Below are 256095 nucleotides of genomic sequence, written 5' to 3' on the forward strand. Positions count from 1 at the left end.
TCGCCTGTCATTTCAATTCACCGCTCCATTCCCACTCAGACCTCACCGTCCTTGGCCTCTTGTACTGTTCCACGGAAGCTCAACGTAAACTCGAGGAACAGCATCTCATCTTCCGATTAGGCACTCTGCAGCCTTCCGGTCTCAATATCGAGTTCAACAATTTCAGATCATAACCTCGGCCCCTATTTCATTTTCACTTATATTTTTCCACTCCTTTCCTTTCCGCCCCCCCCCCTTTCCTTTTGTTTCTCTCTCACACCTGTCAGCTATCTTTTGCCCTGCCAGTACACTTTACACCTAATCACAGCCGATTACCATCTCGTCTAGCTTCTAATCTCTTTTACTTCTTTTGGTTCTTTTATTCTTTTGTCCGATCGCAGCCCTGCCTTCGATCTAGTTCCTTTTCTCTCCAGTTTTGAAGAAGGGTCAAACCCGAAACGTCAACTCAAATTTCTCTCCACGGATGTTGCCTGACTTGCTGAGTTTTTCCAGCATTTTCTGTTGTTATTTCGGATTTCCAACATCTGCAGTATTTTGCTACCCTCAGGAGATGGAGGTTGTTTAAGAATCAGAGCTCAATGTCGGCACAATTCAACCACTGAAGAGATGGCCAGCAAGCTGCTCCACACTCACACAGCACACTCACTCACAGTGCACACACCCACACTCACACAGCACACTCACTCACAGAACACACACTCGCACAGCACACTCACTCACAGAGCTCACACTCACACAGCACACTCACTCACAGAACACACACTCACACAGCACACTCACTCACAGAGCACACTCACTCACACAGCACACTCACAGAGCACACACTCCCACTCACACAGCACACTCACTCACTCAGAGCACACACTCACACAGCACACTCACTCACTCAGAGCGCACACTCACAGAGCACACACTCGCACAGCACACTCACAGAGCGCACACTCACACAGCACACTCACTCACAGAGCACACACTCACACAGCACACTCACTCACAGAGCGCACACACACAGCACACTCACTCACAGAGCGCACACTCACACAGCACACTCACTCACAGAGCGCACACTCACACAGCACACTCACTCACAGAGCACACACTCACACAGCACACTCACTCACAGAGCACACACTCACACAGCACACTCACTCACAGAGCGCACACTCACACAGCACATTCACTCACAGAGCGCACACTCACACAGCACACTCACACAGCACACTCACTCACAGAGGGCACACTCACACAGCACACTCACTCACAGAGCTCACACTCACACAGCACACTCACTCACAGAGCGCACACTCACAGAGCGTACACTCACACAGCACACTCACTCACAGAGCGCACACTCACACAGCACACTCACTCAGAGAGCACACACTCCCACAGCACACTCACTCACAGAGCACACACTCACACAGCACACTCACTCACAGAGTGCACACTCACACAGCACACTCACTTACACAGCGCACACTCACACAGCACACTCACTCAGAGCGCACACTCACACAGCACACTCACTCACAGAGCTCACACTCACTCACAGAGCACACACTCACACAGCACACACTCACACAGCACACTCACTCACAGAGCACACACTCACACAGCACACTCACTCACAGACCGCACACTCACACAGCGCACACTCACACAGCACACTCACTCACAGAGCACACACTCACACAGCACACTCACTCACAGAGCGCACACTCACACAGCACACTCACTCACAGAGCACACACACACAGCACACTCACTCACAGAGCGCACACTCACACAGCACAGTCACTCACAGAGCGCACACTCACACAGCACACTCACTCACAGAGCGCACACTCACACAGCACACTCACTCACAGAGCGCACACTCACACAGCACACTCACTCACAGAGCTCACACTCACACAGCACACTCACTCACAGAGGGCACACTCACACAGCACACTCACTCACGGAGCGCACACTCACACAACACACTCACTCACAGAGCACACACTCACACAGCACACACACACAGAGCGCACACTCACACAGCACACTCACTCACAGAGCTCACACTCACACAGCACACTCACTCACAGAGCTCACACTTACACAGCACACTCACTCACAGAGCGCACACTCACACAGCACACTCACTCACAGAGCTCACACTCACACAGCACACTCACTCACAGAGCGCACACTCACAGCACACTCACTCACAGAGCGCACACTCACTCACTGAGCGCACACTCACACAGCACACTCACTCACAGAGCGCACACTCACACAACACACTCACTCACAGAGCACACACTCACACACACAGCACACTCACTCACAGAACGCACACTCACACAGCACACTCACTCACAGAGTGCACACTCACACAGCACACCCACTCACAGAGCACACACTCACACAGCATACTCACTCACAGAGCGCACACTCACACAACACACTCATTCACAGAGCGCACACTCACACAGCACACTCACACACAGAGCACACACTCACACAGCACACTCACTCACAGAGTGCACACTCACACAGCACACTCACTCACAGAGCACACACTCACACAGCACACTCACCCACAGAGAGCACACTCACACAGCACACTCACTCACAGAGCGCACACTCACACAGCACACTCACTCAGAGCGCACACTGAAACAGCACACTCACTCTCAGAGCACACACTCACACAGCACACTCACTCACAGAGTGCACACTCACACAGCACACTCACTTACACAGCGCACACTCACACAGCACACTCACTCAGAGCGCACACTCACACAGCACACTCACTCACAGAGCTCACACTCACTCACAGAGCACACACTCACACAGCACACATTCACACAGCACACTCACTCACAGAGCACACACTCACACAGCACACTCACTCACAGACCGCACACTCACACAGCACACTCACTCACAGAGCACACACTCACACAGCACACTCACTCACAGAGCGCACACTCACTCACAGAGCGCACACTCACACAGCACACTCACTCACAGAGCACACACACACAGCACACTCACTCACAGAGCGCACACTCACACAGCACAGTCACTCACAGAGCACACACTCACACAGCACACTCACTCACAGAGCGCACACTCACACAGCACATTCACTCACAGAGCGCACACTCACACAGCACACTCACAGAGCGCACACTCACACAGCACACTCACTCACAGAGTTCACACTCACACAGCACACTCACTCACAGAGCTCACACTCACACAGCACACTCACTCACAGAGCGCACACTCACAGAGCGTACACTCACACAGCACACTCACTCACAGAGCGCACACTCACACAGCACACTCACTCAGAGAGCACACACTCCCACAGCACACTCACTCACAGAGCACACACTCACACAGCACACTCACTCACAGAGTGCACACTCACACAGCACACTCACTTACACAGCGCACACTCACACAGCACACTCACTCAGAGCGCACACTCACACAGCACACTCACTCACAGAGCTCACACTCACTCACAGAGCACACACTCACACAGCACACACTCACACAGCACACTCACTCACAGAGCACACACTCACACAGCACACTCACTCACAGACCGCACACTCACACAGCGCACACTCACACAGCACACTCACTCACAGAGCACACACTCACACAGCACACTCACTCACAGAGCGCACACTCACACAGCACACTCACTCACAGAGCACACACACACAGCACACTCACTCACAGAGCGCACACTCACACAGCACAGTCACTCACAGAGCGCACACTCACACAGCACACTCACTCACAGAGCGCACACTCACACAGCACACTCACTCACAGAGCGCACACTCACACAGCACACTCACTCACAGAGCTCACACTCACACAGCACACTCACTCACAGAGGGCACACTCACACAGCACACTCACTCACGGAGCGCACACACACAGCACACTCACTCACAGAGCGCACACTCACACAGCACACTCACTCACAGAGCGCACACTCACACAGCACACTCACTCACAGAGCACACACTCACACAGCACACTCACAGAGCGCACACTCACACAGCACACTCACTCACAGAGCACACACTCACACAGCACACTCACTCACAGAGCGCACACACACAGCACACTCACTCACAGAGCGCACACTCACACAGCACACTCACTCACAGAGCGCACACTCACACAGCACACTCACTCACAGAGCGCACACTCACACAGCACACTCACTCACAGAGCACACACTCACACAGCACACTCACTCACAGAGCGCACACTCACACAGCACATTCACTCACAGAGCGCACACTCACACAGCACACTCACACAGCACACTCACTCACAGAGGGCACACTCACACAGCACACTCACTCACAGAGCTCACACTCACACAGCACACTCACTCACAGAGCGCACACTCACAGAGCGTACACTCACACAGCACACTCACTCACAGAGCGCACACTCACACAGCACACTCACTCAGAGAGCACACACTCCCACAGCACACTCACTCACAGAGCACACACTCACACAGCACACTCACTCACAGAGTGCACACTCACACAGCACACTCACTTACACAGCGCACACTCACACAGCACACTCACTCAGAGCGCACACTCACACAGCACACTCACTCACAGAGCTCACACTCACTCACAGAGCACACACTCACACAGCACACACTCACACAGCACACTCACTCACAGAGCACACACTCACACAGCACACTCACTCACAGACCGCACACTCACACAGCGCACACTCACACAGCACACTCACTCACAGAGCACACACTCACACAGCACACTCACTCACAGAGCGCACACTCACACAGCACACTCACTCACAGAGCACACACACACAGCACACTCACTCACAGAGCGCACACTCACACAGCACAGTCACTCACAGAGCGCACACTCACACAGCACACTCACTCACAGAGCGCACACTCACACAGCACACTCACTCACAGAGCGCACACTCACACAGCACACTCACTCACAGAGCTCACACTCACACAGCACACTCACTCACAGAGGGCACACTCACACAGCACACTCACTCACGGAGCGCACACTCACACAACACACTCACTCACAGAGCACACACTCACACAGCACACACACACAGAGCGCACACTCACACAGCACACTCACTCACAGAGCTCACACTCACACAGCACACTCACTCACAGAGCTCACACTTACACAGCACACTCACTCACAGAGCGCACACTCACACAGCACACTCACTCACAGAGCTCACACTCACACAGCACACTCACTCACAGAGCGCACACTCACAGCACACTCACTCACAGAGCGCACACTCACTCACTGAGCGCACACTCACACAGCACACTCACTCACAGAGCGCACACTCACACAACACACTCACTCACAGAGCACACACTCACACACACAGCACACTCACTCACAGAACGCACACTCACACAGCACACTCACTCACAGAGTGCACACTCACACAGCACACCCACTCACAGAGCACACACTCACACAGCATACTCACTCACAGAGCGCACACTCACACAACACACTCATTCACAGAGCGCACACTCACACAGCACACTCACACACAGAGCACACACTCACACAGCACACTCACTCACAGAGTGCACACTCACACAGCACACTCACTCACAGAGCACACACTCACACAGCACACTCACCCACAGAGAGCACACTCACACAGCACACTCACTCACAGAGCGCACACTCACACAGCACACTCACTCAGAGCGCACACTGAAACAGCACACTCACTCTCAGAGCACACACTCACACAGCACACTCACTCACAGAGTGCACACTCACACAGCACACTGACACACACAGCGCACACTCACACAGCACACTCACTCAGAGCGCACACTCACACAGCACACTCACACACAGAGCACACACTCACACAGCACACTCACTCACAGAGCGCACACTCACACAGCACACTCACTCAGAGAGCACACACTCCCACAGCACACTCACTCACAGAGCACACACTCACACAGCACACTCACTCACAGAGTGCACACTCACACAGCACACTCACTTACACAGCGCACACTCACACAGCACACTCACTCAGAGCGCACACTCACACAGCACACTCACTCACAGAGCTCACACTCACTCACAGAGCACACACTCACACAGCACACATTCACACAGCACACTCACTCACAGAGCACACACTCACACAGCACACTCACTCACAGACCGCACACTCACACAGCACACTCACTCACAGAGCACACACTCACACAGCACACTCACTCACAGAGCGCACACTCACTCACAGAGCGCACACTCACACAGCACACTCACTCACAGAGCACACACACACAGCACACTCACTCACAGAGCACACACTCACACAGCACACTCACTCACAGAGCGCACACTCACACAGCACACTCACTCACAGAGCACACACTCACACAGCACACTCACTCACAGAGCGCACACTCACACAGCACATTCACTCACAGAGCGCACACTCACACAGCACACTCACAGAGCGCACACTCACACAGCACACTCACTCACAGAGGGCACACTCACACAGCACACTCACTCACAGAGCTCACACTCACACAGCACACTCACTCACAGAGCGCACACTCACAGAGCGTACACTCACACAGCACACTCACTCACAGAGCGCACACTCACACAGCACACTCACTCAGAGAGCACACACTCCCACAGCACACTCACTCACAGAGCACACACTCACACAGCACACTCACTCACAGAGTGCACACTCACACACAGAGCACACACTCACACAGCACACACTCACACAGCACACTCACTCACAGAGCACACACTCACACAGCACACTCACTCACAGACCGCACACTCACACAGCGCACACTCACACAGCACACTCACTCACAGAGCACACACTCACACAGCACACTCACTCACAGAGCGCACACTCACACAGCACACTCACTCACAGAGCACACACACACAGCACACTCACTCACAGAGCGCACACTCACACAGCACAGTCACTCACAGAGCGCACACTCACACAGCACACTCACTCACAGAGCGCACACTCACACAGCACACTCACTCACAGAGCGCACACTCACACAGCACACTCACTCACAGAGCTCACACACACACAGCACACTCACTCACAGAGGGCACACTCACACAGCACACTCACTCACGGAGCGCACACTCACACAACACACTCACTCACAGAGCACACACTCACACAGCACACACACACAGAGCGCACACTCACAGCACACTCACTCACAGAGCTCACACTTACACAGCACACTCACTCACAGAGCGCACACTCACACAGCACACTCACTCACAGAGCTCACACTCACACAGCACACTCACTCACAGAGCGCACACTCACAGCACACTCACTCACAGAGCGCACACTCACTCACTGAGCGCACACTCACACAGCACACTCACTCACAGAGCGCACACTCACACAACACACTCACTCACAGAGCACACACTCACACACACAGCACACTCACTCACAGAACGCACACTCACACAGCACACTCACTCACAGAGTGCACACTCACACAGCACACCCACTCACAGAGCACACACTCACACAGCACACTCACTCACAGAGCGCACACTCACACAACACACTCATTCACAGAGCGCACACTCACACAGCACACTCACACACAGAGCACACACTCACACAGCACACTCACTCACAGAGTGCACACTCACACAGCACACTCACTCACAGAGCACACACTCACACAGCACACTCACCCACAGAGAGCACACTCACACAGCACACTCACTCACAGAGCGCACACTCACACAGCACACTCACTCAGAGCGCACACTGAAACAGCACACTCACTCTCAGAGCACACACTCACACAGCACACTCACTCACAGAGCACACACTCACACAGCACACGCACTCACAGAGCACACACTCACACAGCACACTCACTCACAGAGCACACACTCACACAGCACACTCACTCTCAGAGCACACACTCACACAGCACACTCACTCACAGAGCACACACTCACAGAGCGCACACTCACAGAGCGTACACTCACACAGCACACTCACTCACAGAGCGCACACTCACACAGCACACTCACTCACAGAGCGCACACTCACACAGCACACTCAGTCAGAGAGCACACACTCCCACAGCACACTCACTCACAGAGCACAGACTCACACAGCACACTCACTCACAGAGTGCACACTCACACAGCACACTCACACACACAGCGCACACTCACACAGCACACTCACTCAGAGCGCACACTCACACAGCACACTCACTCACAGAGCTCACACTCACTCACAGAGCACACACTCACACAGCACACACTCACACAGCACACTCACTCACAGAGCACACACTCACACAGCACACTCACTCACAGAGCGCACACTCACACAGCGCACACTCACACAGCACACTCACTCACAGAGCACACACTCACACAGCACACTCACTCACAGAGCACACACTCACACAGCACACTCACTCACAGAGCACACACACACAGCACACTCACTCACAGAGCGCACACTCACACAGCACAGTCACACAGAGCGCACACTCACACAGCACACTCACTCACAGAGCGCACACTCACACAGCACACTCACTCACAGAGCGCACACTCACACAGCACACTCACTCACAGAGCTCACACTCACACAGCACACTCACTCACAGAGGGCACACTCACACAGTATACACACTCACGGAGCGCACACTCACACAACACACTCACTCACAGAGCACACACTCACACAGCACACACACACAGAGCGCACACTCACACAGCACACTCACTCACAGAGCTCACACTCACACAGCACACTCACTCACAGAGCTCACACTTACACAGCACACTCACTCACAGAGCGCACACTCACACAGCACACTCACTCACAGAGCTCACACTCACACAGCACACTCACTCACAGAGCGCACACTCACAGCACACTCACTCACAGAGCGCACACTCACTCACTGAGCGCACACTCACACAGCACACTCACTCACAGAGCGCACACTCACACAACACACTCACTCACAGAGCACACACTCACGCACACAGCACACTCACTCACAGAGCACACACTCACACAGCACACTCACTCACAGAGCGCACACTCACACAGCACACTCACTCACAGAGCACACACTCACACAGCACACTCACCCACAGAGCACACACTCACACAGCACACTCACTCACAGAGCGCACACTCACACAGCACACTCACTCACAGAGCACACACTCACACAGCACACTCACTCACAGAGCACACACTCACACAGCGCACTCACTCACAGAGCGCACACTCACACAGCACACACTCACACAGCACACTCACTCAGAGCGCACACTCAAACAGCACACTCACTCTCAGAGCACACACTCACACAGCACACTCACTCACAGAGCACACACTCACACAGCACACGCACTCACAGAGCACACACTCACACAGCACACTCACTCACAGAGCACACACTCACACAGCGCACTCAGTCACAGAGCACACAATCACAGAGCGCACACTCACAGAGCGTACACTCACACAGCACACTCACTCACAGAGCGCACACTCACACGGCACACTCACTCACAGAGCGCACACTCACACAGCACACTCACTCAGAGAGCACACACTCCCACAGCACACTCACTCACAGAGCACACAGCACACTCACTCACAGAGTGCACACTCACACAGCACACTCACTCACACAGCGCACACTCACACAGCACACTCACTCAGAGCGCGCACTCACACAGCACACTCACTCACAGAGCTCACACTCACTCACAGAGCACACACTCACACAGCACACACTCACACAGCACACTCACTCACAGAGCACACACTCACAGCACACTCACTCACAGAGCGCACACTCACACAGCGCACACTCACACAGCACACTCACTCACAGAGCACACACTCACACAGCACACTCACTCACAGAGCGCACACTCACACAGCACACTCACTCACAGAGCACACACACACAGCACACTCACTCACAGAGCGCACACTCACACAGCACAGTCACTCACAGAGCGCACACTCACACAGCACACTCACTCACAGAGCGCACACTCACACAGCACACTCACTCACAGAGCGCACACTCACACAGCACACTCACTCACAGAGCTCACACTCACACAGCACACTCACTCACAGAGGGCACACTCACACAGCATACTCACTCACGGAGCGCACACTCACACAACACACTCACTCACAGAGCACACACTCACACAGCACACACACACACAGAGCGCACACTCACACAGCACACTCACTCACAGAGCTCACACTCACACAGCACACTCACTCACAGAGCTCACACTTACACAGCACACTCACTCACAGAGCGCACACTCACACAGCACACTCACTCACAGAGCTCACACTCACACAGCACACTCACTCACAGAGCGCACACACACAGCACACTCACTCACAGAGCGCACACTCACTCACTGAGCGCACACTCACAGCACACTCACTCACAGAGCGCACACTCACACAACACACTCATTCACAGAGCACACACTCACACACACAGCACACTCACTCACAGAACGCACACTCACACAGCACACTCACTCACAGAGTGCACACTCACACAGCATACTCACTCACAGAGCACACACTCACACAGCATACTCACTCACAGAGCGCACACTCACACAACACACTCATTCACAGAGCGCACACTCACACAGCACACTCACTCACAGAGCTCACACTCACACAGCACACTCACTCACAGAGGGCACACTCACACAGCATACTCACTCACGGAGCGCACACTCACACAACACACTCACTCAGAGCACACACTCACACAGCACACACACACACAGAGCGCACACTCACACAGCACACTCACTCACAGAGCTCACACTCACACAGCACACTCACTCACAGAGCTCACACTTACACAGCACACTCACTCACAGAGCGCACACTCACACAGCACACTCACTCACAGAGCTCACACTCACACAGCACACTCACTCACAGAGCGCACACACACAGCACACTCACTCACAGAGCGCACACTCACTCACTGAGCGCACACTCACACAGCACACTCACTCACAGAGCGCACACTCACACAACACACTCATTCACAGAGCACACACTCACACACACAGCACACTCACTCACAGAACGCACACTCACACAGCACACTCACTCACAGAGTGCACACTCACACAGCATACTCACTCACAGAGCACACACTCACACAGCATACTCACTCACAGAGCGCACACTCACACAACACACTCATTCACAGAGCGCACACTCACACAGCACACTCACTCACAGAGCACACACTCACACAGCACACTCACACACAGAGCACACACTCACACAGCACACTCACTCACAGAGTGCACACTCACACAGCACACTCACTCACAGAGCACACACTCACACAGCACACTCACCCACAGAGAGCACACTCACACAGCACACTCACTCACAGAGCGCACACTCACACAGCACACTCACTCACAGAGCACACACTCACACAGCACACTCACTCACAGAGCACACACTCACACAGCACACTCACTCACAGAGCGCACACTCACACAGCACACACTCACACAGCACACTCACTCAGAGCGCACACTCAAACAGCACACTCACTCTCAGAGCACACACTCACACAGCACACTCACTCACAGAGCACACACTCACACAGCACACGCACTCACAGAGCACACACTCACACAGCACACTCACTCACAGAGCACACACTCACACAGCACACTCACTCTCAGAGCACACACTCACACAGCACACTCACTCACAGAGCACACACTCACAGAGCGCACACTCACAGAGCGTACACTCACACAGCACACTCACTCACAGAGCGCACACTCACACAGCACACTCACTCACAGAGCGCACACTCACACAGCACACTCACTCACAGAGCACACACTCACACAGCACACTCACTCACAGAGTGCACACTCACACAGCACACTCACTCACACAGCGCACACTCACACAGCACACTCACTCAGAGCGCACACTCACACAGCACACTCACTCACAGAGCTCACACTCACTCACATAGCACCCACTCACACAGCACACACTCACACAGCACACTCACTCACAGAGCACACACTCACACAGCACACTCACTCACAGAGCACACACTCACACAGCGCACACTCACACAGCGCACTCACTCACAGAGCATACAATCACACAGCACACTCACTCACAGAGCGCACACTCACACAGCACACTCACTCCCAGAGCACACACACACAGCACACTCACTCACAGAGCGCACACTCACACAGCACAGTCACTCACAGAGCGCACACTCACACAGCACACTCACTCACAGAGCGCACACTCACACAGCACACTCTCTCAGAGAGCTCACACTCACACAGCACACTCACTCACAGAGCGCACACTCACAGCACACTCACTCACAGAGCGCATACTCACACAACACACTCACTCACAGAGCACACACTCACACACACAGCACACTCACTCACAGAGCGCACACTCACACAGCACACTCACTCACAGAGTGCACACTCACACAGCACACTCACTCACAGAGCACACACTCACACAGCATACTCACTCACAGAGCGCACACTCACACAACACACTCATTCACAGAGCGCACACTCACACAGCACACTCACTCACAGAGCACACACTCACACAGCACACTCACTCACAGAGCACACACTCACACAGCATACTCACTCACAGAGCTCACACTCACACAGCACAATCACTCACAGAGCACACACTCACACAGCACACTCACTCACAGAGCGCACACTCACGCAGCACACTCACTGACAGAGCGCACACTCACACAGCACACTCACACACAGAGCACACACTCACACAGCACACTCACTCACAGAGCGCACACTCACACAGCACACTCACTCACAGAGCACACACTCACACAGCACACTCACTCACAGAGCACACACTCACACAGCATACTCACTCACAGAGCGCACACTCACACAACACACTCATTCACAGAGCGCACACTCACACAGCACACTCACTCACAGAGCACACACTCACACAGCACACTCACACACAGAGCACACACTCACACAGCACACTCACTCACAGAGTGCACACTCACACAGCACACTCACTCACAGAGCACACACTCACACAGCACACTCACCCACAGAGAGCACACTCACACAGCACACTCACTCACAGAGCGCACACTCACACAGCACACTCACTCACAGAGCACACACTCACACAGCACACTCACTCACAGAGCACACACTCACACAGCACACTCACTCACAGAGCGCACACTCACACAGCACACACTCACACAGCACACTCACTCAGAGCGCACACTCAAACAGCACACTCACTCTCAGAGCACACACTCACACAGCACACTCACTCACAGAGCACACACTCACACAGCACACGCACTCACAGAGCACACACTCACACAGCACACTCACTCACAGAGCACACACTCACACAGCACACTCACTCTCAGAGCACACACTCACACAGCACACTCACTCACAGAGCACACACTCACAGAGCGCACACTCACAGAGCGTACACTCACACAGCACACTCACTCACAGAGCGCACACTCACACAGCACACTCACTCACAGAGCGCACACTCACACAGCACACTCACTCACAGAGCACACACTCACACAGCACACTCACTCACAGAGTGCACACTCACACAGCACACTCACTCACACAGCGCACACTCACACAGCACACTCACTCAGAGCGCACACTCACACAGCACACTCACTCACAGAGCTCACACTCACTCACATAGCACCCACTCACACAGCACACACTCACACAGCACACTCACTCACAGAGCACACACTCACACAGCACACTCACTCACAGAGCACACACTCACACAGCACACTCACTCACAGAGCTCACACTCACTCACATAGCACCCACTCACACAGCACACACTCACACAGCACACTCACTCACAGAGCATACACTCACACAGCACACTCACTCACAGAGCGCACACTCACACAGCACACTCACTCCCAGAGCAAACACACACAGCACACTCACTCACAGAGCGCACACTCACACAGCACAGTCACTCACAGAGCGCACACTCACACAGCACACTCACTCACAGAGCGCACACTCACACAGCACACTCACTCACAGAGCGCACACTCACACAGCACACTCACTCACAGAGCTCACACTCACACAGCACACTCACTCACAGAGGGCACACTCACACAGCACACTCACTCACGGAGCGCACACTCACACAACACACTCACTCACAGAGCACACACTCACACAGCACACACACACACAGCGCACACTCACACAGCGCACTCACTCACAGAGCTCACACTCACACAGCACACTCACTCACAGAGCTCACACTTACACAGCACACTCACTCACAGAGCGCACACTCACACAGCACACTCTCTCAGAGAGCTCACACTCACACAGCACACTCACTCACAGAGCGCACACTCACAGCACACTCACTCACAGAGCGCATACTCACACAACACACTCACTCACAGAGCACACACTCACACACACAGCACACTCACTCACAGAGCGCACACTCACACAGCACACTCACTCACAGAGTGCACACTCACACAGCACACTCACTCACAGAGCACACACTCACACAGCATACTCACTCACAGAGCGCACACTCACACAACACACTCATTCACAGAGCGCACACTCACACAGCACACTCACTCACAGAGCACACACTCACACAGCACACTCACTCACAGAGCACACACTCACACAGCATACTCACTCACAGAGCTCACACTCACACAGCACAATCACTCACAGAGCACACACTCACACAGCACACTCACTCACAGAGCGCACACTCACGCAGCACACTCACTGACAGAGCGCACACTCACACAGCACACTCACACACAGAGCACACACTCACACAGCACACTCACTCACAGAGCGCACACTCACACAGCACACTCACTCACAGAGCACACACTCACACAGCACACTCACTCACGGAGCGCACACTCACACAGCACACTCACTCACGGAGCTCACACTCACACAGCACACTCACTCACAAAGCACACACTCACACAGCACACTCACTCACAGTGCGCACACTCACACAGCACACTCACTCACAGAGCACACACTCACACAGCACACTCACTCACAGAGCGCACACTCACACAGCACACTCACTCACAGAGCGCACACTCACACAGCACACTCACTCACAGAGCTCACACTCACACAGCACACTCACTCACAGAGGGCACACTCACACAGCACACTCACTCACGGAGCGCACACTCACACAACACACTCACTCACAGAGCACACACTCACACAGCACACTCACCCACAGAGAGCACACTCACACAGCACACTCACTCACAGAGCGCACACTCACACAGCACACTCACTCACAGAGCACACACTCACACAGCACACTCACTCACAGAGCACACACTCACACAGCACACTCACTCACAGAGCGCACACTCATACAGCACACACTCACACAGCACACTCACTCAGAGCGCACACTCAAACAGCACACTCACTCTCAGAGCACACACTCACACAGCACACTCACTCACAGAGCACACACTCACACAGCACACGCACTCACAGAGCACACACTCACACAGCACACTCACTCACAGAGCACACACTCACACAGCACACTCACTCTCAGAGCACACACTCACACAGCACACTCACTCACAGAGCACACACTCACAGAGCGCACACTCACAGAGCGTACACTCACACAGCACACTCACTCACAGAGCGCACACTCACACAGCACACTCACTCACAGAGCGCACACTCACACAGCACACTCACTCACAGAGCACACACTCACACAGCACACTCACTCACAGAGTGCACACTCACACAGCACACTCACTCACACAGCGCACACTCACACAGCACACTCACTCAGAGCGCACACTCACACAGCACACTCACTCACAGAGCTCACACTCACTCACATAGCACCCACTCACACAGCACACACTCACACAGCACACTCACTCACAGAGCACACACTCACACAGCACACTCACTCACAGAGCACACACTCACACAGCGCACACTCACACAGCACACTCACTCACAGAGCATACACTCACACAGCACACTCACTCACAGAGCGCACACTCACACAGCACACTCACTCCCAGAGCACACACACACAGCACACTCACTCACAGAGCGCACACTCACACAGCACAGTCACTCACAGAGCGCACACTCACACAGCACACTCACTCACAGAGCGCACACTCACACAGCACACTCACTCACAGAGCGCACACTCACACAGCACACTCACTCACAGAGCTCACACTCACACAGCACACTCACTCACAGAGGGCACACTCACACAGCACACTCACTCACGGAGCGCACACTCACACAACACACTCACTCACAGAGCACACACTCACACAGCACACACACACAGAGCGCACACTCACACAGCGCACTCACTCACAGAGCTCACACTCACACAGCACACTCACTCACAGAGCTCACACTTACACAGCACACTCACTCACAGAGCGCACACTCACACAGCACACTCTCTCAGAGAGCTCACACTCACACAGCACACTCACTCACAGAGCGCACACTCACAGCACACTCACTCACAGAGCGCATACTCACACAACACACTCACTCACAGAGCACACACTCACACACACAGCACACTCACTCACAGAGCGCACACTCACACAGCACACTCACTCACAGAGTGCACACTCACACAGCACACTCACTCACAGAGCACACACTCACACAGCATACTCACTCACAGAGCGCACACTCACACAACACACTCATTCACAGAGCGCACACTCACACAGCACACTCACTCACAGAGCACACACTCACACAGCACACTCACTCACAGAGCACTCACTCACACAGCATACTCACTCACAGAGCTCACACTCACACAGCACAATCACTCACAGAGCACACACTCACACAGCACACTCACTCACAGAGCGCACACTCACGCAGCACACTCACTGACAGAGCGCACACTCACACAGCACACTCACACACAGAGCACACACTCACACAGCACACTCACTCACAGAGCGCACACTCACACAGCACACTCACTCACAGAGCACACACTCACACAGCACACTCACTCACGGAGCGCACACTCACACAGCACACTCACTCACGGAGCTCACACTCACACAGCACACTCACTCACAAAGCACACACTCACACAGCACACTCACTCACAGTGCGCACACTCACACAGCACACTCACTCACAGAGCACACACTCACACAGCACACTCACTCACAGAGCGCACACTCACACAGCACACTCACTCACAGAGCGCACACTCACACAGCACACTCACTCACAGAGCTCACACTCACACAGCACACTCACTCACAGAGGGCACACTCACACAGCACACTCACTCACGGAGCGCACACTCACACAACACACTCACTCACAGAGCACACACTCACACAGCACACTCACTCATAGAGCGCACACTCACACAGCACACTCACTCACAGAGCTCACACTCACACAGCACACTCACTCACTGAGCACACACTCACACAGCACACTCACTCACAGAGCACACACTTACACAGCACACTCACTCACAGAGAGCACACTCACACAGCACACGCACTCACAGAGAGCACACTCACACAGCACACTCACTCACAGAGCGCACACTCACACAGCACACTCACTCACAGAGCACACACTGACACAGCACACGCACTCACAGAGCACACACTAACACAGCACACTCACTCACAGAGCACACACTCATACAGCACACTCACTCACAGAGCGTACACTCACACAGCACACTCACTCACAGAGCGCACACTCACACAGCACACTCACTGACAGAGCGCACACTCACACAGCACACTCACTCAGAGAACACACACTCCCACAGCACACTCACTCACAGAGCACACACTCACACAGCACACTCACTCACAGAGCACACACTCACACAGCACACTCACTCACAGAGCACACACTCACACAGCACACTCACTCAAAGAGGGCACACTCACAGCACACTCACTCACAGAGCTCACACTCACACAGCACACTCACTCACAGAGCACACACTCACACAGCACACTCAGTCACAGAGAGCACACTCACACAGCACACTCACTCACAGAGCGAACACTCACACACCACACTCACTCACAGAGCACACACTCACACAGCACACTCACTCACAGAGCACACACTCACACAGCACACTCACTCACAGAGCGCACACTCACACAGCACACACTCACACAGCATACTCACTCAGAGCGCACACTCAAACAGCACACTCACTCTCAGAGCACACACTCACACAGCACACTCACTCACAGAGTGCACACTCACACAGCACACTCACTCACAGAGTGCACACTCACACAGCACACACACTCACAGAGCACACACTCACACAGCACACTCACTCACAGAGCACACACTCACACGGCACACTCACCCACAGAGCACACACTCACACAGCACACTCACTCACAGAGCACACACTCACACAGCACACTCACTCACAGAGCACACACTCACACAGCACACTCACTCACAGAGCACACACTCACACAGCACACTCACTCACAGAGCACACACTCACTCAGAGAGCGCACACTCACACAGCACACTCACTCACAGAGCACACACTCACAGCACACTCACTCACAGAGCACACACTCACACAGCACACTCACTCACAGAGCACACACTCACACAGCACACTCACTCACACAGCGCACACTCACACAGCACACTCACTCACAGAGCGCACACACACAGCACACTCACTCACAGAGCGCACACTCACACAGCACTCACTCACAGAGCGCACACTCACACAGCACACTCACTCACAGAGCACACACTCACACAGCACACTCACTCACAGAGCGCACACACACAGCACACTCACTCACAGAGCGCACACTCACACAGCACACTCACTCACAGAGCGCACACTCACACAGCACACTCACTCACAGAGCGCACACTCACACAGCACACTCACTCACAGAGCGCACACTCACACAGCACACTCACTCACAGAGCACACACTCACACAGCACACGCACTCACAGAGCACACACTCACACAGCACACTCACTCACAGAGCACACACTCACACAGCACACTCACTCTCAGAGCACACACTCACACAGCACACTCACTCACAGAGCACACACTCACAGAGCGCACACTCACAGAGCGTACACTCACACAGCACACTCACTCACAGAGCGCACACTCATACAGCACACTCACTCACAGAGCGCACACTCACACAGCACACTCACTCACAGAGCACACACTCACACAGCACACTCACTCACAGAGTGCACACTCACACAGCACACTCACTCACACAGCGCACACTCACACAGCACACTCACTCAGAGCGCACACTCACACAGCACACTCACTCACAGAGCTCACACTCACTCACATAGCACCCACTCACACAGCACACACTCACACAGCACACTCACTCACAGAGCACACACTCACACAGCACACTCACTCACAGAGCACACACTCACACAGCGCACACTCACACAGCACACTCACTCACAGAGCATACAATCACACAGCACACTCACTCACAGAGCGCACACTCACACAGCACACTCACTCCCAGAGCACACACACACAGCACACTCACTCACAGAGCGCACACTCACACAGCACAGTCACTCACAGAGCGCACACTCACACAGCACACTCACTCACAGAGCGCACACTCACACAGCACACTCACTCACAGAGCGCACACTCACACAGCACACTCACTCACAGAGCTCACACTCACACAGCACACTCACTCACAGAGGGCACACTCACACAGCACACTCACTCACGGAGCGCACACTCACACAACACACTCACTCACAGAGCACACACTCACACAGCACACACACACAGAGCGCACACTCACACAGCGCACTCACTCACAGAGCTCACACTCACACAGCACACTCACTCACAGAGCTCACACTTACACAGCACACTCACTCACAGAGCGCACACTCACACAGCACACTCTCTCAGAGAGCTCACACTCACACAGCACACTCGCTCACAGAGCGCACACTCACAGCACACTCACTCACAGAGCGCATACTCACACAACACACTCACTCACAGAGCACACACTCACACACACAGCACACTCACTCACAGAGCGCACACTCACACAGCACACTCACTCACAGAGTGCACACTCACACAGCACACTCACTCACAGAGCACACACTCACACAGCATACTCACTCACAGAGCGCACACTCACACAACACACTCACTCACAGAGCGCACACTCACACAGCACACTCACTCACAGAGCACACACTCACACAGCACACTCACTCACAGAGCACACACTCACACAGCATACTCACTCACAGAGCGCACACTCACACAACACACTCACTCACAGAGCGCACACTCACACAGCACACTCACTCACAGAGTGCACACTCACGCAGCACACTCACTGACAGAGCGCACACTCACACAGCACACTCACACACAGAGCACACACTCACAGCACACTCACTCACAGAGCGCACACTCACACAGCACACTCACTCACAGAGCACACACTCACACAGCACACTCACTCACAGAGCACACACTCACACAGCATACTCACTCACAGAGCGCACACTCACACAACACACTCATTCACAGAGTGCACACTCACACAGCACACTCACTCACAGAGCACACACTCACACAGCACACTCACACACAGAGCACACACTCACACAGCACACTCACTCACAGAGTGCACACTCACACAGCACACTCACTCACAGAGCACACACTCACACAGCACACTCACCCACAGAGAGCACACTCACACAGCACACTCACTCACAGAGCGCACACTCACACAGCACACTCACTCACAGAGCACACACTCACAAAGCACACTCACTCACAGAGCACACACTCACACAGCACACTCACTCACAGAGCGCACACTCACACAGCACACACTCACACAGCACACTCACTCAGAGCGCACACTCAAACAGCACACTCACTCTCAGAGCACACACTCACACAGCACACTCACTCACAGAGCACACACTCACACAGCACACGCACTCACAGAGCACACACTCACACAGCACACTCACTCACAGAGCACACACTCACACAGCACACTCACTCTCAGAGCACACACTCACACAGCACACTCACTCACAGAGCACACACTCACAGAGCGCACACTCACAGAGCGTACACTCACACAGCACACTCACTCACAGAGCGCACACTCACACAGCACACTCACTCACAGAGCGCACACTCACACAGCACACTCACTCACAGAGCACACACTCACACAGCACACTCACTCACAGAGTGCACACTCACACAGCACACTCACTCACACAGCGCACACTCACACAGCACACTCACTCAGAGCGCACACTCACACAGCACACTCACTCACAGAGCTCACACTCACATAGCACCCACTCACACAGCACACACTCACACAGCACACTCACTCACAGAGCACACACTCACACAGCACACTCACTCACAGAGCACACACTCACACAGCGCACACTCACACAGCACACTCACTCACAGAGCATACACTCACACAGCACACTCACTCACAGAGCGCACACTCACACAGCACACTCACTCCCAGAGCACACACACACAGCACACTCACTCACAGAGCGCACACTCACACAGCACAGTCACTCACAGAGCGCACACTCACACAGCACACTCACTCACAGAGCGCACACTCACACAGCACACTCACTCACAGAGCGCACACTCACACAGCACACTCACTCACAGAGCTCACACTCACACAGCACACTCACTCACAGAGGGCACACTCACACAGCACACTCACTCACGGAGCGCACACTCACACAACACACTCACTCACAGAGCACACACTCACACAGCACACACAGACAGAGCGCACACTCACACAGCGCACTCACTCACAGAGCTCACACTCACACAGCACACTCACTCACAGAGCTCACACTTACACAGCACACTCACTCACAGAGCGCACACTCACACAGCACACTCTCTCAGAGAGCTCACACTCACACAGCACACTCACTCACAGAGCGCACACTCACAGCACACTCACTCACAGAGCGCATACTCACACAACACACTCACTCACAGAGCACACACTCACACACACAGCACACTCACTCACAGAGCGCACACTCACACAGCACACTCACTCACAGAGTGCACACTCACACAGCACACTCACTCACAGAGCACACACTCACACAGCATACTCACTCACAGAGCGCACACTCACACAACACACTCATTCACAGAGCGCACACTCACACAGCACACTCACTCACAGAGCACACACTCACACAGCACACTCACTCACAGAGCACACACTCACGCAGCATACTCACTCACAGAGCTCACACTCACACAGCACAATCACTCACAGAGCACACACTCACACAGCACACTCACTCACAGAGCGCACACTCACGCAGCACACTCACTGACAGAGCGCACACTCACACAGCACACTCACACACAGAGCACACACTCACACAGCACACTCACTCACAGAGCGCACACTCACACAGCACACTCACTCACAGAGCACACACTCACACAGCACACTCACTCACGGAGCGCACACTCACACAGCACACTCACTCACGGAGCTCACACTCACACAGCACACTCACTCACAAAGCACACACTCACACAGCACACTCACTCACAGTGCGCACACTCACACAGCACACTCACTCACAGAGCACACACTCACACAGCACACTCACTCACAGAGCACACACTCACACAGCACACTCACTCACAGAGCGCACACTCACACAGCACACTCACTCACAGAGCGCACACTCACACAGCACACTCACTCACAGAGCTCACACTCACACAGCACACTCACTCACAGAGGGCACACTCACACAGCACACTCACTCACGGAGCGCACACTCACACAACACACTCACTCACAGAGCACACACTCACACAGCACACTCACCCACAGAGAGCACACTCACACAGCACACTCACTCACAGAGCGCACACTCACACAGCACACTCACTCACAGAGCACACACTCACACAGCACACTCACTCACAGAGCACACACTCACACAGCACACTCACTCACAGAGCGCACACTCATACAGCACACACTCACACAGCACACTCACTCAGAGCGCACACTCAAACAGCACACTCACTCTCAGAGCACACACTCACACAGCACACTCACTCACAGAGCACACACTCACACAGCACACGCACTCACAGAGCACACACTCACACAGCACACTCACTCACAGAGCACACACTCACACAGCACACTCACTCTCAGAGCACACACTCACACAGCACACTCACTCACAGAGCACACACTCACAGAGCGCACACTCACAGAGCGTACACTCACACAGCACACTCACTCACAGAGCGCACACTCACACAGCACACTCACTCACAGAGCGCACACTCACACAGCACACTCACTCACAGAGCACACACTCACACAGCACACTCACTCACAGAGTGCACACTCACACAGCACACTCACTCACACAGCGCACACTCACACAGCACACTCACTCAGAGCGCACACTCACACAGCACACTCACTCACAGAGCTCACACTCACTCACATAGCACCCACTCACACAGCACACACTCACACAGCACACTCACTCACAGAGCACACACTCACACAGCACACTCACTCACAGAGCACACACTCACACAGCGCACACTCACACAGCACACTCACTCACAGAGCATACACTCACACAGCACACTCACTCACAGAGCGCACACTCACACAGCACACTCACTCCCAGAGCACACACACACAGCACACTCACTCACAGAGCGCACACTCACACAGCACAGTCACTCACAGAGCGCACACTCACACAGCACACTCACTCACAGAGCGCACACTCACACAGCACACTCACTCACAGAGCGCACACTCACACAGCACACTCACTCACAGAGCTCACACTCACACAGCACACTCACTCACAGAGGGCACACTCACACAGCACACTCACTCACGGAGCGCACACTCACACAACACACTCACTCACAGAGCACACACTCACACAGCACACACACACAGAGCGCACACTCACACAGCGCACTCACTCACAGAGCTCACACTCACACAGCACACTCACTCACAGAGCTCACACTTACACAGCACACTCACTCACAGAGCGCACACTCACACAGCACACGCTCACAGAGAGCTCACACTCACACAGCACACTCACTCACAGAGCGCACACTCACAGCACACTCACTCACAGAGCGCATACTCACACAACCCACTCACTCACAGAGCACACACTCACACACACAGCACACTCACTCACAGAGCGCACACTCACACAGCACACTCACTCACAGAGTGCACACTCACACAGCACACTCACTCACAGAGCACACACTCACACAGCATACTCACTCACAGAGCGCACACTCACACAACACACTCATTCACAGAGCGCACACTCACACAGCACACTCACTCACAGAGCACACACTCACACAGCACACTCACTCACAGAGCACACACTCACACAGCATACTCACTCACAGAGCTCACACTCACACAGCACAATCACTCACAGAGCACACACTCACACAGCACACTCACTCACAGAGCGCACACTCACGCAGCACACTCACTGACAGAGCGCACACTCACACAGCACACTCACACACAGAGCACACACTCACACAGCACACTCACTCACAGAGCGCACACTCACACAGCACACTCACTCACAGAGCACACACTCACACAGCACACTCACTCACGGAGCGCACACTCACACAGCACACTCACTCACGGAGCTCACACTCACACAGCACACTCACTCACAAAGCACACACTCACACAGCACACTCACTCACAGTGCGCACACTCACACAGCACACTCACTCACAGAGCACACACTCACACAGCACACTCACTCACAGAGCGCACACTCACACAGCACACTCACTCACAGAGCGCACACTCACACAGCACACTCACTCACAGAGCTCACACTCACACAGCACACTCACTCACAGAGGGCACACTCACACAGCACACTCACTCACGGAGCGCACACTCACACAACACACTCACTCACAGAGCACACACTCACACAGCACACTCACTCACAGAGCGCACACTCACACAGCACACTCACTCACAGAGCTCACACTCACACAGCACACTCACTCACTGAGCACACACTCACACAGCACACTCACTCACAGAGCACACACTTACACAGCACACTCACTCACAGAGAGCACACTCACACAGCACACGCACTCACAGAGAGCACACTCACACAGCACACTCACTCACAGAGCGCACACTCACACAGCACACTCACTCACAGAGCACACACTGACACAGCACACTCACTCACAGAGCACACACTAACACAGCACACTCACTCACAGAGCACACACTCATACAGCACACTCACTCACAGAGCGTACACTCACACAGCACACTCACTCACAGAGCGCACACTCACACAGCACACTCACTGACAGAGCGCACACTCACACAGCACACTCACTCAGAGAGCACACACTCCCACAGCACACTCACTCACAGAGCACACACTCACACAGCACACTCACTCACAGAGCACACACTCACACAGCACACTCACTCACAGAGCACACACTCACACAGCACACTCACTCAAAGAGGGCACACTCACAGCACACTCACTCACAGAGCTCACACTCACACAGCACACTCACTCACAGAGCACACACTCACACAGCACACTCAGTCACAGAGAGCACACTCACACAGCACACTCACTCACAGAGCGAACACTCACACACCACACTCACTCACAGAGCACACACTCACACAGCACACTCACTCACAGAGCACACACTCACACAGCACACTCACTCACAGAGCGCACACTCACACAGCACACACTCACACAGCATACTCACTCAGAGCGCACACTCAAACAGCACACTCACTCTCAGAGCACACACTCACACAGCACACTCACTCACAGAGTGCACACTCACACAGCACACTCACTCACAGAGTGCACACTCACACAGCACACACACTCACAGAGCACACACTCACACAGCACACTCACTCACAGAGCACACACTCACACGGCACACTCACCCACAGAGCACACACTCACACAGCACACTCACTCACAGAGCACACACTCACACAGCACACTCACTCACAGAGCACACACTCACACAGCACACTCACTCACAGAGCACACACTCACACAGCACACTCACTCACAGAGCACACACTCACTCAGAGAGCGCACACTCACACAGCACACTCACTCACAGAGCACACACTCACAGCACACTCACTCACAGAGCACACACTCACACAGCACACTCACTCACAGAGCACACACTCACACAGCACACTCACTCACACAGCGCACACTCACACAGCACACTCACTCACAGAGCGCACACACACAGCACACTCACTCACAGAGCGCACACTCACACAGCACTCACTCACAGAGCGCACACTCACACAGCACACTCACTCACAGAGCACACACTCACACAGCACACTCACTCACAGAGCGCACACACACAGCACACTCACTCACAGAGCGCACACTCACACAGCACACTCACTCACAGAGCGCACACTCACACAGCACACTCACTCACAGAGCGCACACTCACACAGCACACTCACTCACAGAGCACACACTCACACAGCACACTCACTCACAGAGCACACACTCACACAGCACACTCACTCACAGAGCGCACACTCACACAGCACACTCACTCACAGAGGGCACACTCACACAGCACACTCACTCACAGAGCTCACACTCACACAGCACACTCACTCACAGAGCACACACTCACACAGCACACTCACTCACAGAGCACACACTCACACAGCACACTCACGCACACAGCACACACTCACACAGCACACTCACTCACAGAGCGCACACTCACACAGCACACTCACTCACAGAGCACTCACTCACACAGCACACTCACTCACAGAGCGCACACTCACACAGCACACTCACTCACAGAGCGCACACTCACACAGCACACTCACTCACAGAGCGCACACTCACACAGCACACTCACTCACAGAGCGCACACTCACACAGCACACTCACAGAGCACACACTCACACAGCACACTCACTCACAGAGCGCACACTCACACAGCACACTCACTCACAGAGCGCACACTCACACAGCACACTCACTCACAGAGCGCACACTCACACAGCACACTCACTCACAGAGCACACACTCACACAGCACACTCACTCACAGAGCGCACACTCACACAGCACACTCACTCACAGAGCACACACTCACACAGCACACTCACTCACAGTGCTCACACAACACACTCACAGAGCTCACACTCACACAGCACACTCAGTCACAGAGAGCACACTCACACAGCACACTCACTCACAGAGCGCACACTCACACACCACACTCACTCACAGAGCACACACTCACACAGCACACTCACTCACAGAGCACACACTCACACAGCACACTCACTCACAGAGCGCACACTCACACAGCACACACTCACACAGCACACTCACTCAGAGCGCACACTCAAACAGCACACTCACTCTCAGAGCACACACTCACACAGCACACTCACTCACAGAGTGCACACTCACACAGCACACTCACTCACAGAGTGCACACTCACACAGCACACACACTCACAGAGCGCACACTCACACAGCACACTCACTCACAGAGCACACACTCACACGGCACACTCACCCACGGAGCACACACTCACACAGCACACTCACTCACAGAGCACACACTCACACAGCACACTCACTCACAGAGCACGCACTCACACAGCACACTCACTCACAGAGCACACACTCACACAGCACACTCACTCACAGAGCACACACTCACACAGCACACTCACTCAGAGAGCGCACACTCACACAGCACACTCACTCACAGAGCACACACTCACAGCACACTCACTCACAGAGCACACACTCACACAGCACACTCACTCACAGAGCACACACTCACACAGCACACTCACTCACACAGCGCACACTCACACAGCACACTCACTCAGAGCGCACACACACAGCACACTCACTCACAGAGCGCACACTCACACAGCACACTCACTCACAGAGCACACACTCACACAGCACACTCACTCACAGAGCGCACACACACAGCACACTCACTCACAGAGCGCACACTCACGCAGCACACTCACTCACAGACCGCACACTCACACAGCACACTCACTCACAGAGCGCACACTCACACAGCACACTCACTCACAGAGCACACACTCACACAGCACACTCACTCACAGAGCACACACTCACACAGCACACTCACTCACAGAGCGCACACTCACACAGCACACTCACTCACAGAGCGCACACTCACAGCACACTCACTCACAGAGTGCACACTCACACAGCACACTCACTCACAGAGGGCACACTCACACAGCACACTCACTCACAGAGCTCACACTCACACAGCACACTCACTCACAGAGCACACACTCACACAGCACACTCACTCACAGAGCACACACTCACACAGCACACTCACGCACAGAGCACACACTCACACAGCACGCTCACTCACAGAGCGCACACTCACACAGCACACTCACTCACAGAGCGCATACTCACACAGCACACGCACTCACAGAGCGCACACTCACACAGCACACTCACTCACAGAGCGCACACTCACACAGCACACTCACTCACAGAGCGCACACTCACACAGCACACTCACTCACAGAGCGCACACTCACACAGCACACTCATTCACAGAGCGCACACTCACACAGCACACTCACTCACAGAGCGCACACTCACACAGCACACTCACTCACAGAGCGCACACTCACACAGCACACTCACTCACAGAGCGCACACTCACACAGCACACTCACTCACAGAGCGCACACTCACATAGCACACTCACTCACAGAGCGCACACTCACACAGCACACTCACTCACAGAGCGCACACTCACACAGCGCACTCACTCACAGAGCTCACACTCACACAGCACACTCACTCACAGAGCGCACACTCACACAGCACTCACTCACAGAGCGCACACTCACACAGCACACTCACTCACAGAGCTCACACTCACACAGCACACTCACTCACAGAGGGCAAACTCACACAGCACACTCACTCGCGGAGCGCACACTCACACAAAACACTCACTCACAGAGCGCACACTCACACAGCACACTCACTCACAGAGCACACACTCACACAGCACACTCACTCACAGAGCGCACACTCACACAGCACACTCACTCACAGAGCGCACACTCACACAGCACACTCACTCACAGAGCACACACTCACACAGCACACTCACTCACAGAGCGCACACTCACACAGCACACTCACTCACAGAGCACACACTCACACAGCTCACTCACTCACAGTGCTCACACAACACACTCACTCACAGAGCTCACACTCACACAGCACACTCAGTCACAGAGAGCACACTCACACAGCACACTCACTCACAGAGCACACACTCACACAGCACACTCACTCACAGAGCACACACTCACACAGCACACTCACTCACAGAGCGCACACTCACACAGCACACACTCACACAGCACACTCACTCAGAGCGCACACTCAAACAGCACACTCACTCTCAGAGCACACACTCACACAGCACACTCACTCACAGAGTGCACACTCACACAGCACACTCACTCACAGAGTGCACACTCACACAGCACACACACTCACAGAGCGCACACTCACACAGCACACTCACTCAGAGCACACACTCACACAGCACACTCACTCACACAGCACACTCACTCACAGAGCGCACACTCACACAGCACACACTCACACAGCACACTCACTCAGAGCGCACACTCACACAGCACACTCACTCACAGAGCGCACACTCACACAGCACACTCACTCACAGAGCACACACTCACACAGCACACTCACTCACAGAGCACACACTCACACAGCACACTCACTCACAGAGCGCACACTCACACACCACACTCACTCACAGAGCGCACACTCACACAGCACACTCACTCACAGAGCGCACACACACAGCACACTCACTCACAGAGCGCACACTCACACAGCACACTCACTCACAGAGCGCACACCCACACAGCACACTCACTCACAGAGCGCACACTCACACAGCACACTCACTCGCAGAGCACACACTCACACAGCACACTCACTCACAGAGCACACACTCACACAGCACACTCACTCACAGAGCGCACACTCACACAGCACACTCACTCACAGAGCGCACTCTCACAGCACACTCACTCACAGAGTGCACACTCACACAGCACACTCACTCACAGAGGGCACACTCACACAGCACACTCACTCACAGAGCTCACACTCACACAGCACACTCACTCACAGAGCACACACTCACACAGCACACTCACTCACAGAGCACACACTCACACAGCACACTCACGCACAGAGCACACACTCACACAGCACACTCACTCACAGAGCGCACACTCACACAGCACACTCACTCACAGAGCGCACACTCACACAGCACACTCACTCACAGAGCGCACACTCACACAGCACACTCACAGAGCGCACACTCACACAGCACACTCACTCACAGAGCGCACACTCACACAGCACACTCACGCACAGAGCGCACACTCACACAGCACACTCATTCACAGAGCGCACACTCACACAGCACACTCACTCACAGAGCGCACACTCACACAGCACACTCACTCACAGAGCTCACACTCACACAGCACACTCACTCACAGAGTGCACACTCACACAGCACACTCACTCACAGAGAGCACACTCACACAGCACACTCACTCACAGAGCACACACTCACACAGCACACTCACTCACAGAGCGCACACTCACACAGCACACTCACTCACAGAGCTCACACTCACACAGTACACTCACTCACAGAGCGCACACTCACACAGCACTCACTCACAGAGCGCACACTCACACAGCACACTCATTCACAGAGCTCACACTCACACAGCACACTCACTCACAGAGGGCAAACTCACACAGCACACTCACTCGCGGAGCGCACACTCACACAAAACACTCACTCACAGAGCGCACACTCACACAGCACACTCACTCACAGAGCACACACTCACACAGCACACTCACTCACAGAGCGCACACTCACACAGCACACTCACTCACAGAGCGCACACTCACACAGCACACTCACTCACAGAGCACACACTCACACAGCACACTCACTCACAGAGCGCACACTCACACAGCACACTCACTCAGAGCACACACTCACACAGCACACTCACTCACAGTGCTCACACAACACACTCACTCACAGAGCTCACACTCACACAGCACACTCAGTCACAGAGAGCACACTTACACAGCACACTCACTCACAGAGCGCACACTCACACACCACACTCACTCACACAGCACACACTCACACAGCACACTCACTCACAGAGCACACACTCACACAGCACACTCACTCACAGAGCGCACACTCACACAGCACACACTCACACAGCACACTCACTCAGAGCGCACACTCAAACAGCACACTCACTGTCAGAGCACACACTCACACAGCACACTCACTCACAGAGTGCACACTCACACAGCACACTCACTCACAGAGTGCACACTCACACAGCACACACACTCACAGAGCGCACACTCACACAGCACACTCACTCACAGAGCACACACTCACACGGCACACTCACCCACGGAGCACACACTCACACAGCACACTCACTCACAGAGCACACACTCACACAGCACACTCACTCACAGAGCACACACTCACACAGCACACTCACTCACAGAGCACACACTCACACAGCACACTCACTCACAGAGCACACACTCACACAGCACACTCACTCAGAGAGCGCACACTCACACAGCACACTCACTCACAGAGCACACACTCACAGCACACTCACTCACAGAGCACACACTCACACAGCACACTCACTCACAGAGCACACACTCACACAGCACACTCACTCACACAGCGCACACTCACACAGCACACTCACTCACACAGCGCACACACACAGCACACTCACTCACAGAGCGCACACTCACACAGCACTCACTCACAGAGCGCACACTCACACAGCACACTCACTCACAGAGCACACACTCACACAGCACACTCACTCACAGAGCGCACACACACAGCACACTCACTCACAGAGCGCACACTCACACAGCACACTCACTCACAGAGCGCACACTCACACAGCACACTCACTCACAGAGCGCACACTCACACAGCACACTCACTCACAGAGCACACACTCACACAGCACACTCACTCACAGAGCACACACTCACACAGCACACTCACTCACAGAGCGCACACTCACACAGCACACTCACTCACAGAGCGCACACTCACAGCACACTCACTCACAGAGCGCAAACTCACACAGCACACTCACTCACAGAGGGCACACTCACACAGCACACTCACTCACAGAGCTCACACTCACACAGCACACTCACTCACAGAGCACACACTCACACAGCACACTCACTCACAGAGCACACACTCACAGCACACTCACGCACAGAGCACACACTCACACAGCACACTCACTCACAGAGCGCACACTCACACAGCACACTCACTCACAGAGCGCACACTCACACAGCACACTCACTCACAGAGCGCACACTCACACAGCACACTCACTCACAGAGCGCACACTCACACAGCACACTCACTCACAGAGCGCACACTCACACAGCACACTCACTCACAGAGCGCACACTCACACAGCACACTCATTCACAGAGCGCACACTCACACAGCACACTCACTCACAGAGCGCACACTCACACAGCACACTCACACAGCACACACTCACACAGCACACTCACTCACAGAGCGCACACTCACACAGCACACTCACTCACAGAGCGCACACTCACACAGCACACTCACTCACAGAGCGCACACTCACACAGCACACTCACTCACAGAGCACACACTCACACAGCACACTCACTCACAGAGCGCACACTCACACAGCACACTCACTCACAGAGCGCACACTCACACAGCACACTCACTCACCGAGCGCACACACACAGCACACTCACTCACAGAGCACACACTCACACAGCACACTCACTCACAGAGCGCACACACACAGCATGCTCACTCACAGAGCGCACACTCACACAGCACACTCACTCACAGAGCGCACACTCACACAGCACACTCACTCACAGAGCGCACACTCACACAGCACACTCACTCACAGAGCGCACACTCACACAGCACACTCACTCACAGAGCACACACTCACACAGCACACTCACTCACAGAGCGCACACTCACACAGCACACTCACTCACAGAGCGCACACTCACAGCACACTCACTCACAGAGCGCACACTCACACAGCACACTCACTCACAGAGGGCACACTCACACAGCACACTCACTCACAGAGCTCACACTCACACAGCACACTCACTCACAGAGCACACACTCACACAGCACACTCACTCACAGAGCACACACTCACACAGCACACTCACGCACAGAGCACACACTCACACAGCACACTCACTCACAGAGCGCACACTCACACAGCACACTCACTCACAGAGCGCACACTCACACAGCACAATCACTCACAGAGCGCACACTCACACAGCACACTCACTCACAGAGCGCACACTCACACAGCACACTCACTCACAGAGCGCACACTCACACAGCGCACTCACTCACAGAGCGCACACTCACACAGCACACTCACTGACAGAGCGCACACTCACAGCACGCTCACTCACAGAGCGCACACTCACACAGCACACTCATTCACAGAGCGCACACTCACACAGCACACTCACTCACAGAGCGCACACTCACACAGCACACTCACTCACAGAGCGCACACTCACACAGCACACTCACAGAGCACACACTCACACAGCACACTCACTCACAGAGCGCACACTCACACAGCACACTCACTCACAGAGCGCACACTCACACAGCACACTCACTCACAGAGCACACACTCACACAGCACACTCACTCACAGAGCGCACACTCACACAGCACACTCACTCACAGAGCACACACTCACACAGCACACTCACTCACAGTGCTCACACAACACACTCACTCACAGAGCTCACACTCAAACAGCACACTCAGTCACAGAGAGCACACTCACACAGCACACTCACTCACAGAGCGCACACTCACACAGCACACTCACTCACAGCACACACTCACACAGCACACTCACTCACAGAGCACACACTCACACAGCACACTCACTCACAGAGCGCACACTCACACAGCACACTCACTCACAGAGCGCACACTCACACAGCACACTCACTCAGTGCTCACACAACACGCTCACTCACAGAGCTCACACTCAAACAGCACACTCAGTCACAGAGAGCACACTCACACAGCACACTCACTCACAGAGCGCACACTCACACAGCACACACACTCACAGAGCACACACTCACACAGCACACTCACTCACAGAGCACACACTCACACAGCACACTCACTCACAGAGCGCACACTCACACAGCACACACTCACACAGCACACTCACTCAGAGCGCACACTCAAACAGCACACTCACTCTCAGAGCACACATTCACACAGCACACTCACTCACAGAGTGCACACTCACACAGCACACTCACTCACAGAGCGCACACTCACACAGCACACTCACTCACAGAGCACACACTCACACGGCACACTCACCCACGGAGCACACACTCACACAGCACACTCACTCACAGAGCACACACTCACACAGCATACTCACTCACAGAGCACACACTCACACAGCACACTCACTCACAGAGCACACACTCACACAGCACACTCACTCACAGAGCACACACTCACACAGCACACTCACTCAGAGAGCGCACACTCACACAGCACACTCACTCACAGAGCACACACTCACAGCACACTCACTCACAGAGCACACACTCACACAGCACACTCACTCACAGAGCACACACTCACACAGCACACTCACTCACACAGCGCACACTCACACAGCACACTCACTCACAGAGAGCACACACACAGCACACTCACTCACAGAGCACACACTCACACAGCACACTCACTCACACTGCTCACACAACACACTCACTCACAGAGCTCACACTCACACAGCACACTCAGTCACAGAGAGCACACTCACACAGCACACTCACTCACAGAGCGCACACTCACACAGCACACTCACTCACAGAGCACACACTCACACAGCACACTCACTCACACAGCACACACTCACACAGCACACTCACTCAGAGCGCACACTCAAACAGCACACTCACTCTCAGAGCACACACTCACACAGCACACTCACTCACAGAGTGCACACTCACGCAGCACACTCACTCACAGAGTGCACACTCACACAGCACACACACTCACAGAGCGCACACTCACACAGCACACTCACTCACAGAGCACACACTCACACAGCACACACCCACAGAGCGCACACTCACACAGCACACTCACTCACAGAGCTCACACTCACAGCACACTCACTCACAGAGCTCACACTTACACAGCACACTCACTCACAGAGCGCACAATCACACAGCACACTCACTCACAGAGCTCACACTCACACAGCACACTCACTCACAAAGCACACACTCACACAGCACACTCACTCACAGAGCACACACTCACACAGCGCACACACTCACACAGCACACTCACTCACAGAGCGCACACTCACACAAAACACTTACTCACAGAGCGCACACTCACACAGCACACTCACTCACAGAGCGCACACTCACACAGCACGCTCACTCACAGAGCGCACACACACAGCACACTCACTCACAGAGCGCACACTCACACAGCACACTCACTCTCAGAGCGCACACTCACACTGCACACTCACTCACAGAGCTCACACTCACACAGCACACTCACTCACAGAGGGCACACTCACACAGCACACTCACTCACGGAGCGCACACTCACACAACACACTCACTCACAGAGCTCACACTCACACAGCACACTCACTCACAGAGCTCACACTTACACAGCACACTCACTCACAGAGCGCACACTCACACAGCACACTCACTCACAGAGCTCACACTCACACAGCACACTCACTCACAAAGCACACACTCACACAGCACACTCACTCACAGAGCACTCACTTACACAGCACACTCACTCACAGAGTACACACTCACACAGCACACTCACTCACAGCGCACACACTCACACAGTACACTCACTCACAGAGCACAGACTCACACAGCACACTCACTCACAGAGCGCACACTCACACAAAGCACTCACTCACAAAGCGCAGACTCACACAGCACACTCACTCACAGAGCGCACACTCACACAGCACACTCACTCACAGAGCGCACACTCACACAGCACACTCACTCACAGAGCGCACACTCACACAGCACACTCACTCACGGAGCGCACACTCACACATCACACTCACTCACAGAGTGCACACACACAGCACACTCACTCACAGAGCTCACACTCACACAGCACACTCACTCACAGAGCGCACACTCACACAGCACACTCACTCACAGAGCACACACTCACACAGCACACTCACTCACAGTGCTCACACAACACACTCACTCACAGAGCTCACACTCACACAGCACACTCAGTCACAGAGAGCACACTCACACAGCACACTCACTCACAGAGCACACACTCACACAGCACACTCACTCACAGAGCACACACTCACACAGCACACTCACTCACAGAGCACACACTCACACAGCACACTCACTCACAGAGCACACACTCACACAGCACACTCACTCACAGAGCACACACTCACACAGCGCACTCACTCACAGAGTGCACACTCACACAGCACACTCACTCACAGAGCACACACTCACACAGCACACTCACTCACAGTGCTCACACAACACACTCACTCACAGAGCTCACACTCAAACAGCACACTCAGTCACAGAGAGCACACTCACACAGCACACTCACTCACAGAGCGCACACTCACACAGCACACTCACTCACAGAGCACACACTCACACAGCACACTCACTCACAGAGCACACACTCACACAGCACACTCACTCACAGAGCGCACACTCACACAGCACACACTCACACAGCACACTCACTCAGAGCGCACACTCAAACAGCACACTCACTCTCAGAGCACACACTCACACAGCACACTCACTCACAGAGTGCACACTCACACAGCACACTCACTCACAGAGCGCACACTCACACAGCACACTCACTCACAGAGCGCACACTCACACAGCACACTCACGCACAGAGCGCACACTCACACAGCACACTCATTCACAGAGCGCACACTCACACAGCACACTCACTCACAGAGCGCACACTCACACAGCACACTCACTCACAGAGCTCACACTCACACAGCACACTCACTCACAGAGTGCACACTCACACAGCACACTCACTCACAGAGAGCACACTCACACAGCACACTCACTCACAGAGCACACACTCACACAGCACACTCACTCACAGAGCGCACACTCACACAGCACACTCACTCACAGAGCTCACACTCACACAGTACACTCACTCACAGAGCGCACACTCACACAGCACTCACTCACAGAGCGCACACTCACACAGCACACTCATTCACAGAGCTCACACTCACACAGCACACTCACTCACAGAGGGCAAACTCACACAGCACACTCACTCGCGGAGCGCACACTCACACAAAACACTCACTCACAGAGCGCACACTCACACAGCACACTCACTCACAGAGCACACACTCACACAGCACACTCACTCACAGAGCGCACACTCACACAGCACACTCACTCACAGAGCGCACACTCACACAGCACACTCACTCACAGAGCACACACTCACACAGCACACTCACTCACAGAGCGCACACTCACACAGCACACTCACTCAGAGCACACACTCACACAGCACACTCACTCACAGTGCTCACACAACACACTCACTCACAGAGCTCACACTCACACAGCACACTCAGTCACAGAGAGCACACTTACACAGCACACTCACTCACAGAGCGCACACTCACACACCACACTCACTCACAGAGCACACACTCACACAGCACACTCACTCACAGAGCACACACTCACACAGCACACTCACTCACAGAGCGCACACTCACACAGCACACACTCACACAGCACACTCACTCAGAGCGCACACTCAAACAGCACACTCACTGTCAGAGCACACACTCACACAGCACACTCACTCACAGAGCGCACACTCACACAGCACACTCACTCACAGAGCACACACTCACACAGTACACTCACTCACAGAGCACACACTCACACAGCACACTCACTCACAGAGCACACACTCACACAGCACACTCACTCACAGAGCACACACTCACACAGCACACTCACTCAGAGAGCGCACACTCACACAGCACACTCACTCACAGAGCACACACTCACAGCACACTCACTCACAGAGCACACACTCACACAGCACACTCACTCACAGAGCACACACTCACACAGCACACTCACTCACACAGCGCACACTCACACAGCACACTCACTCACACAGCGCACACACACAGCACACTCACTCACAGAGCGCACACTCACACAGCACTCACTCACAGAGCGCACACTCACACAGCACACTCACTCACAGAGCACACACTCACACAGCACACTCACTCACAGAGCGCACACACACAGCACACTCACTCACAGAGCGCACACTCACACAGCACACTCACTCACAGAGCGCACACTCACACAGCACACTCACTCACAGAGCGCACACTCACACAGCACACTCACTCACAGAGCACACACTCACACAGCACACTCACTCACAGAGCACACACTCACACAGCACACTCACTCACAGAGCGCACACTCACACAGCACACTCACTCACAGAGCGCACACTCACAGCACACTCACTCACAGAGCGCAAACTCACACAGCACACTCACTCACAGAGGGCACACTCACACAGCACACTCACTCACAGAGCTCACACTCACACAGCACACTCACTCACAGAGCACACACTCACACAGCACACTCACTCACAGAGCACACACTCACAGCACACTCACGCACAGAGCACACACTCACACAGCACACTCACTCACAGAGCGCACACTCACACAGCACACTCACTCACAGAGCGCACACTCACACAGCACACTCACTCACAGAGCGCACACTCACACAGCACACTCACTCACAGAGCGCACACTCACAAAGCACACTCACTCACAGAGCGCACACTCACACAGCACACTCACTCACAGAGCGCACACTCACACAGCACACTCATTCACAGAGCGCACACTCACACAGCACACTCACTCACAGAGTGCACACTCACACAGCACACTCACTCACAGAGCGCACACTCACACAGCACACTCACACAGCACACACTCACACAGCACACTCACTCACAGAGCGCACACTCACACAGCACACTCACTCACAGAGCGCACACTCACACAGCACACTCACTCACAGAGCGCACACTCACACAGCACACTCACTCACAGAGCACACACTCACACAGCACACTCACTCACAGAGCGCACACTCACACAGCACACTCACTCACAGAGCGCACACTCACACAGCACACTCACTCCCCGAGCGCACACACACAGCACACTCACTCACAGAGCACACACTCACACAGCACACTCACTCACAGAGCGCACACTCACACAGCACACTCACTCACAGAGCGCACACTCACACAGCACACTCACTCACAGAGCGCACACTCACACAGCACACTCACTCACAGAGCGCACACTCACACAGCACACTCACTCACAGAGCACACACTCACACAGCACACTCACTCACAGAGCGCACACTCACACAGCACACTCACTCACAGAGCGCACACTCACACAGCACACTCACTCACCGAGCGCACACACACAGCACACTCACTCACAGAGCACACACTCACACAGCACACTCACTCACAGAGCGCACACACACAGCACGCTCACTCACAGAGCGCACACTCACACAGCACACTCACTCACAGAGCGCACACTCACACAGCACACTCACTCACAGAGCACACACTCACACAGCACACTCACTCACAGAGCGCACACTCACACAGCACACTCACTCACAGAGCGCACACTCACAGCACACTCACTCACAGAGCGCACACTCACACAGCACACTCACTCACAGAGGGCACACTCACACAGCACACTCACTCACAGAGCTCACACTCACACAGCACACTCACTCACAGAGCACACACTCACACAGCACACTCACTCACAGAGCACACACTCACACAGCACACTCACGCACAGAGCACACACTCACACAGCACACTCACTCACAGAGCGCACACTCACACAGCACACTCACTCACAGAGCGCACACTCACACAGCACACTCACTCACAGAGCGCACACTCACACAGCACACTCACTCACAGAGCGCACACTCACACAGCACACTCACTCACAGAGCGCACACTCACACAGCGCACTCACTCACAGAGCGCACACTCACACAGCACACTCACTGACAGAGCGCACACTCACACAGCACGCTCACTCACAGAGCGCACACTCACAGCACGCTCACTCACAGAGCGCACACTCACACAGCACACTCATTCACAGAGCGCACACTCACACAGCACACTCACTCACAGAGCGCACACTCACACAGCACACTCACTCACAGAGCGCACACTCACACAGCACACTCACAGAGCACACACTCACACAGCACACTCACTCACAGAGCGCACACTCACACAGCACACTCACTCACAGAGCGCACACTCACACAGCACACTCACGCACAGAGCGCACACTCACACAGCACACTCATTCACAGAGCGCACACTCACACAGCACACTCACTCACAGAGCGCACACTCACACAGCACACTCACTCACAGAGCTCACACTCACACAGCACACTCACTCACAGAGTGCACACTCACACAGCACACTCACTCACAGAGAGCACACTCACACAGCACACTCACTCACAGAGCACACACTCACACAGCACACTCACTCACAGAGCGCACACTCACACAGCACACTCACTCACAGAGCTCACACTCACACAGTACACTCACTCACAGAGCGCACACTCACACAGCACTCACTCACAGAGCGCACACTCACACAGCACACTCATTCACAGAGCTCACACTCACACAGCACACTCACTCACAGAGGGCAAACTCACACAGCACACTCACTCGCGGAGCGCACACTCACACAAAACACTCACTCACAGAGCGCACACTCACACAGCACACTCACTCACAGAGCACACACTCACACAGCACACTCACTCACAGAGCGCACACTCACACAGCACACTCACTCACAGAGCGCACACTCACACAGCACACTCACTCACAGAGCACACACTCACACAGCACACTCACTCACAGAGCGCACACTCACACAGCACACTCACTCAGAGCACACACTCACACAGCACACTCACTCACAGTGCTCACACAACACACTCACTCACAGAGCTCACACTCACACAGCACACTCAGTCACAGAGAGCACACTTACACAGCACACTCACTCACAGAGCGCACACTCACACACCACACTCACTCACAGAGCACACACTCACACAGCACACTCACTCACAGAGCACACACTCACACAGCACACTCACTCACAGAGCGCACACTCACACAGCACACACTCACACAGCACACTCACTCAGAGCGCACACTCAAACAGCACACTCACTGTCAGAGCACACACTCACACAGCACACTCACTCACAGAGTGCACACTCACACAGCACACTCACACAGCACACACACTCACAGAGCGCACACTCACACAGCACACTCACTCACAGAGCACACACTCACACGGCACACTCACCCACGGAGCACACACTCACACAGCACACTCACTCACAGAGCACACACTCACACAGTACACTCACTCACAGAGCACACACTCACACAGCACACTCACTCACAGAGCACACACTCACACAGCACACTCACTCACAGAGCACACACTCACACAGCACACTCACTCAGAGAGCGCACACTCACACAGCACACTCACTCACAGAGCACACACTCACAGCACACTCACTCACAGAGCACACACTCACACAGCACACTCACTCACAGAGCACACACTCACACAGCACACTCACTCACACAGCGCACACTCACACAGCACACTCACTCACACAGCGCACACACACAGCACACTCACTCACAGAGCGCACACTCACACAGCACTCACTCACAGAGCGCACACTCACACAGCACACTCACTCACAGAGCACACACTCACACAGCACACTCACTCACAGAGCGCACACACACAGCACACTCACTCACAGAGCGCACACTCACACAGCACACTCACTCACAGAGCGCACACTCACACAGCACACTCACTCACAGAGCGCACACTCACACAGCACACTCACTCACAGAGCACACACTCACACAGCACACTCACTCACAGAGCACACACTCACACAGCACACTCACTCACAGAGCGCACACTCACACAGCACACTCACTCACAGAGCGCACACTCACAGCACACTCACTCACAGAGCGCAAACTCACACAGCACACTCACTCACAGAGGGCACACTCACACAGCACACTCACTCACAGAGCTCACACTCACACAGCACACTCACTCACAGAGCACACACTCACACAGCACACTCACTCACAGAGCACACACTCACAGCACACTCACGCACAGAGCACACACTCACACAGCACACTCACTCACAGAGCGCACACTCACACAGCACACTCACTCACAGAGCGCACACTCACACAGCACACTCACTCACAGAGCGCACACTCACACAGCACACTCACTCACAGAGCGCACACTCACAAAGCACACTCACTCACAGAGCGCACACTCACACAGCACACTCACTCACAGAGCGCACACTCACACAGCACACTCATTCACAGAGCGCACACTCACACAGCACACTCACTCACAGAGTGCACACTCACACAGCACACTCACTCACAGAGCGCACACTCACACAGCACACTCACACAGCACACACTCACACAGCACACTCACTCACAGAGCGCACACTCACACAGCACACTCACTCACAGAGCGCACACTCACACAGCACACTCACTCACAGAGCGCACACTCACACAGCACACTCACTCACAGAGCACACACTCACACAAAACACTCACTCACAGAGCGCACACTCACACAGCACACTCACTCACAGAGCACACACTCACACAGCACACTCACTCACAGAGCGCACACTCACACAGCACACTCACTCACAGAGCGCACACTCACACAGCACACTCACTCACAGAGCACACACTCACACAGCACACTCACTCACAGAGCGCACACTCACACAGCACACTCACTCAGAGCACACACTCACACAGCACACTCACTCACAGTGCTCACACAACACACTCACTCACAGAGCTCACACTCACACAGCACACTCAGTCACAGAGAGCACACTTACACAGCACACTCACTCACAGAGCGCACACTCACACACCACACTCACTCACAGAGCACACACTCACACAGCACACTCACTCACAGAGCGCACACTCACACAGCACACACTCACACAGCACACTCACTCAGAGCGCACACTCACACAGCACACTCACTCACAGAGTGCACACTCACACAGCACACTCACTCACAGAGCGCACACTCACACAGCACACTCACTCACAGAGCGCACACTCACACAGCACACTCACGCACAGAGCGCACACTCACACAGCACACTCATTCACAGAGCGCACACTCACACAGCACACTCACTCACAGAGCGCACACTCACACAGCACACTCACTCACAGAGCTCACACTCACACAGCACACTCACTCACAGAGTGCACACTCACACAGCACACTCACTCACAGAGAGCACACTCACACAGCACACTCACTCACAGAGCACACACTCACACAGCACACTCACTCACAGAGCGCACACTCACACAGCACACTCACTCACAGAGCTCACACTCACACAGTACACTCACTCACAGAGCGCACACTCACACAGCACTCACTCACAGAGCGCACACTCACACAGCACACTCATTCACAGAGCTCACACTCACACAGCACACTCACTCACAGAGGGCAAACTCACACAGCACACTCACTCGCGGAGCGCACACTCACACAAAACACTCACTCACAGAGCGCACACTCACACAGCACACTCACTCACAGAGCACACACTCACACAGCACACTCACTCACAGAGCGCACACTCACACAGCACACTCACTCACAGAGCGCACACTCACACAGCACACTCACTCACAGAGCACACACTCACACAGCACACTCACTCACAGAGCGCACACTCACACAGCACACTCACTCAGAGCACACACTCACACAGCACACTCACTCACAGTGCTCACACAACACACTCACTCACAGAGCTCACACTCACACAGCACACTCAGTCACAGAGAGCACACTTACACAGCACACTCACTCACAGAGCGCACACTCACACACCACACTCACTCACAGAGCACACACTCACACAGCACACTCACTCACAGAGCACACACTCACACAGCACACTCACTCACAGAGCGCACACTCACACAGCACACACTCACACAGCACACTCACTCAGAGCGCACACTCAAACAGCACACTCACTGTCAGAGCACACACTCACACAGCACACTCACTCACAGAGCGCACACTCACACAGCACACTCACTCACAGAGCACACACTCACACGGCACACTCACCCACGGAGCACACACTCACACAGCACACTCACTCACAGAGCACACACTCACACAGTACACTCACTCACAGAGCACACACTCACACAGCACACTCACTCACAGAGCACACACTCACACAGCACACTCACTCACAGAGCACACACTCACACAGCACACTCACTCAGAGAGCGCACACTCACACAGCACACTCACTCACAGAGCACACACTCACAGCACACTCACTCACAGAGCACACACTCACACAGCACACTCACTCACAGAGCACACACTCACACAGCACACTCACTCACACAGCGCACACTCACACAGCACACTCACTCACACAGCGCACACACACAGCACACTCACTCACAGAGCGCACACTCACACAGCACTCACTCACAGAGCGCACACTCACACAGCACACTCACTCACAGAGCACACACTCACACAGCACACTCACTCACAGAGCGCACACACACAGCACACTCACTCACAGAGCGCACACTCACACAGCACACTCACTCACAGAGCGCACACTCACACAGCACACTCACTCACAGAGCGCACACTCACACAGCACACTCACTCACAGAGCACACACTCACACAGCACACTCACTCACAGAGCACACACTCACACAGCACACTCACTCACAGAGCGCACACTCACACAGCACACTCACTCACAGAGCGCACACTCACAGCACACTCACTCACAGAGCGCAAACTCACACAGCACACTCACTCACAGAGGGCACACTCACACAGCACACTCACTCACAGAGCTCACACTCACACAGCACACTCACTCACAGAGCACACACTCACACAGCACACTCACTCACAGAGCACACACTCACAGCACACTCACGCACAGAGCACACACTCACACAGCACACTCACTCACAGAGCGCACACTCACACAGCACACTCACTCACAGAGCGCACACTCACACAGCACACTCACTCACAGAGCGCACACTCACACAGCACACTCACTCACAGAGCGCACACTCACAAAGCACACTCACTCACAGAGCTCACACAGCACACTCACTCACAGAGCGCACACTCACACAGCACACTCATTCACAGAGCGCACACTCACACAGCACACTCACTCACAGAGTGCACACTCACACAGCACACTCACTCACAGAGCGCACACTCACACAGCACACTCACAGAGCGCACACTCACACAGCACACTCACTCACAGAGCGCACACTCACACAGCACACTCACTCACAGAGCGCACACTCACACAGCACACTCACTCACAGAGCGCACACTCACACAGCACACTCACTCACAGAGCAGCACACTCACACAGCACACTCACTCACAGAGCGCACACTCACACAGCACACTCACTCACAGAGCGCACACTCACACAGCACACTCACTCACAGAGCGCACACTCACACAGCACACTCACTCACAGAAGCAGCACACTCACACAGCACACTCACTCACAGAGCGCACACACACAGCACGACTCACTCACAGAGCGCACACTCACACAGCACACTCACTCACAGAGCGCACACTCACACAGCACACTCACTCACAGAGCACACACTCACACAGCACACTCACTCACAGAGCGCACACTCACACAGCACACTCACTCACAGAGCGCACACTCACAGCACACTCACTCACAGAGCGCACACTCACACAGCACACTCACTCACAGAGGGCACACTCACACAGCACACTCACTCACAGAGCTCACACTCACACAGCACACTCACTCACAGAGCACACACTCACACAGCACACTCACTCACAGAGCACACACTCACACAGCACACTCACGCACAGAGCACACACTCACACAGCACACTCACTCACAGAGCGCACACTCACACAGCACACTCACTCACAGAGCGCACACTCACACAGCACACTCACTCACAGAGCGCACACTCACACAGCACACTCACTCACAGAGCGCACACTCACACAGCACACTCACTCACAGAGCGCACACTCACACAGCGCACTCACTCACAGAGCGCACACTCACACAGCACACTCACTGACAGAGCGCACACTCACACAGCACGCTCACTCACAGAGCGCACACTCACAGCACGCTCACTCACAGAGCGCACACTCACACAGCACACTCATTCACAGAGCGCACACTCACACAGCACACTCACTCACAGAGCGCACACTCACACAGCACACTCACTCACAGAGCGCACACTCACACAGCACACTCACAGAGCACACACTCACACAGCACACTCACTCACAGAGCGCACACTCACACAGCACACTCACTCACAGAGCGCACACTCACACAGCACACTCACGCACAGAGCGCACACTCACACAGCACACTCATTCACAGAGCGCACACTCACACAGCACACTCACTCACAGAGCGCACACTCACACAGCACACTCACTCACAGAGCTCACACTCACACAGCACACTCACTCACAGAGTGCACACTCACACAGCACACTCACTCACAGAGAGCACACTCACACAGCACACTCACTCACAGAGCACACACTCACACAGCACACTCACTCACAGAGCGCACACTCACACAGCACACTCACTCACAGAGCTCACACTCACACAGTACACTCACTCACAGAGCGCACACTCACACAGCACTCACTCACAGAGCGCACACTCACACAGCACACTCATTCACAGAGCTCACACTCACACAGCACACTCACTCACAGAGGGCAAACTCACACAGCACACTCACTCGCGGAGCGCACACTCACACAAAACACTCACTCACAGAGCGCACACTCACACAGCACACTCACTCACAGAGCACACACTCACACAGCACACTCACTCACAGAGCGCACACTCACACAGCACACTCACTCACAGAGCGCACACTCACACAGCACACTCACTCACAGAGCACACACTCACACAGCACACTCACTCACAGAGCGCACACTCACACAGCACACTCACTCAGAGCACACACTCACACAGCACACTCACTCACAGTGCTCACACAACACACTCACTCACAGAGCTCACACTCACACAGCACACTCAGTCACAGAGAGCACACTTACACAGCACACTCACTCACAGAGCGCACACTCACACACCACACTCACTCACAGAGCACACACTCACACAGCACACTCACTCACAGAGCACACACTCACACAGCACACTCACTCACAGAGCGCACACTCACACAGCACACACTCACACAGCACACTCACTCAGAGCGCACACTCAAACAGCACACTCACTGTCAGAGCACACACTCACACAGCACACTCACTCACAGAGTGCACACTCACACAGCACACTCACACAGCACACACACTCACAGAGCGCACACTCACACAGCACACTCACTCACAGAGCACACACTCACACGGCACACTCACCCACGGAGCACACACTCACACAGCACACTCACTCACAGAGCACACACTCACACAGTACACTCACTCACAGAGCACACACTCACACAGCACACTCACTCACAGAGCACACACTCACACAGCACACTCACTCACAGAGCACACACTCACACAGCACACTCACTCAGAGAGCGCACACTCACACAGCACACTCACTCACAGAGCACACACTCACAGCACACTCACTCACAGAGCACACACTCACACAGCACACTCACTCACAGAGCACACACTCACACAGCACACTCACTCACACAGCGCACACTCACACAGCACACTCACTCACACAGCGCACACACACAGCACACTCACTCACAGAGCGCACACTCACACAGCACTCACTCACAGAGCGCACACTCACACAGCACACTCACTCACAGAGCACACACTCACACAGCACACTCACTCACAGAGCGCACACACACAGCACACTCACTCACAGAGCGCACACTCACACAGCACACTCACTCACAGAGCGCACACTCACACAGCACACTCACTCACAGAGCGCACACTCACACAGCACACTCACTCACAGAGCACACACTCACACAGCACACTCACTCACAGAGCACACACTCACACAGCACACTCACTCACAGAGCGCACACTCACACAGCACACTCACTCACAGAGCGCACACTCACAGCACACTCACTCACAGAGCGCAAACTCACACAGCACACTCACTCACAGAGGGCACACTCACACAGCACACTCACTCACAGAGCTCACACTCACACAGCACACTCACTCACAGAGCACACACTCACACAGCACACTCACTCACAGAGCACACACTCACAGCACACTCACGCACAGAGCACACACTCACACAGCACACTCACTCACAGAGCGCACACTCACACAGCACACTCACTCACAGAGCGCACACTCACACAGCACACTCACTCACAGAGCGCACACTCACACAGCACACTCACTCACAGAGCGCACACTCACAAAGCACACTCACTCACAGAGCGCACACTCACACAGCACACTCACTCACAGAGCGCACACTCACACAGCACACTCATTCACAGAGCGCACACTCACACAGCACACTCACTCACAGAGTGCACACTCACACAGCACACTCACTCACAGAGCGCACACTCACACAGCACACTCACACAGCACACACTCACACAGCACACTCACTCACAGAGCGCACACTCACACAGCACACTCACTCACAGAGCGCACACTCACACAGCACACTCACTCACAGAGCGCACACTCACACAGCACACTCACTCACAGAGCACACACTCACACAGCACACTCACTCACAGAGCGCACACTCACACAGCACACTCACTCACAGAGCGCACACTCACACAGCACACTCACTCACCGAGCGCACACACACAGCACACTCACTCACAGAGCACACACTCACACAGCACACTCACTCACAGAGCGCACACACACAGCACGCTCACTCACAGAGCGCACACTCACACAGCACACTCACTCACAGAGCGCACACTCACACAGCACACTCACTCACAGAGCACACACTCACACAGCACACTCACTCACAGAGCGCACACTCACACAGCACACTCACTCACAGAGCGCACACTCACAGCACACTCACTCACAGAGCGCACACTCACACAGCACACTCACTCACAGAGGGCACACTCACACAGCACACTCACTCACAGAGCTCACACTCACACAGCACACTCACTCACAGAGCACACACTCACACAGCACACTCACTCACAGAGCACACACTCACACAGCACACTCACGCACAGAGCACACACTCACACAGCACACTCACTCACAGAGCGCACACTCACACAGCACACTCACTCACAGAGCGCACACTCACACAGCACACTCACTCACAGAGCGCACACTCACACAGCACACTCACTCACAGAGCGCACACTCACACAGCACACTCACTCACAGAGCGCACACTCACACAGCGCACTCACTCACAGAGCGCACACTCACACAGCACACTCACTGACAGAGCGCACACTCACACAGCACGCTCACTCACAGAGCGCACACTCACAGCACGCTCACTCACAGAGCGCACACTCACACAGCACACTCATTCACAGAGCGCACACTCACACAGCACACTCACTCACAGAGCGCACACTCACACAGCACACTCACTCACAGCGCGCACTCACACAGCACACTCACAGAGCACACACTCACACAGCACACTCACTCACAGAGCGCACACTCACACAGCACACTCACTCACAGAGCGCACACTCACACAGCACACTCACTCACAGAGCACACACTCACACAGCACACTCACTCACAGAGCGCACACTCACACAGCACACTCACTCACAGAGCACACACTCACACAGCACACTCACTCACAGTGCTCACACAACACACTCACTCACAGAGCTCACACTCAAACAGCACACTCAGTCACAGAGAGCACACTCACACAGCACACTCACTCACAGAGCGCACACTCACACAGCACACTCACTCACAGCACACACTCACACAGCACACTCACTCACAGAGCGCACACTCACACAGCACACTCACTCACAGAGCGCACACTCACACAGCACACTCACTCACAGAGCGCACACTCACACAGCACACTCACTCAGTGCTCACACAACACACTCACTCACAGAGCTCACACTCAAACAGCACACTCAGTCACAGAGAGCACACTCACACAGCACACTCACTCACAGAGCGCACACTCACACAGCACACTCACTCACAGAGCACACACTCACACAGCACACTCACTCACAGAGCACACACTCACACAGCACACTCACTCACAGAGCGCACACTCACACAGCACACACTCACACAGCACACTCACTCAGAGCGCACACTCAAACAGCACACTCACTCTCAGAGCACACACTCACACAGCACACTCACTCACAGAGTGCACACTCACACAGCACACTCACTCACAGAGTGCACACTCACACAGCACACACACTCACAGAGCGCACACTCACACAGCACACTCACTCACAGAGCACACACTCACACGGCACACTCACCCACGGAGCACACACTCACACAGCACACTCACTCACAGAGCACACACTCACACAGCATACTCACTCACAGAGCACACACTCACACAGCACACTCACTCACAGAGCACACACTCACACAGCACACTCACTCACAGAGCACACACTCACACAGCACACTCACTCAGAGAGCGCACACTCACACAGCACACTCACTCACAGAGCACACACTCACAGCACACTCACTCACAGAGCACACACTCACACAGCACACTCACTCACAGAGCACACACTCACACAGCACACTCACTCACACAGCGCACACTCACACAGCACACTCACTCACAGAGAGCACACACACAGCACACTCACTCACAGAGCACACACTCACACAGCACACTCACTCACAGTGCTCACACAACACACTCACTCACAGAGCTCACACTCACACAGCACACTCAGTCACAGAGAGCACACTCACACAGCACACTCACTCACAGAGCGCACACTCACACAGCACACTCACTCACAGAGCACACACTCACACAGCACACTCACTCACACAGCACACACTCACACAGCACACTCACTCAGAGCGCACACTCAAACAGCACACTCACTCTCAGAGCACACACTCACACAGCACACTCACTCACAGAGTGCACACTCACGCAGCACACTCACTCACAGAGTGCACACTCACACAGCACACACACTCACAGAGCGCACACTCACACAGCACACTCACTCACAGAGCACACACTCACACAGCACACACACACAGAGCGCACACTCACACAGCACACTCACTCACAGAGCTCACACTCACAGCACACTCACTCACAGAGCTCACACTTACACAGCACACTCACTCACAGAGCGCACACTCACACAGCACACTCACTCACAGAGCTCACACTCACACAGCACACTCACTCACAAAGCACACACTCACACAGCACACTCACTCACAGAGCACACACTCACACAGCGCACACACTCACACAGCACACTCACTCACAGAGCGCACACTCACACAAAACACTTACTCACAGAGCGCACACTCACACAGCACACTCACTCACAGAGCGCACACTCACACAGCACGCTCACTCACAGAGCGCACACACACAGCACACTCACTCACAGAGCGCACACTCACACAGCACACTCACTCTCAGAGCGCACACTCACACTGCACACTCACTCACAGAGCTCACACTCACACAGCACACTCACTCACAGAGGGCACACTCACACAGCACACTCACTCACGGAGCGCACACTCACACAACACACTCACTCACAGAGCTCACACTCACACAGCACACTCACTCACAGAGCTCACACTTACACAGCACACTCACTCACAGAGCGCACACTCACACAGCACACTCACTCACAGAGCTCACACTCACACAGCACACTCACTCACAAAGCACACACTCACACAGCACACTCACTCACAGAGCACACACTTACACAGCACACTCACTCACAGAGTGCACACTCACACAGCACACTCACTCACAGCGCACACACTCACACAGTACACTCACTCACAGAGCACAGACTCACACAGCACACTCACTCACAGAGCGCACACTCACACAAAGCACTCACTCACAAAGCGCAGACTCACACAGCACACTCACTCACAGAGCGCACACTCACACAGCACACTCACTCACAGAGCGCACACTCACACAGCACACTCACTCACAGAGCGCACACTCACACAGCACACTCACTCACAGAGCGCACACTCACACATCACACTCACTCACAGAGTGCACACACACAGCACACTCACTCACAGAGCTCACACTCACACAGCACACTCACTCACAGAGCGCACACTCACACAGCACACTCACTCACAGAGCACACACTCACACAGCACACTCACTCACAGTGCTCACACAACACACTCACTCACAGAGCTCACACTCACACAGCACACTCAGTCACAGAGAGCACACTCACACAGCACACTCACTCACAGAGCACACACTCACACAGCACACTCACTCACAGAGCACACACTCACACAGCACACTCACTCACAGAGCACACACTCACACAGCACACTCACTCACAGAGCACACACTCACACAGCACACTCACTCACAGAGCACACACTCACACAGCGCACTCACTCACAGAGCGCACACTCACACAGCACACTCACTCACAGAGCACACACTCACACAGCACACTCACTCACAGTGCTCACACAACACACTCACTCACAGAGCTCACACTCAAACAGCACACTCAGTCACAGAGAGCACACTCACACAGCACACTCACTCACAGAGCGCACACTCACACAGCACACTCACTCACAGAGCACACACTCACACAGCACACTCACTCACAGAGCACACACTCACACAGCACACTCACTCACAGAGCGCACACTCACACAGCACACACTCACACAGCACACTCACTCAGAGCGCACACTCAAACAGCACACTCACTCTCAGAGCACACACTCACACAGCACACTCACTCACAGAGTGCACACTCACACAGCACACTCACTCACAGAGTGCACACTCACACAGCACACACACTCACAGAGCGCACACTCACACAGCACACTCACTCACAGAGCACACACTCACACGGCACACTCACCCACGGAGCACACACTCACACAGCACACTCACTCACAGAGCACACACTCACACAGCACACTCACTCACAGAGCACACACTCACACAGCACACTCACTCACAGAGCACACACTCACACAGCACACTCACTCACAGAGCACACACTCACACAGCACACTCACTCAGAGAGCGCACACTCACACAGCACACTCACTCACAGAGCACACACTCACAGCACACTCACTCACAGAGCACACACTCACACAGCACACTCACTCACAGAGCACACACTCACACAGCACACTCACTCACACAGCGCACACTCACACAGCACACTCACTCACAGAGAGCACACACACAGCACACTCACTCACAGAGCACACACTCACACAGCACACTCACTCACAGTGCTCACACAACACACTCACTCACAGAGCTCACACTCACACAGCACACTCAGTCACAGAGAGCACACTCACACAGCACACTCACTCACAGAGCGCACACTCACACAGCACACTCACTCACAGAGCACACACTCACACAGCACACTCACTCACACAGCACACACTCACACAGCACACTCACTCAGAGCGCACACTCAAACAGCACACTCACTCTCAGAGCACACACTCACACAGCACACTCACTCACAGAGTGCACACTCACGCAGCACACTCACTCACAGAGTGCACACTCACACAGCACACACACTCACAGAGCGCACACTCACACAGCACACTCACTCACAGAGCACACACTCACACAGCACACTCACTCACAGAGCTCACACTCACAGCACACTCACTCACAGAGCTCACACTTACACAGCACACTCACTCACAGAGCGCACACTCACACAGCACACTCACTCACAGAGCTCACACTCACACAGCACACTCACTCACAAAGCACACACTCACACAGCACACTCACTCACAGAGCACACACTCACACAGCGCACACACTCACACAGCACACTCACTCACAGAGCGCACACTCACACAAAACACTTACTCACAGAGCGCACACTCACACAGCACACTCACTCACAGAGCGCACACTCACACAGCACGCTCACTCACAGAGCGCACACACACAGCACACTCACTCACAGAGCGCACACTCACACAGCACACTCACTCTCAGAGCGCACACTCACACTGCACACTCCTCACAGAGCTCACACTCACACAGCACACTCACTCACAGAGGGCACACTCACACAGCACACTCACTCACGGAGCGCACACTCACACAACACACTCACTCACAGAGCTCACACTCACACAGCACACTCACTCACAGAGCTCACACTTACACAGCACACTCACTCACAGAGCGCACACTCACACAGCACACTCACACAGAACTCACACTCACACAGCACACTCACTCACAAAGCACACACTCACACAGCACACTCACTCACAGAGCACACACTTACACAGCACACTCACTCACAGAGTGCACACTCACACAGCACACTCACTCACAGCGCACACACTCACACAGTACACTCACTCACAGAGCACAGACTCACACAGCACACTCACTCACAGAGCGCACACTCACACAAACCACTCACTCACAAAGCGCAGACTCACACAGCACACTCACTCACAGAGCGCACACTCACACAGCACACTCACTCACAAAGCGCACACTCACACAGCACACTCACTCACAGAGCGCACACTCACACAGCACACTCACTCACAGAGCGCACACTCACACAGCACACTCACTCACAGAGCGCACACACACAGCACACTCACTCACAGAGCGCACACTCACACAGCACACTCACTCACAGAGCTCACACTCACACAGCACACTCACTCACAGAGCGCACACTCACACAGCACTCACTCACAGAGCGCACACTCACACAGCACACTCACTCACAGAGCTCACACTCACACAGCACACTCACTCACAGAGCGCACACTCACACAGCACACTCACTCACAGAGCACACACTCACACAGCACACTCACTGACAGTGCTCACACAACACACTCACTCACAGAGCTCACACTCACACAGCACACTCAGTCACAGAGAGCACACTCACACAGCACACTCACTCACAGAGCGCACACTCACACAGCACACTCACTCACAGAGCACACACTCACACAGCACACTCACTCACAGAGCACACACTCACACAGCACACTCACTCACAGAGCGCACACTCACACAGCACACACTCACACAGCACACTCACTCAGAGCGCACACTCAAACAGCACACTCACTCTCAGAGCACTCACTCACACAGCACACTCACTCACAGAGTGCACACTCACACAGCACACTCACTCACAGAGTGCACACTCACACAGCACACACACTAACAGAGCGCACACTCACACAGCACACTCACTCACAGAGCAAACACTCACACGGCACACTCACCCACAGAGCACACACTCACACAGCACACTCACTCACAGAGCACACACTCACACAGCACACTCACTCACAGAGCACACACACAGCACACTCACTCACAGAGCACACACTCACACAGCACAGTCACTCACAGAGCACACACTCACACAGCACACTCACTCAGAGAGCGCACACTCACACAGCACACTCACTCACAGAGCACACACTCACAGCACACTCACTCACAGAGCACACACTCACACAGCACACTCACTCACAGAGCACACACTCACACAGCACACTCACTCACACAGCGCACACTCACACAGCACACTCACTCACAGAGCGCACACACAAAGCACACTCACTCACAGAGCGCACACTCACACAGCACTCACTCACAGAGCGCACACTCACACAGCACACTCACTCACAGAGCACACACTCACTCACAGAGCGCACACACACAGCACACTCACTCACAGAGCGCACACTCACACAGCACACTCACTCACACAGCGCACACTCACACAGCACACTCACTCACAGAGCGCACACACACAGCACACTCACTCACAGAGCACACACTCACACAGCACACTCACTCACAGTGCTCACACAACACACTCACAGAGCTCACACTCACACAGCACACTCAATCACAGAGCACACACTCACACAGCACACTCACTCACAGAGCACACACTCACACAGCACACTCGCTCACAGAGCGCACACTCACACAGCACACACTCACACAGCACACTCACTCAGAGCGCACACTCAAACAGCACACTCACTCTCAGAGCACACACTCACACAGCACACTCACTCACAGAGTGCACACTCACACAGCACACTCACTCACAGAGTGCACACTCACACAGCACACACACTCACAGAGCGCACACTCACACAGCACACTCACTTACAGAGCACACACTCACACAGCACACACACACAGAGCGCACACTCACACAGCACACTCACTCACAGAGCTCACACTCACAGCACACTCACTCACAGAGCTCACACTTACACAGCACACTCATTCACAGAGCACACACTCACACAGCGCACACACTCACACAGCACACTCACTCACAGAGCGCACACTCACACAGCGCACTCACTCACAGAGCGCACACACACAGCACACTCACTCACAGAGCGCACACTCACACAGCACACTCACTCACAGAGCGCACACTCACACAGCGCACTCACTCACAGAGCGCACACACACAGCACACTCACTCACAGAGCGCACACTCACACAGCACACTCACTCACAGAGCGCACACTCACTGCACACTCACTCACAGAGCTCACACTCACACAGCACACTCACTCACAGAGGGCACACTCACACAGCACACTCACTCACGGAGCGCACACTCACACAACACACTCACTCACAGAGCACACACTCACACAGCACACACACACAGAGCGCACACTCACACAGCACACTCACTCACAGAGCTCACACTCGCACAGCACACTCACTCACAGAGCTCACACTTACACAGCACACTCACTCACAGAGCGCACACTCACACAGCACACTCACTCACAGAGCTCACACTCACACAGCACACTCACTCACAAAGCACACACTCACACAGCACACTCACTCACAGAACACACACTTACACAGCACACTCACTCACAGAGTGCACACTCACACAGCACACTCACTCACAGTGCACACACTCACACAGTACACTCACACAGAGCACACACTCACACAGCACACTCACTCACAGAGCGCACACTCACACAAAGCACCCACTCACAAAGCGCACACTCACACAGCACACTCACTCACAGAGCGCACACTCACACAGCACACTCACTCACAGAGCGCACACTCACACAGCACACTCACTCACAGAGCGCACTCTCACACAGCACACTCACTCACAGAGCGCACACTCACACAGCACACTCACTCACAGAGCGCACACACACAGCACACTCACTCACAGAGCGCACACTCACACAGCACACTCACAGAGCTCACACTCACACAGCACACTCACTCACAGAGCGCACACTCACACAGCACTCACTCACAGAGCGCACACTCACACAGCACTCACACACAGAGCGCACACTCACACAGCACACTCACTCACAGAGCGCACATTCACACAGCACACTCACAGAGCACACACTCACACAGCACACTCACTCACAGAGCGCACACTCACACAGCACACTCACTCACAGAGCGCACACTCACACAGCACACTCACTCACAGAGCGCACACTCACACCGCACACTCACTCACAGAGCACACACTCACACAGCACAGTCACTCACAGAGCGCACACTCACACAGCACACTCACTCACAGAGCGCACACTCACACAGCACACTCACTCACCGAGCACACACACACAGCACACTCACTCACAGAGCGCACACTAACACAGCACACTCACTCACAGAGCGCACACACACAGCACACTCACTCACAGAGCGCACACTCACACAGCACACTCACTCACAGAGCGCACACTCACACAGCACACTCACTCACAGAGCGCACACTCAAACAGCACACTCACTCACAGAGCACACACTCACACAGCACACTCACTCACAGAGCACACACTCACTCACAGAGCGCACACTCACACAGCACACTCACTCACAGAGCGCACACTCACTCACAGAGCGCACACTCACACAGCACACTCACTCACAGAGCGCACACTCACACAGCACACTCACTCACAGAGCGCACATTCACACAGCACACTCACTCACAGAGCACACACTCACACAGCACACTCACTCACAGAGCACACACTCACAGCACACTCACTCACAGAGCACACACTCACACAGCACACTCACTCACAGAGCGCACACTCACACAGCACACTCACTCACAGAGCACACACTCACACAGCACACTCACTCACAGAGCACACACTCACACAGCACACTCACTCACAGAGCGCACACTCACACAGCACACTCACTCACAGAGCGCACACTCACACAGCACACTCACTCACAGAGCGCACACTCACACAGCACACTCAGTCACAGAGAGCACACTCACACAGCACACTCACTCACAGAGCACACACTCACACAGCACACTCACTCACAGAGCACACACTCACACAGCACACTCACTCACAGAGCACACACTCACACAGCACACTCACTCACAGAGCACACACTCACACAGCACACTCACTCACAGAGCACACACTCACACAGCACACTCACTCACAGAGCGCACACTCACACAGCACACTCACTCACAGAGCACACACTCACACAGCACACTCACTCACAGTGCTCACACAACACACTCACTCACAGAGCTCACACTCAAACAGCACACTCAGTCACAGAGAGCACACTCACACAGCACACTCACTCACAGAGCGCACACTCACACAGCACACTCACTCACAGAGCACACACTCACACAGCACACTCACTCACAGAGCACACACTCACACAGCACACTCACTCACAGAGCGCACACTCACACAGCACACACTCACACAGCACACTCACTCAGAGCGCACACTCAAACAGCACACTCACTCTCAGAGCACACACTCACACAGCACACTCACTCACAGAGTGCACACTGACACAGCACACTCACTCACAGAGTGCACACTCACACAGCACACACACTCACAGAGCACACACTCACACGGCACACTCACCCACGGAGCACACACTCACACAGCACACTCACTCACAGAGCAAACACTCACACAGCACACTCACTCACAGAGCACACACTCACACAGCACACTCACTCACAGAGCACACACTCACACAGCACACTCACTCACAGAGCACACACTCACACAGCACACTCACTCAGAGAGCGCACACTCACACAGCACACTCACTCACAGAGCACACACTCACAGCACACTCACTCACAGAGCACACACTCACACAGCACACTCACTCACAGAGCACACACTCACACAGCACACTCACTCACACAGCGCACACTCACACAGCACACTCACTCACAGAGAGCACACACACAGCACACTCACTCACAGAGCACACACTCACACAGCACACTCACTCACAGTGCTCACACAGCACACTCACTCACAGAGCTCACACTCACACAGCACACTCAGTCACAGAGAGCACACTCACACAGCACACTCACTCACAGAGCGCACACTCACACAGCACACTCACTCACAGAGCACACACTCACACAGCACACTCACTCACACAGCACACACTCACACAGCACACTCACTCAGAGCGCACACTCAAACAGCACACTCACTCTCAGAGCACACACTCACACAGCACACTCACTCACAGAGTGCACACTCACGCAGCACACTCACTCACAGAGTGCACACTCACACAGCACACACACTCACAGAGCGCACACTCACACAGCACACTCACTCACAGAGCACACACTCACACAGCACACACACACAGAGCGCACACTCACACAGCACACTCACTCACAGAGCTCACACTCACAGCACACTCACTCACAGAGCTCACACTTACACAGCACACTCACTCACAGAGCGCACACTCACACAGCACACTCACTCACAGAGCTCACACTCACACAGCACACTCACTCACAAAGCACACACTCACACAGCACACTCACTCACAGAGCACACACTCACACAGCGCACACACTCACACAGCACACTCACTCACAGAGCGCACACTCACACAAAACACTTACTCACAGAGCGCACACTCACACAGCACACTCACTCACAGAGCGCACACTCACACAGCACGCTCACTCACAGAGCGCACTCACACAGCACACTCACTCACAGAGCGCACACTCACACAGCACACTCACTCTCAGAGCGCACACTCACACTGCACACTCACTCACAGAGCTCACACTCACACAGCACACTCACTCACAGAGGGCACACTCACACAGCACACTCACTCACGGAGCGCACACTCACACAACACACTCACTCACAGAGCTCACACTCACACAGCACACTCACTCACAGAGCTCACACTTACACAGCACACTCACTCACAGAGCGCACACTCACACAGCACACTCACACAGAGCTCACACTCACACAGCACACTCACTCACAAAGCACACACACACAGCACACTCACTCACAGAGCACACACTTACACAGCACACTCACTCACAGAGTGCACACTCACACAGCACACTCACTCACAGCGCACACACTCACACAGTACACTCACTCACAGAGCGCACACACACACAAAGCACTCACTCACAAAGCGCAGACTCACACAGCACACTCACTCACAGAGCGCACACTCACACAGCACACTCACTCACAAAGCGCACACTCACACAGCACACTCACTCACAGAGCGCACACTCACACAGCACACTCACTCACAGAGCGCACACTCACACAGCACACTCACTCACAGAGCGCACACACACAGCACACTCACTCACAGAGCGCACACTCACACAGCACACTCACTCACAGAGCTCACACTCACACAGCACACTCACTCACAGAGCGCACACTCACACAGCACTCACTCACAGAGCGCACACTCACACAGCACACTCACTCACAGAGCTCACACTCAGACAGCACACTCACTCACAGAGCGCACACTCACACAGCACACTCACTCACAGAGCACACACTCACACAGCACACTCACTCACAGTGCTCACACAACACACTCACTCACAGAGCTCACACTCACACAGCACACTCAGTCACAGAGAGCACACTCACACAGCACACTCACTCACAGAGCGCACACTCACACAGCACACTCACTCACAGACCACACACTCACACAGCACACTCACTCACAGAGCACACACTCACACAGCACACTCACTCACAGAGCGCACACTCACACAGCACACACTCACACAGCACACTCACTCAGAGCGCACACTCAAACAGCACACTCACTCTCAGAGCACTCACTCACACAGCACACTCACTCACAGAGTGCACACTCACACAGCACACTCACTCACAGAGTGCACACTCACACAGCACACACACTCACAGAGCGCACTCTCACACAGCACACTCACTCACAGAGCAAACACTCACACGGCACACTCACCCACAGAGCACACACTCACACAGCACACTCACTCACAGAGCACACACTCACACAGCACACTCACTCACAGAGCACACACTCACACAGCACACTCACTCACAGAGCACACACTCACACAGCACAGTCACTCACAGAGCACACACTCACACAGCACACTCACTCAGAGAGCGCACACTCACACAGCACACTCACTCACACAGCGCACACTCACACAGCACACTCACTCACAGAGCGCACACACAAAGCACACTCACTCACAGAGCGCACACTCACACAGCACTCACTCACAGAGCGCACACTCACACAGCACACTCACTCACAGAGCACACACTCACACAGCACACTCACTCACAGAGCGCACACACACAGCACACTCACTCACAGAGCGCACACTCACACAGCACACTCACTCACACAGCGCACACTCACACAGCACACTCACTCACAGAGCGCACACACACAGCACACTCACTCACAGAGCACACAGTCACACAGCACACTCACTCACAGTGCTCACACAACACACTCACAGAGCTCACACTCACACAGCACACTCAGTCACAGAGAGCACACTCACACAGCACACTCACTCACAGAGCGCACACTCACACAGCACACTCAATCACAGAGCACACACTCACACAGCACACTCGCTCACAGAGCGCACACTCACACAGCACACACTCACACAGCACACTCACTCAGAGCGCACACTCAAACAGCACACTCACTCTCAGAGCACACACTCACACAGCACACTCACTCACAGAGTGCACACTCACACAGCACACTCACTCACAGAGTGCACACTCACACAGCACACACACTCACAGAGCGCACACTCACACAGCACACTCACTTGCAGAGCACACACTCACACAGCACACACACACAGAGCGCACACTCACACAGCACACTCACTCACAGAGCTCACACTCACAGCACACTCACTCACAGAGCTCACACTTACACAGCACACTCATTCACAGAGCACACACTCACACAGCGCACACACTCACACAGCACACTCACTCACAGAGCGCACACTCACACAGCGCACTCACTCACAGAGCGCACACACACAGCACACTCACTCACAGAGCGCACACTCACACAGCACACTCACTCACAGAGCGCACACTCACACAGCGCACTCACTCACAGAGCGCACACACACAGCACACTCACTCACAGAGCGCACACTCACACAGCACACTCACTCACAGAGCGCACACTCACACTGCACACTCACTCACAGAGCTCACACTCACACAGCACACTCACTCACAGAGTGCACACTCACACAGCACACTCACTCACGGAGCGCACATTCACACAACACACTCACTCACAGAGCACACACTCACACAGCACACACACACAGAGCGCACACTCACACAGCACACTCACTCACAGAGCTCACACTCGCACAGCACACTCACTCACAGAGCTCACACTTACACAGCACACTCACTCACAGAGCGCACACTCACACAGCACACTCACTCACAGAGCTCACACTCACACAGCACACTCACTCACAAAGCACACACTCACACAGCACACTCACTCACAGAGCACACACTTACACAGCACACTCACTCACAGAGTGCACACTCACACAGCACACTCACTCACAGTGCACACACTCACACAGTACACTCACTCACAGAGCACACACTCACACAGCACACTCACTCACAGAGCGCACACTCACACAAAGCACCCACTCACAAAGCGCACACTCACACAGCACACTCACTCACAGAGCGCACACTCACACAGCACACTCACTCACAGAGCGCACACTCACACAGCACACTCACTCACAGAGCGCACTCTCACACAGCACACTCACTCACAGAGCGCACACTCACACAGCACACTCACTCACAGAGCGCACACACACAGCACACTCACTCACAGAGCGCACACTCACACAGCACACTCACTCACAGAGCTCACACTCACACAGCACACTCACTCACAGAGCGCACACTCACACAGCACTCACTCACAGAGCGCACACTCACACAGCACTCACTCACAGAGCGCACACTCACACAGCACACTCACTCACAGAGCGCACATTCACACAGCACACTCACAGAGCACACACTCACACAGCACACTCACTCACAGAGCGCACACTCACACAGCACACTCACTCACAGAGCGCACACTCACACAGCACACTCACTCACAGAGCGCACACTCACACCGCACACTCACTCACAGAGCACACACTCACACAGCACACTCACTCACAGAGCGCACACTCACATAGCACACTCACTCACAGAGCGCACACTCACACAGCACACTCACTCACCGAGCACACACACACAGCACACTCACTCACAGAGCGCACACTAACACAGCACACTCACTCACAGAGCGCACACACACAGCACACTCACTCACAGAGCGCACACTCACACAGCACACTCACTCACAGAGCGCACACTCACACAGCACACTCACTCACAGAGCGCACACTCAAACAACACACTCACTCACAGAGCACACACTCACACAGCACACTCACTCACAGAGCACACACTCACTCACAGAGCGCACACTCACACAGCACACTCACTCACAGAGCGCACACTCACTCACAGAGCGCACACTCACACAGCACACTCACTCACAGAGCGCACACTCACACAGCACACTCACTCACAGAGCGCACATTCACACAGCACACTCACTCACAGAGCACACACTCACACAGCACACTCACTCACAGAGCACACACTCACAGCACACTCACTCACAGAGCACACACTCACACAGCACACTCACTCACAGAGCGCACACTCACACAGCACACTCACTCACAGAGCACACACTCACACAGCACACTCACTCACAGAGCACACACTCACACAGCACACTCACTCACAGAGCGCACACTCACACAGCACACTCACTCACAGAGCGCACACTCACACAGCACACTCACTCACAGAGCGCACACTCACACAGCACACTCACTCACAGAGCACACACTCACACAGCACACACTCACTCACAGAGCACACACTCACACAGCACACACTCACTCACAGAGCACACACTCACACAGCACACTCACTCACACAGCACACACTCACACAGAACACTCACTCACAGAGCACACACAGCACACTCACTCACAGAGCACACACTCACACAGCACACTCACTCACAGAGCACTCAGCACACTCACTCACAGAGCTCAGACTCACACAGCACACTCACTCACAGAGGGCACACTCACAGCACACTCACTCACAGAGTGCACACTCACACAGCACACTCACTCACAGAGCACACACTCACACAGCACACTCACTCACAGAGGGCACACTCACACAGCACACTCACTCACAGAGCGCACACTCACACAGCACACTCACTCACAGAGGGCACACTCACACAGCGCACTCACTCACAGAGCGCACACTCACACAGCACACTCACTCACAGAGCGCACACTCACACAGCACACTCACTCACAGAACGCACACTCACACAGCACACTCACTCACACAGCACACTCACACAGCACACTCACTCACAGAACGCACACTCACACAGCACACTCACTCACAGAGGGCACACTCACACAGCACACTCACTCACAGAGCGCACACTCACACAGCACACTCACTCACAGAGCGCACACTCACACAGCACACTCACTCACAGAGCGCACACTCACACAGCACACTCACTCACAGAGCACACACTCACACAGCACACTCACTCACAGAGCACACACTCACACAGCACACTCACTCACAGAGCACACACTCACAGCTCACTCACTCACAGAGCACACACTCACACAGCACACTCACTCACAGAGCACACACTCACACAGCACACTCACTCACAGAGCGCACACTCACACAGCACACTCACTCAGAGCTCACACTCACACAGCACACTCACTCACAGAGCGCACACTCACACAGCACACTCACTCACAGAGCGCACACTCACACAGCACACTCACTCACAGAGCGCACACTCACAGCACACTCACTCACAGAGCTCACACTTACACAGCACACTCACTCACAGAGCGCACACTCACACAGCACACTCACTCACAGAGCACACACTCACAGAGCACACACTCACAAAGCACACTCACTCACAGAGCGCACACTCACATAGCACACTCACTCACAGAGCGCACACTCACACAGCACACTCACTCAGAGCGCACACTCAAACAGCACACTCACTCTCAGTGCACACACTCACACAGCACACTCACTCACACAGCGCACACTCACACAGCACACTCACAGAGCGCATACTCACACAGCACACTCACTCACAGAGCACACACTCACACAGCACACTCACTCACACAGCGCACACTCACACAGCACACTCACTCACAGAGCGCACACTCCCACAGCACACTCACTCACAGAGCGCACACTCACACAGCACACTCACTCACAGAGCGCACAGTCACACAGCACACTCACTCGCAGAACGCACACTCACACAGCACACTCACTCACAGAGCACACACTCACACAACACACTCACTCACAGCACACACTCACACAGCACACTCACTCAGAGCGCACACTCACACAGCACACTCACTCACAGAACGCACACTCACACAGCGCACTCACTCACAGCGCACACTCACTGACAGAGCACACACTCACACAGCATACTTACTCACAGAGCACACACTCACACAGCACACTCACTCACAGAGCGCACACTCACACAGCACACTCACTCACAAAGCGCACGCTCACACAGCGCACTCACTCACAGAGCGCACACTCACACAGCACACTCACTCACAGAGCACACACTCACACAGCACACTCACTCACAGAGCGCACACTCACACAGCACACTCACTCACAGAGCGCACACTCACACAGCACACTCACTCACAGAGCGCACACTCACACAGCACACTCACTCACAGAGCGCACACTCACACAGCACACTCACTCACAGAGCGCACACTCACACAGCACACTCACTCAGAGCGCACACTCACACAGCACACTCACTCACAGAGCGCACACTCACACAGCACACTCACTCACAGAGCGCACACTCACACAGCACACTCACTCACAGAGCGCACACTCACACAGCACACTCACTCACAGAGCGCACACTCACACAGCACACTCACTCACAGAGCACACACTCACACAGCACACTCACTCACAGAGCGCACTCACACAGCACACTCACTCACAGAGCACACACTCACACAGCACACTCACTCACAGAGCGCACTCACACAGCACACTCACTCACAGAGCACACACTCACACAGCACACTCACACACAGAGCACACACTCACACAGCACACTCACTCACAGAGCACACACTCACACAGCACACTCACTCACAGAGCACACACTCACACAGCACACTCACTCACAGAGCACACACTCACACAGCACACTCACTCACAGAGCGCACACTCACACAGCACACTCACTCACAGAGCGCACTCACACAGCACACTCACACACAGAGCACACACTCACACAGCACACTCACTCACAGAGCACACACTCACACAGCACACTCACTTACAGAGCACACACTCACACAGCACACTCACTCACAGAGAGCACACTCACACAGCACACTCACTCACAGAGCGCACACTCACACAGCACACTCACTCACAGAGCGCACACTCACACAGCACAGTCACTAACGGAGCGCACACTCACACAGCACACTCACTCACAGAGCTCACACTCACACAGCACACTCACTCACAGAGCACACACTCACACAACACACTCACTCACACAGCACACACTCACACAGCACACTCACTCACAGAGCACACACTCACACAACACACTCACTCACAGAGCGCACACTCACACAGCACACTCACTCACAGAGCACACACTCACACAGCACACTCACTCACAGAGCGCACACTCACACAGCACACTCACTCACAGAGCTCACACTCACACAGCACACTCACTCACAGAGCGTACACTCACACAGCATACTCACTCACAGAGCGCACACTCACACAGCACACTCACTCACAGAGCGCACACTCACACAGCATACTCACTCACAGAGCACACACTCACACCGCACACTCACTCACAGAGCGCACACTCACACAGCACACTCACTCACAGAGCGCACACTCACACAGCACACTCACTCACACACACAGCACACTCACTCACAGAGTGCACACTCACACAGCACACTCACACACACAGCACACACACACACAGCACACTCACACAGCACACTCACTCACAGAGCGCACACTCACACAGCACACTCACTCACAGAGCGCACACTCACTCACAGAGGGCACACTCACACAGCGCACTCACTCACAGAGCGCACACTCACACAGCACACTCACTCACAGAGCGCACACTCACACAGCACACTCACTCACAGAACGCACACTCACACAACACACTCACTCACACAGCACACTCACACAGCACACTCACTCACAGAACGCACACTCACACAGCACACTCACTCACAGAGGGCACACTCACACAGCACACTCACTCACAGAGCGCACACTCACACAGCACACTCACTCACAGAGCGCACACTCACACAGCACGCTCACTCACAGAGCGCACACTCACACAGCACACTCACTCACAGAGCACACACTCACACAGCACACTCACTCACAGAGCACACACTCACATAGCACACTCACTCACAGAGCACACACTCACAGCTCACTCACTCACAGAGCACACACTCACACAGCACACTCACTCACAGAGCACACACTCACACAGCACACTCACTCACAGAGCGCACACTCACACAGCACACTCACTCAGAGCTCACACTCACACAGCACACTCACTCACAGAGCGCACACTCACACAGCACACTCACTCACAGAGCGCACACTCACACAGCACACTCACTCACAGAGCGCACACTCACAGCACACTCACTCACAGAGCTCACACTTACACAGCACACTCACTCACAGAGCGCACACTCACACAGCACACTCACTCACAGAGCACACACTCACAGAGCACACACTCACAAAGCACACTCACTCACAGAGCGCACACTCACACAGCACACTCACTCACAGAGCGCACACTCACACAGCACACTCACTCAGAGCGCACACTCAAACAGCACACTCACTCTCAGTGCACACACTCACACAGCACACTCACTCACACAGCGCACACTCACACAGCACACTCACAGAGCGCATACTCACACAGCACACTCACTCACAGAGCACACACTCACACAGCACACTCACTCACACAGCGCACACTCACACAGCACACTCACTCACAGAGCGCACACTCACACAGCACACTCACTCACAGAGCGCACACTCACACAGCACACTCACTCACAGAGCGCACACTCACACAGCACACTCACTCGCAGAACGCACTCACACAGCACACTCACTCACAGAGCACACACTCACACAACACACTCACTCACAGCACACACTCACACAGCACACTCACTCAGAGCGCACACTCACACAGCACACTCACTCACAGAACGCACACTCACACAGCGCACTCACTCACAGCGCACACTCACTCACAGAGCACACACTCACACAGCATACTTACTCACAGAGCACACACTCACACAGCACACTCACTCACAGAGCGCACACTCACACAGCACACTCACTCACAAAGCGCACGCTCACACAGCGCACTCACTCACAGAGCGCTCACTCACACAGCACACTCACTCACAGAGCACACACTCACACAGCACACTCACTCACAGAGCGCACACTCACACAGCACACTCACTCACAGCGCACACTCACACAGCACACTCACTCACAGAGCGCACACTCACACAGCACACTCACTCACAGAGCGCACACTCACACAGCACACTCACTCACAGAGCGCACACTCACACAGCACACTCACTCACAGAGCGCACACTCACACAGCACACTCACTCACAGAGCGCACACTCACACAGCACACTCACTCACAGAGCACACACTCACACAGCACACTCACTCACAGAGCGCACTCACACAGCACACTCACTCACAGAGCACACACTCACACAGCACACTCACACACAGAGCACACACTCACACAGCACACTCACTCACAGAGCACACACTCACACAGCACACTCACTCACAGAGCACACACTCACACAGCACACTCACTCACAGAGCACACACTCACACAGCACACTCACTCACAGAGCGCACACTCACACAGCACACTCACTCACAGAGCGCACTCACACAGCACACTCACACACAGAGCACACACTCACACAGCACACTCACTCACAGAGCACACACTCACACAGCACACTCACTTACAGAGCACACACTCACACAGCACACTCACTCACAGAGAGCACACTCACACAGCACACTCACTCACAGAGCGCACACTCACACAGCACACTCACTCACAGAGCGCACACTCACACAGCACAGTCACTAACGGAGCGCACACTCACACAGCACACTCACTCACAGAGCTCACACTCACACAGCACACTCACAGAGCAGACACTCACACAACACACTCACTCACACAGCGCACACTCACACAGCACACTCACTCACAGAGCACACACTCACACAACACACTCACTCACAGAGCGCACACTCACACAGCACACTCACTCACAGAGCGCACACTCACACAGCACACTCACTCACAGAGCTCACACTCACACAGCACACTCACTCACAGAGCGCACACTCACACAGCATACTCACTCACAGAGCGCACACTCACACAGCACACTCACTCACAGAGCGCACACTCACACAGCACACTCACTCACAGAGCACACACTCACACCGCACACTCACTCACAGAGCGCACACTCACACAGCACACTCACTCACAGAGCGCACACTCACACAGCACACTCACTCACACACACAGCACACTCACACAGCACACTCACTCACAGAGTGCACACTCACACAGCACACTCACACACACAGCACACTCACACACACAGCACACTCACACAGCACACTCAATCACAGAGCGCACACTCACACAGCACACTCACTCACAGAGCGCACACTCACATAGCACACTCACTCACAGAGCGCACACTCACACAGCACACTCACTCACAAAGCACACACTCACACAGCACACTCACTCACAGAGCGCACACTCACACAGCACACTCACTCACAAAGCACACACTCACACAGCACACTCACTCACACAGCACACTCACTGACAGAGCAGACACTCACACACACATCAAACTCACACAGCACACACACACAGAGCACACTCACAGCGCACACACTCACACTCACACACAGAGCACACACTCACACACAGAGCACACTCACAGCGCACACACTCACACACAGAGCACACACTCACACACAGAGCACACTCACAGCGCACACACTCACACACAGAGCACACACTCACACACAGAGCACACGGACAGCGCACACACTCACACTCACACACACAGCACACACTCACACACAGAGCACACTCACAGCGCACATACTCACACTCACACACAGAGCACACACTCACACACAGAGCACACTCACAGCGCACATACTCACACTCACACACACAGCACACACTCACACACAGAGCACACTCACAACGCACACACTCACACTCACACACAGAGCACACGCTCACACACAGAGCACACTCACAGCGCACATACTCACACTCACACACACAGCACACACTCACACACAGAGCACACTCACAGCGCACACACTCACACTCACACACAGAGCACACACTCACACACAGAGCACTCACAGCGCACACACTCACACTCACACACACAGCACACACTCACACACAGAGCACACTCACAGCGCACATACTCACACTCACTCACACAGCACACACTCACACAGAGCACACTCACAATGCACACACTCACACTCACACACGGAGCACACACTCACACACATCACACTCACAGCACACTCACAGCTCATACACACACACTCTCACACTCACATCTCGCACACACACAACAGACTCGCTGACACTCACACTCACATACAGCCAACACACTCACACACACAGAACACACTCACGCACATCCCACACACACAGGGCACACACAGTATTTCATGTTATTTAAATCAGTTGTACTCAGCAAAATCAGTCACTGCAAGAATAATTGTGGTTTTTTTTGTTAAAATGTGTATATTTCCGCCAGATTTACCCTCTCCCCATTCCTGGTACATCCGAGACCAGGTACACAGTGTGTGAGATACTGTTGCGGGGTGGGGGGGATGTTTAGAGAGGGGGCTATAGAGTATTCGTGCATCCCTCTCCCTATCTCAGTGTGCTGCATCACTGCTTTAAAACAAAATCCTAATTTTAAATCAATTAAGGAGAAAGTTTACCGAATTGAATTTCTGTGTTAGTTACACTCCACCCTTTCTGGCTTTGTATCATGGCACTGACTATTTTCTGGATTTGTTGTGTGGTGTCTCTGAGCAGAGCTCTGTATTCAGGTCATTAGTATCAACCTGGACCATGACAGGAGGCTGCTTCTGCTGCAGGGATCGCTCCTTAATTGGAGTTGACGGCAGCAGCATCACTCATCCTGCTGTTCTGTCATCAGCTGCCACCTGGGTCAACTACAGGAAGACTGCCCGTGGAACTGTGCCCTAGCAGGAGACAGGGGCCTTCAGACACAGAGGGAGAAACAGTGGGAGGTGGGGACTTTTCTTTGTAGTGGCCTTGTTATCCTGACAGGGCCCTGATATTCAGTTCAAGCAAGCCTAACAGAGGAGTCACTGTCATGATTCTGGATTCCTGCTTTATGTATTCCAGATAGTTACCCTCTAATTATCTTTCTAATTTCCGGAGACTTTGGTAGTTTACAGGAGTCCCTCATAGAATCCAGCAGGCATCAGCAAGATCCCACAAACAGCAATGTGATAATGACCAGATCATCTGTTTTTAAGTGTTATTTGTGACATAAGTATTGGCCAGGACACTGGGGAGAACTACCCTGCTCGTCTTCAAATAGTGGCGTGAGATCTTTTACATCCATCTGAGAGGGCAGATGGGGCCTTGGTTTAACGTCTCATCTGAAAGACGGCACCTCTGACAGTGCAGCACTCCCTCAGTACTGCACTGGAGTGTCCCTGGAGTGGGACTTGAACCCACAACCTCCTGACGCCACTGAGCCAAGGTTGACAGCTCAGAAGGTGGGCTGTGTCACTTTAAAGACGGTGTGTGCACACAGTATTCTATATTATGTTGTTCTGGGGGTGAAATTGGTTTCTGGCGCTAGTATAAAATGGGTGATAGCGAATCGGCAGCCTGCTTTAAACCCTGCCCAATTTTCCTTTCACCCCCATTGAATTCAACAGCATGTTTATTGACTAGACTCAGGAGCTCCAGGAAGCAGCAACAGATTGGAAGACCCAGGAGAATGGGCCTCTGCTGCCCCTGGATTTACAAAGCTGGCACTGTTTATCTTTGCAGTGTTACCAGTCAAATCTTCACTTTGGGTGTTGGCAACCCCCCTAAAAAGTAGCAAGTCAGCACTGATGACCTTCAAAACCTGAGACCTTTACAACCTAGAAGGAAAACGACAGAAGGTGCATGGGAACACCACCACCTCCAAGTTCCCCTCCAAGTCACATACCATCCTGACTTGGAAATATATCGCCGATCCTTCATCGTCGCTGGGTCAAAATCCTGGAACTCGCTCCCTAACAGCACTATGGGAGTACCGTCACCACACGGACTGCAGCGGTTCAAGAAGGCAGCTCACCACCACTTTCAAGGGCAATTAGGGCTGGGCAATAAATGCTGGCCTTGCCAGCGACGCCCACATCCTGAAAAATTAATCAAATTAAAAAACACCCTCAGCATAATTTCACATTTAATGGTAGGCCATTTTATTTAGTTCCCCTTCTCCTGATGGCATTGAGTCTAGATGGCCAACGTGAGCCAGCATCCTTCTGGAACCTCGCCCTACTGAGCCTAGCCAGTGAGTGCCGATTGTGATTGGGAGGAGGGGGGATTATCACAGCCGGCCATCCACGCCAGTGCACTTTCTGTCAGGAGTTGCTGGACAGTGATCAGAACGTATCACTGAAAGTAATTTGTCCTGTGGAAATCTTCAATTGCAGAGCTGTTGTGTGAAACACCTCAATGTGTGAAATGAAGATGGTGGCGTGATGGCAACTGGGGAAGATCTTCTTTGGTGCATCCACTCTACAGTTCCACAGGAGATCAGATCCTATCAATCAACTAGGCTGCCTATTTCCACCTCTGTAACATCACTCTTACCTCACCCATAATATTGCTGAATGCTCATCTAAGCCTTTAGCCCTTCCAGACTTGACTTCTCCTGCTGTGTCTCATGTCAGTCGTGGCTCAGTTGGTAGCACTCTCTCCTCTGAGTCACAAGGTTGTGGGTTGAAGTCAAACTCCCTGTCAGGTGGATGTCAAAGATCCCATGGCACTCTGCGAAGAAGAGCAGGGTAGTTCTCCCCCGGCGTCCTGGCTCATATTTATCCCTCAACCCACATCACTTAAAAAAAAAACAGATTATCTGGACATTTATCTCATTGCTGTTTGTAGGATCTTGCTGTGCACACATTGGCTGCCATATTTCATATATTGCAACAGTGACAACACTACATTGAATTGCTCCATCAATCAATTAGCTCATGAGTGTGAAGACTAGCTACTTGGGTGAGGCAATGGAGGACTGGCCAGCATCTGAAGAGGCAGCCCCTTCAGCAAAGGAGGGAACTGGAGCCAACTCCTTACAAGCCAAAAATGATGATAATGTTCTTTTTCAGAGACGACCTCAGCATATGTGGGCCTTGATATGAATAACATCTTCTATGCATTTGTATTTTGGACGCAACGATATCTCTTTAACATTTAGCCTTTTTTGCATTCATTAAAGATGCTGTTAAATGTGGCCATTAGAATTTTATGATCAGCAGGCAATTACATTACTTGCAAAGTGTTCAACCCACTCCAGTGTTATAATCATAAACCTGGTTATTCAAAGTAGTTAAATGCATCCACTGCAAGCACACAGTGTGTTAACCCGGGGTTGTGATATTTAATAGCAGTAATCAAACAGAATTGGATGCCACCATAGCTCAACACATTATATTGAGATTCAGCACCAAATGCAGTCTTGAGTTTAATCAACTGTAATTTATTTTTAATAAAGTAATGGAATAAGGAAATGAACAGAAGCTGCTGAGTTTAACAAAACAGAAAATAGAGTAATAGATGCCTTGAAGTGAGTTACTCACAGATTGATCCCATCTCTCAGTTTAGGTTCTGGTTATAAGTAGCTCTGACTTAATTCCCATGGTGAGCTACCAACTTGGCTATCTACCACGAGATCTGGCTTGCCCATCTCCAGCTCTACCCCTTTCCACTGCAAAACCTTCATGGGTGTTTGAAGGATGATCCTCGAGGTCAGGAACAACTCCAAACTCTTCCTCACCACAAACCTTCCCCTCCAACCTCTATCCTCAGCTTGGACATTAAAGGGTAAATTTTACAAATGCCTGTTTTCTCATTGCATTAATTAATGGATGGAAAATTGAGGGAAGCATGCACGCAAATTCCTGACCTGCGCACCCAGCGGGTGAGGCACCACAGTTAGAACGCGCATTCTTAAAACTTACTCCCAAATGCAACTCATGGGCTTCTTGTCCAAAATTGAGGCCACCTACTTAGCTGCCCCCACTCACTCCCACCCGAGCCTCCACCTCCTCCATATTCTGTACGTTTCCCTCCACCTCTTCTTGAACTCATCTTGTTCATGAAGTCCATTACCTTCAGTCCCAGCTCCTGATCCCCAGCTTTCCCCTCCTCGGTGCCCTGCTTTCTGACATCAATATGATATAGAGGCACTGGTGAAGGTGCAAAAAAGATTTCCAATGATGATACCAGAACTGAGAGGTTGTAACTATCAGGAAAGAGAAGACTGAGAGGTGACCTAATAAAGGTCTTTAAAAATTATGAAGGGGGTCGACAGGGTAGACGTAGAGAGGCTGTTTCCACTTTTGGGGAGTCCAAAGCTAGGGCCATAAATATAAGATTGTCACTAATAAATCCAATAGGCAATTCAGAAAATGCTGGAAACACTCAGCAGGTCAGGCACCACCTGTGGAGAGAGCAACAGTTAACGTTATAGGTCAATGACCTTTCAGCAGAACTGGACCTGAAACATTAACTCTGTTCCTCTCTCCACAGGGGTTGCCTGACCTGCTGAGCATTTTCTGATTTTATTTCAGATTTCCAGCATCTGCAGTATTTTGTTTTTGATTGACGGCAATGTAGTGGTTGTTACTGGACTAGTAATCCAGAGGCCTGGACGAATAACCCAGAGAACATGAGTTTGGATCCCGCCATGGCAGTCTGAGATTTTGGATTAGGTTTTAGAAACCAAAATCTGGAAATAAATAACTGGTAGCAGTAAAAGTGACCATGAAGCTGTCTGATTGTCGTTAAAAACCCAGCTGGTTCACTAATGTCCTTTCTGGAAGGAAACCTGCCCGGTCTGGGCCTATATGTGACTCCAGTCTCAAACCAACGTCTTCTGAAGTGGCCTCGCAAGCCACTCTATCGTATCAAACCGCTGCCACCTTCTCAAGGTAAATAAATGCTGGCCTTGCCAGCGACGCCCACATCCCGAGAATGAATAAATGGGAAAAGCGTTAGTACTATATAGCAACCCACTCAGTCGTATCAAACCATTACAATGCAAGAAGGCAGCTCACCACCACCTTCTCAAGGGCAGCTCGTGATGGGCAATAAATGCCGGCCTTGCCAGCGATGCCCACATCCCGAGAATGACTACAAACACACTGGCTTCCCACAAATTGCTCAAAATACTTTTTGAATTTTCTTTTGATCTGACATTTGCCAGTAAATGAAATTTCTAATGTCCAGATACAGGTTTAAATAAAATTGAAAAATAGATATTTCACAATAACATTATTAAATTTGTCCACAGAATTGTCTTTTATATCTTTCAATGCTTTTATTAGGGTTTTTGCTTGAAGGCCTCAGCTTTTCCAAAAGCCTGGGCTTAGACTTAATATTTTTGCCCAGAACTGTGATTCTGAGCCGAGTTTGGATTGTGCAGTCTGAGTATGTGCAGTGTACTTGATGATGCCATGATGCATCAGCACTGTTCAGTCAGCTGTACTGATGGAATATTACTCCTTGGTTTCTAACAGTTTCTACGCATTAGCTTTTCTTTAAATAATTTTGAAAGAGGAAGCTTTATAAGATAAAATGCATAGTATATAACAGGTTGCCATTGTATGAGAGAAAAATGACAATGCTTTGATTACACACTTGTAGCTTTTGTTTTGTGTTCTGTAAACTTTAAATGGCATATTAAGCTTGATGTAAGAATTAAAGCAAGCTACTGGGGTTAGAGAGAAACATCATAATGTTCAATTTGAAAAGAGTTGAATTTTGAAGCCAACTAATTATCTGACCTGTGTTTTGTTAACAGTTAAAAACATAATTGCTAATTCCTTACACCTGAGATCAGAGGGAAAAAATTAGCCCAGGTTCCCACTGCTAATCACTATGCAGTTACCCCTGCTGGACATTTCACTTGTGTAGATGTGAAGCGTGGACAGGTTCAGACTTGAATGTGATGTCCCCCCCCCCGCCCCCAAACAGCAGATTCTGGTGACACTCACAATCTAGTCTCGCACAAGAAGAGTGACAATTCGCACGAGCTCTGGAGAGACATTGATACCCGTGAAACAGTACCACAGCATTAGCCAGCACCTTCAGAAGAGATGGGAAGTGCATAGGCGGGAAACAAAGTTGAGACAGATGCGTTGCAGCAAGTATCCTAAACAATGTCTTATCTCTTTGTTGCAGGTTGTCACCTCCGATGTACTGCAGACAGCACGAATACTGATCCTCCACATGGTGAGTCACCAGAGCCCAGCCTTCAGCTGATGTGATAACCATAAGGAGGGAGGTGGGTCACAAAGGGTTGATGTAGATCTCACTTTGATTTGAGGCTGGAAGTAGCAATGAACACCAAACGCATCTCTCGCTAACCACCTTTCATTTAGATTTTCTCTGTAGATTTCTGTGATGGTCAGATGTCACAGTTTTCCTTTTTCCAGGATGAACATATTTCTCTCACGCTGAGCTCACTCGGCGCTTCCCACAGTTTTTCCTGTAATTAGTGTGACAGCTCCCTGAGACCGAGTGAGCTGGGCTGTCTCTGTGCAGCTTTCATAGTCTCATCAAGAAAGAAAGAACTTGCATTTATATAGCGCCTTTCACGGCCTCAGGACGTCCCAAAGCGCTTTACAGCCAATGAAGTACTTTTGAAGTGTAGTCACTGTCGTAATGTGGGAAAGGCGGCAGCCAATCTGTGCACAGCAAGCTCCCACAAACAGCAATGTGATAATGACCAGATCATCTGTTTCAGTGACGTTGGTTGAGGGATAAATATTGGCCAGGTCACCGGGGAGAACTCCCCCGCTCTTCATTGAACCAGTGCCGTGGGATCTTTTACATCCACCTGAGAGGGAAGATGAGGCCTCGGTTTAACGTCTCATCCAAAAGGCAGCACCTCCGACAGTGCAGCACTCCCTCAGTACTGTGCTGGAGTGTCAGCCTGAATTATGGGTTCAAGTCTTTAGAGTGGGGCTTGAATACACAACCTTCTGACTCAGAGGCGAGAGTGACCACTAAACCTAAGAGGGAGTAAAACACTGATAATAAAAGCACTAAGGACAGAGAGCCCGATGGCTCACTGCGCAAGTACGCTGCCCAGTGTTCTACAGATGAGGGCGGTCCCAGACTTAGTCCCGAGTCTGCGCTCAATTTGCTGATGTAACCTGGGCCAGCATTGGGGCTAAAGTTGGCGTTAACAAACCTGGGGTCAGGAGGGATAAAAATTGACCAGGTTTCCCATTCTTGTTTGAGATCCAGTGCCCTCTACTGGAAAGTAGATGTTGGGTGAGGATAAGATCAGGTTTTGCTATAATGCCCTCGCACTCCCATCCCCAACAATCCAGTCACCTGCCAGCACTCAGTGCCTGACCACTGGGGAAGCTGGTGGCCTGGAACTCGACCCTCCAAGGAGTCTGTATCATACTGGCTGGTGCAATTGCCCATTAAGCCTGGGGAGTGGTGGACCTGTGGAACAGGCTGCTGGCTCATGCAGTGAACACTGATTCGCTGAATTGCCTCAAGCGACAGCTGGACCTGTTTCTGGCTGGGGAGGAGATCACCATGTACAAGAGGTAGGCATTCTGTCACGTAAATCAGAGCCGATGTCATTTCCTGGACTAGTTTTGAGCGCCTGGCGGTGGGGGGGCGGTGTTGGAGAGGAATTTTCCGGTTTCCTTCTCTCTAATTGACCTGTGTTTCTGTCTGTTTATTGCCTCTCCCAGGAGATCACATGGCTCTGGGTGGGGTGACGAGTGTCTGTATTTTGACAAGACATCGCAACTGGATGGATCAGCAGATCTTTCCTGTCTACTATTTTCATACGTTTATATCAGAGAATGGTTCTCAAAGCATGAGGAAGAATTTAGGAAGATAAATTGAAATAAAAATACCGACAGTTTCAAGTTCATTTTAGAGTGACTACACTCAAGTTTGGGCTGATAAGTGGCAGGTAACATTCATGCCACACAAATACCAGGCAATGACCATCTCCAACAAGCGAGAGTCTTACCACCACCCCTTGACATTCAATGACATTACCATCGTCGCATTCCCCACCATCAACATCCTGGGGGTCATCATTGACCAGAAACTTAACTGGACCAGCCACATAAATACTGTGGCTACAAGAGCTGGTCAGAGGCTAGGTATTCTGCGGTGAATGACTCACCTCCTGACTCCCCAAAGCCTTTCTACCATCTACAAGGCACAAGTCAGGAGAGTGATAAGAACATAAGAAATAGGAGCAGGAGTAGGCCATTCGGCCCTTCGAGCCTGCTCCGCCATTCAGTGAGATCATGGCTGATCTTCTGCCTCAACTACATTCACCAGTCCTATCGCCATATCACTTGATGCCCTTACAAGTCAGAAATCTATCGACTTCTGTTTTGAATATATCCAGTGATTGAGCCTTCACAGCCCTCTGGGGTAGAGAATTCCAAAGATTACCCTCTGTGTGAAGAAATTTCTTCTCATCTCAGTCCTGAATGGCCTACCCTTTATCCTGAGGCTGTGGCCCCTGGTTCTAGACTCCCAGCCAAGGGAGACATTCTCCCAGCATCCACCCTATCAAGCCCTGTAATAATTTTGTATGCTTTAATGAGATCCCCTCTCATTCTTCTGAATTCAAGAGAATACAGGCCTAGTTTACTCAATCTCTTCTCATACAACAGTCTCGCCATCCCAGGAATCAATCTCGTGAACCTTCGTTGCACTCCCTCTATGGCAAGTATATCCTTCCTTAGGTAATGATGGAATACTCACCACTTGCCTGGATGAGTGCAGTTCCAACAACACTCAAGAAGCTCAACACCATCCAGGACAAAGCAGCCCGCTTGATCGGCACCCCATCCACCACCTTAAACATTCACTCCCTCCACCACTGGCGCACTGGCTGCAGTGTGTACCATCTACAAAATGCATTGCAGCAACTCGTCAAGCCTTCTTCAACAGCACCTCCCAAACCCACGACCTCCACCACCTAGAAGGACAAGGGCAGCAGGCGCATGGGAACACCACCACCTCCAAGTTCTGCTCCAAGTCACACACCATCCTGACTTGGAAGTATATCGCCGATCCTTCATCGTCGCTGGGTCAAAATCCTGGAACTCCCTCCCCAACAGCACTGTGGGAGTACCTTCACCACAGGGACTGCAGCGGTGCAAGAAGGCAGCTCACCACCACCTTCTTAAGGACAATTAGGGATGGGCAATAAAGGCTGGCCTTGCCATTGACGCCCACATTCCGTGAATGAATAAGTTAAAAAAGACACGTACCAGAGGGCTGCAGGAGGATATTTAGGGATATTTTCCTACTGTTGTCCATTTTACCCTACATCTGCTCTTTTATGAAGGGGAAAATATACTCCATTGTGTTGACCTTGAACTCATCTGGTTAATTGGCAGCCTGAAAGTCACATGGAAGGAAAGGAATGTTTTATAATGATTTAGGAAGTGGAGAAGGAAGTAAATTAGAAATCAAAGTAAAATAAAGAAATGCTGAAAGGTAACCTAGAAGAAAATTAGAAGCAAAAAAAAATTTGGTGGTGAAATAATAATTTCTTCTGGAATGTTCTTAATAGACAGCGAATTGAAGAATGGGGCTGGGGGGGCCCATGGATAAAAGAGGTTCAGCATAAGACAACTTATTGAATGGCTAAATTTTCAACTGATTTCCTTTGGATTGGTTTTGACTGTGAAAGAAAGATGTGCATTTCTATAGCGCCTTTCTCAACCTCAGGCTGTCCCAAAGCGCTTTACAGCCAATGAAGTACTTCTGAAATGTAGTCACTGTTGTAATGTAGGAAACACAGCAGCCAATTTGGGCACAGCAAGATCCCAGAAACAGCATTGTGGTGATAACCAGATAATTTGTTTTAGTGGTGTTGGTTGAGGGATAAATATTGGTCAGGAAACCAGGAAAATTCCCTACTGAGAGGGCAGGCCGGGCCTTGATTTAGCATCTCATCTGAAAGATGGCACGTTGAACAATGCAGCACCCCCTCAGTACTGCACTAGAGTGTCAGCCTGAATTATGTGCTCAATTTGCTCAAGTGGGACTTGAACCCACAACCTTCTGACTTCAAGGCAAGAGTGATATACACTGAGCCACGGGTGAAACCTCAGGACTGCTCCTGATCCTGTCTCCTAATTGGCAAGTGACAGCTTGGTCAAGATAGTGCTTAGTAATGAAACGGGCACATCCCCTGTAGGCTCGGTGGTTGAATGCATTGCCTTGCGTTATGATGAGCCACACATAGCAAGGTTTGATCTTTGATCCGTGCTGTGTTAGCTGATCTCGGCCAGAGTGGGAGCAGTGGGCTGGAGTGGAGTTGACTTCAGCATTACTGGATCCAGAGGGTCAGCATTGCTTTCCATTCAACCCTGCAGTGAGTGTGTGAGAGCACTGGGTGAGGATAGACTGGGCCTTACTGTGATGCCCCAGGAGCTAACTACCCTGTTGACACTCACTTAAAGGCTCACACTTGCAAAATAGCCACTTGGCTGAGTGATGTCAGTTGAGCTGTACCCCTTCAGACTTCAGGAGAGGAGGGGAGAAAATTGTAAAAAATAAATTTTAAACAGACTATAAATAAGGGGAACATTGGCAGATTTTTTGCCAGGCTGGGATACAACAACTGGAAAAATGATAACATGCCAATATTACACTGTCAGCAGCACAGACCAAGCAGCCTGGATATCTGCAGTCAGAGAAAATGACTGCAGTGTAATTCAAGAGTATCCAGCGAAAGTAAAGTCAGCAAATCACAACCGGCGAGGGCTCAGGGGACAGGCCATGCCGTACAAATTTACTTTCAGAATGTGTCTGAGTCAATGGCGGACATTAATGTGCTTGGTATTATATATCTCAACTTCAGGAAACAGCTTTCACAGGAGACTTATAGCTGGGAGGAAATTATAAATTGGATAATAAATCGTCTGAACAAGAAGCAGAAAGAAGTCATCTATATTTTTTCCAGATTTTTTATTCCCCAATTTCTCCCCTACTCTTCCTAAAGGTGCTGAGATCTGATTCCACGGGCAGAAAATTATGCATTGTACTGTATTTGATGTTCACCAAGGAATTATCAGACAATACGACAAGAGCAAACCTGTAGTCCGCAGTGGCTCAGAGAGGAGGACAAGAGTCACAGTTTCAAACTAGTAAAAGCGCTTCTTCACAACACTTAGAATGGAGACCCAGGTAGAAGTGCAAACCCAGGAATCATTTAAGAAACAGTTAGATGTCATGATCCATCTACCAGTATGAGTCAGTACACATGGAACCGTACCCCAGTATGAGTCAGTATACATGGAACTGTACCCCAGTATGGGTCAGTATACATGGAACTGTACACCAGTATGAGTCAGTATACATGGAACCGTACCCCAATATGAGTCAGTACACATGGAACTGTACCCCAGTATGAGTCAGTACACATTGAACCGTACCCAAGTATGAGTCAGTACACATGGAACCGTCTCGCAGTATGAGTCAGTACACATTGAACCGTACCCCAGTATGAGTCAGTACACATGGAACCGTATCGCAGTATGAGTCAGTACACATGGAACCGTACCCCAGTATGAGTCAGTACACATGGAACCGTACCTCAGTATGAGTCAGTATACATGGAACCGTACCCCAGTATGAGTCAGTACACATGGAACCGTAACCCAGTATGAGTCAGTATACATGAAACTCTACCCCAGTATAAGTCAGCATACATGGAACCGTATCGCAGTATGAGTCAGTATACATTGAACTGTACCCCAGTATGAGTCAGTACGCATGGAACTGTACCACAGTATAAGTCAGTATACATGGAACTATACCTCAGTATGAGTCAGTATATATGGCACTGTACCCCAGTATGAGTCAGTATACATGGAACTGTACCACTGTATGAGTCAGTACACATGGAACCGTACCTCAATATGAGTCAGTACACATGGAACCGTACCTCAGTATGAGTCAGTATACATGGAACCGTACCCCAGTATGAGTCAGTACACATGGAACCGTACCCCAGTATGAGTCAGTACACATGGAACTGTACCTCAGTATGCGTCAATATACATGGAACCGTACCCAATATGAGTCAGTATACATGGAACCGTACCCCAGTATGAGTCAGTATGCAAGGAACTGTACCTCAGTATGAGGAGGTATACATGGAACCGCACCCCAGTATGAGTCAGTACACATGGAACCGTACCCCAGTATGAGTCAGTATACATGGAACTCTACCCCAGTATTAGTCAGTACACATGGAACTGTACCCCAGTATGAGTCAGTATACATGGAACCGTACCCCAGTATGAGTCAGTACACATGGAACCGTACCCCAGTATGAGTCAGTATACATGGAAACGTACCCCAGTATGAGTCAGTACACATGGAACTGCACCCCAGTATGAGTCAGTATACATGGAACAGTACGCCAGTATGAGTCAGTACACATGGAACCGTACCCCAGTATGAGTCAGTATACATGGAACCGTACCCCAGTATGAGTCAGTACACATGGAACCGTATCTCAGTATGAGTCAATACACATGGAACCGTACCTCAGTATGAGTCAGTATACATGGAACTCTACCCCAGTATTAGTCAGTACACATGGAACTGTACCCCAGTATGAGTCAGTATACATGGAACCGTACCCCAGTATGAGTCAGTACACATGGAACCGTACCCCAGTATGAGTCAGTATACATGGAACCGTACCCCAGTATGAGTCAATACACATGGAACCGTACCTCAGTATGAGTCAGTATACATGGAAACGTACCCCAGTATGAGTCAGTACACATGGAACTGTACCCCAGTATGAGTCAGTATACATGGAACAGTACGCCAGTATGAGTCAGTATACATGGAACCGTACCCCAGTATGAGTCAGTACACATGGAACCGTATCTCAGTATGAGTCAATACACATGGAACCGTACCTCAGTATGAGTCAGTATACATGGAACCGTACCCCAGTATTAGTCAGTACACATGGAACTGTACCCCAGTATGAGTCAGTATACTTGGAACTGTACCCCAGTATGAGTCAGTACACATGGAAATGTACCCCAGTATGAGTCAGTATACATGGAACTATACGCCAGTATGAGTCAGTATACATGGAACCGTACCCCAGTATGAGTCAGTACACATGGAACTGTACCTCAGTATGAGTCAGTATACATGGAACCGTACCCCAGTATGAGTCAGTACACATGGAACCGTATCTCAGTATGAGTCAATACACATGGAACCGTACCTCAGTATGAGTCAGTATACATGGAACCGTACCCCAGTATTAGTCAGTACACATGGAACTGTACCCCAGTATGAGTCAGTATACTTGGAACTGTACCCCAGTATGAGTCAGTACACATGGAAATGTACCCCAGTATGAGTCAGTATACATGGAACTATACGCCAGTATGAGTCAGTATACATGGAACCGTACCCCAGTATGAGTCAGTACACATGGAACTGTACCTCAGTATGAGTCAGTATACATGGAACCGTACCCCAGTATGAGTCAGTACACATGGAACCGTATCCCAGTATGAATCAGTACACATTGAACAGTTCCCCAGTATGAGTCAATACACATGGAACCGTACCCCAGGATGAGTCTGAACACATGGACCCGTACCCCAGGATGAGTCTGAACACACGGAACCGTACCCCAGTATGAGTCAGTACACATGGAACCGTACCCCAGTATGAGTCAGTACACATGGAACCGTACCCCAGTATGAGTCAGCACACATGGACCCGTACCCGAGTATGAGTCAGTACACATGGAACTGTACCCCAGTATGAGTCTGTATACATGGAACTGTACCCCAGTATGAGTCAGTATACATGGAACCGTACCCCAGTATGAGTCAGTACACATGGAACCGTACCCCAGTATGAGTCAGTACACATGGACGCGTACCCCAGAATGAGTCAATACACATGGAACCGTACCTCAGTATGAGTCAGTACACATGGAACTGTACCCAAGTATGAGTCAGTAGACACGGAACCGTACCCCAGTATGAGTCAGTATACATGGAACTGTACCCCAGTATGAGTCAGTATACATGGAACCGTACCCCAGTATGAGTCAGTACACATGGAACTGTACCTCAGTATGAGTCTGAACACATGGAACTGTACCCCAGTATGAGTCAGTATACATGGAACTGTACCCCAGTATGAGTCCGTATACATGGAACCGTACCCCAGTATGAGTCAGTATACATGGAACTGTACCCCAGAATGAGTCAGTATACATGGAACCGTACCTCAGTATGAGTCAGTACACATGGAACCGTACCCCAGTATGAGTCAGTTTACTTGGAAACGTACCCCAGTATGAGTCAGTACACATGGAACTGTACCCCAGTGTGAGTCAGTATACATGGAACCGTACCTCAGTATGAGTCAGTATACATGGAACCGTACCTCAGTATGAGTCAGTACACATGGAACTGTACCCCAGTATGAGTCAGTATACATGGAACCGTACCTCAGTATGAGTCTATACACATGGAACTGTACCCCAGTATGAGTCAGTGTACATGGAACCGTTCCCCAGTATGAGTCAGTACACATGGAACCGTACCCCAGTATGAGTCAGTATACATGGAACCGTACCCCAGTATGAATCAGTACACATTGAACAGTTCCCCAGTATGAGTCAATACACATAGAACCGTACCCCAGTATGAGTCAGTACACATGGACCCGTACCCCAGAATGAGTCAATACACATGGAACCGCACCCCAGAATGAGTCAGTACACATGGAACCGTTTTATATCAGTATGAGTCAGTACACATGGAACCGTACCTCAGTATGAGTCTGAACACATGGAACTGTACCCCAGTATGAGTCAGTATACATGGAACCGTACCCCAGTATGAGTCAGTATACATGGAACCGTACCTCAGTATGAGTCAGTATACATGGAACTGTACCCCAGCATGAGTCAGTACACATGGAACCGTACCCCAGCATGAGTCAGTACACATGGAACCGTACCTCAGTATGAGTCAGTATACATGGAACCGTACCCCAGTATGAGTCAGTACACATGGAACTGAACCCCAGTATGAGTCAGTACACATGGAACCATACCCCAGTATGAGTCAGTACACATGGAACTGTACCCCAGTATGAGTCAGTATACATGGAACTGTACCCCAGGATGAGTCAGTACACATGGAACTGTACCCCAGTATGAGTCAGTACACATGGAACCATACCTCAGTATGAGTCAGTACACATGGAACTGTACCCCAGTATGAGTCAGTATACATGGAACTGTACCCCAGGATGAGTCAGTACACATGGAACTGTACCCCAGTATGAGTCAGTACACATGGAACCATACCTCAGTATGAGTCAGTATACATGGAAGTGTACCCCAGTATGAGTCAGTACACATGGAACCATATCCCAGTATGAGTCAGTATACATGGTACCGTACCCCAGTATGAGTCAGTACACATGGAACCGTACCCGAGTATGAGTCAGTATACATGGAACCGTACCCCAGTATGAGTCAGTATACATGGAACTGTACCCCAGTATGAGTCAGTACACATGGAACCGTACCCCAGTATGAGTCAGTACACATGGAACCGTACCTCAGTATGAGTCTGAACACATGGAACCGTACCTCAGTATGAGTCTGAACACATGGAACTGTACCCCAGTATGAGTCAGTACACATGGAACCGTACCCCAGTATGAGTCAGTACACATGGAACCGTACCTCAGTATGAGTCAGTACACATTTAACCGTACCTCAGTATGAGTCTGAACACATGGAACCGTACCCCAGTATGAGTCAGTGCACGTGGACCCGTTCCCCAGTATGTGTCAGTACGCTTGGAACCGTACCTCAGTATGAGTCAGTACACATGGACCCATACCCCAGTATGAGTCAGTCCACATTGAACTGGAACCATGTGGTACCTATTTAAAGGCTTTCCTAAATTCCAGCTACACTGCATCCACTGCAATTGCCCCATCTGTCACCTCTCTTACCGCTTCAAAGAATTCTACGAGGTTTGTCAATCACAATTGGCCCTTTTGAAATCCATGTTGGCTGCTTCTAAATATTTTCTCTTTATCCTTATCTACCTTCGATAAGGTACCGCATAGTTGACTCATGACTATGGTCAGAAAATGTAGAGTCAGGGGACAAGTAGCAGAATGGATAGCAAGCTGGCTACAAAACAGAAAGCTGAGAGTAGGGGTTAAAGGTCGTTTCTCAGGCTGGCAAACAGTGGGAAGTGGTATTCCACAAGGATCGGTTCTGGGACCACTGTTGTTCACCATTTACATAAACAATTTGGTCTCTGGAATCAGAAATATAATTTCAAAATTTGCAAATGTCTCATAATTGGGGGGATTATTTAATGCAGAGGAGGACTGCAGCAAAATACAGGAAGACATTAATAAACTTGCAGAATGGGCATGTAATTGACAAATAAACTTCAAAATAGCTAAGTGTGAGATGGCAGATTTTGGTAGGAAGAATAAGGAGGCCACATACTCCTTGGAAAATATGTATCTAAATGGGGTAAAGGAGCGGCAGGATCTAGGGGTACAGATACACAAATCACTAAAAGTAGCGACACAGGTTAATTAGGCCATTTAAAAAAAGCAAACAAAGCACTGGTGTTCATTTCTAGAGGGATAGAATTAAAAAGCAGCGAAGCTAAGTTAAACTTGTATAGTACCTTGGTTAGACCATACTTGGAGCACTGTCTCCATATTATGAAAAGGATATAGAGGCACTGGAGAATGTTCAAAAAAGATTTCCAAGGATGATACCAGAACTGAGAGGTTGTGCTTATTGGGAAAGATTGAACAGGCTAGGGCTCTTTTCTCTAGAAAAGAGAAGACTGAGGGGTGACCTAATAGAAGTCTTTAAGATTATGAAAGTGTTTGATAGGGTAGATATAGTGAATATGTTTCCACATGCAGGGGAGAACAGAACTAGGGGCCATAAATATAAGATCGTCACTAATAAATCCAATAGGGAATCAGGAGAAACTTCTTTGCCCAGAGCATGGTTAGAATGTGGAATTCGCTACCACAAGGAGTAGTTGAGGTGAATAGCATAGATACATTTAAGGGGAAGCTAGATAAGCACATGAGGGAGAAAGGGATAGAAGGATATGTTGATGGGGTGAGATGAAGAGGGCGGGAGGAGGCTCGTGTGGAGCATAAACATTGGCATAGACCAGTTGGGCCGAATGGCCTGTTTCTGTGCAGTAAATACTATGTAATACAATGTAATGTAATATGTGGTAATTTCATCCTTATTCAAAGACTTTAAGATTTTCCCTACCACAGATGTTAAGCTACCTGGCCTGTAATTACCTGGGTTAGCTCTCCAGTCCACCAGCACACATTCACTACTATTGGCCTCAGTCCCTTCTGGAGGAGGGAGGGAAAAGAAATCTGTCAGGGTTGCAATGATCCTCTGCCACAGAATGCAAGGCCAGATTGGGGGTTCACCTGAGATGCCCTCCAAGGTCGATTAGCCTGCTGCCTCTCACTGCCTAGGCTCTGGGCTCACACCTGGATGAGGTACTGCAGGAGTCAGCACCCTCAGGAGAAATCTGGGGAGAGAAAACAACCTTCAGCTAGCAGAGGACTCTGCACTACCAGTCAGCATGAAAAATTAACAGAATAAATGCTTAGCTGATCCAAATATAAATCTCCATAGTAACGCGTACAAGCCAGTCACCATGTACAGCAGCGGAAAGTGCTCTTCAGGGAAATACTGGTCCAGAGTGCGACAGTACTGAAACGCACAGGTCATGGGATAGCAAGACGGCTCTAAATGTTGGGGATCAATTGAATAGTGCCATGGGTTCCTTTTACATCCACCTGAGATAGCAGATGGTGCCTCAGTTTAACGTCTCATCTGAAAGATGGGACCTCCGACAGTGCAGCACTCCCCTCAGCACTGCATTGGGAGTGTCAGCCTAGAATTTGTGTTCAAGACTCTGGAGCACGACCTGAACCACAACCTTCTGACTCAGAGGCGAGAACGCTACCCACCTAGCCACGGCTGACACTCCAGATGAATGATACAGACCATCTAAGCAACCGCAAACATGGCAACTGTTCATAGAGTTGGCAGAGGAAGCCTTTTTAAAGAATGTATTGAAGTACAGCCTGAAGCTGTATGTACTGACGCAAGCAACTGGGAACAGCAACACTTCCAACAGCAGCAAGACCAGTGGCGTTTGTATGCACTTGCTGCAGGAAGCCCTGTGCTTCACAGATCAAACCACACGGCCACGAGTGGGACACAGCACATCAATAATCAACCAGCCATCTTTATGATCAAAAGATTACCAATCATAACTAGCCACAGAACCAATCCTATATGTGCGGGAGTAGCTGACCTGCACTTGCCGATTCCAAATGTCAGACCGGTTCAGTGGTAGCACTGCAGCCTCAAAAATAAGAGCGCAGGCTCAAACCCCACCAGGACTTGAGTATGTAACCAGGCTGACGCTTGAGCAGTATTGAGGGAGTGCAGCACTGTCGGAGGTGCCGTCTTTTGGCTGAGACTTTAAACTGAAGTCCCTTCCGTTGGGACAGCCTTCACTTGAACCCTGCTGGGACCAGTGACCTGACGAATCGAATAACTAGGGCAGTAGATAGGGCTTTAAACTAAATAGTGGTGGGGAGGGTTCAAGCGAGAGGAAATTTAGAAAGTTAAAGAGAAAGAACAGGGCAATAGTGCAGGATAGCGATATGGGCAATGAAAAGCAGAGTGTGACAGGAAGGGACAGAGCATACAAACATAAGAGTGCACCAGCAAAGTCAGAGTAGGGAAAAATGATAAAAAGACAAAATGAAAGGCTCTTTATCTGAATGCACGCAGCATTTGCAACAAGATAGATGAATTGATGGCACAAATAGAAATAAATGGGTATGATCTAATAGCCATCACAGAGACGAGGTTGCAATGTGACCAGGCTGGGAACTGAATATTCAGGGGTATTTGACATTTTGGAAGGATAGACAGAAAGGAAAAGGAGGTGGGGTAGCTCTGTTAATAAAGGATGAGATCAGTACAATAGTCAGAAATGATCTTGGCTTGGAAGTTCCAGATGTAGAATCAATTTGGGTGGAGATAAGACATTACAGAGACGTGGTTGCAGGGTAACCAAAGCTGGGACCTGAATGTTCCAGGGTACTCAACATTTAAGAAGGACAGACAAAAAGGAAAAGGAGGTGGCGTATCGCTGTTAATAAGGGATGAGATCGGTACGGTACAGATAAAAGATCTTGGCTCGGCAGATCGTGATGTAGAACTGGAATCAGTTTGGTGGAGCTAAGAAACAGCAAAGGGTGGAAAACATTGGTGGGAGTTGTGTATAGGCCACCAAACAGGAATGGTAATGTAGGGCACGATATCAATCAAGAGATTAGAAGTGCATGTAACAAGGGCAATACGGTAATCATGGGGGACTTTCATCGACATATTGACTGGGCAAATCAAATTACCACTAATGGTGTGGAGGACGAATTCTTGGAATGCATGCGAGATGGTTTCCTGGATCAGTATGTGGAGGAACCAACCAGGGAACAGGCTATTCTGGATCTGGTACTGTGTAATGAGAAAGGGCTAATCAATAATCTTGTGGTAAAGGGGCCTTTAGGAACAAGTGACCATAATATGATTGAATTTTACATTAAGTTTGCGAGTGATGTAGTCCAATCTGAAACTAAGGTCTTCAATCTAAACAGAGGAAACTACAAGTTTATGAGGGACAAGTTGGCCATGGTAGATTAGGAGGCTACACTAAAAGGTATGAAGGTGGACATACAATGGCTAACATTCAAGGAAATAATGCATAATTTGCAACAAACATATATTCCTCTAGGGCATAAAAACCCAAAAGGAAAAGTGATCCAATCATGGCTAACAAAAGAAATTAAAGCTAGTATTAAGTCACAGGAGGAAGCTTATAAAGTTGCCGGAAAAAGCGGTCAGCCTGAGGATTGGGATCTTTTTAGAAATCAGCAAAGTGGGACCAAGAAATTGATAAAGAAAGGGAAAATGGAATATGAGCACAAACTAGCAAAAAGTATAAAAACGGATAGTAAAAGCTTCTATAGGTATGTGAAAAGGAAAAGACTGGTGAAGGTAAATGTAGGTCCTTTACAGTCAGAGGCGGAAGAATTTATCATGGGGAATGAGGAAATGGCAGAGAAATTAAATAAATACTTTGTTTCTGTCTTCACGGAGGAAGACACAAAAAACCTCCCAGAAATACGAGAAAACCAAGGGTGTGACAAGAATGAGGAACTTAAAGAAATTATTATCAGTAAAAAAACAGTACTAGCAAAATTAATGGGACTAAAAGTCGATAAATCCCAAGGACCGGATGACCTACATCCTAGCGGTTTGAAAGAAGTGGCCATTGGAATAGTGGACGCATTGGTTGTCATCTTCCAAAATTCTATAGATTCTGAACGGTTCCTACAGATTGGAGGATAGCAAATGTAACCCCGCTATTTAAGAAAGGAGGGAGAGAGAAAACGGGGAACTACAGACCTGTTAGCCTCACATCAGTAGTTGGGAAAATGCTGGAATCTATTATAAAGGATGCAATAACTGGGCACTTAGAAACTAATAGTAAGATTGGGCAGAGTCAACATGGATTTATGAAAGGGAAATCCTGTTTGACAAACCTATTGGAGTTCTTTGAGGATGTAACTAGTGGAGTAGACAAAGGGGAACTGGTAGATGTGATGTATCTGGATTTTCAGAAGGCCTTCGATAAGGTCCCACACAAGAGGTTGGTGAACAAAATTAGGGCACATGGAATTGGGGGTAATATACTAGCATGGATTGAGAATTAGTTAACAGACAGAAAACTAAGAATAGGGATAAATGGGTCTTTTTCAGGATGGCAGGCTGTGACTAGTGGGGTACCGCAATGATTGGTGCTTGGGCCCCAGCTATTCACAATCTATATCAATGATTTGGATGAGGGAACTAAATGTAACATTTCCAAATTTGCTGATGATACAAAGCTAGGTGGCAGTGTCAGTTGCGAAGAGGATGCGAAGAGGCTTCAAGGGGATCTCGACCAGCTCAGTGAAAAAACAGAAAGGCAGAGTATTTCCTAAATGGTGAAAGATTGGGGAATGCAGATGCTCGAAGGGACCTGGGTGTCCTTGTACATGAGTCACTGAAAGTGAATGTGCAGGTGCAGCAAGCCATTAGGAAGGTAAATGGTATGCTGGCCTTCATTACAAGAGGATGTGAGTACAGGAGTAAAGAAGTCTTACTCTAATGATATAGGGCCTTGGTGAGACTACACCTGGAGTACTGTGTACAATTTTGGTCTCCTTACCTAAGGAAGGATATACTTGCCATAGAGGGAGTGCAACGAAGGTTCACGAGATTGATTCCTGGAATGGCGGGACTGTCATATGAGAAGAGATTGAGTAAACTAGGTCTGTATTCTCTTGAATTCAGAAGAATGAGAGGGGATCTCATTGAAGCATACAAAATTATTACAGGGCTTGATAGGATGGATGCTGGGAGAATGTCTCCCTTGGCTGGGGAGTCTAGAACCAGGGGCCACAGCCTCAAGATAAAGGGTAGGCCATTCAGGACTGAGATCAGAAGAACTTTCTTCACACAGAGGGTGGTGAATCTTTGGAATTCTCTACCCCAGAGGGCTGTGGAGGCTCAGTCATTGGGAATATTCAAAACAGAAGTCGATAGATTTCTGACTAGTAAGGGCATCAAGGGATATGGCGATAGGGCCGGTGAATGGAGTTGAGGCAGAAGATCAGCCACGATCTCATTGAATAGCGGAGCAGGCTCGAAGGGCCGAATGGCCTACTCCTGCTCCTATTTCTTATGTTCTTATGTAAATAGTAAGGGAAAGAAAGCAATGGTGGGAGTAGTCTATAGGCCCCCTAATAGTAGCTACACTATAGGAGAGTATAAATCAAGAAATAATGGGGACTTGTAAGAAAGGTACTGCAATAATCGTGGGCGATTTTAATCTTTATATAGTTTGGACAAATCAAATTGGCAAAAGCAGCCTTGAGGACGAGTTCATAGAGTGTATTCGGGACAGTTTCTTGGAACAATACATTGTGGAACCGACCAGGGAGCAGGCTATTTTAGATCTGGTAATGTGTAATGAAACAGGATTAATTAATGATCTCATAGTAAAGAATCCTCTGGGGGAAAGTGATCATAACATGATAGAATTCCACATTTAGTTTGAAGGTGAGAAACTTGGGTCTGAAACTAGAGTACAGGAAACTCTCTTTTTACCGGCACCTAAATAACCGGAAATCTCTCTTAACCGGCAAAATTCAGGAGTAGGTTCAGGTAAGTATTACTTCATATTAGTGGCCGTGTAACCGGGGTTCCTGGATCTGTGGCTGTGTAACCGGGGTTCCTGCACCTGTTGCCATGCAACAGGGACGCCTGGATCTGTGGCCGTGTAACTGGGGTTCCTGCACATGTTGCCATGCAACAGGGACACCTGGATCTGTAGCCGTGTAACTGGGGTTCCTGCACATGTTGCTATGCAACAGGAACACCTGGATCTGTGGCCGTGTACGGGGCTCTCGTACCTTAGTAAGTATACCTCTCTGTAATCCAGACTTTTTGATCAACCAGCACCACGCCGGTCCCGTCGGTGCCGGATAAAAAAGAGTTTCCTGTATTAAACTTAAATAAAGGCAATTACAAAGGTATGAGGAGAGAGTTGGCTAAAGTGGACTGGGAAAATAGCTTAGAAGGTAAGTCGGTAGAAAAGCAGTGGCAGACATTTAAAGAGATATTTCATGACTCTCAACAAAGATATATTTCAGTGAGAAGGAAAGAACCATGGAAGTTAAGGATCTTCTTCTTCTCCTCCTTAGGCAGTCCCTCGGAACCGAGGATGACTTGCTTCCACATTAAAAATGAGTTCTCAGGTGACTGATGAGTCCAATGCGGGACCTACATTCACTGTCACAGGTGGGGCAGACGGTGGTTGAAGGGGCGGGTGGCTGGGGTGCTTGGGTTGACGTGCGCTCCTTGCGCTGCCTGCACTTGGCTTCCGCTTGTTCCCGGCGAAGAGACTCAAGGGGCTCGAATTTCACTGGGCCGTTGAAGCGGGATTGGAGGTGTGTGGGGGGTTAAAATTGCAAAAACTGGCGGGCAGGCCCAACCCCACCTCCATCCCGCCTCCAAGCAATTTTCATTAAATCATGTCTACTGGTCCCGTCTCCAAGAGGCGGAATAGGCCGTTAAGGCCCTTAACAAGCACTAAGTTGCCTCTATAATGCCATTTTGATAGGCCTTTGTGATTTTAACCCTTTTCCCACGTAAAGCACGCCTGTTCTGAAACACGACGGTGAGACCTGGCGGTAGCACAATTGGATTGCTGACTATAAGCTGCAGCTCAACCATTAAGTATGAGATTTGATCAGCCATCATTTGCAGGTGGCAGGACTTTGTTGTCTCAGGTCTAGGGGAACTTTTAGAAAGCATAACCACAGCTGTGGAAGTTTGGAGCCTGACACCCATCTCCAGTGTGACCTCCTGGCAAACCCCTCTCGCCACCTTGACTAAGCGCTTCCTCAACTGAGGCATATACCAGAAGCATGGGAGGCATTTATTTCCTTCCCTTCTGGACATCAGATGAGGACGAAGACCAGCCGCGGCACCAGCAGAACCATGAACAACAGCAGCAGCAACAACAGGAGCGCCAAGCTGCTGCTCACCCACCTGAAGCTGCACAGGCCAGAAGGGGCCAGCGCATGGAAGCCCGTCGGCGCAGGAGATACCCCCCAAATAGGGTCTACAGACACAGGGTCAGCTACCTCAACATGTCTGAGCAGCAGTGCCAAAGGCGGCTCCGACTTTCGTGAGAGGTAGTAGGTGACATCTGCGCAATGCTGCAACAAGACCTGGAGCCCAGAAGACCAGGTGGACAACCCTTACCAGTGGCCGTCAAAGTCACCACCGCACTCAACTTTTTTGCTTCAGGCTCATTCCAGGGATCAGCAGCAGACATCAGCAGCATCTCCCAGGCGGCTGCACGCACTTCCATCACGCAGGTAACCGATGCCCTCTTTGCCATCGTGCACAATCACATCCATTTCACCAAGGATCAAGCAAGTGTCACGGCGCGTGCGGTTGGATTAGCTAATCTGGCAGGCTTTCCAAGGGTGCAGGGCGTCGTTGACTGCACGTATGTGGCCCTTAAGGCACCCCATCACAATCCAGGTATTTTTGTCAACCGCAAGAGCTTCCACTCCCTTAACGTTCAGCTGGTGTGTGACCACAAGAAGGAAATTTTGCATGTTTGTGCCAAGTACCCTGGCAGTTGCCATGACTCCTTCATACTGCGCCAGTCTAGTGTCCTCCGCTATTCAGTCCGCCAGACCAACTTAACGGATGGCTACTTGGAGACAAGGGCTATCTCCTGAAGACGTGGCTAATGACGCCGTTGAGGAGCCCATCCAACGAAGCTGAGGAGAGCTACAATTCCAGCCACATGTCCACCAGAGCCATAATCGAGCAAACCATCGGTTTGCTGAAGATGCGCTTCAGATGCCTGGATAGATCAGGTGGAGCCCTGCAGTACTCAGCAGCCAGGGTCTCCAGAATCGTCGTGGTCTGCTGTGCACTTCACAACATGGCACAGCGTCATGGCTTGCAGATTCCTGAGGACCAAGTGGCTCCTCACATATCCTCCTCAGATGAGGAGGAGGAGAGCGAAAATGAAAATCTTGCAGAGGCCCATCAACCAGCGGCAGCAGTACGCGAGAACATTGCTGCCCGGGATGCAAGGAATGCACTCATCTTGGCCAGATTTGCTTAGCCTGGCCAATCAAGCACTTTTACCTCGCAGCTTCTTACCTGAGCATCGACAATGGCCAAGAACCAACGGATTCCTAGCAATTTGACCATCATACTGACAATTGCAAGTAATCCTAAGCCCTCAATGTGGAAGTCCCATTTGCGAAATGACACACGCCACAACTACAGCAGTAGCCATCAGATTTTTTATTTACAGTAATCATCTGATGGCTTTTTAACATAAAACATCAAATTTCACCCAAGTTACTACCCTTGTGACTATTTGTGCAGTATCTTTCTCTTACGCGTGCTCCTACGTGGTGCTTCCCCTGTGGCTTCAGCAGATGTGGAGGCCCCTTGCTCACTTTCTTGCTGCTCCTGTCTCGACACCTTTGGCGGGCGTCCTCTGGGGTTGCGAACCTGTGAGGGCTCGCCAACAGCCTGCTGCTCCTGCGGCTGTGCAGGGGTTGGGTGTGGACTCTGGTGGGGCTCTGACCGAGGGCTCTGCAGTGGCATGGAAGTGTGAGCGCTTGGAGAGGAGCCCCCACTTCCTTGTTCTCTGCCACCAACTTACCTCTCATGGGTCAGGTCCCCCTCAGCGCTTGCAAGTGGCTTGAGAGCACCTTGCTGCACATCAGGGGGGGCCATGGGGACCCGGATCTGCACTGGCAGTCCTACTTAGAAGGACTTCCATGAAGCTCTGGTTACTCTGTTCAGTAGATGACCATCGCTTCTCCAGAGATGTCATTCTATTCAGAACACTCACCATGTTTTCTGCACTCTGGTGACTTATCACCTCCATGGAGGTTGCCATCCTTTCCATGGTGATGCGTTCATGCGCCAATGACTCCACAAAGGCTCTGCTCATGTTTGCAATGGACTCCTCCATTCGCTCCACACTCGCAGCGACCCTGGAGACAAAACCTGCCAGAGACTCCTGCATCTGCTTCTGGAGTTCCAGCACCGCTGATCTTGTGGATGGACCCAGAGGCAGAGGGTCGACATGCAGCTGAGCCGAGCTGGCAGAGTCCTGCGCCCTCCGACTAGGACTCTCCACTGCTGTCCCTGTCTCCACAATCTGCTGATGTTCACTTGTGAGCTGTGATACACCAGGTGACAACACTACTCTATCTCGCGATGTTCCCTCCGAGGTGTGAGTGTCTGCGCTGGTGCTGGGTGCAGTGAATTCTGCTGACGCTGTGCCCTCAGAGGGTGCAGCTTCCTCTGGGGAGTCTTGAGGCTCATGCTTTTCCTCCTGGATACTGCGGACGGGTGCGTCCGTGGGGGAGTAAAGGAAAGAGTCAGAGATGTGAGGCCAAGGTTACATGCACATTGCATATTGTAGATGATCATAAGTCCATCTGTTAGAGCTTCAGAATCATTTTCAGCGACTCATGTAATGTCATTGAGAGAGATGGAAAACTATTCTGTCACCAGCTTGCTGTGATGCGCCCGTCTGTCCGTCCCCCACTTGGGAATCTTCCTCCACTCCCACGATCTCCAGGACCGCCTCCTCCCAGGTGGTGAGCTGGGCTACTGAGGGTGGCCCTCCTCCTGTCCTCGCTCTTTCCCTCTTATTGTGAGTTCTTTTCCTGCAATGAGGGAGACAAGTGGAGTTTGAGTGAGAATGAAGGAGTGAGTGTAGAGAATCCATAGCATAGATGCTTAGAAGGAGACAAAGATGGAGTGAGGTGGCAAGACCAAGGGTCCTCCCTGTGTGTTATAAGTTGTAACTGCATCACAGTGATAGGGAGTGTGAGGGCTGCATAGTCGAATAGTTAGGTGAATGTGACCATAGAAAGAGAGGGAATGGATACTGCAGACGGGTGCTTGTGATGGTCCTGTGGGGGAGTAAAGGAAAGAGTCAGAGATGCGAGGCCAAGGTTACATGCACATTGCATATTGCAGATGATCATAAGTCCATCTGTTAGAGCTTCAGAATCATTTTCTGGTGCATGGATGTCAGTGTCAAGTGGGATGTGGAGGAATAGATTGCTAAAGCTGAGTGCTGGTGAGGAGAGGCAATGGGGATCAGATTGAGGGTGATGGGAAATTCATACTCACTTTTCCAGTGCGCAGAAGGTCATGAAACCTCTTCCTGCACTGAAGCCAGGTTCTGCGGGTTATTGACAAAGAGTTGACCTCCTCTGCCACCTGGATCCACACAGCCTTGGTTTGCTGGGGAGGATTCTTCTTAATTTGCTCTTGCTCCCTCTACTAAAGCCTGCAGGGCAACTTCATCAAAGCGGGGTGCAGACCTAGGTCTCTGGTTGGCCATTCTTCCTGCGGGTGCCTCTAACATGGAAGGGCAAAAGCTTGGCAGTCTGCAGAAGAAGCAAGGCTTGTTGCAGACCTTAAATGCAGCAGCAATGATGACGTCATCGGAGGCGACTTTCAGACTGGAAAAACTCATTGGCCATGGGTTCCCACACGTTGGAACTCAATTGGCCAATTAAGTTAAAATGGCATCATTTTCCCACATCGATTTAGAATCGGGTGGCTAACACGAAATGCGGATTACACGACCCCAGCCCGTCCTAGTATCAAAATCCAGCCCAAGGTGTTCGGCGCCTTCCCGGGTGCTTCTCCTCTACTTTGTGTGGTCTTGGGCCAGGGATTCCCAGGTGTTGGTGGGGATGTTACACTTTTTCAAAGAGGCTTTGAGGGTGTCCTTGAAGAGTTTCCTCTGCCCACCTGAGGCTCTCTTGCCGAGCCAGAGCTCCGAGTAGAGCGCTTGTTTGAGAGCCTCGTATCGGGTATGCGGATAATGTGACCCGCCCATCGGAGCTGATCAAGCGTGGTCAAAGCTTCGTGCTGGGGATGTTGGCCTGAGCAAGAACTGAAATTGAAAGAAATTGAAAGAAAAGGCATACAATGTTGCAAAGATTAGTGGTAGGCCAGAAGATTGGGATAATGTTTAGAAACCAGGATGACTAAAAAATAATAAAGAGGGAGAAAATAGTTTATGAGATTAAACTAGCAAGAAATATAAAAACTGACAGTAAGGGCTTCTACAAGTATATAAAAAGGAAGAGAGTAGCTAAAATAAAGGTCGATCCCTTAGAGGACGAGACTGGGGAAATAATAATGGGATACAAGGAAATGGCAGAGGCATTGAACAAATATTTTGTATCTGTCTTCACAGCAGAGGACACTAAAAACATCCCAGTAATAGTAGAAAATCAAGGGGCAAAAGGGAGGGAGGAACTTAAAATAATCACTATCACGAGAGAAAAAGTGCTCGGCAAACTTATGGGTCTAAAGGCTGACAAGTCCCCTGAACCTGATGGCCTGCATCCTAGGGTCTTAAAAGAAGTGGCTACAGAGATAGTGGATGCATTGGTTGTAATCTTCCAAAATTCCCTTGACTCTGGAAAAGTCCCTGCAGATTGGAAAAGCAGGAAACTATAGGCCTTCGTAGCGAGAGGGTTTGAGTACAGGGACAAGGATGTCTTGCTGCATAAGAACATAAGAAGTAGGAGCAGGAGTAGGCCATATGGCCCCTCGGGCCTGCTCCGCCATTCAATAGGATCATGGCTGATCCGAACCTAGACTCACGTCCACTTCCCTGCCCTCTCCCCGTAACCCCTAATTCCCTTATCTGCTAGGAAACTGTCTATCTCCGTTTTAAATCTATTTAATGTTGCAGCTTCCACAGCCCTCTGGGGTAGCAAATTCCATAGATTTACTACCCTCTGAGTGAAGAAGTTTCTCCTCATCTCAGTTTTGAAAGGGCAGCCCCTTATTCTAAGATTACGCCTTCTAGTTCTCGTCTCACCCATCAGTGGAAACATCCTCACCGCATCCACCCAATCAAGCCCCCTCACAATCTTATATGTTTCGATAAGATCGCCTCTCATTCTTCTGAACTCCAATGAGTAGAGGCCCAACCTACTCAACCTTTCCTCATACGTCAACCCCCTCATCTCCGGAATCAACCGAGTGAACCTTCTCTGAACCGCCTCGAGAGCAAGTATATCTTTTCTTAAATATGGAAACCAAAACTGCACGCAGTATTCCAGGTGTGGCCTCACCAATACCCTGTATAACTGCAGCAAGACTTCCCTGTTTTTATACTCCAACCCCCTTGCAATAAAAGCCAAGATTCCATTGGCCTTCCTGATCACCTGCTGCACCTGCATACTAACTTTTTGTGTTTCATGCACCAGGACCCCCAGATCCCTTTGTACTGTAGCACTTTGCAGTTTCTCTCCATTTAGATAATAACTTGCTCTTTGATTTTTTCTGCCAAAGTGCATAACCTCACACTTTCCAGTATTATATTCCATCTGCCAAATCTCTGCCCACTCACTTAGCCTGTCTATGTCCTTTTGCAGGTTTTTTATGTCCTACTCACTCACTGCTTTCCCTCCCATCTTTGTATCATCGGCAAACTTGGATATGCTGCACTCGGTCCCTTCCTCCAAATCATTAATATAGATTGTAAAGAGTTGGGGTCCCAGCACTGACCCCTGTGGAACACCACTAGTTACTGATTGCCAGCCCGAGAATGAACCATTTATCCCAACTCTTTGTTTTCTGTTAGATAGCCAATCTTCCACCCATGCCAGTACATTACCCCCAATCCTGTGATTTTTTATCTTGATCAGTAATCTTTTGTGTGGCACCTTGTCAAATGCCTTTTGGAAGTCCAAATACACTACATCCACTGGTTCCCCTTTATCCACCCTGTATGTTACGTCCTCAAAGAATTCGAGCAAATTTGTCAAACATGACTTCCCCTTCATAAAACCATGCTGACTCTGTCCTATTAAATTATGTTTATCCAAATGCTCTGTTACTGTTTCCTTAATAATGGACTCCAACATTTTACCAACCACAGATGTTAGGCTAACTGGTCTATAGTTTCCAGCTTTTTGTCTACTTCCCTTCTTAAATAAGGGTGTTACATTAGCAGTTTTCCAATCTGCCGGGACCTTTCCTGAGTCCAGGGAGTTTTGGAAAATAATCAACAATGCATCCACAATCCCTACCGCTACTTCTCTCAAGACCCTAGGATGTAGGCCATCAGGTCCGGGGGATTTATCCGCCTTAAGTCCCATTATTTTACCGAGTACCACCTCCTTAGTGATTTTAATCGTGTTTAGCTCCTCCCCCCCCCCCCATTGCCCCCTGTTTGTCCAGTGTTGGGATATTTTTAGTGTCCTCTACTGTAAAGACTGATACAAAGTATTTGTTCAGTGTCTTTGCCATCTCCATGTTCCCCACCACTAGTTTCCCGGTCTCATTCCTCTAAGGGTCACTCATTCCAAGGGGATCCTTTACTAGGGCATTTTTTATTAATCCTGTCTCATTACACAGGACCAGATCTAAGATTGCCTGCCCCCTGGTTGGTTCAGTTACATACTGCTCAAGTAACCCGTCCCTAATACACTCTATGAACTCTTCCTCAAGGCTGCCATGCCCAATTTGATTAGTCCAGTCAATATGAAAGTTAAAATCCCCCATGATTATAGCTGTTCCCTGATTTATACTCTGACCAACAGAGTTGCAACTGCTCGGAGGCCTATAGACTACGCCCACTAGTGACTTTTTCCCCTTATTATTCCTTATCTCCACCCAAACTGTTTCACTATCCTGATCCTTTGACCCAATATAATTTCTGACTATTGCAGTGATTCCATCCTTGATTAACATAGCAACCCCACCTCCCTTTCCTTCCTGTCTGTCCTTCCTAATTGTGAAATACCCTTGTATGTTTAGTTCAGTATGTGCAGTTGTACAGGGCCTTTGTGAGACCACATCTTGAGTATTGTGTGCAGTTTTGGTCGCCTTATCTGAGGAAGGATGTTCTTGCCATGGAAGGAGTTCAGCGAAGATTCACCAGGCTGATACCTGGGATGGCAGGAATGATGTATGAGGAGAGATTGGGTCGATTGGGCTTGTACTCGCTGGAGTTTAGAAGAATTAGAGGGGATCTCATTGAAACTTATAAAATTCTAACAGGACTAGACAGACTAGATGCTGGAAGGATGTTCCCGATGGTCGGGGAGTCCAGAACCAGGGGTCACAGTCTAAGGATAAGGGGTAAGCCATTTAGGACCGAAATGAGGAGGAATTTCTTCACCCAGAGAGTGGTGAACCTGTGGAATTCTCTACCACAGAAGGCAGCAGAGGCCAATTCATTAAATACATTCAAGAAGGAGTTGGATATATTTTTCAAGGCTAAAGGGATCAAGGGATATGGGGAGAAAGCAGGGACAGGGTGCTGAATTTGGATGATCAGCCATGATCGCATTGAATGGCGGAGAAGGTTCGAGGGGCCGAATGGCCTATTCCTGCTCCTATCTTCTATGTTTCTATGTTTCTAGCCTAACATCTGTCATTGGCAAAATGCTCGAATCCATTATTAAGGAAGTAGTAGCAGGGCGTTTAGAAAATCATAATACAATCACACAGAGTCAATGTGGTTTTATGAAAGGGAAATCGTGTTTGAAAAATCTATTAGAATTCTTTGAGGAGATAACAAGCAGGGTGGATAAATGGGAACCAGTAGATGTAGTGCATTTGGATCTCCAAAAGGCAGTTGACAAGGTGCCACATACAGGAAACTCTCGTTTAAACGGCACCTAAATATCCAGAATTCTCTATTAACCGGTAAAATTCATACTCCGAAAACAACACCTCAATAACCGGAAATGTTGCCGAGTCCGAGCCTGCCGCTGTGGCTGAGTTAGTGAGTGGGGGTAGTTCTCCAAACTGCCACTACTCGGCTTCTTGGCGCTGTCGGAAGTCCGAACACCTCAATAACAAGAGTCTGACTCTCCCGCGGTGCCGGTAGTCTCTTCCGATCCATCTATTTTCTGTGTGTCTCCCGTGCTGCCGGTTGTCTCTTCCGATTCGCCATTTTTCTATGTGTCACTCCATCTTTATCGTGAATTATCTCCCCCATCTTGCATTATGGAATTCCCAAAAGTTGGTCCAAGCAAAAGGACTTGGAATAAGTGTACAGTCAACTACAGTATTGTATACAGTCGTTTACTGTATAAGTTTTGTTTTACTGTTAAGTAATTAAAGAATTATGGATTACCCTCAACTGGCAGTACTGTTCTTAATCAAGCATCTTCCACCATCCATTTAACACAACATTCTGTAGGTGAGTACCCAATTACTGTATACTGCACATTTCTTGATTTTTTTATTTTTGTTTGTTTAAAATAGCCTCGGTAGATAACCCTCTCCGTCATCCGGAATTTTTAATCAACCGGCACCATCCCGGTCCCGTCGGTGCCGGATACCAAAGATTTTCCTGTAATAGGTTACTGCATAAGATAAGAGCTCATGGTGTTGGGGGTAATATATTAACATGGATACAGGATTGGCTAACTAACAGAAAACAGAGAGTCGGGATAAATGGGTCATTTTCAGGATGGCAATCTGTAACTAGTGGGGTGCCACAGGGATCAGTGCTGGGGCCTCAACTATTTTCAATTTATATTAATGACTTGGATGAAGGAAGCGAGTGTATTGTAGCCAATTTTGCGGACGATACAAAGATAGGTGGGAAAGCAAGTTGTGAGGAGGACATAAAGAGTCCACAAAGGGATATAGATAGGTTAAGTGAGTGGGCAAGAATTTAGCAGATGGCGTGTAATGTGGGAAAATGTGAAGTTACCCACTTTGGTAGGAAGAATAGAAAAGAAAAATGTTATTTAAATCGAGAAAGACTACAGAATGCAGCGATACAGAGGGATTTGGGTGTCCTCGTACATGAAACACAAAAAGTTAACATGCAGGTGCAGCAAGTAATTAGGAAGGCAAATGGAAAGTTGGCCTTTATTTCAAGGGGGATACAGTATAAAAGTAGGGAAGTCTTGCTACAACTGTACAGGGCATTGGTGAGACCACACCTAGAGTACTGTGTACAGTTTTGGACCCCTTATTTAAGGAGGGATATACTTGCATTGGAGGCAGTTCAGAGAAGGTTCACTAGGTTGATTCCTGGGATGGAAGGGTTGTCTTATGAGGAAAGGTTGAGCAGTTTGGGCCTATACTCATTGGAATTTAGAAGAATGAGAGGTGATCTTATTGAAACATATAAGATTCTGAGGGGGTTGTACAGGGTAGATGCAGAGAGGATGTTTCCCCTCGTCAGGGAATCTAGAACGAGGGGGCAGAGTCTCAGAATAAGGGTGACATGAATCTTGTCATTCATGTGGAAATTACTTATGAAGTAATACTGAGCGGCCTGCTGGTGGCGTTGTCCAGGGAGAGTATAAATATTCGGGTATGGGCCCAGCTTGCTCAGGACATTCTTTAACAGGAACTAGTGAAGGACACAACTAGAGCTCCACATTGAAAAACAGTTGATTAAAACCTTGTTTAATACTCAGACCAAGTGCCTGGTAGTTTTCTTACGTCTTAAGATGGAGATGAGGAGGAATTTCTTCTCTCAGAGGGTCGTGAATCTTTGGAATTCTTTACCCTGGAGAGCTGTGGAAGCTGAGTCATTGAATATATTCAAGGCTGAGATAGACATATTTTTGAACAACAGGGGAGTCAAGGGTTTTGGGGAACGGGCAGGAAAGTGGAGTTGAGACCAAAATCGGATCAGCCATGATCTCATTAAATGGCGGAGCAGGCTCAAGGGGCCGAATTGCCTGCTCCTCCTCCTATTTCTTATGTTCTTATTGTTATGTATTGTGTGTTCTATTGTGTGTTCTCCTCCCACCTGTGGTGGCGCTGTCACAGGAGATAAATGGTTGGGTGTTCTCTGTTAAGTTTAGCTCTCTTTGTTTGGAACTTTCCAGAACTTACTTTCCTTCCAATAAAGCACTTCATTTTTGAATCTCTGAGTTCTGAGTCCTAAATTGTGTCTAGGTAGAAAGGTACCGACACAACACTTATGTTCTGCTATCAACCCATCAGACGATTTGAAAACGTGCCGTGGGTGTTCTCCCATGTCCTGGCCAACATTTATCCCTCAACCAAAACAGATTAATTGGTCAATTATCTAGTTCACTGTTTGTGGGACCTTCCTGTGTGCAAATTGGCTGCCACATTTGCCGACCTTAGAACAGTGACTATGGTTCAGAAATACTTAATTGGCTATGAAGTGCATTGGGACTTCCTGAGGATGTGAACGTCCCTACATGAATTCAAGTTTCTTCTTTCTTTCCCTGTGGCAGAACTGTTGAGATTGTAAAACCCAAATCAGTTCTATGGGCAGGCATCAGCACCGTACACTAACGGCTCGGGATCATTTCATGTTGTCCCTTCCATGAGTGGAGTTGTAATAGGGCCTGCACTGGGTGGCTTCACATTCTGTGCAATAATATTGCTGAAGAATCATAGTTGACACAGTAGCGAAAAGGTAAATGTTCTTCATCCATAGCACCCTCTGGTGAAAAATATCTGTCTGCTTTCATTATCTCATTTCCAATTAGATGTGGCAACAGTCTGTAAATCCCAACAGCCTGTGATTGGGCTGTCATCTTTAACTGTGAGATAAAAGGATAAATGTTCCACAACCCCTGCAACCAGCCTGTATCAGATAATCACATGCACACTGCTACATGAACATTGCTACGTGAACACTGCCACATGAACACTGCCACGTGAACACTGCTACATGAACACTGCTATGTGAACACTGCTACGTGAACACTGCTACGTGAACACTGCTACGTGAACACTGCTACGTGAACACTGCTACGTGAACAGTGCTACGTGAATAGTGCTACGTGAACACTGCTATGTGAACACTGCTACGTGAACACCGCTACGTGAACACCGCTACGTGAACACTGCTACGTGAACACTGCTACGTGATTACTGCTACGTGAACACTGCTACGTGAACACTGCTACGTGAACACTGCTACGTGAACACTGCTACGTGAACACTGCTACGTGAACACTGCATCGTGCACACTGCTACGTGAACACTGCCACGTGAACACTGCCACGTGAACACTGCTACATGAACACTGCTACGTGAACACTGCTACGTGAACACTGCTACGTGAACACTGCTACGTGAACACTGCTACGTGAACACTGCTACGTGAACACTGCTACGTGAACAGTGCTACGTGAATAGTGCTACGTGAACACTGCTACGTGAACACTGCTACGTGAACACTGCATCGTGCACACTGCTACGTGAACACTGCCACGTGAACACTGCTACGTGAACACTGCTACGTGAACACTGCTACGTGAACACTGCTACGTGAACACTGCTACGTGAACACTGCATCGTGCACACTGCTACGTGAACACTGCCACGTGAACACTGCCACGTGAACACTGCTACATGAACACTGCTATGTGAACACTGCTACGTGAACACTGCTACGTGAACACTGCTACGTGAACACTGCATCGTGCACACTGCTACGTGAACACTGCCACGTGAACACTGCCACGTGAACACTGCTACATGAACACTGCTACGTGAACACTGCTACGTGAACACTGCTACGTGAACACTGCTACGTGAACACTGCTACGTGAACACTGCTACGTGAACACTGCTACGTGAACACTGCTACGTGAACAGTGCTACGTGAACACTGCTACGTGAACACTGCTATGTGAACACTGCTACGTGAACACTGCTACGTGAACACTGCCACGTGAACACTGCTACGTGAACACTGCTACGTGAACAGTGCTACGTGAATAGTGCTACGTGAACACTGCTATGTGAACACTGCTACGTGAACACCGCTACGTGCACACTGCTACGTGAACACTGCTACGTGAACACTGCTACGTGATTACTGCTACGTGAACACTGCTACGTGAACACTGCTACGTGAACACTGCTACGTGAACACTGCATCGTGCACACTGCTACGTGAACACTGCTACGTGAACACTGCTACGTGAACACTGCTACGTGAACACTGCCACGTGAACGCTGCTACGTGAACACTGCCACGTGAACACTGCCACGTGAACACTGCTACGTGAACAGTGCTACGTGAACACTGCTACGTGAACACTGCTACGTGAACACTGCTACGTGAACACTGCCACGTGAACACTGCTACGTGAACACTGCCACGTGCACACTGCTACGTGAACACTGCCACGTGAACACTGCTACGTAAACACTGCATCGTGCACACTGCTACGTGAACACTGCTACGTGAACACTGCTACGTGAACACTGCTACGTGAACACTGCTACGTGAACACTGCGTCGTGCACACTGCTACGTGAACACTGCTACGTGAACACTGCTATGTGAACACTGCTACGTGAACACCGTGACGTGAACACTGCTACGTGAACACTGCGTCGTGCACACTGCTACGTGAACACTGCTACATGAACACTGCTATGTGAACACTGCTACGTGAACACCGTGACGTGAACACTGCTACATGAACACTGCTATGTGAACACTGCTACGTGAACACCGCGACGTGAACACTGCTACGTGAACACCGTGACGTGAACACTGCTACATGAACACTGCTATGTGAACACTGCTACGTGAACACCGCGACGTGAACACTGCTACGTGAACACTGCATCGTGCACACTGCTACATGAACACTGCTATGTGAACACTGCTACGTGAACACCGCGACGTGAACACTGGTACGTGAACACCGCGACGTGAACACAGCTACGTGAACACCGCGACGTGAACACTGCTACGTGAACACTGCGACGTGAACACTGCTACGTGAACACTGCTATGTGAACACTGCTACGTGAACACCGCGACGTGAACACTGCTACGTGAACACTGCTACGTGAACACCGCGACGTGAACACCGCGATGTGAACACTGCTACGTGAACACTGCTACGTGAACACTGCTACGTGAACACCGCGACGTGAACACCGCGACGTGAATGCTGCTACGTGAACACTGCTACGTGAACACTGCTACGTGAACACTGCTACGTGAACACCACTACATGAACACCGCGACGTGAACACTGCTACGTGAACACTGCTACGTGAACACTGCTACGTGAACACCGCTACATGAACACCGCGACGTGAACACTGCTACGTGAACACTGCTACGTGAACACTGCTACGTGAACACCGCTACGTGAACACTGCTACGTGCACACTGCTACGTGAACACTGCTACGTGAACAGTGCTATGTGAACACTGCTACGTGAACACTGCTACGTGAACACTGCTACGTGAACAGTGCTACGTGAACACTGCTACGTGAACAGTGCTGTGTGAACACTGCTATGTGAACACTGCTACGTGAACAGTGCTATGTGAACACTGCTACGTGAACAGTGCTGTGTGAACACTGCTACGTGAACACTGCTACGTGAACACTGCTACGTGAACACTGCTACGTGAACACTGCTACGTGAACAGTGCTATGTGAACACTGCTACGTGAACAGTGCTACGTGAACACTGCTGTGTGAACACTGCTACGTGAACACTGCTACGTGAACAGTGCTGTGTGAACACTGCTACGTGAACACTGCTACGTGAACAGTGCTATGTGAACACTGCTACGTGAACACTGCTACGTGAACACTGCTACGTGAACACTGCTACGTGAACACTGCTACGTGCCTGGAGGTTTTTTCTGCCTCCTCACACCCCACCCAGTCAAACAGCCTATTTCCTCCTTCTCCAATAATTATAGAACTAGCAAATGAAAGTGTTCAAAGAAAATGAAAAGGGCACAACTTCTTTAATGTCCTGATGACTTTTCTCCCAGGTTGCTGGCAGCCGCGTCCTGGAGATTAATCTTGAAGTCCTGGAGACTCCAGCACAATCCTGGAGGGTTGGCAACCTGAGTGAGATCCTGCCCACAGTGTGAGACCTCAAAATGTACCCTGTAAAATAAGCGATCGACTGATTGACAGCACAGCAGTTTCAGATCAGGCTGGGGCTGAGCACAGTAAATGCATTGAACGAAATGTGTTCAGCTTTGATGCAGGGTTTTGTTTTGCACACTCCCCGCAGGTCTGCTCTTTACTATCCATTTCAATGTCATTCCAATGCCTGCATCCCATTGACTGGCCCCTCTGAGTACATTTTTGGACTTTAAATGCTGACTAACTTTTTTTATGTCAGCCGTGGCTCAGTGGGTAGTGTAGTGTGTGTACCTTTAAGAGGAACTATGTTTTTGAAGCCCCTGTATACTGTAGTACCAGTATTGACCACTCGGGTATATAAGCCTGTGTAGCGTCTTGTGTAGTTAGTTCACCTCCAGACTTTGTTCAGTAAACACTTGTTAAATCAACTCCTGCATTCCATGTCTCCATTAACACACGGATCTAACAGTGGCGACGAGTTAGAAACGAACTTACCTGCAATTCGGCAGCACCTCAAGGGGATCGATTCCTCAGACGAAGGTCGAAGCCAGAAGCAAGAAAAAAAAATTGTGGTTTCACCAGCTAAACGGGCTGGTGGCAGGTAGTGCACTGATCCTTCCTGGGCTGCGGCGGGCTAGAGCTTGATCGGGTGGCTCTGTAACGGGGCCGGGCAGCGAGTCGGGAAGCAGAAGCAAAGAGAGAAAGAGGGTGGAGCACTCAGGGCGCGGCCGGTGCTGCAAAGCAGGTCGGCGTTCGGACCGAGCAGAGGGAGGGGAATGTCTCAGAGAGTCCGCTCCATGACGGGAACGGTTCTCCAAGTAACGGAGAAACTATTGAAGCGATATATTAAAAAAAATATATAGAAATACCGCGAAAAGCTGCAGGTCGCAACGGGAACCGCGGAGAACAGCGTTGGCAGCAGCGGCAGCGGTGGGAAAGCGCGGGAAGCGCCATTTTAGATTTTCAAGATGCCGAAGGCTGGCAATATTACTGCTTTCGATAGTGATATAGAAGATTGGACCACATATGTGGAAAGAGTGGAGGTATATTGCAAGGCGAATGAAGTAGCGGATGATAAAAAGGTATCGGTACTTATAAATCTGATGGGCACAAGGACATACGGGCTGTTACAAAACTTGATCACTCCAGCCAAACCGATGGACAAGAATTTTAAGGAGATTGTTGATACCTTACAGGAGCACTTAAACCCAACACCGCTGCTGATAGCGGAACAATTCAAATTCTTCAGGAGGAATCAGCACAAGAATGAAAGTAACACTGATTACCTCACCGAATTACGAAAGCTGTCAAAACACTGCCAATTCGGGGCAGGGCTGGCAGATTCTCTACGAGACACATTCGTCTGCAGTCTCCTAAGCGAAGAAACACAGAAAAGACTACTTTCTGAGAAAGATTTGACACTGGACAAGGCTTTCAGTGTGGCTGTATCATACGAAGCAGCAGCAAGAGGAGCTGCAGAGATACAGCAAAAGCCACAGGACTTCGGCACCCATGAAATGACACGGGGTTTCCAGAGATGTTATCGCTGCGGCAGATCCACCCATGACCAGAAGGACTGCTGGTTCAAGGACAAAGCATGCAGGCAATGCGGAAAGATGGGACACATTGCACGTGTATGCAGATCTGGAAAGAAATCCGCTGACAGTAAAAAGGTCAATAAGGAAAAGTACAGAAAGGTACAAATGATGACGGACAGTAGCTCCGAAGACCAGAAGAGCGATAGCGACTCCGGAAACAAGAGACTAAGCTGTCTCAAATTACATAATGTAATTGCCAAAGAAGATTACCAGACCATTTGGGTTACCCTCACGATAGCGGGGTCCCCAGTCAAAATGGAGCTAGATACAGGATCAGCTCTGACCGTCATGAGTCGACAGGATTACGAGCGGCTATTTCCGCATATACCTTTGAAAGACACATCCATTATCTTGAAGACATATACGGGGCAGAAAGTATACCCCAGAGGGAAAATAAGGGTGCCTGTTGTATACAACGACAAGGAAATACAGAAGTTGTATTTATACGTTCTGCAAGATGGTGGTCCACCGTTGTTGGGACGTGAATGGATCAGAAAGATACGTTTAGACTGGCACTCCATTCAGGCACTGACGGTGACCAGTAAGAAAAAAAACAATGATGACGTCATACCTGGACGATTAAAAGAAATCTTGGCTAACGCCAAAGAAGTGTTTCAACAGGAACTAGGAACCCTGAAAGGTGCCACCGCCTCAATAAAAGTGGAAGATGCGGCAATTCCCAAGTTTTTTAAGGCAAGGCCGGTGCCATACGCAATTCGTCCAGCCATCGAGGCAGAGCTGGAGAATTTGGAAAAAACAGGCGTGTTATCCAAGGTAGATTGGAGCGAGTGGGCAACACCCATCGTCCCGGTCATGAAGAAAACGTTGAATAATGATAAATCTGAAGAACAGAGAAAAGTTCGCATCTGTGGGGACTTCAAGGTGACTGTAAACCCGGTTCTTCACACGGTACAGTATCCTCTTCCGAGGTTAGAAGATATTTTCACCTCACTATCCAGAGGGAAACATTTCACCAAAATTGACTTAGCACAGGCATATCGACAGATGGAGGTTGAGGAGGCCTCTAAAAAGTATCTCACGATGAACACACACAAAGGCCTGTACCAGTACAATCGACTGGTTTTCGCAGTGGCATCAGCTCCGGCTATCTGGCAAAAAGCTATGGAGCAAGTCCTGCAAGGGATTCCGGGGACTCAATGCTACCTAGACGACATCCTTGTAACAGGAGAAAACGACAACGAGCACCTTGCCAACTTGGAGCAGGTGCTCACGAGGCTGAGAGAACGGGGCCTACGAGCAAATCGCCCCAATTGCGAATTTTTCCAGAAACAAATATCATATTGTGGCCATGTCATTAACAAAGAAGGGTTGCATAAGTCACCTGAAAAAATTGAAGCGGTCGTAAAGGCCCCAGCACCTGAAAATGTCTCACAATTAAGGTCGTTCCTGGGATTAGTAAATTACTATCATAAATTTTTACCAAACTTGTCAACGGTTAACGCACTGCTCTTAACGCACTGCTACAAACGGGAGTAGTTTGGAAATGGAGCGAAGACTGTAAACGTGCCTTCCATAAATGCAAAGGCTTGATCACGTCCAGGGAAGTGTTGGCTCATTACAACCCATCACTGCCAATCAGACTGGCGTGCGATGCATCCCCTTACGGCATGGGAGCGGTATTATCGCATAGATTCCCTGATGGCTTGGAGCGGCCGATAGCTTTTGCGTCACGCTCATTGAACTCAGCTGAGCGTAACTATGCCCAGATCGACAGGGAGGCACTCAGCCTGGTGTGGGGGGTGAAGAAATTCAACCATTACCTACACGGACAAAAATTTACCTTGTTGACTGACCATCAACCCCTCGTCTCCATATTCAACCCTAAAAAGGGCGTTCCCATTATGACAGCGCAAAGGCTACAGAGGTGGTCCCTTTTCCTAGGGGCACACCAATATGACATAGAATACAAAGGAACAAAACAGCATGGGAATGCTGACGGGTTATCGTGCCTACCGTTGCCAACGGTGGAAGAGGCACCTACAGTAGACCCAATGGAGATGTTCCACTCGACCATAGTGGAATGTCTACCGGTGACAAATTCTACCATTGAAAAGGAAACGCAAAATGACCCGACTCTCTCACGAGTCTACGATTTAACGGTGAAGGGATGGCCAGCACATGGCGAACCACTGTTGCCAGCATTCTCGCAAAGAAGAGAACAGCTGTCAGTGTGCCGAGGAACCTTGATGTGTGGATCCAGAGTGGTGATTCCACCCAAACTCAAGGATAGAGTGCTAAAGGAGCTTCACGAGGGGCATCTGGGTGGAGTGAAAATGAAGAACTTAACCAGAGCGTTTGTGTGGTGGCCAGGTATCGATGGAGACATCGAAGAAATGACCAAGAGCTGTCTAGGATGCCAGAAGGTCCAAAATGCCCCACCACAAGCCCCTCTACATCCATGGGAGTGGCCCTCATCTCCATGGCAAAGGGTACATATCGACTTTGCTGGTCCATTTATGGACTCAATGTTCTTAATCGCGGTGGATGCACACTCCAAGTGGCCGGAGGTAATAAAGATGTCCTCCACCACCACGGAAAAAACCATCACAGTATTAAGGACCATATTCGCCAGGAATGGGCTGCCTGAACAGATCTGTTCTGATAATGGACCGCAATTTGTATCCAAAGAATTCAGGAAGTTCTTAAAAAACAATGGGGTTAAGCACTACACGTCCGCCCCATACCATCCCGCCACCAATGGATTGGCTGAAAGGTTTGTCCAGACCTTCAAGAAGGCCATAAAGGCCATGGGTAATGAAGACATAAATCTACAACATAAGGTAGATAACTTCTTGTTTGCGTACAGGAATGCAACACATGTGGTTACAAACCAAACCCCCGCCATGATGTTTTTCAATAGAAGCCTAAGATGCCGGCTGGATTTGGTCAAGCCAAATGTCAGAAGGGACGTAGAGAACCGGCAATTTCAAAGCATGAATGAAAGGCCAACTAGAACCTTCCAGATAGGTCAACCAGTTTTGGCCCGGGACTACCGTACCGAGAAATGGCAGCCTGGAACTATTTGCACACGACTAGGACCGCTGATGTATACCGTGGACATTGGAGAAAGCATAATAAGACGCCATGCTGACCAGATCATAGAGTCATCCGAAAAAGGACAACCTACACCACAACTCTATACGCCTAGTGATGAAGCAGAGATACCCATAGTATCTACCTCCGATCCGGTGATACTGGAACCAGATGAACCCGACACTGCCATTGAAGCCGAATCGACCTTGCCAAAAGAACCTACTACACCACCGAGTCAGGAAGCCTCCAGAGAGACTGAATTTGTAATTGATTAACTTCAGCAAATGTGTATATTATTGTTCTTGTAAAAATGTTATTTTATGATTACTTAAAATGTTATGTACTATTTATCTAAAAGGGGAGGAATTGTAGTGTATGTACCTTTCAGAGGAACTATGTTTTTGAAGCCCCTGTATACTGTAGTACCAGTATTGACCACTCGGGTATATAAGCCTGTGTAGCGTCTTGTGTAGTTAGTTCACCTCCAGACTTTGTTCAGTAAACACTTGTTAAATCAACTCCTGCATTCCGTGTCTCCATTAACACACGGATCTAACAGGTAGCACCCTCGCCTCCGAGTCTGAAGGTTGTGGGTTCAACTCCCACTCCAGAGACTCGAGCACATAATGCAGACTGACACTTCAGTGCAGTCTTGAGAAGGTGCCGCCTTTCGGATGAGGTGTTAAACCAAGGCCCCGGCTGCCCTCTCTGATGGATGTAAAAGATCCCATGGATCTATTTCAAAGGCGAGCAGGGGAGTTCTCCCCGGTGTCTTGGCCAATATTTATCCGTCAATCTTGACAGCCTTGTTGAGCCGTGTTTTTCTGGGCCCTGTGGGTTGCTTTCGGTCTCCACTTACCTACAGTGTCAGCCGTGGCTCAGTGGGCAGCACTCTCTCGGTGGGAGGGGCTAGGAGTGAGCCAGGTGTGACTGGTTGCCGAATTGCAGCTGGGTGTTGGAGGGAGTTTTGTAAAAAGTTGGTGGAGGGTTTTGGGGTGTTGTTTTCAGGTTTTAGGGCCTTTTTGGCCCACAAAAAACAGCCAGATGGCTGCTGAGGGGTCCGGAGTGCCGGGCCCCTCAGAGGCCAATATTCCCGAGAGGAATTTAATTAGGGAAGAAACTGTGGTGGGAAGGGGAAAAAAAGGCCCAAAGATTTGGGCTGGGACATCAGGAGGTTTGGTAAAGAAAATACGGTGGTGGTGCAATGTGAAGATAAGAAGATTCGAGCCTGGGATATAATCCAGGCGGTTTACGAGGACTGTGGTGAGGGAAGCTGTTTTGCCTGCCAACCAAAACCAAATGTGGGATTTGAAGTGACAGTCAATGGCCGTGAGGAGGTGGCAAAACTGCTGCTCAGTCTGAAATTTGGGGAGAAATTCTTGGAGGTGACTCTGCTATATTCAGAGGAGGTGGTGGTTTCATTTTTGAACTTGCCTGTGTACATCGAGGACGAAGTGCTGAGCAAAAAGTTGGAGTCGTGGGACGTTTAAATCTGTTCCGAAATAAAGAGGAGGTACTATCCGGTAACACGGGTAGCAGACGGAACCCGGTATGTAAAGGTGCGGTTCCCAGAGGGGGTAAGGTCTTTGCCGTACAGTATGAAGTTAAAGGGTAAAGTCTTTGCCGTACAGTATGAAGTTCGAGACACTGGAAGGAGTGCAATACTTTCGTGTGCTGCACGATAACCAAGTAAAGGTGTGTTACTATTGTCTGGGACATGACCATCTCATAAGAAACTGTCCTGATTTGTATTGTTACAATTGCGGTGAGTCGGGACTTATCGCGTGGAGCTGCAAGGCGGAGAGCTGTGGGGTGTGTCGTAAAGGCCCCACCCGCTGTGAGTGTGTGGCAGAAGAGAGCGAAATGAGTGATGAGGAGATGGGAGAAGGAGCGGGAGAGGAGTGTGGAACGGCTGGAGGTGCGGTGCAGTCGGAGGACACAGCCAGTAAAATGAAGGAAAAAGGAGCACAGGAAGAGGCTGAGGATGGCGGAGCGGAGATCGAGATGGAGATGGCGGAAAACACGGTGAGGGCTGTGGAGGGGAACAAAGACAGCAGCGGGCAACGAGGGTCGAGTGCAGACTCGAGCCTTAGTGCAGTTCGGCTCCCCCTGGGGAGTCTGGTGTCTGCGGGGGGAGAGGAGGCAGGAGCGGGGTGTGTGGTGGAAGTGAGTGCTCCGGGGATATTTTGGTGAGCGGGAGCGGGCAGGGCGGGGAGAGGGTGCAAGAGGCAGGAGCCTTAAAGGGACAGCAGGTTGGGATCGGCGAGATAGAGCCGTCAGAAGGGAACAATTTAGGTGCGCCATTGTCCCATGGAGTGAGGGAACAAGGTGCAAGGGTCAGAGGTGGAGACGTGGTCGAAGGGGGCGGCACAGTGGGAGAAACTGCGATAGCAGGAAGACTCTCTATGGGAGATGAAGTATCTGACGGGGAGCAGGATTATGTATCTGACGGGGAGCAGACACAGGGGGTTGCAGAAGAGCTTGAGTGTAAGGAATTAGACGGGGACAGAGACATGGAAGTCGGGGATGGGGTGGCATCATGTGGAAAGGGAAAGGTTAGTGAAGGGCAGAAGGAGGGAGAAAGGGCAGCTCCTGGGTCCAAACTTAAGGCAAGGAAGAGGCTGAAACAGCGGGGTGGGGTCAAACAGGAGGTGAAAAAGAGCCGGAGGCTGCCGGAAAAAGCAACAGCTGCCCGAAAAGTTGAGAAGGAGCATGAGAGGAGGGAAGAGCCAGAGATTAAATGATGGGGAGATTATTGGGCATACTTCCCTTCTTTGGAGCCATGATTACATTGGTCTTGATTAATGTGAACGGACTGAGGGGTGAGAAGAAATTGCAGCAGTTGTTGCAGGGTTTTAAAGGCACGGACTTGTTGTGTCTGCAAGAAACCTTTTGGGATGAGCATATTCTAGAAAGAGTTCAGAAGGTTTGGAAGGGAGAGGTGTTTGCAAGTTGTGCAAACAATAACCGTAGAGGGGTGACTGTTTTGGTGAGTCCGTCCATAGAAGAGAACGTTGCCTTGGTGGACAAGGACACTGAGGGGAGATTTTTACGGCTAAGGGTAAAATTGGAGGGATTTAATTGTGATCTCTTTAATATCTATGCACCGAACGACCATTGCAAGCGTCGCGAGTTTTTTCGGGGGTTATTCACTGAAGTGGCAGAGGTGAAAAATCCTTGTATAGTGGGGGATTTTAATGTATTTTTATCTTGGATGGACATTTCAGCCCAGATGACCTTTAAAGATGATAACTCCAGAGGGATGATTGTAAAAAGGATGGCAAATTTAAATTTGAGAGACTTATGGAGGGACCGGAACCCCATAAAAAGGGAGTTCTCCAGAGCAGGTTGGGCGGCTGATGTTTTAAAACAGAGCCGAATAGATTTTGTGTTAATGCGGGAAGGGTTAAGTTCGGAGGTGATGGAGATTTATTATAAAAAGTATTTTTTAGTGATCACTCGGCTTTGGTTCTTAGAATTAGGAACAGCAGAGTTAAGATCGGTTCAGGGGTGTGGATTTTAAACAATCAATACCTGAAAGAAAGTGCTTATAAAGAAGGGATTATAAATATAATAAAGAATGCTCGGAAGGAACTTTTGTTCTTGAAAGAAAGAAGAGTTTGGTGGGACAATTTCAAATATGAGGTAAAAGTTTTTTCGGTACGTTATGGGAAAAAGAGGGCGGCAGCTAACCGGCATCGAGAAGAGAATATAAACAAAAGGTTTACGGATGTCTGTAAAGCAGTTGACGGAGGGGATAAGGGAGCTGAGACTAAGTTCCGGGTGCTAAAGGAAGAGTGGGAATTATTGCAAGCTGAAAAATGCAAGGGGGCCATTCATGCAAAGGCTAGAGATGCATTGGAGGGTGAAAGATGCACTAGATATTTTCTGGAGCAAGAGAAGCTGCAACAGAGATTATCGTTAATTGGAGAGTTGAAGGTTGGGGAGAAGATCATTCATGAAAGTGGGGAGATTTTGGAGGCGGCTAGCAGCTTTTATCAAGAGCTATATACAAAAGAAGACATTTCCAATTTGGAGATGGAGAAGGTTACTGCTTTTATTGAAAAGGGTTTAAAGGAGGATGAGAGAAGCATGTGTGACAAAGAAGTAGGATTAGCGGAAATAAAAATAGCAATAAGTGGAATGAAGGGGGGGAAAAGCCCAGGGTCCGATGGACTAAGTGCAGAATTTTATAAGGAATTTTTTGAGGTTTTAAGTCCGTTGCTCTTAGAAGTTTTTAAGGAAATTAATATTGAGGGAAACCTGGCCCCATCTATGAGGAGAGGTGTCATAAGCTTAGCTTATATAAAAATAAAGGGGATAGACAGGATCTGAAGAATTGGAGGCCCATCACACTATTAAATGTGGATTATAAAATCTTGGCAAGGGTTATGGCAAATCGTATGAAGGAGGTGTTGCCACAGATATTTTTGCCCTCTCAGTCCTATGGAGTCATAGGCCGGGACATCGCAGACTCTGTGGTCTCAATCCGAGATGCGATAGAGCTCATGGAAGAGAGTGGGAGGGAGGCTTATGTATTAAAGATAGATCAAGAGAAAGCCTTTGATAGGGTCTCTCATGAGTTTTTATTGAAGGTTTTGGAAGCATTTGGTTTCAAGGAAAATTTTATTCAGTGGATAAGGATTTTTTATTCAAACATATTTAGCTGTGTTAAATGTAATGGTTTTTTATCTAAGTATTTTCCAATACAGAGATCAGTGAGACAGGGTTGTCCCCTGTCCCCATTGCTGTACACATTGGTAGCAGAACCATTAGGTTACATGATGCGAAAGAAACAAGGTGTAGTTGGGATTGTGGTTCCCAGTTCTGGGCTGGTGTCGGTGATACACCAATATGCAGATGACACAACCTTAACATTGAGAAATGGGGAGTCAGTGAGGAAAGCTATGGAGGTAGTGGAGGAATATTGTAGAGCTTCAGGTGCCAGAGTGAATTATAGTAAGTCCCAATGCCTGGTTGCAGGGAGGGGTAGGGGGGAATGGTTGGGGGTATGTCCCTTTAAGGTGGTGGAGGTTTTGGAAGTTCTGGGGGTGCATATGGGGTGCAAGAAAGATAGGGAAGAAGTGGATCAATTAAATTGGGAACCGAAGGTTATGAAAATTAAAAAGATTTTGGGAAGGTGGGAAAGAAGGTGGTTGAAAGTGCAAGGAAGAGCAACAGTGGTGTCTGCTCTCCTGCTATCTAAGCTATGGTGCTTATTGATGGTGGAGGATATTCCTGAGTGGGCAGAAAAGTCCATCCGAGAGGCTTGTGTGAGGTTTTTATGGGAAGGGAAACCAGCCTTGGTGGCTTACAATACCATCATTGGACGGAGAAATCAGGGAGGACTCAATTTCCCAGATATTGATTTGAAGAAAAAATCCTTTAGAATCAAATGGGTGAAGAGATTTCTTCAGAAGTCAAATACAAGTTTTTGGAAGAGTTGTTTTGAGCATTTTTTAAAACGAAGTGGGATAGGAGGGCAGGGGATATTGTATATGGAATACAATAATATGTTTTTGAAAGCGATTAAACTTCTCCCTAGGTTTTATAAGGGGGTTGTAGAGACTTGGGCTCAATTTTTAAAAAGTGTGCAGTTTATGCCCAAGGGGGCTGAGGAATTTTTAGAACAGCCCTTATTTTTGAACAGGTGGGTCAACATCGAAGGAGAGGTTTTATTTAATCAAGCTTTTATAAAAGCTGGTATATCTGTGAAAGATGTATTATACGAGGTGATTCCAGGTTGGTTGCCGGAAGCGATAGTGAGGGACATGGTGTGGGAGGAGGATCAGGAGGTAGAAGGAAAAGCAATAGGAATCATGTATGAGAAGATTGTGAGGGCATGCCACAGGATTGGATGGAAGAAATAAATGCGGAAATCTCCAAAGGAAGTAAAATGTGTCCTGCTTTTCCAAGCTTTGTACTGGAGAAAGGGGGAGAGTTGGTCCAATTTGACAACTGTAATACTCGAGATTTCTATGAAGTATTCAGAGAATGGAGATTCAAGACACCTGCTGGTCCGGAGTTTTGGCAGAGTATACCCACAGCTGGACTTCAACAGGATTTGGAAGGGAGTGTGGGCGAATTTTAAATGCCCAGAATGGATTGAACTGGACTTCAAATTGGCTCATAACCGGATTTTTACCATGACGGTCTTGTGCAAGATTGGACAAGTGGAGGCGGCAACTTGCCCAGTGTGTGGGACACAGGATGAGACTCTGTCCCATTTACTGGTGTTATGTCCGCAGTTAAATGACTTTAAGTACTATGTTCGACAGTTGTGTGAAGCTTTTTTGCTGGGTGGGGACCAAAGAGTGAGAATGGGAATTCCGTGGGACTCAATTTTGAGATGGGGATTGCAGGAGAGTCTGCCCGAGTCTAGCGGAGCGGCAATTAATTTAATGTTCAGTTTGGCTAGATTCGTGATTGTGCAAAGAAGGAATGCTCTGTTTTTTGAGGGGAGGAGAATCAATCTAAAAGAGTATTTTAAATATAAGCTAAAAGATCATTATAAGGCTCTGTGGATGTTTTATTCAGAAAGGAATTTAAGGACAGTATTTTACAACCAATTTTTAAAGTACAATCGATTAATATATGTTGCAGGTGACAAATTAAACTTCAGGTTTTGATGTTAAAAGGTGGTGGCGGAATAGCTGTGCAGAGCGGTGGAATTGATTTGTATCATACAATGTAATGATTACGATGTTGTAAATGTTCTTAGTGTTCAATAAAGTATAATATAAAAAAAAAGTGGGTAGCACTACTCGCCTCTGAGTCAGAAGGCTGTGGGTTCAAGTCCCACTCCAGAAACTTGAGCATGTAAATCTAGGCTGACACTCCAGTGCGGTGCTGAGGGAGTGCTGCACTGTCTGAGGTGCCGTCTTTCAGATGAGACGTTAAACCAAGGCCCAGTCTGCTCTTTCAGGTGGACGTAAAAGATCCCATTGCACTATCCGCAGTGTCCTGGCTAATATTTATCCCTCAACCAACATAACAAAAGCAGATTATCTGGTCATTATCACATTGCTGTTTGTGGGAGCTTGCTGTGCACAAATTGGCTGCCGCGTTTCCCACATTACAACAGTGACTACACTCCAAAAGTACTTAATTGGCTGTAAAGTGCTTTGAGACGTCCGGTGGTCGTGAAAGGCGCTACAGGAAACTTTGTGATATCCGGCACCGACGGGACCGGCGTGTTGCCGATCTATCAAAACTGCCAGACATACAAAGTTAATGTTGAAGCATACGGAGGTTTTCATCTCCGTATCTGACAACAAACACTGTTGTTTAGCAACAGCTTCTAAAGAGTCGGCTGCAGCTGCTAGCGTCTCTAGCTGAAGCTGTTGCTATAGCTACAGACCTTGCAGTGCCTGACTGGGAAAAAAAAAGAATGAGAACTAAAAAAACTTATAGAAAACGGCTCCTGATTTTTGCCGTTAGATCGAGTATTCCGGACATACAACCTCCGGATAAACCAAAGTTTCCTGTATATAAATACAAGTCTTTTCTTTTATTAATGGTAAGCTTTATCGAGGTGTGGTGGCAGCGTTCAATATAAACAGGGACGGCGCACACAGACATCCAAATTATAATTTAATGTGCATTTAGAAAATTAGGCTTTCACTTCTGGGGCCTAGAGTGAGATCCAGCCAGACTAAAGAGATGGAAGTCCTGACTCTGCGAACTGCAGAGGGTCATGGTGGAAATGAACCCGGGGCAGTCTCAACCCACTTCTGTAAATTGTCAACATAAAACAGCTGATCATTATGCACCAATTAGCAATCTTATTAAGCAAAGCTGCAGGGATACTTTGTGTAAAGGAGATAGAAATATCACATTGGAAGCCTCTGCTTACACCTGACCTGGGAGTGCTTGATGTTGATCTGTGTGCTAAAAGTAGAAAGTGTTCCATTTCCCAGAGCTAACATCCCTCACCCTGGTGAGCACAAAATACACATTTAAAAAAAGTTAAAGGGAACATTTCTCGCGCTCTCTCTCTATCTCACTAGCTCTCTCCCTATCTATATTTGCATCTATATATTTTATCTCTTTTTATACAGACCATTCAATCTGCCATGATGTTGCACAAGGGGAGTGAAAACCAAATGTAGTCTTCAGGTGAAGTGGGGTTAGAGGGCAGGGGGGGCAATTAGACCAGGGGATACAGGCAGAATTCAGTCCTTATTTTAAAATCTTACATTATGCCCTTTTTATTATAGTACTTTGATTTTGTATTATTATTTACAGCAAGACTTATGACAGTTTGTCAAGCGGTGAAGTAGAGTTGGTCAGCGTACAGGAGATTCTCTGCAGTACAGGCCGAGAAACAGGGAGACATGAAGCCAAGGGGTTACTACGCCACCACTGGCCAGAGGGTGTAATTACAGGGTGACACAGTCACATCAGCAATTCGATTTCAATATGGATATAAGAATTTATAATGGAAAATTTGTCGCTTAGCTTTGCTTTTCAATTTTGATCTTGCTAGACGTTGATGTGAAGCATTGGACGGATTTTGTGGTAGAAAATAATGGTGAGGCTAACGGCGCTCATTATTATTTACGTGGAAATCGGACAACAACTTCCAGCGACCGTACATGCGCAGTTAAACGTGAAAATCAAGACGTTGCTATCCGAGATGCCCTGCTCCTCCAAAAGCTGTGCGATAACGGCATCTCGAACAGAGACTCACCATTCAAATATGTTGAACAACAACAACAACAACTTGTATTTATATAGCGCCTTTAACGTAGTAAAACATCCCAAGGCGCTGAACAGGAGTATTGTAAGATAATAAATTTGACACCGAGCCACATAAGGATAAATTAGGGCAGGTGACGAAAAGCTTGGTCAAAGAGGTAGGTTTTAAGGAGCGTCTTAAAGGAGGAAAGAGAGGTAGCGAGGCGGACAGGTTTAGGGAGGGAATTCCAGAGCTTAGGGCCCAGGCAGCTGAAGGCACAGCTACCAAAGGTTGAGCGATTATAATCAGGGATGCTCAAGAGGGCAGAATTAGAGAAGCGCAGATATCTCGGGGGGTTATGGGGCTGAAGGAGATTACAGAGATAGGAAGGGGTGAGGCCATGGAGGGATTTGAAAACAAGGTTGAGAATTTTGAACGGTGTGAAGTTGCTGTACTTTACCTGATATATACGAACTAAACTCGCCAGAAAATGTCAGGGCTTGTCCATTCCAGTGCAAATACCCATTTAACGGCATGGTAAGTCTTACTTACTGCCAAACAACCTCTCTGGCACTAAAAATGAACTTTTACAACTGTGGAGTCGCATTCCTTCAGATTTTAATTATTGTTGGAGATTTTGAAAATTAAAAAATTGAAATAACTTTTTTTAACTTTTTCTCTCCCTCTCTTGATTCAATCTTTTTTTCCCTCTCTTTATTTCGCTTTCCGTACCTGATTTGACATTGAATTCACTATTCTAACTGACACTTCCTGGTTCAGACTCTGTGCTGCATGTTAACAATTCTTCAATCTGATTGGTTAAGGAGATACACAGTTGCTGGCCTTGTACACACAGGTCCCGGATGCCCTGTAGAGGGAGCTGCACTTTTTGGATAGTTGGCTGACAGGAAATTGCTGTGCAAAATCCCATAGAAAGTCTATGGGCAAGTGTAATGAACGGCTGGCACCGTTCGTTTGCCGCTAACCTCAAAGTCCAGCCCGCAGTATCAATTGGCTGACTAAATGATGCTGCTGCATTCTACAAATTTGTGAACACTGCACATGCTCAGACTGCAGGATCTGCCTTCAGCGAGCAAACTCCAAACACATTTATCAAGATCAAGCCTATGCTTTTGGGAAAGGCTGAGGCCTTCAAGTACCAACATTAATGAAGCTACTCAAAGACAACTTTGCTAAATTTAATCACGCTATTATGAGATATGTATTTTATCATGTGTTTTTTTATGTTGCAAACCTTATTTCGGACATTAGAAATTTTAGTTGATGAGGGGGGAAAGAGCCCCAGTGTATTATTTCTACTTGAAACAGTTCTGTAATTAGAAAGAGGACATCAGAAGGCCAATTCTGCTCTCTCAGTGAGGTGCAGTACTTGCAGGGTGTGTTTTGCAGGAAATTCATGGCCAAACAGACTGATTTTCCACCCATTCATTTTAAAATCCCAGGCTGTTTATCCAGAGTTTCCCACCCTGCTCTCCAGGCGTGTGTCACTGGGACTTGGAATCACAGAATCTTACAATTCAGAAAGAGGCCATTCGACCCATCGTGTCTGTGCCGGCTCTTTGAAAGAGCTATCCAATTAGTCCCACTCCCCTACTCTTTCCCCACAGCCCTGCACTTTTTTTCCTTCTTCAAGCATATATCCAATTCCTATTTGAAAGTTACTGTTGAATCTGTTTCCACCACCCATTTAGGCAGTGCATTCCAGATCGTATCACCTTGCTGTGTAAAAACAATTCTCCCCAATCTTCCCTCCTGGTTCTTTTGCTAAGTTGACTTTGGAATTGGCTTTTTGTTGTTCAAGCCTGAATAAAATGGCATTCCATACCAAGCTCCCATTCCATCTTTCTGCTTAATACATGGACGGATGTGAGTTATTGTGGTTAAAGAACTGGTTGTTAAGCTGCTGCAGCCTAGATGATGTGCCCGAGTCTCTGGAGTTGGCAGGCTATTCACCCTAGGGAAACTTCACACCAGGCATCCACTCGTATACACTTTCCAGTAGGGGGGTCACTGGAAGCATTCAGGATTGGGAATCCAGGCTGATATCTTCTTCCCCCTCTCACTGATCCAGGGGTGCTGAGGCCAATTGGAGCACCATCCTACTGCCACCCCCTGCAGCATGGATAGAACCTGGGGCCTGTGCCGGTCTGTATGACTCAGTGCCACAACATATGGAAGCCTAGAGATTTAACTCACTAATAAGCATCCCCTTATTCAGTGGACAGTCTTGCTCCTTTTGGACAGACTTTTTATACATTTCTATAAACCCATTTGAGAGGGCTATACTTTACGCTGGGCACAATGCAGTAAATGTCGAGTACACGTCTCATTAAAGCTGAGGGATGGGTGTTGCTGTTTGGCAGTTGCCCAGTTTAATAAAGTGACTCTGTAAAATGATTGCCTTGCGAGAGTCAGCAAACTCCAAACCACTGCATCATCAGCTCTAGGCAGCTATTGGCCCTGGTACTCGAAAGCAGACCAATCACTCAGCACGGCGAGCCCTCAAAGTTCCACACAACCACCACAATCAGCAGTTCTCTTTTTCATTGCTGAGGGATCGTTTAACTCTGACGACTCATTAAAGTCATCAAATATCTCTGTCAGTGGCTAAGTGGATACAGGCACAACCATACAGTGTACTGGACCATAAGAAAGGGTGTGCTTTTATATCAAGCTTTTCATGAACGCAGGACATCCCAAAGTGCTTTACAGCCACTTTTGAAGTGTAGCCATTGTTGGAATATGTGGCAGCCATTTTGTGCACAGCAAGGACCCACAAACAGCAATGAGATAAATGACCAATGAAACTGTTTTAGTGATGTTGGTTGAGAGATAAATGTTGCCAGGACATCGGGGGAAAACTCCCTTGTTCTTTGAATAGTGCCATTGGAATTTTTTTACGCCCACCTGAGAGGGCAGACAGGGCTTCAATCTAACCTCTCATCTGAGAGATGGCACCTCCGACAGTGCAGCGCTCCCTCAGTACTGCACTAGAAGTGTCAGCCTGGATTTTGTGCTCATGTCTCTGGAGTGGGACTTGAACCTGCGACCTATGTGACTCAGAGGCGGGAGTGCTACCCACTGAGCCACAGCTGACACCATAAGGCACAGAAGGTCCTTGGTTCAATCCCTAATCTGTGCTGGGCTCGCCGATGCCCATTGAGGTGACAATAGGGTCACAATTGGTCAGCACTACTGCACTGAGGAGGGGGGAGAATCAGCCAGGGTTCCGGTTCCTGTTCCTGATCACTATCCCACCATGTCTGATGGAAAGTGGAAAAACCGGATCAGCCTCTGGTGCTTCTTCTGCCTCCGCCTCTGCCCCTGCCACCGCTCCTACCCCTCGCCCTGCTCCCTGCCCCTGCTCCCTGCCCCTGCCACCGCTCCCACCCCTCACCCTGCTCCCACTGCTCACCCTGCTCCTGCCCCTGCTCCCTGCCCCTGCCTCCGCCTCTGCCCCTGCTCCCTGCCCCTGCCTCCGCCTCTGCCCCTGCTCCCTGCCCCTGCCTCCACCTCTGCCCCGCCCCTGCTCCCTGCCTCCGCCTCTGCCCCTGCCCCTGCTCCCTGCCCCTGCCTCCGCCTCTGCCCCTGCCCCTGCTCCCTCTCCCTGCCCCTGCCCCTGCTCCCTGCCCCTGCCACCACTCCCACCCCTCACCCTGCTCCCACTGCTCACCCTGCTCCTGCCCCTGCTCCCTGCCCCTGCCTCCGCCTCTGCCCCTGCTCCCTGCCCCTGCCCCTGCTCCCTGCCTCTGCCTCTGCTCCTGCCCCTGCTCCCTGCCCCTGCCTCTGCCTCTGCCTCTGCCCCTGCTCCCTGCCCCTGCTCCCTGCCTCCGCCTTTGCCCCTGCCCCTGCTCCCTGCCCCTGCCTCCGCCTCTGCCCCTGCTTCCGCCTCTGCCCCTGCCCCTGCTCCCTGCCCCTGCCTCCGCCTCTGCCCCTGCCCCTGCTCCCTGCCCCTGCCTCCGCCTCTGCCCCTGCCTCCGCCTCTGCCCCTGCCTCCGCCTCTGCCCCTGCCCCTGCTCCCTGCCCCTGCCTCTGCCTCTGCCCCTGCCCCTGCTCCCTGCCCCTGCCACCGCTCACCCTGCTCCTGCCCCTTCTCCCTGCCCCGCCTCTGCTCCCACCGCTCACCCTGCTCCCTGCCCCTGCCACCGCTCACCCTGCTCCTGCCCCTGCTCCCTGCCCCTGCTCCTGCCTGCCCCTGCCTCCGCTCCCATCACTCACCCTGCTCCCCGCCCCTGCCACCACTCACCCTGCTCCTGCCCCTGCCCCTGCTCCTGCCTGCCCCTGCCTCCACTCCCACCGCTCACCCTGCTCCTGCCACCGCTCCCACCGCTTACCCTACTCCTGCCTGCCCCTGCCTCCGCTCCCACCGCTCACCCTGCTCCTGCCCCTGCCACCGCTCACCCTGCTCCTGCCACCGCTCACCCTGCTCCTGCCACCGCTCCCACCGCTTACCCTACTCCTGCCTACCCCTGCCTCTGCTCCCACCGCTCACCCTGCTCCTGCTCCTGCCTCCACTCCCACCGCTTACCCTACTCCTGCCTGCCCCTGCCTCCGCTCCCACCGCTCACCCTACTCCTGCCCCTGCCACCGCTCCCACCGCTCACCCTACTCCTGCCTGCCCCTGCCTCCGCTCCCACCGCTCACCCTGCTCCTGCCCCTGCCACCGCTCACCCTGCTCCTGCCACCGCTCCCACCGCTCACCCTACTCCTGCCTGCCCCTGCCTCCACTCCCACCGCTCACCCTGCTCCTGCCCCTGCCTCCGCCTCTGCCTCTGCTCCCTGCCCCTGCCTCCGCCCCTGCTCCCGCACATGCCTTTGTCCCTGCTCCTGCCTCTGCCTCTGCCCCTGACCCCGTACCTGCCTCTACCTGCCCCTGCCCCTGTCCAGGCTCACAAATGGAGACTGGCCACTTGAATAAGAAACTGAAGTGTTTCTGAGTCTGTGGGGACTGTGCCGCAGTAACAGACAGTGCCTTCAGGGAGAGGACAAAAATAAAATAGAAATGTTAAAAGTCTTTCTTTTCTGCTCTATTGTCATGTGCAGGGTCGAGACTTTCCCTTCGATGACTGTGGCCGCTCGTTTACCTGCTTGCCAGTGGAAAATCCCAACAGCAAAGCAGAGGCTCTTGTCTGTAACATCGATGCTCTGCTGCACATCATGACACATAAGGTCTGTTACTGTAGGAACGGCTAGATTCCTAACTAAAGGACTGAGATCGAGTCAGTCTATTAAACAAACGATGTTTAATACTAATAAACAGAGTTTAACACTAAAACAATGGAAAGCTGGATAACAGGTCTGTACTGGTTGCTAGCTCCACGAGGACCGACTAGAGCCCCTCCCTGGTCGGACGTCATGACGCCATCATGTTTTCCCGCCGCTGGAGGATCACGTGATCAACGTGATGACGTCATCGCATTGGGTCTCAGTCTTAAAGGGACCGCGCTATGTACATGCGATAATATGAACAGAGATACAGATTCATTCTGTAGCTAACAATTAGTTAAAGATAATTATGTACATAAGGTCAGAGTCCCCTTGGTGGCTCTGCCACAAGTTACTCATTAGCGATTCCAGGTGGAAGTGAGGAAGAGTGAGGTCGTCCACTTTGGACCTCAGAAAGATAGATGAGAGTTTTTTCTTAATGGAGGAGCAGAGAGAGTCAAAGTACAGAAATCACTAAAGGCTAGTGGACAGGTGCAAAAAATAATTTTAAAAGGCTAATGAAATGTTGGCCTTTATCTCAAGAGGACTGGAATACAAAGGGGTGGGAGTTATGCTACAGTTATACCAAGCTCTGGTTAGACTCCGCCTGGAGCACTGATTTCAATTCTGGGCACCGCACCTCAGGAAAGATCTTTTGGTCTTGAAGTGGGGGCAGTGCAGAGTCACCAGAATGATACCGGGGCTAAAAGGGTTAAATTATGAGGACGGGTGTGTAGGCTTGTATTCCCGTGAATATGGAAGATTAAGGCGTGATTCAATTGAGGTGTTTAAGATGATTAAAGGAGTTGATGGGGTAGATAGAGAGGAACTATTTCCTCTGGTGGGGGGCATCCAGAACAAGGGGGCATAACATTAAAATTAGAGCCAGGTCATTCAGGGGTGATGTCAGGAAGCACTTCTTCACACAAAGGGTGGTGGAAATCTGGAACTTTCTCCACCAAAAAGCTGTTGAGGCTGGGGGTCAATTGAAAATGTCATAACTGAGATCGATAGATTTTTGTTAGGAAAAGGGTATTAAGGGATATGGAACCAAGGCAGGTAGATGGAGTCAAGGTACAGATCAGCCATGATCTAATTGAATGGCGGGACAGGCTCGAGGGGCTGAATGGCCTCCTCCTGTTCCTATGTTGCTAAGAGCTCAGTTTGTGCTCATTACTTGAGAGAGCTCCAGTAGACTGTGACTTTTGAACGTGCAGCAACCCCCAAGGTCCTGATACCAGTCGTGGCTAATTTCCCCCCAGTTTTCCCGCCTCCCACTGAACACTGACCTGCTGCAGATACTGGCTGCCCTCCAGGTCCCCCTCCCAAGAGGCCACTCTTCATGGGCAAGCCTAGAGTCAGCTGGCAATTCCACTTGGAGGCAATCAAAGCCGAGCCTGACCCTGTGCTCATCCAGTGCCCACATATGTGGACTTCCCAGCAAGAGTCACTGAATACCAACTAGGAGCAGGAATCCTAGCTCTCCCCCCTCTCTAAACCAGGATCTCTAGACTCGGTCGTGGCGCCCCAACTGCCAGTCCAGTTGAGATCCGCTGTTGCAGCACAGACGAGGAATCAGACCTGGGACCTTGTGGTCTGTGTGGCTTAGTGCTACCCCACAGTACATCATAGTGTGGCGGAGCCACCAAAGGACTCAGAGCGGTTGTACATAATTCCTTTAACAGCAATGTAGTTACTGTCTGTGCCTGTACCTTTAATTACACTGTTTGACTGTACAATGTCTAGTTACCTTTACAGCGCAGTTTCAACGTGATGACGTCATGCCGTTAGTCACATGATGCCCCAATGGCGGGAAGAACGTGATGACGTCATGACGTCAGTCTTCTGACCAGAGGATCAGTCCTCATGGAGCCCTCAAGGAGAGTAAACCTGTTATTGATGTGTTCTAGCAGTTTCCAGTTTAAACTTGTTTTGTTTCATTAAAGTTCATTATTTTAATTGCCTGAGTCGAACTCAGTCTTTTTGATAGGAACCTCCGTTCCTACAATAGTGTATATTGTACTTTCTGGGGCATACCTTGCAGACCTTAGGCTATTGTATACATTTGGGCAATAACAGGCCTTGATAGGGTCAAAGTGTTTCCTTAACTGAAGGCCTAGATTGAGAAGGGAGGGACATTAGGAGGTTTGTTGGACGTTAGGTGTGAGTGAGCTTTGGGCAGCAGTACATTCCCAACAGATAGGAGAAAGACGGCAGGGCTACTGGTGACATGATACTGAACTTGAGACTTGTTCAACCTGGAGAAGAGAAGTTCTATGGGGAATTGTAATTCAAAGTGTTCAAGATTTTTAAGGGAATTGACAAATTGAAGCCCAATAATACTTTCTGAGATTGCCACAAACTCATGAGCCAGGGGATCTGGACTGAAGTTTACAAAAGGGAACGTGCACAAAAAGTTCAGATTTAGCAATTGTATGAAGCGGATGGGGAGTGTGGAATGGACTGCCCGGGGGACCCAGTGGGGCAGGTAGTGCGGGAAAATGTAGGGGAGAATGGGATCGATATCGAGGGGTATTCGCTTCTGGAACCAGCCAGATGGACTGAGGAGTCTTTTCCAGTCCAGTACTGTCTTATGTTCCCTATGTGCCCATGTTAATAGAGGTGTTTGGGTGCACAGTGTAGTGTTGAAGACTCCCCGTTACTCTTCCAATCCGTGACCCTCTTTGGCCAGGGAGACTGAGGGAATTTGTGTGGGGGGAGGGGTTAGGTGCAGGGGATTCTCAGGCTGGGACCCCACAGCCAGGTGGCAATCCAGCTCCAACAAAGCATGTACATTACACATACTGATAAAAGTCTGATGTCCTGCAATCTAATTTCTCCTTCCTTATTGTCCCACCATTTTAAGACAGAGTTTGTACCTACAAAAAATAGACCTAAACGACAACATCTTGTATTTTTATAGCACCTTTGATGTAGTAAAACGTCCCACGGTGCTTCACAGGAGCGGTATCAGACAACATTTGACACGAGCCACATAAAGAGATATTAGAACTGTGACCAAAATCTTGGTCAATGAGGTAGGTTTCAAGGAGCGACTTAAAGGAGGAGAGGGAGGCGGAGAGGTTTAGGGAGGGAATTACAGAATTTCAGGCTTAGGCAGCTGAAGGCACGGCCGCCAGTGGTGGTGCAATGGAAATCAGGGATGCGCAAGAGGCCAGAATTGGAGGAGTGCAGAGATCTCGGAGGGTTGTAGGGCTGGAGGAGGTTACAGAGATAGGGAGGGGTGAGGCCATGGAGAGATTTTAAAACAAGAATGAGAATTTTAAATTCAAGGTATTGCCAGACTGGGTGCCAATGCAGGTCAGTGAGCACAGGGGTGCTGGAATGGTAGATATCCCACTGGTTTGCTGCTGGGGATCACATTACATCACAGTTGCCCAAATCATGTACAAAAGGCAAAGGAGGTTGTGAGGTAGAGGATGGAATGCATCACTGATGGGTCTTTTCTGTTCTCGCCTATTACAGCTGGGACCAGGCTGTACGCCAGGAGTGTGGGTCTGCAGCACAGATATGATCCTGACTATCCCCTCCTACCCAGGTAATGTACCCCAAAAGTGCTGTGCAAAGGGAACACAAGTAATTCCAGCATTTAATTAACAAAACAAGACCCTGCCGTGTAAGGGATCACTCAGGTGCTGCTTTGTACACACCATTGGCACACTCACCCAACAGCCTATTCTTTATCTGTGAGCTTAGACAGAGCATGTTGGTAGTATATTCGATCATGGAGTACATCGTGGCTGCTGCCTTCACATGACATGCAGGGCTCAGTGGGAATAGGAATGCTGGCTAATTTTCCCTTCTCCAACCTAGGGATACTCGCAGTGCCCGCTAACTCAGCAGAAGCTAGGAATGGAACCTGGTCAGTAATACCCTGGGTTAGATACATCCCCTATTGCTCTGTAACAGAGTATGTGGTGTATTTGACAATGAACTTGTCACTTTTTTTTTCCCTGTAACATCGACTCTTTTTACATTGAATTATGGCCTGAAATCCAGCTGTGCGTTACAGTGGAGTTCAGATATAGGTGATCAGTTTGGTTTTGTTGTTTTTCATAGCTTCCCTTGGAGAGTAGTGGAAGGAGTGTCAGGCTGATGTAACAGTGAACGCTCCTTCCATGGCCGGAACTGTCTTTATACCAGCCAGTAGGGAAGAGGTTAGTCCTATACGATGCAAGGGTTTTACGAGCTCCCACAACCCATTCAATGAGGTGGGGGAGGGCCACCGACACCCACCAGACGTGAGTACCCACTGGATGTCAACCCAGAATTCCGAGCTGGAGCTCTGATCCCTACTCGGGTCTGTTTGGAGCGGGGTTCGAACCCGGGACCTTCAGACTCAGGTAGTGATTGCTACTATGTGGAGCTCAGTCCCTTCATAAGATGCTCATTCATTAAGAATTTTACCTTCTTGTTGAAAAGTTGTTCAGAAATTTTACAAATTTAAAAACATTTACAAAAAGAAAGAACTTGCATTTATATAGCGTCTTTCAAGACCTCAGGATGTCCTGAGCGCTTTACAGTCAATGAAATATTTTTGAAGTGATATTAATGTAGGAAACACGGCAGCCAATTTGCGCACAGCAAGCTCCCACAACAGCAATGAGATAATTGATCAGATAATCTGTTTTTAGTGATGTTGGTTGAGGGATAAATATTGGCCCAGGATACCAGGGAGAATTCCCCTGCTTTTCTTCCAATAGTGCCATGGGATCTTTTATGTCTACCTGAGGGCAGACCAGGCATCAGTTTAACGTCTCATCCGAAAGTTGGCACCTCCGACAGTGCAGCTCTCCCTCAGTATTGCACTGGAGTGTCAGCCTGGATTTTGTGCTCACGACCTACTGTTTGAGGCGAGAATGTTATCACTTTCTCCCCTTGTCGACTGGTGGCCATGTTCTCTCGTTCAAGCACGGTGTGGTTTGTCCACTGAGTCCTTCACTTTGTAAGATTAAGGGGGAGAAATTCATTACAGCCCCGTTTGGGGCGCTAAAGTTTCAGAAGTGGAAAAATGATCGCCAGGCGCTAATGATGAGAGGCTCCCGTGAAATTCAGTTGTAGCGCTCCAAGAGGGAAGTGGAGCGCCCTTAGAGTGCTAAAGGGAGTGAGAGGGGTCGGTATCGGCAGAGCGCTGAGCAATGTTCCGTGCAGCGCTGCCAGATTGGCAGGCTCATTCCCTCCCTTAAAGGGAAGGGCCAATGCTCACAGCAGTTAAAGTTAAAGCTGGGGATGGGTCGGCGACGGCGCCCACGATCCGCGAGGAGCAGCCCCAAGCTCTCTAAGAGAGTGCAGCGCTGATCAATTGCGGCAATGAAAAATATTTTTAAAACAGCACAAAGGGGTGAGAATTTTTTTTTCGCCTGCCTGACCACCAATCCCTTTAATTACCACTCCACAAGCAGCCAGCCGAGATCACAACGCCTCCTGCAGCTGCCGTTGCTGATGCCAGGCGAAGCTGCAGGGGAGCGGAAGTAAATTTAGGATCCGGGGCGGTAACAGGGCGATGCGCATCGGATGACGTCACAACCTCTGGGGCACAGGAGATCAAGGTGGTAAGTTTTACCGCCGGCGCTACCCCTCATTGAATTTCACGGGAGTCGTTTCTTTCGCCGCCCCTCGGTTGGTAAGTCATTAGTGCCCCGTTATCGCCCCCCGGAGGCAATAATGGAAGGCGCAAAGGAGGCCAATTTCTAGCCCCAGGACAATACACCAGGACACACCTACACAAAACATAGCTGAGGGGCTAAGCAGAATCACTGAGCATTCCTGGCTAATCCCTGTAAGTGTCTCTCATTTAAATTATCTTCACTCTTATCTGACCACTGCTGCCGGTGCGCTGCTGGTCACTGCTGCTGGTCACTGCTGCTGGCCACTGCTGCTAGTGTGCTGTTGGTTACTGTTGCTGGTGTGCTGCTGGCCACTGCTGCTGGTGTACTGCTGGCCACTGCTGCTGAAGTGCTGCTGGCCACTCCTGCTGCTGTGCTGCTGGTCACTGTTGCACATATGCTGTCATGTTCCATGTTTTGCAGCTGCTCCATATCCATTTCCAAGGGTGAGACCTGTGTCTGTGGCAGTATCGTGCAACACACTGCTTCTACTTTGTCGATCTTCTCTGGCCGCCTTGTAACGGTTTCCTTGCCTGGTCCAAGCATTGCTTCAACATCCCAAATGTTTAATCAGCAAGGGCTCTGGTGCGTCCATTGATATATCTGGGACGTGGGGTTTGTGTCAGTGGTGTCATCAGCCTTGGCTGCACTGAGTAACTCTATGAAGATCTAGCCAGCCATCCATCCTTCTCCATCAAAGAACCTTGAACTGTTTGATTTGCTCAAAACAAAAGTAGCATGCACACCCTCAGGGAAGCCTGCACTGATGTGCATCGTTCCCTAGTTGGGGTCGCATACCATGTGCACATTGAATAGATGTAAGAAGTCACACAACACCAGGTTATAGTCCAACAGTTTTATTTGAAATCACAAGCTTTCGGAGCGCTGCTCCTTCGTCAGGTGAAGTGGAGAGATGCATCTCTCCACTTCACCTGACGAAGGAGCAGCGCTCCGAAAGCTTGTGATTTCAAATAAAACTGTTGGACTATAACCTGGTGTTGTGTGACTTCTTACATTTGTCCACCCCAGTCCAACACCGGCATCTCCACACCATTCTTGAGGGGGTGCAACATTGCTGCCATTCTAATGAATGTTTATCTGTGGCTTGTCTGCCTGATCAAATGGACATTAAACATCCCACAGCACTGTTCGAAGAAGAGAAGGGAGTTCTCCTGATATCCTGGCCAACTTTCCTCTCTCAACTAAACCTGAGAAAAATAAATTAATTCATCTCATTGCTGTCTATTCAACCCATGAGTGGTCCAGAGTCAATGTTGAGGAATGCCCGGGTCACTCACTCCCAACTGTATATCACTGTGTCCCCACGTCTGTGGGTCTGTCCTGCTGGTGGGACAGGACATACCCAGGGATGGTGATGGAGGAGTCTGGGACATTGGTTGACAGTTACGATTCTGTGAGTATGACTGTGTCAGGCTTTTGCTTGGCTAGTCTGTGGGACAGCTCTCCCAGGTTTGGCACCAGTCCCAGATGTTAATGAGGAAGACTTTGCAGAGTTGACTGGGCTGGGTGTGCCTTTGTCATGTCCTGATTTGATGTCTATGTCGTAGCCGAGTTGCCTGTCCAGTTTTATGCTCGTTATTCTTTGAATTGGTTTGATACAACTGAGTGGCTTCCTAGTTCACTTCAGAGGGCAGCTAAGAGTCAAGCACATTGGAGTACTAGACTAGTCACAAAACAACTACACTTAGAGTTGCCAACTATCGAGGATTGTCCAGGAGGCTCCAGGAATTAATAATTAATCTCTTGAACACTGGTGCAAGAGAAAAATCATAGAGGCATTAAAAGGAAATTGTGTGGCAAAGCCACCAAAGAGAGTCTCACAGTAACTTGTACAATTGTCTTTAATCATTATTGTTACCTTTTAATGTTTGCCCAGTTTAAACAGCGCGGGATCGATAAAATCGCGATCTGACGCGATGACGTCATCACGTGGGTCATGTGACGTTCCCAACGGCGGGAAACGTGATGATGTCATGACGTCAGGGTTGGAGGGCGTTTCCAGTTAGTCCTCGTGGAGTGAGCTAGTGTACAGACCTGTTTGGAGTTTCTCCTGCGTTTCTTGTTTTGTAATACTTTCAGTGCATTAAACTAAGTTTGTTAACTACCAGTTTAGTTCACAGTGTTTTTGTTAGGAGTGCATAGACTCCTACAATTGTGTGGTTTATTCACACCATGGCTCACTTTGAATAACATCGACCTATTTCAATAGGGTTGTTGAAGATTCCTCAATGATCATGTGTGTAGAATATATAGCACAGAAACAGGCCATTCGGCCCAACCAGTCCATGCCGGCGTTTATGCTCCACTCGAGCCTCCTCCCATCTTTCCTCATCTCACTCTAGCAGCATAACCCTCTATTGCCTTCTCCCTCATATACTTATCTAGCCTCCCCTTAAATGTATCTATACTATTCACCTCAACCACTCCTTGTGTTAGCAAGTTCCACATTCTCATCACTCTCTGGGTAAAGAAGTTTCTTCTGAATTTCCTATTTGGTGTATGGGCAATGGTGCACTGTACTATAGGGATCCTAGTACTACTGTTGCTGGGTCCTGCTGTGTAAGTGGGTGACTGTGTGTAATCTAATAGACAGATACAAGAATATGAAATGTGCACCCAGAGGGCAGATCCTATTTCGGATGCCTTTAGACTGGCTGGCACACTGTGGCTGCAGTATGTAACGAGAAAGGATTAATTAGCAATCTTGTTGTACGAGACCCCTTGGGTCGGAGCGATCATAATATGATCGAATTCTTCATTAAGATGGAGAATGAAGTCGTTGACTCAGAGACCAGGGTCCTGAATTTAAATAAAGGAAACTACGATGGTCTGAGGCGCGAATTAGGTAGGATTGATTGGGGAATGTCACTCAAAAGGTTAACGGTGGATAGGCAATGGCAAACATTCAAAGACCGCATGGATGAACTACAGAATTTGTTCATCCCAGTTTGGCATAAAAATAAAACAAAAAAGGTGACTCAATCGTGGCTAACGAGGGAAATTAGGGATAGCATAAGATCCAAGGAGAGGACATATAAATTGGCCAGAAAAAGCAGTAATCCAGAGGATTGGGAGCAGTTTAGGATTCAACAAAGGAGGACAAAGGGATTAATTAAGAAAGGGAAAATAGAATATGAGAGTAAGCTTTCAGGGAACATAAAAACTGACTGTAAAAGCTTTTATAGATATGTGAAGAGAAAAAGATTGGTGAAGTCAAGCGTAGGTCCCTTGCAGTCAGAATCAGGGGAATTTATAATGGGGAACAAAGAAATGGCAGACCAATTAAATACATATTTTGGTTCTGTCTTCACAAAGGAGGACACAAATAACCTCCCAGAAATGTCGGGGAACATAGGGTCTGATGAAAGGGAGGAACTGAAAGAAATCAGTATTTGTAGGGAAATGGTGTTAGGGAAATTGATGGGATTGAAGGCCGATTAATCCCCAGGGTCTGATAATCTACATCCTGGGGTACTTAAGGAAGTGGCCCTAGAAATAGTAGATGCATTGCTGATCATCTTCCAACATTCGATGGAATCTGGAACAGTACCCATAGATTGGAGGGTAGCTAATGTTACCCCACTATTCAAAAAAGGTGGTAGAGAGAAAACGGGGAATTACAGACCAGTAAGCCTGACATCGGTAGTGGGGAAAATGCTAGAATCCATTATAAAAGATGTAATAGCAGATCACTTGGAAAACAGTGACCGGATCGGACAAAGTCAACATGGATTTACAAAAGGTAAATCATGCTTGACTAATCTACTGGAATTTTTTGAGGATGTAACTAGTAAAATAGATAAGGGAGAACCAGTGGATGTGGTGTATTTGGACTTTCAGAAGGCTTTCGATAAGGTCCCACATAAGAGATTAGCGTGTAAAGTTAAGGCACATGGGATTGGGGGCAAGGTATTGACTTGGATAGAGAACTGATTGGCAGATAGAAAGCAAAGAGTTGGAATAAACGGGTCTTTTTCCGAGTGGCAGGCAGTGACTAGTAGGGTACCGCAGGGATCGGTCCTTGGACCCCAGCTATTCACAATATATATTAATGATCTAGACAAGGGAACTAGATGTAATATCTCCAAATTTGCAGATGACACAAAGCTGGGTGGACATGTGTGCTGTGAGGAGGATGCCAAGAAACTACAGGATGATTTGGACAGGTTGGGTGATTGGGCAGAAGCATGGCAGATGCAATATAACGTGGATAAATGTGAGGTTATCCACTTAGGTGTCAAAAACAGGAAGGCAGATTATTATCTGAATGGCAATAGATTGGGAGAAGGGGAAGTGCAACGAGACCTGGATGTCCTTGTGCACCAGTCGCTGAAGGTAAGCATGCAGGTGCAGCAGGCGGTTAAGAAGGCAAATGGTATGTTGGCCTTCATAGCGAGAGGGTTTGAGTACAGGAACAAGGATGTCTTGCTACAGTTGTACAGGGCCTTGGTGAGACCACATCTTGAGTATTGTGTGCAGTTTTGGTCACCTTATCTGAGGAAGGATATTCTTGCCATGGAAGGAGTTCAGCGAAGATTCACCAGGCTGATACCTGGGATGGCAGGAATGACGTATGAGGAGAGATTGGGTCGATTGGGCTTGTTCTCGCTGGAGTTTAGAAGAATGAGAGGGGATCTCATTGAAACTTATAAAATTCTGGCAGGACTGGACAGACTAGATGCAGGGAGGATGTTCCCAATGGTCGGGGAATCCAGAACCAGGGGTCACAGTCTAAGGATAAGGGGTAGGCCTTTTAGGACAGAAATGAGGAGGAATTTCTTCACCCAGAGAGTGGTGAACCTGTGGAATTCTCTGCCACAGAAGGCAGTAGAGGCCAATTCATTAAATATATTCAAGAAGGAGTTGGATATATTTCTTAAGGCTAAAGGGATCAAGGGGTATAGGAGAAAGCAGGTACCGGGTACTGAACTTGGATGATCAGCCATGATCGCATTGAATGGCGGAGCAGGCTCGAGGGGCTGAATGGCCTACTCCTGTTCCTATCTTCTATGTTTCTATGTACCATCGACAAGATGCACTGCAGCAACTCACCAAGGCTTCTTTGGCAGCACCTCCCAAACCCGCGCCTCTACCACCTAGAAGGACAAGAGCAGCAGGCGCATGAACCACCACCACCTCCAAGTTCCCCTCCAGGTCACACACCATCCTTACTTGGAAGTATAATGCCATTCCTTTATCGTCACTGGGTCAAAATCTTGGAACTCCCTCCCTAACAGCACTGTAGGAGTACCTTCACCACACGGACTGCAGCGGTTCAAGAAGGCGGCTCACCACCACCTTCTCAAGGGCAATTAGGGATGTGCAGTAAAAATTGGCCTTGCCAGTGACGCCCACATCCCATGAATGAATTTTAAAAACTATACCGTCAGACTGAAATGCCCATTCTGCTGCCCAGGATGAGATCTGTGCATGTTCCTCCCCCAGCAGCTAAATGTGAACATTCAGAGAAAGCGCCTTTGCCCATATTGGCTAATTTATTGCAGGGAGGTTTAAGAGGCGTACAAGTTGGCCAAGGGCATTTATTATAGCCAGTTTGGCACCGCACTGGAGTTACACTCTGTGCCGTTTGAAACCAGAGCAGCACAAGGCTGTCTGCTCCAGGAGTCTCGCTCCACTTCTCTCTGGGATTAGATTGGGCCTTCACTCTGGATTTAGACAACATTAACATTGTTAATGCACCCTTTTTAGGTCCATTGCTAAGTACAGAACAAGGAAAGGGTTTTAACGCTACGCCAATGTGAAGCTGGAGAGGAGAGTTTTTTTCCCACAGTGTGGTAAAATTCTGTAATAGACTTCCATCAAACAGTTGATGTCGTGCTAACTCACATTAAAAAAAGAGCTGGGAAAGATCTGGTTAAGACCATAATTACATTTTATGTGAACCCAGGTGATTAAAGTTTATGTAGAATACAGTAGTTCCTGTGCTGCTGGGACCATGGGAATACATTTGTGAATGCAGTTGGCCAGAGGTGAATAATGTTCATGTAATGTTAGAATATTATGGGGATGAGAAGCTTTACAGAGCTATATCTTCTTGGAAGTTATTTACCTGTGGTCATTAACTCCCTTCATAATAAAATAGCTCAATGATGGTCAACTTATACCTTATTTTCCATACTTAGGTTCTTCTCGGTAATAATGTAATTATCTCTTTGAAAACTCCAAACTCACTGTCCTACACAGTCCCCTTCTTCTCTGAATTCTCACTGTACCATCGAGACTCATTGCAGTTTCCTCTTCTAACTCATTCTTTCCCAAGACCTCAGAGCTGTGGCTTCCCTCCCCCTGCCTTCCCTCCCCCTGTCTTCCCTCCCTCTGTCTTCCCTCCCTCTGTCTTCCCTCCCTCCTGCAATCGTTAGGCTTTTCAAATCCACGCTCGGCATCATATAATCACCACTTTCTGACTTACCTTGTATCCTCTTCTCTCCATTTGTTAGTGTCCTGTGCTATGGCCCTTGACCCTTCTCCTGCATTTCTCAATTTTAAAAGCCACAGATTCCTGATGTCATAGTGGCCTACAGATCATCTCAGCTAAGATCTAGTGAGGCATACAGCACCCAATCAGACGCTGGGTTTCCCCAGTGGACTCGTATCGCTTAATGAGGCTGCAATCCTATTACCTGTTTATTCGCCATTAAGCATGTCCAGGAGCCTAATGATGTGTTTATTAGGCCAGTGTATGTTTTTCAACTTGCAATAAATAAATGGGAGTATTTGTCATTAATATTTAGCACACTTGACACCTGACAGTCTCAGCACTAACTTCCTTTCATTAAGGCCATTTTCCACAAATTAGCAAAACCATTTTAGTTGAGCGAAACTCTCCTGATTGAAAGTTCATTATACAGCAGATTAAAATTTGCACTGCAGTCTGTGGCTCTACTTCAGTCCTCAACTTCAAAAGTGTTCAGCTTTGAAATTTCTCCGAAATACTCCAAAATGTAAAGGGTTAAATTTAATGAGGCAGTCTTACTGTCAGGGACTCCTTTCAAAAGAGGAAAAGGAAAAGAAAGAACTTGCATTTATACAGTGCATTTCACAACCTCAGGATGTCCCAAAGCGCTTTAAAGCCAATGAGGTACTTTTGAAGTGTAGTCACTGTTGTAATGTAGGAAACACGGCAGCCAATTTGCACACAGCAAGCTCCTGCAAATAGCAATGAGATAATGACCAGATAATCTGATTTAGTGATGTTGGTTAAGAGATAAATATTGCCCAGGACTCCGGGAAGAACTCCCCTGCTCTTCGAAATAGTGCCGTGGGATCTTTTACGTCCACCTGTAGAAGCAGACGGGGCCTCAGTTTAATGTCTTATCTGAAAGACGGCACCTCCGACAGCCCAGCACTCCCATCAGTAGTGCACTGCAGTGTCAGTCTGGATGAAGCTGCACTTCCCAAGCATCCACGCTGCCTGTTTGATTCCACTCTCATTCACACAGACTTTCAGTACTTTAATCTGAAGGGAAAACTGGAATGCAAAGCACAAACTGTCATTGGGTTTTCCCTTCAGAAAATCTCCTTACCCAAACATCTGACACAAAGCAGTTTAAGTTGTGTACGTTATCAGTTTTGCCATGACAGGCAACAATTTGATAAAGGTGCCCTGCTAATCAAATTCTGCTCTTCAATCTCCCCCAGTTTGAATGTTTCCTGTGACTAGATTCAAAGCCCCCGATCACGTGTAGCTCAGCTCAGTAAGCTGTATCAGGATGCTGATGAAGTCCATTCCCTGTTTAATCCTCTGGAGAAACGGCCCTCTGTTTAATCAGCTCTGCTTTTCCTTTACCAAGATTGATGAGTTCCATCAAGTGAAAGGTCCTGAGTGATGGTTTGGCTGTCTCCAAAGTCCCGATGTAGTCCATCTTGGCACCTTCGAGGGATGCCTGACTGGCCTCCTGTTAGAAGGAGAATTCATGTCAGCCCTGTTTATCGCCTTCCACACTTTCTGCTAACTCAGCAGCTTTTTAACTGGGAGATTTGTCTCGGAGTTAGACGAGGGATCTTGTGTATTCATCTTGCAAACAGCAACATCAATAGACTGAAAGACAAAGATGCATTGCTTGCAAACATGTCTCAAGAAACATTGATCAAGCTTAAGGTTAAATGTCTCCAGCAATTTGCATATGCCCTTTCCGAGAGAGAGCAGAATCTGAAGTAAAAGTTTTTGAAAAGTGTCTCTGAAGTTAATGAAAATTATTGAGACAGAACAATAATTTTGGCCAATTAAGGGCCAGAAAATAACAGAGGAGGAGAAGGAGGAACCTGCTGCCTGATGACATTCATATGACTGGTAGGCTCCTGCTCTGGCTCATCCTCACCAGCGCACTGTGTAATAAATCTGACCCTGACACTTTATGGATGGTGACGTTAATTCTTTATTGAGGTGATCAAACCAAGCAGAAATTAGGACAATTACAATTAATGCTTCCCCTCATTTGTTTTGGGTGTGCAGCCCCTTTAAAGGGCTGCACGGCCCATTCAAAATTTCACACAAAATCTCCCATTTGAAAAGCCGGTCCCGGGCTGCGCGGGGCCGCTCAGCTTAACGGGAATGTTGATTACAGTGTCCAACTGATGGTCATAAGAACAGAACGATATTACCCCGTTCCCTCTTGAGTCGAATTGTATCCTGACCGGTATTCTCTTCTCCCCTGCTGCTGACCTCTTACAATCACCTGTATTTACACTGGCCTTGTAATCGGTACTAGCCTGACCCTTGCACCTGGAGCCTCAAAATGTGAAGTTGTTTTTCCAAGATAACCAGGTCAGGGAAGATAAGGTTGATTAGTTATTGTCAGCTTGATGAGTTTAGACTGGAGGGGGGACACGGCTGATCAGCCATGAGCAGCTTATCTCAAAAGGCTAAATTCTTTAAGAGACAGGACATTGTCCAGAGTTACACTGACTAAGCTATGGCTGGTTGACCATGAGCAGCTTATCTTAACAAAGCAGTCTTATTAACTTCTTTTAAAGACATTGCCTAGGACTGCAATAGCTAAGCGAATCACAGGTTATTTCAACACTTTAGTTTTAACTGTTTTATTGCCAGGCATCGTAATTTAAAATTATATGTACACCATATCTTCATGTGCTCTTGCTCGAATCTTCCTTGACCTGTCCATTCTTACAACTGTGACTTACCAGGTGCTATCTTCTCAGCCTCACTATCTCCATCCTATAAAGAAAGAACTTGCATTTATATCACACCTTTCACAACCTCAGGATGTCCAAAAGTGCTTTTTTTTACAGCCAATTAAGTACTTTTGAAGTATAGTCACTGTTGTAATTTGGAAACACGGCAGCCAACTTGCATACAACAAGATCCCACAAACAGCACTGAGATAATAACCAGATAATCAGTTTTAGTGATGTTGGTTGAGGGATAAATATTGGCCAGGACACTGGGGAGAACTCACCTGCTCTTCTTCAAATAGTGCCACAGGATCTTTTACATCCACCTGAGAGGGCAGCTAGGGCCTCGGTTTAACGTCTCATCTGACAGTGTAGCACTCCCTCAGTGCTGCACTGGAGTGTCAACCTGGATTTTTGTACTGAGGTCTCTGGACTGAGGCTTGAATCCACAACCTTCTGCCTCAGAGGCAAGTGTGCCACCACTGAGCCACGGTGACACCTAGGGTATGTATGGCTGTACTGCTGCTTGAATGTTGGTGAGAGTGGCACAGGGTGCTGTGAGCTGCTGACCTGCCTGGGGCCTCTGGCATTGTTAGCATATCCTGCTCTTCCAGGCCTACAATAGCCAAAGAGGAACATATGTGGTCCGAGAGACATCTTTACATAGAACTTGCATAATATACTTTGTGTGATGTTTTTGAGCTTCTGTGTATGCCATTGCGTCATCGAGTGAGTAGGGGGACAAGACATAACTGGAGTAAGATAGTGCTAGCTCCAAGCTTGGGAGGAACTCAAGGTTCACCTGCCTGTACTCCCTTGGTGCTTACAGGGGCAAGCATGTCCAGGGAGTCACAAACCTGTCATTTCTGAGCACTGCCCCATTTCTGGTCTTCGCCCTTTTATTATGTGACATCTTGCCTTACAAATAGAGAAGTAGTCTTGAGATTTTGTAAGTTTAAGGAGTCCAAATGGGGACGGACCTGCACCCCTCCATCCTGTTTGTTAGTAACTGGACACATATCATGCAGCTAAAACATGTTAGAAGGATTTGTTTGGTGAAGCCCTGTTAAGATTTAAGTGTGACAACAGTTCCAGATGTAAGTTGCAGCCTTCATGTGTGCCATGCATGCTAAGCAGTGAAAGGATTGTAAGGTTGCATGAAACCTTGGAGAAGTGAGCAGCAAAAGTGTGCAGGACATGACCTTGGTGGTTTAGCTCAGGTCTGTAATCCATCTTCTCCCACCTTTGCAGTCTGCGTATTGCAGAATGTCTGCTATCTCTGGCCAGGAGGCTTGGTCGATTCTTCTTTGGGGATGGTGGCTTTTATGTTTTCTCACACCTAACACAAATATCACCGCCTTTAGGTAAGCACGCTCACACCTCATGATCCAAGGGATGACCTAATGCACAATGTAACCCGGGATAATACACAATGCGCAAACAGTAGATCAATTTATTGTCTCTGGTCTGGTGCAGGATTCCTACTAGCACCCATGTCACTCCAGAGGATGTTTAATATCAGTCACGCTCAGCGTATCAGATTGAATTGCCAAACAGGTTTATTCATGAATAGAGTATTTTACAGCAGCAGAAAATACAGCCAGATTGTGGATGTCTGCTCAAAAACCACACTGGTTTTAGAGCGGTCCGTGGAAGAGTTGAAGAGTTGAACAGACCAATCAGACGTTTGAACAAAAACAAAGTACTGCAGCTACTGGAAATCTGAAATAGAAACAGAAACTGCTGGAAATACTCAGCAGGTCAGGCAGCATCTGTGGAGAGAGAAACAAGAGTTAACGTTTCAGGTCAATGACCTTTTGTCAGAACTGGAAAAAAGTAGAGATTTAACAGGTTTTAAGCAAGTACAGAGGCAGGGAAAGGGGAAGGGGGTGAAGAACAGAAGGGAAGGTCTGTGATAGGGTGGAAGACAGGAGAGATTAAATGACAAAAGGGATGATGGTGCGAGGCAAAAGGGGCGATAATGGGACAAGTAAAGAAACAAAAGATGGGTCTGGAGGAGGTGTAAATGGTTACAGCGCAATAGCAGAGATGGAGGGAAGCATGGAAAATCTGGCAAAGAGAAGAAGGCTCCCGTGGCCCAGGAATGTGGCGGGAGAAAGGTGGGTAGACCCCATGGGTGCAGACCACTCTGTCGGCTGTGTACCAATAGGGGATCCCCACCCCAAGCACCAGCCCACACCTCCTCCACTCCTGGAGGCTCTGGTGCAGCCATCCTCCATTACCAGTACCTGCTGTCCAAGAGGAGATGGTGAAATCATGATTGAGATCTTAAGTTATTAAACTTGAAGTGGATAAATAGTGAATGGAATTCAATATAGCAAAGTATGGGGTTGGTCATTTTGGTAGGAGGAATAAGGAGGCCACTTAATCCTTGGAAGGTATGAAATTAAGTGAGTTAGAAGAGCAGAGAGATCTCGGAATACAGATACATAAATCTAGAAATAGCATCGCAAGTTGATGAGGCCATAAAGAGTGCAGAGTACTGAGGTTCATATCTAGAGGAATAGAAAAGCAGGGAGGGAATGTTACATTTATATAGAACATTGGTTAGACCACACTTGGAGTACAGTGTCCAGTTCTGTCTCCGTACTACAAACGCATATTGAAACATTCTTAACAAGATGATGCACATCTTCAGACCAGTGACTGGTTTATTTTATATAACATATACATGAATGAACAGCATACTGTTTGCACAGTGAGATCAATTAGATTGCTTGATTATAAATAAAATAGTAAAAATGCAACTCAATAAACACGTCTGACTTCTGTAGCTAAGCTATACTAAACTGTTTGAGCCTTTTTAAAAATGCTGGTAACTTCCTGTCACTGTCTGCCAGAGCACAGTTCATCCCCGTATATCTGAGTGAGAGAGACTTGTCCGCCTCCTGCCTTAAATCTGTGAGATGCAGGGTTAGGTATACTGAGTTGTCAATCAAAGTCACGATACTGAGTAAAACACCTGCCTGTTGTGGGCACTGGAGGTTCCCACAAAGCCTTAGATATGGCCCCTGCTCTGCAGATGGTATGGGACGATACCTAGGGCTGGATTTTGTCAGCCCCGAGGAGGCGGGTATGGAGGCGGGACTGCCAGTAAAGTTGCAGGATTTGGGGGCGGGTGGCAAACCCGCCCACAACCTGCCTCTGTACCCTCTTGTCAGGAGGCGGGAAGCCGTCCTGCCCCGGGTCCCGTCTCATCGAGGCGGCAAAGGGATTAAAGCCTATTAACTGCCTGTTAACAGGTAGTTAACCGGCAGAAAATAGGATTATCCCTATTTTTAGCTCCGAGGTGCAGGATTCCCGACCTCGGAGAACCCTGCTGGGGTGTAGGAAACGAGAAGGAGGTTGTGGGGGTTGGAGGGGTCTGAAAATGAGATGTAGAGGCGAGTGATGGGTGCAAGTGTGGAGTGGTAAGTGTGAGACGCCACGTCGATCAGATCTTAGCATCACAGGAATGCGTCAACCCCATGTCTCGAGTACCTGGGGATGAACCCGACATACCGGTAGTATCTACTTCAGACCCAGTAGCAGTGGAACCCGATGAACTACCCGATGAAAGGGGGTCAGAATCGCCTCTGCACCAAGAACAAGAACCTCCGGAAAGGCGCTATCCCGAAAGGGTCAGGAAGCTGCCCCAAAGACTGAATCTATAAATGGACTTTTGTTATTGAATGTACATGTAAAAATGTAATTGTTATTTGAATATTAAGGGGGTATTATTAATCTAAAAAGGGAGGAATTGTAGTGTATGTGCTTTAAGTCAGAACTACTTTTTACAGCTCCTGTACACTGTAGTACCGGCAGTAACCACACCGGTATATAAGCTGTGCGCATGCCTCTGTACTCCAGTCTAGAGATTGCCCTCCTCCAGTAAAGACCTGTTATTTGTTATGTACAGCATCCGTGTAATTATTTATCCACTAAACCACGGATCTAACAGTAAGTACGTAAGGTGAGTGTTAAGTGTTATAAAATGTTCACTTACCTTTGTTTCTACCTACAGCCCGGAGTCCCGACATCTTCATTGTAGATTTCACAGACTGGCTGTTGGATCCTCCGAAGCAACAGCCAGGCGATTTCTGCAATGTTGAAAGGTTTGATGAGTCCTGAACACAAGCAGCAGTCCCGCCTCCAAAAGCTTCCCATTGACAAAATCCAGCCCCTAGACTTTCAGATGTTACAAGGGTGCTATCTTCTCACAAAGGCATGAAATGCTTGATTGTACATGACAATCCTCTGAACAAACAGCCAGGTGATTTCTGCAAAGTTGAAAGGTTTGATGAGTCCTGAACACAAGGACTCATCAAACTACACAGAATGTCAGTGTTTCACAGCTTCACAGAGCTGTCAAACGCTGACATTTCTTCTTTCAAGAAATCTTGACAGATGGCACGTCAGACATGCTCTGTCACTGACTTCCCCCTAATTGGCCTGCTGAGCCCGCTGGACAGGCTTAACAAGGTCAATCGGGAAAATCCCGCTGGTTGGCCAGAAGCTGATGTAGGCGGGATTGAAAGCCGGCAAGCAGCAGTCCCGCCTCCAAAAGCTTCCCATTGACAAAATCCAGCCCCTAGAATTTCAGATGTTACAAGGGTGCCATCTTCTCACAAAGGCATGAAATGCTTGATTGTACATGACAATCCACCCACTGAATTAATACCTCTAATCTAATCACAATTGTTGAGACTAATTCCAGAAAGCTGGCTTATTATGGAGAAAAAATGCTATTACAGAAATATTGTAAATTAAAAAATTCAACTTGGGTAACACAGGCAGAACCTAACTCGTCAGAGTTCTATATAAATGTAAACAGAAGCGTGAAGGGATTCAAGACAGAAAGCAGAGAGTAGGGGTAAAGGGTAGCTATTCACAGTGGCAGAAGGTGGGGTCCCACACGGATCAGTGTTGGAACCACTGTTGTTCACAATTTATATTAACGATTTAGACTTTGGAATCAAAAACACCATTTCTAATTTTGCAGATGACACCAAATTGGAGGGGATAGTCAATACTGAGGAGGACTGCAACAAATTACAGGAAGACATTAATAAACTTGCAAAATGGGCATATAATTGGCAAATGAAGTTCAACACAGATAAATGTGAGGTATTACATTTTGGTAAGAAAGATAAGGAGGTCACAAATTACTTGGATAATAAGAATCTAAATGGGGTAGAAGAGCAAAGGTATCTCGGAGTACAAATACACAAATCGCTAAAAGTAGTGACGCAGTTTAACAAGGCCATAAAAAAAGTAAACTAAGCACTAGGGTTTATTTCTAGAGGGATAGAATTGAAAAGTAGGGTAGTTATGCTAAACTTGTATCGAACCTTGGTTAGACCACACTTGGAGTACTGCGTACAATTCTGGTTGCCATATTATAAAAAGGATATAGAGGCACTGGAGAGGGTTCAGAGAAGATTTACAAGGACGATACCAGAAATGTGAGGGTATAAATATCAGGAAAGGATGAACAGGCTGTGGGTCTGTTTTCTCTTGAAAAGAGAAGGCTGAGGGGTGACCTAATAGAGGTCTTTAATATTATGAAAGGTTTTGATAGAGTGGATACAGAGAGAGTGTTTCCACTGTGAGGAAGAGCAAAACTAGAAGCCATCAATATAAAACTAGCTGAAGTGCCCGGCGGTGCCGAGGCTGTTTCGAGGGCATGTTGTTGTTGGAAGAGAGAGAGAGAGAGCGACTGGGGGGGTGGGGGGAGGGAGGGCGGGGGGGGCGCGGGGGGGAGGGAGGGCGGGGGGGGAGGGAGGACGGGGGGGGAAGGGAGGGCGGGGAGGCGGGGGGGAAGGGAAGGGGGAGGGGGCGGAGGGGGAGGGGGGAGGGGGGGTGTGGGGGAGGGAGGGGGGGAGGGGGGGCGCGGGGGGGGGGAGGGAGGGAGGGAGGGGCGGGGTTTGCCCCCCCCGAGGGTCGCGGCCCCCCCCCCCCCCGAGGGGTCGCGGCCCCGCGAGGGTCGCGGCCCCCGTAGAGGGTCGCGGCCCCCCGCAGAGGGTCGCGCCCCCCCCCCCCCCCCCCCCGAGGTGAAGACCGCCGATTGCGGCTGTGCGAGACGGCCGGGGGGGCCGCTTGCCAGGGTGACGCTTGGCGGCCCCCCCCCCCCCGAGGGTCGCGCCCCCCCCCCCCCCGAGGGTCGCGCCCCCCCCCCCCCCCTCCGCGGTGAAGACCGCCGATTGCGGCTGTGCGAGACGGCTGGGGGGCCGGTTGCCACGGTGACGCTTGACGCTCAGCAAGCCCCGCCCCCCGGCCGAGACAGAGAGGGACGCCGCGTCTCAGCTCCTGCTGCGCGCGCACCCTAGCGGCGCTGGGCTGAGGCTCGGCCCTCCAGCCTTCGAGTGGGGCCGGGAGGTGCCTAGCTCGGGCGTGGGTGCGAAGGAGAAGCCGAGGCTTCGAGGCCTACCTGGAAAAACGGGGAAAGGTAGGAAAATTAATGAGATTAGATAAGTTAATTCGTTTCTAAATCATTTTTTTTTAAAACATTGGGCCAGAAATTCCAGGCCAGAAGCGTGAGTGCGCTCGGTGTACTCACGCTTCTGGCCGTTGGAAATGCCGGCGTTCAGCAGGAACAGCGCATGCGGGGAACGCCGGCATTTCCAGACCTCGAGCGCGTGCGACTGCACAGGCAGCGCTTGCGCAGTGAACTTCGTGGATTTCGTTCATGAAATCCGTGAGGGTAAGTCCTCAGAACTTACACTGAAAAAAAGCAAGTGTAAAGTGGTTCATTGGCTGCGGAGGAAGATATATTTTATCGTGGAGCTTTTGAAATGCAATATTTTTGTTTGGGAAAGGGAGGGAAGTTATTTTAAGAAATTTTAAGTAAGTTTTAAAGTTAAATTTTTTTTTAAAGGGTTTTCAGAACGGTAGGTAGAAGGAGCATTTGTGGCTGTGTGAATGGAATGTGAGAATGAGTTATGTATGTATGTCCACATATATTCCTTTACGTATATGTATGTATGTTTTATATTCCTTTACTATGAATGTATGTTTTTAATTATGATTTTCCAATAAGTTACTTTCTCTGAAAGTCATAATTAAATAATACATTCATACACATAAGTAAAGGAATATATACATTACACGCAAAGGAATATATACAGACATACATACTTTCAGAAGCTCCACGATAAGAAATATCTTCCTCCGCAGCCTCTGTAGCAACTGTACCCATGCTTTTTTCATGTGTAAGTTGTAATGACTGGACCTCACTGAAAGCATTAATGAAAGCGGCGAATTATACTGCGCACGCGCTGCATGTGCAGTCGCACGCGTTCTGCCCCTGAACCCCTTCGTTCAGAGGACAGGAAATGCCGGTTTTCCCCACATGCACTGTGCATGCTGAAAACCGGCATTTCATCCGGCCAGATGCGTAAGTACCCCGACCGTACTAGCGCATTTGGAAGGGAATTATTGGGCCAACATTTTACATGTCAATAAAATAAAAAATTTAACACTTGCACGACTTGCCCCCTCGCATCTGCGACTGAGGGTCCAAGGAGGTGCATTGCGCAAGAGGTCATCATCGGACGTATCCTCACACCGTTCCCTTTGGGGAACTGTATGAAGTGGTGGAAGGATTTATGGCCGTGATTAACGCTCATTCCGTGACCGTAACCATCTTTGAACCAGCCATTAGGGTGGTTAGTCCTATGGCGGGAGGGTTTTACGGGCTCCCACAACCCATCTGAGGGGGGGGGGGGGGGGGCCACCAACACCCACGGACGCAAGTATCCCGCTGGATGTCCACCCAGAATTTAAAGTTGGAGCTCCGACTCCACTTGCCGGGACTGTCTGGAGTGGGGTTCAAAACCCTACTCCTTCTGGCCCAGCGGAGGGGATGCTTACTGCTACGCAAAAGGCCCACTCCGCACAAAAGGTGACACCCATACGTTTCCTGCGCCTTTTCCCTCCCCGTGACTGGAGCCCTATGCTGCCATTTCACGTTGCTAATCGGATTGGGCGTTTGTCATAGCGGTAGGATCCCCGCCGCTGGGCCAGATCTGGGTAGGGTTTCGAACCCCGCTCCAGACAGTCCCGGCAAGTGGAGTCGGAGCTCCGGCTCTAAATTCTGGGTTGACATCCAGTGGGATATTTGCGTCCGTGGGTGTGGGTGGCCCCCCCTCCTTGTATAGCTTGTGGGAGCCCGTAAAACCCTCCCGCCATAGGACTAACCGCCCTAATGGCTGGTTCAAAGATGGTTACGGTCACGGAATGAGCGTTAATCACGACCATAAATCCTTCCACCACTTCATACAGTTCCCCAAAGGGAACAGTGTGAAGACACGTATGACGACGACATTGCTAAATAAATAAATGGAATTAAAAAAATTCTTTTAGGGCTTTTAAAAGTCTTTAAATTGCTTTAATTCTCTTTAAAACTACTTCAGATTACTCAAAATAATGTAAACATTTTAAAAATTTTATAAAAGTTACCAAAATCTTGAAAAAACTTCCAAAAACCTATTTAAACTGCTGCTTTGCATGTAAAAAAGCAAAGCAGCTTGACAGAAACATTGGGGGCGTGTCCAGTGAAACTGAGACCTCAAGGGGCGTGTCTCACTTACACTGCACGCTCCTGGGTCCGCGCTGGCTGCACTCCTGGGCGGCGTGACGTCATACGCTGCCCGGGATTCTTGTTTCAGTTTCTGGAAGTGCAGGCGTCCCTGGAGCTGATTGGCAGGAGCGCGGGGTAAGTGCAAATACGGGGCTTGCACGCGCTGCAAGCCCCGTTCTGGAATTTCTGGCCCATTATGTGTTTTAAAAGCAACGTTTTTTTTAAAGACGCAGAAAGCGGGAAAAAGAAAGGAAAAGTTTGGAATCAAGATGGCGGCGACTCACCTCGGTTCAGAACGATAAGGCCCGGCCACACACGCACCGATCGGCCCGGCGGCACACGCCAGCAACCCGGCGTACGATTGGTCGAGCTCGAGGTCACTCTGCCGCTAATGAGCGGATAATGAGATGCTAATGAGTGGAATGTTAAGGTTTTTCAGATACCGCGGGCGCGATTTTAGCCCGGCCGAAATGTAAATACGCTTAAAACCGTCTCGGAAGCGTAAGCTTTCTTTGGAGGTAACGCACGCGTAGGTACGCCCTGTAACTTTCGAGCGCATAGCCCGACAGACGCACAGGCGATGACAGACAGAATGACAGACAGACAGACAGACAGATGTACCGATTTATATATATAGATAGTCACCAAGAAATCCAGTAGGGAATTCAGAAGAAACCTCTTTACCCAAAGAGTGGTGAGAATGTGGAACTTGCTACCACAGGGAGTGGTTGAAGCGAATAGTACAGATGGATTTAAGGGAAGGCTAGACAAGCATATGAGGGAGAAGGGAATAGAGGGTTATGCTGATAGAGTTAGATGAGGAAAGACGGGAGGAGGCTCAAGTGGAGCATAAACTGGTTGGGCCGAATGGTCTGTTTCTGTGCCATATAGCCTATGTAATCCTATGTAATTTTAGAAGGAAAAATGACGAGAGGCAGTATAAACTAAATGGTACAATTATAAAGGGGGTGCAGGAACAGAGAGACATACACAAAGCTTTGAATGTGGCAGGACATGTCAATAAAGATGTTAAAAAGGCATACGGGATCATTGGCTTTATAAATAGAGGCATAGGGCTGGATTTTCCCGGGTCCCACCCGCACGGTGCAGGGGGACCTGGGAGACGATAGGAAACCCTTTCCCAGCACGCTGTGGAACTCCACAGCGTGCGTGCGACGTCAGGAAGTCAGCCTGATTGACAGACTGGTTTCCAGTCGTGCAGGGAACTCAGAGAAGGAGGCCGCAGCAACAGGTAAGTGCTGGGCCCAGGATGTTGTGGAGTGGGGGGGTCCGATCCCCTGGGGGGTCCGATTGGAGTCGTGATCCCCAGGGGTGGCGGGGGGGGGGTCCAATCCCTGGGGGGGGGGTCCAATCCCTGGAGGGGTCAGATCCCCGACCCCGGGGAGGGCCAGGCAGATGGTGGGGGAGTTTGGGAGGACAGGAGGACGCTCTCCAGCTCCTCCCGGCCCACAAGCATTGCTCCCCAAGGCTGAGACCGCCTCGTTGCAGCCACCGGGTATCCCGAGCCCCGAGATCCCTGGCCACCTGCAGTAAAACCTGCAAAGCAGGTTAAAGTAGAGGCTTCAGGCCTGATTATAATATTTAAGTTGCCAACCCGTCTCCTGGCAGCGGGTCCTGTCCGAGAGAAAGGTGAAAGTAGGCGGGTTGGGGTCGGGGTTCACATTTTTTCAACTTTCACTTCCCCCCACGCCTCCAACCCACCTGCTCTTACCTCAGAAAAGAGGTACACAAGTAAGGAAGTTATGTTAAACCTTTAGAAATCACTGGCTAGGCCCCAGTACTGGAGTATTGTGTTCAGTTCTGGACACCACACTTTAGAAAGGATGTCAAGGCCTTGGAGAGGGTGCAGAGGAGATTTACTAGAATGGTCCTAGGGATGACAGGTTTCAGTTATCTGGAGAAGCTGGGATTGTTCTCCTTAGAGTACAGAAGGTTAAAGTGAGATTTAATAGAGGTGTTCAAAATTATGAGAGGTTTTGATAGAATGGACAGGGAGAAACTGTTTCCACTGGCAGGAGAGCTGGCACAGGCACGATGGGCCGAATGGCCTACTCCTGTGCTGTATGACTCGATGATCCTAAGTAACAGAGGAATCCCCCTCCACCCAGAGTGCCCCCCCCACCCCACAAAGGATGCAAAGGCCAGTAATTCACATCTACTGCCCTGTCCGAGGTCATCTAACTCAGCACACAACTGGCTTAAAGACCTAAAACCCACCAGGCGGTTTGGCTTAGTGCCATACCCTATGATGGCTGCTGCATCCTATCTGTTCGAGACAGGAACCTCGTCACAGTGCCGCATACGTTTGATGAAATACATTTGATCTTGATTGCTGGACCAACGATATGTTATGTTAATGGCCTATAAATGTTGCGGTTCTTTTTCTAGATATTAGCTGGGAAGGATTCAGTGGTGTCAGAGTGGTATCTGTCCCCGGCACAGTCAGTTATGCCAGGAATCACGGCGTCTACCTCATTGACCGGGAGGTAAGAATCCTCAAAGCATACAGTTCCAAGAATCATGGAATCTTACAGCTCTGCTCCTTAATTCTAACCAAATATCAAGTTACATTGAGTCTACAACACAGAAACAGGCCATTCGATCCACACCAGCCTCCTCCAACCCCTCTTCATCTCACCCTATCAGCATTCCCTTCTATTCCTTTCTCCCTCATGTGCTTATCTGGCTTCAACTACTCCATGTGGTAGTGAGTTCCACATTCTCACCACTCATGAATTCCCTTTTGGATTAATTAGTGACTATCTTATATTTCTGGCCTCTAGGTTTGGTCGCCTCCACAAGTGGAAACATTTGCTCCACATCAACCCTATCTAACCCTGTCATTATCTTAAAGACCTCTGGCAGGTCATCCCTCAGCCTTCTCTTTTCTGGAGAAAAGAGCCCCAGCCCATTCAGTCTTTCTTGATGGTTATTACCTCTCAATTCTGGTATCATCCTTGTGAATCTTTTTTGCAACTTCACCAATGTCTCTATATCCTTTTTATAATATGGAGACCAGAACTGCGCACAGAAGTGTGGTCTAACCAAGATTCTATACAAGTTTAACACAACTTCCCTGCTTTTCAATTCTATCCCTCTAGAAATGAACCCCAGTGCTTTGCTTGCTTTTTTATGGCTTTAGTAACCTGTGTCTCTACTTTTAGTGATTTGTGTATCTGTACCCCCAGATCCCTTTGCTCCTCTAACCCATTTAGTCTCTTATTATCCAAGCAGTATATGGCCTCGTTATTCTTCCTACCAAAATGCACCACCTCACACTTATCTATATTGAAATTCATTTGCCAATTAAACACCCATTCTGCAAGTTTATTAATGTCTTCTTGCATTTTGCCGCATTCTTCCTTTGTATTAATTATACCTCCAATTTAGTGTTGTTTACAAATTTAGAAATTGTACTTCTGATTCCCGAGTCCAAATCGTTAATGTAAATTGTGAGCAGCAGTGGTCCCGGCGCTGATCCCTGTGGAATGCCACTTCACACCTTTTGCCAGTTTGAGTAGCAGCCCTAAACCCCTACTCTGTTTTCTGTTTTGTATCCAGCTTGCTATCTATGCTGCTACTTGTCCCCTGACTCCACATGCTCTGACCCTAGTCATGAGTCTACTATGCGGTACCTAATCAAAGGCCTTTTGAAAATCCAAATATATTACATCGACTACTTTACCCTTGTCTACTCTTTGTTACTTCTTCAAAGAATTCAATGAAGTTGATCAAGCATGACCTTCCCTTTTGAAATCGTGCTGATTATTTATTATTTTTTAGTTTCTAGATGTTTTCTATTACATCTTTGAGTAAAGATTCCATTATCTTTCCTACCACTGACGTTAAGCTAACTGATCTATAGTTCCCTGGACTTTTTCTATCTCCCTTTTTAAATACAGGTATAACATTAGCTGTCCACCAGTCCTTTGGCATGCTTCCCTTTTCTAATGAACGGTTATATATATGTAATAGTGCCTCTGCTATCTCTTCCCTAACTTCCTTTAATATGCACGGATGTAATCCATCCAGACCAAGGGTTTTTATCTTCTCTAAGTTTGATCAGTTTATCAATTATCTCCCCCTTTCTATAAATGTCTTTACGTCTTTTTTGATCTCCTCTTCCAATGTCATGTCCACACTGTTAGTCTCCCTGGTAAATACTGAGGCAAAGTAATTATTTAATACTCCTGCCATTTCACTGCCATTACCTGCGAGTTTAGTTTGTGCATCTCTTCGTGATCCTATTCCTAGCCTGATTTTCTTTCATTATTTATGTGTCTGTAGAATACTTTACTATTTCTTTTTATATTCCTTGATAATTTAATTTCATAGTTCCGCTTTGCTTTCTTCATTTCTTTTTTACTTCTTTCCTAACCTCTTCATATCCCCTTTTGTCATCCTCACCTTTATTGTCTATGTACTTAGTGTATGCCTTTTTCTTTAGTTTAAATTTTACCCTTACCTCTTTATCTTTTTATTCAACCATGGTGTATCATTATTGGCTAGCTTGTTCTTGCTTTTTAGAGGAATATATTTCTCCTGAACTCTATTGACCACTGATTTAAATATTTAAAGATTCTTTGAACCCCCAGGCACATCATCCCTTTCCAGAGCTATAACGGTATCTTTGATCAATACTGCCACCCTCCCTGTTTTTTCCAATCCCTATTTCTCCTACGTTGTATCCAGGAATGTTTATTTCCTATTCTTGCCCTTGTTTGAGCCAGGTTTCCATTATTGCTACTATATCATTTGGCAACTTGTGCCTGCAGCTCATCAACCTTATTTGTCACACTCTATGCATTTACACTCCAGACCTAAACGCCTTAGTCTGCTTTTCATTTCTCCCCTGTCTGATCCCTCCTTTTTCTGGACTATGTATTCTAATGCTGATTCTCTCTCCCAGTCCTCTATGCGTCTTGTTTCTCCTCTCTGATGCTTCACCCTGGTGCCCTCTCAAATAAATATTTTATTTGTTGTATAAATACTTTTTTTAAAATTTCAAATGAGTTGCCTGATGCCTCAGGGAGTTTACCCACTGAGTTCCTGATCCATACATCTGTGCTGAGTTAACTGATCTCAGCCAAATGATATTAGGAGCATTATAATTGGCCTCAGCATGCCTGGGTTATTAGGGGGAAAATCAGCCAGTGTCCCCGCTCATTATTCAGTGACGTCTGCTAAAAAGCGCAAAATCGTCTGGGGTTAGGATCAAACTTGGTTGTGATATCCCCATGGTTGGGGCGTAAGGTGATGAAGCTGAGGCCTTTGCTGAGGACTGATCGTTCGGGGTCAAAGAGGGGAAGGTTTTACTCCGGGAAATCAGCACAGGAACTGATCCACAGTATATATGATGCTCCCTTATCCCTGCCGCAGGATCATACAGCCAGTTTACCGTGCCGGGATACGCGAGCCAGATTTTGCAGCGTAAGCAGGGTGAGCTGGCCCACGGTCTCCTGGTATCCGCAGTAAGGTGGTGCTGGTACTAGAGCGCCTCCTGTGCTCAAGCGGCTGTGGCTGTGGCTGTGGCTAGGATGTGTAATGATGGATTCCACTTCTCTTCCCAGGGTTACGTCTGTGACATCATCTACAAAGGGACGGAAGACAGGATAAAGGAATGTGCACTACAGGACGGCAGAGTTCCTCTGGTATGTAGGAGGATCTTCTTATTCTCTTGGTCACCCCTCTTCCCCCACCTTAGAGCTTTTTAAAATTAGTTTATAGGATGTGGGCGTCACTGGCAAGGCCAGCATTTATTGCCCATCCCTAGTTGCCCTTGAGAAGGTGGTGGTGAGCTGCCTTCTTGAACTGCTGCAGTCCGTGTGGTGAAGGTACTCCCACAGTGCTGTTAGGGAGGGAGTTCCAGGATTTTGACCCAGCGACGATGAAGGAACGGCGATATATTTCCAAGTCAGGATGGCGTGTGACTTGGAGGGGAACTTGGAGAGTGTTAGGGATTGTCTCTAAAGTTCTCACTCTGATTGCGGATGTATTTTTTTCCCTCCCTCCCCTGAAAGTGATGACTGTTTCTGGCGTGCGGTTCCAGGGACACCAGCAGCCCTTCAGTACTTTGGCCAAGTGGCCATTCTCCACGTGCGGCATCGATGGTCAGAAAGCTATTCAACTTTGGAGGGCATCAAAGCCATACCTGATCTCCTCAACTGACCTCATGTATGCGTACTTTCCAGGAGGGATGCTGGTATCAGTTCTCGTGGCCCTGTCTTTACCATGCTGGGCACTGCTGAGAGTGGAATCTCATAAAAGACTCGATTTTAAAATTCTCATCCTTGTTTTCAAATCCCTCCTCAGCCTCACCAATCCCTATTACTGTAACCTCCTCCAGCCCTCTTCCAAAATTCTATAGACTCTGGAACAGTTCCCATGGATTGGAGGATAGCTAATGTAACCCCACTATTTAAAAAGGGTGGTAGAGAGAAAACGGGGAATTATAGGCCAGTAAGCCTGACATCGGTAGTGGGGAAAATGCTAGAGTCCATTATAAAAGATGTAATAGCAGAGCACTTGGAAAACAGTGACAGGATCGAACAAAGTCAACATGGATTTACAAAAGGTAAATCATGCTTGACTAATCTACTGGAATTTTTTGAGGATGTGACTGGTAAAGTAGATAAGGGAGAACCAGTGGATGTGGTGTATTTGGACTTTCAGAAGGCTTTCGATAAGGTCCCGCATAAGAGATTAGCGTGTAAAGTTAAAGCACATTGGATTGGGTGTAAGGTACTGTCTTGGATAGAGAACTGGTTGGCAGACAGGAAGCAAAGAGTTGGAATAAACGGGTCTTTTTCCGAGTGGCAGGCAATGACTAGTGGGGTACCGCAGGGATCGGTGCTAGGACCCCAGCTATTCACAATATATATAAATGATCTAGACAAGGGAACTAGATGTAATATCTTCAAGTTTGCAGATGACACAAAGCTGGGTGGGCATGTGTGCTGTGAGGAGGATGCAGAGAAACTCCAGTATGATTTGGGTGATTGGGCAGATGCATGGCAAATGCAGTATAATGTGGATAAATGCGAGGTTATCCACTTCGGAAGACAGATTATTATCTGAATGGCAATAGATTGGGAAAAGGGGAAGTGCAACGAGACCTGGGTGTCCTTGTGCACCAGTCGCTGAAGGTAAGCATGCAGGTGCAGCAGGCGGTTAAGAAGGCAAATGGTATGTTGGCCTTCGTAGCGAGAGGATTTGAGTACAGGAGCAAGGATGTCTTGCTGCAGTTGTACAGGGCCTTGGTGAGACCACACCTTGAGTATTGTGTGCAGTTTTGGTCGCCTTATCTGAGGAAGGATGTTCTTGCCATGGAGGGAGTGCAGCGAAGATTCACCAGACTGATACCTAGGATGGCAGGAATGACGTATGAGGAGAGATTGGGTCGATTAGGCTTATATTCACTGGAGTTTAGAAGAATGAGAGGAGATCTCATTGAAACTTATAAAATTCTAACAGGACTAGACAGACTAGATGCAGGAAGGATGTTCCCGATGGTCGGGGAGTCTAGAACCAGGGGTCACAGTCTAAGGATAAGGGGTAAGCCATTTAGGACTGAGATGAGGAGGAATTTCTTCACCCAGAGAGTGGTGAACCTGTGGAATTCTCTGCCACACAGGGCAGTTGAGGCCAATTCATTAAATATATTCAAGAAGGAGTTGGATCTATTTCTTGAGGCTAAAGGTATCAAGGGATATGGGGAGAAAGCAGGGACAGGGTACTGAATTTGGATGATCAGCCATGATCTCATTAAATGGCGGAGCAGGCTCGAGGGGCCAAATGGCCTACTCCTGCTCCTATCTTCTATGTTTCTATGTTTCCAGCCCAACAACCCTCCAAGATATCAGCGCTCCTCCAATTCTGACCTCTTGAAAATCCCAGATTTCCTTTGCACCACCATTGGTGGCCGTGCCGTCTGTTGCCTGGGCCCTAAGCTCTGGAATTTCCTCTCTAAACCGCTCCACCTCTCTACCTCTCTCTCCTCCTTTAGGACACTCCTTAAAACCTACTTTTTTCGGTCACCTTTCCTAATATCTCTTTATGTGGCTCAGTGTCAAATTGTTGTCTGATTATGCTCATGTGAAGGGCCTTGGGACGTTTTACTACGTTAAAGATGCTGTGTAATACAAGTTGTTGTTGTGGTTGTATGTCTTGTTCATCAAGGTAGTGCTTTGAAAGAGTTATGTAAAGTGTTAAATGCACACCCCTGGGGAAATTAAACACTATTTGAAAAAGAGACATCTAAAACCTAATTCAAAAACAAGGATTGCAAACTTTCCAGCTCAGTAACAGCAGCCTGAACCATCACCTCTTTGTGCCATTCTCTAGCGTTCAGATTCAGCAGTGAATTTTGTAGTGAAGCTTGACTGACCCACCATCACCACAACAGGGATTGCATTTAGTTATTAAGAAACTAGCAGCGCTGCCTATAATGCCAATGCCCATACTCTCCGTATCACTGCTCTTTCACTTGTACACGCACCTATATGATACTGGTGACCTGTAGCTGCTCGGAGTCACTGCAGAAGAATTATTGATGCAGAATTAAATCACTCTGTACGTCATCTCCAGTCTCCACTGAATCTCCTCACTAAGGAGGAATAAGCTGGAGACACCTGCAGTTTTGGAAGGGCCAATTTAATGAACTACCCTCTACATCGAAGAGCTTTTCAAGAAGAAGGGTGCTGTAGATTAAGATCCTGCCAAGCCTTCATCCAACATGTCCGTACTCTTGCTTCTAGTATGTGCCTGCCTTATTAAAGTCACATTAAAAAACTGCAGGATGTGGAAACGGGGTAAGAAACCATCATCTTTCCCAGATGCCAGGCTGGGATTCGATTTAAGACGGAGACTGTGGACACACTACAGCTGCTTGTCATGGGGAGTCATTGGCCAAAACCATCCATTTAAAATAAATAGGAACATTAGGAGCAAGAGTAGGCCAATCAGCCCCTCGAGCCTGCTCCACCATTCAATTAGATCATGGCTGATCTGTACCTCAACTGCATTTACCCGCCTTAGCTCCATATTCCTTAATACCTTACCTATCAAAGGTCTATCAATCTCAGTCTTGAAAGCTCCAATTGACCCCCAGCCTCAGCAGCCTTTTGGGGGAGAGATTAGATCACCCCTCACCCGTTGTGTGAAAAGTGCTTCCTGATTTCGCTCCGGAACGGCCTGGCTCTAATTTTAAGATTATACCCCCGTGTTCTTGATTCCCCCACCAGAGGAAATAGTTTCTCTCTTTATCATTTTAAACACTTCGATTAGATCACCTCTCAACCATCTAAATTCAAAGGAACACAAGCCTGTCCTTATAATTTAACCCCTTTAGCCTTGGTATCATTCTGGTGAATCTGCGCTGCCCCCCTCCAAGGCCAATATATCCTTCCTGAGCTGCAGTGTCCAGAACTGAATGCAGTGCTCCAGGTGGGGTCTAACCAAGGCTCTGTACAATATATATGGCTGCATTAACTTTGCAGAGACAAGAATTTGGCACGAGAGCGTTAAGCATTTGTGTGGGAACATCAGTCATAGTTTCTACCCTTGGATGACTTCAGGTCTGAACCAAGCTATACTGGTGGGGCTTCTGAACAAACGTCTTGATGCGTGAAAAATAAATGCCCTATTTTGTACCTGAGTAGTTGCATAGAAGAACAATACTGTACAATGCAAGTAAGGTTAGATAGTTAGAAACGTTAATTATAGATACAGGCCTAGAAATTGAGTGCCCTTAGCGCCGATTTTGCGGCGCTAGAGGGCCTAGCGCTGCAATTGGCGCCGGCGCCAAAATTGCCTGGGGCCCTTCCGCCGCGGTAGACCGGTAGCGCTGTGCCGGCACCGATGACGTCATCGGTGTGCGCAGCGTCCCGGTTGCCATGCCGACGGGCGCCAGCGCCGAAATTCAGTTGCGGCCGCCTCGCCCGTGGCAGCCGCAACTAAGACTCTGGCAACAGAGTCTTACAAGTCTTTGCGCCGGCGCATTAAAGGCCCCGCGGCGGCCGGCCGCTTTCCCGCCGGCCGCCTGGCCGCAGCTCCCTCCCCGGACTTCCCCACCCCCCCCCGGAACAGAAGCAAGCCCGGCACTTGTCCGAGGTGCCGGGCTCATTTTTAAAAAGATTTTCGCGGGACGCGGCCGGGTGCAGGCAGCTCCTCCTTAAGGGAAGGAGGAGACCTGCACTTCCCGAGCCTGCCGCACCGCATCGGGTGCCGCAGCGCCGGAATTGCGGCGCGAAACGGCAGTTAGCGCCGATTTACCGCCGCAAAGACCCTTCAGTAGCGCCGGCAGCCGTTTGGGCGCGGCCCTGCTGAATTTTTGGCGCGCGCAGGGGGACTTAGCGCCGGCACTAACTTCCGGCGCTAAAGCCCTGGCTAAGCCAAAACTCAATTTCTAGGCCACAGTATTTAAGATTCTCTCTTTGGTAAGACACACAACAGTGACAGTAGCGGCACTCAACTGGGAATGGGGAAAATCAGCCATGGCTCCTGCTCCTAACTGCTATCCAGTCACCCTTGCTGGAAGAGCAGGTGTGTGGACATCAGAGGACCAATAATGTGATCGGAGGTGCCCAAAGTATTTTGAGGATAAGGTGATGCAACCTGAAGCACTTGGACCCTGTGCGGACACTGTGTACAAGACTCATTACATAGGATTACATAAGATATAAGGCACAGAAACAGGCCATTTGGCCCAACGAGTCCATGCCGGTGTTTATGCTCCACTCGAGCCTCCTCCCGTCTTTCCTCATCTAAATCTATCAGCATAACCCTCTATTCCCTTCTCCCTCATATGCTTAGCTAGCCTCCCCTTAAATGCATCTATACTATTCGCTTCAACCACTCCCTGTGATAGCAAGTTCCACATTCTCACCACCCTTTGGGTAAAGAAGTTTCTTCTGAATTCCCTATTGGATTTCTTGGTGACTATCTTATATTGATGGCCTCTAGTTATGCTCTTCCTCATAAGTGGAAACATTCTCTCTCTATCCACTCTATCAAAATTTTTCATAATTTTAAAGACCTGTATTAGGTCACCCCTCAGCCTTTTTTCAAGAGAAAAGAGACCCAGCCTGTTAATCCTTTCCTGATATATATACCCTTGAATTTCTGGTATCATCCTTGTAAATCTTCTCTGCACCCTCTCCAGTGCCTCTATATCCTTTTTATAATGGCCCAGAAATTCAGGTCTGCACGGGTGAGTACGCACGGGGTACTCACCCGTAGGCCCAATGGAAGTGCCGGTTTCCTGCATGCACTGCGCATGCACGGGAAACCGGCACTTCCGTTCCCCTGAACGAAGGGGTTCAGAGTTTGAACGTGTGCACGGGAGAGGCTGCGCGTGCGCATCGAACTTCGGTTTTTTTTGCAGGTTTTCCCGGGAGGGTAAGTCTCCAGAAGTTACACATTTAAAAAGCAGTCGCAAGGCTTGCTTTTTACAAGGTAAGTGGTGAATTAATTAAAATTTAAACATTTTTTCCACAGGTTTATTATTTTTAAATACTTTAAAGCAAGGTAAGTTTATTTTTAGCCCCGTTAGAAAATAAAAATATTTTTTTCAAAAATTTAAATTATTGTTTAAAATAGTTATTTCATGTAATTTATAGTTTATTTAAAAAATGTGATTTTTAAAAAATTTATTTGAAGATTTAGTGATGTTTTGGGGCCGTAGTATTTATAAGTTTTGACAGCTCTTCCTGTCAATCTTATGAATGGAGCATTCCCTGCTCCGATTGGCTCCCCATGGCCCACGTGATCCCAGGGGCCGCATCGAACTAACTGCGCCCCTGGGATACGCAAGCACTGCGTGCCGGCAGCTGGACCAGGCCCCGGAGCGGAATTTCACGCGGGCCCACAGCTCAACGGCCGGCGTGCAAGGTAAGTGCAGGTCGGGGGCTTACACCCGCGGGAAGCCCCCGACCCGAATTTCTGGGCCAATATGGCGACCAGGACTGTACGCAGTACTGTAAGTGTGGTCTAACCAAGGTTCGATACAGGTTTAGCATAACCTCCCTACTTTTCAATTCTATCCCTCTAGAAATAAACCCGAGTGCTTGGTTTACTTTTTTTATGGTCTTGTTAAACTGTGGCGCAACTTTTTGTGATTTGTGTATTTGTACTCCGAATTCACTTTGTTCTTCTACCCCACCTAGATTCGCACCCTCCAAATGATGTGATCTCCCTATTCTTCCTACCAAAATGTAATACCTCACATTTATCTGTGTTGAACTTCATTTGCCAATTATATGCCCATTCTGCAAGTTTATTAGTGTCCTCCTGTAACTTGTTGTAGTCCTCCTCAGTATTGACTATCCCCCCCCCAATTTGGTGTCATCCGCAAATTTAGAAATTGTGTTTTTGATTCCAACATCCAAATCGTTAATGTAAATTGTGAACAGCAGTGGTCCCAGCCCTGATCCTTGTTGAACACCACTACCCACCTTCTGACACTGTGAATAGCTACCCTTTACTCCTACTCTCTGCTTTCTGTCCTGAAGCCAGCCATCGTAACTCTGATTACTTTGGACAATTCAGTGAAACTTTCATTAAACCTTACAGTGTTTGGTGCTAGTGTGCTGAATATGTTTTTGCCCTTAGTGAAAGTGCACGTTGTATCTCCTCTCATTTCCTATAATGTGCGCTCCTTTTATTTCCTCTGGTGGGAGAATCCAGAACAAGGGGGCACGATCTTAAAATTAGAGCCAGGTCATTTAAGAGTGGAATCAGGAAGCACTTTTATCACACAAACTGTAGTGGAAATCTGGAACTCTCTCCCGAAAGGCTGTGGATGCTGGAAGTCAATTGAAACTTGATGTTTTTTTAGACCAGTACGTTGATGAGCCAACTAGGGAACAGACGCCGTTACATCAGCCGTCTCCATTTCTCTGCTCCCCTCACTCACTCCAACCTACCTCCCTCTGAACTTGCAGCACTCCATTCTCTCACATCCAACCCCAACATTGTCATTAAACCTGCTGACAAGGGTGGTGCTGTTGTTGTTTGGCACACCGACCTCTACCTAGCGGAAGCTGCATGCCAACTCTCCGACACCTCCTCCTACCTCCACCTGAACCATGACCCCACTACCGAACATCAAGCCACCATTTCCAAGACTGTCACTGACCTCATCTTCTCTGGAGATCTTCCCCCCATGGCCGCCAACCTCATAGTTCCCCAACCCCATAGTTCCCCAACCCCGCACAGCCCGCTTCTACCTCCTTCCCAAGATCCACAAACAGGACTGCCCTGGTAGACCCATCGTTTCAGCCTGTTCTTGCCCCACGGACCTTATCTCTTCCTATCTCTACTCTATTTTTTCTCCCCTTGTCCAGTCTCTTCCCACCTACATCCACGACCTTTCCGACGCCCTCCGCCACTTTAACAGTTTCCAGTTTCCCGGCCCCAACCACCTCCTTTTCACTATGGACGTACAATCCCTCTACAGCTCCATCCCCCACCAGGATGGCCTGAGGGCGCTCCGCTTCTTCCTTGAACAGAGGCCCAACCAGTCCCCATCCACCACCACCCTCCTCCGCCTGGCTGAACTTGTTCTCACATTGAACAACTTCTCCTTTGACTCCACTCATTTCCTCCAAATCAAAGGTGTTGCTGTGGGTACCCGCATGGGTCCTAGCTATGCCTGCCTTTTCGTGGGATATGTGGAACACTCTTTGTTCCAGTCCTACTCGGGTCCCCTCCCTCACCTCTTTTTCCAGTACATTGATGACTGTATCGGTGCTGTCTCCTGCTCTCGCCCTGAACTAGAAAATTTCATTCACTTTGCTTCCAATTTCCACCCTTCCCTTACCTTCACATGGTCCATCTCCGACTCTTCCCTTCCCTTCCTCGACTTCTCCGTCTCCATCTCTGGGGATAGGTCATTGACAAACATTCACTACAAGCCCACTGACTCCCACAGCTACCTGGACTGCACTTCCTCCCACCCCAGCTCCTGTAAGGACTCTATTCCATTCTCCCAGTTTCTCCATCTCCGCCGCATCTGCTCTTGACGATGCCACCTTCCATACCAGTGCTTCCGACATGTCTTCCTTTTTCCTCGACCGTGTCCGTCCTATCTCCCGCACTTCTGCCCTCACCTCTGCCCCTCCCTCCCGGAACCACAATAGAGTTTCCCTTGTCCTCACCTTTCACCCCACCAGCCTCCACATTCAACAGATCATCCTCCACCATTTCCGCTACCTCCAAAGTGATCCCACCACCAAACGCATCTTCCCCTCCCCTCCCCTTTCAGCATTCTGTAGGGACTGCTCCCTCCACGACACCCTAGTCCACTCCTCTACCACCCCCAGCACCCCTTCCCCTTCGCCCGGCACCTTCCCGTGCAAGCGCAGGAGATGCAACACATGCCCTTATACCTCCCCCCTTCCCACTGTCCAGGGCCCCAAACACCCCTTCCAGGTGAAACAGCGATTTACTTGTACTTCTCGCAATCTAGTATACTGTATTCGCTGCTCACGATGTGGTCTCCTCTACATTGGGGAGACCAAACGCAGATTGGGTGACCGCTTTGCGGAACACCTCCGTTCAGTCCGTAAGGGGGACCCCAAGCTCCCGGTGGCCTGTCACTTTAATTAACGCTCCATTCCCGCTCAGACCTCACCGTCCTCGGCCTCTTGCACTGTTCCACGGAAGCTCAGCGTAAGCTCGAGGAACAGCACCTCATCTTTCGATTAGGCACTCTACAGCCCTCTGGACTCAACATAGAGTTCAACAATTTCAGATCATAACCTCAGCCCCTATCACACATATATATTTTTTAAATTTTTTTACCCACACTTTTGTTTGGCCTTTTTTCTTCCCTCCCACATGGCAGCTGTCCTTCATTCTGCCAGCGCAATTCACACATCATCTAGCGCCATCCTTTGTTCCTTAACCGGTCCCATTACCACCTCCTCTTGCCTTGAATATCTCTTAATCTCTCCTGCTTTCTATCCTATCACTGACCTTCCCTTTTGTTCTTTCATCCCCTCCCCCTTTTCCCAGCCCCTAACTTGCTTTAAAATCTATTCCTTTTCCTGCTTTTTTCCAGTTCTGACGAACGGTCTTCGACCTGAAACGTTAACTCTGTTTCTCTCTCCACGGATGCTGCCTGGCCTGCTGAGTTTTTCCAGCGTTTTCTGTTGTTATTTCGGATTTCCAGCATCCGCAGTACTTTGCTATCGTATTAGGGAACAGGCTATCCTAGATTGGGTATTGTGCAATGAGAAGGAGTTAATTAATAATCCTGTTGTAAACTACGAAGGTATGAGGAGTGAGTTGGCTATGATAGATTGGGGAGCTTCATTAAAAGGCATGATGGTGAATAGACAATGGCTAACATTTAAGGAACGAATGTATGAATTGCAACAGTTATACATTCCTTTCTGGTACAAAAACACAAAAGGAAAAGCGGCCCAACCATGGCTAACAAAAGAAATTAAGGATAGTATTAGATCCAAAGAGGAGTCATATAAAGTTGCCAGAAAAAGTAGCAAGCCTGAGGATTGGGAGCAGTTTAGAGTTCAGCACAAAAGGACCAAGAGATTGATTAAGAGGGGAAAAATAGAGTATGAGAGTAAACTTGCAAGGAACATAAAAACGGACCGTAAGGGGGAAAAATTAAGTCGCGCCCCCTTTGGGGCACTAACTTCACCGGGGCTCTACTTTTAGCACCCCAAACAAATTAACTCCCCCACAGCTGAAATTGAATGGTAGCACCCCAAGAGGGAAGCGGAGCGCTACTGGAAGCACCCCGCCTCCCTCTTGGGGCGCTACAAGGGAATATTGTGGCGCTATGGTGCTGCGGCACATCGCGCCACAGTATTGCGGGCCTTCCTCCCCTTCTTAAAGGGAAGGGGCCTTGCACAGCGCGACCCGGGGCCCAGCTGGGCCTCTGGGGATCGGAGTGCTGGCAAAAGAGCCTGGCACTCAAGAGAAGTGCCGGGCTCATGGAGCGCAGCCGGCACTCCACGGGGGGTGGGTACTCAGGAGGCCGGGGACGGCAGCGGAGGCAGGTGCTGGCAGGCGGCCAGCAACAAAAATGGCCGGCCAGCACCTCGCCTTTAATTAGCGCTGCCCTGGCCGCAGGTCGGCCCCCCTGACCCCGTCGGACATAGCGTCTGGCGCTAAGTCAGGGGGCGCTACCGAAGATCGCGGCCGGGGCACTGCGCACGGTGATGATGTCATCACCGGCAGCGCAGTGCCGCGGGGCGCTAACGGTCACCGCCGCCGCTAACCTCCCGCTGAATTTCGCTGGAGGCGTTGGCGGTGCCACACCCGGGCGCTAGTTGATTTGCACCCTCTTAGGGCGCTAAAGGGAGATGCAAAGCAAACAAATTTCCCCCTCTAAATGCTTCTACAAGTATGTAAAAAGAAAAAGATTAGTGAAGACAAATGTAGGTCCCTTACAGTCAGAAAAAGGAGAATTTATAATGGGGAACAAGGAAATGGCAGATCAATTAAACAAATACCTTGGTAGGGAAAATGCTCGAGTCTATTATAAAGGATGTGATAACAGGACACTTAGAAAATATCAACGGGATTAGACAAAGTCAACATGGATTTATGAAAGGGAAATCATGTTTGACAAACCTAGTGGAGCTTTTTGAGGATGTAACTAATAGAATAGATAAGGGAGAACCAGTGGATGTGGTGTATTTGGATTTTCAGAAGGCCTTTGATAAAGTCCCATATAAGAGGTTAGTGTGCAAAATTAAAGCACATGGGATTGGGGGTAATATACTGGCATGGATTGAAAATTGGTTAACAGACAGGAAACAGAGAGTAGGAATAAATGTGTCTTTTTCGGGGTGGCATGCGGTGACTAGTGGGGTACTGCAGGGATCAGTGCTTGGGCCCCAGCTATTCACAATATATATCAATGATTTGGATGAGGGAACCAAATGTAACATTTCCAAGTTTGCTGACGACACAAAACTAGGTGGGATTGTGAGTTGTGAGGAGGATGCAAAGAGGCTTCAAGGCGATTTAGACAAGTTGAGTGAGTGGGCAAATACATGGCAGATGCAGTATAATGTGGATAAATGTGAAGTTATCCACTTCGGTAGGAAAAACAGAAAGGCAGAGTATTATTTAAATGGTGATAGATTGGGAAATGTTGATGTACAAAGGGTACACCAGTCACTGAAAGCAAACATGCAGGTGCAGCAAGCAGTTAGGAAGGCAAATGGTATATTGGCCTTCAGTGCAACTGGATTTGAGTACAGGAGCAAGGATGTCTTACTACAGTTATACAGGGCCTTGGTGAGACCACACCTGGAGTACTGTGCGCAATTTTGGTCTCCTTACCTAAGAAAGAATATACCTGCCATAGAGGGAGTGCAGCGAAGGTTCACTAGACTGATTCCTGGGATGACAGGACTGTCGTATGAGGAGAGATTGGGTCAACTAGGCCTGTATTCACTAGAGTTTAGAAGGATGAGAGGGGAGCTCATTGAAACATATAAAATTCTGACAGGGCTAGACAGACTAGATGCAGGGAGGATGTTTCCCCTGGCTGGGGGGTCTATAACAAGGGGTCACAGTCTCAGGATATGGGGTAGGACATTTAAGACTGAGATGAGGAGAAATTTCTTCACTCAAAGGGTGGTGAACCTGTGGAATTCTCTACCACAGAAGGCTGTGGAGGCCAAGTCACTGAATATATTTAAGTAGGAGATAGATAGATTTCAAGACACAAAAGGCATCAAGGGGTATGGGGAGAGAGCGGAAATATGGTATTGAGATAGAAGATCAGCCATGATCATATTGAAGGGCGGAGAAGGCTCGAAGGGCCGAATGGCCTCCTCCTGCTCCTATTTTTCTATGTTTCTCTTTCAAGACTGAGATTGAAGCGTGCTCCTTGTTATGGTGGGACCAAGTCCACGTTGCACATTAGTAAAGATGCTTTGCAAGGATGTTCGCACACTTACACTTCTGTTGCCTTTTACAGCCCAGGAAACGTCTTCCTCACCTGCTCCCCAGTTTGGGCCGGAGCTGGAACAGCATTTATGTGCACTGTCACCTCCATTCTACTCTGGCAGCAGGCGGTTTATAGCAGGGTGTCCCTCTCCTCCAAATAGAACCACCCCTCACATTATGGAGTAGTGTCAGCCACTTCCCCCCGCCATGGTGTCCACACTGCATCCCAAGTTAGGACAGTGTTGGTGCTGCCCCCCATGGTTGAGTAGCCTGCCAATCCCCACTGGATTACAGGTGAAGAATGGCCGCTTTTTGCGATCAGTAGTGGAGAGCAACTGGTCACTGAGGAACCAGACATTAGAATGAGTAAACGCCTCACAACAGGAGGAAAGGGGGAAACTGAAACCAACGCAGAAATCATAGAAACATAGAAACATAGAACATAGGAGCAGGAGTAGGCCATTCGGCCCTTCGAGCCTGCTCCGCCATTCAATGAGATCATGGCTGATCATCCAAATTCAGTACCCTGTCCCTGCCTTCTCCCCATATCCCTTGATCCCTTTAGCCTCAAGAAATATATCCAATTCTTTCTTGAATATATTTAATGAACTGGCCTCCACCGCCCTCTGTGGCAGAGAATTCCACAGGTTCACCACTCTCTGGGTGAAGAAATTCCTCCTCATTTCAGTCCTAAATGGCTTACCCCTTATCCTTAGACTATGACCCCTGGTTCTGGACTCCCCGGCCATCAGAAACATCCTTCCTGCATCTAGTCTGTCCAGACCTGACAGAATTTTATAGGTTTCGATGAGATCCCCTCTCAATCTTCTAAGCTCCAGTGAGTATAAGCCCAATCGACACAATCTCTCCTCATACGTCATTCCTGCCATCCCAGGTATCAGCCTGGTGAATCTTCGCTGCACTCCCTCCATGGCAAGAACGTCCTTCCTCAGGTAAGGTGACCAAAACTGCACACAATACTCAAGGTGCGGTCTCACCAAGGCCCTGTACAACTGTAGCAAGACATCCTTGTTCCTGTACTCGAACCCTCTTGCTACGAAGGCCAACATACCATTTGCCTTCTTAACCACCTGCTGCACCTGCATGCCTACCTTCAGCGACTGGTGCACAATAACACCCAGGTCTCTTTGCACTTCCCCTTCTCCCAATCTATTGCCATTCAAATAATAATCTGCCTTCCTGTTTTTGCCACCAAAGTGGATAACCTCACATTTATCCACATTATAGTGCATTTGCCATGTTTCTGCCCAATCACCCAACCTGTCCAAATCGTACTGGAGTTTCACGACATCCTCCTCACAGCTTACCCTCCCACCCAGCTTTGTGTCGTCTGCAAATTTGGAGATATTACATCCAATTCCCTCGTCCAGATCATTAATATATATTGTGAACAGCTGGGGTCCTAGGACCGATCCTTGTGGTACCCCACTAGTCACTGCCTGCCACTCGGAAAACGACCCGTTTATTCCAACTCTTTGCTTTCTGTCCGCCAACCAGTTCTCTATCCAAGTCAATACCTTGCCCCCAATCCCATGTGCCTTAATTTTGCATGCTAATCTCTTATGTGGGACCTTATCGAAAGCCTGCTGAAAGTCCAAATACACCACATCCACTGGTTCTCCTTTATCTATTTTACCAGTTACATCCTCAAAAAATTCCAGTAGATTAGTCAAGCATGATTTACCTTTTGTAAATCCATGTTGACTTTGTCCGATCCTGTCACTGCTTTCCAAGTGCTCTGCTATTACATTTTTATATCCCCCACTACCGATGTCAGGCTTACCGGTCTATAATTCCCCGCTTTTTCTCTACCACCTTTTTTGAATAGTGGGGTAACATTAGCTACCCTCCAATCCATGGGTACTGTTCCAGAGTCTATCGAGTTCTGGAAGATGACCAGCAATGCATCTACTATCTCTAGGGCCACCTCCTTAAGTACCCTGGGATGTAGACCATCAGGCCCTGGGGATTTATCGGCCTTCAGTCCCATCAATTTTCCTAACACCATTTCCCTACAAATACTGATTTCTTTCAGTTCCTCCCTTTCATCAGATCCTATGTTCCCCGGCATCTCTGGGAGGTTATTTGTGTCCTCCTTTGTGAAGACAGAACCAAAGTATGTGTTTAGTTGGTCTGCCATTTCCTTGTTTCCCATTATAAATTCCCCTGATTCTGACTGTAAGGGACCTACGCTTGACTTCACCAATCTTTTTCTCTTCACATATCTATAAAAGCTTTTACAGTCAGTTTTTATGTTCCCTGTTGGCTTACTCTCATATTCTATTTACCCTTTCTTAATGAATCCCTTTGTCCTCCTTTGTTGACTCCTAAACTGCTCCCAATCCTCAGGATTATTGCTTTTTCTAGCCAATTTATATGTCCTCTCCTTGGATCTTATGCTATCCCTAATTTCCCTTGTTAGCTACGGTTGAGTCACCTTTTTTGTTTTATTTTTATGCCAAACTGGGATGAACAAATTCTGTAGCTCATCCATTCGATCTTTGAATGTTTGCCATTGCCTATCCACCGTCAACCCTTTGAGTGACATTCCCCAATCAATCCTACCCAACTCGCTCCTCAGACCATCGTAGTTTCCTTTATTTAAATTGAGGACCCTTGTCTCTGAGTCAACTACTTCATTCTCCATCTTAATGAAGAATTCGATCATATTATGATCGCTCCGACCCAAGGGGCCTCGTACAACAAGATTGCTAATTAATCCTTTCTTGTTACATAATACCCAGTCTAAGATAAATTGCTCAGACTCTGAGAAGCTGCAATTTAAAAAAGAATAAAGCCTCATCTCCGTCAACGGCTGCTTCATGTTCCCCCAGGTGTCGGGTATTGTGTTCTTCTCATCGGAGACTGCTGAGAAACTGCTGGCTACACACGTCACACCTCCACTGGACGCTTGCACCTATATGGGTCTGGACTCAGGGGCTCGTCCCGTTCAGGTACTGTCAAAATCACAGGGACCCAGGGCTTTGAGTGTCTTATCACCACAGAGACGGTTCAAGAAAAAGGCCCACCACCACACCTTCTCAGGGCAACTAGGGATAGGCAATAAATGTTGGCATTGCGAATGTCAGCCACGATGATCATACGAACAAATAAATCACAAGAGTGTGTTTCGGCCACACCTGGCACTGTGATAGTATCGATGCCTAAACAGGGCTGGTGTACACTAGGTGAGCTGAACCTGCATCCGCCTGAGAAGCCAGATGAGGCCTCGGTTTAATGTCTCCGACAGTGCAGCACTCCCTCAGCACTGCCCTGGAGTGTCTGCCTAGCTTTATGTGCACAAGTCCCTGGAGTGGGACTTGAATCCACAACCCTCTGACTCAGAGGTGAGAGTGCTTCCCACTGAGCCACAGCTGAGGAGCCTGCAGGGATTGAGCAGTGGTTGACATTGTGTTGCAAGGTCTAGATCGGGTGAAGAATGGGCACCGGGTAACAGGGGGCGACCAGCAGGTTTATACCCCAATGTGAGTCCGTGTCTTTGGGAGAGTAAATGTCAGACATATGGGGCCTCGGTGTTTAATGTAAAAGGATTTTGCTGTGAACACATAACAGACAGCTATGAATTGTGCCTCCACTGCTTGTTACACATTCCTCCCCCCCCCCACACAGCTGTCCATTTTCTTCGACATCTTGCTCTGCATGGCACGCCACACTCGTGAGGACGTCTTTGTGAATAAAGCGAGTAGGATTCTGCAGAGCAGCGACATCGCAAACCCCACCACGACTGATGGCAGTGACACGGCCATCGTGAGGAGTGCCAGAGCCGTGCTGTGGCAGGAGCTCCGAGGCATTCCCATCACCGTGGGTGAGTGAAACTCGCGCTTCTGCCTCGTGTATTTGAGTTCCTGTATAAAATCACTCCCCTCCTTACTGCAATTTGACTTTCCACTTCTTATATCTCCCCAGTTACATATAAACATACCCATATGGCTCAGCTCCACCCTGGGCCTGTCCTAGTTTGAATGGCTTAGCTCCACCCTGGGCCTGTCTTAGTTTGATTGGCTCAGCTCCACCCTGGGCCTGTCCTAGTCTGAATGGCTCAGCTCCACCCTGGGCCTGTCCTAGTCTGAATGGCTCAGCTCCATCCTGGGCCTGTCCTAGTCTGAATGGCTCAGCTCCACCCTGGGCCTGTCCTAGTCTGAGTGGTTCAGCTCCACCCTGGGCCTGTCCTAGTCTGAATGGCTCAGCTCCACCCTGGGCCTGTCCTAGTCTGAATGGCTCAGCTCCACCCTGGGTCTGTCCTAGTCTGAATGACTCAGCTCCACCCTGGGCCTGTCCTAGTCTGAGTGGTTCAGCTCCACCCTGGGCCTGTCCTAGTCTGAATGGCTCAGCTCCACCCTGGGCCTGTCCTAGTCTGAATGGCTCAGCTCCATCCTGGGCCTGTCCTAGTCTGAATGGCTCAGCTCCACCCTGGGCCTGTCCTAGTCTGAGTGGTTCAGCTCCACCCTGGGCCTGTCCTAGTCTGAATGGCTCAGCTCCACCCTGGGCCTGTCCTAGTCTGAATGGCTCAGCTCCACCCTGGGTCTGTCCTAGTCTGAATGACTCAGCTCCACCCTGGGCCTGTCCTAGTCTGATTTGCTCAGCTCCACCCTGGGCCTATCCTAGCCTGAATGGCCCAGCTCCACCTGGGCCTATCCTAGCCTGAATAGCTCAGCTCATATATTCTTATTGAGGATAGTGCAGGAAAGTGGAGATGAGGTAGAAGATCAGCCATGATCTTATTGAATGGTGGAGCAGGCTCAAAGGGCTTAATGGCCTATTCCTGATGTCCACCCTGGGCCTGTCCTAGTCTGAATGGCTCAGCTCCACACTGGGCCTGTTCTATTCTGAATGGCCCAGCTCCACCCTGGCCCTGTCCTAGTCTGAATGGCTCAGCTCCACCCTGGGCCTGTCCTAGCCTGAATGGCTCAGCTCCACACTGGGCCTGTCCTAGTCTGAATGGTTCAGCTCCACCTGGGCAGTGCCTGCACCCACTGAGCCATTGCGGCACTCTTAACTGGGATTTTAAATTCTGGCTGCCACACATGTGCATTTATATAGTACCTTTCACAACCTCAGGATGTCCCAAAGCACTTTACATCCAATGAAGTACTTTTTGAAGTATAGTCACTGTTATAATGTAGGAAACACACCGGACAAGTTGCACACAGCAAGATCCCACTGACAGCAATTAAATTAATGACCAGCTCGTGGAGATCTCCCCTACTCTTCTTCGAAATAGTGCCATAGGACCTTTTACATCCACCTGAGAGAGCAGACGGGTCCTCGGTTTAATGTCTCATCCGAAAGATGTCACCTCCAACAGTGCAGCGCTCCCTCAGCGCTGGATTATGGGCTCAAGTCTCTGGAGTGGGACTTGAACCCATGACCTTCTGACTCAAGAGGTGAGAGTGCTACTCACTGAGCTAAGGCTGATGTGGTAATGATGTTTGTTGTGCTTTGCAGCCTATGTAGCTGATGGTTGCTACGATTACATGAGCTTGTCGGCAGATGATCACATACGGAACCTAACCCGGAGGGGGAGCGTGTCCAGCTGTTTCGTGGACCGTCACATTACGCACTCTGAGCTGACTGTATGTAACACCGACCTCTGTACTACAGCGCCTGTCAACATTACAGCTGCACATTCCTCCCTCCCTCCCTCCCATTCACCCTCTGGCATCAGCCCAGATATCTTCTGCTATATGGGGAAATAGTCCAAACTCACGACCCAACGTTCCACCTCCCCCTACAGCTCAGTGAGTAGGTGTCCCGCACAGTGTGGCGCTGGCCCATAGGAACAGGAGGAGGTCATTCAGTTAAATCATGGCTGATCTGTATCTCAATCCCATTTACACACCTTTGATCCATATCCCTCAATACCCTTACCTAACAAAAATATATCGACCTCAGTCTTAAAAATTTCAATTATCCCCCAGCATCCACAGCCTTTTAGGGGAGAGAGTTTCACATTTCCACTCCCCTTAACGTGAAAAATGCTTCTTATTTCACTCCTAACTGGCCGGGCTATAATATTAAGATTGTGCCCCTTGTTCTGGATTCCCCATCAGTGTAAATAGTTTCTGGCTATCTACTCTATTGAATCCCTTTATCATTTTAAATACCTCAGTTGGGTCACCCTTCAATCTTCTACACTCAAGGGAATACAAGCCTAGTCTATGCAACCTGTCCTCATAGGTTAACCCTTTAAGTCTCAATATCATTCTGGTGCATCTGCGCTGCACCCCCTCCAAGGCCAATATGTCTTTTGTGAATTGCGGTGCCCAAAAGTGAACTCAGTACTCCAGATGGGGTCTGACCAAGGCTCTGCACAACTGTAGCATCATTTCCTCCCCTTTGTATTCCAGCCCCCTTGAGGTGAAGGCCAACATTCCATTAGCCTTTTTGATTACTTTTTGTACCTGTGCAAAAGTTTTTAGTGATTTTTGTACCAAAATCCTTTGCTCTTCCACAGCTCCTAGTCTCTCATCAGTAAGAAAATATTCCGATTTGTCTTTCTTGGATCCAAAGTGGACTACCTCACACTTCCCCACATTGAACTCCATCTGCCACAGTTTTGCCCACTCACTTAATCTGTCTGTGTCCCTTTGTAACTTCCTCCTCCCACCCACACAACTTATTGTGCCTTCCAATTTTGTGTCTTCTGCAAACTTGGATAAACAACTCTCTATTTCTTCATCTGAGTCATTAATACATATGGTGAAAAGCTGAGGCCCCAGTACAGATCCCTGGGGGAACACCACTTGTCACATCCCGCCAATCAGAGAACGTTTCCTTTACCCCTACGCTTGGTCTCATACCTCCCAATCAATTAGCAACCCAAGTCACAAGGTTACCGACAATTTTGTGCACTCTCATTTTTGCAAATAATCTCTTGTACGGAACCTTATTAAATGCTGTCTGAAAGCCCTTGTCCACCATGTTAGTGGCCTCCTCAAATAATTCAACTAGATTAATCAGACATAACCTACTTGTCACAAAGCCATGCTGACTCTCTTTGATCAGCTGATACTGTCCAAGTGCTCAGACAGTCTATCTCTGATGATAGATTGCAGTAACTTTCCCACAACTGATTTTAAACTGATGGGTCTGTGGTTATTTGATTTCTCCCTCCCTTCTTAAAGAATGGAGTGACATTTGCAGAGTGGAAGGGCCTGAATGCTTACTCCCGCTCGGCCTGCGTGAAGTTTGCAGTCTCCAATGCCACACGCCATCTTTGACTGAGAACATGAGCTGAACACCTCTGCCAGTGTTGCTCTATAGAAGCCTGAGGTGACCAGTGCTCTGATCGTCTCTGCTTCCCTATGGGGACAAGTCCTGCCTCAGTATTGTCATTGCAGACAGATGACAAAATCATCACCTCGATCGAGATTAACCAACCAGATGTTGAGCATTTTTTGTTTTAAATTTTTGCAGCAGCTTCAAAATACAATAAATCTGAACGCTCCCTCACATTCGGTCGGAGGCTCCTGGGAGACCTTGCGACCTCCTGCCCTCACCCACCTCAGGGTCGCGACCTCACGGGCGCTGGTAATTCTCAGCCTCCCTCTTTCTCCTCATCACCAGAAAGGAGGGGAAAGTCACGGAGGCCCGAGCTATCCCACACTCGGACAGCGACTAAAAATCTCCCCCCACACCCCAGGATTGATATAATGTCTCTCCACCATCGGTGACTGTGCCTCCAGCTGCCTAGGCTCTAAGCTCTGGAATTCCCTCCCTAAACCTCTCCGCCTCTTTACCTCTCCTTTAAGATGCTCCTTAAACCCTACCTCTTTGACCAAGCTTTTGGTCACCTGTGTAATATCTCCTTATGTGGCTCGGTGTCAAATTTTGTCTCATTGCACTCCTGTGAAGTGCCTGGGGATGTTTTACTGGGTTAAAGGCCCTATACAAATGCAAGTTGTTGTTGTTGACGTTGCGAGCTCTGCTAAAATCCAAGATGTACTTGGGATTCATTCTATTGTTTAAAGCTGTCGCATTCAGTTTGATGCAAAACCAAGAGATGAAGTGTATGATCTTTCACGACTTGTTTGTTTATTTTTTAAGCACCCTGCTCTGTTGAGCGAGAACTGTTCTGTCATCAATAGCCTCCTGGATGGGGAGATCAGAGTCGAACCAAACAGTGTTGTCCAACACTGCCACCTACAGGTAAAACGCAGGCTGTGACCGAGTCTCCCCACTTCCCATCATCATAGAATAATGTTCCTATGTATTTCTTCTGTAAGTCCCCAATGATTTCACTCTGTATTTACTCATATATATTTAAATTACATAAAATTTACAGCACAGAAACGGGCCATTTGGCCCAACAGGTTTCTGCTCCACACGAGCCTCCTCCCACCTTACTTCATCTCACCCTATCAGCATATCTTTCTATTCCTTTCTCCCCCATGTACTTATCTAGCTTCCCCTTAAATACATCTATGCTGTTCACCTCAACTACCTTATGTGGTAGCGGGTTCCACATTCTAACCACTCTCTGAGTAACTTTCTCCTGAATTCCTTATTGGATTTATCAGTGACTGTCTTATATTTATGACCCCTAGTTTTGGATTCCCCACAAGCAGAAACATCTCTACGTCTACCCTATCGAACTCCTTCATAATTTTAAAGACCCCTTTCAGGTCACTTCTCAGTTTTCTCTTTTCTAGAGAAAAGAGCCCCAGTCTGTTCAGCCTTTCCTAATGGTTTTCACCTCTCAGTTCTGGTATCATCCTTGTAAATCTTTTTTGCGATTTCTCCAGTACTTTGATATCCTTTTTGTAATATGGAGACCAGATATGTTAAGTGAAGATATGCCAAAGAAAGTGTGGGAAGAATAAGCTTCTGCTAATGTTTTGCTAAAATAGCACTTACTGTCGCAGTTAGTTAGTCAACTGACCTTTCACTTCTGAGACAAGTGAAGTCCAGCCTAAACTGCAAGGAAGCCAGTATCCTGTCCTTGCTGGCTGTAAGAGGCCGATAGATCTGGAAGCCTGGTTTGAAGGATTTCTTCTCCAGGCTGCGAATTTATCCAGTCATTAGCTGAGCCGTACAGACCAGGAAGGTCGAAGGTTCTATCCGCTGGTTTGTGCTCAGTTAGCTGGCCTCAGACAGTAAGGGTGCTGCCATTCTGTATTACTCTTGGGTTAGAGTGAAAATCGTCCAGAGTTTCTGCTGCTTAATCCAATCCGCTGAGCCTTGCTGGATAGTGCAACGTGTGGGCATTGAGTGAGGGTAGGAGGGGGCTCGGCTCTGATGGCCCCCGCGATCAAAGAGCTTGCCAACACCCATTGCTGAGGCGCCAGTGTGAATAATGCCCTTTTGAGGCTAGGTACCAGAGGGTGTCTGGTGCCTGTGGATGCAGGTCACAGCAAGAGGTTAATTCCTGCACTGTCGGAGGTGCCGTCTTTCAGATGAGACATTAAACCTGCCTTCTCAGGTGGACGTAAAAGATCCCATGGCACTATTGGAACCTCAGGACATCCCAAAGTGCTTTACAGCCAATGAATTACTTTTTGAAGTTTAGTCACTGTTTAATGTAGGAAACGCGTCAGCCAATTTGTGCACAGCAAGCTCCCACAAACAGCAATGTGATAATTGTAGTGTCCGTGTGTAGATAAAGACACTGAAGACAGGAGTTGGTTCATAGGTATTTACTAAGCAAGTCTGGGGGGGGGTTCTAAAGGATATACACAATACACAGACTTATATAGCCCGAGTGGCCATTACCGGCATTACGCACACCTGGGGCTCTTAAAGGCACATACACCACAATTCCTCCCCTTTTAGCTAACCAGTACATCATATTTTAAGGAATTATTAATTACATGTTATATGCAAAATAATATACATTGCTGTAATTAATTAATTATAAGTTAGTCTCTCAGGAGGCTTCCTGACTCGGTCCGGATAACGCCTCAGGGGTGTAGTAGTTTCTGGTGGTGTAGTAGGTTCTTCTGGCAAGGCTGATTTGGCTTGAATGCCAGTGTCGGGTTCATCAGGTTCCAGTATCACCGGATCGGAGGTAGATATGGGTATCTCTACTTCATCGTTAGATGTATAGAGTGGTGGTGTAGGTTGTCCCTTTTCGGATGACTTTATGATTTGGTCAGCATGGCGCCTTATTATGCTTTCTCCGATGTCCACGGTATACATCAGTGGTCCTAGTCGTGTGCAGATAGTTCCAGGCTGCCATTTCTCGGTACGGTAGTCCCGGGCCAAAACCTGTTGGCCTATCTGGAAGGCCCTAGTTGGCCTTTCATTCATGCCTTGAAACTGCCGGATCTCCACGTCCCTTCGGATGTTGGGCTTGACCAAATCCAGCCGGCATCTTAGGTTGCTATTGAAGAACATCATGGCGGGAGTTTGGTTGGTAACCATATGTGTTGCATTCCTGTATGCGATAAGAAGTTATCCACCTTGTGCTGAAGTTTTATGTCTTCATTACCCATGGCCTTTATGGCCTTCTTGAAGGTCTGGACAAACCTTTCAGCCAATCCATTGGTGGCGGGATGGTATGGGGCAGACGTGTAGTGCTTTACCCCATTGTTCTTTAAGAACTTTCTGAATTCTTCGGACACAAATTGCGGTCCATTATCAGAACAGATCTGTTCCGGCAGCCCATTCCTGGCAAATATGGTCCTTAATACTGTGATGGTTTTTTCTTTGGTGGTGGAGGACATCTTTATTACCTCCGGCCACTTGGAGTGTGCATCAACCGCGATTAAGAACATTGAGTCCATAAATGGACCAGCAAAGTCGATGTGCACCCTTTGCCAGGGAGATGAGGGCCACTCCCATGGATGTAGAGGGGCCTGTGGCGGAGCGTTTTGGACCTTCTGGCATCCAAGGCAGCTCTTGGTCATGTCTTCGATGTCTCCATCGATACCTGGCCACCATACAAACGCCCTAGCTAGGTTCTTCATTTTCACTCCACCCAGATGCCCCTCGTGAAGCTCCTTTAGCACTTTATCCTGGAGTTTGGGTGGAATCACCACTCTGGATCCACACATCAAGGTTCCTCGGCACACTGACAGCTGTTCTCTTCTTTGCGAGAATGCTGGCAACAGTGGTTCGCCATGTGCTGGCCATCCCTTCACTGTTAAATCGTAGACCCGAGAGAGAGTCGGGTCATTTCTTGTCTCCCTTTCAATGGCAGAATTTGTCACTGGTAGACATTCCACTATGGTAGAGTGGAATATCTCTACTGGGTCTACTGTAGGTGCCTCTTCTATCATTGGCAACGGTAGGCGCGATAAACCGTCAGCATTCCCATGCTGTTTTGACCCTTTGTATTCTATGTTGTATTGGTGTGCCCCTAGAAAAAGGGACCACCTCTATAGCCTTTGTGCTGTCATAATGGGAACACCTTTTTTAGGGTTGAATATGGAGATGAGGGGTTGATGGTCAGTCAACAAGGTAAATTTTTGTCCGTGTAGGTAATGGTTGAATTTCTTCACTCCCCATACCAGGCTGAGTGCTTCCCTGTCTATTTGGGCATAGTTACGCTCAGCTGAGTTTAATGAGCGTGACGGAAAAGCTATCGGCCGTTCTGAGCCATCAGGGAATTTATGGGATAATACTGCTCCTATGCCGTAAGGGGATGCATCGCACGCCAGTCTGATTGGTAGTGATGGGTTGTAATGAGCCAAAACTTCTTCGGATGTGATTAAGTCTTTACATTTATGGAAGGCACGTTTACAGTCTTCGTTCCATTTCCAAATCACTCCTGTCTGTAGAAGTTCATTAAGAGGGTGTAGAAGAGTTGATAAGTTCGGTAAAAATTTATGATAGTAATTTATTAATCCCAGGAATGACCTTAATTGTGAAACATTTTCAGGTGCTGGGGCTTTTATAACTGCTTCAATTTTTTCAGGTGACTTATGCAACCCTTCCTTATTAATTATGTGGCCACAATATGATATCTGATTTTGGAAAAATTCGCACTTGGGGCGATTTGCTCGTAGGCCCCGTTCTTTCAGCCTAGTGAGCACCTGCTCCAAATTGGCAAGGTGCTCGTTGTCGTTTTCTCCTGTTACAAGGATGTCGTCTCGGTAGCATTGAGTCCCCGGAATCCCTTGCAGGACTTGCTCCATAGCTCTTTGCCAGATAGCTGGAGCTGATGCTACTCCAAAAACCAGTCGATTGTACTGGTACAGGCCTTTGTGTGTGTTTATTGTGAGATACTTTTTAGAGGCGTCCTCAACCTCCATCTGTAGATATGCCTGTGCCAAGTCAATTTTGGTGAAACGTTTCCCTCCGGATAGTGAGGCGAAAACATCTTCTATCCTCGGAAGAGGATACTGTACTGTGTGAAGGACCGGGTTTACAGTCACCTTGAAGTCACCACAGATGCAAATTTTTCTCTGTTCTTCAGAGTTATTTTTCAATGCTTTTTTCATGACTGGAACGATGGGTGTTGCCCATTCGCTCCAATCTATTTTGGATAATACGCCTGCTTTTTCCAAATTCTCCAGCTCTGCCTCGACTGCTGGACGTATTGCGTATGGCACCGGTCTTGCCTTAAAGAATTTGGGAATTGCTGCATCTTCCACTTTTATTGAGGCAGTGATGCCTTTCAAGGTTCCTAGTTCCTGTTGAAACACTTCTTTGGCGTTGGCCAAGATGTCTTTTAATCGTTCAGGTATGATGTCATCATTGTTTTTTTCCTTACTGGTCACCGTCAGTGCCTGAATGGAGTGCCAGTCTAAACGTATCTTCCTGATCCATTCGCGTCCCAACAACGGTGGACCACCATCTTGTAGAATGTATAAATACAACTTTTGTATTTCTTTGCCGTTGTATACAACAGGCACCCTTATTTTTCCTTTGGGGTATACTTTCTGCCCCGTATATGTTTTTAAGATAATGGATGTGTCTTTTAGAGGTATATGCGAAAATAGCCTCTCGTAATCTCGTCGATTTATTACGGTTAGAGCTGATCCTGTATCTAGCTCCATTTTAACTGGGGACCCTGCTATTGTGAGGGTAACCCAAGTGGTTTGGTAATCCTCTTTGGCAAGTACATTATGTAATTTGAGACAGCTTAGTCTCTTGTTTCCGGAGTCGCTATCGCTCTTCTGGTCTTCGGAGCTACTGTCCGTCATCATTTGTACCTTCCTGTACTTTTCTTTATTGATTTTTTTTCTTCTTTCAGTGAGTTTATTTTGTCCAGATTGGCATACCCGTGCAATGTGTCCAATCTTCCCGCATTGCCTGCATGCTTTGTCCTTGAACCAGCAGTCCCTCTGGTTATGGGTGGATCTGCCGCAGCGATAACATCTTCCGAACCCCTGTGTCATTTCATGGGTGCCGAAGTCCTGTGTCTTTTGTTGTATCTCTGCAGTTCCTTTTGCTGCTGCTTCGTATGATACAGCCATACTGAAAGCTTTGTCCAATGTTAAATCTTTTTCAGAAAGCAGTCTTTTTTGTGTTCCTTCACTTAAGAGACCGCAAACGAATTTGTCTCGAAGATAATCCGATCGTCCTGCTCAGAATTGGCAGTACTTTGATAGCTTTCTTAATTCGGTTAGGTAATCAGCGTTACTTTCATTCTTGTGTTGATTTCTCTTGAAGAACTTGAATCGTTCCGCTATCAGCAGCGGTGTTGGGTTTAAGTGCTCCTGCAGGGTATCCACAATTTCTTTAAAATTCTTGTCCTTTGGTTTGGCTGGAGTGATTAAGTTTCGTAACAGCCCATATGTCTTCGCGCCCATTAAGTTCAGAAGTACTGAAGCTTTTTTTTCATCTTCTATTCCATTTGCAGTGCAATATACCTCTACTCTTTCCACGTATGTGGTCCAATCCTCTATTACGCTATCAAAAGCATCAATATTACCAGATTTAGGCATGTCAGAAAAGATATGGCGCTTCCCGCGCTTTTTTTTTTCTGTAGCAAAGATATGGCGCTTCCCGCGCTGCTGCCGATAACAACGCTGTTTTACTGCGGTTTCCGTTTATTCACTGTTGGAGACTCGTTCCCGCCGGAGGTCTGAACGCTGACCTGCTTGCCGTGCCGGCCGTCTCCCGAGTGCTCCCTCCCAGTCCGTTATTGCTTGCCTCCGATTTCGCTGCCTGTCTCAGCTGTAGAGCCCGCCGCTGGAGCCCCAGCCTGACGCCCAGGAAGGATTAGCGCAGTACCTGCCACCAGCTTGGCCAGCTGGTGAAACCACAGTTTCTCTTACTTCCTTGAGTCTTCTGGACGCCGGAGGAATCGATGTTCTTGAGGTGCTGCCGAATTGCAGGTAAGTCCGTTTCCACTTCGTCGCCACTGTAGTGTCCGTGTGTAGATAAAGACACTGAAGACAGGAGTTGGTTCATAGGTATTTACTAAGCAAGTCTGGGGGGGGTTCTAAAGGATATACACAATACACAGGCTTATATAGCCCAAGTGGCAATTACTGGCATTACACACACCTGGGGCTCTTAAAGGCACATACACCACAATAATGACCAGATAATCTGTTTTAGTGATGTTGGTTGAAGGACAAATTTTGGCCAGAACACCGGGGAGAACCCCCCAACTCTTCATTGAAATAGTCCCATGGGATCTTTTACGTCCACCTGAGAGGGCAGACTGGGCCTGGATTTAATGTCTCATCCGAAAGACGGCACCTCTGACAGTGCAGCACTCCCTCAGTACAGCACGGGAATGTCAGTCGAGATTTTGTGCTCAAGTTTCTGGATTAGGACTTGAACCCACAACCTTCTACAGGTGTTACAGTTGGCCTCAGTACCCGTAAGGTAGTGAGGGGAGAAATCAGCCAGGGCTCCTGCTCCTCATTGCTGTCCGGTGACCCCTGCAGGAAAGTGCAGGTGTGTGAAGACAGGATGAGGCTTGGTTACGATGCTCCCCTCTCCTCCCTCCCTGGGGTCAGGCAGCTTGAGCTCGCACATGGAGAAAGACCATGTTGGTGAGGTGCTGGGAGGCTGGTAGCACATACAGAATGGTATCACAGCGTGATTCAGCACCTTGGGGAATGGAGAGGAGAAAAGGAGAGGAGAGGAGGTAGACAAAAGGCTGGAAACTATAGACCAGTTAGCCTAACATCTGTGGTTGGTAAAATGTTGGAGTCCATTATTAAGGAAGCAGTAACAGGACATTTGGATAAGCATAATTTAATCGGACAGAGTCAGCATGGTTTTATGAAGGGGAAGTCATGTTTGACAAATTTGCTCGAATTCTTTGAGGATGTAACAAACAGGGTGGATAAAGGGGAACAAGTGGATGTGGTGCATTTGGACTTCCAAAAGGCATTTGACAAGGTGCCACACAAAAGATTACTGCACAAGATAAAAAATCACGGGATTGGGGGTAATATACTGGCATGGGTGGAAGATTGGCTATCTAACAGAAAACAGAGAGTTGGGATAAATGGTTCATTCTCGGGTTGGCAATCAGTAACTAGTGGTGTTCCGCAGGGGTCAGTGCTGGGACCCCAACTCTTTACAATCTATATTAATGATTTGGAGGAGGGGACCAAGTGCAACATATCCAAGTTTGCCGACGATACAAAGATGGGAGGGAAAGCAGTGAGTGAGGAGGACATAAAAAACCTGCAAAAGGACATAGACAGGCTAGGTGAGTGGGCAGAAATTTGGCAGATGGAATATAATGTTGGAAAGTGTGAGGTTATGCACTTTGGCAGAAAAAATCAAGAGCAAGTTATTATCTAAATGGAGAGAAACTGCAAAGTGCTACAGTACAAAGGGATCTGGGGGTCCTGGTGCATGAAACACAGAAGGTTAGTATGCAGGTACAGCAGGTGATCAGGAAGGCCAATGGAATCTTGGCTTTTATTGCAAGGGGGATGGAGTATAAAAGCAGGGAAGTCTTGCTTCAGTTATACAGGGTACTGGTGAGGCCACACCTGGAATATTGCGTACAGTTTTGCTTTCCATATTTAAGAAAAGATATACTTGCTCTCGAGGCAGTTCAGAGAAGGTTCACTCAGTTGATTCCGGAGATGAGGGGGTTGACTTATGAGGAAAGGTTGAGTAGGTTGGGCCTCTACTCATTGGAATTCAGAAGAATGAGAGGCGATCTTATCGAAACATATAAGATTGTGAGGGGGCTTGATCGGGTGGATGCGGGGAGGATGTTTCCACTGATGGGTGAGACTAGAACTAGGGGGCATAATCTTAGAATAAGGGGCTGCCGTTTCAAAACTGAGATGAGGAGAAACTTCTTCACTCAGAGGGTGGTAAATCTATGGAATTTGCTACCTCAGAGAGCTGTGGAAGCTGCGACATTAAATAAATTTAAAATGGAGATAGACAGTTTCCTAGCAGATAAGGGAATTAGGGGTTACGGGGAGCGGGCAGGTTCGGATCAGCCATGATCCTATTGAATGGCGGAGCAGGCCCGAGAGGCCGTATGGCCTACTCCTGCTCCTACTTCTTATGTTCTTATGTTCTTATGAACTAGGGGAATAAAACAGCAAATAACATGAAACAGACACATTAAAGATAGGGGGCAGTTCTGGATTGCTGATGAAGTTATGATATTGAGACTGCGGTTTTCACTGGGTTCCTTGCTCTGGTTATTTTTTTTTTGCCAGGGGTCCATTCATTTAAGGGCTGGTTGTCTTCTTTCGGGAGTTGATCTGATGTCGTCAGCTGTGCTCCGACAGTACCAGCTCTGTGATGTAATCATCCAGGGACACCACATCAGGCTGAGGGACCTGAAGCTGAAGATTTTCAGCATCATGGGACGCCAGGATGATCTGCAGGTGTAGTATATGCTAGTCAGTTACTAACTTTATTAACTGTACCTTGAAGAATCCTGCAGCATTTGGGGATGAAGGGCGTCAGTGTTTATGACATTCAGTACCAGGTATAGTGCACTTAGATGCAGAGTAAAGTTCCCTTTACTCTCTCCAGCAATCTGCCTCAGCCCCAACCTCAGAAGAGTGCACCCCTACTGCAGCAAAGGTGTCGTTTCCAACTCTTGCACTCCTGTGACCCATTTAGTGCCAAATTGTCTCCCACTTTGCGCATTTTTGTACATGTTCCTTAGGACAGCATTCTGCTGCTTTCCATGGTCAGCTAGTCTGCTGGCACTCAATTTCCGCGACACACATGGATGAGGTTCGGAAGGGCTTCCATGCCAGTCGGACCACAGTCCAGCAAGATGTTAATGAGAGTGATAGTGGTGTGGAATGGAAATTATACTCCTGGATCTGAAGCCCGACACTCAGCTAAATTGCTGCAATTTTGGATGTGGCTAAATATGGTGCCCATCAGAAGCCCCTTTAATAATGCACCTTTGGATTTGTAAGAACCCAACCTGCTGTGTACAAGTCCAACCCTTTCCGGACGTGTTGTAACCCGTTACTTTGCCTGTCCCGACCTGCTGTGAACCGTGGAACTAATCACACTTTGTGGTCTCTCTTACAGACGCCTTTCACCAGTGACTCCTCAACCTTCCTGAACGTTTCGTGGTCCGAGTTCTTTGAAAGGACGGGAATCAAGTAAGGCTGGCCCATGTGTTCCCTTGCTTGCTGCGCACTGTTTGAAAAAAAAGTCAGAAGTTCTACAGGTAGAATCATACAATCATTCAGCACAGAAGGAGGCCATTTGGCCCATCGTGCCAACTCTTTGAAAGAACTCTCCAATTAGTCCCGCTCCCCTGCTCTTTTCCTATATCGCTGCTAATTTTTTCTTTTCAAGTATTTATCCAATACCCTTCAGAAAGTTACTATTGAATTTACTTCCACCGCCATTTCAGACAGTGCATTCCAGATCAAAACAACTCACTGCGTAAAAAAATTCTCCTCATCTACCCCCCCCCCCCCGCCCCACCCCGGTTCTTTGGCTAATTACTTTAAAGGGGCGATTTTGTGTGTCAGGACCTTGCGAGCAGCCAGCTCACGTTGGAAAACTGCCAGCAATCCGCCTGTAATTTTCGATTATCTGTTGACTGAGTGCGATGCTCATCAGTGACGCAGGGTCTCCTTAACCTTACCCTTAAATATCTCTCTCTGTACGGTTCCCTATAGCAACCAGCATACTGTGGTCAAAGATGACCAGAGATGAGGTGCTACCAATTGTATTCCATAACGTTTAAAAAAAATTAATTCTCGGGTTGTGGGCGTCGCTGGCAAGGCCAGCATTTATTGCCCATCCCTAGTTGCTCTTGGTTAAGAAGATGATGATGGGCCTTCTTCTTGAACCGCAGTAGTCTGTGTGGTGAAGGTACTCCCACAGTGCCGTTAGATGGGGAGTTCCAGGATTTTGACCCAGCAACGATGAAGGATCGGCGATATATATCCAAGTAACATTCGCCCCACACAAGTGCCAGGCAATGACTATCTCCTACAAGTGAGCGTCTAAGCATCGCCCCTTGACATTCAACGGCATTACCATCGCCGAATCCCCCACCATCAATATCCTGGGGGGTCACCATTGACCAGAAACATAACTGGACCAGCCACATAAATATTGTGGCAACAAGAGCAGGTCAGAGACTGGGTATTCTGCGACGAGTGTCTCACCTCCTGACTCCCCAAAACCTTTCCACCATCTACAAGGCACAAGTCAAGAGTGTGATCAAATACTCTCCACTTGCCTGGATGAGTGCAGCTCCAACAACACTCAAGAAGCTCAACACCATCCAGGACAAATCTTGATTGGCACCCCATCCACTACCTAAAACATTTGCTCCCTCCACCACTGGTGTACCATGGCTGCAGTGTGTATCATCTACAAGATGCACTGCAGCAACTCGCCAAGGCTTCTTCGGCAGCACCTCCCAAACTCATGACCTCTACCACCTAGAAGGACAAGGGCAGCAGGCGCATGGGAACACCACCACCTGCAAGTTCCCCTCCAAGTTGCACACCATACTGACTTGGAAGTATATCGCCGATCCTTCATCGTCGCTGGGTCAAAATCCTGGAACTCCTTCCCCAACAGCACTGTGGGAGTACCTTCACCACACGGACTGCAGCTGGCCTTGCCAGCAACGCCCACATCCCATGAACGAATTATAAAAAAGTTAGGATGGTGTGTGACTGGGAGGTGATGGTGTTCCCATGCGCCTGCTGCCCTTGTTCTTCTAGATGGTGGAGGTCACAGGTTTATTGAAGACCTGAGACTGGCATAACAGATACCCGAGTTACCATCCTCTTCCCGGTCAGAACTGAGCCTGATAACCTGACTAAGAAAGGCAGCATTCCATCAAGGGAGAAGCTTGGTGCCACCGTTGAGAGAGACTGCCATTTGAATCTGGCTCCCCTAGTCTGGGCACAGGCCAGGAAAATGATTCACCGACCACTGGCAAAATATTTATTTTCATTTACTTTTTTCTTCCCCCCCGCACAAGTATTCTTCCCTCCTCTCACCCCTTCCACTCCTAAAATTTGTTGACTCCTTGGTGGAGTGCAGTTTCACAGGTGCCCTCTGGTACCTTACACAAGTAACCATTGTACATGTGTGAGCAATGGCCATAGAGGACATCACAGCTAATCCCGGTCATGATCCTGATCGTGAACCTGGTCCTGATCATGGACCTGGTCCTGATCCTGATCCTGATCCTGGTCATGATACTGACCCTGGTCCTGGTCCTTGTCCTGATCCTTGTCCTGATCCTGGTCCTGATCGTGGACCTGGTCCTGATCCTGGTCCTGACCCTGATCTTGGTCCTGGTCTTGATCCTGATCCTGGTCCTGATCCTGATCCTAATCCTGATCCTGGTCCTGTTCCTAATCCTGGTCCTGATCCTGGTCCTGATCCTGATCCTGATCCTAATCCTGGTCCTGATCCTGGTCCTGATCCTAATCCTGGTCCTGATCCTGATCCTGATCCTGATCCTGGTCATGATACTGATCCTGGTCCTGATCGTGGACCTGGTCCTGATCCTGGTCCTGACCCTGATCTTGGTCCTGGTCTTGATCCTGATCCTGGTCCTGATCCTGATCCTGATCCTGATCCTGGTCCTGTTCCTAATCCTGGTCCTGATCCTGGTCCTGATCCTGATCCTAATCCTGGTCCTGATCCTAATCCTGGTCCTGATCCTGATCCTGATCCTGATCCTGGTCATGATACTGATCCTAATCCTGGTCCTAATCCTGGTCCTGATCCTAATCCTGGTCCTGGTCCTGATCCTGATCCTGATCCTGATCCTGATCCTGGTCATGATACTGATCCTGGTCCTAATCGTGGGCCTGGTCCTGATCCTGATCCTAGTCCTGTCCTCACCCACATACTCACACAGCCCAGCAGGAATCATTGGTTAGCGATGAGCAGAAGGGACCTTGGTCTAGTTTGCCTCCTTGACCATGGGCACTGAGGCCATTGTAGTGCTCTTACCGCCTCTTGCCAGAGATCAGTTAGCTCAGACTGGGGATCGAACCTTCTTGATCACTGATTAAACTGAGCCATTGGGGGTGGAGGTCTATTTAATCTAAAAGATTTTCTTTGTGTTGGCTGGAAGATGGGTATTAATCCATTAGGTTTGTATTCTCCTTGTTCTCTGCCGATTTAAATATATCTTTGGTCCCCTCAATTACAGAGAGAGAGGGTGCCCAATGGGGAAATGTGGGTTCGATCCCTCACTCTGCTGAGTTCCTTTTCTGGCCCATGCTGCCTTGGTGATGTGTAAAGTGAAGGCTAGGCACGTCCTCAAGGCAGGAGGAGAGATCAGAGAGAGACATTTTCAGGCTCCTCCCACACACCTCCTGGTGGCTAGCTCAGACCGAACTTGGCGGGGGCCTGGGGTGGGGGAGGGGACCTTGCCTGGTTATTGGGTAGACGGATAAGAATATAATGGGAAAATTGAAGGAATTCATCTTTGATTAAAAAGGAGAAAATGAGTCATCTGTTATTTCACTGTGTTTGAAGACCAGTGCAATTCCTCACTGAAGTGCTGCACTGGGGTAGAGGGAGAGAAACTATTTCCTTTGTTGGGGAAGTCCAGAACAAGGGGGCAGAACCTTAAAATTAGAACTAGGCCATTTAGGGTTGATGTCAGGAAGTACTTCTTCACACAAAGGGTAGTGGAAATCTGGAACACACTCCCCCAAAAAGCTGTTGAGGGTTGGGGGTCAATTGAACATTTCAAAACTGAGATTGATAGATTTTTGTTAAGCAAGGGTATTGAGAGTTACGGAACCAAGGCGGTGAGATGGAGTTAAGATAAAGATCAGCCATGATCTAATTGAATGGTGGAACAGGCTCGAGGGGCTGAATGGCCTACTCTGCTTCTATGTTCAGTGCACTGACCCAGTGTTATTCCAGTCCTGTAAACAAGAGTAAATAGCGATAAAGATTAGGGGTTCCATAAAATGCAAGTGGTAAGAATCCAAAGCCAAACTTGGAGCTTTTCTTCATTGCTTAGGGTCTCTGAAGACTTTGGCCTATCAGAGAGTAGATCGACCTCAGGACACGCTCATGTCTAAAGAGACTGCCCAGAACAATACTAAAGTCATACAGACCAGAAGGTACCAGTTCAATCCCTGGTTAGCCCCGAGTTAGTTGAGCTCAGCCAGGATGCAAGTATGGAGGGACACGTATGTGGATGTTGAGTGAAGATAGGCTCAGGCTTGCCTGTGATGCCCTTGCAGTCTAATAGCCTGCCAACATGGCCTGGACTCAAATGAAGATTGGCCACATAGTTAAGGTGTCACAGGGCTGCTGATGCCCATGGAGTCATATCCCAGAAAGGAGTCAACGCCTTCAAGAGGAAGAGGAGAAGATCAATGGGTGGGAGAAAGCTTTAAAAACAGAAAGCAATCTTCTGGATTCCTAAGGTGGGACATCATTTTAAATAATTATTTCAGACAAGCAAAAGATACCAGACAACAAAGGCTGGGATGCGGTGGGGTTGGGTGGGGGTGGGGGTGGGGGGTTGCGAGCAGGGCATGGGGTTCTAGCTCACTCTGCAAGGTCAATATTGAGCCCCAAATAGCAAGGTAATCCTGCCACATTATAAATTATTGGTGCGTCTGCACTTAGAATACAGTATACAGCTTTGGTCGCCACAGTACAGAAAGGATATTACAGATATTGAAAGGATACAGAAGACAGCAACATCCAGAATGATTGGGCAGATGGAGGGATCGGATTATGCGGAAAGATTATGTAATTTGGGCATGTTTTCACTGGTATAGAGAAGGTTGAGAGATGATAATTGCTGTTTTTAGGATTCTAAAGGGACTAGATAGTGTTAACCATGACAAGCTGTTTCACCTTGTCCAGAACAGGAGAATCAGAGGACACGGCCTGCACTTGAAGTGGAGTAAATTCAAAACTAATCTGTGGAAACAATATTTCAGTGAGCAAGTGGTCAATCTATGGAAGAGGCTCCCTCGGGAGATGGTGAACGCAGTTAGTATTGACTCATTCAAAAGCCAATTTGATAGATTTCCTTCAGAAAATAACATTTTGGGAGACAGTATATGAGTAATTTGAGAGGTGACGTGTGGTGAGTGTAGCAAGCTCGGGAGGGGCAGGTGACTGGACCTCTGGTTCCCAAAGCTCTCCACCCCTGGGGTTTCCCTCGCCTCGTGTCTGGGTCTGTTGTAGACTCACTGATAGAGACTGATTGCTGTGATTGGTCAATTACTCCATTATTGTTGTAGGAATTGGACCGTGGTCTTTTTTCATCCAGCAATTCCTATGTTCCCATGTAAGGGAATTGTACCAATGACTCCTGTGCAGTGAAATTCTGATTCCTGCCACGTTCCCAGAGGGATGCACCAATTAGAGCCAGATATCCCTGACACAGAGGAGGGGTAATCAGAGGGAACATCACCCTGGCTGGTCTTTGTGGGCTTGGAGGAGGTAGTTACAGAATGGTATGGACAGAGGCCTGGGCACAGGTCCACCATCCTGCCCCTGAGCCAGCAAGCGGCGTGTGAGAGAGGGTGTAAAGGGAAAATGAAAGACTGCGAATCAGAGGCCTTTGCTTTTCGTAGGAAAGAGGAGGTATGGGGTCCGGGCAGTCTCGGAAATGACCAGTGCCTGCTCAATGCTCAACTCTTCCCAGTCTTCCACACATCTGAGCCCATCGGGATGGAGGAGGTGCTGTGGTTCCTCGGATCGGAGACAGGACAGTTTCTGAGGAAGTGGCAGTCGGCCTGGCGCCTGTCGATGAAGGAGGTCCTGAGCTGCCTGGACCAGCAGGCCGAGCTCGCCTGGAGACGGCAGCTGTTCCTCACCCGGGCGCAGCGTAAAGTACGGAGCACGCTGCTCGCTCGCAAAGACAACAGCCTCTGGCCTCTGATCAGGGCAGCCATCTGTGAGGGGCATGAGCAACAGATACTCAACACCCTCGATACAGGTGAGAGGCATCTTTCTTATGGGTCGGTGTAACTGGAAACTGATTTGCAGCTTGTAGATTTTTTTTTGTCAGAAGGTTGTGGGTTCGAGACCCACTCCAGAGTCTTGAGCACATAATCTAGGCTGACATCCCAGTGCAGTACTGAGGGAGTGCTGCACTGTCAGAGGTGCCGTCTTTTGGATGAGACATTAAATCGAGTCCCCATCTGCCCTCTCAGGTGGATGTAAAAGATCCCATGGCACTATTTGAAGAAGAGCAGGGACGTTCTCCCCGGTGTCCTGGCCAATATTTATCCCTTAGCCATCATCACTAAAGCAGATTATCTGTTCATTATCTCATTGCTGTTTGTGGGAGCTTGCTGAGTGCAGATTGGCTGCCGCGTTTCCTACATTACAACAGTGACTACACTTCAAAAGTACTTCATTGGCTGTAAAGCACTTTGGGATGTCCTGAGGTAGTGAAAGGCACTATATAAATGCAAATCTTTTCATTTAGATAAAGCATCAATCCAAATAACCAACTTTTAAAATATAAAAACATATGTTTTTCCCTCTCCTCCCTTCCTGCAGGTGCTGACTCCCGCTGGGATGGGCAGGTCCAGGAGCAGAGGCCACTCACTGAAGCGACTCTTCTACATGTGTGAGCCCAGACAGTGAGTGAGTGAGCGGGAAGGGCCTAATGCCCGATCCTATCCTCACCCCGACTCCCACACACACAGTAACAACCTGGGTCACGACCTAGTGGCCTTTCTCCCCCCGCTAGCCCAGGGGGGCCCAGACTAATTTTAGTGTCACATTGGCTGAGATCAACTAACAGCACAGACTGGGGATTGAACCTGGGGCCTGCTTGGTGTGTGTGACTCAGTACCATGCCAGCCCACTGCAATTACCAAACCAACCACCAGGGAGCCTACAAAAATGTAAGGTAGTCCTGATTATAGCTGGACTCTCTTCCAGTGGATTGCAATCAGGAGATGAAAGGGTAATTCATTGTGTCAGTGAGAAGGACAGGGCATTATTAGGTAAGAGTTGGAGGAATGGGCAGTTCCTCTGTTTTTGGTTGAGTAAGAACTGTTGTCCAGGACAAAACTTCCTGCTCTTCTTTAAACACTGTGATGGGATCGTCAACATCCACCCGAACCACTAGAAACGAGACACAGCCTCAGTTTAACATCCCACCTAAAGGACAGCACCTCTGGCAATGCAGCACTCCCTCAGTAATACACTTCAGTGACAGCCTAGAATGCGAGTTCAAATCCGCTTCAACCCACAACCTTCTGTCTCCGAGGTGGGAGTGATTCAAACTGAGCCAAGCAGATGTTAGTATATCGGCTACCAGTTAAACTGGGCCCAGGTGACGGGTATAGAAAGTGTGTGGGGAACCAGAGTATTATTGCCAGCCCATTGGGTATTTTTCAGAGGTAGTGGGGGTGACATTTAACTGCAGCAGGTGGGGCAGCATTGGTGGTAGAGAATGAGCCGCTCGGTTGAAGTGAATGGAATAGCTAGTCGGGCGGGATGTATAACGGGCGTCCCATTCGCTTCTCACCGCCCCGCACAGTTAGATTTCAGCCCCAGTGAAGGTGCGCTGGTTTATGTGGAATAGGACACCACCTGTTCTCTTGATTTACAGTGGCTGCCACCACCGAGGACCTGGGGGTCGCGGCCCGCACCCTGGCCTGTGTGGCCGATGTCTTGGGTTGCATGGCCGGAGGGCAGGGAGGGCTCCGCAGTGGGCCCGCTGCCAATCGGGCATGGACTGATGCCTTCCGGCTGCTGGAAAGCGGGAGCGTGGCGCTCGGAGTGGCGAGGCTGACGGAGGAGCGGGGAAAATGGCTGAGCAGGTGAGGACGGAGCTTCCTTCTGGATGAGTGTATTCATGGATAACCGGTGCCATGGTTTTGCTGAGCTAGAGCTGATTATACTGCTGCCTCTCTCACCTAGAAAGCCTCACTGCCACAGCACGTGAGAGCTTTCTGCCCCCGCATACCGTACGTGACCAGTCCCAGAAGCGTAGGTATTTGGGTGTGGGCAGGATTAGACTCTGTTGTGATGCCCCCACAGTTGAGTAGTCTGCTAATATAAATGTTTTACATAGAATTTACAGCACAGAAGCAGGCCATTTGGCCCAACAGGTCTATGCTGCACATGAGACTCCTCCCACCTCACTTCATCTCCCCTGATCACCATATCCTTCTAAGTTTCGACTCACACATGAATGTTGGTGTCTGTGGGGCAAGACCTCAGCACGAGGCTTATTATGCGGAGAATTTCTCTGCTGCAAAAACAAATACATTCTCTCAAGCAAACATGCCCAATGCCCATTGATACTCCCCCGCCCACAGGGAATGGAGATTGAAGGAGAGTGGAGGCTAGATTTTAGCTTTGAGGCTCAGGAGTGAGAGCTAGCAGATCAGAAAGGATAACAGACTCTCTGGGAGTGGGAGGTTAAAATATTAAAGATCTGAATCCCGACCCCAACATGCCTCCAATCCGCCCACATCCGGGTTTAACAGGAGGCGGGACGGGCAGACGGACTCGCAGGAGGCCAATTGGCAATTTAACTATTATAATGAGGCTTCGTGCCTCATGTTGAAGCTCCATTTTAAATTTAACTGTGGGCGGACGGGTTTCCCAGGCCTCGGGGAACCCGACAGCTAAAGGGAGGCAAGGACTGCTGGATCCAGGAGGTAAGTGCCTATCCACATACCTGCTGGATCCAACGTTCCTGCCTCGCCAACCCCCCACGATCGGACAAACCCCCGACCCATCCACTCTCCCTCAGACCTCCCCCCGCCCCCGAGGCCTCTGATCTCCCTCCATGAGGCCTCCGCTCTCCGATTCCCCCCTCCGGGCTTCCGACCCCCTCAACCTCCGATCCCCCCTCTGGCACCCAGCCGCCAACCCCCTCTCCGGCCTTCTGATCTCCGGCCCCCTGCGATTCTGACCTTCCTACAACACCCCGCCCCCCCCCTCGATCTCCAGCCCCCTCCGATCCTGGCTTTCCTACAACCCCCCTCGATCTCCGGCCCACTCCGATCCTGGCCTTCCACAACCCCCCTCGATCTCCGGCCCACTCCGATCCTGGCTTTCCTACAACCCCCCTCAATCTCCGGCCCACTCCGATTCTGGCCTTCCTACAACCCCCCTCGATCTCCGGCCCCCTCCGATCCTGGCTTTCCACAACCCCCCTCGATCTCCGGCCCACTCCGATCCTGGCTTTCCTACAACCCCCCTCAATCTCCGGCCCACTCCGATCCTGGCCTTCCACAACCCCCCTCGATCTCCGGCCCCCTCCGATCCTGGCTTTCCACAACCCCCCTCGATCTCCGGCCCACTCCGATCCTGGCTTTCCACAACCACCCTCAATCTCCGGCCCACTCCGATCCTGGCCTTCCTACAACCCCCCTCGATCTCCGGCCCACTCCGATCCTGGCTTTCCACAACCCCCCTCGATCTCCGGCCCAGTCCGATCCTGGCCTTCCTACAACCCCCTCGATCTCTGGCCCACTCCGATCCTGGCCTTCCTACAACCCCCTCTGTTAAATCTGTGAGTTGTTCAAGTAATTAATACTCAGACTTAATCAGTAACAATAAAACAGGTCTTTACTGGTTGGAGTTGGGACTATACGTAGGTCTTTACTTCAGGCCCACAGGCGGGAACTGAGGGGAGATCAGTACCCACAGTACTATTTATACCCCTATGGCCAGGAGTGGTACTGCGAATCACTACGCCCAACAAGTAGTGCAGTCCTGTCCATAGGTTCAAAGTAGCACACATATTACATACACAACATTCCTCCCTTCCTAGCTTTACAGTCATCTCCCCATTTAACATAACGTAATAACATATATACATATATAACTTCAGGTTTACATAACAGAATAACATAGACACATAGATAACTTCATGTCAAAACAGATCACAGATTCAGTCTCTGCGGAAAACAGTTCACAGATTCAATCTCTGTGGTGGAGTCGGTTCACGTTGCTGGAGTGACTCATTCAATAGTCCTTCCATGGATTTAACAGTTTGAACTTCCGAACTGAATTGGCTCCGTTCGGAGGGACCACGTGTGTGATCTGGTAGAGGTGATAATGGTTCAGATGGGTCATCTTCTGTTTTTACTTTTCCTTTTCTGCTTCTTGGAGACTCTCTGGGCTCCATTGTCAGCTGCCACAGCTGCCAGCTGCATGCGCAGTTCCTCCTTCTCTTCCTCCTGTTTCCGTCGTAGAGCCAGCTTCTCCCGATGTTCCGTAGACTTTTGGTGCTCCTCCATGATTTCTGCACTTTGGGAGTCGAAGTTACAAGCTGGGCAGGACAGGACATCGTAATATTCGGTGTCGTCCACCAGGTCATAGTAATATTCGGTGTCGTCCTGAGCTAGACCAGTGAGAGGGTCGTCTATTTCCTCCATACCCAGCTGGACGTTAGCCAGCTCTTGTTCCAAATCCAGACATCTTTCCTGAAGAGACTTCTTCATGTGTACCTCTGCATCCAGCTTTTTCTGGGCTTTCAGCAAGTCGTTTACTAGTGACCTCATTTGTGATTTTAATACTTCAACTTCCTTTGGAGATTGATTGATCGGACTATGCAATCCCTCTACCGGAGCAGCTGTTTCAGCGGTCTGTTGTTCTACGTTGACGTGAGTCAGCGTACTTTTGGCATCCAAGGGCTGCTCTGTTGCAGTCATCTCAGTCTGTGTTGCCACCTCAGCTCTTCCAATAACCTTTGAGAGCTCCGAACCCCTTTCGTTTGAATATTGAAGTTCATGTTCAAGTTTTTCCCATTTCAGAGTCCTGTCCTTCAGCATATGCAGGAGTTGGCTGACCGTTAACTCCTCTGACATCAGACGTTTTGTGTGCTCCTGTTCCATTTTCTCCATCAGCTGCTTCTGTTGTCTTTCCAGATTCTCCAACTCTATATCAAAGAACTCTTTCGTTGCATTCAACTCTTGCTCACAACGGCGAAGCATTTGTTCTAATTGCTGTTGTAGTTTGAAATGGAGTTGAGTTCGAGCCCGGTGTCCCTCAGAAATGGGCACATCAGTAGACTTGCCAGACTCAGAATCCACAGTTAAACTATGTTGTTGTTGCTCAGTGGAATTCTGTGCTGAAACTTTGTCTTTTGCACCTGAGTTGGGCTTACCATCATCCGTTCCAGAGTCTGGGCCGACTATCTTCACCGAGTTCTCACTCGTTATTGTTTGTAGGAAATGCCAGTCCATATTCATTTTCCTAATCCACTCCCGTCCTAGTAGTGGAGGACCTCCTTCAGATATCACATATAAGTCCATTATTTGACTGTCTTCGCCCTTGTGGACCACTGCAACCTCTATTTTCCCGATGGGGTACACTCTTTGCCCCGTGTATGTTTTCAATATAATCCCCGTATCCTGTAGGGGAATATGTTGGAATAACTTTCCGTAATCTTTCTTATTTATGACCGTCAATGCCGATCCAGTGTCCAATTCCAGTTTTACTTGGACTCCTTCTATCTGAAGAGTGACCCAAATTGTCTGGAGGTCTGCACCCTTACCAGCGTTGAGTACTCTTAAGCTAGCCAGTTCATTACTGCTAGCGTCTGAATCGGACTCCTGTTCGGTCACCTTGTGTACCTTTGCGTATTTTCCTTGCGGTGACTTCTTGTTGCTGGTCTTCTTCGCTGACCTGCATACTCTAGCTATATGTCCAAGCCTACCACAAGTTCTACATTCTTGGTTTTTAAACCAACACTGGTTCTGATCATGCGTTGTCTTTCCACAACGATAACATTTGCCAGAACTCACACCCAATTTGTGTGCACTGAGCTCCGGTGACCGTAGCTGCATTACTGCCGTGCCTCTCGCTGCGGCTTCGTGTGCTGCTGCCATAGTGACCGCCTTCTCAAGCGTCAGCTCATTCTCCTCGAGCAGTCGCTTTTGTGTATCCTGTTTAAATAAACCACACACAAATTTGTCTCGAAGTGCCTCTGTCAGTCCCGTTCCAAACTGGCAATATTTCGCTAATTTACGCAATTCCAGCAAATAATCAGCATTGCTTTCATGCTGTAGCTGCCTTCTGTCGTAAAATTTAAATCGTTCCGCTAGCATCAGCGGCGTGGGGTTTAGATGATCTTTCAGGACAGTAACAATCTCATCGAACGTCTTATCCGCCGGTTCATCTGGTGATAACAGGTGTTTCAATTGCCCGTATGTCTTCGCACCCATTAAATTTAATAATGTTCGAGCTTTATCTTGGTCACGAATTTTATTGGCCTTACAATAATTTTTTACTCTTTCAACATATATGGCCCAATCTTCGAGGTCACTATCAAAGGTGCTAATATTCCCGTGTTTAGGCATTGTAGATTTGCAATTTCTCAGATTTTTTTTTTTTACTGCTATCCAAGATGGCGGCTTCCCGCTCTTGCCGTCGTCCTCCGCCCACAAAATGGCGGTTTTCCCGCGCTTGGCGGTCTTCACCCGCCCCCCAACGCCGTCTCCCTTCAGCCCCCGAGTGCGGCCCTTATCTTCGCCGCGATCGCCCGAGTGCGGCCCTTATCAGCGGATGCGATCGCTGGATCGCGAAGCGGCTCTCGGCTCTTATCAGGAGATGCGATCGCTCCGTTGAAACGCCTCCCGCTCGAAGCGGCTCTCGCACCCTATTCCTCCAGCTCCCCCAGCCCCGTTCGTGCGGCCAACGCGGTCGACTGCCTGTCGCGTCGCTGCCCGGCTCAGACAACGGCTTACCCACCACCAAGCTGGAGAAGAAGCTGACGGGCGCCGATGGAGGCTCCGAGGTCAGGATGTCTTCCAGTGGGGTGGAGAGGGTGGAAACCTCTCTGCAACGTCCTGGCTGTGGGCGAAGCTGCCGTGGAGTGACTGCCGCAGGGTCCGAATCAGACTCGTCGCCAGTGTTAAATCTGTGAGTTGTTCAAGTAATTAATACTCAGACTTAATCAGTGACAATAAAACAGGTCTTTACTGGTTTCAGGTAGGGACTATACGTAGGTCTTTACTTCAGGCCCACAGGCGGGAACCGGGGGGAGATCAGTACCCACAGTACTATTTATACCCCTATGGCCAGGAGTGGTACTGCGAATCACTACGCCCAACAAGTAGTGCAGTCCTGTCCATAGGTTCAAAGTAGCACACATATTACATACACAACACCCTCGATCTCCGGCCCACTCCGATCCTGGCCTTCCACAACCCCCTCGATCTCCGGCCCACTCCGATCCTGGCCTTCCTACAACCCCCCTCGATCTCCGGCCCACTCCGATCCTGGCCTTCCTACAACCCCCCTCGATCTCCGGCCCACTCCGATCCTGGCTTTCCACAACCCCCCTCGATCTCCGGCCCACTCCGATCCTGGCCTTCCTACAACCCCCCTCGATCTCCGGCCCACTCCGATCCTGGCCTTCCTACAACCCCCCTCGATCTCCGGCCCACTCCGATCCTGGCTTTCCACAACCCCCCTCGATCTCCGGCCCACTCCGATCCTGGCCTTCCACAACCCCCCTCGATCTCTGGCCCCCTCCGATCCTGGCTTTCCTACAACCCCCCTCGATCTCCGGCCCACTCCGATCCTGGCCTTCCTACAACCCCCCTCGATCTCCGGCCCACTCCGATCCTGGCTTTCCACAACCCCCCTCGATCTCCGGCCCACTCCGATCCTGGCCTTCCACAACCCCCCTCGATCTCTGGCCCCCTCCGATCCTGGCTTTCCTACAACCCCCCTCGATCTCCGGCCCACTCCGATCCTGGCTTTCCACAACCCCCCTCGATCTCCGGCCCCCTCCGATCCTGGCTTTCCTACAACCCCCCTCGATCTCCGGCCCACTCCGATCCTGGCTTTCCTCAACCCCCCTCGATCTCCGGCCCACTCCGATCCTGGCCTTCCACAACCCCCCTCGATCTCCGGCCCCCTCCGATCCTGGCTTTCCTACAACCCCCCTCGATCTCCGGCCCACTCCGATCCTGGCTTTCCTACAACCCCCCTCGATCTCCGGCCCACTCCGATCCTGGCTTTCCACAACCCCCCTCGATCTCCGGCCCCCTCCGATCCTGGCCTTCCTACAACCCCCCTCGATCTCCGGCCCACTCCGATCCTGGCTTTCCTACAACCCCCCTCGATCTCCGGCCCACTCCGATCCTGGCTTTCCTACAACCCCCCTCGATCTCCGGCCCACTCCGATCCTGGCCTTCCACAACCCCCCTCGATCTCCGGCCCACTCCGATCCTGGCCTTCCTACAACTCCCCTCGATCTCCGGCCCCCTCCGATCCTGGCCTTCCTACAACCCCCCTCGATCTCCGGCCCACTCCGATCCTGGCTTTCCACAACCCCCCTCGATCGCCGGCCTACTCCAATCCTGGCTTTCCTACAACCCCCCTCAATCTCCGGCCCACTCCGATCCTGGCCTTCCACAACCCCCCTCGATCTCCGGCCCCCTCCGATCCTGGCTTTCCACAACCCCCCTCGATCTCCGGCCCACTCCGATCCTGGCTTTCCACAACCCCCCTCAATCTCCGGCCCGCTCCGATCCTGGCCTTCCTACAACCGCCCTTGATCTCCGGGCCACTCCGATCCTGGCCTTCCTACATCCCCCCTCGATCTCCGGCCCACTCCGATCCTGGCTTTCCTACAACCCCCCTCGATCTCCGGCCCACTCCGATCCTGGCTTTCCTACAACCCCCCTCGATCTCCGGCCCACTCCGATCCTGGCCTTCCACAACCCCCCTCGATCTCCGGCCCACTCCGATCCTGGCCTTCCTACAACTCCCCTCGATCTCCGGCCCCCTCCGATCCTGGCCTTCCTACAACCCCCCTCGATCTCCGGCCCACTCCGATCCTGGCTTTCCACAACCCCCCTCGATCTCCGGCCCACTCCGATCCTGGCTTTCCTACAACCCCCCTCAATCTCCGGCCCACTCCGATCCTGGCCTTCCACAACCCCCCTCGATCTCCGGCCCCCTCCGATCCTGGCTTTCCACAACCCCCCTCGATCTCCGGCCCACTCCGATCCTGGCTTTCCACAACCCCCCTCAATCTCCGGCCCACTCCGATCCTGGCCTTCCTACAACCCCCCTCGATCTCCAGCCCACTCCGATCCTGGCTTTCCACAACCCCCCTCGATCTCCGGCCCAGTCCGATCCTGGCCTTCCTACAACCCCCTCGATCTCCGGCCCACTCCGATCCTGGCCTTCCTACAACCCCCTCGATCTCCGGCCCACTCCGATCCTGGCCTTCCACAACCCCCTCGATCTCCGGCCCACTCCGATCCTGGCCTTCCTACAACCCCCCTCGATCTCCGGCCCACTCCGATCCTGGCCTTCCTACAACCCCCCTCGATCTCCGGCCCACTCCGATCCTGGCTTTCCACAACCCCCCTCGATCTCCGGCCCACTCCGATCCTGGCCTTCCAACAACCCCCCTCGATCTCCGGCCCACTCCGATCCTGGCCTTCCTACAACCCCCCTCGATCTCCGGCCCACTCCGATCCTGGCTTTCCACAACCCCCCTCGATCTCCGGCCCACTCCGATCCTGGCCTTCCACAACCCCCCTCGATCTCCGGCCCCCTCCGATCCTGGCTTTCCTACAACCCCCCTCGATCTCCGGCCCACTCCGATCCTGGCTTTCCACAACCCCCCTCGATCTCCGGCCCCCTCCGATCCTGGCTTTCCTACAAACCCCCTCGATCTCCGGCCCACTCCGATCCTGGCTTTCCACAACCCCCCTCGATCTCCGGCCCACTCCGATCCTGGCCTTCCACAACCCCCCTCGATCTCCGGCCCCCTCCGATCCTGGCTTTCCTACAACCCCCCTCGATCTCCGGCCCACTCCGATCCTGGCTTTCCACAACCCCCCTCGATCTCCGGCCCCCTCCGATCCTGGCTTTCCTACAACCCCCCTCGATCTCCGGCCCACTCCGATCCTGGCTTTCCACAACCCCCCTCGATCTCCAGCCCCCTCCGATCCTGGCCTTCCTACAACCCCCCTCGATCTCCAGCCCCCTCCGATCCTGGCCTTCCTACAACCCCCCTCGATCTCCGGCCCACTCCGATCCTGGCTTTCCTACAACCCCCCTCGATCTCCGGCCCACTCCGATCCTGGCCTTCCACAACCCCCCTCGATCTCCGGCCCCCTCCGATCCTGGCCTTCCTACAACCCCCCTCGATCTCCGGCCCCCTCCGATCCTGGCCTTCCTACAACCCCCCTCGATCTCCGGCCCACTCCGATCCTGGCCTTCCACAACCCCCCTCGATCTCCGGCCCACTCCGATCCTGGCTTTCCTACAACCCCCCTCGATCTCCGGCCCACTCCGATCCTGGCCTTCCTACAACCCCCCTCGATCTCCGGCCCCTTCCGATCCTGGCCTTCCTACAACCCCCCTCGACCTCCGGCCCCCTCCGATCCTGGCCTTCCACAACCCCCCTCGATCTCCGGCCCACTCCGATCCTGGCTTTCCACAACCCCCCTCGATCTCCGGCTCCCTCCGATCCTGGCCTTCCACAACCCCCCTCGATCTCCGGCCCACTCCGATCCTGGCCTTCCTACAACTCCCCTCGATCTCCGGCCCCCTCCGATCCTGGCCTTCCACAACCCCCCTCGATCTCCGGCCCACTCCGATCCTGGCTTTCCACAACCCCCCTCGATCCCCGGCCCACTCCGATCCTGGCCTTCCTACAACCCCCCTCGATCTCCGGCCCCCTCTGATCCTGGCCTTCCTACAACCCCCCTCGATCTCCGGCCCCCTCCGATCCTGGCCTTCCTACAACCCCCCTCGATCTCCGGCCCACTCCGATCCTGGCCTTCCACAACCCCCCTCGATCTCCGGCCCACTCCGATCCTGGCCTTCCTACAACCCCCCTCGATCTCCGGCCCACTCCGATCCTGGCCTTCCTACAACCCCCCTCGATCTCCGGCCCACTCCGATCCTGGCCTTCCTACAACCCCCCTCGATCTCCGGCCCACTCCGATCCTGGCCTTCCACAACCCCCCTCGATCTCCGGCCCACTCCGATCCTGGCCTTCCTACAACCCCCCTCGATCTCCGGCCCACTCCGATCCTGGCTTTCCACAACCCCCCTCGATCTCCGGCCCACTCCGATCCTGGCTTTCCACAACCCCCCTCGATCTCCGGCCCCCTCCGATCCTGGCCTTCCTACCCGCCCCGCCCCCCCCCCACCCCCCACCCCCCTTGGCATCCTTGTCTGGATTTATTTTTAAATGAAAATGGAAGAGAGTCTGAGCTCCCTTAAGCAGTTGACCCTACCTGTCAGCAAGCTGGCTTCTTGGAAAGCAGCAGGAGTAATGGTGTTTGGTGGTGTGGTGCCCTACATTCCTCCATATAGGAACATTAAATGCACACAGAATGCAGAGAAGTTCTCCATCTATGTTTGCTTAGTGTTGCTTGTGGTCAAGATATTAAAGATATTCTTTTGGTTTGAAATGTACTTTGAGTCATCCCTCTTGTGGCCAAGTATAATCATGATCATTACCTTGTGAGTGATGTTGAAATGATGTACTGCTGTCCGTATGGCCAGCGAACACAGGACACAATGCCGTGCCTTTTCAGACAGTAAAGATGAAGAAATCAAAACTCCGAGGAAGTTCTTTCTGGACTTTGATCTTCTTTGATCGTCAGCCAAAAAATTCCCACCCCCCTGGTTTCCAGCCTCCGACGATCCCGGCCTTCCTACTGCCTCCCCCACTGATCTCTGATCCCTCCCACCCACCTCTCTGCTACCTGCCCGACACTTCCATCGGACTGTCAGCTACGCTAAGGATATCAGTGGTGTCGTAAAAAAGAAAATGTTATTCTTTTATTAGTTTGCAGCAACAAAACAGAAAAGGGTATTTAATATAAAATTCTGGAGCTACAGCGGGATAGAAATCTGAGGGCCTCACAAACCTTCTGTTTGAAAACCCGTGGACTAAACCACCGTGAAGCAGGTTATGGAGCAGGTTGTCTCATATTGATTTAACTCCCACCAAGCCTTTGACGCAGCTTTCTCTCTTGTGTGCCCCAGACCAGACCTTCTGGTGAGGGCTGCCCGTCACTATGAGGGGGCGGAGCAGATCCTGATCCGACAGGCCGTGATGTCAGCACGTGGGTTCATCTCGATGGGACAGGTGGGCCTTCCTCCCATGAATCACTGGGTGGTGGCCGAGTGTCCCGCCCGTATCGATATCTCAGGTAAGTGCGCTCTTCTCGCTGGTAGAACTTATTGTTTGTGCTCCGTTTGAGCACCTTAAGGTCAGGTTATAATCTAATGTACAGATTGAGAGGGTGCACTAGTATTGTCAGCCATGTCTCAGTTGGCAGCACCTCTGAAGGTCATGGGTCCAAGTCCCTCTCCAGAAACTTGAGCACGTAATCTAGGCTGACTCTCCAGTGCAGGACTGAGGAAGCGCATTTAACATCGTAAAATGTCAAAAGGCACTTCACAAGAGCGTTATCGGACAAAGTTCGACACTGAGCCGCATAAAGAGATATTAGGACAGGTGACCAAAATCTTTAAGAAGGTTTTAAGGAGCAACTTAAAGGAGGATAGAGAGGCAGAGAGGTTTAGAGAAGGAATTCCAGAGCTTAGGGCTTAAACAGCTGAAGGCACGGCCGCCAATGGTGGAGTGATGAAAATCGAGGATACATAAGAGGCCAGCATTGTAGGAGCGCAGAAATCTCGGAGGGTTGTAGGGCTGGAGCAGGTTACAGAGATAAGGAGGGGAGGGGTGAGGCCACGGAGGGATTTGAACACAAGGATGAGAATGATGAACACATACATTATAGACTGTACGTTCTACCTGTTGTGTGGAAAGCCATGTTCTACCTAAACTTCCACAAGGCACTTTGGTAAAAAAAAATGATAGTCTGAATGGAAGTAGGCTGGGTGCTGTGAAAGAGCAGAGGGATTTAGGGGAAGAGGATCACAGGACGTTAAAGGCAGCATCTCAGGTTGATCAGGCTATAAAAAAGTGAATGGATTTGTAGGTCTTATCTCATGAGGTATCTATATATATAAAACAGTCCGTCTTTCCATCTGTCTTTCCGTCTTTCCATCTTTCCGTCTGTCCAGCTATACAATCAAAAGTTATAGCACGTACCTACACATATGTTATATCAAAAGAAAGTTGATCATTAGGGGACTCTCATAGGCGTATTTACTTTTTGGTCAGACAAAATTGTTCCGACAGTATACAAAAAAGGTTCAAAAAACGGCAACATTCCGCTCATTAGCGTTGAGTGACGTATTGGTTGACCAATCGTACAGGGGATTAACCTGATGGTTGACCAATCGGTGCGTCATGGGGGGCGTTTCATTGCGTGTGTGGGCGGGCCTAATCCTTCTGAGCTGAGGTGAGTGGCCGCCATCTTGATTCCTAACTCTTCATTTATTTTTCCCACTTTCTGCGTGTTTATTTTCAAATCTAGATTTCCAGCAAAAAAAAAGTTGCTTTTAAAACACAATTAAATTGTTTTTAAAAAAGTTAATTAATTTGTAAATCTTTTCTCTAACCTCATTAATTTTCCTACCTTTCACCCTTTTCCAGGGTTACCCCGGCTGCAGGCCTCAAAGCTCGGCCTCTCCTCCCCAGCCACGCCCAAGCTAGGCACCTCCCGTCCCGCTCAACAAGCGGCCTGCGATCGCCGCCATCTTTGTAAAGGCTGGCGGGGCGGGCCTGAGCCGAGTGTAGCCACCGCTGCCATCTTTGTAAAGGCTGGCGGGGGCGGTACGGAGCTCCGCGGAGCCATCACCGGCGCTGGGCTCGGGTGCTTTGTGGCCTGCGGCCGAACGGCGGCTGCGGAGCTCGGGCTGCCCGGGGTGCTGGGCTCGGCTGGGCCATGTCAGTGCGGGTGTTCACCTCGGCCAACGGCATCAGGGTGACGGCTGAGGCCGCCAAAAGCGTCCAAGGGAATGCGTTCATCCAGGTGCCGAGGGCCGGGACCCGGGGCGGAAAGAGGGATTGGAGCGGGGGATGAGGGGGAGGGGAGGGGGAGGGAGGGGGGGAGGAGGGGGAAGGGGGAGGAGGGAGGAGGGGAGAGAGGGGGGAGGGGGAAGAGTGGAGGGAGAGGGAGGGGGGAGAGGGAGGAGGAGGTGGGGGAGGGGAGAGGAGGGGGAGTGGAGAGGGGGGAGGGGAGAGGGAGGAGGGGGAGGGGCGAAGAGGGAGGGGGAGGAGGGGGGGAAGAGGGAGAGGGGGAGGGGGGAAGAGGGAGGAGGGGGAGGGAGTCGGGGTTTCATCAATTAGGGGCATTTCCTAATTAAGAAAAAGTCACAGAAACGGATACAGATTTATTGGCATCATTCGAACAACCAGCAAAGATTCCGCATCAAATAAAAGCCTTAAGAAAGTGGCTCCTGATTCCTCCGGTCAGAGGGTAGCTGGCTTCATTGTCCTATAACACAGTCATCGCAATATAACCGATGGTCACCACGGCTGGGCTCTAAGTCCAAGCCCTTCCCCGCGGTCTCAACCTTCCCGCCGACCTCACAAAATGGCGGCCGCCCTTCTTCACCCGCCGGGCTCTGAGTCCAGCCCCTTCCCTCACTCTCACCTTCCCTCTCTCTCTCTTTCTCTCTCTCCTGCCCTCTCTCTCTCCTTCCGCCCCCTCTCTCTCTCTCTCTCCTTCCCCCCCAGTCTCTCTCTCTTCTCCCCCCAGTCTCTCTCTTCCCCCCAGTCTCTCTCTCTCTCTCTTCTAACAACAACATGCCCTCAAAAAACCCTCGGCACAGCCGGGCACTCCAGCTAGTCTATATATATAAAAGAGTTTGTCTCTCTGACTGTCTCTCTGTCTGTCTGTCTGTTTGTCTTTCCGTCTGTCCAGCTATACAATCAAAAGTTATCGAGTGTACCTACGCATATGTTATATCAAAAGAAAGCTTATCATTAGGGGACTCTCATAGGCGTATTTACTTTTTGGTCAGACAAAAATTGTTCCGACAGTATACAAAAAAGGTTCAAAAAACAGCAACATTCCGCTCATTAGCGTTGAGTGACGTGATGGTTGACCAATCGTACAGGGGATTAACCTGATGGTTGACCAATCGGTGCGTCACGGGGGGCGTTTCATTGCGTGTGTGGGCGGGCCTAATTCTTCTGAGCTGAGGTGAGTGGCCGCCACCTTGATTCCTAACTATTCATTTATTTTTCCCACTTTCTGCGTGTTTATTTTCAAATCTAGATTTCCAGCAAAAAAAAAGTTGCTTTTAAAACACAATTTATTTGTTTTTTTAAAAAGTTAATTAATTTGTAAATCTTTTCTCTAACCTCATTAATTTTCCTACCTTTCACCCTTTTCCAGGGTTACCCCCGGCTGCAGGCCTCGAAGCTTCGGCCTCTCCTCCCCAGCCACGCCCAAGCAAGGCACCTCCCGTCCCGCTCAACAAGCTACCCGCGATCGCCGCCATCTTTGTAAAGGCTGGCGGGGCGGGCCTGAGCCGAGCGTAGCCACCGTCGCCATCTTTGTAAAGGCTGGCGGAGCGGTGCGGAGCCATCGCCGGCGCTGGGTTCAGGTGCTTTGTGGCCTGCGGCCGAATGGCGGCTGCGGAGCTCGGGCTGCCTGGGGCGCTGGGCTCGGCTGGGCCATGTCACTGCGGGTGTTCGCCTCGGCCAACGGCATCAGGGTGATGGCCGAGGCCGGCAAAAGCGTCCAAGGGAACGCGTTCATCCAGGTGCCGAGGCCCGGGCCCCAGGGCGGAAAGAGGGACTGGAGCAGGGGATGAGGGCTCGGGGAGGGGGAGGTGGGGAGGAGAGGGAAGGGGGAGGAGGGAGGAGGGGGAGAGGGGGGAGGAGGAGGGGGGAGGAGGGAGAGGGAGGAGGAGGAGGGGGAGGGGGGAAGAGGGAGGAAGGGGAGGGAGTCGGGGTTTCATCAATTAGGGGCATTTCCTAATTAAGAAAAAGTCACAGAAACGGATACAGATTTATTGGCATCATTCGAACAACCAGCAAAGATTCAGCATCAAATAAAAGCCTTAAGAAAGTGGCTCCTGATTCCTCCGCTCAGAGGGTAGCTGGCTTCATTGTCCTATAACACAGTCATCGCAATATAACCCACGGTCACCGCGGCTGGGCTCTAAGTCCAAGCTCTTCCCCATGGTCTCAACCTTCCCGCTGAGCTCACAAAATGGCGGCCGCCCTTCTTCACCCGCCGGGCTCTGAGCCCAGCCCCTTCCCTCACTCTCACCTTCCCTCTCTCTCTCTCTCTCTCTCCTTCCCCCCCAGTCTCTCTCTCTTCTCCCCCCAGTCTCTCTCTTCCTCCCAGTCTCTCTCTTCTCCCCCCAGTCTCTCTTCCAACAACAACATGCCCTCAAAAAACCCTCGGCACCGCCGGGCACTCCAGCTAGTTGAATATAAAAGAGGTATCGATCAGCTTATATAAAAACCTTCAATACGCCTCAGTTACAATACTCTGCCCAGTGTTGGGCTTCACACTACAGGAAGGAGACTGAAGCATTTGAGATGCCTCACTAGGATTCGGCCTGGTATGAAGAAACACTAATAAAAAGAAAAACTTTTTTGTTATAACACCGATTACAGGACAGTATAATAAAGTGTTGAACATTATGAATGGATGTGACAGGGTAGATAGAAGCAAACTGTTTCTAATAGTTGAGTTGTTTATTTTGTCTTATAACACGCCTGTGAGTGCCTTGGGACGTTTTACTACGTTGGCTAGGTGGATGAAGCGAAAGGGGATGAAGGGATGTGGGAACAGGCCGAGTGAATGTGATTAGGACTGTTTGCTCGTGTGGAGGGTACACACTGACATGGACTTGATGGGCCGAATGGCCTGTTTCTGTGTTGTAACTTCTGTCAGTTTCTATGTATTTGACAAAGTTCCCCCAGCGTAAGTTAAGATGCTACATTTCACAAGATGCAGCTTTCCTGCTCAGCTGGTCAATGATGGTTTTCCAACACCTTAATACAAACAGGGGGAAGTGCAGAAAGAACATTACTTTAAAGGGTTAAATCCACTCCCTGCGGGAAGCCGCACAAGTAGGGAGCACGGGTTGGAGAGTCGAGGCGACAGTGTTGTAGCTCTATCTCTGAGCCTGCGTGAGTAACTTCCTGCTGGGAGTGTGGATTTCCTGCCTAAATCTGGCTTTGTCATAGTCTGATCTGGGAGTGTTTGCTGCTGGAATTATTTCTAAAGCTTTTTGTCATTTTTATTCCTTGCCCTCTCCCAACTCGGTGCCCAAGCCTAAGTTATGTAACTCCCTCCCACAGGTGGCTGGAGCGACACGCCTCCAATAACATATGAGCACGGGGGAGCAGTGCTGGATATCGCCGTTCTCGTGGACAAGCGAAAACCGATTGGCGCGAAAGTGCGTCGCATCGCAGAGCCTAAGTTGCACTTAGTCCTGAACAGTGGAGACAGAGAGCAGGGAATGGCCATGGAGATAGTGTGTCAGAGTCTGGAGGAGCTGCGGGATTACTGTCAGCCACATGCACCAGGTACGTTTGATGGAGAGGGTGCTAGATGCATTGCCTATTGTGGTACTGACCACAGAGAGCTGGGCGGCTCTACACTGAGTTGGCTTAATCGCAGTCAAGGTGGTAGAAGCACACCATAAATTGGCCTCCGATTAAGGAGAGGAAGTATTATGGGAATTGCTCGATGAAAAAAGTCCAACAATAATGGAGATGTTGACCAATCACAGCAATCAGTCTACAACAGAGCCAGACACGAGGCTTGTCGAAATCTCGATTCCGAGTAAGACTCTAAAACACAAGCAGTACCGTCAGATTGTTAGTTTAATTTTTACTTGCACAAGGAGAGAGCTGCCTGGACAAAAGCTAGGCCAACATCTCTAAAGGACATCAGCGAATGCGGCATATTTATACACTCAAACAAGCAAGTGTTCCATAGATCACGTGTAATGGTATTGTATCATTTTAAACACATTAAGAGTTTACACAACGACAATCAAAAGGTCAGCAGGACAGAAATATCTCCAGACAAGGTTAGTTAATCATATATTCTGTCAGGAGGTTCTGTCTGAATCTTGTTACCAAGATTTACTTACTCATGTCTGATCATCTTGTTACCAAGATGATTAGCTTACTCAATAGTTTTGCTTCTTTGTCTAGCGACAATCATTAATAGTTTATCTATTCTATAGCCTTATGCCTCCCTTGTGCTAGTGAGTCAATTATAGCTGTTATCACATCCTCAATGTGGGTGGGTATTATGAAAGATCTCTTGGTCCTGGACACGTTGTGGCACATTTACTTTTTCTTGCTTTAGCTACAACCTAAGCAAGTTTGTTCTTTTACTTGGCCATTTTATTCTACCCAGCATGCTAAGTATAATGTCAATTTCCACAGGCTGTAGGAACGGAGGTTCCTATCGAAAAGACTGAGTTCGACTCAGGCAATCAAAACAATGAACTTTAATGGAACAAAACAGGTTTTAACTAGAAACTGCTGGAATACATCGAATACAGGTCTGCTCTCTTTGGAGGCTCCACGAGGACTGATCCTCTGGTCTGAAAGCTGACGTCATGACGTCATCACGTTCTTCCCGCCATTGGGGAATCACGTGACTAACGGCATGACGTCATCACGTTGAAACCGCGCTGTAAAGGTAACTAGACATTGTACAGTCAAACAGTGTAATTAAAGGTACAGACATAGACAGTAACTACATTGCTGTTAAAGGAATTATGTACAACCACTCTGAGTCCTTTGGTGGCTCCGCCACAAGGTGAGGGAAACCCCAGGGGTGGAGAGCTTTGGGAACCAGAGGTCCAAAGTCATCTGTCACTCCCGAGCTTGCTACACTCACCACACGTCACCTCTCAAATTACTCACATACTGTCTCCCAAAATGTTATTTTCTAAAAGAAATCTATCTAATTTGCATTTGAATGAATCAATACTAACTGCTTCCAGCATCTCCCCAGGGAGCCTGTTCCATAGTATGATAGCAAAATACTGCAGATGTTGGAAATCCGAAATAACAACAGAAAATGCTGGAAAAACTCAGCAGGTCAGGCAACATCCGTGGAGAGAAATTTGAGTTGACGTTTCGGGTCGAACCCTTCTTCAAAACTGGAAAGAAAAGAAATTAGATCGAAGGCAGGGCTGCGATCGGACTAAAGAAGTGAAAGAAACAAAAGAGCTAGACGAGATGGTAATAGGCTGAGATTAGGTGTGAAGTGTACTGGCAGGGCAAGAGATAGCAGCCAGGCGTGTGAGAGAAACAAAAGGAAAGGGGGGGAAAGGAGTGGAAAAATTACAACAACAAAAAATGTGTAATAGGGGCCGAGGTTATGATCTGAAATTGTTGAACTCGATATTGAGTCCGGAAGGCTGCAGAGTGCCTAATCGGAAGGTGAGGTGCTGTTCCTCGAGTTTACGTTGAGCTTCCATGGAACAATACAAGAGGCCAAGGACGGTGAGGTCCGAGTGGGAATGGAGCGGTGAATTAAAATGACAGCGACCGGAAGCTCGGGGTCACCCTTACGGACTGAACAGAGGTGTTCCGCAAAGCGGTCACCCAATCTGCGTTTGGTCTCCCCAATGTAGAGGAGACCGCATCGTGAGCAGCGAATACAGTATACTAGATTGCGAGAAGTACAAGTAAATCGCTGTTTCACCTGGAAAGGGTGTTTGGGGCCCTGGACAGTGGGAAGGGGGGAGGTATAGGGGCAGGTGTTACATCTCCTCCGCTTGCACGGGAAGGTGCCAGGCGAAGGGGAAGGGCTGTTTGGGGTGATAGAGGAGTGGACTAGGGTGTCTCAGAGGGAGCGGTCCCTACGGAATGCTGAAAGGGGAGGGGAGGGGAAGATACGTTTGGTGGTGGGATCACTTTGGAGGTAGCGGAAATGCCGGAGGATGATCCGTTGAATGTGGAGGCTGGTGGGGTGAAAGGTGAGGACAAGGGGAACCCTATCGTGGTTCCGGGAGGGAGGGGCAGGGGTGAGGGCAGAAGTGCGGGAGATGGAACTGACACGGTCGAGGGCAGTGTCAACCACAGTAGAGGGGTGTTGTAGGAAAAATGATTCCTCGGAAACTAGACTTTGAGTAAGAGAGACAACTTTATTAAATGACAGAGCTCTGGGAGAAGCGTCTGCAACCACGCGGTCTGCGAGAGCACCTTCTCTTTGATTGTAGTACGTGCCGAGCTTATATACAATTCCAAGAAGTTGGTTTTAGATCATTTACATTCATCCAATCAATTCGTTTATTAGCGCATATCGTTAATTTCCTCCAGTCAGGAGTTTACACACTCGTGTTGCCAATTCTGCCTCTTCAGTGATTGCAAAAGGTCTTCGTTCCGTTTTGTTCCGTCCGCGTCACCGGCGGAATGTGATTAGTTCGATAATAGGATACCAGTGAACCTTGTTAGTCCTCAGTGATTCAATTAGTCCCAGTCAGGGCACGAGATGAACTTTGTTCCAGCCATGCGTAAGCGTGGCATGTCTCATTGTGCAGTGATTCAATTAGTGCCAGTCAGCGAATTTGTTGTTTGTGTCTTTTCCAGCAAAATCTTGTCCAGCAAAATTTTATTCTAACAGTCCCTCCTCTTGGTCCTGGAGCACGATTCATTTGCTCCCAGATGACCATCCTCGGTCCCCCTTTCGTCGGTGCTTACAGCCACTGGCTTATGTCCGGGGGTTCGGTTGCTCCTTCGACAGTGTCGTATTGGTGTTCTTCGTCCCTTGGTAGCAGGTTGGTGTGTTCCTCCTCGATAGAGGCGATCGGCATCACGGTTTTCATAGCAGTTTGGCAACACAACTTTATAAGGCTCAGCGCACAACACATCAACATACAAATTACAACTATTATTATTATCCCTTGCATCATCCACGCTCCCCACCTGGTCTTCCCTAGCAACCAATCAAGCCATCCCCCTGTGCTTGTGGGTTGATGAAGCTTCTTTATTTCTTCTTGGATATGGTTTGCTAGGTTCGTGATATTCTCGGAGCTATCTGGGACATATGTACAGCAGTCTGTCCCGATCAGGGCACAGGTGCCTCCTTGCGCCGTCAACAGGTAATCTAGGGCTATCCTATTCTGTAAGGCGGTGGTCCGGATCGCCACCATTTCGGCACTCATTTCTCTCAGGGACTCAGCCGTATCGTTGGCTATTTGTTCGAGCACTGCTGCCATGTTTATGGATTCCCTTGCTATTTTTCCTGTTCCGTACCAGGGGAATGCTATAGCCCAGAATCTTTCGGTTTCCGTAATAGCTCTCTTAACACGCTTGGCTGGTTGCCATAACGACTGGTACCCGTAGTGGTGGGTTAGGGAGGATAAATGATGGATGTATGGTACTACGTATCCTATATAGCATGACCCAGTCCAGGTTCGTGGAAGCCATGGATACGCCTTATATCCGCAAATGAAATAGGTATTATTATAGGCCTCAAATTTGTTCCAAAGTTGGTACATGACCCCAGGTATTCCCCTCCAGGGTAGATTGCTAGTCCGGTTTAGCACTTCGGATAAATTAAACGTTCCCACGTAGGGCCATTCTAGGGCACCTGGTGGTTTAGTACTGGTTTTGGTTAAAGTGTAATTATACTTGCACTTACTCCACCCAACCACTAACCCTGTCTCGTCATAGTTTACCAAGCAGACTTCCCCCTCTGCATTGTTTAGTTTTCCCCCTGTGCTGACTAATAGCTCTTCTGGATACCTTCGATTATCGTACTGGGGATGAAACCATCCTTTAAAGTTCGTGGGGTTATACCCTGCCTGATTCAAGCTATTTTGGGTTTGTATGGTATCCTCCTTATTCCAGGTGGTATTAGAGTATAATAACCACCATCTCTACCTTAAAGGGGACAGGCCTTAATGGGATTCCTCCCCCCGTATGGGTGGGCACATGGCGCACACCCAGCAGGAGCTTTGGCCCATTTTTTTCGCATAGACATATGACATATACAGAAAGGTATTTACATGCAATCCTCTCTCTTTACGTAAATGGGGTACCGCGCTTCCCGTGACAATGTAAAATAACGCCATTACCCATAATACTCTAAACATGATTAATATATCACTACAGTCCAGTCTTTACAGGAATTTTATGACAAAGGGTATGCAGATCACCTGTAAAACAGATTCAGAAAGTAGCCAGTCAATCGTCTTTATATACTTTCAATTGTGTCCAATGCTTCCATACTCCTTTACCCCTTATGTCTAGACAGGCACAGGTATCCCCACTGATTATGATTTCATATGGCCCACTCCATTTTGGGGCGAACCCTGGTTTGCTGGGCAGAGTTTTCACCATGACTTTACTACCCGCTGAGGGAACATAAGCCGTCATTGTGAGCTCTTGTGCCCGATCCTTGTCCTCCTGATTATCACGGACATTCTTTCACATCTCCTTTAATTGAGTGCTAAGTTCCAGAACGTATTGTTTTAGTCTATCTTTTAAAGGGCCTACATCGGCCCCACCTGTTATGATGCCTTCTGGCAATTGCATCGCCCTTCCTGTCATCAATTCATAAGGGGTCAAGCCTGTCGTTCGGTTTTCAGTGGCTCGCAGCTTCATTAGGATAATGGGCAATACTTCAGTCCAGGTTTTCCCTGACGTCTGCATTGCCTTTGCCAATGCATTTTTAAGGGTTCGGTTCATTCGTTCCACCATGCCCAAACTTTGAGGGTGGTATGGGATGTGGAATTTTTGTTTGATTCCCATTAATTGGCATACCGTTTTTATGACACTCCCGGTAAAGTGGGTACCTTGATCAGAGTCCATTTGAATTGGTATTCCCCACCTGGGGATTATTTCTTCAGCTAAGACTCTGGCAACCGTCAAAGCGGTGCAATTTCGCGTGGGGAAAGCCTCTACCCAGCGGGTGAATTGGTCTATGACCACGAAGCAGTAGGTTTTGCCGTGTGACGGTGGAAGGGGACCTGTGAAGTCTATTTGTATGTGCTCCCAGGGCCCTCGCGGCCTTGGTTGATGTCCCATTTTGACCTTTATGGGTCGCCCGGGGTTATACTGCGCACAGGTGATACATCGATGGCAGTATCTCGCGACATCTCTTCCCATCCCCTTCCACCACCATTCTTTGCTGAGGCTTCCCATCATCGCTTCTCTCCCTGAGTGTACAAGCCCATGGTGGAGTTCTAATAGTGTATTTTGAATGCACTTGGGGGCCATTACCCTGTTATCCTTTCGCCAGACATTATCGCTTCCCCGCTTTGCGCCTTGTTCTTCCCACGTACCTTTTCGACGTCGGGGGTGTCCACATGGAGTTTGTCAATACTTATCTCGTCCTCGGAGCTGCTCACAGCGGCTATTGGTACTTCTTCGATCCTTTCTTGCTCTAGCGCCCTTTGTGCTGCTTGGTCCGCAGCCTGGTTCCCCTGGTGATTTAACCAGTCCGGGCTAGTCCGGTCCGGTTCCCTCTGATGTGCCTTAATCTTAATTACTGCTACCTGTTGGGGTTTGTCGCTAGCTTCTAGGAGGGCTTCTATCCTCAGCTGGTGTTTTATGGGATTGCCTCCCGTAGTAATGAATCCCCTCCTACCCCATGCAGTCATATAATCGTGGACCACCCCAAAGGCATACCTACTATCTGTGTAAATGTTCACGATTTTATTCTCTGACAACTCTAGTGCCCTGGTGAGAGCCACTAGCTCTGCCACTTGGGCCGATAGGCCTCCATCAATCCGTCCTGACTCTACGGTTTTTAATTCGCCATTAACCACCGCCCACACCGTTCGGGGCAGCCCATCTATATACTTGCGTGAACCATCTACGTACAACGTCTCTTCCGCTGTCGCTAAAGGGGTGTCTTTTATCCTATCTTCTTCCAGGTTCATATCTACGTCCCCACAGTTGTGGGGCTCCCCAATTCCCAGTATTCCTTCTGCCGGGTTCTCCCCCGTGTCTCTAACAATGGTTACTGCTTTACTCGGAGGGAGGAAGACGGCCTCCCACTTGGCACGTCTCATGTTCGAGACGGATCTTAATTTCCCGGTATTCAGCATCTCTACCAGAGTGTGTTTAGTGTGCAATATAATGTTTCCTGTCATTACTATCGGCTCATTAACCTTTACTGCCCAAGCCGCACAATCCAATGCAGCTATGCACCAGGAGAGCCCTGTGACTACCGGTCCCTCCGCTGTGGAATAGTAGGCGACGGGCCTTCTTTTATCCCCATGATCCTGTGTAACTACTGCTGTGTAAAACCCTTCTTCATTGTTGCAATGTATGTGGATGTCCTTACTCATATCTGGCAGTCCTAGCCCTGGGGCTGATACTAGCTCAGACTTTAGTTGAGTATAAGCTTCCTCTTGTTCCAGTCCCCAATCTATCGGTTCCAACGCGGGTTTACCCCCTTTCACTAATCTTTGTATAGGTTCTGCTAATTTAGCGAACCCCGGGATAAAATTTCTACTGTAATTAAAGAGCCCCAGTACCTTCCTAACTCCGCGTACTGTTACGGGTCTCGGCATGCCCTGGACAGCGTGTTTCCTGTCCTGTGGCATTTCTTTAAGTCCTTGGGAGATTAGATGTCCCAGGTATAGGACCTGAGTTTTTCCTATCTGTGCTTTTTTAGGGCTTACCTTGAGGCCAGCCGTCTCTAGGGCCCTTAGTACTAAATATAGGGTTGCCAGATGGTCTGCCTTCGTTTCCGAGGCTATTAGTATGTCGTCGACGTACTGCAAAATAGTGCTTCCTTTAGGTACTTCTATCTGTTTTAGGATATCACTCATGACGCGGTGAAAAATAGCTGGGCTATTATGGAATCCCTGTGGCAATCGGGTCCACGTATATTGTTTATCCCCTACTGTGAATGCAAATTTCTCTTGTGATTCCGGATCTAATGGGAGTGCCCAGAATCCGTTAGCTATGTCTAAAACGGTGAATATCTTCTGTTCAGGGGATAACCCATTCAAAATTGTTGAGGGACTGGCAATGATGGGGTGTAATTTAGGAGTGACCTTGTTGAGGGCCGTGTAGTCTATAGTCAACCTATAGCTCCCATCAGGTTTCTCTACTGGCCATGTGGGGGAATTAGTAGTGCTTGTGGTTTCCCTCAGGATACCCCTTTCTACTAGCCCCTTCACTATGTCCACGACTGCCTTCCTAGCCTCCGCCTTTATTGGGTACTGGCGGTATGGCTTGTGTCCTGGTCCGGGAATCTTAATAGGGTCGATACTAGCTTTTCCTGTATCTAACTTTGTTTCAGCCCATACCCTAATCATGGAATCACAAATGGCTCCGTATCCTCCCGTATCTTCGTGCCAATCCCTGGTAGTTACGGTGGCCACCCCAAGGGTGCCAGTGTTATTTGCCAGTTGTCTAATCTTTTCCTTACGACCATCCGCCTTTGGCCATGTTAACTTTCTTTTGCCACAATCAATTATTGCTTTGTACTCCCTCATTATATCATTACCTAATATTGTACCTTCATTATTTTTACACACATAGAATTTCATGGGGAGGTATATATTATCGATTTCCACCAGCTGCGTGGTGCTCAAGTGAGCTGGCACTTTAGTGCCATTGAGTCCTCGTAGGAGTATTGACTTACTAGTCATGGGGAGGGGGAGGTTAGTGACGGAAACTGATGCGCCTGTGTCCACCAGCATTTCACATTGTCGGCCCCCTACTAGTGCAGACACATAAATTCTCCCCTCCCTTTTACCTTTTATGGGGGCCACAGGACGTCAACTACTACGCTTATATTCCTGCCTTCTTGGTTTTATCCTTTGTCTGTTTAGTCAACCAGCTTCTCTGGAGTTCTAAAGTCTGTGACACATCCCAACCGTCTTTCTGCATCTTCTTAATTAACGACTGTCGGTTTGTCATATAAGAATATGTGAGGGAGCCCGAAGGTCCCCTCTTAACTTCCTCACCTGACATCGCCGCTGCTTCACCGATCGTTCTTTCGTGTCTGGAGATCTGTTCCTTAGAGAGCCCCCCTATTCTTTCCTTCCGAGAATACCCGAGCTTCTTGTCGCACTCTATGCCAGCGTTCTCAGAGGTCCGGGTTTGTCTTTCTCTCAAAACTGCCCGGAGGTGTAACGCTTGCTTGTTGGACGGGGTTTCTACCCCTCCCCGGTGTCTGTTTACCTGATCAGGGTCCTACAACACCGACACTAATAATCTCCTAGTTCACTTAGCAACATGATATAATGCAGAAAAATGTTAACCATACTTGACTAGTATCACGACTTTAGAACACCTTGGAGTCTCGAGTCTCGGCACCTACTTCATGGTCCTGGCCTTCGCGTGGGGCATTTGCCCTCTTAACAACCGACCTGAGGCTAGGTGTCTGAGACAAGTGTCCTCCTGGTCCGAGGTTTTTCTTAGTTACTATTACACAAATACAAATACACAAATACAAATACACAAATACAAATCAAGTAGTGTCTCTTACCCACTCAGTCTGTGTACCAGATTCGTTTTGGTGCCGCTTCACCGTTCAGTCGCCTTGTCGAGTGTCTCTGATTTATGGGTGGTCAAAAATCTGACTACTCACCCTGGTCACTGACTCGAGCGACTGTTCAGCTCCGGGGCACCCTGCTCGCAGCGCCAATTTGTTGTAGGAAAAATGATTCCTCGGAAACTAGACTTTGAGTAAGAGAGACAACTTTATTAAATGACAGAGCTCTGGGAGAAGCGTCTGCAACCACGCGGTCTGCGAGAGCACCTTCTCTTTGATTGTAGTACGTGCCAAGCTTATATACAATTCCAAGAAGTTGGTTTTAGATCATTTACATTCATCCAATCAATTCGTTTATTAGCGCATATCGTTAATTTCCTCCAGTCAGGAGTTTACACACTCGTGTTGCCAATTCTGCCTCTTCAGTGATTGCAAAAGGTCTTCGTTCCGTCTTGTTCCGTCCGCGTCACCGGCGGAATGTGATTAGTTCGATAATAGGATACCAGTGAACCTTGTTAGTCCTCAGTGATTCAATTAGTCCCAGTCAGGACACGAGATGAACTTTGTTCCAGCCATGCGTAAGCGTGGCATGTCTCATTGTGCAGTGATTCAATTAGTCCCAGTCAGCGAATTTGTTGTTTGTGTCTTTTCCAGCAAAATCTTGTCCAGCAAAATTTTATTCTAACAGGGGAATCCTCAGTTGCGGAAAAAGGAAGACATGTCTGAAGCACTAGTGTGGAAGGTGGCATCGTCGGAGCAGATACGGCGGAGACGGAGAAACTGGGAGAATGGAATAGAGTCCTTACAGGAAGCGGGGTGGGAGGAAGTGTAGTCCAGGTAGCTGTGGGAGTCAGTGGGCTTGTAGTGAATATTGGTCGATAACCTATCCCCAGAGATGGAGACGGAGAAGTCGAGGAAGGGAAGGGAAGAGTCAGAGATGGACCATGTGAAGGCGAGGGAAGGGTGGAAATTGGAGGCAAAGTGAATGAAATTGTCAAGTTCGGGGCGAGAGCAGGAAACGGCACCGATACAGTCATCAATGTATCGGAAAAAGAGGTGAGGGAGGGGACCCGAGTAGGACTGGAACAGATTGTTCCACATAGCCCACGAAAAGGCAGGCATAGCTAGGACCCATGCGGGTACCCATGGCAACACCTTTGATTTGGAGGAAATGAGTGGAGTTAAAGGAGAAGTTGTTCAATGTGAGAACAAGTTCAGCCAGGCGGAGGAGGGTGGTGGTGGATGGGGACTGGTCGGGCCTCTGTTCAAGGAAGAAGCGGAGCGCCCTCAGGCCATCCTGGTGGGGGATGGAGGTGTAGAGGGATTGTACGTCCATGGTGAAAAGGAAGCGGTTGGGGCCAGGAAACTGGAAACTGTTAAAGTGGCGGAGGGTGTCGGAAGAGTCGCGGATGTAGGTGGGAAGAGACTGGACAAGGGAAGAAAAGATAGAGTCAAGATAGGAAGAGATAAGTTCCGTGGGGCAAGAACAAGCTGAAACGATGGGTCTACCAGGGCAGTCCTGTTTGTGGATCTTGGGAAGGAGGTAGAAGCGGGCTGTGCGGGGTTGGGGAACTATGGGGTTGGCGGCAGCGGGGGGAAGATCTCCAGAGGAGATGAGGTCAGTTCCATAGATTGACCACTCGCTCACTGAAATATTGTTTCTGTAGATTAGATTTGAATTTCCCCCCGCCCTTTCAAGCACAGGCCGTGTACACTGGTTCTCCTGTTCTAGACAAGGTGAAACAGCTTGTCATGGTCGACATTATCTAGTCCCTTTAGAATCTAATTGGGAATCATTTAGAGTTCCTGTTCCTGATCTCTGATTCCAGTAATGTGTATCGGGTGAGGACAGGGTCAGGCTCGGCTGGGATCTCTGATTCCAGTAGTGTGTATCGGGTGAGGACAGGGTCAGGCTCGGCTGGGATGCCTCCCATAGTCACTTAGCCCACAAACACTCAGGCCTAGAAATTCAGTATAGCCACTTTTGGGGCGCTAAAGTCGGGCGGCCGCTAAAGTTTGCGCCCGGCGCCAAGTCGCGCCCCCTTCGCCGATATTCAGTTGCATCACCCCAAGAGGTTGCTGCTGCGCTAAAACAGGCGATGCACGACTATCTTTAGGCGCTAAGCCGGCGGTGCTGAGCGATAGCCCCGAGGCCGGGCGCAGCGCCGGTGCGGCGAGTTCTTGATTGGCGGCAGACACTCTGGCGCCGGTCAGCTCTTAAAGGGGGAGGGTCGATTTGTTTGCCTGCCACGCCCTGCACACTGCAGCCCTCAACCTAGGCCTGACCACTTCAGCTTCACCTGCACAACGCCCAGGGCTATGGAGAAGGCCAGGGAGAGAGCGCAGCGCTTCAGCGACGGTGACCTGAGGCTGCTGGTTGGCGGAGTGGAGCGCAGGCGCCATGTTCTGTTTCCAGAAGGTGGCAAGAGGCCGCTGCCCAGCGCCTACCGGAAAGCCTGGAGGGAGGTCTCCAACAGGGTGTCTTCCAACAGCGTGGTTGCCAGGACTCCTGTGCACAGAAGTCACAGAAGTCACAGAAATCCCACAGTGCAGATAGAGGCCATTTCGGCCCATCGAGCCTGCACTGACACATATCCCACCCGATCCCTGTAACCCCTACACCAACACATATCCCACCCTATCCCCATAACCCCACGTATTTAATCCCCCTAACACTAAGGGTCAATTTATCATAGCCAATCAACCTAACCCGCACATCTTTGGACTGCCAGAAGAAGTTCAACGACCTCACTCGGGTTGTCAGGGTGAGTACCCTTTCCAGTGTCCTCCTCATCCTTGCATGTGCACCTCACTTTATGGGCAAAGGGACTTGAAAGCCCTAATGGCCAGCCCTCATCCAGCAGCTATGGGACTGGCATGAAAATCACTTGCACATTCAGCACTTTACACACTGTACAAGCTCTTCGACCATGGGAGGCATTGCAGACAAGATCAGGGCTACACACTGTACAAGCTATTCGACCATGGGAGGCAGTGCAGACAAGATCAGGGCTACACACTGTACTTAGAGGCCGTCCTTTCTCTTGCAGGCCAAGGTAGCGCACAACCGGCGCAACCGAACTGAGACCGGGGGAGGCCGTCTTGACCTCAAAGAGCTCTCCGACCTCGACCAGCGTGTGGAGCGCATTATGGCAGGCCGGCTGATTGGCCCCGTCGCCAGTGGAGATGCCGACCCTGTTCTGGGCACCAATGGTAAGGGCATCACCTTTTGGACCTCTCTCGTTCCACTTGCGCATGAGATCACCATCCTTTGTCACTGTCCGACCAATGCGGTGAATGGCAGCACTCATGCCTCCCTCGCTGCCGCCCTGTCCTCACTCTAAAGCTACTCTTGTGCCTTCCTGCTTTCAGATGGTGAATCGCCAGGTGAGGAGGCGGGCCCTCAAGCTGCCACAGTCAGCCCTTCGGAAGACGAGGAGGAGGAAGAGGAAGCCGGCCCATCAGTGCCACCCTCAGCCGCGCCAGCCCATGGCGATGTAGGGGACACGTCTTCCCTGGAGGGGAGCCAGGGGGAAGGGTCGGAGGAGAGTGAAGCTCCGGGGCCCAGTGGCCTGCAGCAACGCGGGAGGGGTGGGGAAGCTCGGCGGACTTCTCCCCAGAGGGTGAGTGCGGCCTCCAGTCCTGCAACGGTCAGCGCAGAGGAGGTGCGCCTCCTAGAGGAAATGGCCGTCCAGGCTGAGCGCAGGCACACTGAGCTCATGGCTGCAGTGGCAAGGATGCCTGACTCCATAGAGTCTCTGTCAAGGAGTGTGCAGCAATTCGGAGCAGCACAGGCCAGGAGTCTGCAACAATTCAGTGCAGCACAGGCCAGGAGTCTGGAACAATTCAGTGCAGCACAGGCCAGGAGTCTGCAGGACTTCGCGGCAGCACAGTCGGCTTCTAGCCAAGTGCTCAGTCGTGCAGTCCATTCACTGGCTGGTGTCATGCGGACACAGACCAGGGCCACACGGGCACTAACTGCTGCCACCCTCGCTGGATCAGCCAGGCATCGCCAGGGCACCCGCCGCGCAGCAGCAGCCCAGCAGTCTGTCCTTCAGCTGTTTGCTGCGCATGCTGCAGTGCTGGCCCGTGCGAGTGCCACTGTATCAGGCGACCAGCGAGCACCTGCGATCTGCCAGGTTGGCACCATTCCTGCAGCAGACACTGCCACTCTGCCATTGCAGCTGCCACGAGCCACTGGACAGACTGCTGCCGCCCAGCCAGAGTTGGAGCAGTCAGCAGCCGGCCACTCCAAGGCCAGAGCTGGTGCAGGCCAACCCCCAAGGGCATCTGCCGTCACGCCATCTGCCCCTCAGCAGCCTTCCCCCAGCCTTGCTGCAGCCACTGGGCTCCCATTGAGGAGGAGCTGCAGGGCGGGCAGGGGCCAGGCAAGGATGCGAAAGGCATCGCCCTTGCAGGGCAAAAAGTAGAAGGTATGCTCAAATGCCTGTTGTGTTTTTGTAAGGCCGAGACTGGTGTCTTTCTTTCTTTTTGTAAGGCCGAGACTGGTAGTTTTGTGTTTTTGGAGGGGGCTTCTCCACATGAGGATGTAATGTGGGAAGGGCAGAGGTTTGCAATAAATTATTGTTAAATTGCAGTGTGCATGGTTTTTTGGTTAAGTCCTGGTTGCCCTGCTCGGCTGAGGGCTTGTGGAGCGGCTACATTCATCTGCTGACATTGGCACAAGCCATTCCCTGAGAGGGGGCCTAGAACCGACGTTCAATAAGCCGGCGACGGGCGGCCCTTGCACTTTCTGCCTCCCTCCTCCTCCTGAGGTGGTCCTCCAATCTCTGGTGGCAGTGCCTGAGTCCTGCGGATAGCCAGGTTGTGCAGCATGCAGCAAACGACCACGAAATGGGAGACTCGCTCCGGCGAATACTGTAGGGCTCCACCGGAACAATCCAGACAGCGGAACCGTTGCTTCAGGACGCCGATTCTTTGTTCGATGATGTTCCTGGTCGCTTGATGGCTCTCGTTGTATCCCTCTTCAGCAGGGGTGCTGGGCGCATGGAGCGGGGTCATCAGCCAGGTACACAAAGGATAGCCTTTGTCCCTGATAAGCCATCCTCGTGGGTGAGGCTGTGCCTGGAACATGTCTGCCACAGAAGTCTGTCGCAGGATGAAGGCATCGTGGCTGCTGCCTGGAAAGCGGGCATTGACAGCTAGGATGAGCTGCCTGTGGTCACACACCAGCTGGACGTTCAGCGAATGGTAGCCCTTCCGGTTGCGGTAATCCTCGGCATTCTCCAGAGATGCCCGCAAAGCCACATGCGTGCAGTCAATGGCGCCCTGCACCATGGGGAAGCCCGCGAATGCTGCAAAGCCCATTGCACGCTGTTGCTGCTTGGCAAGGGCCATGGAGAAGGAGATGAACTGACGTCTCCTTTTGAAAAGGGCATTGGTCACCTGGCGGATGCAGCAATGCACGGCGAACTGGGAGATGTTGGCAATGTCCCCAGCAGCGGATTGGAAGGAGCCGGTGGCATAGAAGTTGAGAGCCACCGTCACCTTCACTTCCACCGACAGAGACGTCCTGCTCCTCAGCTGTGGCTGCAGATCACCGCCAAGCAGCTGGCAGATCTCTGTGACCACGTCCCTTCTGAATCGCAGCCTCCGAACACACTGCTCCTCAGACATGTTGAGATAGGAGAACTGCTGGCGGTATACCCTGGGTGGGTAAGGCCTCCTTTCCCGACGCCTGTTGCCCCCTCTCCGTCTAGCCAGGGCTGCCACTCTCTCACGGCGTCTGTGAGCCCTTTGGATGTAATTGAGAAAGCCAGCGTTGACACCCATTGCAGCCCCCATAATATGCTGGCAAACAATGAGATGTCAATGAAGGCAAAGACTAGTGGAAAGCTGTGGCCTGAAGCCAGAAGTACCTGTCCGAGTGTTGGGCCAAAGCAGAAAGCTATCTACCTTGGTCCCTCTCCAAAGATCCGTTTCTCAAGAAGGAGTGCTGCGAAATGGCAGCCTTTTATAGTGCAGGAGGAGTGCCCTTTAATTTGCGCCCCCCGCGCCCCGCATCGGCTGAGCACCGTTCCACTCTAACAGTCGCTAGGGGCGCCAGGCGCACAATGGGGCGTTGCCACTGAAGTTCCGGTTCGGGGCGCACAAAGGGCGTTGCACGAGGAAATGACGTCATGATCTGCGCGCGCAGCTGAGCGCGCGCAAAGACTTTGCGCCGCCGCTAAATCTCTAGTGAAATTGGGGCGAGGCGCAGATCGCGCTGCGCCTGGGCGCTAGCCGCCTAGTGCCCGACATCTACTCCTCCTAAGGCGCTAACGGCTGGCACAACCAACTGAATTTCTAGGCCTCAGTGTTTTCTCAGGAAAGAACGGGTGGGTTGGAGGCATGGGAGGGAAGTGAAAGTTGTAAAAATGTAAAACACGACCCCAACCTGCCTCCAACTCGGCCACTTTCACCTGTCACTCAGGTGGGGCAGGGTGCCAACCTGCTGCCAGGAGGCAGGTTGGCAATTTAAATATTATAATGAGGCCTGAGCCTCTACTTTAACCTGCTTTGCAGGCAGCCAGGGATCCCAGGGCTCGGGATTACCAGCCCACAAAGCTCCCCCACCAGCACCCCCCACCGGGGTCGGTGATCAGACCCCCCGCCGCCTTGGTACCACCCCACCCCCCGGTATCGCGACTCAGCCCCAGGGTTGGGGATCGGACACCCTCTCCCCCCGGGGGATGGGACGCCCCCACGACTTGGACCCCCTCCCCAACCGATAGGCCCAGCACTTACCTGGTCCTGTAGCCTCCTGGTCAATCAGGCTGACATCCAGGCGGGGAACCCACCCTTTACGCCGCACGCATTCCACAGCATGCCGGGATACCCGAACGTCCAGGTTTCCTGCTACTGCCCGGGTCTCCCCGCACTGTGCAGGTGGGAAACGGGAAAATGCAACCCTCAGTGCCTGGGCTCCCACATGAAGAATAGCCACTTGATTGATGTGCCAGTGGACTTCTGCTGCAAGGAATCATATTGCAGCAAAATGAAGTGCTCTAAGCTGAGGAAGGGAAAGATGTCCTCAAAAAAGGTTAGATTTTATGTTCCAACATAAGGGCACCATTTGAGGGTCAGAGGTCAGATGTTAGACATGATTGTGAATTTACTATGACTGTCTTGACAAAGGGTTTTGACCCGAAACGTTGACTCTCATTTCTCTCCACAGATGTTGCCTGGCCTGCTGAGTTTTTCCAGCATTTTCTGGGGTTAACAATTATCCTTCTTGCAGTAATCTCATTACCGGATTGAACATTTCATCATATGTACAATAACAAAAAGAAAGCACGTAGAAACATAGAATATAGGAGCAGGAGTCGGCCATTTGGCCCCTAAAGCCTGTTCCGCCATTCAATGAGATCATGGCAGATCATCCAAATTCAGTACCCGGTCCCTGCTTTCTCCCCATATCTCTTGATCCCTTTAGCCTTAAGAAATATATCTAACTCCTTCTTGAATATATTTAAATAAATTGGCCTCAACTGTCTTCTGTGGTAGAGAATTCCACAGGTTCACCACTCTCTGGGTGAAGAAATTCCTCCTCATCTCTGTCCTAAATGGCTTACCCCTTATCCTTAGACTGTGACCCCTGGTTCTGGACTTCCTGCCATCAGGAACATCCTTCCTGCATCTAGTCTGTCTAATCCTGTTAGAATTTTATAAGTTTCAATGAGATCCCCTCTCATTCTTCTAAACTCTAGCGAATATAAGCCTAATCGACCCAATCTCTCTTCATACATCATTCCTGCCATCCCAGGTATCAGTCTGGTGAATCTTCGCTACACTCCCTCCATGGCAAGAACATCCTTCCTCAGATAAGGCAAAACTGCACACAATACTCAAGGTGTGGTCTCACCAAGGCCCTGTACAACTGCAGCCAGACATCCTTGCTCCTGTACTCGAATCCTCTCACTATGAAGGCCAACATACCATTTGCCTTCTTAACCGCCTGCTGCACCTGCATGCTTACCTTCAGCAACTGGTGCACAAGGACACCCAGGTCTCGTTGCACTTACCCTTTTCCCAATCTATTGCCATTCAGATAATAATCTGTCTTCCTGTTTTTGCCACCAAAGTGGATAACCTCGCATTTATCCACATTATACTGCATCTGCCATGCATCTGCCCAATCGCCCAACCTGTCCAAATCATACTGGAGTTTCTTGGCATCCTCCTCACAGCACACACGCCCACCCAGCTTTGTGTCATCTGCAAACTTGGAGATATTACATCTAGTTCCCTCGTCTAGATCATTAATATATATTGTGAATAGCTGGGGTCCTAGCACCAATCCCTGCGGTACCCCACTAGTCACTTCCTGCCACTCGGAAAAAGACCCGTTTATTCCAACTCTTTGCTTCCTGTCTGCCAACCAGTTCTCTATCCAAGTCAGTACCTTACCCCCAATCCAATGTGCTTTAACTTTGCACTCTATTCTCTTATGCGGGACCTTATCGAAAGCCTTCTGAAAGTCCAAATACACCACATCCACTGGTTCTGCCTTATCTATTCTACCAGTCACATCCTCAAAAAATTCCAGTAGATTAGTCAAGCATGATTTACCTTTTGTAAATCAATGTTGACTTTGTCCGATCCTGCCACTGTTTTCCAAGTGCTCTGCTATTACATCTTTTATAATGGACTCTAGCATTTTCCCCACTACCGATGTCAGGCTTTGAATGAACTTGCATTTATATAGCGCCTTTCACAACCTCAGGATGTCCCAAAGCGCTTTACAGCCATTGAAGTACTTTTGAAGTGTAGTCACTGTTGTAATGTAGAAAACACAGCAGCCAATTTGCTCACAGCTAGGTCCCACAAACAGCAATGAGGTAATGATCAGATCATGGGATAGCAATTCATCTTGGGTGGTAATGGCCAGATAATCTGTTTGTGACGTTGGTTGAAGGATAAATATTAGCCAGGACGCTGGGGAGAACTCCGCATCTCTTTCAAAACAGTGCTTTGGGATCTTTTATGTCCACCTGAGAGGGTAGACGGAGCCCGGTTTAACGTCTCATCTGAAAAGCAGCACCTCTAACAGTGCAGCTCTCCCTCAGTACCACACTGGAGTATGTGCTCAAGTGTCTGGGGCTTGAATCCACAACCTTCTGACTCAGAGGCGAGAGAGCTACCCCCTGAGCCACGCTGACACCTTGGGTCAATTACCCTTCATAATAAAGACTCCAGGCAGGATATAAAAATCTCTGTAGACTTTAATAAACACAGTGCTGGTTCTGGCAAGACGAATACAATCGGTTTCTTCTTGTAAAACATTCTGCAGTGTATCGTACAGATCTACATTCCCAGCCTGTGATGTAGATTCCTGGAGTCAGCCAGCTCCAATGCGGCTTTTAGGATATATTTCTTAAGGCTAAAGGGATCAATGGATATAAGAAATAGGAGCAGGAGTAGGCCAATCGGCCCCCGAGCCTGCTCCACCATTCAATAAGACCATGGCCGATCTGATCCTAACCTCAAATCTTCTATCACTCTCCATCCACCTGAGCCCATGTGATCTCCCGGGAGAGGCGAAAAACCAGATAAAAGACCCAATGGCCAATTTGGGAGAAAAAAATCTGGGAAATTCCTCTCCGACCCATCTAGGCAATCGAAACTCGTCCAGGAGATCACTCTGTCCCTATATTTTCTACAGAACTTACCTTCTGTAAAGGCGATCTCCACCCCAGCCAGGAACAGGAATAAAACCATCTCCTGAAATCTAACACAGAATTAGAACACAGTAGGAGCAGAACCAGGCTACACGGCCCCTGGGCCCACTCCGCTACCCACAGGGCCATCACCATTCCAAACCTAGACTCATGTCCAGTTTCCTGCCCGCTCCCCGTAACCCTTAATTCCCTTTACTCCTAGGAAACTATCTATTTCTGTTTTAAATTTATTTAATGATGTAGCTTCCACAGCTTTCTGGGGCAGCAAATTCCACAAACCTACCACCCTCTGAGTGAAGAAGTTTCTCCTCATCTCAGTTTTGAAAGAGCAGCCCCTTATTCTAAGATTATGCCCCCTAGTTCTAGTTTCACCCATCATTGGGAACATCCTCACCGCATCCACCCGATCAAGCCCCTTCACAATCTTATATGTTTCAATAAGATCGCCTCTCATTCTTCTGAACTCCAATGAGTAGAGTCCCAATCTACTCAACCTCTCCTCATATGACCACCCCCTCATCCCCGGGATTAACCGAGTGAACCTTCTTTGTACTGACTTGAGAGCAAGTATGTCTTTTCTTAAGTATGGACACCAAAACTGTATGCAGTATTCCAGGTGCGGTCTCACCAATACCTTGTATAACTGCAGCAATACCTCCCTGTTTTTATATTCTATCCCCCTAGCAATAAAAGCCAACATTCCATTGGCCTTCTTGATCACTTGCTGCACCTGCATACTAACTTTTTGAGTTTCGTGCACCAGGACCCCCAGATCCCTTTGTACTACAGTACTTTCCAGTTTCTTGCCATTAAGATAATAACTTGCTCTATGATTTTTCCTGCCAAAGTGCATAACCTCACACTTTCCAGTATTGTATTCCATCTGCCAAATCTCTGCCCACTTACTTAGCCTGTCTATGTCCCTTTGCAGGTTTTTTATGTCCTCCTCACTCACTACTTTCCGTCCCATCTTTGTATCATCTGCAAACTTTGATATGTTACACTCGGTCCCCTCCTCCAAATCGTTAATATAGATTGTAAAGAGTTGGGGACCCAGCACTGACCCCTGCGGAACACCACTAGTTACTGGTTGCCAGTCTGAGAACGAACCATTTATCCCAACTCTCTGCTTTCTGTTAGAGAGCCAATCCTCCACCCACGCCAGAATATTACCCCCAATCCCGTGATTTTGTATCTTGAGCAATAATCTTTTGTGTGGCACCTTGTCAAATGCCTTTTGGAAGTCTAAATACACTACGTCCACTGGTTCCCCTTTATCCACCCTGTATGTTACTTCCTCAAAGAACTCAAGCAAATTTGTCAAACATGACTTCCCCTTCATGAAACCATGCTGAGTTTGTCCTATTAAATTATGTTTATCCAAATGTCCCGTTACTGTCTCCTTAATAATGGACTCGAACATTTTACCAACCACAGATGTTAGGCTAACAGGTCTATAGTTTCCAGCCTTCTGCCTACTACCCTTTTTAAATAAGGGTGTTACATTAGCAGTTTTCCAATCTGCTGGGACCTTTGCTGAGTCCAGGGAATTTTGGAAAATTATTACCAATGCATCCACAATCCCTACCGCCACTTCCCTCAAGACCCTAGGATGCAAGCCATCAGGTCCAGGGGATTTATCCGCCTTGAGTCCCATTATTTTACCAAGTACCACTTCCTTAGTGATTTTAATCGTATTTAGCTCCTCCCCCCCCTAGAGCCCCCTGTTTGTCCAGTGTTGGGATATTCTTAGTGTCCTCTACCATAAGGACTGATACGAAATAATTGTTCAGCGCTTTCGCCATCTCCATGTTTCCCACCATTAATTTCCCGGTCTCATCCTCTAAGGGACCAACATTTACTTTAGCCACCCTTTTTCTTTTTATATAACTATAGAAACTTTTGCTGTCTGTTTTTATATTTTTTGCTAATTTACTTTCATAATCTATCTTCCCTTTCTTAATCAATCTTTTAGTTATTTTTTGCTGTCTTTTAAAAACTTCCCAATCTTCTATCCTCCCACTAGATTTGGCTACCTTATATGCCCTTGTTTTTAGTCGGATACTATCCTTAATTACTTTACTTAGCCACGGATGGCTATCTTTTCTTTTACACCCTTTTTTCCTCAGTGGAATATTTTTTTTTGGAATTTGTAAAATAACTCCTTAAATGTACACCACTGATCATGTACCGTCTTACCCTTTAATCTATTTTCCCAGTGGGGAGAAGGCAGGGACAGGGTACTGAATTTGGATGATCAGCCATGATCTCGTTGAATGGCGGAGTAGGCTCGAAGGGCCGAATGGCCTACTCGTGCTCCTATCTTCTATGTTTCTATGTTTTAGAAATCCCAGTTGAAAGTCACGGCCCCCCCCCCCACCTTGCAGCCCCCCCTTTGTTTGATACAGAGCTTCTGCAGCACTCATGGGATATGTGATGTACTCGGTGTCACTGCACAGCCCAGCAGGGAGAGGAGCCCTTCTGTAAGTGGTGGCAACTAACTCAACATTTTCAACAGAACAACAAATGAAAAATATCAGACACGAGGATTATTTTCTAAAACAAAATGGTGGGGGGCGAGGGACTTTGAACAAAAGCTACCCCCACTAGACATTCCTAGCCCTTTAACTCTGGGTGTGGGTACAGTGGTGTAGTGGTTATGTTACTGGACTAGTTCAAATCTCACCATAACAGTTTGGCTCCCGGTTAAGCAGCGCTGTGGCAAAACCACTAAGTGACTTACATAATTGTCTGTAACCAATGTTATTACCTCTAGCATTAATTGTCTGTAACCAATGTTATTACCTTTCAAGTTGGCTCTGGTTAAACAGAGCTAGATCGACAACATCGCGATCTGACGCGATGACGTCATCACGTGGGTCACATGACGTCCCCTTCGGCGGGAAACGTCATGACGTCAGAGGTAGAGGGCGGGGCCAGCCAGTCCTCATGTGGATTGAAAGAGAAAAGACCTGTTTTGAGCTTCTCCTGTAGTTTCTTGTTTTGTAAAGTTCTTAGACAAATTCAGTTTGTTAACTTCCAGTAAGTTATAGATTCTTTGTTAGGAGTGCAGAGACTCCTACATTGGTGACCCCGATTCCTCGCGATCGTTTTTCGCGGTGAACGCCGAACACAGGCCAGTGATGGAGGCCAATGCAGTGGCCTTGAAGCTCCCCCAATTCTGGGAACAACAGGCAGCCTCTTGGTTTGTGCAAGCCGAGGCGCAATTTGAGCTCCGCAACATCGTTCAGGATCAGACCAGATATCTCCACGTGGTCTCCGCCCTCGAGAACTCGACGGCGTCGAGAATCATCAGCCTGCTGGAGAGTCCTCCGACTGCTGACAAGTATGTCGCCATCAAGACACGATTGCTGCAGGTATTTGGTCTCACCAAAGTGGAGCGCGCTCGTCGTTTACTGGCTCTACCAGGGTTAGGAGACTCCAAACCCTCGGAAATGATGAGTCATACGCTGACTCTCCTGGAGTCCGAGCCCCAGTGCTTTCTGTTTTGCGAACTGTTCCTTACTCAACTTCCTGAGCAAGTACAGGCGTCCCTCGCCCGAGCAGAAACCGCAGACTGCGTCGCGCTCGCCGAAGAGGCGGATAAGATTTACGCGGTCCGGCAACAATACTGCGCCCTCGCGCAACGCCCCACCACGAAGAGCCTGGCCCCGGCTCCGACAAAGACACCTCCGACGACCGGGTTCTGCTACTACCACGCCCATTTCGGCCCGAAGGCCCGCTGCTGCCGCTCGCCGTGCAGTTTCGTTACCAGACCGTCGAATAGACTGCCACGAGTCAAGCACGCCGGTCCCGGTACTTCCCCCGCGGCCACGATGGCGATCGGTGCTTCCGGGAATCTCACCTACGTAACCGACTCCATCTCCGGCCGTCATTTTCTATGCGACACGGGGGCGCAATGCAGCATACTGCCCGCCTCGGTCATAGACCTTCGCTCCGGCAGCCGTGGTCCCCCTATGCAAGCGGCCAACGGGGGTTTGATCCGCACTTGCGGGAAGCGCCTCGTCCGAGTATGTTTCGGTGGACAGTTTTTCAGCTGGAATTTCATCACCGCTCAAATCTCACAGGCCCTGTTGGGTGCTGACTTTTTAGGCGCCAACGGCCTGTTGGTGGACGTGAAAAATCGATGCCCCGTTCGCGCCGCCACGCTCGACAATATTTCGGGGGCGCGCAGCACGGCTGCGTCACACACGATTTCATGTGCGTGGCCGCAGCCCAACGATTTCGCCCGTCTCCTCGAGGATTTCCCCGAGCTGACGAAGCCCAACTTTTCGGCTCTGACCGTCAAGCATAGGGTAGAGCACCATATTTCGATTACCGGCTCGCCCGTTTACGCCAGGGCGCGACGTTTAGAGCCCAGCAAGCTAGCGGCAGCAAAGGCGGAGTTCGCCATGATGGAAAAAATGGGGATCATCCGTCGGTCCAGTAGCCCCTGGTCCTCCCCTCTCCACATCGTTCCCAAGCCCGGCGGGGGATGGCGGCCCTGTGGGGATTATCGCCGCCTCAATGACATAACGACGCCCGACCGCTACCCCATTCCCCATATACAGGACTTCTCAGCACATTTGGCGGGGACGTCCATCTTCTCCAAAATCGACCTCGTCCGTGGTTACCATCAGGTGCCGGTGCACCCTCAGGATGTCGAAAAGACAGTGGTAATTACCCCCTTTGGACTCTTTGAATTCCTGCGAATGCCCTTTGGGCTTAAGAACGCGGCACAGGCGTTTCAGCGCCTCATGGATTCAGTCCTGCGGGACCTTGGCTTTCTGTTTGTTTATTTGGACGATATTCTGGTTGCCAGCACCTCCAAGGAGGAACACCTCGAGCACCTTCGGGTCCTTTTCAGACGGCTTCAGCAGCATGGCCTCTTCGTTAACTCGGACAATTGCCGTTTCAGCCTATCGCAACTGGATTTCCTGGGCCACCGCATAACCCCCACGGGGGCAACGCCACTTTGGGGCAAGGTGGAAGCAATTGCGGCGTTCCTGAAACCGAAATCCGTGAAAACTTTACAGGAGTTCCTGGGGATGGTTAACTTCTATCATCGTTTCATCCCCAGGGCTGCACAGCTCATGCGTCCTCTATATGAGGCCCTCAGAGGCTCGACGGGAAAGGACCCTGTGGTATGGTCACAGGACATGGATCGTGCTTTCGAGGAGATGAAAGCCGCACTCGTCAATGCGACCATGTTAGCACACCCCCTGCCGGGAGCCACCATCGCTCTCACGACGGACGCGTCAGACTACGCGGTGGGGGCCGTCCAGGAGCAGTGGGTCGACGGCACGTGGCAACCCCTGGCCTTTTTTAGCTGCCAGCTACAACGGCATGAACGGCATGTACTTTCGATCGAGAGCTGTTGGCTTTGTTTTTGGCCATCCGCCATTTCCGTTTCCTCCTCGAAGGACGACGCTTCATCGCGTTTGTCGACCACAAGCCATTGCTGTTCGCAATGGCCAAGTCTGTGGAACCATGGTCGGCTCGGCAGCAACGGCAGCTGACGTACATATCGGAGTTCACCACCGACATCCGACATGTGGCCGGTAAGGACAACGTCGTCGCCGATTGCCTATCCCGCGCCGCCGTCCAGGCCATACAATTGGGCATTGACTACGCACAGATGGCGGTTGACCAAGCGGACGACCCGGAGACCCAGGGTTTTCGTTCGGTTCCAAACAGCCTCCAGCCGAGGGATGTGCCTTTCCATTCCGCAGGTACCACTCTGCTCTGCGATGTTTCGCTGGGTGCACCCCGCCCGATCGTCCCGTCTAAATGGCGTTGTACGATTTTCGATGCCTTACACGGCCTATCGCACCCTGGAGTGCGGGCATTGGAAAAACTGCTGGTCTCCAAATTCGTATGGAGGGGAATATGCAAAGACGTCAGGGACTGGGTGAACACTTGTGTTGTTTGCCAACGGTCCAAGGTGCAGCGCCATGTCAGAGCCCCGCTCGCCACCTTCGAGGTCCCGGAACGACAATTTGATCATATTCACATCGACTTAGTGGGACCACTCCCACCTTCCCGGGACTTTACGTACCTTTTGACGATGGTGGATCGCACCACGAGGTGGCCGGAGGCAGTTCCCCTGACGTCCACCACATCTGCGAACGTTGCTCGAGCTTTCGTTTCATCCTGGGTAGCCCGTTTTGGTGTCCCTGCGGACATTTCGTCGGATCGGGGGCCGCAATTTTCGTCCGAACTGTGGAACGAGGTGATTTCCGTGTTGGGCGTTAAACTCCACCGCACTACGGCCTATCACCCACAAGCGAACGGCTTGTGCGAGCGGTTCCACCGCTCCTTGAAGGCGTCGCTCAGGGCCAGCCTGCTGGATGCATCCTGGGTCGACAAACTACCGTGGGTGATGTTAGGACTCCGCACGGCACCGAAGGACAATCTCCAGTCGTCGGCGGCGGAGATGGTTTACAGGCAACCGCTTCGAGTCCCAGGTGAATTCCTGCCGTTACCTACGTGACCATGGTCCGCGGCCACACAAAAAGAAACCCTCCGGGATGCGGCCCGCTGTTTCCGCCCAGTTCCGACCTCACGGCACGGTTTGCTTTCATCCAACGTCCCGGGGGAGTTGTCGAAAGCCAAGTTCGTGTTTGTGCGCCAGGACGGCCATCGTACCCCGCTCGCACCGCTGTATGCCAGACCCTTCAAGGTTTTGCAGGCAGGGGACAAGAGTTTCGTGATTCACATCTCTGTCGATCGCCTCAAGCCTGCGCACCTGGACCTCGAATGACCGATCGAGCTGGCGCAGCCTCCGCGCCGCGGCTGGCCGCCAGCCGCTACCACACCTGACAACGCCGTGCTGCCTACCAGTTTGCCGCCTGCTCAGCGTTTTCCCCTCCGGGAATTTCGGAGTCGGTCCAACAGACTTGTCCGACCTCCTCAGCGATTGAATCTTTTCGTTAAAGACAATTCTGGGGGGGCGTATGCGGCAAAACCACTAAGTGACTTACATAATTGCCTGTAACCAATGTTATTACCTCTAGCATTAATTGTCTGTAACCAATGTTATTACCTTTCAAGTTGGCTCTGGTTAAACAGAGCTAGATCGACAACATCGCGATCTGACGCGATGACGTCATCACGTGGGTCACGTGACGTCCCCTTCGGCGGGAAACGTGATGACATCATGACGTCAGAGGTAGAGGGCGGGGCCAGCCAGTCCTCGTGTGGATTGAAAGAGAAAAGACCTGTTTTGAGCTTCTCCTGTAGTTTCTTGTTTTGTAAAGTTCTTGGACAATAAATTCAGTTTGTTAACTTCCAGTAAGTTATAGATTCTTTGTTAGGAGTGCAGAGACTCCTACAGCGCCTTGATTTCAAAATTCACATCCTTGTTTTCAAATCCCTCCATGTCCTCGCACCTTCCTATCTCTGTAATCTCCTCCAGCCCCACAACCGCCGCCCCCCCCCCCCCCCGAGATATCTGCGCTCCTCTAATTCTGCCCTCTTGAGCATCCCTGATTATAATCGCTCAACCATTGGTGGCCGTGCCTTCTGTTGCCTCAGCCCTAAGCTCTGGAATTCCCTGCCTAAACCTGTCCGCCTCGCTACCTCTCTTTCCTCCTTTAAGACGCTCCTTAAAACCTACCTCTTTGACCAAGCTTTTGGTCACCTGCCCTAATTTCTCCTTATGTGGCTCGGTGTCAAATTCTTTGGCTTTTAATACTCCTGTGAAGCTCCTTGGGACGTTTTACTATGTTAAAGGCACTATATAAATACAAGTTGTTGTTGTTGTTGAATTCAGTTTTGTTTTAAATCTGGAAACAAAAAGCTGGTATCAGTAAAAGTGGCTGTGAAGACTCCCGTAAACCGGTTTATCAAGTTGTTGTGATCTGGAATGCGCTGCCTGAAAGGGTGGTGGAAGCAAATTCAATAGTAACTTTCAAAAGGGACTTGGGTAAACACATAAAAAGGAAACAGTTTCAGGACTATGGGGAAAGTGCAGGACTAATTGGAGAGCTCTTTCAAAGAGCCGGCACAGGCACGATGGGCTGAATGGCCTCCTTCTGTGCTGTAGAATTGTATGATGATTCTAGGCGGTAGCAGCTCCTTTTAGAAAGAAAGAAAGGGGCAGTGTGGGAACTGGATGTGAGGTAGAGAATGGTCTGATAGACTATTTTTCCAGTTTTAAATGGGGATGTAAAATAAGGGGAGTCTCAAAACCAGTGTGATGAAGTGACTATGAATCTCAATTTTATGATGCCGCAGATATTAAAATGAAACAAGTTTGCCAGCAAGTATGTTAATGTAGAATGTTACGTTGATTGTTTTTTCTGTTGTTTAATAAATGTACCATTTGTTGACAGGAGCCTTGTTGAAAGCAGCCTTTATCTGCACAGAAATTATCCGCTACCCTTCCCAGGTATCGCTGCGGGATCAGTTGATGGCAGGGTTTGGCGGTGGCTTTGAGCTTCACACTTGGTCCAGTCTCCCACATGGATCTGGCCTGGGTGAGTAACCGCAAGACAAAGCTGGGAGTAGCAGCATCTGCTGGCGTCAAAGATAAATTCTGTTTCCTTCACTGCATTCCAGTTTCTCCCTTCCTGTTCTGCCCTCGTTATGTTAGAGGGAGAGACAGCACACTTCCCTTCCCACATTCCCACCCTTCAACACAGTCACTGCTGCTCCTCTGGGGGGCACACTTCTGCCGCAGTTACTCTATCACAGCTCTTGTTCTAATGCTTCCAGCACTTGGCTCCTGAACACACTGATACATAATGAGGATAGAACATCATTTTCGATTCACAGTCTTTACTCTGGTAAGCCAACTAGGAAAAGGGGCTTTCTATCAAGACTCATCGTACAATCTCCCACTCTTCATTCAGTCTTTCCCAGGAACATCTTATTACCCTCCCTCTTTCCTTCTTCTTACCATCAGGCTTTCAAATCCCAAGCTGGTCTTTATCTAATCACTCCTCCCTGACTTATCGTGCCTTCTCTCTTACTCTGGTGATGTCTCACTCTACGCCCTTGGCTCTTCACCTGCGGTTCTCAATTAAAATGTGTGAATCTTTGACAGTGAGTGATCTACACACCCTCACCCACACACACAGTCTCTCACATACACACACTCTCTCACATACACACACTCTCACTCACTCACACACTCTCACATACAAACACTCTCACTCACGCATACTCACTTACACACACACTCACTCACACACACACTCTCACATACACACCCTCACCCACACACACAAACACACACTCTCTCACACACACTCCATAGAAACATAGAAGATAGGAGCAGGAGTAGGCCATTCGGCCCCTCGAGCCTGCTCCGCCATTCAATGCGATCATGGCTGATCATCCAAATTCAGTACCCGGTCCCTGCTTTCTCCCCATACCCCTTGATCCCTTTAGCCTTAAGAAATATATCCAACTCCTTCTTGAATATATTTAATGAATTGGCCTGTACTGCCTTCTGTGGTAGAGAATTCCACAGGTTCACCACTCTCTGGATGAAGAAATTCCTCCTCATTTCTGTCCTAAATGGCTTACCCCTTATCCTTAGACTGTGACCCCTGGTTCTGGACTCCCCGACCATCGGGAACATCCTTCCTGCATCTAGTCTGTCCAGTCCTGTCAGAATTTTATAAGTTTCAATGAGATCCCCTCTCATTCTTCTAAACTCCAGTGAGTATAAGCCCAATCGACCCAATCTCTCCTCATACATCATTCCTGCCATCCCAGGTATCAGCCTGGTCAATCTTCGCTGAACTCCCTCCATGGCAAGAACATCCTTCCTCAGATAAGGCGACCAAAACTGCACACAATACTCAAGATGTGGTCTCACCAAGGCCCTGTACAACTGCAGCAAGACATCCTTGTTCCTGTACTCAAACCCTCTCGCTACGAAGGCCAACATACCATTTGCCTTCTTAACCGCCTGCTGCACCTGCATGCTTACCTTCAGCGACTGGTGCACAAGGACACCCAGGTCTCGTTGCACTTACCCTTCTCCCAATCTATTGCCATTCAGATAATAATCTGCCTTCCTGTTTTTGACACCAAAGTGGATAACCTCGCATTTATCCACGTTATATTGCATCTGCCATGCTTCTGCCCAATCACCCAACCTGTCCAAATCATCCTGGAGTTTCTCGGCATCCTCCTCACTGCACACACGCCCACCCAGCTTTGTGTCGTCTGCAAACTTGGAGATATTACATCTAGTTCCCTCGTCTAGATCATTAATATATATTGTGAATAGCTGGGGTCTAAGGACCGATCCCTGCGGTACCCCACTAGTCACTGCCTGCCACTCGGAAAAAGACCCGTTTATTCCAACTCTTTGCTTTCTGTCTGCCAACCAGTTCTCTATCCAAGTCAATACCTTGCCCTCAATCCCATGTGCCTTAACTTTACACGCTAATCTCTTATGCGGGACCTTATCGAAAGCCTTTTGAAAGTCCAAATACACCACATCCACTGGTTCTCCCTTATCTATTTTACCAGTTACATCCTCAAAAAATTCCAGTAGATTAGTCAAGCACGATTTACCTTTTGTAAATCCATGTTGATTTTGTCCGATCCTGTCACTGTTTCCCAAGTGCTCTGCTATTACATCTTTTATAATGGACTCTAGCATTTTCCCCACTACCAATGTCAGGCTTACCGGTCTGTAATTCCTCGTTTTCTCTCTACCACCTTTTTTGAATAGTGGGGTAACATTAGCTACCCTCCAATCCATGGGTGCTGTTCCAGATTCCATCGAATGTTGGAAGATGATCAGCAATGCATCTACTATTTCTAGGGCCACTCCCTTAAGTACCCCAGGATGTAGATTATCAGGCCCTGGGGATTTATCGGCCTTCAATCCCGTCTATTTCCCTACAAATACTGATTTCATTCAGTTCCTCCCTTTCATCAGACCCTATGTTCCCCGACATCTCTGGGAGGTTATTTATGTCCTCCTTTGTGAAGACAGAACCAAAATATGTATTTAATTGGTCTGCCATTTCTTTGTTCCCCATTATAAATTCCCCTGATTCTGACTGCAAGGGACCTACGCTTGACTTCACCAATCTTTTTCTCTTCACACATCTATAAAAGCTTTTACAGTCAGTTTTTATGTTCCCTGCAAGCTTACTCTCATACTCTATTTTCCCCTTCTTAATTAATCCCTTTGTCCTCCTTTGTTGAATCCTAAACTGCTCCCAATCCTCAGGTTTACTGCTTTTTCTGGCCAATTTATATGTCCTCTCCTTGGATCTTATGCTATCCCTAATTTCCCTTGTTAGCCACGGTTGAGTCGCCTTTTTTGTTTTATTTTTATGCCAAACTGGGATGAACAAATTCTGTAGTTCATCCATGCGGTCTTTGAATGTTTGCCATTGCCTATCCACCGTCAATCCTTTGAGTGACATTCCCCAATCAATCCTACCCAACTCGCGCCTCATACCATCGTAGTTTCCTTTATTTAAATTCAGGACCCTAGTCTCTGAATCAACTACTTCACTCTCCATCTTAATGAAGAATTCTATCATATTATGATTGCTTCGACCCAAGGGGCCTCGTACAACAAGTTTGCTAATGAATCCTTTCTCATTATATAATACCCAGTCTAAGATGGCCTGATCCCTAGTTTGTTCCTCGACATATTGGTCCAGGAAACCATCCCGTAAACACGCCAGGAATTCCTCCTCCACAGTATTGTTACTAATTTGGTTAGCCCAATCTATACGTAGATTAAAGTCACCCATGATGACTGCTGTGCCCTTATTGCACGCTTCTCTAATTTCCCTTTTAATGCCATCCCCAACCACTGCATTACTGTTTGGAGGTCTATATACCACTCCCATTAATGTTTTCTGCCCCTTGATATTTCTCAGTTCTACCCATACAGATTCCACATCATCAGAGCTAATATCCTTCCTTACAATTGTGTTAATCCCCTCTTTAACCAGCAATGCTACCCCACCTCGCTTTCCTTTTTGCCTATCTTTCCTGAATATTGAATACCCCTGGATGTTGAGTTCCCAACACTCACGCTCACCCACACACACACATATACACTCTCTCACATACACACCCTCACCCACACACTCACATACACTCTCACCCACAATCTCTCACACACTCTCTCACTCACTCTCACATACACACACTCTCACTCACTCACTCAAACACACGCACTGTCACTCACACACACACACACACTCTCACTCACTCACACACATACTCTCAGTCACTCACACACACACATTCTCACATACGCTCACTCACACACACGCACTTCCAGTAGGTGTCACTTGATAACAACCAGTGCAGGAACTCTGACTGATGTTTGTGCCTCTTTGAATGCGGTGATCTGAAGCCATCTGGGTTCTCTAATCACGGACTCAGCTAAGGTCACTTGACTTGGCACGAACTAGAGATTGAATCTTGTCCTATGGGGATATGAATAGTTGTGGTTGTCATCAGTTGTGAGTTACAAACACACACTTGTGTGAGATAAACGTGTAATGCTTAAGGCCTCAGCAAAACCTTTGCCGCGACGTTCTGAATTGTTTATTGTTGTTATCTTAGGTACGAGCAGCATTCTGGCAGGGGCAGTGATGGCGGCTCTGATCACAGCCGCTGGGAAGTCCTGGGATACCACTTCCCTGATCCATGCCGTCCTTCACCTGGAGCAAATGCTGACGACAGGTAATTTATAGGGACCATCCCAGATCGACAAGCTCTGAGATTATCAAGGGAATTGATCCGGGCAAACCGTTTAATGTGGTGAAGGAATCCAATTCTAGGAGACACAAGTTGACAAGTAGGAGTAGGAAGGGGATTTGGAGAATGTATTCATCCAGAGAATTGTGCAACAAGTTAGCTGGGAAGGGAATTGTAATGGGTTCAAGAGACAATTCGATGTGTTTCTAGAGAGAGAAGGGATTGAGGGAGATGGTGAGAAAGTGGGTAGATGTAATTGAAGCTCATCAAATAGGGACACGTCTGTTGGTCATTCACACTTCTTTAAATTCTGGTGTCCTTGTCTGATCCCTGGGAAATACAGTATCCAACCGGGCTGTCATTTACAAGATCCTTTACTGTATCACAGGGAATAATAATCTTCAGTTGCTCGATTTAAATATGTATTTTGTCTTTTATTTCAATTTTCTCTCCTTTTCTGCCCTCACCTCCTGAAGATACTGACTCTGGTATACAGCTCTCTGAAACCTCACCCTGGCCATCATTCTTCATGGGACACAGCTCTTTAAAACCTCATAAGAACATAAGAAATAGAAGCAGGAGCAGGCCATACGGCCCCTCGAGCCTGCTCCGCCATTAAATAAGATCATGGCTGATCTTCTACCTCAACTCCACTTTCCCAGTCCATCCCCGTGTTCCTTGATTCCCTTAGTGCCCAAAAATCTGTCGATCTCCGTTTTGAATATATTCAATGACTGAGCCTCCACAGCCCTCTGGGGGAGAGGATTCCAAAGATTCACAACCTTCTGAGTGAAGAAATTTCTTCTCATCTCAGTCCTAAATGGCCAACCCCTTATTCTGAGACTGTGACCCCTGGTTCTGGACTCCCCAGCCAGGGGAAACATCCTCCCAGCATCTACCCTGTCAATCCCCTTCAGAATCTTGTATGTTTCAATGAGATCACCTCTCATGCTTCTAAACCCCAGAGAGTATAGGCCCATTCTACACAATCTCTCCTCATCGGACAGCCCTCTCATCCCAGGAATCAATCTAGTGAACCTTTGTTGCAGCCCCTCTAAGGCAAGTATATCCTTCCTTAGGTAAGGAGACCAAAACTGTGCACAGTACTCCAGGTGTGGTCTCACCAAAGCCCTATATAATTGCAGCAAGACTTCTTTACTCTTAGTCAAAACTGCCCAACGCATTACCGGCACCCGGCTACCGACCATAGAACATATATATCAGAAACGCTGCCTACGGAGGGCACGGTCCATCATCAAAGACCCTACCCACCCCAGCCACAGTCTGTTCACCCTCCTACCATCTGGAGGACGCTACAGATGCATTCGCACCCGTACGACCAGATTTAGGAACAGCTTCTTTCCCAGGGCTGTCATCCTACTGAACTCCACAAATAAACACTAAAGCCTGCACATCTGCCGATGCACTTTATTATGGTCATATTTATGCTAATATATATGTACAAATGTATGTTGAAATGTTAAGTGTCCTAATCCAAATTGTACACTCTCGGGAGCCGCAAGCCTACATTTCGTTGTACTGCACTTGTGCACTAACAATGACAATAAAAGTTGATTTGATTTGCCTTCTTAATTGCTTGATATACCTACATGTTAACTGTCGTGTCCATGTGTAGATAAAGACACTGAAGACAGGAGTTGGTTCATAGGTATTTACTAAGCAAGTCTGGGGGGGGGTTCTAAAGGATATACACAATACACAGGCTTATATAGCCCAAGTGGCAATTACCGGCATTACGCACACCTGGGGCTCTTAAAGGCACATACACCACAATTCCTCCCCTTCTAGCTAACTAGTACATCATATTTTAAGTAATTATTAATTACATGTTATATGCAAAATAATATACATTGCTGTATTAATTAATTATAAGTTAGTCTCTCAGGAGGCTTCCTGACTCGGTCCGGATAACGCCTCGGGGGTGTAGTAGTTTCTGGTGATGTAGTAGGTTCTTCTGGCAAGGCTGATTCGGCTTGAAGGCCAGTGTCGGGTTCATCGGGTTCCAGTATCACCGGATCGGAGGTAGATATGGGTATCTCTACTTCATCGTTAGATGTATAGCGTGGTGGTGTCGGTTGTCCCTTTTCGGATGACTTGATGATTTGGTCAGCATGGCGCCTTATTATGCTTTCTCCGATGTCCACAGTATACATCAGTGGTCCTAGTCGTGTGCAGATAGTTCCAGGCTGCCATTTCTCGGTACGGTAGTCCCGGGCCAAAACCGGTTGGCCTATCTGGAAGGCCCTAGTTGGCCTTTCATTCATGCCCTGAAACTGCCGGTTCTCCACGTCCCTTCGGATGTTGGGCTTGACCAAATCCAGCCGGCATCTTAGGTTTCTATTGTAGAACATCATGGCGGGAGTTTGGTTTGTAACCATATGTGTTGCATTCCTATATGCAAATAAGAAGTTATCCACCTTGTGCTGAAGTTTTATGTCTTCATTACCCATGGCTTTTATGGCCTTCTTGAAGGTCTGGACAAACCTTTCAGCCAATCCATTGGTGGCGGGATGGTATGGGGCGGACGTGTAGTGCTTTACCCCATTGTTCTTTAAGAACTTTCTGAATTCTTCGGACACAAACTGCGGTCCATTATCAGAACATATCTGTTCCGGCAGCCCATTCCTGGCAAATATGGTCCTTAATACTGTGATGGTTTTTTCCGTGGTGGTGGAGGACATCTTTATTACCTCCGGCCACTTGGAGTGTGCATCAACTGCGATTAAGAACATTGAGTCCATAAATGGACCAGCAAAGTCGATGTGCACCCTTTGCCAGGGAGATGAGGGCCACTCCCATGGATGCAGAGGGGCCTGTGGCGGAGCATTTTGGACCTTCTGGCATCCTAGGCAGCTCTTGGTCATGTCTTCGATGTCTCCATCGATACCTGGCCACCATACAAACGCCCTAGCTAGGTTCTTCATTTTCACTCCACCCAGATGCCCCTCGTGAAGCTCCTTTAGCACTTTATCCTGGAGTTTGGGTGGAATCACCACTCTGGATCCACACATCAAGGTTCCTCGGCACACTGACAGCTGTTCTCTTCTTTGCGAGAATGCTGGCAACAGTGGTTCGCCATGTGCTGGCCATCCCTTCATTGTTAAATCGTAGACCTGTGAGAGAGTAGGGTCATTTCTGGTCTCCCTTTCAATGGCAGAATTTGTCACCGGTAGACATTCCACTATGGTAGAGTGGAATATCTCTACTGGGTCTACTGTAGGTGCCTCTTCTATCGTTGGCAACGGCAGGCGCGATAAACCGTCAGCATTCCCATGCTGTTTTGACCCTTTGTATTCAATGTTGTATTGGTGTGCCCCTAGAAAAAGGGACCACCTCTGTAGTCTTTGTGCCGTCATAATGGGGACACCTTTCTTAGGGTTGAATATGGAAATGAGGGGTTGATGGTCAGTCAGCAAGGTAAATTTTTGTCCGTGTAGGTAATGGTTGAATTTCTTCACTCCCCATACCAGGCTGAGTGCTTCCCTGTCTATCTGGGAATAGTTACGCTCAGCTGAGTTCAATGAGCGTGACGCAAAAGCTATCGGCCGTTCCGAGCCATCAGGGAATCTATGGGACAATACCGCTCCTATGCCGTAAGGGGATGCATCGCACGCCAGTCTGATTGGTAGTGATGGGTTGTAATGAGCCAAAACTTTCTCGGATGTGATTAAGTCTTTACATTTATGGAAGGCACGTTTACAGTCTTCGTTCCATTTCCAAATCACTCCTGTGTGTAGAAGATCATTAAGAGGGTGTAGAATAGTTGATAAGTTCGGTAAAAATTTATGATAGTAATTTATTAATCCCAGGAATGACCTCAATTGTGAAACATTTTCAGGTGCTGGGGCTTTTATAACTGCTTCAATTTTTTCAGGTGACTTATGCAACCCTTCCTTATTAATTATGTGGCCACAATATGATATCTGATTTTGGAAAAATTCGCACTTGGGGCGATTTGCTCGTAGGCCCCGTTCTTTCAGCCTAGTGAGCACCTGCTCCAAATTGGCAAGGTGCTCGTTGTCATTTCCTCCTGTTATAAGGATGTCGTCTAGGTAACACTGAGTCCCCGGAATCCCTTGCAGGACTTGCTCCATAGCTCTTTGCCAGATAGCTGGAGCTGATGCTACTCCAAAAACCAGTCGATTGTACTGGTACAGGCCTTTGTGTGTGTTTATTGTGAGATACTTTTTAGAGGTCTCCTCAACCTCCATCTGTAGATATGCCTGTGCCAAGTCAATTTTTGTGAAACGTTTTCCTCCGGATAGTGAGGCGAAAATATCTTCTATCCTCGGAAGAGGATACTGTACCGTGTGAAGGACCGGGTTTACAGTCACCTTGAAGTCCCCACAGATGCGAATTTTTCTCTGTTCCTCAGAGTTATTTTTCAATGTTTTTTTCATGACTGGAACGATGGGTGTTGCCCATTCGCTCCAATCTATTTTGGATAATACGCCTGCCTTTTCCAAATTCTCCAGCTCTGCCTCAACTGCCGGACGTATTGCGTATGGCACCGGTCTTGCCTTAAAAAATTTTGGAATTGCTGCATCTTCCACTTTTATTGAGGCGGTGATGCCTTTCAAGGTTCCTAGTTTCTCTTGAAATACTTCTTTGGCGTTGGCCAAGATGTCTTTTAATCGTTCAGGTATGATGTCATCATTGTTTTTTTCCTTACTGGTCACCGTCAGTGCCTGAATGGAGTGCCAGTCTAAACGTATCTTCCTTATCCATTCACGTCCCAACAACGGTGGACCACCATCTTGTAGAATGTATAAATACAACTTTTGTATTTCTTTGCCGTTGTATACCACAGGCACCTTTATTTTTCCTTTGGGGTATACTTTCTGCCCCGTATATGTTTTTAAGATAATGGATGTGTCTTTTAGAGGTATATGCGAAAATAGCCTCTCGTAATCTCGTCGATTTATTACGGTTAGAGCTGATCCTGTATCTAGCTCCATTTTAACTGGGGACCCTGCTATTATGAGGGTAACCCAAATGGTCTGGTAATCTTCATTGGCAATTACATTATGTAATTTGAGAGAGCTTAGTCTCTTGTTCCCGGAGTCGCTATCGCTCTTCTGGTCTTTGGAGCTACTGTCCGTCATCATTTGTACCTTTCTGTGCTTTTCCTTATTGATTCTTTTCCCGTTAGTGGATTTTTTATTTTCAGATCGGCATACACGTGGAATGTGTCCCATCTTTCCGCATCGCCTGCATGCTTTTTCTTTGAACCAGCAATCCCTCTGGTCATGGTTGGATCTGCCGCAGCGATAACATCTCTCGAAACCCCGTGTCATTTCATGGGTGCCGAAGTCCTGTGGCCTTTGCTGTATCTTTGCCGCTCCTATTGCACTGAAAGCCTTGTCCAGTGTTAAATCTTTTCCAGAAGATACCTTTTTTTGTGTTTCTACACTTAGGGGATCGCAGATGAATTTGTCTTGCAGAGAATCTGCCAGTCCTGCCTCGAATTGGCAGTGTAGGGTATCAACAATCTCCTCAAAATTCTTGTCCATCGGTTCAGCTGGAGTGATTAAGTTGCGTAACAGCTTGTATGTTTCTGCGCCCATTAGACCCAGAAGCACTGAAGCTTTTTTTTCATCTTCTATTCCATTTGCGGTGCAAAACACCTCCACTCTTTCTACATATGTGGTCCAATCCTCTATCTTGTTGTCAAAAACATCAATATTGCCAAAGTTAGGCTCTGTTTCGTTATCAAAAGCATCAATATTGCCAGACTTAGGCATTTCAAAAAAGCTATGGCGCTTCCCGCGCTTTTTTTTTCTCTCTGTAGCAACGATATGGCGCTTCCTGCGCTTTCCCGCTGCTGCTACCGATAACAACGCTGTTTTACTGTGGTTTCCGTTTATTCACTGTTGGAGACTCGTTCCCGACAGAGGTCTAAACGCTGACCTGCTTGCCGCGCCGGCCGTCTCCCGAGTGCACCCTCCCAGTCCGTTATTGCTTGCCTCCGATTTTGCTGCCTGTCTCAGCTGTAGAGCCCGACGCTGGAGCCCCAGCCTGACGCCCAGGAAGGATTAGCGCAGTACCTGCCACCAGCTTGGCCAGCTGGTGAAACCACAGTTTCTATTACTTCCTTGAGTCTTCTGGACGCTGGAGGAATCGATGTCCTTGAGGTGCTGCCGAATTGCAGGTAAGTCCGATCCCATCCTCGTCGCCACTGTAGTGTCCGTGTGTAGATAAAGACACTGAAGACAGGAGTTGGTTCATAGGTATTTACTAAGCAAGTCTGGGGGGGGGTTCTAAAGGATATACACAATACACAGGCTTATATAGCCCAAGTGGCAATTACCGGCATTACGCACACCTGGGGCTCTTAAAGGCACATACACCACATTAACTTTCTGTGATTCGTGTACAAGGACACGCAGGTCCCTCTGAATACCAACATTTACTAGTCTCTCACCTTTTAAAAAATATTCTGCTTTTCCATTCTTCCTACCAAAGTGGATAATTTCACACTTTCCCACATTATACTCCATCTCTCACCTTCTTGCAAAATCACTTAACCTGTCTGATGCGCTATCGATTCTAATAAAAGGCCGAGTAGAGTTCAGAACAACAGGCTTTTATTAACTACTGAATGCAACTACAAACAGATCAGGACTATGCCTCTAGTGGACGACCGAATGGCAGAGAGCTGCCGTGCAGCCGTCCTTATACCAGGTAGCCAAGGGCGGAGTCAGCTGAGGCATAGTCAGGTATAACAGTGAAACAAGAGTGAACGACAACAACAACAACAACAACAATAGTGAACACAGTGAACGACAGTGGTTTACCACATTCACCCCTCGTTTAAAATTAAGTCCGGCGGGGTGAAGTGTATCAAAAGTTCGAGTAGGTGAGTCTGTCGGGCGGCCTCGTTTGCCGTCGAGATCTTCGTGGCGACGGTTGAGATGGTACAGCTTCCAACAACGCCTCTCGAACGGGATCGAGCACCGGCGTATCGTCCCCTTTGGTGTTGGGTGGGCGAGTGGACTCCGGCGGGTCCTGGGGTCGCGGCATGCCGTCTACTGGGGTGGAATGGACAGGGGTGAGAATTGGGTCTACTGAATTTTGGGCCGTGTCGAAGGGGGTCGTGGTGGAGGGCAATGGTGACGGGTCAGTGGACCCCGAGGGTGCCAGATCTCTAATGGAGACTGTATCCTCCCGCCCGTCCGAGTATGCCACGTAGGCGTACTGGGGGTTGGCATGGAGGAGGTGAACCTTCTCTACCAGGGGAGCCGTTTTGTGGGACCTTACATGCTTCCTCAGCAGGACGGGCCCTGGGGACGTCAGCCAGTGTGGTAGTGAGGTACCGGATGTGGACCTCCGGGGAAAAACGAACATTCACTCATGGGGGGTGGCGTTGGTGGCAGTACACAGCAGTGACTGGATGGAGTGGAGCGCATCAGGTAGGACATCCTGCCAACGGGAGGTCGGAAGGCCCCTAGATTTTAAGGCTAGGAGGACCGCCTTCCAGACCATCGCGTTCTCGCTTTCAACCTCTCCGTTCCCCCGGGGGTTGTAGCTGGTGGTCCGGCTTGAGGCAATACCTCTCATGAGCAGGTACTGATGGAGTTCGTCGCTCATGAAGGACGAGCCCCGGTCGCTATGAATATAGCTGGGAAAACCGAACAAAGCAAAGAGGTTGTGCAGGCATTTAATGACCGTAGCGGTGGTCATGTCCGGGCAGGGGATGGCGAAAGGGAAACGGGAGTACTCATCAACTATGTTGAGGAAGTACACATTACGGTCAGAGGAGGGGAGGGGCCCTTTAAAGTCGACACTCAGGCGCTCAAAGGGGCGGGTGGCCTTGATCAGGTTTGCTCGGTCAGGCATATAGAAGCGCGGCTTGCACTCTGCACAGACTGGGCAGCTCCTGGTCATGGTCCTGACCTCCTCGATGGAGTAAGGCAGGTTGCGGGCCTTGATGAAGTGGAAGAACCTGGTGACCCCCGGGTGGCAGAGGTCGTTGTGGAGGCCCCGTAGTCTATCGATCTGCGCGTTGGCGCATGTGCCTCGTGATAGAGCATCTGAGGGTTCGTTGAGTTTCCCGGGCCGGTACAAGATGTCGTAATTGTAGGTGGAAAGTTCAATTCTCCACCTCAAAATCTTGTCATTTTTGATTTTGCCCCTCTGCTTATTATTGAACATAAAAGCAACTGAACGCTGGTCAGTAAGCAGGGTAAATCGTTTTCCAGCCAGGTAGTGTCGCCAGTGGCGCACCGCCTCCACAATGGCCTGGGCCTCCTATTCCACAGAGGAGTGTCTGAGTTCGGAGCCCTGGAGGGTTCGTGAAAAGAAGGCCACGGGTCTTCCCGCCTGGTTAAGGGTAGCGGCCAGGGCAAAGTCGGATGCATCGCTCTCCACCTGGAAGGGGGTGGACTCGTCCACCGAGTGCATGGTGGCCTTGGCAATGTCATCTTTTATACGGTGAAAGGCTGAGCGGGCCTCCGCCGTCAGGGGAAAGGAAGTGGACTTGATAAGTGGACGGGCTTTGTCCGCATAATGAGGGACCCACTGGGCGTAATAGGAAAAGAAGCCCAGGCACCTTTTGAGGGCCTTGAGACAGTGGGGCAGGGGAAGTTCCATCAGGGGGCGCATCCGGTCAGGGTCAGGACCGATGACTCCGTGTTCCACCACGCAGCCAAGGATAGCGAGGCGGGTTGTGCGGAATATGCACTTCTCCTTGTTGTACGTGAGGTTTAGGAGTTGGGCCGTGCGAAGGAACTTATCAAGGTTGGCGTCATGGTCCTGCAGGTCATGGCCGCAGATGGTCACGTTGTCCAGGTAGGGAAACGTGGCCTGTAACGCATTCTTGTCGACCATCCGGTCCATCTCCCTCTGGAAGACGGAGACACCGTTGGTGACGCCGAAAGGAACCCTGAGGAAGTGAAAAAGACGGCCGTTTGCCTCAAAAGCTGTGTACTGGCGGTCCTCAGGGCGGATAGGGATTTGGTGGTATGCTGCCTTGAGGTCAATGGTCGAGAAAACGCGATATTGCGCTATCTTATTAACCATGTCGGCTATGCGGGGGAGAGTGTATGCGTCCAACTGGGTGTACTTGTTGATTGTCTGGCTGTAGTTGATGACCAGGCGCTGCTTGTTGCCGGTCTTAACGACTACCACCTGAGCTCGCCAGGGGCTGGTACTACCCTCAATAATCCCCTCCTTCAGGAGCCGCGTCACCTCAGATCTTATAAAGGATCTGTCCCCGGTGCTGTATCGCCTGCACTTTGTGGCGATAGGCTTGCAGTCGCGGGTGAGGTTAGCGAACAGGGGGGGGGGGGTGATTTTGGGGGTGGAGAGACTACAGGTGGGGCGCGGTGGGCAATTTAAAAACTGGGGGAAAAGGTCCACCGTATGTCAAGGTGACACTCTTAAAGTGACAATGAAAGTCCAACCCCAGCAGAACGGCAGCGCAGAGATGTGGCAGGACGAAGAGCTTTACATTTTTATAAACGGAGCCCCTCACCGAAAGGGTCACTACGCAGTAGCCGCCGACGTCTGCTGAGTGAGATTTTGAGGCCATGGAGATCCGATGGCACGCTGGCAGGACCGAGAGGGAATAATGCCGTACCGTATCAGGGTGTATGAAGCTCTCCGTGCTCCCGGAATCAAAAAGGCAAGTTGTGGCGCAGCCATTTACCTGGATGTCCATCGTGGACCTGGCTAGCTGACGGGGTCTGGATTGATCCAGCGTAATGGAGGCCGCTGTGGAGTCGGGAGCGTCGCTGTAAAACCCCGGTGAGGCGGTGGGTGAGTCGGGGGCCCGTTGGCAAAATGGCGGACAAAATGGCGGTGTCGGAGAAGAAGGACAAAATGGCGGCGCCCATGACGATCCCGATCCCCACGAGGCTGGAGGAAGGCAAGATGGCCGCTCCCACGAATCGCAAGTGGCGCTGCTGAAGGTAGGGGTCTTCTGACTTCTGTAGACGCCAGCGTAGTGTCCCTTCTTACCGCAGGCAGAGCAGACAGTGTTTTTCGCCGGGCAGCGCGCCCTGGGGTGTTTGGTTTGGCCACAGAAATAACATTTCTGGCTCGGGCGGGACATCGCTGCAGCAGTTGGGGCCGGGGCGGCGCCACGTCCCAAGATGGCGGCGGCCGCGACATCCACGAGGCGGCCGCGCGGTCCGGGGAGTAGGCCTCCATGTTCCGATGGGCTACGTCCAACGAAAGGGTGAGTGAAATCGCCTTCTTCAGGTCGAGCTCGCTACTTTCCAGCAGTCGCTGCCGTGTGTGAGTGGACCTGAGGCCCGCAACGAGGGCGTCCCAGATGAGCTCCTCCGTATGTTCCGTGGCTGATACTTGCTTGCATTCGCAGGCTCGGCCGAGTTCCTTCAGCGCCCGTATGTATGCTTCTGTGGGTTCCCCGGGCTGTTGTTTGCGGGACCCCAGGAGATGTCTTGCGTAAACATAGTTGACCGGGTGTGCATATTGTTCCTTTAAAATGTTGATAGCCCCCTGGTAGCTCGTAGCGTCCCGGATAAGGGCAAAAGCTCGGTGGTTTACTTTCGAATTCAGCACCCTGAGCTTGTCGGCGTCGGTCTCGCCGGATGCAGCCAGAAAAGACTCAAAACAGTTCAACCAGTGTGAGAACTTAGCAGGCGAGTCCGGTTCTTGCGGGTCGAGTTCCAGGCACTTGATCTTAAGTATCTGCAGCATCGTTATTTTTTTTTTGTCAGTAGTTAATAAAATTGATGCGCTATCGATTCTAATAAAAGGCCGAGTTGAGTTCAGAACAACAGGCTTTTATTAACTACTGAATGCAACTACAAACAGATCAGGACCATGCCTCTAGTGGACGACCGAATGGCAGAGAGCTGCCGTGCAGCCGTCCTTATACCAGGTAGCCAAGGGCGGAGTCAGCTGAGGCATAGTCAGGTATAATAGTGAAACAAGAGTGAACGACAACAACAACAACAACAACAATAGTGAACACAGTGAACGACAGTGGTTTACCACACTGTCTATATCATTTTGCAGCCTCTTTGTATCCCCCTCACAGCTTACTTTCGCACTGAACATTGTATCATCAGCAAACACGGATACATTACACTCAGTCTCCTCATCTAAGTAACGTTAACTCTGTTTCTCTCTCCACGGATGCTGCCTGGCCTGCTGAGTATTTCCAGCATTTTCTGTTGTTATTCCCCTCATCTAAGTCATTGCTATAGATTGTGAATAGCTGAGGCCCAAGCAATGATCCTTGCGGTACTCCACTAGTTACAGCCTGCCAACCCAAAAATGACCCATTTATTCCTCCTCATCTCTGTTTTCTGTCCGTTAAGCAATCTTCAATCCATCCATCCATGCTAATATATTACTCCCAATTCCATTCTTCCTGGGATACAGCTCTCACCCAGTGTCCATATATGAGTGCTTACCAGAAGGAGTCACAATTCACAATTCAAATCGCTTTATTGGCATGATAAGTTACATCTTATGTTGCCAAAGCATCAAAATACATTTATGGTTGAGCACATAAACGCAGTTCTATTCATACAGTGTATAAACAGGTATATCCCTGAGTGTATAAATATACATTCGCATTGTTTATATATATTCTTTTCTTAGTTTACTGGTTGTCCCTCTGTTCATGGCAAGCTGTAACATAGTGTGCCGCCAGTGTTACACAGCTTCTCTCCTCTCCCAGTAGGAATGGGAGTTTTTGGTTGTCATTCAGATTTCTGAATTCAGGGCATATTTGTGAGAATTTTTGGTAGAAATTCTCCCTGATGTCCTGAAATTTTCCACAGGCTGTGAGGAAGTGCATCTCTGTCTCCACTACTCCCTGACTGCAGTGAGAGCATATCCTGTCTTCTCTTGGCAGCCTGGTCTGCCTGTGTCTGCCTTTTTCGATCGCTAGGCTATGTTCGCTAAGTCTGTACCTTGTCAAGGTTCTTCTCAGTTTGTTATCCTTTACCATGGTCAGGTAATCAGCTATGTTGTATTGTCTGTTTAGGGCCAAGTAGCAATTGAGTTTGCTTTGGGTTTTTGTTGTTTCTGCCCAATATGTCAGATATTTTTCCTTTTGCTTAGCGACGATTATGTTGGGTCGAATTCTTTCTGTTACCCTGTCACTTTCCTCCTCTCCCCCCCTCCGCTACCCCCCACCCCCCTCCTCTCCCCCCCACCCCCCTCCTCTCCCCCCTCCTCTACCCCCACCCCCTCCACTCCCCCCTCTCCCCATCCCCTCCTTTCCCCCCTCTCCCCACCCCCTCCACTCCCCCCTCTCCCCACCCCCCTCCTCACCCCTCACTCCCCACCCCCTCCTCTCCCCTCACTCCCCACCCCCCTCCTCTCCCCTCTCACCCCACCCCCTCCTCTCCCCCCCACTCCACCCCCACCCTCACCCCACCCCCTCTCTCCCCCACCCCCCTCCACTCCCCCCCCTCCCCCACCCCACCCCCTCCACTCCCCCCCACCCACCCCCCTCCACTCCCCCCGACCTCTCCCCCCCCCACCACCCCCTCCTCACCCCCCCACCTCTCCCCCCCCCACCACCCCCCTCCTCTCCCCCTCTCCTACCTCTCCCCCACCCCCTCCTCTCCCCACCCCCTCCTCTCCCCCTCTCCCCACCCCCTCCTCTCCCCCCTCTCCCCCACCCCCCCTCCTCTCCCCCCCTCTCCCCACCCCCTCCTCTCCCCCCTCTCCCCACCCCCTCCTCTCCCCCCTCTCCCCACCCCCTCCTCTCCCCCCTCTCCCCACCCCCTCCTCTCCCCCCTCTCCCCACCCCCTCCTCTCCCCCCTCTCCCCACCCCCCCTCCTCTCCCCACCCCCTCCTCTCCCCCCACCCCCTCCTCCCCCTCCTCTCCCCCACCCCCGCCCTCTCCCCCCTCTCCCCACCCCCTCCTCTCACCCCTCTCCCCACCCCCTCCTCTCACCCCTCTCCCCACCCCCTCCTCTCCCCCCTCTCCCCACCCCCTCCTCTCCCCCCACCCCCTCCTCCCCCTCCTCTCCCCCACCCCCCGCCTCTCCCCCCTCTCCCCACCCCCTCCTCTCACCCCTCTCCCCACCCCCTCCTCTCCCCCCTCTCCCCACCCCCTCCTCTCCCCCCTCTCCCCACCCCTTCCTCTCCCCACCCCCTCCTCTCCCCCCCTCTCCCCACCCCTCCTCTCCCCCCCCTCCTCTCCCCCCTCTCCCCAACCCTCCTCTCCCCACCCCCTCCTCTCCCCCCTTCTCCCCACCCCCTCCTCTCCCCCTCTCCCCACCCCCTCCTCTCCCCCCTCTCCCCACCCCCTCCTCTCCCCCCTCTCCCCACCCCTCCTCTCCCCCCTCTCCCCACCCCTCCTCTCCCCCCTCTCCCACCCCCTCCTCCCCAACCCCCTCCTCTCCCCCCTCTCCCCACCCCCTCCTCTCCCCCCTCTCCCCACCCCCTCCCCCCTCCTCTCCCCCCTCTCCCCACCCCCTCCTCTACCCCCCTCCCACCCCCTCCTCTCCCCACCCCCTCCTCTACCCCCCTCCCCACCCCCTCCTCTCCCCACCCCCTCCTCTCCCCCCTCTCCCACCCCCTCCTCTCCTCCCCTCTCCCCACCCCCTCCTCTCCCCCTCCTCTCTCCCCTCTCCCCACCCCCTCCTCTCCCCCCCTCCTCTCCCCCCTCTCCCCACCCCCTCCTCTCCCCCCTCTCCCCACCCCCTCCTCTCCCCCCTCTCCCCACCCCCTCCTCTCCCCGCCTCTCCCCCACCCCCTCCTCTCCCCCCCTCCTCTTCCCCCCCTCCTCTTCCCCCCTCCTCTCCCCCCTCTCCCCACCCCCTCCTCTCACCCCTCTCCCCACCCTCTCCCCTCCTCTCCCCCCACCCCCTCCTCCCCCTCCTCTCCCCCCACCCCCTCCTCTCCCCCCTCTCCCCACCCCCTCCTCTCCCCCCCCTCCTCTCCCCCCACCCCCTCCTCCCCCTCCTCTCCCCCCCACCCCCTCTTCTCCCCCCTCTCCCCACCCCCTCCTCT

The 256095-nt window shown here is 50.1% G+C and overlaps 1 protein-coding gene across 1 annotated transcript; it reads left to right on the forward strand.

Moving 5' to 3' along the window:
• The first annotated feature begins 78552 nt into the window (after window positions 1-78552).
• On the forward strand, window positions 78553-242382 carry fcsk (fucose kinase). The gene is made up of 17 exons (XM_085990959.1): window positions 78553-78800; window positions 128603-128728; window positions 132251-132323; window positions 154556-154653; window positions 157738-157818; window positions 172954-173073; window positions 173750-173945; window positions 175586-175713; window positions 178187-178288; window positions 186682-186852; window positions 187520-187593; window positions 193039-193403; window positions 195036-195246; window positions 205418-205584; window positions 210615-210842; window positions 237764-237907; window positions 241992-242382. Exons 1-17 carry the CDS (start codon window positions 78702-78704, stop codon window positions 242120-242122), a joined length of 2514 nt encoding a protein of 837 aa, XP_085847085.1. The 5' UTR covers window positions 78553-78701; the 3' UTR covers window positions 242123-242382.
• The last annotated feature ends 13713 nt before the right edge of the window (window positions 242383-256095 follow it).

Source organism: Somniosus microcephalus, chromosome 6 (genome assembly GCF_052327205.1).
Source record: "Somniosus microcephalus isolate GS21.2 chromosome 6, FLI_Smic_1.0, whole genome shotgun sequence".
In the NCBI taxonomy this organism is placed as follows: domain Eukaryota; kingdom Metazoa; phylum Chordata; class Chondrichthyes; order Squaliformes; family Somniosidae; genus Somniosus; species Somniosus microcephalus.

What these genes read in the sequence shown, in the direction of transcription:
- fcsk (XM_085990959.1), top strand. Translation starts at nt 78,702, where the DNA reads ATGCGTTGCAGCAAGTATCCTAAACAATGTCTTATCTCTTTGTTGCAG. An exon ending in AGGCATTCCCATCACCGTGG is followed by an intron (nt 173,946 to 175,585) that starts GTGAGTGAAACT and finishes TGTGCTTTGCAG; the next exon opens with CCTATGTAGCTGATGGTTGC. An exon ending in TTACGCACTCTGAGCTGACT is followed by an intron (nt 175,714 to 178,186) that starts GTATGTAACACC and finishes TTATTTTTTAAG; the next exon opens with CACCCTGCTCTGTTGAGCGA.